This window comes from Triturus cristatus, chromosome 5_1 (genome assembly GCF_964204655.1).
Source record: "Triturus cristatus chromosome 5_1, aTriCri1.1, whole genome shotgun sequence".
NCBI classification, from domain to species: Eukaryota; Metazoa; Chordata; class Amphibia; order Caudata; family Salamandridae; genus Triturus; species Triturus cristatus.
The window spans coordinates 137,939,841-138,228,198 of record NC_140587.1 but is presented as its reverse complement, the minus strand read 5'-3'; positions in this window follow the sequence as shown (position 1 = coordinate 138,228,198).

Here is a 288,358-nt window from a genome sequence, read left to right as displayed (position 1 = left end):
AATGAGGGATAAGCCGGACTCGGAGTGGAGGAGGTCCATGCAGTAAGTCGTGAGGGGGTGACACCATGAGTTACCCGCACCGGGTGACACCAACCCTAGTGACGCCACTGCACACATGGATCACTGCCTGCCTTTTATCGAGCACCTCTGCCTGCTCAGCAATTGTTCTAATTTTCACCAGTAGCGTGCTGCACAATTTCTCCGTCTCTAGTGAACACCGTGAATCCTGTTTTTGCTTTTCCATTTACAAATCATTATTAGATGTGCTAGACAACTTGTTTTTACTTCAACCAAACAAAGCCTACAAGCCCCACAATGCACTTGTGTGTTCAGAGGAAGACCCTAGCAGAAACAGAGAGGACACGCCAGGCTTCCCTCTTTATAACTGGAGCGAGAATCCGCTCCATTTAAAGTCGGTCTGACCTTCCCAGGCCCAGACCAGAGGTAAGGTGGCGCACTGTGAGCTCTCTCATTGAAACACCGAGGAAATTTGGTGCCGCCTCCCGGGCTGTGTTTTTTCTCCTCAGGAGTCTGAACGCCCCCGACGGAAGGACCTGTTAAGGCATAGCAGTAATAGGTGTTCGTGGGGAACAAAGAGGAGGGGGGTCAGGTCAGACATTTACTGTGAGGGCTCGGTAACGACACAGCCCGTCTGCTACAGCCACAGAGGAGTCTCGCTCCGCCCTGCCTGACCCCACCCCCCCCCCCCCCCCCGTGCTTCCTTACCTGCTGGTGCTGGTGGGGGACGAAGAAACAGCAGTGGCAGTGTAGTGCTTAACTTTTAAGCATGTGTAGTGGTGGGCTTTGGCAGTGGCCTGATGAAATCGGTGGGTCCGGGAGCTGCCACGTCACGTGAGTGACGTTTCGAACGTCGCTGACGTCCGGACGTCGTATTATAGCTCAAATTTAATTTGACGGACTTGGACAATAATCAATCTCATAGCAGCAGAAACACATAGAATCATAGAGAGCAGCACAGCAATATTTAGCATTTTATTTTGTTGTCACGGTGTCACCCCATGTGATGTTGTCACCCGCATACATGCCAACCCTCCCGATTCCGGCGGGAGACTACCGATTTCAAGGCTAGTCTCCCACCTCCCGATCCCTGCAAGCAACAAGCATTTACAATGCAATGGTCTCGGCATTGGTAAAGTTAGAGCTATTGGCATTGCTCATGACATTATTTTTATTTATGTTTTTGTTTTTAAAACATTTAAAGAAACGGCATTGTAATGAGCAATGCCAATAGCTCTAACTTTAACAATGCCGAGACCGTTGCATTGTAAATGCTTGTTTGGAGTTGCATCAGGGATGTAATGTCTTGCTGGCGAGCAGACCAGCATTTTACTCACAGGAAATTAGTTTTTAGTTCTCGAGAAGGGGATTCACTAGCTTTGTGATAAGAGAAAGGCAGGGCTGGCTGCTCTGAATCCCAATCCATGTGCGGTGAGAGCCGCAGATGACAAACGGGTTCCCCGCGCCTGTATCCACAGGCTTTTTAAAGAAGTACCTTTCAGTTCAGTTATTTTTTTATATGTAGTTGTGGAGCTGCCTCTGATCTAAAAGTAAGATTCAGGAAGAATAAAGCAAATGAAAAGGAATGATTTCAATTCTACCCTATTGCAACGTTTGAAAGAGTGAGCTTTTAGGAACAAATTGGTGTCATAGAATATTTTACCGGACCACACGACCACGCCTAAGCCTTGTATCTTATGCATCCGCGAAGCCGATGTTCACAGCAACTACTAAAGCTGCCTTCGACAATATATGCTGACGGTCAGGCGTACTTCTGGACTCGAACAGACATCCATTCAATAAGGACATTGCTAATTTCCATATTAGAGCCACGTGGAAACAGGAGGAACTACTTCCTCAATACCTTCTAGCAACTCGTTAACCAGTGAGACAGTAAAAAATAGCCCTCAGGGGCATTAGTGAAAAGAAGTGATAGCATTTAAAAGTACTTCAATAAATGAAAATTGAAGGCTTGGTTCAGTTTGCCCCCGCGCTTGAATATTGAAGTACCACATAGTTCTTTTTGTCAAAAAATTATACAAATGGGACACTAGAGGTTCATTATTAGGTTATAGTTCAATGTACAGAAAATAAAAGCACTTTTTACTGCTATGTTTGAATTTTTCGGCAATATTATTTAAATTTTGACATTGTTGATTATTTGCATTTACATATTTAAATTTTATTATTTCGAACTTTCAGGTCTTTATATTTACAGCGTATATTTTGAATTTATTGTGGTTTTAGGAGTAGGATGGCACTTTTATGCATTTTACCTTTAATGCTTGGTTTATTTGTGTAGCGTCACAGGTAGCACAAGCATTTGAGTCATTTCTTTCTTTTCACCGGCTGCCGTGGCACGTGATATGGACTTATATGACAATTCATAAATATGCAATGCACTTGCGGTGATTTCCTTTGCTTGCAGTGTGGAATGTTTGGCTCTTTCTGTTTTGTTTTGGCTGCACCGTGTGCTTTCACAGTGCAGTTCTCTTGCATGTTCACTTCAAGCTTTGAGCATTGTAAAACGTTTTGAAGGACACCATATGTTGGTGTGCATTTTACCACTTGATATGAATGTGCTAGATTGCTACTCTGGGTGAAAGTGTTGGCTCCTCCTCCCACATGGGGGCTGTGGGCCACTGAAGGTACACTAGAGCAGCTTAAAAGCCGACGCCACAGGGGAGGGGAATCCGGGAGATTCAAGGGCCTCGTATCCCACCCCCAAAGGACTGGAGTGACTGCAGTGGGGGCAGAGGGCACTCGAAAGAGGGACGGAGCTGCGGATCCACATTCAAAGGGGATGCAAGAAAGAACGGATGGCCGCCGCGCCCACGTGAAAGGCCGTCGAAGCCACGTGCCTGCCCTACAATATCCCTTCTGGCCGGATACCACCTGGAAACTCCCCTCCCCAAAAACCACCAAATGTCTCGCAAAGAGCGTCGCCTCAGTGCAAAGACAACATGCATGTCAGTGACACGCGAGATCCCTTCGCCAGACCCGGCTTTTCTGCCGAAAACCAAGCTGCATTCTAAAAGCCAGGAAGTAGATGGGTGGGCTAAAAAAATCCTAATATTAAGAGCCCTCTGTCTAAAATCCCATGGTTTAGCTCATGGAGTGGGCCACTTGGCAATTGAGCTACCAGGAACCTGCCTGCGTTTCTACGCGTGTGTTGTCTTAAGAGGACCCCCACCTAACATCTCCGAAATCCCAGAACCTTCCAGGAGTAATGGGACCCTGACTGGATTGTGCCCACTGCCAATAGCGCCAGTCTGATATGAGTGGTGTCCCGATCTCTCCCCGTCAGGAGGAGGGGGAAACAAGTTTCAAGACCGGAGTGTTCCTTTATGAAATCGGTGCAGTCTAGAAGCTGTCAGGTTTAATGAAACCAATTTGGTATTTCCCCTCAAACATCTATACAAAGAGAAAGTCAGGACTTGAAGAAAGAGTGTGACCCCCACAGCTGACACGTGACCCCATGCCATGCTTGACACCTTCACCCGCTCACACCTTCTCATTTTAACCAGTAACATTGTGAATTCTGGGACTCGTAGTTCCGAACCATCGATAGCTCCTGGCCTTTTAGCAAAAATGCATGTTGCACCTTGGGACTTGAAGTTTCACCGTCCTTCCTGAAACTATCCACTCAAAAATCCCAATGACCACAAAAACAGGATCGAATTAAAGTTTACAATGTCATGGGGGATAATCGCCAGCTCCGCAAGTTCAGTGATGGGCACACAAACCCCCCTACCCACAGTATGGGAGTGGCACCTGGAATATTACAGCTCGCACACTCCAGACACGTTTTAGCATCAACATGGGCATTCCGGGGAATTGACTCTTTTTACGCGAGTTATTGGAGAGATTTGGTGTAGCAATCTTAATTTCACGGTTATATGGTGTAACACTCATTTAAGTGAGTGTGTGTGTAATTGGCGCATGTCAGGAAATACTTGTATTGCACCCATCCATTTCAGTGAGACGTGGTTAATTGCAATTTCAGGAGCATAAGGCGCAAGCGCGTGAATTCACAGAGCCTGCAAAGGATTGGGTTTAAGATTTTGTTGAAGGGTGTATTTCAAAAGAGCACGTGCACATTGTATCTAATTTAGGTAGAATTAAGCTAAATATTATTCATGTGGGATACTATAAATGATTAGCTTTGATTATTTATTTGACTTTTAGTTGGGTTTTCCGTCTGCATTCATGCGTGTAATCACAAATTATGGAAACTGGAAGCCTTGAATGTAATTTCGGGGAGGGGAATTCAGGCTTGAGGAAAGCTTCCCAAGGAGGGGGGAGTCTGTGATCCGTCATGCCAGGGTTGGCGCCCTCTAACTGCACCAAATCGCCGCTACTAATATGCAAATACACAAGGCATTACAAAGGGGCTGGGGCGAGAGCTGCTACCTGACCCCTCCAGCGAAGGTATAAATCGGCACATGTGGACAATGCGGCATGGGTGAGGGGGTACAATCTACATACCATTCACAGCTCAGCAGGAAACCTGGGGGGTTAATGCAGCACACAGGGCGTTAATGAGCACCAATCCACCCAGCCCTCCCCAGGACCCCTGACTTTGTGCCCCAGAGACACCAGCTGCTAACCCTCCCTTCTGCATCCGCTGGGCCGCACCCACTGGCTGCAGAGCCCCCTGTCCTGCAGCCACTGCGCACACACCCTGTCGGGGACGCCTATCAATAGTGCCTCAGGCGCAGAGGCGCTACAGGGCCCACTGCACCCAGAACATGTTTGTGTAGTAAAGAAACTCTGGGATTGGGTCCTTGTGACCAGGGCCGGACTGGCCCATCAGGCAACGAGGCAGTTCATTTCTGGCTGTTTGTGGGCATGTTTTATGGTCAACGTGGCCCGTTTTTACTGTTGATTTACCCGATATTTCAACAAAACACCGCCTGCAGCAAGCACATATGCATGCCGCCTTCCATACCTTGCAAAACACTTCATCACTGTCTTTACAAGTTCAAACCAGTTACTATCTGCAAACTTGGGGCACTTTATTCAGCTACCTCATTTAGTAATTGGGCCGCTTTTGTGGACTCTGCTTGTCACTCCACTTCCCACAGCGTCCCGAGACCTGCCTTGTACAAATAAAACCCTGAACAAGCGTCCCCCCCCACCCAGCTCCCCGAGGAGGGCGGAAGCAGCAGGTGAGAAGTGCCGCAGGTATTCATGGAATCCGCCCGTTACTGGCCGGAGCCAGCTGAGAGCCCGGCGTGCGCGTCCGGCCGCATTCCACAGTGGGGCAGGGGAAACCGGAGCAGGCAGCGAGACCGGGGTCGATTCCTGAAGGGAATCACTGCAAGGGAAACCGGAGCAGGCAGCGAGACCGGGGTCGATTCCTGAAAGGATTCACTGCAAGGGAAACCGGTGCAGGCAGCGAGACCGGGGTCGACTTCTGCAGGGAAGCCATTTGCCCGGCTCTTGTGACAAACGTAGATCAAGAGCACGTGAATGTGATCCGTCCAGAGTGCCTGTCAACAGGCATCAGACTCAACAAGCCGAGGGCACCGGAAGACAGCACCGCCTTTCTCCGAGGCAGAGCAGAAATGCCTCAGAGAAACGCAGTGTCCTTTTCGGATTTGGGGGCGTGTTTGTCTTTTCTCTCCTCCAGCCATTGGCTGGAGGAGAGAATGAGACTTTCTGCAAAAACCACGCCCCCCGATCCGAAAAGGACGGGGCCTGATCGGAGTGACGGGACCTCTTCTCCAGTGGCTGGCCAGCATTGAAGAGGCCAGCCAATGGAGAACAGGGGAGAAGAGGGGCGGGATCAAGCCCCTCTTCTCCAAGTCATTAAATCTCTCGACTTCCGGTTCTGCCTTCGGCAGACCGGATGGTCCCGAGACCTAAAAACCCGATTCCTCGGGGTTTCAGCTGACAGGGCTTGGTATTGTGTAATGTGCTAATTCTTCAAGCGATAGTCAGAGTGGCGATGCAGGGGCTCTAGAAGGGGTGAAAAAACAACAAAGCCCCATTACCAAGCCAATGGTCTTTTAAAGACCTGTGAAGTACTCGGGGGCGGCTGTGTGTGTGCCTGGGCTGCCACACGGAGTGGGGGGAGGTGGGGGGGGGGGTGCCGTTGGTATATGCACTGCCAGCAACCTGCCAGGCCAGTAAGTGCAGAACTCTTGCATAACCCTCTCTCTGCCTACCATTGCGCTCCATGCTTCTGAAAGGTCTGAAAGGGAAGAAAAAAACGTGCATTTGCGTTTCAAATGTCCGATCATGCAGCAGCACACTTCCAAGGCCCATACATGACAATAACCCGATTCAAGGCCCCATTCTCCCGATTTTTTTTAAAAGAATCTCCCACTTTGCTCTTTTGAAATGTTGGCAAGTATGCACCCGGGGCGGTCCGCACCCCCGCACCCCCCTAGTGACGCCACTGCAGAAAGGTGATATACCCTTATCTCTTTGCGCAGAAGTGAGGTTTAAGCCGCTCGCTTCTCCACCCCAAGTGGGCGGGTCTTCCGGTCCCCTGGGTCCAGGCTGGGCAGAGAGCAGACTTCCGGGAGTCAACGAGCCGTTGACCCCTCTCTGATGGCCAGGGGCGGTGGGTGAGATTTTAAAGTGGTGGGGCGCAAACGAATTAGCATACAGCACCGTAGCGAGCGAGCGCAGCGAGCGAGCCCGAACCCCAAAAGGGGGGTTTGGGGGGATAACCCCCCCCAAGAAAATTTTGAAAAAAAAGAAGAAAAATCGTGCATTTTCAAGCAAATTTGAGAAAGCAGGAAGGTTAATAAAGCAATTGTGAAAGTGCAGTTATTACATTAATAGATGGCATAACATAGGTAGCTGCTTATTCAGTATTACCACAGAGCTTCATACATTCTGTCCTATTATGCTCAGGTGCTGAATTCAGACTATAAGACTCATGGAAATCTCAGCTCTAAGAGTAGAAGAAGTTGCACAGCAGTGTAATGGTTGCCAGGCTCGTTCCGCAGGAGCGTCAGGAACTTGAAGAAAAGTCCACAGTCTTCCCCTACGGCCTTCCGACTCTATTAGACTCTAGAGTAACGAATGGCACGCAAGGGGAAAACAGGGAAACAAAACAAGGAAAGGCGGGGGAAGAAAAACAGTCTTACAACATACTGAATAAGACTCTAGAGTAACGAATGGCAAGCAAGGGGAAAACAGGGAAACAAAACAAGGAAAGGCGGGGGAAGAAAAACAGTCTTACAATATACTGAATATAAAAGAGGCAGCGCAATGCGCTGTTACCGTGATTCTGGTTGAGCTGAACTTTGTACACACACTTCACATAGGTCCACGCAAGTACCCCAAATATAAATGGTATAAAGCAGTGTTTCCCAAACTGTGGTCACATTCCCAGGGGGGTCCTCAGGCAGTAATTTTAAAAGCACAAAAATGTTCCTTGTAGAATCAGCAGTTTTCCAGCAACAATAAAAGTGTCAAGATTACGTCGGTGATTAATGTACCTGCTGGAGAGAGATGAGAGTTGTGTCAAGTGGCAGCTTTGACTTATCTAATGTAGCACAGAGGGTTAATATGCCTACTGCAAAGAACGTGTACCATGCATTTTGAAAAACATTTTTTATGTGCCTAGGTTAGTGGGTTACTGCTTTAGTCACAGATTCTTTTGTTACTGTGCAGTTCATAAGTGACAACCGTAATCTAGCACAGTGACCTATAAACTGTCATCAAAGAGCTGCTTGCAAGCTGCATGATACAAGTTAGAAACATATGTTTGTTTCAAGTCTTTCATTATCCTAATCCTGCTAAAAAGGTTTATTTGGGTGGAAATACATTTTTATTGTTAAAGTCAATGCTAACCACTGTTATGTTCTGAATCCTGAGTTTGTGCTTCTCCAGACCAAGCACTCTTTAAAAATGCCTACCAGTATGAATAACATGTGAATCCTACACCCTGTAGTCGCATTTGCCTTATGTAACATTTTCTATACACTGATTTACACGTATGAATCATTGTCTCCATGGGGCAGATTTGCAAGAAAATTGACTGTGTGTCGCAAGCCATTTGGCTGCGCCGCACTGAGTCACTTTCGAAGCACAGGGATGCGACATATTTACAACAATATGTTGCATCTCTGTGCTTCCCCCTGTGCTGGCGCACAAACTGCTGCCATACGCCTGCACAGGCACATTTGCACCATGGTGCAAGGATGCCTGTGTCGTGGGGAGATTGTTTATGTGCAGGAAGTAACCCTTCCTGCATGTAAACAATCAGAAATGGTGTTTTTCAACTTCTAAGTGTGCTGCATTAGCACACATAGAACTTGCAAAACGTCATTGTTTTACTGATTGTTTATGTGCAGGAAGGGCACAGGGGAAGGGTCTGCACGGGGGAGGGGCAGGGCAGAGAGCAGCCTGCATGCAGGAGCACAGTGCAGAGAGCATCCTGCAGCAGCAGCAGCACAAGGCACAGATCAGCTTGCAGCAGCACTGGGGCAGGGAGCCGCCTCCTGCATGCAGGGAAGGGGCAGACAGCACGGAGACAGCCCCAGGTGAGTGTCACAGCGGGGCGCACAAGGGCAGAGCCTACAACAGCACTGGGGTAGAGGACTGGGTGCAGCATGCATCTGCACAAGCCCACCCCCAGGTCGGTGCCACAGGGGAGATGAGCCAGATCACAGCACGGCAGAGAGCATCACACAGCAGTAGGGGATATGTGAGAGGGGTAGTAACGCGCTTCAACGCCTCCTCAGGGGTAAGAGCTATATAAATGCAATTACAATGCAGTAGCCATCCGACAGCCTGCATGAGTGGAGGGTAGATATCAGGGTTCAGCAGTTCAAAACAGAACGGGCTGCACAGGGGAGAGGCTGCATGCAACAGCACCGTGCAGACAGCGGGTTTCAACAAAAATACTAAGCAGAGGTGCATCAGTGCTGTGTCAGACAGCAACCTGCTGCAGCCCAGGGGGCAGAGAGAAGCGGGCACTGCAGCAGTACAGTGGCACCCACAGCAGGGCATTAAGAGTGATCTGCGTGAGGAGCTTATCCATTCTGGGACTTGTGGTCCTCATATAATGGGATCCACTCCACAAACTGCAAAAGATATAGAACTACTGGACTTGATGCGCTACTGATGCAAGCAACTGGTGAACTCAAGAATCCTTATGACATGGGTGGAGCATTTCAAGGACAGGGACTTGCAGTAAGAGGCGACGAGCAACCTCCTGTACCAGAGGTGCAGCTCCGAGTGAGTGTCTCAGAACAAGGGCAGATGACACAAGGCGGCAGCACACGAGCAGATAAGGGATTCAGCAGCACAAGTGAAGCCTCGGGTGAGTGTTGGGAGCAGCAGGTGCAGGACAGGTACTACAAGCAGAAGCTTGCAGGATAGCACTCTTGTAGCAGCACAGAGGCAGATAACAGTGTGCTGTAGTAGAAAAGGGCAGAGAGCAGCACACAGGAGCAGCATTGAGCTCAGTGCGTGTGTGGCATGCATCATGTGAGAGAGGTCAAACAGCCAGAGAAGGGCCCACAGGGGTTTAATAGCATTCAGCAGAGATATTGAGACAGAGGGAAGCAACTAGGGTGGCCACATCTCTCCAGCTCATTCAGTCCTGGACTTTTCACATTCAAATCGTTGCTATAATTTGTTTTACATGAATTAGTACAGTGGAACTTGAAGCAATGAAAGACTACAACACCCAGAATGCATTAGGGTTGTCACATTAACGCCTAGGAATGGAGTTAGGGTATGTGATAAACAGGTGGCCCCTGGTACTGGGAGAGCAACATGGGGGGATGAATATCCCGCACAAAGGAAGGCAGAAAGCAGCCTGCAGAGGGAGAGAGTAGAAAGGCAGAGAGCAATCTGTAACAGCAGAGGGAGAGATTCTGAGGCCACATAGTGTAGCCTGCAGCAGAACCTGGGTTAGACAGCAGCCTGCTCCAGGTATCCTGCAGAAACAGGGGCGGCAGTGGTGGAACAAGGCACTTTGGATCACCACAGAGGACAGAGAGCAGTTTATAGAAGCACCAGGGACAGAGGGCAGTTTATAGAAGCACTGGGGACAGAGAGCAGTTAATGGAAGCACCCTGGATAGAGAGCAGTTTGTTGAAGCACTGGGGACAGAGAGCAGTTTATAGAAGCACCGGCGACAGAGAGCACTTTGTAGAACCACTGGTGACAGAGAGCAGTTTATGGAAGCACCAGGGATAGAGAGCAATTTATAGAAGCACCGGGGATAGAGCGCAGTTTGTGGAAGCACCGGGGGCAGAGGGCAGTTTATGGAAGGACCGGGGACAGAGAGCAGTTTATAGAAACACTGGGGACAGACAGCAGTTTATGGCAGCACCGGAGACAGCAGTTTATGGCAGCACCGGGGTCATCAGAGGAGTTTATATAAGCATCGGGGACAGAGGGCAGTTTATGGAAGCTCCGGGGATAGAGAGCAGTTTGTAGAAGCACCGTCCGGGGGCAGAGGGCAGTTTATCGAAGGACCGGGGACAGAGAGCAGTTTATAGAAACACCGCGGACAGAGAGCAGTTTATGGCAGCACCGGAGACAGAGAGCAGTTTACAGAAGCACTGGGGACAACTTGTGCGTGACTTGCACACTCACACATGAAGTTCCTTGTTTGAACAGAGAGGTCATTGGGTTCCTGCCAGTCGCTGATGCAAGAAACACGGCTGTTGGTGCAGCACTCGAACCCTGCTGCAGCTCCACTTCGACGGCTGCCCATGTTCTAAAGAAAACTTACCCTGTGTCCTTGCTGGCACATAGGGTGAAACGCTGAAAAGCAGTCGGAAACATCAGACTGGCACGTCCCCATACCTGCCGTACCTGAATCCACACGCCAGCCAGCACCAGTGCACCACTCCACACACCACGACGAGCGAGGTCCACGAGGCGAGTCCGCGACGCGAGTGAACGACCGTTACCGAACCGGATACGACACTGCAGCGCCGCGCGCCGCAAATGGCCAATCGCTGTGCTGCGCGGTGACCGGCCAATCCTGGCGCTACATGCAGCGCCAGGATTGGCTTGGAGGGCACACTAACTGCTCGCCCTGTCGCCGCCAGCATAAACCTTAACCTGCACCCTCCCCCCCCCCCCCCCTACTAGCTAATGGGGCCCTGGCTGGCTTTAATGTGCGCATGCTCGGGCAAGTTGCTGCCCGAAGCATACATGCGGGAAGAGGAAGACTCACACAGTGTCATGTGTCAATCACGTCACCAGCCCGGCAGCCCGCCCCCCCGCGCACTCCCGATTCAGTCGGGTGCTGCCCGGCGGCGCCGGATAAATATCGACCGTGCTAAGTAGGTAAATACTGTAAATGTAAAAACATTTATTTTACTTATTTTTCCATACGGCAGTCGCGGGTCTGGGGCTGGTGGGGCTACGCCCCTACGCCCCAATGGACGCACCGCGGCTGCTGATGGCTCTGTCCTCGCAGGAGGTTTACACCAGTCAAGGGCACCTCAAAGAGGATTATGTCTAAGGCTTCCAGTTTTCCGTTTTTACAGATTTTAACAGATAACAATTTATTTCTTGCTGTATTTATTTTTAAAAGCGGAAAAATACACCTAATGCCCTTTCGTCATTAATGCCCCCCTCCCCATGTTATCCTCATTAGACCGCAGCAGGGCCTGTCTCTGCCTGTTTTCAGCCTGCACGGGGTTCTCTTGCATGCCCCAGGGCAGGTAATAACAGGGTATTATGCCTGTTTAGTGGCATTCAGTGGGATGAGATCACGGCTGAAACGTGTCTGACAGTTTCTTTTAATTAAAGAGCCCTTCTGATGCCAGCAGCTGGCATCCCTTTCACTTTGAAGCGCAGCCAAACCAGGTGCCGTTCTTCCGTATCCCCTCCCGGGGCAGATATGGGGGCCTCAGTTTAAATTTGATGACACGCTCCTTTTTCGGTCTGTGAAAACGGGAGCTGACGTCAGGCGGTGGAAAAACAGGCAGAAGAGAGACACGCCGAGAGCCCCTGGCAGGAAGCAGTGTTTATGTTCTGGGGGTTGTCACTGGAGGCGGGGGAGGGTGGCTTGCTTTCTGTCGCACAAATGTATACTGTGCAGGCCTCCATTCAGCAGCCCTGTACAGAAGGCAGCTTTCTATCCCACACCAGTGCCCACTGCCAGCTGTTCATGCTGCCCCTTGCAGAAATATCACTTCCTGTCCAGTGCTGGCACTGGCAAAAGCGAATGGGTCTGGTGGCTTCGTGGCTAATGCGTCCAATGTAGGGGCCTGTGTTTGACCTCATGGTTACAGGTTCAAATCCATTGCGTTCGGTAACAAGAAACATCTGTAATTGAGAGCCAAGATACCCACAGAAGAATCGACATGCGGAAATCCCAGTTCACTCCTGCAAAAAAGCGAACAATAAATGCACCTTTGTGGCTAAAATATACCCGTGGTGCCTGGCCAGCCACGTCAAGAGCGGTGAGACACCCAGGGGTGATCATGGACTCACATGTGTCCCTGCGGTGAGACACCCAGGGGTGATCATGGACTCACATGTGTCCCTGCGGTGAGACACCCAGGGGTGATCATGGACTCACATGTGTCCCTGATGCCTAGGGGGATTAGGCATCCTGCATTTGCCGGCTAGTCCCGGTTTTTGGTCCTCTCTTCTGGCAGAAATAAGTAAATGAAGCAATTAGCACTCCACTGAACAAGCTTTAATGAGTTCCGGTGCAGGAATAGGTGCCAGTCTTTTCAGAGATCATTGTAATTATCACCCACGATAGTCTGTGTAAGAACCCTTGGTGCATCTGGGTTCTTGGTTTGTTACATAGGTAAGCACTGTCTTTCAAGTCATTCTGTACTCCTCTGCCATGTAAAATTGTAGTCCTACTTCTATTTTTGGGAAATCTCCTCTTTTTTGTTTTAAAAATCTTCTCACCCTACTGATGCCACATGCCAATGAGGTCACAAAATGCACCGTCTACACAATGTAAACACCGCCGTGCATCTTCTCATACCTTTAAGACCAACAAAAATGTCAAACTATGCTCACACTTGCGATCTGCGCCATTATGCTTCTAGCCTATAACTTGGCTCCCAATCATGCACAATATTCAAACTACAAAAAAATAACACTGCAGCGCAACCCCTCTTGCCCTCGATCTAGAGAACACTTGATGCCAATTCTGTGAGCAATTCACTGGTATGATAGCTAGATGATTACTGTTCTAGGCCCTCTGCATCATCCAGAGAGCCATGGAAAATCACCACTGGGCCTACAAATACAATGTAAGCAATACAAACAAAACAGGACACTACACTCTAGGCTTGCACATTGGATCATTATGGCGTCTCACAGTAAGAAATCCGCAAAACGATTTGCGCTCACAGTTGAAGCTGTCAAACTATGAGACACCTAAATTCAATGTATTCAGGAACCTGGAGAATAACATTTTTCAGAAAATAGGTAAAATCCTGTCTGTTCTTGTGATAACTATGTCAACCTCTGGCCCTGGGACGAAAGAGAGAACAACATCTCATATATTAGCCCATGTGCGAACCGAGGCTATGAGACAGACTCGCCCAGAAGATCGCGCCAAAAAGAAAGGTATAGAGGTAACTGTCCACGCAACCCATGCGCATCTCCGCACAATATCTGAATTACACTCAAAACCTGGAATACACTTCCTAGCAGGTGTGATGACGTTATAAAACTATAGCCCCTGTGCACAGATCAATACTAGAGTTTGCCCTGCTTCCTACTTCCAACCACATGAAGACAAACAGTAACTTGTCCCATTCAAACTGATCTCCCTGTCCGAATCTGATATCATCTCCGTGTCATCATATGACATCATATACCATCTTGCTTTTATGTCCCCATAATCTATGGAACAGCCATTTAATGTATGCATGGACCCGTTGAACTCTGCTAGGAACTGGAGCATGCTGATACAATTATTAACTCACTACTGATCACACAGGTTTGCTGCAACCGAAGAGATCTGCTCCACTGCCAATCATCAGAGGAGCCGAACCTGGTCCACGCGGCAGGTCTCCAACAGTCCATGCTCCAATGACTGATAATATTGTCAGGTGAAGATTCTTGGCATAGATGTTCATTCATGCGAAGGGAAGGCCTGACGCTCTTTCTTTCCACCTCCGAATCCAGGATATCTACCACGTGGCTAATGGCTGCAACGACGCTTTAGAGTCCAGATCTGAGGCATACTCTTGCATTTATAAGCAAATTCTATATTCGCTCCCTCAATTTATATCTGCAGTAAAACTCCAAATGAATGAATAAGCAGCAACCTTTTCACTCGTCTCAACGGCCACATCGCTGAAGAAGTAGAATTGATGTTTTTCATAAGGTTCCTTGTCTGGGATAATTGCTGGATGTATTAATAATGCACAATTACTGAGTGTAGAACCAATCGATAACGCCAGTTATTGACACTCACTTGATGTATGGTCAGGGCCGCTGGTGAAAACCCATGATTAGGGGGTGAGACAATTTGTCGCATTATTGACCAGCTGCGACGTGAATATTGCTGTTAGCGCATGATTGTGTCATCCGCGACGCACCCCTCCCATTCTTTAATTCATGTAAAGTCAGCCTTGATAAAGACAGGAGGGCTTACCTTTGAACACAGCTCCTCTTTGAAGCGTCTCAGAGTGAACCACACCATTACCGATCACTAGGTCCCACGTGCACACCTCCCCCATGTCTGCAGTCCTGTCAAGTACCACGCATCAGGTGTTAGACTAACACATTTTAAAGTGGTGGTACACATCATCGCATTAAAATGCATTAATCATGCATTGAGAACACCTTGATCACTCGCATACTGTTAGGCGTGAAGTAGGATGGCTGCGAAGCTGCATTTAATTGCAGCAACCTGGCACCCAAGTCTGTCACATTCTCACCTTCGCTTTGACCTACATGTAATGGGAGTCTCTCACGACCTGTCCCAAGAAGGCAATTGGTAGCTAGAAGCAGACCTGACATGGTAACTTTGTGTGTAGATGACCACACCTCGCACAAAGCCTGACCGTGAGCTTGAGAGACCCATAACTCCTAAACAAGCCTTTCTCCAACTCTTCCCCCTCCACCTCCCTTTTACTCATCCCAAGCCTCCTCCCAATGCTATGAGCTCCAAAACATCCCTCCACTATCCTTTTCAATCCAAATAACAGACTAACATGTCCACCACTCAAATTAATTTCATATTTCACCATAATAATTCCCCACTAATCCTTTATGGGTTCCGGAGTAGCGTGCTACTCACCAATAAAGCGCTTCAACACCCCATCAGGGGTAGAAAGCTCTATATAAATGCAAACCTTTTTCCCTCTTCTATCCCTCTGCTATCCTTCTCAATCTAAACTGACTAACATGTCCACCACTCAAATTACTTTAGTTTTTCACTATACTAATTCAACACTAATCCTTTATGGGTTCCAGAGTAGCGTGCTACTCGCTGAAAAAGCATGTTGACGCCTCGTCAGGGGTAGTAAGCGATATATAAATGCAATTACAATACAATACCTTAGGTGAGCTTGGCACAGGCCCACAGGGAGCTAAAAGCAGCCCTGGGAAATGTTTTACTACCAAACGTATCATATGTTGAGCTTAAACAGCCAGCCCAGCTTTCTTCAGGAGGTTTTTGGAGTGTTGTTAGCAAACACAATGTTTCACAAAATGAGGTCAAGAATTTCATTTTACAGCACCGTTTTCCAAATAAACTAAAAAGCTGTAGGTCGTATAATGGGCTTTGAAAAAAAACTCATGACTTTTTCAATCTACTTCAAAGTATGGTACAGCAAAAATCAATACATATTTTTTTCCCAGAGTTTTATATAGCGCGAACTTGACCAGAAGGTATCGGATATCAGAGCGCTTTACATGAGCACCAATTATGTTACACAAGGACACATTCATTTAGGTCTCGCCTTTGGGACCTTATACGTTTTTAGCCATGCAACAGTTGATGTTATTGCACCAAGGATATTGTGCTGCATAACTAAATACTTATAAGGTCCCAAAAGCGAGACCTATTGGCTATGCCAATGCTTGTTTTGTTAGGCACGGGGAGGTTAAGTGATTTGCCCAGAATCACAGGCTATTGAACGTCACTGTCGAGACTCGAATCCGGTTCCCCAGATTTGAGGTTTACCGCCCTAGCCTGTTAGGCCACATCCTATGTTTTATGAACAAGGATAGAAAACAACAAAATGGAAGTCAAAGAAAGTTCATGACCTGGAAGTCAAAAATATTCATGGTACAATATAGATAAGAATGCGAGGCAATCATTTGCAAATGTAGCATGATGTCAAAGGTCACCAGCAGGTCTGGACTAGTTCTGTGTTGGCAGGTACCCTTGGAAAGCTCAAAGAGCAGGAGGCACTGTCTGTTGGAATCAGGCGAAATCCTCCAATAAAAATTTCCAAAACCAATGCTGCAGGTCAAAGGCCTCCCCTTTGTGTGGCTCCATAATCTCTGGGTGTGCAGGGCTGTTATTGGACACGATGTGCCTACTGCAGTGGACACTGGCCAAGCAAAACTGACTCTGGACCATAAACTGTCTTGTGCATCCTATTAAAACATTTATGAGGTTGTCTTTTTTTCCTCTGTTGAGCAGCCAAAATCCATGGAGAGGAACTCTCTTGCAGCCGCTCCGTACAAGAGAGACTCACTCTCATAGCCGAGGAGAGTGGCAATGAACAGCCTGGAGCACTGGCCACAACTCTCAACCGAGCTCTCATCAGTTATGCGGCACCTTGTGTCGTAGTTGGTCCTCACAGCCTTTCCTTGCTTGCCCCAAACAACCATCTACAGGTCTTCTATCTGAGAAGAAATGTAACACCTGGAGACACCCCCAAATATGCACCCAAGCCAATCTTAATTCCCAGTCAGAAGGATTCAAAGCCCAGATCAGGAACAAAGTGTGTGTGCATTTACACACTTGCACATGCCTTGACAGTAATCCACAAAGTTTTGCGAAATCAAAGTAGTGCAACTGGTGCCATGGAACATGTTTCGGGATTGCTTCTTTACTGTTGTGGCACCATGGAAGCTCTCCATGTGTGCCCAGTTCCTGTGCTTCCTGGGTGTATCTACTACCACCATTGCAAACAAGTTTCATTTCAGACTGTGGGACTCCCCAAGCCAATCAAAACCAAGAATACTTAAGGGGCGGTGGAACTCATGATTGCCGCATAGAGCCAGGGAGCACAGATTCATCATTCCATGTGTTATAGAACCTGGGCATGAGGAGTCTTACGCCCTCCGCCCCCACAACAAGAGAGTCACCTTGTGCCCTAGCATGCTGTCATGCAAATGTTGTAAGGTCTTGAATGCTGGAAAATCCAGTATGAACAGATGAGCTACCAAGGAAATGTCCTTACCAGTATCATGGCCACCATATTTCCAAAAACGTCGTCGAAGGTTGGCAGAATAAGCTCGACTATCATGTAAAAGTTTTTTTAAACCCTGTTTATACGTTTTAGACGATTGCAAGTAGCGCAGAGTGTGTAGAATTCCCCCTTTGCCACCTATTAGTTTTAGATCACTGCAAGTAGCGCAGAGTGTGTAGAATTCTCCCTTTGCCACCTATTAGTTTCAGATCACTGCAAGTAGCGCAGTGTGTAGAATTCTCCCTTTGCCACCTATTCGTTTTAGATCACTGCAAGTAGCGCAGAGTGTGTAGAATTCCCCCTTTGCCACCTATTAGTTTTAGATCACGGCAAGTAGCGCAGAGTGTGTAGAATTCCCCCTTTGCCACCTATTCCTTTTAGATCACTGCAAGTAGCGCAGTGTGTGTAGAATTCTCCCTTTGCCACCTATTCGTTTTAGATCACTGCAAGTAGCGCAGAGTGTGTAGAATTCTCCCTTTGCCACCTATTCGTTTTAGATCACTGCAAGTAGCGCAGAGTGTGTAGAATTCCCCCTTTGCCACCTATTCGTTTTAGATCACTGCAAGTAGCGCAGTGTGTGTAGAATCCACCCTTTGCCACCTATTCATTTTAGATCACTGCAAGTAGCGCAGAGTGTGTAGAATTCTCCCTTTGCCACCTATTCGTTTTAGATCACTGCAAGTAGCGCAGGGTGTGTAGAATTCTCCCTTTGCCACCTATTCGTTTTAGATCACTGCAAGTAGCGCAGAGTGTGTAGAATTCCCCCTTTGCCACCTATTCGTTTTAGATCACTGCAAGTAGCGCAGAGTGTGTAGAATTCCCCCTTTGCCACCTGTTCATTTTAGATCACTGCAAGTAGCGCAGAGTGTGTAGAATTCTCCCTTTGCCACCTATTCGTTTTAGATCACTGCAAGTAGCGCAGTGTGTAGAATTCTCCCTTTGCCACCTATTCGTTTTAGATCACTGCAAGTAGCGCAGAGTGTGTAGAATTCTCCCTTTGCCACATATTAGTTTTAGATCACTGCAAGTAGTGCAGGGTGTGTAGAATGTACCCTTCGCCGCTGCTTGTCCCAGAAAGTGGAACACCAAACTCCATGTCATGACAGGTCTACTGGCACAATATGAATTAAAATCCAGCATATGACATTCATCCTGCTCCCAAAGCCCAACTGTAGAGGTTAATAAGTCGTCTTGTGCTGAGATTAATAGTCAAGTGTGCCTTAAAACACCCACTTGCACAGGAAAATGACCCGCCCCCCAAGTAATTTTGAGTCATGTTCTAAAGATGGCTCCAGCTTACTATCATTGCCTCCCCAGCCCAAAGTCTGGGTCTAGTGCCACCCCTGGTATGAGGTGGGATGTGCACTGGTTGTTTTCTGAAGTGGTTGTATGTGGAATGCTGGTGATGTTGAAAGAGTGTTTGCTTGTACGTGTATTGTTCACACAGGTCACATCATGTAACGTGTATTTGAGAAGCGCTTGATTCCCCCCATGGGGCACATTGGCACTGAATAACATATGTGTACTGCTTCTGAACTCAATGGTACTTAATTCATCTAGGTCAGAAGGATGAAAGGCTGAGTGGGCCCGCGTGGGATATGAACCTGAGACCATGAGGTCAACCAAAGATCCCTGGAGTGAATGTCTTTGTGCACAGAACCAACAGACCCGTATGACCTTCAGTCATTCATGAAGGTCAACTTAAAATGAGAGTGCTGACTCTAGTGGAACTACGTATAGCATGTCAACATGGTAGGCCACGAGCCCACCTGACGTAAGCAGATATTCTGTGGTCGGTGTGCCGCCGTCCATTATAATGCACGTGAGTGACGTTTGTGTCAGGCGGCCAGTGTTTGTTCTATCCTGCCTTTGGTCATTCATGCGGGTAGGCTGCCAGGCTCCACATTATTCTGGAATAAAAAGCCATAGTGTAGACGGACTCGGTGAGAGCTGCTGGATGCATCTATGGGATGTTGGAAATGTACCTATTTCATTATTTATTTGTACACTATAAATATTGTAGGGATGGTGGGGTTGAATGTAGTATTCAGACTTCTTGGTATTTACGTCTTGTGCATGGTTTGTGTTTTAGTCGATTGAAATGCAGAGAGCAAACTTGGTTTGTTTTAACTAACGGCTGGTATGTGACTTTAATGTCGATTTGTATTAGCTTGATAATTGTTGTCTGTTAAAATGGAATTATGACAAAATGTATGTAAATCTCCCTGCTTGGGAAGAATGTCACCTTATATACCATGTGATCTAAAGCCAATGGTGTCATCGATTATTCCTGTGCCTACTAGAATTATAAAATTCTACAGTCATGGCGTTATCGGCATGATAATGGACCTCCCACATTTCACTTAATCCACCATCTGTTTTTTAATTTACAGATTTGCCCCAAAATATTTCAGGTTCTAGATAAAGTAGCCCAAAAGTTACTAAAAAGTGTTGACATGTTTCTGCTTAGCTATTACCTGATCACTCTTTAGTTGCTGATTGCTATAATCAGGCAGTAAACTAGTATTAATGAGCTGCAACTTTACCTACACTGTATGAATAGTTGTCAAAATGCCAAAATAATTAGATAAATCGACCGGCTCACTGTGAGCAACCTGCACCCTTAGCATTGAACTGCTCTGTGTGATGTTTCTCCTCCCTCCTCCTCCATAAATGGGAGAGTAGCACCCCAACGCGCCTATAACACCAACCGCCAGTGTGTCTAACTGCCCATATTGTACCGCGGTGCAAAAGGGGGTGGTGATGGACGGAGCATGGCTTGGCAGTTCGGGCTGGACTGTTCCCATGAGGCACAGGGTCAGACTGATTTGCACCACCTCCTTTTGTACTGCTTTGTTCGCCATTTGCCACTGGATTCAAGCAAGCCTGGCTGAAGACGGCTGAAATGCCAGAAACCGGTCCTAGGAAGCTTGTTTCCGGACTGATTTGCATATGGCCATGTCTGAACTGGGGTGGCAGAGTTGGCTAAAGAACGGTGATGGATCAAACCCAGATCTGTTGACTGGGTGTGAGTGTTTGATTGGCTCTGATGCTCCGTCCATCACCACCTCCTTTTGTACTGCATATTGTACCGCAGTATGTATCATAATTTGCTTTTCTTGCAGCACAATTTTGTCAAGACTGCCCAGGAGGCCAAAGACCTTGGGGCTGAAAGGGCTTTAGCCGCCCCGATCAGGTTCTGCGGGCCGGGGCTGATGTCCTCTATGCCAAACAAATCCAGAAGTATTCCCTTGTTTTTTAGGTTAACCTGAGCAGCGCATACACTGCTCTGCGAAGACTACTGTATTAAAGTATGGACCTGAAGCCCTGTCCACTCTTCGACCATATTTTTCATTGGCGTGTGTGTTAGACTTGGCATCTTTTGGCATGTTTCCCCTGATTTTTTGCTTTCTGCCCTCCCGGTTTTTACTCTGTTTTTGCTGGCTTAGTGTTTCTGCGCACTTTTCTCACTGCTGATCAGTGGTAAAGGGCAAGTGCTCCTGTGGTAAATTGTATTATGGATTGGTGTTTCTATGATTGGATATTTGATGTACTTGTTAGTCCCTAGTAGAGTTCACAGCGGGTGCCAGGGCCTGTAAATCAAATGCTACTCGTGGGCCTGCAGCAGTGGTTGTGCCACCCCCGTGAGTAGCCCTAAAAAGGTAACTCAGACCTGCCATTGCAGAGTCTGCGCGCAGTTTGTAACTGCCATGTCGACTTGGCAAGTGCCCCCACTTGCCAGGCCCTAAACCTTTCCTTTTCTACATGTTAGTCACCCCTAAGGTAGGCCGGAGGTACCCCTGTGGGCAGGGTACAGTGTATGTGAAAGGTAGGACATGCCCATTTTGTTTTTCACTATTGCAAGGCTACCTGTTCCCTATAGGACAGAATGGGAAGTTTGTTTATAACATCTTACAAACATAACTGGCCCTGGGAACTAGGTAGGAAAATAAAATTTAGTATGCCTGAACTCAGAATCTAAAGATGCATCTTTTAGTGAAGGTGATTTTTACATTCTGTGTTTGAAAATACCACTTTTAGAAAGTAGGTATTTTCTTGCTCAGTCATCTCTTGTGCCTCTGCTGGAATGTGGATTGCTTGTCTGGGTTTTGGAAGACAGAAGGCTGGGGAGCAGAAGTGGCTCCAGATAGTCTAGGTAGGTCAGGAAAGGGCTGAATAGGCCTGGGCTGCGATGGGGGAAGGGGGAGGAGATTTCCTTGCACCTCAAAGGGCCTGGTCTGCCTCTGACAATGCCGTCTCCCCCTCCTGCCAGGGAGTCACACCAGACAAGGCAGAACTGGTTCTGGCTGGGCACAGACACTCACTGCGTAAGAGATCAAAGGATGTTGGGATATAAATATTGGGGCCCAGACCCCTGAACATTAGAACTCTTTGGGATCAAGAAGATTGCCAAGAAGAAGAGCTGGAGAAGCTGTGAAGAGGACCTACCACTTTGCTGTGTGCTTTGCTGTGTTGGCATGCAGTGGCTGCTTCTGTCTTGGACAGTGAAAGGACTGGACTGAACTTTCTGCAATCTGCTTTGTGAGTTTCTCCAAGCTCTTGAGGTAGACCTTGCCCCCTGTTCAAGAAGTCTCAGGAACAACAAAGACTTCAAGCTCTTCTGCCCGCAGCACTGGGGACTGTGTGTTTTGTGCTGTAACAGGGGAAAAGCAACTCAACGACATCTATGACGCCACTGCCGACTCCGTGTCCTGACGGCACCGCAGAGGGCACAGCCGCAACGCCGCACCGCGAGCTTGATCACACCTACGATGCCTGCTGACGCCGCCATGAGCTGTTGCTCACACCGCGACCTATGGGCACCGCACTCCGCACCACCTCGCTTCACGACGATGCCTTGGTATCACCGACGCTGCCGCTTCGTGCCAAAATCGATGCCGCTGCTTGCACCGTGGTTCGAGGGCACCGCTCGTAAAGTTACACGATGCACCGCCCTCATCCCGCACAGCAGCCCTGGCCTAACTATGCCGGTGCCATCGACTCCAGTTCGTCAGCCGACGACAGCGCTTCAGCAATGCCGCTGCCGCTGCTTGCACCGTGACCTGCCAGTACCGTGACGAGCACCGCCTTCATCTCGCACTGGGACCCTGGTCTCATAAAGGATGCCATCTGACGCCGCAACTGAGCCGCTGCTCGCACCGTGACCTGAGGGCACCGCACGCCGCATCGCTGCACTTTGCACCGCAGCACACAACGCCTTCCAACGCCAGCGCTCCTGACTCCAACAGAGAAGAGATCGACCTGCAACGCGTGTGACTTCGAGGGCCCCGACGACTCCTGCACTGACCTCCGGAACCGCCGCCTGCAGACGCCGCGTTTTCGGAAACTCAATGAGAGGCCGCTGACGCCCTACATTTCTAAAAGGTACTGTTTGTGGGTCTTTCCGACACCGTAGCTGGCCCACGACGCAGCGGTCAGCCAGAACTGTTTGGATTTGTTTGCTCCTGATGCTGTGATAGCCCCGGATGGAGCTATTGACATCAAGGAACTATTTTTAAAGCATATTTTGATAAGTGAAGATTTTAAAGTACTGTATTGTGGATGTTTATAAAAATATTGGATATTTTTCTAAACTGGTGTGGTGTCCTTTTGCAGTGCTTACACTGTATTACTGTTGGTTATGTGCAAATGCTTTACACACTGCCTCTAAGATAAGCCTGACTGCTCGTGCCAAGCTACCAAGGGGCTGAGCAGGGGTTATTTTAGGAGTGTAACTCCCTTATCCTGACTAGAGTGGTGGTTTCTGCCTGGCTTTGGCACATGCCCTAGCCTGCCAAAAATCCAATTTCTAACAGTGTGTCATTGTCCTTTGCAAACGCTGGCATCTGATTCCATAATAGTAAGCCTGGGCGAAGCACTGCGCTACGCTCGCGTAGTTTGCGAAGTTCGCGCTACTTCGCACTACGCGAACTGCACGTAGCACAGTGCGAACACGCGTAGCGTAGTGTTGCGTAGTGCTGCGGTCATTTTTTGCTTGCTCGCGGTCCTCAACGTCAAGTTGGCGACCGCGAGCAAGCAAAATGACATCCCGGCGAGACTTTTTCCTTGTTCGCGATCAGCAACATCAAGTTGGCGATCGCGAGCATGGAAAATAAACCTCCCGGCGAGATTCCCAACGCGAGGAGGTCAGGCTTCTCATTGCGAGGGGTCGCGTATGCTCGCGACCGCTCGCGATGAGAAACTACCAGTTCGCGTTGAGAAAGCTGCCGCTCGAGTAAAAATCTACTCGAGCAGCAGAAAACTACAGCTCGCACTGTGCAAGATGCCATTTTCAATGATTGCACAGTGCCGGTTGCTTGTCCGCACTGCGCAATCATTGAAAACAACATCTTGCACAGTGCGAACATGTTACTACGCAGTTCGCGAAGTGCTACGCGTAGCTCACGTAGTGCGAACTTCACTTTGCGTAGCTTCGCGAAGTGCTACTTTGCGAACTACGCCCACCCTTACATAATAGGCTTGTTAGTCCCTCCTTAGTTCCGCCTTGTCTTCAATTGTAACCTCCCATGAGGACACCCCCTTTTACATGTGCTGTTGCTCGGTAGGTTTTAATTACAGCCTCTGAGCACTATTTTGTTTAATGGGTTTCCCCTGCCTGAGCAGGCAGGAATCTCTCTCGCAACGCAGCAGCGACCTATGCAGGAAGGAGCAGTGGGGCCAGACGGGGGGGGGGATTTCGACAGACGACGACGAGGGAAAATTATTTAATTTTCCCTTGTGGTTCTCTGTCGAATACCCCCAAACTGGCCACACCGCTCTTACCTGCACGGGCCGCTGCTGGCCAAACGAGGTTGCATGTTTATTTTTTTACTATTTAATTCTTTTTTTTTTATTTCCCCCTGCTGCACTTACACTTTAATTTCAGCTGTGCCCCTTTCCTTAGACGAGCCGTGTCGAAAGAAAGGGGCGTGGTCGCCATTAAAGTGAAAGCGCAGTATGGGGCGCTTTTACAAAAAAAAGCATTTGGTGTCCAGGCAGGGGGCGGGGTCGCGAGGGAAGGGGCTGCAGCTGGGATGGAGTGGGCTGCTGGTCCTCGCAGTCCTTTGCGCAGTCTTTGCCCCAGAAACAGAAACAACAACAGCAGGGCTCCCACGAGCGGCGCCCAGGCAGGGGGCGGGGTCGCTAGGGAAGAGGCTGCAGCTGGGATGGAGTGGGCTGCTGGTCCTCGAAGTCCCTCGCGCAGTCTTTGCCCCAGAAACAGAAACAACAACAGCAGGGCTCCCACGAGCGGCACCCGCGAAGCGGGGACCACGAGCTGTTTATGGTGTACAGGCAGGGGGCGGGGTCGCGAGGGAAGAGGCTGTAGCTGGGATGGAGTGGGCTGCTGGTCCTCGCAGTCCTTCGCGCAGTCTTTGCCCCAGAAACAGAAACAACAACAGCAGGGCTCCCACGAGCGGCGCCCGCGAAGCGGGGGCCGCAAGCCGTTTATGGTGTCCAGGCAGGGGGCAGGGTCGCGAGGGAAGAGGCTGCAGCTGGGATGGAGTGGGCTGCTGGTCCTCGCAGTCCCTCGTGCAGTCTTTGCCCCAGAAACAGAAACAACAACAGCAGGGCTCCCACGAGCGGCGCCCGCGAAGCGGGGGCCGCAAGCCGTTTATGGTGTCCAGGCAGGGGGCAGGGTCGCGAGGGAAGAGGCTGCAGCTGGGATGGAGTGGGCTGCTGGTCCTCGCAGTCCCTCGTGCAGTCTTTGCCCCAGAAACAGAAACAACAACAGCAGGACTCCCACGAGCGGCTCCTGCGAAGCGGGGGCCGCGAGCCGTTTATGGTGTCCAGGCAGGGGGCGGGGTCGCGAGGGAAGAGGCTGCAGCTGGGATGGAGTGGGCTGCTGGTCCTCGCAGTCCTTCGCGCAGTCTTTGCCCCAGAAACAGAAACAACAACAGCAGGGCTCCCACGAGCGGCACACCCAAAAAGCATTTGTTTGCAAAACTTGGCAAACAAATTCTTTTTTTTGTAAAAGCACCCCATACTGCGCTTTCACTTTAATGGCGGCTACGCCCCTTTCTTTAGATTTGGCTCATCTAAAGAAAGGGGTATGGCCTACACTAAAGTTGAAGTGCCGCATGGCCGTTTTTACGAACTAGCATTTGTAATGCAATAGGTGTCGCATTTACGAAATTCTCGTAAATGCGAGACCAAATGCTTTGTTTTACTTCCTGTGGTCACTGTTTCGAAGCTCTATGGCTGCCCCGCTCTGTATGCCTAACCTTTTCAGCAGTGAAGCGTAATCCTTATACCTGACTAGAGGACAGGTGTGAAGTCACAGTAAGGGTGAAATCTGCTGTTACCACATTATTCCCCATTTCGCAACAAACAGAATGGAGCCCTCCTGTGACAACAAAAGACATATAAGTTTCCAACAAATGGCAATTTAAGGGCAGACACGCTGGTGCCCTTAAACGGATAAGTATATACATTTGGTGTAGGGCACAGAAAGCACAATTTAATAATAGTTTGCTTAATTTACTTAGAACTGTGATATCAATCATAATGTGCAGCCCTAATAAACAAATATTGAGCAAAAGAAAGATTGCATTCTGACATCTGGTGAAAAGTCATTCTATTTAATGCACATGATCTGCAGCTGAATGGAGGTGGTCCTAAGTACCAGGACTGAACCCTCTGCAGACATCTAAGTGAGCCAGCAGGAGGGCGGTCTCATTCATGGGATCAGTCTCAGATAGAGGCGGAGCTATCACTGAGGTGATGATAGGACGCCTCACTGTGCCAAATGACTCCATAATCTGACGTCGCAGATTATAAAATTTAGTATCAGTATAAAAATATAAAATGATGAACATTAACTAGTTGTTAAACGGAAAAACAAAGGTTTCATGAAGAGCAAAGTTTCAAGATGTATAGAGTAAAACATTCAACTGGTTTTAAAAGTACCAAAACACACCAGTCAAGGCGCTTTTATTTAAAATCACAGGACCATCCAAAAATAATGCACAGTGGGGCCATGGAAAAATAGTGGCCATTCAGAATTCATCAGTGGTTTTATGTAGAAGTGTTGTGTATTTTATTAAAAAGTACTTTGACTGTAGTACTTCAGTACTCTTGTGAAATATTGTTTGCGTTGGAAACTATGCTTGTTGCGCCATTTGATGTCTCTTATGACAGTGATCAAGTACAGTTATGCAGCGCACAGTACAGTGTTGTCCAGTATGAATATGTATCCTTTCCATGTTTGTCTAGTAAAGTGCAGGCACATGCAACATTGGGGCTGATTCACAAAGAAGTTGTAAATCTACATTTTACATCTATGTCTAAGTGTAAATTTACTACTTTCTAGAATTCACAAATTTCAAACACAATCCGCATGGAAAGGTGCACCTGGTGCAGGTTTCCATGCCCAGAGCTTGGGAAATGTAGTAAATTCCAAATTGGGGTCCCATGTCCTCTGTATAGAGATCTCCGTGGTGGAATGGAAACCCCTGTGCAAATGCATTTTTGTCTCCATGGGGAATTTTTTTTTTCCTGTAGAGAAACTCCTTGATATATTTCCCCACCAAATTTGGGGGTGATCCATTACCCTTTCTACCCCGGAAAATGATTTATCATCACCCCTGGGGTGTAGTAAAAACAAGACCACCTGGCTGTATATGGAAATGTAGGAAGTTTGTGAATGCTCATAAACATAGCTGTTTGCGGGCGTTCACAAACAGTCAAGGCTGGTCCTACCTTGGATTGTCCTAAATTCCACCCCTGTGTGATTTACGGGAGCTGAGATCTCCACACTTGCGGCACCTATAAAATGGCTTACGGCTGCCAGGGATTTCTTTGCAAAATGCTGGCCCGCATACATTGGGCAAATTTGATTATAAACTTACATTTACAACTGCATGTATCTTTGTGAATAGGTCCTTTCGTATTTTTCTAAATGAGTTTGCTCCTTTCGCAGTCCATCGCCTTGTATGTTTAGTTGCCTTCTTCAAATGTGATGTTGTGAGGATACTGTATGAACGTCCATATCTCTGCCCAACTGACACAATTTGCAATAGTGTATTTGGCTTTCTGGTGTACTTCATGCTTCATGGTTTTTGTACAATGACCAAACATTAGTATGTTCTTTCAACAGCCACCCACAATATGGATGAGTCTTGAATACATGTAACGTGTTCTGAAATAGATGAGGCAATTTCAGGATTGCATTGTGGCCATGTAGATTATAAGTCCCAGTGCATGGAGGATGTTTGGTGGCAAAAAGAGGAGGAGGAGGAGTTTGCTGGATGCCGCAGGCAGTGCAGTGTAGACTGCTCCTAGCAATGATTGGCTGCGCTGCTCTTTTGTAGTGTCGGGTTGACCTATCGGACTCTCTGGCAATGCCAGATGGGCTGGTTTGAAAAGCCCACTGTATGGGCCAGAATTTGGGTCACGGCCCATGGGATTAAAAAACTGGTCTACACACTCAACCTTTCAAGCCGGCCCATCTGTCAACGCCAGTGCAGAGCACTCTTCCCCTGCCCTTTGAACCTGTAGAGATCCAATGTATTTGGTCAATTTCCTCTATTTGGACATACAAGGAGAAGGCCGGCCATGCTTTTCCTACCTATAGACTATCCCACCATGTTTTTGGAGAAATACTGCTAGAGGCATTGTATTACTCATAATCAGGACTTTGTGGTGGTGTGATGTCAAGTAAAGGTGGCACCACAACATGCACAAATGAATCTGCCCATAAGCCCACATGTCAACTGTACTGTGGTGCCATCCATCTGCAGTATCTATGCTACCAGCACCTCCTTTTCTACTTGCGGGGATTAATTCTGCCGCACCTACTCGGACATACCAGAGCATCATTGTTGCAGACTGTGTGCACCATCTTTTATGGGGTCCCTGTGCCACACTGATGGCTTGCAACATATTTGCCTCATCTCTATTTCATTGTCGCCCTTCTGCTGTTTATTTCTGGTACTTCTGGACTCATAACTGGGACCCTGCTGAGTCTTTATGGGGTTCACCACGGTGGAGTGGCCGTGCGTGGCTGCTAATATATAGTTCTGTGGATTTTTACTATTGTTTATCCCCTAAGCTGCCTTATTTATCTGAAACTGTAGTGAGCTCTGGGCCCTTTACATCTTCCTGCACCCAGGTCCACACCTTGTGCTGATTACAGAGCACTTGCTATCTGCTATCACCTGGGTGCTTCTGTTCCAGGCTTCTTCCTCACTCTGAGTCCTGCAGCCTTCAGGCCAAAACTGGCTTCATTACTTTGACTGAACACCATCGAGTCACTCATCTAGTCCACTCATTCTATGCAAAAATACTTCAGAGTATTCAACAGGATGTAGCTTATGTATTCGAGACTCTTCAAGAACACATGAAAGGGTCATCGAAACTAGTCTCCGTCTCTTCTCCAGCCCATACCCCATGCAAGCTCTCAGATTGAAAGAAAAGAGCTGTTTATTGTTGACAGGAATCTGACTCTAGTCCGAATTCCAAACAAAACTCAAGCTTTTAACACTGTCCTAAAGTTTGGTGGGAACTTCCAATGTAGGCTGCATTTGCTGACAGAGTACATAAGTAAACACCCGTTTAGGACCCACAAGAAATACCTCTATTTGTTCCATGTCCAAATTCAGCACACTACTTCCTAGTCAGTCAGAAATCTTGTTGCATAGGCTTGACGAGGTGTTCTTACATTTATCCTTAGGCCATTGACTTGAAGATTAAGGCCCTGATTTATATCTATGCGGGATGTATACATTCTGGCCGTTGTGACGGAGAATGCATACCACCATGGTAAAGATCCACCCACCTGTTTTAGAAGCGGGTGGACCATAGGTTTAATCACACCTAATTTAGATGGGTGGAATGAGAGGTCAGTTTTCACTGCCGATCCCTACGAAAAACCTGGTGGGTAAGGGGCCAAGTAAAGACTGCTAAATGCTCCCGTCACGGTGGACCGGACTCCCATGATGAAGGGAGCATTTTCTTTTTTTGTTTTCGTAAAGAAAATCCCCCAAAAAGAAAACAATTAGGTTCAGGGCTCTATCAAAATGACAGAGTCCAGCGCGAAACTGTAAACATCATTTACAGGAACCGCTGTGACGGCGGCTCCTGCCAATGCTTTAGAAATGACCCCCAGTCTGGTGATAATCTTTTTATTTGGTTGGCGGACCATCCGTCAGGGCGATTTACTCCATCTCCCTGATGAAGAAACGGGTCTTCCGGCATAATATAAATTAGGCCCTGAATTGTATGTTATCAGCTTCGGAATTCATGTTGAGTATTTGTATAACTCTCTAAGCCCTGTTAGGGCCACCTCAAAGTGCAGAAGGAGTCAGAGATAGAAAAGAGAGAGAAGGAGATAAGACAAGAGGACACAAAGCAGAGGAAATGAGGAAGGAGAGGTTTGAATAGAATATGTACGGCCTACGACATTAGTATCTCACCAGGAAGAACAGCAATGCTTTATGGGTAACTGGCTTTAGGATCTGACCAGTTGGTAAGCAGGGAAGGAAGAAGGAACAAGCATTAGCATAGCCAATAGGTCTCGCTTTTGGGGCCTTATAAGTATTTAGTTATGCAGCACAATATCCTTGGTGCAACAACATCAACTGTTGCATGGGTAAACACTTATAAGGTCCCAAAGGAGAGACCTATTGGCTATGCCAATGCTTGTTATTCTTTGTATACTCAATGTTCTTTATTACCTGCATTAAAAACCCACAAATTCAGACTGTGAAGACCGGTGCTTATCTTTCTATTGACATTGCAAAACTCAGCAATATGTGCCACAGTGAGATCTTTTTGAAAATATGCTGTCCGCTGCCAAACCAATAAGCACTTTTAATGGTAAATGATTTCTTTTTTTTTAACTGTGCATTTTTATGAATAATTACGTTTCATTGAATAAAGAACTGCTTGTTTGCTGCTGTAAATAAACACTGCTATGTAGTGTATAAATGTACTCTGACTTTTGCTGTAACCTTTGACACTGAGGACCAGATTCATAAAGGTAAACTTACACTTATGTGTATGTTTATGATGGTTTGCTATACACAAAGGGATTTGGGAGTAGTATCAGTTTCAGTGGGACTGAAACATTCTTCTACATTGTAGATTCTCCATGAATAGTCCTGAATGTAGAATATTATCACAAAGAAGCCAGCAGCTTCCTCATCTCGATAGCCATGTACTGGCAGTTGCTTCACAGGCTAATTTGTTTTTTTCGACCAATACTGAGATCAGACAACTTGCAAGGTTTTCTCAACTGATATTTTTGGGAAGTTTTCTCCTCAGATATAACTTATCACTTCATTTAACATCTTAGGCCTGTTTGAATACTATCCACTGTGTTGTTTACAATAGTCTTGATATGTCTGTAATGTTTGTCAAGAGCCCTCTGTGGCAGGAAGAAGACAGCACTTGAGCAAAATAATTTAGAAGTGGTCAGCTTACCCCTAACAATCTGTCAAAATCAAATTTTGTCCAAAAGTGAAAGGAAGAGCCCTGAAGGATGGAGCATGTAATGGTACTTTCATGAAAGGATCTCAAGCCTTGGCCAACGGCCTGTGAGTCTAATTTAATCAGAGCTGCGTATTTGGCAGTGGGTGACCGGATGACTTTAAGCTTTCAGTCAGCCCCAGGTGCAATAACTGATGTCCTGGGCACAGCAATACTTTGATTTGCTAATAAAAGAGCGGTGTTCATAAAGCTAAATTCCTTCTTTCTTTCTTAGGATAATCACACATTCCAAACGGTCAAACTATAGGCTGGGACGAACACGGTTGTATCTGTAAGGGTAGTGATCACCCTAACTAGTCCTTCCCAGGAATCTTGAATGATAGAACATGAAGAAAATCTGCCCCAGCTATCTAGGACAGTGGTTGGGTAATAGATTTTATGGAGATGAGGTGGGGTCACAGGAGTCATAGGCTCAGTGTTAAGGAGTTGACGAATACAAAAATGCATATTTGTGCATTGTTTTTTATCAAGGCCAGTTTTAAATTCTATGTCCACAGACATTCCATTGTAGTATAGTTTTGCTAACTCCACAAATCCACACCAGCTATGGTACTGTACCACGTAAATGTTGTCTAGTGGTCCACAAATTCAGTTATGTGTGTGTATGTTAATGTTTTCATTACAGAGGCCTGGGACAGCATGATTTTCTGATGCATTACAATACAATAATACTTATAAAGCGCATAGCTACCAAAAATAGACTTTCAGGCGCTAGCAGCAAGTACTAAAAGTCAACCGACATAAATCCTTGCTGACAATAAAGCCCAGTCTTAAGCTGCTTTGTAAACAGTTCTTCCGTGGAAATTCTACGCAGGAAGCACAGTAGCTTGTTTAAAGCCTTGTTAGTCAGATACGTAAAAGAACAACCACCTATACATTTTGGACGGAAGCCAAGAGACAAAGTACTTTACAGCTGGAAGGTGAGCGGGTTCCCGGCACTTCCGAGGGGCCCCTGCCTCCGGCCTCTAAACCCCGTTGAGGCAGCGATGGCTGATGGAAGATACATTTAATTACGAACGCTTGTAAGCGAGCAGGCGGGGGGAGGGGCGGAGGCAGGGAGCAAGCAAGAGGAAAGACAGATGGTGCTGAAGGCTGGCGGTTCGCGCGTGAACGCAAGCTTGTCGCCAGCCAGCAGCACTTTGAAAACTCACCTACTAAAGTCTCTCCGAGCAGCGCATGCGCGTGACTCAAAGAGACGTAAAAATGTTAGGTGGCAAGGAGAGAAGAATCAGGGGTTAACAAAGTACAAATCGTGGTATACTCAGGGCCACTGGAATTATGCAATTCAGCTGCTTTTTTTGCATAATTTTGATGCATTTGCCATATAATGCATCATACGCTGCATAATGTGCAGCTGAAATGAATCAAAAGTTCCTAAAATCAGTAAAGATTGTGCTTTACATCTGAAAACCTATCGGGGTAGGATTAAATTTGCAAGAGCCATCAATCAAACCAATGTCGTGCCTGCAGCAAGCCAGTATATATTATTATGTTGGCAACTCTGTCTTTTTTTCAAACTATATTTACTCCAATTTATTAAAAAAGCAATTTCAATGTTTCTGATTTAACCCCATCACTCCTGTTAGAATCTGTTCTGATGTTACTTTCCATTCTCTCTTGAAGTACGTTGTTCAAACTACTACAAACATCCCCTGGACAAAATCTTAATGTATGATTCCTTTACCTCACACACGAATTCTACTGCATACGTAACAATTCCCCAGACTTTAAGTTGTACCAGTTAATTTACTATTCTTTTTTTACTAGTCTTCATGAGTATAGTGCGCGTTTTGGATATCAGTAAAATGCGGAATTGACATCCCATACCATTTGCTCACCAATCCCATCACACAGTTAACCCTTGATCCCCCTTAACCATTCAAGAGCCTCATATTTACAGTGCAGACACTAGCTGGAGGCAACAAGGTGTAAATAAATAAAGGCATTTAGACTTGTGTTTACTTTCCTATTCTGACGCTGCTATCTTGAGTCCTGAGACCGTGGGTAGCAAGGGCCGTACCAGAGATGTCCAAAGGCAGGGCAGTAATGGCCGCCCCTACTCCTGGTTACCCTTGACTGAGGTCAATGTGTGTTGTGAGGGTACCATAGATAACCTCACCCTCTGCTGTGCTCTTTGTGCTATAGAGCTAACATATTTCCAAACGTGAGTCGTGTTTCGGACTGGGATAGTTATACATTTATTTATAAAGTTTTATATAGCGCGAACGTGACCCATGAGGCTATCAGAGCACTACAACAACACATGAATATGTGATGGGCGAATGAACTAACGAACATGAAGATTAGAATCTTAAAGGTCTGTTGGCCTAATGTGCATTAAAATGAAGTATTTGCCACCCACACTGTCAAAACCCTTCAGGAAAACACTTTATCCCTTCAGAGGATGTTCAGCTGACACGAATGTTAGTGGCCTGCTGTGCTTTAAAATGAATCTTTGACCCCATATTGCCCAGATAAAAGACTCCCACCTTATGAAAGCAGTGCACCAGGCAAAGAAAGGAACCACCACGTGTTACTTTCACAGTCAGTGGTCGAAGTGGGGAAAAAAAGTAGGGGAACTGTGGGCAGAGAATCAGAGGACGGGAATAACCTGAGGATTGGATCAGGGGGCGGAGTTAGAGGTGTGGCCAGGATGTGCAACACATCCCAATCTTTAGTATTTGTTTGGCAGTTCACTGACCAGTTACAGCTTATTATGTTATTTAATTCAACCAATGGAAACACGTGATTATTTAACAATTAATATGAGTTATTGACTGTTAGAAGGTGGTTCTGACACTATGGGCTGCCCGGATTTTTTGCTTTTTGAGCACCTAATTGTTGAGCTTTTACTGTGGGGGAGCCTCATAAGTTGGGACTCACCCACAGTGAACTCAGGATGTAAGAGACTGCATGGGGTTTTTACTGGTGTTCCCCTAGCTTGACCAGGCCACTGCGCAGCAGCTGGAGTAAGGGACACCGGGCTGGTTACATGCAGACACGTGTGTACATGAGTGTGCACACATGTACGGGCTGCGCAGGGGAGATTTCTAGCGTGCGCAGTCCAGGAGCAGCTACAAAGTGAATGGTGTGGCAGGACTTATGCAATATTGGGTGGTGACATGGAATAGGCTTTATACGCTGGAAAGAAACATGCCAGGGAAAGTCAGTGTGTTTTACTGTGTTTTCACTTCATTATTCTTCTAAGGGAATGTGGGGCCCATGTCTAGATTAACTTCCGTTAGGCCTACAGATTCCAGACACGCACTTAAGTCCAATGTAGCGAATGTGAAAATAAGTATTGTGCAGAGTCCAAAGTCATATTTGTACTGCTTTTGGGTCATCCAGAACTGTTATATTTCTCTGAGCCAGCCATAACCAGACCCAGGCTGAGGGCTGACCTCAGCTGGATGGATTGATAACCTTTCTTCCACAAGCGAGGGCCTCCTCTCCACGAAGAGAAGATGGGTGGGGCTACAGGCCAATCCATCAACCGCTGTCGCTGGGTGCCAGGCACCAGGCTGCACCAAGGAGGGAAGGCAGCTTGGGGGGAAGGTGCTTCCGAGACATGTGGCAGAAACCCTGGACGACGGCATTTTGAACAAGCTCAGAGGCTGGACAAGAAGGAGGGAGCAGGGGCAGGGACGTGATGTGTCACTGTTTGATAGGACCAACAGAGACTTCCTGCCAGCCCCCTACTCAACTTTTAAAAAGTGCTTACACAGGAAGAGAAGGTCTCTCTGGGGTGTGGTCTGCTGAGGGTGAAGGTGCTGGAGCCAGGCGCAATGGGCAGTTGGAAGGAGAGACCCCCTGACTGCCCCCAGGACCCTATCAGCACCAGAAGAAGAGCCCAGGACTGGTGCACAGAAGCAGGGGCCTCTACGCAGGGAGAAGAAAGGGCCCCGAAGGAGAGCCTGGCGAAAGGCTGGCGCAGGGAGCCAGTGAAGACAGCACCCTGCTGAATCAGAGACCCTGAGGGCGGAGGAGAGTGTTCCCAGTGGCTGGGGCTGATAAAGAGGAGCATGAAGCGCCCCATAATGCCTCGCCAGGCATTTGGAAATCTGCCGTTTTGGTGCTTTGTGGTCCTCAGAGGAGGGGGGTCACCCTCACTTGTGAAAAGGTGCTGGGGGAGCTGCTGGAGGAGCGCAGTCTTTCCTCCCCTAGGCACGAAGAAATCTGCCATTTTGGTGCCTGGTGGCCCCCAGAGGAGGGGGTCACCCTCATGTGTGAAAAGGGGTGCAGGAGCACCGCAGTCTCCCCCAGCATAAAGTAGAACAGTCCACCCCTAAGTTTCACGGGGCATCTGAAAGAATAACCCCTCAAGGGCTCAGCCAGCCTTTAACACCTTCTAGGCTGGAACTTATGTTCTACAGTGAGGGTGTACTATGAAGTGTATCATGGAGTGAAGGGCTGAGTTGGGGATGTCTGGAGAAGGGCATCCCCTGGAGGTGAAGTGGTATAATTGCACCGAAATGCATTTACTATTGGTTATTTCTTTATAGGTGGACTGAAAGTCACATGTGTAAAGTGAAGTACCTGCGTAAGGTGATGTTAAGCTAAATGGAGTTATATTGCTGGACCTTCCTGCGAGGGGGTCTGGCTGTATTTACGTAATCCCATGCTTTTACCTGTGATTCCTTTTAAAGTGAAGAGGCGCACTGCAGGAGAAGTGTAGTTGCCAGGAGTACTTCTTTTGAAGGGACTGTAAGTCACATGTGTAAGGAGATGTCATAAGCCAAGTGGGGCTATGTTGCCAGACAGGCCTGCTAGGGTGTCTGGCTGTATATGCGCAACCCTGTGATTTCATCTGTGATGCCCTTAGGGGCTGTAATTGCAATGCATTCAAATGATCAACCAAGGTGATGAGTACTGTCATTCTAAAGTGTGCGTAAACATGGATTCTTGCTGCTGCGCTTAGGTGAAGACCCCAGACTGCTAGCCCTTAAGATATAGAGGTGCATACTTTATGGTCAGTAGGAGATGTTCAGTCAGGGTCATGTGTCACCAAGGCAGTTTTACCCCTTTTTAATGCTTGTTGAGGTAATGGGGTGGGTCGCCACTGAGATGGTGCCAGTGCGCAGGGCCCTCGCTCCAGGTTATGTTCAACTAACTGCATTGGGGGCAAGTTGATGTGCATACATGGGAGTGGTGGTACTAGACCCCACCCCCCCTGCGGGAGGGGTGGAGATGTTATGCAATGTCACAAAGTAATTCCAACAGCTTATGTATATATGTAAATTGGTGCATAGTATTGAGTAGTGTGTGTGTTTAATAAATGTACTCTTACTTTTATAAAGCAAAGTACAGACTGGACAATCAATTATTGAGTGTTATTTTTGTGCACCTGCAAATGGCGATTACTAGCCCACACCACCTCCCTTGAGTAAGCCTCAGACTGCTCTGCAACGCTACCCTCTGAGAGTCAGGCGCTATAAATGGGTGTTTGGTTCCCAGTGAAGGACAAATGTAGTCATGTTATTTGTGCAGGCCTCACAGATGCTGCCTCGTTTTCCAACAGCTGCACATTAAAATAAATTCACAAAGTGGGATATGTTTCTAAATACGGAATGTCCCAAATATGCTTAAAAGTGGAAGCACAAGCCATTTGTTTCCGAGCCATGGAGTTTCTGTCGTCAGCAATATACACAGAGACAATCAATTTTACGTGTGTCAATCACTGTATAGGAAATGTTACATAAGACCAAGGACTACAAGGTGTAGGAGTCACATGACAACCATACTAGTAGACAGTATAGTTTAATAGTGATTGATCTGGAGAAACACAAACTCAGAATTTAAAACTTAATACCATGATTGGGGTTCTCTTTAATAATCATAACCGATTTCTATCCAAATGAACACTTTTTGCAACATTAGGATAAACAAAGGCTTAGGGAAAAAACCATAACGCTCTAGTTTATACCTTGCAGTTTGTATGCAGCTCTTAGATGACAGTCAATAGCTCACTGTTCTTTGTTAGGATTTTAACTTATAAACTGCAAGTAACAAAAGCATCTCACTGACAAAAGCAGTAACCCACTGACCTATTTACATTATGTGCACTTTGTGATGGGCATGGTACATTTTTTTTGCAGCAGGCACATTAACCCTCTGCGCTATCTTTCCATGAGTCAAAACTTCCACTAGACAAAACTCCGATCTCGCTTTAGGAAGAAGTTTATTCATCGGAGTTATCATGACATTTTTATTATTGTCGAAATTTGCTGGAGGCCAGGAAGGAGGCAGCAAGTGCATTTAAAACCATAATATACTTGCAAACATGATGGCGTCACCAGAAGTCAAATAACAATAAATACCTTGAGGATTTATTCAGTTGAGATTAATTAATTAAATAGTCACAACAGTGATCTTAATTTCCTTGAACTCAAAAAAGAAACTCACAAAGTGCAATTTTCAAAAAATGACCCAAGTTCATTTTTAGTTTTTTAACAAAAATAAATTTGTATTATCAATATTTTCATCCAGTAAAGTAGTGAAACAATACACTTTACATTTCATGTACGGCAACATAAAACTACTGTCTACTTCAGAGTCTCATTAGCAGTAGTCAATGACATTTCTTACAAACAAATCAAAGCCAACCACATATTTGGCCATGTGTTGAACTTAATCCGTACAAATAGAAGGATTTTTCAGCTTCAAATGCCTATTAATTGTGTAAGAAAATGTCGCAGCGTCGACGTTTCGGTCTCACTCTCGAAGAACAATCACAGAGACCATCCTCAGGACCGAAGTTGCACCATGAATCTATTAAAATATATACATACATTCTGTTAATATATTTGAGTTCATAAGTTTGTATTGATTATACACGAAAGGAAAACAGGTGTGATCTGTTCCAACCACCCGAAATGTGGTGGCAATTTGAAAGAACCCGACACCTCTACACCAAACCAGAAGAATCTCCCGTGGACAGTGGAAAACATAACCACCAAATGTATGGTAACAAAAAACTCACTGCAATGAGAAATCGGAAATTCAGCCTGTTCTAGGAATTAACAGCGTTTATACAGCGTTCTGTGATGAAGAAAGTACTGGTTTCAAAGAACCAAGAGAGACCACACTTACTAAGCACACCTTAAAATCCTATGCGAATAACGTGTTGTATAGAAACTCCTACTGAACATACCGGCTGCTACTCGCCGACAAGACGGCAACACTCGTCTCTCCCGTAATAATCTAGGAAGACAACTGTAAACATCCTTCAGTCACTGATTCTACCAGACCCGTCTGGGTATATACCAATGGCATATACAGTTGCGATATTAACTTACTTCTTAACGTCTGATTCTAACAGCTATGAATTCTGCGTCTCACTCTCCAAGTCAGTCGAGCCCCGAATGCATGCTGGCTCCGAGATTATATATCCAGCGGCATGCCGGTCTCGGTACGGTAAAACGAATCGGCCATCTTTAAGCTGTATTCATTCTAATATGCCGGAACCGTCCTATTCGTAATACAGTTAACATTAAGGAACCAAACAGGCAGTACGCTACTACTAAATGTAACTATTTCGAATATTACGTGTGTTACATATACATAGTGTTTATGTCCTAAGTATAGTAAGTAAAAACCGGCATTAAATATTGTGTCGGCCATCTTGGGACTGTATCAGTTACTACCACAGTATAATGGTAAAAGATAACCTCTGCGGTCTCTAATGGACATATGTGTTTTCAGTTTGCAGACACTAAATAATATAGCGTACGTTCAATATGATAACAAGCATAAGTAGGTGTCACAATTATAAAGTTGACAAGGTTTGCCATTCCACAAAGGAATGTAATCCCCTTTCCACTGTTTTAGCTGACCAAATCCACCTGTTTTCCTTTAATGTAAGCAACCGATCTATATTCAGCCTGCGTTTATTCATTTTTACAGCTTCCAGTACAAACCATTTCATGTCAGAGGGCATATGTTCCTTTGTTAAATAGTGTTCAACCATTGGTGCAGTTTCAATCCTGCATCTAATGCGTGATTGGTGTTGGATAATTCGTTTTTTTACCTCCTGTGTAGTTTTTCCAATATAGAACAACCCACATGGGCACTCTATACAATAGATGACATTTCTAGTGAGGCAATTTGAGTGTTGTCGTAGTGTCCACTCTTTCCCATTCAGTACGCATGATTTTACTACTGATGTGGTTGGACAAGCAGAACAATGACCACAAGGATAGTGGCCAATGATCGGAGGTAAACCCCATAGGTTTGTCAAAGTGCTCGGGGTAGGTTCTTTATATGTTTTCACAAGGTAATCCCTTAGATTTCTCGCCCTTTTAAATGCAAAACGGGGTAGTGCCATTTGTGGTTCGGCTTTCTGAATCAAGTGCCAATTTTTAGTCACTATCTTTTTAATCGAATTAGATTCACTTCCAAATGTCGTGACACAAGTGATCCCGAAGTCAGCGCCCGGTGCGATTGCACCGCCCTAAAGCCGCCCTGCTCAAAGGTCCTGTGACCTCAGTGACAGAGTCACTGCTGCTTCCTAGGCCTGTCCGCAAGACTGGAGGTGAGCTTCAGTATGGATTGTGGTGGACAGGCCTTCAATGTTAACCCACACTTGCCACCACTAGGGTCAAGCTCCTGGTGCTAAGACACCTGGGCATCTAAAGTCTTGCGAGGCCTTCTAAGGTCTAGCACGGGAATGTGCTCCCTCAGGAGAATGGTCTGGGGGACTGTTCATAAAGGCTGAACCTGGTTCCCCCAGTTCTAAATTCGGCAGCTCTGACCACAGTGCTACATCCACTCCCCCGCTGAACACCATACTGCCCCACTGAGAGAAAATCACACTGCCTTCAACTACAATCCAATTTGACCTGCTATAAACATCGGGATGCAACTCAATTCAAATTACGCACTAGGCAAGAGCAATATGCTGCCTAAAAGAAAAAGTAACAACATCCTGGAAAAAGCAAACACTCATAGGGTATGAAAGATTAAATAAAGCATGTGAAATATAAGCAGGAACAACATGGTGAACTTAACGCTTTTACACTCATTATTCGGAAATCAACGAGTATTTTTGCCTTAAAAGTTAAGGACATAACTACAGGGCCCAGAAAGGACCCATTTCAATGTCCACTGCTCATAGGCTTACAAAACGTTAGCAGTATGTTTTAAACAGGCCAAATTAGTTAACACAAAGCCGCCGTGCACATTTTGTTTTCCAATCCTCCCATCAACGAGGTATTGCAGAACCTCCAGGACTGGTGCACTTCCCCACCGGGGGAAAACAATGCTGTTAAAAGAAAGACAAGAAAACAAAAGTAGCGCTTCACTAGCAAACTCTGTAAAGTGACGCTAATGGGTTTGGGTGTGAATAAAACCAATCTGGCCACTTTAAGAACACTCTGTCTTGCTTTTAGTTATTTATTTTCATTTTGAACCGTTTATTTCCGAGGCTGCACATTAGAATAGAAAAATGTCAAAAACGGCATTTCCAGGAAAGTGTTTTTTTTTTGCATCCATTTCACAGGGGAACAAATGAACGACAGGAAGAAAGGGTGAGAACCATTTCTTGAGTCACGGATTCGGTAAGTGAGGAGGGGCTACACAGAAAGAGAGGGAATAAGAGTAAGAAAGAAAGGGGGAGGGGGCGCTATTAGCATCAGAGGAGAAGGGGACGCTGTCCTTGTCTTGTCTGGGCAGGAAGCAAGAGACAGTGACCTTTTCCTTCCCTGCTCCCCACCCGTCCCCGGAACAGCCACTTATGCTGAGCCCTCTCTGCAGGCCTTGGATATTTCTGAGGTCCAGGGACGCATGTTCAAATTAAAAAGTAGGGGAACGGAATGTATAGAATTAAAGAAGTAGGGGCACGCCGTGCCCTGTCGATCCCGCCCACTGCTTTCACTATTTTCACAAACATTGTTCCGTCTCACTGATGGAAGTGTTGCCCACCCCCCAGCCCTGAAAGTTGGATCTAGTTGGACATCTGAGCCTGTGGCATAATTTTGTCCTTCATTGCTGCATCATTCCAGTGGCCCTTACTGTAATATCTAATAAACCGGAAAACCTTAATTTTCCTGCAAATCGTCTTTTACAGTTCAAATCTCTCTCCTTATATTTTGAGACTACGAAGAACCTGGGCCAGGAAAACTACACACAGAAGCAAACAGTGTTTACAGTCGAACCCGTGGGAAGCTATATTTAGCGTATACCCAGAGCTGTCAACACATCAAGAACAGGATATGATCATCACATTTTTTCCACACAAATGTCCCTCTGACTGCCTCTTCTACACTAGTTCTGCTGTGCAATGCACGTCAGTTCCCAATGCAGGGTTTGCATTTCAGAGAGAACAGACCACCAGCACCGACTTGTAAATCTGGCCGCATGCATTCATAAAATATAGATTTCTCTCGTGACCTTTGGCACTGCCTCTTGCTAGTCAGCACTCTCCTTGACATGCTTGGCTCTCTCCTTCAAGCGCCGAGCCGCGGCTGCCCTTGAAATGCCAGTTAATCATTAACCTGGGGGGCCACAGGCCCCGGCGCGGCAGCACCTCTCTCCCCCTTTAATGCTCTTGGCCGGAGGCGCTCGGCGCTAATAGCCATTTTATCGGTTTGTGAGGTGTGTTAAATAGGTCTCGCACCAGGGACCTGCCGTAGGAGGCTGCACGTGCTCTCTCATGCAGCAAGGGGCACCGGCCGTTTGTTTCTGTCTCCCAGCCGTCGGCGCCTCCCCTGCCTCTGCGCATGCGTACATGTAAGCAGCAAATTCCGGCGTTTTACCTGTTAAGAAAATTACAAACAATTACATATAAGGGGACGGGCACTGCACTACAATCCCAATAAGCCTGGCACATGAATGAATGTGGCTTTTGTGTCACTGGTGGGTGAAGGTCACTTATTTGTGCACTCGTGCATCCATTCATCAATCCACTGACTCATCCTTTCAATCAAAGCCAGACTGGCCATGCCGGGCATCGGAGATTTCCCTGGGAGGCTGGAAGGGTGGGGGGATGTGGCTGCTTTTGTTAATAGGGTCCGCTTTAGTAGCAGTGAAGCACTTTTAAAAGCGCTGCAGAGTTCCTTGTATATCCAGCAGTTTTCAGGCAACAATAAAAGTGTGAAGATAACTGTGGTGATTAATGTACCGGCTGGAGAGAGATCTTGGAGTTTTGTTTAGTGGCAGTCTTGACTCATCTAAGGTAGCACAGAGGGTTAATATGCCTGCTGCAAGGAACGGTTACCACGCAGATCATAGAACTGTATTTTATGTGGGTAGTTCAGTAGGTTACTGTTTTTGTCACTGAGATATTTTGTTACTATGCAGTTCATAAGTTACAATCATAATGTAGCACAGTGAGCTGTGAACTGCCATCAAAGAGCTGCATGCAAACAGCATGGTACAGGTTAGAAAGGTATGTTTTTCCCCAGTCTTTCATTCTCCTAATGTTGATAAAAAATGGTTTGTTTGGGTAGAAATACATTCTTATTAATAGAGCCAACCCTGACCAATCCTGGGTTTGTGCTTCTCCATACCGAGCACTCTTAAAAGATGCCAACCAGTATGGGTGACGTGCATCCTACACCTTGTAGGCCCCTTTGTCTTGTGTAACATTTTCTCTACACTGATTTACACGTGTGTGATTAAAAAAACTGCTTAAAAAACACCATTGTCATTCACAATTCATACTGTTTCCTTATTGAGAGTGCAGTTCTGTAGCAGTACAAATAACAACAGTGGACAGAGAGCGTAAGAAATTAAGACCCTCCTGATAGGTATAAGGGCGGATTTCTCTTAGAATTTGGGTAAGGAACCTTGCCCTTGGCTCTTTGTAAAGTGTGCAAAACAGCATGACGTGCAGGGTGCTTTGTGGAGCTAAATTAGTACAGGACAGGGAATAAGGTTCTCGCACCATCCAGCCTGTTTAGGAAATGCCACAAGAAAGTGCAACGTGCAAAGACGGACCCTAGTCATGAGAAATCGGAACTGGGCATTCATGGTGAAGGACAAATAAAATTGTTGTTTTAAAAGGGACCGATCGAAATGATATTGCAATCCTATTTGCCGACGGCAATTGTGCGACTCGGCAAAGTATGCTTCTTTTATAATCATTTTCATGTTTGTGTCGATACGAGCAGGGTTCTCGTAGTAATGCCCCAGACCTATTTCGTTAAATTTTTCTTTGACAAACCGAAGCCATGGAATGGCCAGGGCATTATCAAAGGTCATGCAGTCCTTGATAATTACCCTTGTAAACTTTAAATCCTCTGACTGCCAAATTTTGGCACAAAGGACCAATGGGGCGATGTTAATTCGGTCCTCTATGTAATCCAGCCCAACCTCAGAGTGACAAAAGGCCGTGGAAGCACTTTTTGGGGTCATCAGCAATCTTTTTATGAACTTATTTTCTAGAGTTTGTAATTGAGTGCTTTTATGGTGCCCCACACTCCTGCCCGTAGGTTGCAACAGACAAACATTTTGATTTGTATAAAGTGATTAATTCCGCTACCATCTTGTGGCCCAACTTACAAGCGAAGCAGAAGAGGAAGGCGGGGCCAGCATCGGCCCCGCCGCCATTATGGTGGTCGGCCGTGCCCCCGTATCCTGCCCCCTCCATGGCCCCGCCTTGGTTAGGGGCCGTGCCCCGGAAGCGATTGAATCGCTTCCGGGTCATGGGAGGCTCCCCCGCGCCCCGGAAGTGATCAGATCACTTCCGGGGCGTGGTTGACCCTCCGGGACCTTTAAAGCTGGGGGGAGCGCGAAGCACGATCTCTTGCTCCCCTCGGCAGCACACCCGTCGCGTGTGCCCCCTCCCTCGGGAGGACAGCTAATTCTTTTTTCTTCTTTATTCTACAGGTCAGTGCTTCCAACGCAGCAGTGGTGGACCTGTTCTCATCGTCATCGGCGGATCTTCGTGTGGGATGTTCGCGGGTTTTTTACGGCAGCGGAATCGCAGGGCGGCTGGAGTTGCGGCGTGGTTTTGCCGGTACACAGAGGTCGCTTGGGTGCAGCACACGGAGCTTTCAGTAGCTCGGTTTGGAGAGCGGAGATCTGTATTGCGGATACCCTTAACGCAGGTCGCGTCGGCCTCTTTCCTCACGCGGGAGGACTTTGTGATCTGTGCTGTGCTTGTTGCTTTGTCCCTATTAGATCGCCGGAGGTCAGGCGGGCGCCGGAAGTTTGTTTTTCGATAAACGAGGTCGCGAAAGGAAAGGTGTTTCTAACGCGGAGGTCGCGTCTTGGCGATCCTCCCTCGGGGGGGCTTTTTCATGGTTTTTCTTTTGTTCCGATAGATCGCCTGAACATCGTGGGCGGCGCCGCTACCACAAAGGGTGTGGGGGTTTTTCCGTGCTGTGCATTTGGTCGCCTGAGCATCGTCAAAGAGCGCCTCCATTAACACGCGTGCAGCGCGTCCGTGGTGGAGATTTTTGCAGCTTTTGTCCTGGCCAACATTGAATCTAGCTTTGTTATTCCAGGACAGCGACGAGTGTGTCCCGAGCTAAACAGGAAGCAGTGACGCTGATCGTGAAGGGGCAGCCCAGGCTTTAGACAAGGTGCCTACTCATCTGGAGTGTCGGCCGAGACCAGGAGCGGTGCACGAGGACGTGGGGGCCTACGCAGAGGGTGCCGGAGGACACGTGCAGGGGCCTGCATCCCGGCGCTGCTGGGAGCCAAGCGGGTTGGAGCCTGTAGCTCACCTGCCTTGCTGGGTTAGCCAGTATTGAGGCTCCGGTAGCGTGGGTGCTGTGGCCGGTCGTGTTCCTCCATCAAAAACAACGGTAACAGTGGTAACAGGTTGCAGGTTAGTCATGCCTCCTAAGGCTAAGCGTGGCGAGCGGCGCCCGGGTATCGCAACTGTTTTGGACGCTCTGATGAGGAAAATTGGGGAAATGGATAACACCATGGCGCAGCTGGCAGAGAGGCTGGATGCGCAGGAGGGGCCATCGGGGAGGTCACGCAGGGATGCTTTACCCCCAAGGGAAGCTTTCCCCCCCTTGCCGAAAAAGAGTAGGGCAAAGAAAGTGCCGCAGGTTGTCCCTGGGAATGGTGGGGCCCCCATTTTGCCTGTTGTACCCGCGTCTCCTAACACACCGGGCGGCGAGCATTCTCCTGTAGACCCGGTAGGTGGGCCTGTTCCCTTGGTCCCTGCGACGCCCGTTATCCCACCACCAGCACCTGCAAATCCTATCCCCGCACCAGCGGTGCGAGTGCCAGAGGTGCCTAATGTTTCGTAACCTGTTCCCCCCGCACCCGGGGGGGTACCAACACTTCCTACCGATTTTGTCTCCAGCTTAGCAGCCGTGCTTCCCTGGCTTGGGGGCATGGGGTTGAATGTGAGTGCAGCGGGTATGGTCGGGGCGGATGCATTGGAAAAGGCAAGACAGCTTATCGATCAAGCCAAGCCTAAGGAAGTGCCGGCGGTCGGGGCTCCCAAGGACACAGCGGGACCTTCGCATGGTAAGCCACAGACGTTGCCATTGTTGGGCATGGGCGAGGCACGCACATCTTACGAATCTCTCTCATGCCACTTGTCGCAGGAGGTTAAAGAGAGAATTTGGAAAGGGACATACATTGACATTTTTTCACTCTTGATAGATGAGTTTGAGAGGGAGGAGATGAAGAGGAAGAAGGATTATATGCCCGCGCGTGAATGGGCGAACGAAATGTTGAAGTACAGGGTTGAGGAGAACATCAGGCACTGGATGCTTGCCTACAATATTTACATGGCTGTGATGATGGAGCGTTTCCCAGAGGAAGCGCCCGCAATGGCTTGTTATATGTCTAGGATCAGCACGGCGCAGGCAACAAAATGGGGCACAGGATGGTTGGAGTATGACAAAAAATTCAGGCGCATCAGGGCATCTGATCCTACGCTAAAATGGAATCAGGTGGAGGGGATATCCTGGTTGGATCATGTGGGCGGCCTTTCAGCGGAGGCTGCAAGTGACTCACCAAAACCACAGCCCTTTCGGGCGTTCCCCCCAGCTGCACCAGGCGGGGGGGCGGGGAAGAAGGGATGCTGCTGGAATTTCAACAGGCGGTACCTGCGTTAGGGCACCAGGGACATGCAGATTTAGGCACGCGTGCAGTTTCTGTGGCAACTCAGGGCATGTTGAGGCAAAATGTCTTAAAAAACAGAAGGATATGGGGGGCAAAAAATCAGATGAAAGGGGTTTCCAGCAGAGCTAGGTCACCCATCATCCTCCACGCAATGATACCCTGGTTAAACAGATATAAGTGCACGACCTCAGCAAGGACGCTAATAGGGGGTTTCAGAGAGGGGTTTAGAATCCCTCTGGTGGATTTTGTGGGTCCCTCATTTTGCAGGAATCAATTATCGGTCACTCAGAACGCTGGGGTGGTGGCAGCCAAGATTGAAAAAGAATGTAGATTGGGCAGAGTGGCTGGGCCCTTTGACAAGATTCCTGTGCATAACTTTGTGTATTCCCCCCTGGGGGTAGTCCCAAAAAAGGAACCAGGGGAATTTAGGCTAATTCACAATTTATCATCACCAAGGGGGCAGTCGGTGAATGACTCCATTGATGAGGATTTCTGCTCTGTCCGTTATGCATCTATTGATCAGGCAATTGAAATGTTGAGGGGACTGGGACCGGGGGCAATGATGGCAAAATCTGACATAGAATCTGCTTTCAGGCTGCTGCCCGTTCACCCGAGCGATTTTCACCTCCTGGGCTTCCAGTTTGAGGGCAAGTTTTTCATGGACATGTGCATGCCAATGGGGTGTTCGGTGTTGTGCGCCTATTTTGAAATGTTTAGTACGTTCTTAGAGTGGGCTTTCAGACAAGTGACAGGGCATAGCCATGTGCTGCATTACCTAGATGGGTCCCCAGGGGGCGCGGGGTGCGGGCAGGTGCTGGAGCATTTCTGTGCGTTAATGAAGAGTTTTGGGGTACCACTAGCGTGAGGAAAAATCCTTGGGACCTTCCCCGGTTATAGAATTCTTAGGGATCGAATTGGACTCAGTCGCGGGTTGCTCACGGCTTCCCGCTGACAAAGTGACTAGGTTTGGGGAGGCACTGAGGCAATGTCTGGAAGCTAAAAGGGTAACGTTGCACCAGCTACAACAGATGGTAGGGCAGTTAAATTTTGCATTACGCATTATACCAATGGCACGTCCCTTTTCAAGATCCATTGCACAGGCAATGTCAGGCCTTAAACAGAAACACCACCACACCAGATTGAGCAGTGAGGTCAAGCAGGACATGCGGATTTGGTTGGCATTCCTGCAAGACTTCAATGGCTCTGTCCTGTGGCCCGGCCCGGTCACTTCTTGCGCAGAGTTGGGTTTAATGACAGACTCCGCGGGCAGTGAGGGATTTGGTGCCATTCTGGGCACTCAGTGGGTGGCACAGCGTTGGCCAGCATGGTGGGTTGACAATGGACTCACCACCAACATTGGTTTCTTGGAATTGTTCCCCATTTGGGTGGCATTGTGTGTCTGGCCGGAGCAACTGCGCAACAAAGCAGTTGTTTTCTGGTCTGATAACATGGCAGTGGTGGAATGCATAAACAACCAGTCAGCAAAATGTAAGATGATCTTGCGTTTAATTAAGGAGATAGTTTTGAAATGCCTGCAGTTGAATCTTCAGTTTAGGGCGAAACATGTCCTGGGGGTATTGAACCACGCTGCTGACGCTCTGTCTCGTTTCAAGATGCAGGTTTTCAGAGCTCATCTCCCGGGAGCAGCACCACGCCCAACGCCTTTCCCCGAACAGCTCTGGCAGATTGGTGCCCTCACTTACCGGACTTGGTGGCAGCGAGCCTAGCGCCAGGAACAAGAAAGGCATATGAAGGGGCGTTTGAGGCATACTGTAATTTCCTGACAGACCAGGGTGGGACGCATTGGGCGGATTCGGCCGGGGTGTGCTCTTACTTGCAAGCCCTGCGGGACGAAGGGAAGTCAGTGGGATCGGCTAGGAGACACATGGCAGCCATTTCATTTTTTGCACAGATGGGCGGCAGGCGGGATCCTACTCAGGCATTCGTAGTGCACAAGGCATTGAAGGGTTGGCAGCGGTTACAGGGGTCTGTGCCCGACACTAGGCGCCCAATAGGTTTGACTACCTTGGCATCAGTCCTGGCAGCGCTAGAGCAGATTTGCGCCAATGTAACGGAATGTTTATTATTCAGGGCAGCCTTTACTTTGGCTTTCTATGGGGCCTTTCGAATAGGGGAATTGGTGGCTAAGAACAAAAGGGACCTGGGGGGTGGCTTACAGCTGGGTGACATACACTTCCATAACGGGGCATTGCAGGTTACATTCGGCGATCAAAGACAGATCAGGAAGGAAAGGGGCAAGTGATGTTTCTCAGACGGGCACCGGGCAACCCCTGCTGCCCGGTTTTTCATATGGAGGCTTTCCTGCCATACAGACTGAGTGATAGGGGGGGGACATTACTAATGCACGCGGGGGGGGGGATCCACTGACAAAGTTCCAATTTAAACGGGTCTTAGATAGGGCAATAGGCAGAGCGAGGCTGGACCCCAGTAGTTTCTGGACACATTCCTTCAGAATAGGAGCCGCCACCGAGGCGGTCGCGCGGGGTCTTGGGGAAGAGGATGTGCGGAGGATTGGGCGGTGGGCCTCCAACTGTTTTAGGCGCTATGTGCGAGTTGATATGTTATGACTTTTTGCGGCAATAGTACTGATGGCATTATTTTTCTCGTTCTACCGCCAGTTCCCTCGGCCTGCCAAACAGGAAGAGAGACAGCGACGCCCCACCAAGAAGGAGACACAGTCAAGACAAAAGTGATTTCCCCGGAAGCAAAAGTGGAACGTCATGCATGTGTTTTTGGTCATTCATATGTTTCTCGGTTAGGGAGTTTCTTCAGGGCAGGTAATGGGGCAGAGCGCGCAAAGCAGTTAGGTGTCAGGGTTTCCTTTTTTGGCCATGGTGGGCTGCGTTTTGACAGGTTTAGAGAACGCATAGGTCACATGCTGGCGTCCTTGGACACTCCTCCCGATGCTATAATCCTACATCTGGGGGGTAACGACTTGGTGCACTTGAATAGGAGGGTCCTACTGGAAACGGTGCTGTCAGAGTCGGCATGGCTGGCCAGGCGCTGCCCTGGTACGGTTATTGTGTGGTCACACATGATACCAAGGCTTCAGTGGCGGGAGGGGTATCGGTGAAGGCTCTCAATCACTAGGCCCAGAGGATCGATAATAAGATAGACAAGCTGTTTAGGACCCCCAGATTGCAGGTAATTGCCCATGGGTGCATTAAAGGGGACGTATGCTATGTGCAGGATGGGGTGCACCTGTCGCGTTTGGGCAATGAGATATTCTTGGGCAACATTTTAGCATGGCTCGAGCGAGCTCACTGGTAAGTATGACCTTGGGTTTTGGGGGGGGCCTGATAGTCGGTCTACTATGCAGGCCTGTGCGGTAAGGTCATAGGTTGGACAGACTAAATTGACTAATCTTTTGGGGCGCCTTATGAATTGGGGCGCCCAGAGGAGAGGGACATGTGGCTCTCACCAGACTCCAGGGGCAGTTACAACCGGTTGGTTGGAACGGTGCGGGGACAAAGGGGGGGTTACGCTTTCAATTGGCTGGTTGGCCACCCCGCACACAGGCGTAAGTAAGCTGCGCTGTCTGCATGGCCCCTTTATGGAGTAAGTCTTGAACGTATGGGGGTTGCCTGGGGGTAAGCACTTCTGGGTCAGCTGGGCCCCCTGAGCATGCGCACTCCGGTTGGGGTGCGCGGGACTATCTGGATTAATGGGGGAAGGGCCAGCGTTTGACCTTGCCGTAGGCCCAAAGGAATACGCAGAAATGTGATCAGCAATGTGTTTAGACTAGGATAGGAACATTTATGTATTAGAGTTTTGTTAAAGCTAGGAATGAAACAAATGTACCGAATCCTGTCTTGGCATTTCTGCGTTATTGTATATCTAACCTTGTGTGTTTGTTAATAAATACGATCGGGGGTCAACGACCCCCTATTCCACACAAAAGGTTATATTGGTTTTTTGTCACAGTGGGTAGAGGAGGGGGCGGTAGGCCGTACCAGACCATAGAGGAAGGCGGGGCCAGCATCGGCCCTGCCGCCATTATGGTGGTCGGCCGTGCCCCCGTATCCTGCCCCCTCCATGGCCCCGCCTTGGTTAGGGGCCGTGCCCCGGAAGCGATTGAATCGCTTCCGGGTCATGGGAGGCTCCCCCGCGCCCCGGAAGTGATCAGATCACTTCCGGGGCGTGGTTGACCCTCCGGGACCTTTAAAGCTGGGGGGAGCGCGAAGGACGAACTCTTGCTCCCCTCGGCAGCACACCCGTCGCGTGTGCCCCCTCCCTCGGGAGGACAGCTAACTCTTTTTTCCCCACCCACCATCCCTGAAATATGAATTTGTTGAAGTAAGAAGTGTTTTATGTGTTTTTTCCACAGGATGTTAATTGATAAAATATGTTGTATGTAAATGCCTTTTTTGTCGTGTTTTAGGCGGTATTCCATGGCGGGCGGTAAGGTCATAGGTTGGACAGACTAAATTGACTAATCTTTTGGGGCGCCTTATGAAGTGGGGTGCCCAGAGGGGAGGGACATGTGGCTCTCACCAGACTCCAGGGGCAGTTACAACCGGTTGGTTGGAACGGTGCGGGGACAAAGGGGGGGTTACGCTTTCCATTGGCTGGTTGGCCACCCCGCACGCGGGTGTAAGTAAGCTGCGCTGTCTGCATGGCCCCTTTATGGAGTAAGTCTTGAACGTATGAGGGTTGCCTGGGGGTAAGCACTTCCGGGTCAGCTGGGCCCCCTGCGCATGCGCACTCCGGTTGGGGTGCGCGGGACAATCTGGATTAATGGGGGAGGGGCCAGCGTTTGACCTTGCCGTAGGCCCAAAGGAATACGCAGAAATGTGATCAGCAATGTGTTTAGACTAGGATAGGAACATTTATGTATTAGAGTTTTGTTAAAGCTAGGAATGAAACAAATGTACCGAATCCTGTCTTGGCATTTCTGCGTTATTTTATATCTAACCTTGTGTGTTTGTTAATAAAGACGATCGGGGGTCAACGACCCCCTATTCCAAACAAAAGGTTATATTGGTTTTTTGTCACAGTGGGTAGAGGAGGGGGCGGTAGGCCGTACCAGACCATATAAACCCTCCACTATGCGACTAGTGTGCTGTACCCTAGCTGTAACAAGGTGGTCCCAGTTCAATGTATTGTTGAAGACGTTCCCCTAATATGTAAAATTGGACACCTTGTCAATGGTCTTGCCCTTTATAGTAAATGTTCTTGTTTTAGTTTGACTCGGACCACACACCATGATAAAGGATTTGGTCATATTTACTTTTAGGTCCAATTCTAACATAAATTCAGTAAAAACATTCACTGGACAGGACCATATTATTAGATGAGGAGGTGGTTCGAGACTTAAGAGATAGATCGGTGTGTTTTTTTCCAAGTAAATAATGGCTCAGCGATAAATCAAATAGTTTGGGATGCCTATAAGGCCTATCTGAGGAGGGTCTTGAGATCTATAAGTGCAGGCAAGAGATGGGTGGAAAAACGAGAGAACAAGGATAAAATTGAAGAGATTAAGGTAAAGGAAAGGGAACTCCAGAGGGCCTCGATGGAAGATACAGATAGAGTGCAAGTCCTGAGTAAGGAGTTAGAGGGGCTACAGGCAGACTTCCAAGGGCGGATTGATAAGAAAGTGCTGGATAGATGGAAAACTAGTACGCTCCAACATTTCGCCTATGGAGAGAAGTGTAGCGCTTTATTAGCTTGGAAGGCGAAGGCTGACAGAACTAGAAACGCAATTCAAGAACTAACCAGTAGAACTACTGGGGAAGCATTACATATTAATGTTGACATATGTCGAGAGGCCTGCAGTTTTATGAGAGACTTATATATGGAAGACATCCATCCAGAGAAGGACGCTATCGCTGAGTGGTTAGGTTTAATGACTCTCCCGCGGCTAACCAATGAACAACAGAAAGTTTTAGAAGGAGAGATAGGGGACGGAGAGATTAGAACTCAGTCTTTTTACTGTCACTAACTTGTTTTTAAAGTTTGTGCAGGTTCTCACCTTATTGGGGTTTCAGAGTTGGGTTGCCAGGGCGGGTTGGCGTGTCTGCGGGCTCCCAGTGGCAGCGTGCGCCATCTTTGATCGGGCTGCCTTCCATCCCAGCCCTGCACCTCCTCCACCGCTCCGCCCCTACTTAAGAGCTAAGATCTGTCCTCCTTCTGTGTTTGCTAGTAGCCCGGTGGCAGTGGGCTGGCTGGTAAAACGCTTGGAAAACTTGTCACTATTTCCCTGCACTCCGCCCCCGCTGATTACTAGCGCAGGCGATGTTTGCTAGCATTGTATTTTTACTGTCACTAACTTGTTTTTAAAGTTTGTGCAGGTTCTCACCTTATTGGGGTTTCAGAGTTGGGTTGCCAGGGCGGGTTGGCGTGTCTACGGCCTCCCAGTGGCAGCGTGCGCCATCTTTGATCGGGCTGCCTTCCATCCCAGCCCTGCCCCTCCTCCACCGCTCCGCCCCTACTTAATCGTGCAGTATGTGTCAGCGCAGCGGACGAGCGCAGCGGGCGCGACGAAGGCGCGCCGGAGTTGCGCCTGAGTTAAGCCCGTCTGCGCCCGTCCGCGGCCGACCGGGGCTAGGGGCACGAGATGCTGCCCGTCCAATTACGTATCCGCCTGCACTATTACTCTCTTATTGGGTCCCTGGAGCTGTTGACCCTTTGGTCAGTATCTACCTGAGACAGCTTGGTCTATACTCCTCCCCCCCTCACTGTCCTCCCACTATCGTTTCACACCTAGTCTCTTCACCCAAAACACCATCCATTATTCCCTTGCTCCCATTAGCTTCCTCCGCTCCATTATGCAACACCTCAGCTATGCTCCTAAACACTAGGTCTGCGGTTAGTCATCAGTACGAGCTATTTGATTACATCGATACTCATAACCCAGACCTCCTATTTTTAACTGAGACCTGGTTCAAGGCTGACTCCCTACCCAACGTGTTAGCTGCGTTGCCCCCATCATACACTGCCATTCGAGCAGACCGGCCGGAGGGCAAACGGGGTGGCGGAGTGGCCTTAATAGCCCGGACCGATTTCAGTTTCCAGACTCTCCCTTCCACACCCATTCCTGATGTAGACTACCTTGTAGCTCGTTCGACCTTCCATCAGGTACCACTCACTTTTGTTTTAATTTACCGTCCTCCCCAGCCTACCCCATTTTTTCTCCCAAGCATTCAGGCTCTCTTAGCCACCCTGGTGGTTAATAATTCATCGGTACTAGTACTAGGGGACCTAAATTTTTGGCCCAATGAACCTGCTGAGACTCCCCAATCCAAAGAATTCACGGACTTTATGACTTCTCTAAATTTTCTACTGCTTACTCATGGCTCTACGCATATACATGGTCACATGCTGGATCAAATCTGGGCATTAAACATTCCATCTACATCTCCCATAATCTCTCCGTGTTCTTGGTCCGACCATTCTATTATTTCTTTTTCCCTTGCACTGACCGCGTTGGTCAAACCTCCACTTCCCAAAAACACCTGGGTCAGGAAATGGGGAAAAACGGATATGTCCTCTCTCTGCTCAACCCTGGCCAAAACTTCTCCCGATCTTGCAGACCTCGCTGCTACCTCCCAACTGGTCGCCATTGACAACTGGCTGACCCTGGCGGGTGACGAATTCACCCCTTTGAGGCGACTCACTGTTAAGCGGGCCCATGTAGCCAATCGATGGTTTACCTCAGACCTAAAAGAACAGAAATTAGCAGCAAGGAGAGCCGAGCGAGCCTGGAGGAAAACCTACAGTCCAGAGCTAAAGACAATTTATTTGTCTGTTTTAAAAACTTATAAAAAGGGCATTCTTGCGGCTAAAACTGAATTCTATACCAGCAGGATCATGGCAGCTGAGTCTCGCTCAAAGGAAATTTTCACCACGGTCCATGAACTAGCACTATCCAGTAGAACCACGGCTACCATTCCCCCCTCTCAGTCCCTCTGTAACTCGCTCAACGAGTTTTTTATTGACAAAGTAGCCAAAATTAAACTTAACATTCCCCCACCCTCCCTCACATTTGTCAATCCTTCCCCCCCGCCCACTGCCCCCAAACTCAATTTTATTCCACTACTAACCGAGGATACATTTTTCCCACTACTTCACCGAGTCAAATCTGGTTCTCCCCTAGATTTTGCCCCAGCCCATATTCTTAGGGAAATGTACTTAACCTCCCCTACTCCTCCCCTGACCCTCCTTAATGATTCGATAAGGAAAGGAAATGTTCCTAGCCTACACAAATCAGCGGTCGTAATACCTATCATTAAAAAACCTGACGCTGATCCTTCCTCCCCCTCCAACTATCGTCCCATATCCCTTCTGCCTAATTTAGCAAAAATCCTGGAAACTCACGTCACAACCACCTTAAGCGCCCATGTAGAAATCAATCATTGTCTTTCCTCTCGTCAAGCTGGCTTTCGCCCCTTGCACTCCACCGAGAAAGTGGTGATTTCGGTCATGGATGTGCTACGCGAAGGCATTGACACCAACCTCCCGCAAGCCTTGATCTTATTAGACCTGTCCGCCGCCTTTGATACGGTGGATCACTCCATCCTCCTTAATCGTGTCAGGGCGGCGGGCATAGAAGGCCTAGCCTTCTCGTGGATTGAGTCCTTCCTTACAGGGAGGGCCCAAGCAGTCCATCTGGCCAACTTTACCGCTGTCTCCCGTAAGGTGGAGTGCGGGGTTCCTCAGGGCTCATCACTTTCCCCCCTCTTATTTAATCTATACATTTACCCCCTCATTTTTTCATTACAGCAGATGGAGGTCACGGTGTTTAATTACGCCGATGACCTCCAGCTAATCTTTAATCTTTCTAATTCCTCTTCATCCGCTTCTAATGTTCGGACAGTAATGACATTTATCCAGGACTGGATGAACTGCAACCACCTCAAACTCAATCCGGACAAGACGGAGTTAGTCCTGACCGGAGGTGGTTGCAGTCCATGGGCCCCTTCTCACTGGCCCCTGTCACTTGGTGTTCCCCCTCTTCCTGTCCCTAAGGTCAAAACTCTCGGGATTTTTCTAAACTCACAACTTTCTATCCACTCACAAGTTGGTTCAGTGGTCTCTGCTTGTTTCTTTTCATTAAGACTAATTAGGAAAGTATCTCGTTTTTTTTCCCTTTCTGCGTTAAAAATCATTGTGTTGGCCATGGTACTATCACGAATTGATTATGGCAATATCATCTACAATGGAGCCCCTGCCTATGCGATCCATCGCTTGCAGCTGATACAGAACCAAGCGGCTCGTTTGATTCATGGCTTACCCAAATACCACCGAGCCACTCCCCTGCTTAAAGCTTTGCATTGGCTCCCGGTGAGAGAGCGTGCCCTTTTTAAACTCGGCTGTCTCACCGTCCAGGCTAGATCGGGAACAGCTCCCGAGTTTATACGCTCTGCCATAAAATCGTATCTTCCAGGCCGCGAACTCCGCTCTGTCCACCTGGCTCTCCTGACCATTCCTCGTTTCAAGAAACAGAAATCTGGCGGAGCGAAGTTCGCTGTTCTCGCCCCGCTCTTTTGGAATTCTCTTCCTGCCGCTCTCCGTACCTCTCCTTCCTACATACTATTTCGGAAGGATCTTAAAACCTTGTTATTCGAGCAAGCCTACAATGTCTAGCCTTCTACCGCCGACTGCTACTGCATCACTTAAAGCGCCATGAAACCGCATGGTATAAGTGCGCTTAATAAATGCTTTTAAATTCAAATTCAAATTCAAATTCAAGAAAATGGCACCGAGGAAAGCTGCGGGGCCTGATGGACTCCATGTGGAGGTTTAGCTATGTCTTATTGATGTCTTGATTCCAGCTCTAAAAGTTTTGTTTAATGAAATTTATATGAGGGGGGAACATGCTCTGAGGTCCTGGTCAGAAGCTACAGTTACTTTGATTTTAAAACCTAACAAAGACCCATGGAGAGTTGATTCTTACAGACCGATTTCCCTATTAAACACAGACTACAAGATCTTCTCCGGAATTATTGCAGCTCGGATAGCTAAGGTAATAAAACAGGTTATCCACCCCAATCAAAGAGGTGTTATACCTGGCAGGCAACTCAACAAATTAACATTTCAGTTGATAGGGGTGGTAGATATTGCTGTGAATCGGAATATCCCTCTCACTAAAGTGGCGGTCGATGCGGCCAAAGCTTTTGACCAGGTTCATTGGAAGTATTTATGGGAGTCCTTAAGTAGTTTTGGATTTCCTCAGAATATGGTCACGGTGGCGCAAAACTTGTATTATGGCCCGCGGGGGCAGGGTGTTGGTGAATGGGGAGTTGTCTGATTGGTTGGAAATGTTTAGGGGAACAAGACAGCGCTGTCCTCTTTCCCCGCTTCTTTTTAATATATACATAGAGCCACTGGCGAACCTGATAAGAACAGACACCACTATCCTCTCTTTTAGATCTAATGATTTCTAAGTTAAATTGGCATTATATGCTGATGACATGATGTTATACACAAGTAACCCATCAGAAACAATCCCTAATTTGAGAAAGGCATAAATATTTGGCCAGATCTCTGGGTATAAAGTAAATGTTGATAAAACTGAGATAATAGAGTGGAATCAGGACCCAGAGAGTCGGGGGTAAAAATGCAAATAAGATATTTAGGAGTTTTAATCACACAGAAGTTAGAAGGCACCGTAAAAACTAACTGGAAGAAAACTAGTCAGGATGTTATAGGATTAATGGTAAAGTGGGCGAACCTCCCCCTAAACATTTACGGTAGGGTTAATTTAATAAAAATGATTATTCTCCTGAAAGTCACTTTCCTTTTTAACTCTATTCCGTTAACATTTAAGAAAGAATACATAGCCAAACTCCAGGGGAAAATAGGGAGTTTTGTTTGGTCATCAAAAGGACCCAGGATTTCCTGGAAGGAATTGAGGAGAAGACTGGAGTCGGGAGGTTTGGCACTTCCAGATCTGCTTGCATATTGCTATGCATTCCACTTTAAAAATGTGCGTATGTTGGCAAATAAGATAGATAAGTCATCTATCGGCTCACTTTTCGAAGCCATGCTGGAAGATATCCCGCAACATCAATGGCACATTATTTTTAAATCCGGAGACCCTACGTTTTTTAAGAAGGTCAGACTGAAGGTCCTGAAGGCTGCGCTGAATACCTGGATGTACGTGAGGAAAACACTGAGAGTTCCATATTTTTCATCCTATGCTCCCATATGGGATTCTCCAGGCACCCCAGAGTGCCTGAGGGATCAACTTAGCCTGCCATTGAAATCCGGGGGCATTCTTTATTGGGCGGATCTCAAGGAGGGCGTTATTATGATAAGTTGGGAGGCTTTGAACAATCTGTCCAATGGACGGTTAACGAGGTTTAAATACTCTCAACTGAGTTCTTGGTGGGCGACACAAGACTGGGTGGAGGAAGAGGAGACCAAATTTGGCCAGGTGTTTAGAACTGGCCAGTGGAAAAAAGAAATGTCATTTTGGTATTGGACTTTCTTAGAAGCAGATACAGAATTTGAAAGTGATATAAAACTATGGGGTCAGGAGTTTGGGGAGACCAATGTGAAACAATTGTGGTGTGAATCATATGGTATCCTACGATCAGTGGTCAAACCAGCATCACTTAAACACAATCACTTATTTACCACCTATAGAGTGTATTGGTCACCTGCTAAGTTGTCTAGGATCACCAGAAACTATATACTTGTCCAAGATGTAAACTGACAGCGGCGGACGACCTCCATTTATTTACGCCTTGTCCAAGAATTGCATCATATTGGAACTCCGTTTGTGATCTTATATGGGAAACAACCGGGACACGGATTTAATTACATCCTCACCTTATTTTCTTTGGATTAAACTCCGAAGCAGAAGTCCAGCTCTCAGTGAGTAACATAAAGTTTGTGTTCTATGTTATCCTTCTGGCGAGACGCGAGATCTGTAGACTATGGAAATCAGAAAGTCCTCCTTGTTTTTCTGAGTACCTTAGAAATGTTATATATACTAGTGAGTCGGATTTGGCATGTGACATTACAAGTGAAAAGAAAATTTGGGCTCCGTTGGTAAATTGGAGAAATAAGACAATGTGAGTCCTATGATTAAGCCAATTTTGCTGTCGGCTACAGTTTCTCGTTTTGGGGGTCTCACAGTAACAAGGAGATGGAAGTGGATACAGCTATATACTTGGGGGTTAATACGTCTGACTGTCTCATGGGTTATCGGACAAGCCCCTCGGGTAAGACCCAGATGGATCACAGTACACCCCGACAAGAGTGTTGACAGAATAAGGACAAAAAAAATAGTAAAAATATTCAGAGATTTCTGTAGGCCGTTGGCGGTTAAGGCCATTAAGACTGTGTCGTCCGCGTACGACAACAGTGGGACCGGGTTGCCTCCAATTCTAGGGAAGTCTAATGCCTGCTCTATTAGAGTTGACTCTAGGCCATTTGTATACAGAAGGAAATGGAAAGGGGCCAGTATACACCCTTTGCCAACTCCCTCTGTGGAGACAATAGACCCAGTCTTCTCTCTGCCAGGGCCAAATCTTATGGCCACAGTGGTGGACGCATGCAGCCTGCGCAGAAGGGTGATGAGAGGTTCCTCAAAACCGATTTTCCCCATCTGGGCCCATAATTTCTCTCTATTGACCGTGTCAAAAGCACTGGACAAGAGTTTGATTCATTTTCTCTGTATGTGTGTGTGAGATGTAAATTACTCCAACACCCTACTTTGGTACGAGAGGTGCTATAAAACAAATGAGACACATATTAGATAGGGGCTATGAAGAGATAACAGGCACTGTTGGAGGGTGATAGTGAGGGAATCACTGAAGAGCCCAACAAAGATTGCCGTATCCTGGTGCAGTATAAGGTCATCATTTACTATGCTTTAAAAGCGAATACAATCAAATATATTAAAAATGTGTTGCAGAATGCACCATTTCCCCCCAGATTTTCTTTGGAGAACTCCCCCTCCCCACTCTTGTAGTGGTCAGGCTCACTTGCTGTGCTTGTTCTTTATGCATCGTACGGGGCTGGTGTGATAACATTTGCCAGGACTGCTCTGGGTTCGCAGTCCGGCCCTGCATACATTCTCCCTATGACACAACCACACAATCTCAACAACATATGCAAGAAAAATCAAAATAATACAGGTAGAAAAACAGATGCTATGCTGGTTTCTAAACATGGCAGGCATATGTTTGCAATAACGTAACTAAACACAGCAGCGGGTGTCTGTCTTGTGAAGGTATTGTAAATAGTATATCATTGTTTTAAACTTCAAACCATGGATGCCACATTTAGAACTAATTTGTTGGCCATCTTGGAATGATAAAACAATGATACACAATGGACAACAGCATTCCATAATGAACTCCTAGTTTAGAGGAAGTGGCCACGAGGAATGAGGCACACTGCAGATGAACTGAGTGGCAAGTGACCCATTAGCACTGCCTGGAGACCGATAGTGCCACTTAAGAAACATTAAAATAAAAAAAAAAGAGAAGCACAGACATGTAAGGGGAACTATGCAGTGAGATAGGTCAAAACTAAAGGACTGTCCTACCAAGCCCTGTTACCGAAGCACATTCATGGATGGATTCATCAAGATACACACATGATCAGAAAATGCCATCATTCATAGGACGAAAGAGCCATTGGCTGATGCAGACTGAACCATTACCCCATGCAATTTTCTGATTTTTTGTCATGAATGGATGCAGAGTGTAAATGACACTCAGCCAGACCAATGGCAGAACACAGGGGGCCCAAAGGCCCTCCATTAATCTATATGTAATATATTTAAGGTTGTATGCATTTTTTTTCATGAGTTTTTAATTTCAAGATCTTGCCAGATATCTAAGAAGAGATTCCAGCAAGAGTTAATACAATGCACATCTTCTCCCTCTGGGGTGAGTCAGAGGCAGTAACCAGCACCAATGCCCTACAAAGGTATTTTGACATTTCATGTAACAACATATCTATCCATAGGCTTTAATATAAAGAAATAACATACCATTCTTAAACGTCTATTGATTTAACATATGCTTTTCACAATCAATATGTCAAGGCTCATGTGTTTATCATAAGTTCTTGTTAGACACAGATCAGACCTACGGCAATAGGCAATAGACATATTTTTTCCTAGTGAACCCATCAGAACTGTGGCTTTTATCACAACTGAGCCCTCCTGTACTGAGCGTAGGCTTTGCAACAAGGTAACCATCAGGCAGGGAGACAAACACAAGAAGAGGAAGGCGAGCCACAGAGTAAGAAGCAAGTGAATGAGTGCGATGATACAGGCAACCAATGGTAATCAAGGGAGCCCCACAGGAAGAGGCTCTTGTGCAACATTTCCCTGAGGAGGCGCCTCACAGTGCTGCTTGGTTTTGTTTAGGTGTGTCTGAAAAGCGCCGTCCATTCCTGACAGGAGCCATTAGTATAGCCCCTGAGACCGGAGGGGAACCTTCCTCTAGACGCAAAGCCCAGAGCAAACTCCTTCTTGGAATCATGGGGGTTACAGAAACCTGCCTGAAGCTTCGGGTAAAAGGAGAGTGTAAACATAGCCTCCACCGAGGCATAGGCCCAATTGTTTCTGACCTGAAAAGGGACGATAGAGAAGGAAAGACTTCTGCAAAGCCTCTCCCCTTCCAAGCTCTTATCCAAATGTACCTATTGCCAGCGACCGACGGTCAAAGCTGCTGGTTTCAGAGCCTTCGAAGCTAGGTCAGAAGAGAGCTGCTGCAGTCTTTCTATCAAACCAACGAAGAAGGCCACAGTCCCTGGTCTTGTCCTTAACCATAATCAGTCATTGAAAAGCGAGAGAGCGATAGAGAGAGAGATGGAGGTGTCTAAGCAGCATAAGCGCCAGTCTGGGCAGATGGAGCCAAGCTTTCAGGCTTCAGGGAATTATTCTGCAAACCCTATGAGGGGAGACAACTTCTGCCAGGATCCAGTCACCACTAATGTTCCGTCCTCTCTTTCAGGGTCATGGAAAGAATACTGGGCAAGACCAGGTCCGTAGACTGCTCGGTATCAACTGCTTCACTGAACCATGAGGGGCGGATGGGGCAGGGGATCCTGAATATGGTCATTGCTTCTACAAACAACCCCCCCCCCCTTCACACAGTAGACGAAAGGGTTAAATTCCACATCACTTGCTATGTAGCAGACATATCACCCTACGCACTGTAGGACTTAGGCAAGGAATAGGCAGGTGAGGAGGAAGCAAGACAGGCGACTGTGTACCAAGGAGCGCCTGCACAGAGGTCTCAATCAAGGACTGGAGTAGTAAAGGGGCAGAAGTAGGAATTCAAGGTTGTGCTTTTTCCAGAGTTCCAAAGGGGGTTCAAGGTGGGACCTCAGAGGGGGGTACAGAAGAAGAGGAGCCATGGCTATGCGGTGCTTGCACCTGGAGCTATGTCTCCCTGACCAAGCGAACAATCAGAGGCATGTTTAGACTTGCGTTGCTTCCTTGCATCCTCCATGGTCACAGCTCTGCTGCAGCAAGCCCTGCCAACAACCACTAAACGAGCCATACCGCAGACCCCAGAGAGCCACACCACAGACCACAGAGAGCCACACCACAGACCACAGAGAGCCACACCACAGACCACAAGGAGCCACACCGCAGACCACAGAGCGCCACACCACAGACCCCAGAGAGCCACACCACAGACCACAGAGAGCCACACCACAGACCACAGAGAGCCACACCACAGACCACAGAGAGCCACACAACAGATCATAGAGAGCCACACCACAGCAAGGATCAGGAACCACTTAGTAAGGGCCTCACACAGCAAGGAGCTCCAGGCTGAGACCACATCTCATAGACACATCACTTGGCAGTGCAGAGAATAGGGCATCTAAAGGACCCCACTGCAGCTAAGAGGAGTTCACGGCGTTAAAGGACCCTATTTCATAGGACATTACACATCCAACTCACCCAGGGTCACTGGTGCTTAAGAAGCAGCCAGCCAACCCCTAGAGCAATGCACAACTCCTGCTCCAATGCTGCCCTCAGATGGCAAAGCAGCAGCTTCCTGGACACAACCATGTAACCATCAAGCAGCAGCGGAGAGGTAGCAGCACTAGCAGTTGCAATAAGCCGTGACTACCACTCCCTTAAAGGGGCCGTCCAGCGTAGAGTTAAAAAAGCAGTTCTCTCTGTCCTGTCCATCATCTTTAACAATCAGCAACAACAGGCGTTCTATAATGTTGGTTTGTTTGATGACGTCAGTTGGGGTTTTGAGACATATTGTGACATCATTCACCGGATGTCCCTCATAAAGGGACTCCTCAGTAAATGCAGCAACTCTTCCCTCCCAGCCATCCAATCCAGGCTTAAAGGAGTGCTACCCTCCTGAGTGACGGCTTTAGGGCAGTGTGATAGGTGCCACTGCACTGGGCATCGAGCTCAGGGACGCTGCATTTTGAAATATCATACGGGGTAAAAGGCACTTGTTGCAGAGTTCCTTGTGTGCCCAGCAATGTTAGGGTAATAATAAAAATGTCAAGTTAACTCTGGTGATTAATATACCTGCTGAAGAGAGCTGAGGTTTGTCTACTTGCACTTTTGACTCAACAAAAAATAGCGCAGAGGGTTAATATGCCTGCTGTAAACCACGATTAAAATGCAGATCTCAGAATTGTATTATATGCAGGTAGCTCAGTGGGTTACTGCTTTCGTCATAGAGATCTTTTTTGATTCGTAAAGCAACCCCATCCACTGTGGTATATTTTAAATCCTGAGTTTGTGCTTCTTGAGACCAAGCACTCTTAAAATATACTGCCTAACTTTATGGATGACATGTGACTTCTACACCTTATAGTCCTCATGGTTTTATGCAGGGCCACTGGAATTATGCGATTGTGCAGCTGTGGCATTTTTTTCATAATTATGGATATCCCCCATTTGCCACATAATCCATCAACTGCTGCATAATCTGCAGACAAAAACATTTTTCTTTGTAGCTCAAATGGACCAAACGTTCCTAAAATTGGTAAAAATACTACTATGCATCTGAAAATCAATCGGAGTAGGATTGCATTTTATTTCTAGCTCAAACGGTTCAAAAGTTACTAAAATGCAGCAACAAATGTTGTTGTATAGTCGAAGGCCCTGTGCAAAGGTTGACTGGTCACCTTTCTGTTGCCTATTGCTATATTTGTTTGTTAAGCTGTTACTTATGAGTTGCAACTCATGCCCAGACAGTATGAACAAGTGTAAATATGGTCAAAAAATTAAGTAAAACTCTCACAAAATGTGCTGCATTACAGCGCATAATTTGCCTTTCCTTGGTGCATAATTCCAGTGGCCCTGGTTTTATGTAACATTTCCTATTCAGTGATTTACACACTATATTGGTATGAGTATTGCTATAAAAAAATTCATACAATGTATGAGGGGGGCTATAAAGAATAAGGGACACCGTTAAAGGGTGGTAGTCAGGCAATCCATGGAGAAGGTGTGCCCCTGAACATCGAAAGAACAATATCGATGGGACAGAATATAAAGAACAGAATATCAAAAATTAAATATTGACAGGTATTTAAGTCTAGATTTTCTATACCTAGCTCCACATATACACGGTACATATATCATCAAGGTACATAGATGTGGAGTTAGAAATAGGAGATCTATAATTTCCTATTTGCTTTTTGTCCCTCGATATTAGCAGGCAACAATATTGTTGGTGTCGATGCTAAGTAGTACAATCCGAGGATAAGGTGGCCACTGAGTGCGCCAGCAGTAAATTCTGCCCTGCTGCTCCTCCATTAAATAGCGACCACCTATGGCACCCGTACTGCACCATGCAGTGGACAGGGTGAGGGAGGGACAGATTGTAGCCCGGCTCTAGGGCAGAGCACCAACGGGCAGGAGCACAGCCCAAAAGGCCGTAGGTCCTAGCCAGCGTGCCCCTCTAGAGCGCCCACCATTTATGAGCGGCAGATCTCTTACGGAAGAAAATGTAAACCTAAAGAAATGAAAAAGAGAACCGTCCTGTTAGCAAATCCTACCGGATTTGTAAGAAAGGTAGGTACGATCTTGTAGGTAAGCTCCATCTGGCATGGAATTGTGCTTTCTTTTACATTCTGATTTTTATCATGTCGGCGCACATGACGTAAAACCTCTGGGACGTGGAAGACTGGCCTGATGTGTGTAGATTGTATCAGAATAACATACTGCATGGCTGCTTCTGTCCCATTTGCCTCTCTCTATCAATTGTGCCACTGCACTCATGGCAAGTGCCCCCAGCGTTGATTCAAGTGCTCACTTGCCAGGTCCCCCGGGGACAGCGCTTGTTGTTGCCACACCCTTGAATCCTATTAACAGAACAAACACAACGGGCAAATAACGTGATTTACAAATTCATGTTTTGTATTCAGATTCCGTAGCTCAACTTACTTCCACATGTTACACCTGCATGATGTAAGTTATCCCTGCACCTCAAAAGTGACATCTCTATTTGATCGCAGTGATGCTTTGGAATGTTTGTGCACACCCACTGTAGGAAAGGTGTATGGTCACCCCCCACCTTTTGCTCCAGTGCTGATGGTTATGACTCTGAAAGCGCCCTGGAGCCTGCTGCCCAGGCCCCAGTGCTCTCTCCGTAAAACTGTTATGTGCGAATTGGCACCCCCAATTGACAAGGACTTTACCCCCTTATATGTCCCTAGTATACGGGCCCAGTGGTACCCAGGACATGGGTGGTAAAGGGTTTCCCAGGGCTTGCCGCACTGGTTGTTCCACCCTGAGTGACCCACGTAAGCTACTGATAGCAGGCCTGCCATTGCAGACCGCAGAAACAGTGTAAACTGCTCCATTTCGACTTTGCCCTCACCATGTGTGGCAAGGTCAGTGCACTGCTTTTAGTATATGCCAGTCATCCCTAAGGAAGACCCACTAAGCCCAGGAGGCAGGGTGCCATATATTTAAGGTGTGGCATATAAGTGCAAGCTTATATGTCCCTATCAGGGCCGATTCTAGGGCTGTGCAACCGGTGCCACTGCATCGGGGGCTGACTTCAGGGGGCGCCGCGTTTGCACATTTATTTTGGTTTTAAAAGCACCTGCTGCCAAGTTCCTTGCCTACAGCAATTTCCAGGAAGCAATAAAAATGTCAAGATAACTCTGGTGATTATTGTTCTTCCTGGAGAGAGATCAGAATTTTGTCTAGTTGAGGTTTTGGCTGATCATAAAATAGTACAGAGGATTATTATGCCTGCTGCAATGAACGTGTACCATGCAGATCACAAAGTGCATATAATGTAAATAGGTCAGCGGGTTACTGATTTCCTAAGAGACAGCCTTTTTTTACTTGCGGTTTATACGTTCAAATCTTAATATAGAACAATAAATTATTAACTATCATCAAAGAACTGCACACACACTGCAAAGTATAGATTAGATCATAGATTAATGATGTTGCAAAAAGGTTTCATTTGGGTAGAAATTGATTCTTATCATCAAAGAGAACCCCCAACTATGGTGTTCCATTTTCAAGTCAGAGTTTGTGCTTCTCCAGACCAAGCACTCTTCAACGATACTGCTTACCCGTATGGATGACATGTCACTCCTACACCTTGTAGTCCTCTGGCTTATGTAACATTCCCTATACACTGATTTACGAACATATGATTGATTGTTTCTGTGTAGTGTGTGTGTAATGCAAAGTTCTCTGACACTCTACACTGGTATGCGTGGTGATACAAACCAAATTAAATTCATCTGAAAGAGAGTGGTTATGGAGACTTGAGGGGTCCTATTAAACGTTGGTGGTGAGGGAATCCGTGGTGGTGGTGGTCACCACTTCCACCATGGATGGGGGGGGGCAACAAACATTGTTGCACTGGGTGCCACCAGCAATAAAGCTGGCCCTGGTCCCTAAAGTGGCCTTTACCATTAAAGTACACTACAAGTGAGAGGCGGTCCATAGAATAACATGAGCTAGCACCCGGGCAAACCCGGGGTCACTAGCTCCATTTTGGTATCACCTAAATATGTTGAGTTTGGTATCAAACAACATGCCTTCTCACCCCTGACATGAATCTTGTGTCGAGGGCGATGTGACATGCACCCAGGTGGCTACTTTAGAGGTTGCCCAGCTGGTTTTCTCAGCTATTCTGAGCTCTGCCTGGCAGCCTGCGCTTGCTGCCGCCAAGATAGGATGATTCTGACCTCCTGCAAGGCAGTGTGAACACTTCCAGGAGTCAGGAACAGATGCTTGAGTAGCAAGGAGGTCACAACTCCTTCCACTCAGGATGGCTAGTGCAGTGGCACATCGAGGCGGTCAGCTTCAAAGGCTACAGCGCCTCTGATATGCATCAGAGCTGCCTACCAAAGGAGGAAACAGCCTACCCCTGCCCCAGGCACATTTTCTCCTAGACAGGTGGAATATTTGGTATGCAGGAGATGTACACCCAAAAAGGCTAGCCACACCTCTAGGGTATGCTGCCTGGTCTGTACAGCTATGGAAGACTCCACCAGTTGTAAAAGTGGTAGAAATAGTTGTTTCTTGGTAGAAAAGGCAACCTACACCCCCGTATGGGGTCAGGGGTGGATTAGCCGCTGGGGCAAGTAGCCCATTGACCACTTGCACCCACGCCTCCAAAACCCCTACATCTAGGATTTCAGGGCCACCCGTGACAACAAAACGTCAGTTCTGAATCAACCTGCATCTTAGAGGATAAAGAAGAGACCCATGTCTGCGACAAAAGGAACTTGCAAAAACCAAAAGAGGAATACTCTGTCCCTGTGGCAGCGCACCTGGAACTGACTGATTGAGACTCCTCTTAGGCCAACTCTCGGTTGCTCCAGAGAGAGGGACCCCTGTGAGAGCCTGAAGCACCCTCAGACTCTCCTGCAACTGTGGCTCTAGTCCCCAGCAAACTGCAGGAACAAACACTGCTCCGGATCCGAAGAATTGCTGGCAATCAGGCCCTCCAAGAGATTGCCAAAATGCAGATGGTCTAGTGCATTGTGGGAACTGTAGTCCTGCCTTCCACGAAGTTTCAGACAGCTACCGTATTTCCCGGGACCACCGGATGTCGAAGTAACCATCTGCTGTGCTTACCGCTGCTAAGGCTTGTTGGTCACCAGTCCGGCAACTGACCCTGCACTCGACGTTGTACCTAGAGGGAACTCCATCCATCTTTCATCCAACATCAGCATCTGCCCTGTTGTTGTGCTTTTGCATCTTGTTTCCCGCAGCACCATGTAAGCGGTAAAAAGAAGCTCTCCTGCGACTCCCATTCAGCACCAAAGACAGCCAGGACAACTCTGCACCCGGGCTTCACTGGCCAGGTATAATTTAACTGACTGTCGTGGTCTGATTCAGGGAGCCGCACCAACTCTACCCTACTTAGGTTCCACACAACTCGACCTGCAAGTGACCAATTGTCACTACCACTTTTTCCGATTCACCGCAAAGCAAAGGTTCTGCAGTATTGAATTGCTGGGATTTATGTTTTCTTCTAACATCCATAACTCCGGTTATATGTATGCTATTTCATTCATTTTGGTGTCTAAATTTAGATAAAAATACACTTTACTTTTATAAATTGGTGTTGGATTTCTATTGAATCGTGTCAATTACTTATCATCCATGTTGGTGCTCTGAAATGCTTAACACATGTTTCGCTAGTAAATCCTGACCTCTCTTTGCCACTCTACCAGGACTGAGCTTAGGTTTTATTATTGTGAATCCAAGGACCATCTTTGGGGTCTGAGAGAGTACTGCATGGTTAAGCCTAACCAGCATCACTATATAATACCCCAGCTTCCTACACCCACAAACTTGTGTGTATTGAAAAACATTTTTCTGGGTCTCTTCTGGGACCACCAATTACTTACCATTGGCTGGTTTCATCATCACTCTCATTTTCTTGCTTCTCATTGGTTAGAGCATGGCGGTTTTACTTTCCCTCTTCAAGTGCTTGTCTCTTTGATGGAGTATGGACAAAGTGCTGATTAATGTCTTTATTAGTGTCTTTCCATGACTTGCGCACTGATTCAGGTACTTTTATTGTTGTCGTTGCTTTTCCCTTCATTGTTCCTTGCTCATCATCGTTGCTTGCACCTGCCAACCTCCTATCATTGCTTGGGCTCCCTCCCAACTCCAGTCATTCTTGTTTGTTTTCTATTTGGCTTAGTATTTAGCACCCACACCACTCTAAATTGTTTTAAGTGCTTGATAATGTGCAAGCCTTCTTTCCACTTCTGTGATTTGTCTCTGCTGTCCCACCTCTTCCTTTGTCCTCTGTTTATGAGATGAGTTGGTAGAGGCATATTTATCTTGCAAACATTGCCAGCTGCTGCTGTCCTTGATGTGAAAAGGAGAGCTTGTGAAATCTTCCTTCTGCCAAGCAGCAGCAGATGTGGACTCCTCTGTGTCTCTGTTGTGGACGCACGCCTGCTTTCCATGGCTTTTGGCCATTACACATTTCGTGATTTGAGTCTTATAATAAGCAGGGGTGATCTGGATTCCTTTCTTCTTCAACCACTCTGAAGACCTCACAGTTATACCATCGATAATATTCAACCCCTATAAAACACAGGCATTGGCAAAGCTAATAGGTCTCGCCTATGTGAAATCTTTTGGCTTTGGCAAAAGTTGTAAAGCAGAGCTGCTGATGTGCAGCATGGCTGAAAGTACATTTTTAAAAAGTGCTATGACGTAGTTAATGCTGGCTGCTCGTATCACTTTTTTGTACTATTACCCATGCTGCACAGCAGCTGCTCTTTTTTTTTTTTTTTTTTTTTAATTTTCAAAAACCTTTATTGACTTGTAAAAATTGTACAGGACAAATCGTCTACCATCAACGTAGCCGTGAGAGGACTCTGCCTGACAGTTGGGCAGTCAGGTTAACACATACACAGCCATTTAGCCGACATCCCGAAGGACCGGCGGTGTTTCAATAATACAGCATACACAAAAGCCCAATCATGAACAAAGCTTCAAGTGGAGATTGCACCAGTCCCCAGTCTATGACTCCGACTACGGTTATGAATTCGAAGCTTAAAAGTAGCCTCCGATGCCTGCACTCCTGGCTTAGACCAGGAAGTTCTAAACTGAACACTAACCCCAACCACCCACCCCACCCACCGTACGCTGGCTGTCTCCACACGTCTCCCATCCCCATGCACACTGGGCCGCAGCCCGATAGTCTATGCACAACCATCAGCGGCACCCTCCCGCAAGCAGTCCGCATCCAACCCTGCATTAGTCATTCACCCCCTGAACCACCCCGCTTTGGCGTCCTGTACCAGTCTGCCAAACGCCCGTCCACACTCTCTACACGCGTGCATCCATCCCAACAATCACTCCAGAGTCCTTCACAATCACACGCCCCCAGAGTCCTGATCGTGTCCCGTGCCACCCTCGTCCAAAGTGCGCGCATTGGGTCCCTCGCTTTGTGCTTCCCCCTGGCCAGCCGTCTCAGTGACCCTGGAAGTCAAATACGTACTGTACAACCCCCAGAAGTTCTTGGGGCGACTTTTCGGCGGTAGCAATTCGCTGTATGTCTCAGGCGCCGCAGTGCCAGTGGGAGCGGCCTGGAGTACCCCAGCAATGGCAACGATGGGTCGGGTAGTATCTCTGTTCCCAAAATCTGGCTCAGTTCCTGGAATACCTCCGTCCAGAACTTAGCAATTCCCGGGCAGTACCAGGCCGTATGCATGAAGTCCGCCACGAGGAAGTGGCAACATTCACACTCCGCTGTTTGGCGGAGCCCGTACCTATGCAATCTCTCCGGGGTGTAATAGACCGGTTGTAAGTACTTAAAGTGCACTAGTCTGTGCCGGCCATTTAGCGACACCTTCTTGGTGCTGGCGCAGCAGTATTTCCACATCTCGTCAGAAATGTCCATTTGTAGGTCAATCTGCCAGTCTTGCCTCACTTTGGTGCACTGGCGCTCCGTGCGCTGGTCCCCCATCTTGGTAAGGGCCGAAACCAATTTGGACGGCGTCACCGTTTTAATGACATAGGTAAGCTCCGGGACCTCCGGGGGTTCTGCCATGCCCGGCCCCAACAGGATCGACAGAGCGCTACGGACCCTATGGAATTGAAAACGCTGTAGGAGCGTGGGAGTAGGTTGTGCCGAGCCGATCTGCTCCCATGTCTTTCCCACCCCATCCAGAAACAAATCCGCCATCCTGACGATGCCTAAATGTCCTAACGCCTGCAGCACCCCTTTCTCTCGCAGTGGGGGGAGCCAAACCGCCCACTCCACCAGCATCAGCGGGGAATACAGTAATGCACAGTCTTGTGCTTTCATTAACGCCTGCCAAGCATGATTCGTGGCTTTGAGAGAGTCCAAACTGCCCACGCGGTGATCAACCGGCTGGAAGACCGTCGCCGGCAAGGGAAGCGGGTCTGCAAACAGTCGCTCCAAAAGGACGTGTAGGACTGCAGGGTCGGCGTGGATCCACGAGTGCAGGTGAGCCGCCTGCGCTATCCTGTAATATCGTTCCAGATCCGGAGCTCCCAGCCCCCCCCATCTCGTATGGCAGCGTCAACACCTCCCACCAAATTCTAGGCTGTTTACCACCTCAGGCCGGCTTGACTAGGGTTTGGGTTAACTGCTTGAAAAAGATCTTGGACAACACTATAGGGAGTTTATTGAAGAGGAATAGGAATCTCGGCAAGACCACCATTTTCATGATGGCTATTCTGCCCAGCAGTGACAGGGGAAGCCGATTCCACACCTCTACGTCCTCTACTAGATTGGCGTATGCTACTCCGTAGTTTTCCCTAAGGAGAACCTCCGGATCCTTGTGAAGCCGTATCCCCAAGTACCGAACCAAATCCGTCGTCCACTGTAGGGGATATTCCATCTGGAACGGCAGAGTAACCAGAGTCAGCGGGAACGCTAACGACTTACTCCAGTTCACCTTAAGGCCGGACAGGGCCCCATACCTGACCATCTCCCTCAGTACCGATGAAAGGTTCACCTCCGGGTCCCGGACGTACAGCAGCGTGTCATCTGCATATGTTGATATACCGATCTTATAGGTGGGAAAGTTAATACCCTCGAAACTGTGGTATTCCCGTATCGCGCACGCCAAGGGTTCCGCCACTAACGCATATAGGAGGGGGGAAAGGGGACAGCCCTGCCTGGTACCCCTGCCAACTTCGAGGGCCTCCGTAACCCGGTCTCCTATCCTCAGCCTGGTAGTGGGTCGGTAATACAATGCCCCGAGCATCTGTAAAAAGGGTTCACCCAGACCAAACTTCCTCAGCACCCGCACCATAAAGGGCCACTCCACAGAGTCGAACGCCTTTTCCATGTCCAGAAAAAGGGCTAAGGCTTTGCACTCTGGGCGCACATGCTGCATGGTGCCCAAGACTGTACGGATATTATCGGTTAGGTTTCTGGCCGGGATGAATCCCGCCTGTTCCGGAGCTACGAGCTCCGGCGCCAGCAGCGCAAGACGCGTAGCCAAAACCTTGGCGTACAGCTTGGCGTCGACGTTGATCAGGGAGAGCGGTCTATAGGATCCGCACAGATTAGGGGGTTTCCCAGGTTTCAATATAGTGACGAGCAGGGCCTCTCTCATAGTAGCTGGCATGCACCCTTCCTGGCATATATCGCCGAATAGCGTAATCAGATGCGGGAGGAGCTTATCCTTAAAGGCCTTGTAAAAGGCCACCGTCAGTCCATCAGCCCCTGGGGCACTGCCTGATCTCATTCCCTCCAGGGCCTCCAGTATCTCATCCCCTTGCACTGGTAACATCAGGAATTCCCTCTGCCTGTTGGACAAAAAGGGCATTTTGATATAGCTGAGGTAGTCCTCTATTTCCTCTTCCATCTGAGAGGACTTAGATGTATAAAGCCCAGCATAGTAATCTCTGAATTCGTCTAGTATCTCTTCCTCTCCAGTAACCACTGTGCCTGTAGAGGTGACAAGCTCGTCAATGACCAGGGGCCTCCTGGAACTACGTAGTACCCTCGCCAGTAAGGAACCCGGGCGTTCACCCTCCCCTTATGTTCGGGCCGTAGCATACTTGCCCATATGCTGCACTTCCCTATCCGCCTCCCTATTCTATTCAGAGACCAACGCTTGAATCCGAGCTGCAACGTCGGAGTCCGCGGCCACTCGATGTTGCTCTTCTAACTGCGCCAGTTGCGTCTCCATAGTCTTCAGCCTCTGCCGTATGGACTTGAGAACGCCGGAGTGCTTGGCCATAGCCATGCCACGAATGTATGCTTTGAACGAGTCCCACAGCGTTTGGAAACTCTGCACAGAACCCAAATTCTTTTCGAAGAAAGTGTCTATATCCTCCGCCAATTCGCCCCTGAATACCTCATCCAACAGTGAGTAGGGCGGGAACCGCCATGTGAACAGCGGGATGCGTTTGGCCGGTGTATCCAATATCAGGAGAAGAGGGGAGTGGTCCGACAACGTACGCGGTAAGACCACGCACCCCTTAATCGCCGTTAGCAGCGACTGTGATGCTAGCCAGTAGTCAATTCTAGTGTGCACGTCATGGAACGCAGAGTAGTGCGTATATCCCCCTTTCCCAGGGTGTCCATGTCGCCAGACATCCACCATATCAAGCATAGTCAGTTCCGCTTGCATGTGTGATGCAGCAGCCGCCGGACCACGCAGCGGCCCCGAGGAGCGGTCCATGGTCGGGTCAAATGTGAAATTAAAATCGCCCCCCCACACCATACTAGCGTGTGTGTATTGCCTGCAATGCGCGGCCAGAGCGGCGTAGAACGCTGGGTTATCATAATTAGGTCCGTACACATTAACGACCACTAGGTCATGACCGTTCCCGACGCATCTGACAATTAAATAGCGCCCCTCGGGGTCCACTTCCAGTACCGTCAGTGTCAGGTTTGATCGTGGATTCACCCATGTGACCACCCCTCTGGAGTGCGTAGTGAAGCCTGCCGCAGCGCTACTACTCGCCAATCCCCTCGCAGAGAGCATGTTACTCGTGAGAGGGAGGTGTGTTTCTTGTAGAAGCGCCAGATCTATGTGGTACCTGCGGAGATAATTCAGCACTTTTCTCAGTTTGCGAAAATCATTCAACCCTCTAACATTCCAGGTCAAAGCTCTCAGAGTCATGCTGCCGCCGTCAACATTCGTAACGCTAGAGGCTGACATCGCCGCCATGTCGCGCCATGTAAACAGCAAAGATGTAACCCCTGCTAAGTGCCACCCTGTAGTAGACACCTGGCAACCTAGTCCAGACTTGCATAGACAAATCAGAAGATGTACCTCTCAGCGTACAGTGCGTACCCCCGACCCCCCACCCAAAACATCCCCCAATGTTCGCTACCCCCCACCCACAGCCAACCACCCCCAACCTGGCCAGACAGGACCCCGACCCTTCCCCCCGCCCCACCCAACAACAAACACCTGGAACTTTCCCCAAACCGGTCCCCATAGGGACCATGCGAGACAACAGCACTGGGGCAGAGGTTACCTGGCCAGAAACAATAACAACCTGTCCACAACCCATAGTTACGCCGCGCCCCCGCTTCCCCGCCCCCAAATAGTCATACTGCGCGAGCTGCTCTCCTGTCACCACCATTAGGGCCAGGTGCGTCCCCCATTACCCCTTTACGGGTCCGAGCCCTACGCCTAGGGGAACCTTCCCGTTGGCCCCGAGAGGCCCGAGCGACAAACCCTCCCCTCCTCTCTTAGTCCCAGTCACAGGCCAGCTAAGCGAATGTCTATAACAGACCCATGTAGGGCCCCCCGGCCCTAGGGAGCTCGGAGCAATCAAGTTATCTGCAGGTGAAAGTCAACACAGCCGCCCCCAGGAGTTCCGTGCCAGTAGGCCCACTGAGACTGTTCATGCTCAAGGTATCAAAAAGGTCTCACCAAATATCAGCTGCGTAGTCCTCGTGCGCGGCACCACTGTCCGCGGTTGTCCGTTCAGCACTAGGCGCTCCGGTCACCTGCCGGAGCCGCGAACACCCCCCACCCAAACTGCAGACCCAGACTGCGTGGCCGCATGCCAAGCCGGGCCACCCGCAGCAGAATCGGCCCGCTCCTCCAAACTTGAGGACTCCGCCAGAGTGTCATTTTGCCCCCAAGGACTTTTCCGCTGCTCCTTAGACCATTCCTTCAAGGATTTCTGCAGCTCCTTCGGGTCTGTGAAGAAATGCGAGTGGCCCTGTCTGTTAATCCGAAGTCTCGCCGGGTACAACATCGCATAATCCAGTCCGAGGTCACGAAGTTGTTTTTTGTACGGCGCAAAGTGCTTCCGTTCTTCCTGCACTTTCGCCGTGAAGTCAGGGTAGATGGAGATGTCCATTCCCTCGAATTGCAGCTTCCCTTTTTCTCTAGCCACCCGCAGGGCAGCATCCCTGTCCCTGTAATTGAGCAGCTTAGCTATTATCGGTCTCGGTGGCGCTCCCGGCTTTGGGCGAGGCCCCAGCGAACGGTGGGCACGCTCTACTACGAACATGGGAGAGAACACTTCCGCCCCCAGCAGGGAATGCAAAAGCTTTTCCATAAAGAGTTCCATCCGTCCGGTGTGTGTCGACTCCGCCACACCAGTTATACGAATGTTCGATCTCCGCGAGCGGGCCTCCAAGTCCTCCGACTTGTCCTGGATGACCTGGAGCAGTCTGCTGAAGTGTTTACGGTCTGCATCCCACTCCGTTTGCGCCTCCTCCACGTGTGTGACCCGCCTCTCAGCCATGTCCAGGCGCTCCGCGTTCTTGTCCACCCGCTCCGACATGCGCTCCATGCGGTATGTGAGTGCGTCCAGCTTGGCATCGATTGCAGTCAGACTGCCCTGCAGGCCCTTTTCCATCGCCGCCAGCATTTCTCTGATGTCCGCACACATAGAGCTCTCTGAGGCCGCACCGCCGGTGGACGCCTCCGGCACCACGACTGTAGACCCCTCTGCCTTGCGTGGGTCAAAGGATAGTTTAGGCTGAGTCTTGTCGCCCTTGCCCATGGCGATGCGCTAGGTCAGCGCTTCCACAGGTCCAAAGTCTCTATGCGCCCACCGTGTCCCTTGGCACCGTCGTCTTAGGAGTCTGTACAATATGCCGTGCAGCCTCGTGGATCAAGAGCGGCCCCAACCAGTGGCAGGCTGGGACCTACACCCGCATGAGCCTCGGCGTACACACGAGGACCGGGCCCAAGGGCCTATCCACGCAACCTGTGAGTCCTCCCGCGGGCTCCGCACCACCAAGCGACTGCCCCCGAGTGGCAGGGAAGGGGGCGCCAACACAGGGGACGCCGGCAGGCCTCGCCTCCGCGCTGTTCCAGGGCCACCTCACCGAAGATCTCCACAGCCCCGGCCCAACGCCGTCTCCGCCAGTCGCCAGGGATCTCACTCCAGGCCGTTGTAGGGAGGGGGGCACGCCAAGCACAGCTCCGCAGGGGCGCAAGGGGCGCAAGGGGCTGCTCCTCCTTCACAGGCACCCTGGGATCACTCCTCTCCACGTGGCGGCGCTCCGAGGAAAGGCCCGATGCGGCAATGTCCACCTTGGAAGGACCCCCTTCACGGGTAGGCTGCCACCGACCAGGGCCCCCAGATCGTCCCGAGCCCAGGACGTCGTCGACAGCGGCGCGCGGACCAGCTCCGCCTATCGCCAGGGTCCCCTCATCGTGAGCTCCCACCTTGCACCGTGGAGGCGCCCAGGTCCGCACTGTACTCCAGGGGGGGCCGCGTCCCTGCCCCTCCGGTCCACCCAAAGACTGCGACCAAGCACGGCAGGGCGGGCCGGCAGCCGACGGCCAGGCCGCACGCCGCGCCACGCTCACCGGGGAGCGTCCCAGGGCAGTCCGGGGACATCGGCCCAGTCCACCCAGTGCTCCGCCTCACGCCGTCCGCGCGCTGCACGGCTCAACCGCCGGCCCTCGGGGTCCGCACACCGCTCCGTCAGGTGTAGGAAGTACTCCCCCGTCTCATCCACTATGTAGCTCCGCAGGACAGGATCTTTGTAAGGATTATGCGAGGGCTACGGTGGAGAGCGCAGCGCTCACGCGAACGCCATCGTTGCCGGCAAGCTCCGCCCCCCCGTGCAGCATGGTTAATTGATGGTAATTATGGAAATTCTGAATGCCTCCCTACAGGAAGCAATAGTTTCACCAGAGTGGAAGCATGCTATGGTGCTCCCCCTTCTGAAGAAGGCCAACGCGGACCCTGATTTGCCCTCCAATTATCGGCCTATTTCTCTGTTACCGGCTTTTTCTAAGATTTTGGAGAAGCATATTAACTTACAGTTGGCCTAATTTGTAGAATCCCAAAAATTTCTTCATCCATTTCAATCGGGCTTTAGAGCCGGCTTTTCATCAGAAACAACTCTCCTTGGAGTCACAGAAAGACTGCGTCGCCACCTAGATTCTGGAGAAATGGTGGCTCTTATATTGCTTGATTTAAGCGCAGCTTTTGACACAGTGTCTCACACCGTGTTAGTGAAAACCTTAAGATCATTGGGCATCGGTGGTTCAGCTCTCAATTGGCTCATTTCATTTCTTGCCAATTGGACCTTCCAAGTCTTTACCTCAGCGGTCAGTTCCGATACCCATTCTTCACCCTATGGGAGACTTCCCCCCCTCCAGTTGGGCTTGGGTAAAATTGCCTCATGGATGCAGGCTAATTACCTCAGGCTCAATGGAGAGAAGACCGAGGTCTTGGTTTTGGGGAAAAACAAGGATCTCTGGGGCCCCCAGCACAGCCCTAGTGAGATGGGTGCTCTTCCTCAGTCTTCCCGCCAAGTTCGTAACTTGGGTTTCATCATCGATGATTTATTAACTATGCAACATTAAGCTGTTAAGGTGGCTGCTGCATGTTTTACCATCTTGAAATGTCTAAAAAAAGATTATTTGGATGCTGCCGGAGCATACCCAGAGAACCGTAGTCCAGGCGCTTGTCAACTCTAGACTGGATTACGGTACCATTCTTTATCTGGGGACCAATAAGGAGGTGACTCGTAGGCTGCAGATGGTTCAGAACTCTGCCGCAAGATTGCTATGCCAGATTCCTAGAGCTATCTCTGTTTCCGGCCACCTGCGTGAGCTTCACTGGCTCAGGGTGGAGAACCGAATTAAGTTCAAAGCCCTGAGCTATCTGTTCAAAATCAAATCAGGTGTGGCCCCCCCAGTATCTGCAGTCCTTGGTTTCTCCTAATGTGCCTTCCCTGTTGCCTCGGTTCATCCACTCAAGGGTAATGTTTTGTGCCCAGAGTCAGACTATCTCGGATGGGTGGTCGATTGTTCGCCTGTTTTGGTCCCTCCTTATGGAACTCCCGCCCTATATCAATTCGGAATGAAATTGTGTATGTCCAATTCCGCAAATCCTTAAAAACTTGGCTTTTTAACCAATAATCGTTAAGCTGATATCTGTTCCTTGTTCTGGTTGGTGCCGGGAAACCCTTTTTGGGTAGCTGTTGCACCTTATAAATTAAATTAATAATAATAATAATAAAACAGATTAAGAAAACATTGACAAAGTTAAATAATAGAGCTATTTGGCTTTCTCAATGCATTTTCTTAGCAATGTTGCACAGCAGCGTGGCTGCTGTGTAGCATTGTTCAAAGTAGATTAAAAAAATTGGGCAAAAATGTGACTAACGTTGGCTGCGTCATTATGCTTTAACATTTTTTTTACTTTCAACCATGCTGCACAGCAGCTGCCTGCTGTACATCATGGCTAAGAAAATGCATTGAGGACTTATGGATCCATTGGATCTACCATTCCCCGACTAACTCCACGCGGGAGCGTGCATCCTTTGAAACCCTGTCTAATTTATATGGGAGCACTTGAAGGCTATGATCATTAGAACAGCCTCTACAACAACTACGATCCGTCTTAAAGAGGCAATATAGACTATTTCCAAGCTATATTTGCATAGATCTAAGAACTTACTGTTTTTAATTTTGAATGGGACCGATACTACATTTATTGGCCCGAAGTATTCTACTAAAAGCAACCATTTATAGAAGACGATATATTGCGTGGCAATTTATAATTGATAAAGAGGCCATTCAGGGGAAGTCGTGTGACAATATCCCGACTCCAAAATAGAGTGCAGAGTACGTCACCAATAATAGGTTGTTATTGGTCGTTTTTACAAGCTTTTTAAACAATCTAAGAGAGTCTATTGATTGGTCTTGAAAAAGATGGTAAAACTTTACATCCATCGAAACACGTCGACGCACTACTAACTACATAATTCGTGAACATGGGCGTTGGTGAACGAGTAGCAACCATAAAATACCAAGTTTCACGCCCTTTGAACTGTTATATCACGGATATGTAAATTTTAAAGGCATACTCTGTTTGTCTGTGTTATACTCTCTTTCCTTTTTTTATCTAGTACTGTTCTTGTTTTTATAATTAGATTGTATAAATGAATTTTTCTTTTTTTATGATTATTGTGAGGTAAATTGTCCAGGAACTCATAGTTCTATTTTACTTGTGATCTTGTTAATAAATTACATTTTTTATTTAGAGAATTTTATTTTCCTTTGTTTATTTACTGATTATATATGGTTCAACCTTCTCTAGCATGAATGAGTGAGATAGAATGATAATGGTGTTAGCTGGATTGAAATGTAGAAACTGAAATATGCTCAGGTAATACAGTTTTGTCCAAAGCATTCTTTTTCCCTTTCTCCATTGGATGGAGGCCAGGGCGAGTTGGTCGAAGTGGAGTTGTATGGTGGGTGTGTGGAAGGTGAGGCGGTCAGGGGCGTAACCCAGGCCACGCACCCCCGCGGTGTGGGGTGGCCCTGAGCTGCAGCGGGCCCGAGCTGCAGGGGGCCCGAGCTGAAGGGGGCCCACTCGGCACAGTACTTATGCCTTAGCGCTCCGGAATAAATCAGAGAGGGGGCCCGCCGTGTATATTGCAGGGGGGCCCCTTGAACGTTCGTTACGCCACTGGAGGCGGTGGCTCAGATATTCTGGTCCTGCATCGTGGAGAGCCTTGTAGGCATGGGTGAGGAGCTTGAAGGTGATTCTCTTGTTGATAGGGAGCCAGTGGAGTTGTCGGAGGTGTTGTGTCATGTGGCTGCGGTGGGGGAGGTCGAGAATCAGTCTGGCTGCAGCGTTTTGGACGTTGTGTAGTGTCCTGAGCTGTTTCTGGGTGACGCCGGTGTAGAGTGCATTGCCATAGTCCAGTCTACTGGTGATGAGTGCGTGGTTGACGGTCTTTCTAGATTCTGTGAGGAGCCATCTGAAAGTGTTTAGGAGCAGGCTGAGCGTGTGGAAACAGGATGATGATACTGCGTTGATTTGGCGGTTCATTGAGAGAGAAGAGTCCAGTATGATGCCACGGTTGCGTGCGTGGTCCGTAGGGATGGAAGGGGTTACTAGTGCGGCGGGGCACCAGGAGTCCGCCCATGCTGAAGGGGTGGGTCCCAGGATGAATTCTTTGTTTTTTTCCGAGTTGTGAGAGAATAGGAAACATAAACCAATACAATCTCTCTTGAAATGTAATGGCTTGTTTAAAAAATGTTGTAGAAGGCAAATTTCTGTTTAATGACAGTACTCATCATACATAAATTATTAAGTCAAGCCCAAATCCAAATTATCGCTGCTGTTTCAATCCTAATAAACACTTTGGTACAGGGTCTGCATCAGGACAAAACAGAATGGATGCACCCTAAAACAGGCAAAAAACGACATCAATACTGATACCTTTATAGATATAAATCTGAGAGAAATGTGACGGCTAGCACATGCTTGATTTAAGGTTCTGTTACATATGTCAGATATCTTCTGTCCATTTAATGGGCATTGTGTTTTACCAAGTGCACATCTAAACATTTCTGCAAAGACACATATATATATATATATATATATATATATATATATATATATATATATATATATATATATATATATATATATATATATATATATGTATTCACTGAGGAAACCATAGGTTTCACACACGTTATAGTTAGCTCGACATTTCTCTCGTAAAAAACCATTGAAATTCCCCCGTTATAGTTAGCTCAGCTATCTATAACTCGCGCACCCGCAATCCACTGCTGATGACGTTACATATTACATCACTCACGACATGGTCAGTGACATCACTCATGACATCACTGATGACATCTAAAATGACATCACTGATGACATCACTGATGATGTCATCCATTGAGTCTGTGTTTCTTAACAATTTTAATATGTTTAATATATATATAGGGAAAGGCCTGTTGAAGAATGAGTGGGTGTACAAGTGTGTAAATGGATGAGTTTCTTTGGTGCGTAACTGACTCTATAAGTGAGTCATTAAATATATCTTACTGCAGACTAGTGACTAATCTGTGTGAATGTCTGTATGTTTCTGTTTTGGTGTATAAGTGGCTGCATGGTTTTGTGAATAGCTATATGAGTGTCTATATGGGTTATCGATTGGTTGTCAGAGTATCTGTGTGGGTGCCTGAGTGTTAGTGTGGGTAGGCTGTATGTGACTCTGTGCATAGATGTGTGAGTGGGTGATTCTATGGGTGCATGGTTTTAAGAGTGCATCTGTGATGGACTGTATGGTTGAGCGAGTGAATGTATGGGTGTGTTAGGGATTGAATGTATATCTCAGTGGTACATTTGTGACTAACTACATATGTGAAAGGCAGTATATATGTGTGTAAGAGTATATAAGTGGCTAGATGTGAGAATGTGTGATTGTGACAGTGACTGTATGGATGAGTGTGTGCTTTTGTCAATGATTCTAATAGAGCATAAAAATGTGATACTATTTTTGTGAGCATGGGAACTTGAGTGTGTATAACTGCATAGGTGAGTAAATGGCAGTGTGATTATTTGTATGAATGACTAGGTGTGAGAGTACCTCTATGGATGATTGGTAATGTGTGAGTGTCTATATAGGTGTGTGTATAAATTCATATGATACTTTTTTATGGAGTGACTGTAACTATGAATGACTTTACAGGTGAGTGTGTGGAGGTGTATGAAGACCTAAAAGTTAATATGTGGGTATGCAGTTATTGGTATTGCATTATTTATGGATATGAGAATGGAACTCTGTAATTTTGAGTTGGTATATCAAAGGTTTTATAAGGGTGTGAGAAGATGTTGTAATTTATCACATTGTTGACGTCATTAGTGATGTCATCAGTGATGTCATTTTAGATGTCATCAGTGATGTCATGAGTGATGTCACTGACCATGTCATGAGTGATGTAATATGTGACGTCATCAGCAGTGGATTGCGGGTGCGCGAGTTATAGTTAGCTGAGCTAACTATAACGGGGGAATTTCAATGGTTTTTTACGAGTGAAATGTCCAGCTAACTATAACGTGTGTGAAACCTATGTTTTTTTCAGTGAATTTGCAAGTTTTTTTAAATGCTAATTCCTAACTATAACGTGTGTGAAACCTATGGTTTTTTCAGTGAATTTGCAAGGTTTTTTAAAAGCTAATTTCTAAATATAACGTGTGTGAAACCTATGTTTTTTTCTGTGTTTTTGCATGGTTTTTTGAATTCTAATTCCTAACTATAATGTGTGTGAAACCTATGGTTTTTTCATTGAATTTGTTTGTTTTTTTACATCATTTTTTTTCTTTTTCTTTTTTCCTTTAAACACTATTCTACCTATGTATATATTCATGGTTTTAATGCATTCTTCAATTTATAAAGATTCACCTTTTTTAAATAAATGGTTAGATATAGCTGTATAACATAGTTAATATCTTCAACAAACCTTTATCTTTTTTTAAAACATTTTTTTACCGTGCGCGTACGGTAAGCTTACCGTAAGCGCACGCTTCGCTTTATGTACGGTGAGCGTACGTAATATTTATACTCCGTGTGCGCATACTTACGCAATTTGCGTACGCGTCCGTACTTCCTACGCGACGCACAAGCGCATGCTTTACACGCGCGCGCGCACGTTACGCGGAAGTGTACGAGCGTGCCTGTAATGCACATGCGCGCGTGCACGTGTCTTTCGTACGCGCATGCGTACTTTTACCGTACGCGCTCGGTAAGCTTAACGTGCGCGTACGGTTGGTCATGTGATCAAGAAACAACACTTTTGATTGGTTTAAACTACTTTCAGTTCCAGAATCTTCCTACACCACACCCATTCCCCTCATTACTGCTTGTGATTCTCTAGGAGAAGGAGCTGAATTGTCTTTGGGATACAATGGCAGAGCAGCAGACCTCTTCTGAGAGTGAGCAGGGCAGCAGCATCATCAGACAGAGAAGGAGGAAACAAAAGAATTCTTTTGTTTGGGAGTATTTCACTTTTCCAGAGGGGCAGAAAAAGGTAAATGCTCCATTAGTCACCTGCTCACTTTGTGAGCGTGTCTTATCTAGAGGTAACCCAAGGAAGAAGTATTCCTTTGGTAATCACACTATGGTGAGACACATTAGGGATGTACATCCCAGGACTTTTGCTCGACATTCTGAAGCAAACCCTTCAGTAAGTCACCCGAGCACACCCGCAGAAGCTCAGCCGAGTACATCTTCGGCAGCTCAGCCGAGCCCTTCCTCTGCGGTGGGAGCATCACCCTCTTCTGCTCCTCTGGAAACGAACCCTCGATTTCATGAGGTACAAATGAGGTGCACCTGATGTTATGGTCTAATTGTTCATGGGGAGACCAGTGTTTCCCTAATAAACAATAAGATAGACCAGCACATCTGTGGTCCTTGTTAATATTCCCATTCTTTCTTTCCTCTGTCCCTGTATTAACACAACAGCTCTTTTAAGAGCCAACCTTACCTCACAACTTTTTTAATTAATTTTTTTAATTTTTTTTTTACCGTGTGCGTACGGTACGCGCATTTTTTTTTTTTTAATTTTCAACCTACAAGGTCCTTGAGGGAGTACAACGGAAATGAGAAAAGCAGAGAGAGGAGAACACAGCAGATTATCAGAGTCAGAATCTCAGAGCTGTACACCTCTCTCCTCTCACCAGAACCAGTAAATGGCAATGTTTCCCTCTCTTTTTTCACACATATACATGTTAATTATAAATCTCAGTGCTTCCCACATTTTTTCAAATGAAATCACACATTTCTATTGGTTGAAAACTTCAACCCTTTTCCAAATGAACCCTTCCCCAACTTGACTTCTGCCTGCTACCATAGCAACAGCTCATGGAACACTGGTGTGAGCAGAGAGGTCAGAAGTTCAGCACACAATGTTTCAAATCCAAAAGAGCAAGAGTGCTTCACCTGTCAAACCTAACAGCAAATCCAAATTAATCTTCTGTGGGAACACAATTTTCTGAACCAATACAAAACATGCTTCTAAAAATGTACACATACAGCCTAGTTTTAACTGTAAAATGATTTGAATCAGCCAATGAGTTCTTTTTATTTAAAAAAAATATGTATGCCTCCATTTTACAACTGTCTTTCATTTCATATTGCCATTCTACTGAAAGACACCTCCTGAGTGCATCCAGATCTCCTTGAAAGATGTTCACAGTGTGGATTGTAGGTCACAGCTATGTCTTCTGGAGTGAAAAGTATGCAGAAAAAAGAGGTATGGTGAGAGACCTTGCTTTGCCAAATGTAGACATTAAATGGATTGGTCAGAGAGGGTTAAAGTGGCACCAATTAATGCCTTTGGTGAAAACCTTTCTACATATCCCACAGCCTAACCTTATTATTGTGCACTGTGGTGGAAATGACCTAGGCACTTTAACTGGGGTAGGTCTGGAAATGCTTATTAAGGACACCTTTGTACAACTGATGTCGCTTTTTCCTCAATCTGCCTTTGTATATTCTAACATATGCCAAAGGCAAAAGTGGAACTGGTCCAACCAATTTTGTCCGCAGATTGACAAAGCAAGAAAGCACGTCAACAAATCTATTTCTGCTTTCCTCAGAGACTATGGTATGGGTTCTATATACCACAACAACTTGCGTTACAACATGCAAGGCATTTATAGAGGAGACGGTGTACATTTCACTGATGAAGGCAACAGAGTCTTCCTCTTGAACTTTAGACTCTGCATCGGTACTTACTTGTAGGTACCACAAAAAAAACACTTCATAAACACAACGGCTCTTTTTAGAGCCCCCTAATATCTAAACACTTAAATTTGATTTTTACTTCTATTTGTTTTATTGTTTTTTTTCTGTCGTGCGCGTACGGTAAGCTTACCGTACGCGCACCCCGCGATTTCAAATTTTTTTTTTTATGTATTTTTCATACTTTTGGGACCTTCTTGGACCCCCTGACAAACGCTAGGGGGTCTGTAACTCTCTTCGTTGCCCCCTTTTCACGTTCTCCACCTTTGTTTATCAGTGTGAGACACACAAAATGGCGGCCGACACTTCCTGATTTCGACCGATTCGAATGTTTACAGTCATGTAACCACCAATCAGAATTAAGCTCGCGCACGGCAGCGTGCGCGTACGGTAAGCTTACCGTACGCGCTCGGAGCGCGCTTATAGATATATATATTGATTTAAATGCTATTTTCTCAGAAAATACTGAACACATTTACACCAGACCTGCAAAAGGCACATCCCTGACCTGAGGACTACCTCTCTGCCAAATTTCAAGTAATTCTGTTCAGCCGTTCATGCTGTAGCTTGGACTAAAGGTCCTATGGAAAAATGCATGGGGAAAACATGTTTTGGGACCCCCCCTTTTTCTCAGCCCCCGCTTGACGAATCCCCCCGAGACTTTCAGGATAGGAGCGGAGCGGAGCGCCCCACCTATTTTGAAAATTTTGCGAGGATTCGTCAATCGGCGCCAAAGTTATTCAAAATAGAATGTTGCGGATTTCCTATGGAAACACGGTCCTAACTATAACTATCTACTGGCGACCGCCAGTAGATAATATATATATATATATATATATATATATATATATATATATATATATATATATATATCTATATATATATTCACTTAAAAAACCATAGGTTTCACACATGTTATAGTTAGCTGAACATTTCACTCGTAAAAAACCAATGAAATTCCCCCGTTATAGTTAGGGCAGGCAACTATAACTCACGCGACCGCAATCCTCTGCTGATGACGTCAGATATTACATCACTGTATTTAGACACTTATTTACCCATGTCTTCTTCCATTAATCTTTAGCTATACATATATTACAAATATTTATTTTTCATAAAGACACATATGTCATCAGTGATGTAATATCTGACGTCATCAGCAGAGGATTGCGGTTGCGTGAGTTATAGTTGCCTGCACTAACTATAACGGGGGAATTTCATTGGTTTTTTACGAGTGAAATGTCCAGCTAACTATAACATGTGTGAAACCTATGGTTTTTTAAGTGAATTTGCAAGGTTTTTTAAATGCTAATTCGTAACTATAACGTGTGTGAAACCTATGGTTTTTTCAGTGAATTTGTACGGTTTTTTAAATGCTAAGTTATGTATTTATTATTTTTTTTTTCAGGTTTGTCACCGTGCGCGCACCGTGCGCGCGCTGTGGGCGCTCAGCGCCCACAGTTCACCGTGCGTGCAACGTGCGCGCACCTCGCGATTTAAAAAAAAAATATATATATAGTTTTTTTTGGCCTTGGGGGTCCTTCTGTGACCCCCTGACCAAGGCTAGGGGGTCAGGAACTGTCCACTCTGCCCCCTTTTCACGTTCTCCACCTTTTTTTTTCACCCCCTCAGACTGCGAGAGACAAAATGGCAGCCGACACTTCCTGGTTTCGACCGATTTGAATGTTTACCGACATTTAACAACCACTCAGAATTGCGCTCGCGCACGGCAGGGTGCGCGCACTGTGCGCGCGTATAGATATTGATATGCTTTTAAATGCTATTTTCTCAGGAAATACTGAACAGCTTTACACCAGACCTGCAAAAGGCACTTCCTTGACCTTATGGCTACCTCTCTGCCAAATTTCACGTAATTCTGTTCAGCCGTTCGGGCTGTAGCTGCGACTAAAGGTCCTATGGAAAAATGCATTGGGAAAACGCGTTTTGGGACCCCCCCTTTTTCTCGGCCCCCGCTTGACGAATCATCCCGAGACTTTCAGGGTAGGAGCTGAACGGAGCGCCCCATTAGTTTTGAAAATTTCGTGAGGATTCGTCAACCGGCGCCAAAGTTATTCAAAATAGAATTTTGAGATTTCCTATGGAAACTAGGTTGTAACTATAACTATCTACTGGCGACCGCCAGTAGATAATATATATATATATATATATATATATATATATATATATATATATATATATATATATATATATTATCTACTGGCGGTATAGTTAGTGCAGGCAACTATAACTCACGCGACCGCAATCCTCTGCTGATGGCGTCAGATATTACATCACTGTATTTAGACACCTATTTACCCATGTCTTCTTCCATTAATCTTTAGCTATACATATATTACAAATATTTATTTTTCAGAAAGACACATATGTAATCAGTGATGTAATATCTGACGTCATCAGCAGAGGATTGCGGACCACGATGTATTGTGTGTGCCGTGCGCGCACAGTGCACGCATCCCGCGCTTTTTCAAAAAAAAAAATTTTTGTTTCATCCTTGGGGGTCCTTCAGTGACCCCCTGACAAAGGCTAGGGGGTCAGGAACTGTCCACCCTGCCCCCTTTTCACGTTCTCCACCTTTGTTTTTCACTGCCTCAGACTGCGAGAGACAAAATGGTGGCCGACACTTCCTGATTTCGACCGATTCGAATGTTTACTGACATCTAACAACCAATCAGAATTGCGCTCGCGCACGTCACCGTGCGCGCACCGTGCGCGCACGGTGCGAGGCTATAGATATGTATGTACTTTTAACTGCAATTTTCTCAGGAACTACTGAACAGATTGACTCCAGATATGCAAAAGGCACATCCCTGACCTGAGGACTACCTCTTTCCCAAATTTAAAGTAATTCTGTTCAGCCGTTTGGGCTGTACCTTGGACTAAAGGTCCCTATGGAAAATTGCATGGGAAAAACGCGTTTTGGGACCCCCCTTTTTTCTCAGCCCCCGCTTGACGAATCCCCCCGAGACTTTCAGGGTAGGAGCGGAGCGGAGCGCCCCACCTATTTTGAAAATTTTGCGAGGATTCGTCAATCGGCGCCAAAGTTATTCAAAATAGAATGTTGCGGATTTCCTATGGAAACACGGTCCTAACTATAACTATCTAGTGGCGACCGCCAGTAGATAATATATATATATATATATATATATATTTATATATATATTCACTTAAAAAACCATAGGTTTCACACATTTTATAGTTAGCTGAACATTTCACTCGTAAAAAACCAATGAAATTCCCCCGTTATAGTTAGTGCAGGCAACTATAACTCACGCGACCGCAATCCTCTGCTGATGACGTCAGATATTACATCACTGTATTTAGACACTTATTTACCCATGTCTTCTTCCATTAATCTTTAGCTATACATATATTACAAATATTTATTTTCATAAAGACACATATGTCATCAGTGATGTAATATCTGACGTCATCAGCAGAGGATTGCGGTTGCGTGAGTTATAGTTGCCTGCACTAACTATAACGGGGGAATTTCATTGGTTTTTTACGAGTGAAATGTCCAGCTAACTATAACATGTGTGAAACCTATGGTTTTTTAAGTGAATTTGCAAGGTTTTTTAAATGCTAATTCGTAACTATAACGTGTGTGAAACCTATGGTTTTTTCAGTGAATTTGTACGGTTTTTTAAATGCTAAGTTATGTATTTATTATTTATTTTTTTCAGGTTTTTCACCGTGCGCGCACCGTGCGCGCACGATGCGCTTAGCGCACCGTGCGCGCGCTGTGGGCGCTCAGTGCCCACGGTTCACCGTGCGTGCAACGTGCGCGCACCTCGCGATTTAAAAAAAAAAATATATATAGTTTTTTTTGCCCTTGGGGGTCCTTCTGTGACCCCCTGACCAAGGCTAGGGGGTCAGGAACTGTCCACTCTGCCCCCTTTTCACGTTCTCCACCTGTTTTTTTCACCCCCTAAGACTGCGAGAGACAAAATGGCAGCCGACACTTCCTGGTTTCGACCGATTTGAATGTTTACCGACATTTAACAACCACTCAGAATTGCGCTCGCGCACGGCAGGGTGCGCGTACTGTGCGCGCACGGTGCGCGCGTATAGATATTGATATGCTTTTAAATGCTATTTTCTCAGGAAATACTGAACAGCTTTACACCAGACCTGCAAAAGGCACTTCCTTGACCTTATGGCTACCTCTCTGCCAAATTTCACGTAATTCTGTTCAGCCGTTCGGGCTGTAGCTGCGACTAAAGGTCCTATGGAAAAATGCATGGGGAAAACGCGTTTTGGGACCCCCCCTTTTTCTCGGCCCCCGCTTGACAAATCACCCCGAGATATATTATCTACTGGTGATATAGTTAGTGCAGGCAACTATAACTCACCTTTGTTTTTCACTGCCTCAGACTGCGAGAGACAAAATGGCGGCCGACACTTCCTGATTTCGACCGATTCGAATGTTTACTGACATCTAACAACCAATCAGAATTGCGCTCGCGCACGTCACCGTGCGCACACCGTGCGCGCACGGTGCGAGGCTATAGATATGTATGTACATTTAACTGCAATTTTCTCAGGAACTACTGAACAGATTGACTCCAGATATGCAAAAGGCACATCCCTGACCTGAGGACTACCTCTTTGCCAAATTTAAAGTAATTCTGTTCAGCCGTTTGGGCTGTATCTTGGACTAAAGGTCCCTATGGAAAATTGCATGGGAAAAACGCGTTTTGGGACCCCCCTTTTTTCTCAGCCCCCGCTTGACGAATCCCCCCGAGACTTTCAGGGTAGGAGCGGAGCGGAGCGCCCCACCTATTTTGAAAATTTTGCGAGGATTTGTCAATCGGCGCCAAAGTTATTCAAAATAGAATGTTGCGGATTTCCTATGGAAACACGGTCCTAACTATAACTATCTAGTGGCGACCGCCAGTAGATAATATATATATATATATATATATATATATATATATATATATATATATATATATATATATATATATATATATATTCACTTAAAAAACCATAGGTTTCACACATTTTATAGTTAGCTGAACATTTCACTCGTAAAAAACCAATGAAATTCCCCGTTATAGTTAGTGCAGGCAACTATAACTCACGCGACCGCAATCCTCTGCTGATGACGTCAGATATTACATCACTGTATTTAGACACTTATTTACCCATGTCTTCTTCCATTAATCTTTAGCTATACATATATTACAAATATTTATTTTTCATAAAGACACATATGTCATCAGTGATGTAATATCTGACGTCATCAGCAGAGGATTGCGGTTGCGTGAGTTATAGTTGCCTGCACTAACTATAACGGGGGAATTTCATTGTTTTTTTACGAGTGAAATGTCCAGCTAACTATAACATGTGTGAAACCTATGGTTTTTTAAGTGAATTTGCAAGGTTTTTTAAATGCTAATTCGTAACTATAACGTGTGTGAAACCTATGGTTTTTTCAGTGAATTTGTACGGTTTTTTAAATGCTAAGTTATGTATTTATTATTTTTTTTTTTTCAGGTTTTTCACCGTGCGCGCACCGCGCGCGCGCTGTGGGCGCTCAGCGCCCACGGTTCACCGTGCGTGCAACGTGCGCGCACCTCGCGATTTAAAAAAAAAAAAATATATAGTTTTTTTTGCCCTTGGGGGTCCTTCTGTGACCCCCTGGCCAAGGCTAGGGGGTCAGGAACTGTCCACTCTGCCCCCTTTTCACGTTCTCCACCTTTTTTTTTCACCCCCTCAGACTGCGAGAGACAAAATGGCAGCCGACACTTCCTGGTTTCGACCGATTTGAATGTTTACCGACATTTAACAACCACTCAGAATTGCGCTCGCGCACGGCAGGGTGCGCGCACTGTGCACACACGGTGCGCGCGTATAGATATTGACATGCTTTTAAATGCTATTTTCTCAGGAAATACTGAACAGCTTTACACCAGACCTGCAAAAGGCACTTCCTTGACCTTATGGCTACCTCTCTGCCAAATTTCACGTAATTCTGTTCAGTCGTTCGGGCTGTAGCTGCGACTAAAGGTCCTATGGAAAAATGCATGGGGAAAACGCGTTTTGGGACCCCCCCTTTTTCTCGGCCCCCGCTTGACAAATCACCCCGAGATATATTATCTACTGGCGATATAGTTAGTGCAGGCAACTATAACTCACCTTTGTTTTTCACTGCCTCAGACTGCGAGAGACAAAATGGCGGCCGACACTTCCTGATTTCGACCGATTCGAATGTTTACTGACATCTAACAACCAATCAGAATTGCGCTTGCGCACGTCACCGTGCGCGCACTGTGCGCGCACGGTGCGAGGCTATAGATATGTATGTACATTTAACTGCAATTTTCTCAGGAACTACTGAACAGATTGACTCCAGATATGCAAAAGGCACATCCCTGACCTGAGGACTACCTCTTTGCCAAATTTAAAGTAATTCTGTTCTGCCGTTTGGGCTGTACCTTGGACTAAAGGTCCCTATGGAAAATTGCATGGGAAAAACGCGTTTTGGGACCCCCCTTTTTTCTCAGCCCCCGCTTGACGAATCCCCCCGAGACTTTTAGGGTAGGAGCGGAGTGGAGCGCCCCACCTATTTTGAAAATTTTGCGAGGATTCATCAATCGGCGCCAAAGTTATTCCAAATAGAATGTTGCGGATTTCCTATGGAAACACGGTCCTAACTATAACTATCTACTGGCGACCGCCAGTAGATAATATATATATATATATATATATATATATATATATATATATCCTCCAAAGCATTGTCCATGCATACAGAGACGCACTCCTCCAGCCAGTGAATAACAAAACTTTTATTTCAAAAGGACAGGCATTTCAACTCCAATGATTTATGTCCGTTTGCCTGACGCGTTTCAGAGTGTTCACGCTCTTTCTTCAGAGGCAGTATTGCGTGCACGATGCAAATGGTTAACTCCCATAGTTCCCTGCATATTCAATCAATTTTAAAGGCCTCCGGTGTGCCCCTCTTAGTAAAGTTAATTATGTTGCATGCCGGAACTTGTGGTTTTCGTTTTTAAATTGTTTTACCTCTAGTGGTTTCCGTGTACTACAATGCATTTCACGGACTAATAGAAAGCCCTCCAGTGGGCCTCAGAGTCTCCAGCCTGTCCCACAATCATGAAGCCAGCTGCGCCATCTGTTCCAACCCGAATGATTTCAGGTAAGATGAGCCCTTTACAATTCTGTTGCTAATTTGCCATTTGGATCCATTAAGGTAGAATGTTAGCTAAATAAGCATGCTCCTGGTCTTTGACATTCATGGTCGCCTGCCCACATTTGTGTATATGAACGTCACATCAGACTCCATCAGTCCACCTATCGGCTTAGCTTTCTTATTGCCCATGTCATCTAGATGTCATTGTACACTAATGCATTTCATCTTGCCTGAGGTCTCAGATCATCATGTACCGCCTTAACACGTTCATCGAACACCAAATTCCCTATCTTGTTTCAACAATAGGCGGTGTTCCTCAAGCTCTTTCACTGTCGTAGCGGTTTCGCTTTGCTTGCCAATGGCAGCAGGAATCATGCTTCCCATATTAGGGCTTCGAAGGCTTCCCACAAAGTCACACCAGTCACTCTGGCCTTGTTAGCCTAGTGACCAGTCTTTCATCCTCCAGCTTCTGATGGTCAAATTATCATCGTTTCGAGCAAATTCTAGTAGAGGAGAGTAAGGTAGTTTGGACAGGTGAGTGATGAGAGTTGCCTGTGGCTAGACATGCGGTATCCATAAACCTATGCCTGATTTCGCTAGTGTGAGAACATCATACGGTCTACAGTAAGACGTTGCGATGACAACACATATCATGGTACATTGTATTGAGACACAATGTAACAGTGGGCGAGCAACCTTGACTTCTTAGACATTCCAGGTATCCCGACCTCCTCAACATTTCAAAATTTTTCAGCCCCTTCATGCACAGTTCTTTAAGACAGCTCCATAGGGTCAACTCGATTGACAGGTGCACATAGCATCCCTCTATATTCATTCCACTTTCCCCAAATTTTAGTCCATTTGCTTGGGCCACCTCTTCCCTCATTGATCACCCTCTCCGCCTGCATACACCAATCCATGCCCGCCTTCCACTCCCTCAAACGTAGGGTGGATGTAGCTCTCCACATCTTAGCTATGTTGTGCTTGACCCCCATAAAGCCCAGTGTCACCCAGAGACGATCTTTGCTGTTCAGGTCTGTTGCCTAGATTTATTAAGCACCACATTGCCAATATCGCCATGGCCCCTCTTCACACTGTCATGATACAGGACGTCACCACCCCGCAGTAATCCCAGAGTGTTGGGCAGTCCCACAGCATACAAAAGAATGTTCTCTCACGACCACACTCCCTAGGGCACAACGCCGACTCAGCCCAGCCCATCTTAACCAGCGTTGTACAGGCATAGTAGTATCTATGCAAGACCTTATGTTGTATGAGTCTAAAACGCGAGGGTATAGCCACCTACTTAGGAGATGCCGTGCCTACTGCCTCTCATAATCCTCCAACTGCCCCACATCATCTGCCCAGCGTTCTCGAAGGTGCGGCAAGAGTTCAGGGGAGTTGTTTAGGAATTTTCCATAAGTTGCGGAAATTGCTTTTTTTCCATATATTCCTCAAGCAGTCTGTATTCTAGCCGAGATGACTCAGGGAGCTCCTCTCCCTTTGGCATTGCCGCACGTAGAGCATGCCTGATCTGGAGGCAGCGGCATGCCTCCGTGTGTGCTAGTTGGTATTCCCTTTGTAGATCCCCAAATGATATCACGTCAGCACATGCCCACAGATCTTCTACTCTTGACAGGCCTATTAGGTCCCATTTATCAAAACGCTGCTGCTCGGCCAGCACACACAGTTTCGCTAAGTCCCATAACGGGGTGGCACGAGTGATCCTACCCCGCCATCTCAATGCTGCCAGTGTAGCGTGCTATATTTGAATCGGAACTGAAGTTGGGGTAGGTAGTGATTTGTAGCACTTCCCTCCATAAATGGCTTTAAAGTAGCTCCCCGGCTGCATATTTTGCCAGCCCATTCTGTACACAGGTTCATCTTGAGGGAGGTGAACCCAGGGATTTACCGTCGTGAGATGGGCTGCCCAGTAGTATTTCTAAAGAGTGCTATTCCACCATCATACCAGCCCCTTGTCAGTTTTAAGAGGGATATCCTGGGGCCTCCCCCATCCCTCAAAGTAGGACTGTTGTGCATTGGAGTAAAAGGGGAACTGAAGCTCTGCCCTGTGTTCTTCTCTCCAATGCCTTTCCAGCCCCTGAGCCCTCACAAAACCGATTGGTTGTGATCAATTCTCTGACCTATGTGATGCAGTGGGGGTCTGCTGGACCATCCTTTCATCCATCACAAAATGGCACAAATGTTTCCATGGCCAGTGAAAGTATTCGAGGGGGCAAATACACTGAAACACCCAACACTGATTTACCATCTGTTTCCCTGTATGGCAGAGTAGCGCCTCTGGGGGTCTGACCATGTATTCAGAGGAATAAATGGAGTGGACTTTTTTTTAATAATATTGTCGAACCTCAACCAGCAAAGGTTTCATGGTAGCCAGAGCCAAGACCCTGCCGTGCAGTACCCCACTGCCTATCAGTTACTCAATATAAAACTATGAGGCAGATTTACATAACGGCCGGCGGCCTGCTGTTGCGCATCGGGGGCGTAAATTACTCTGCCCCAATGACTGACAGACCACCACCAAATGTATAAATGGCTGCCTCGCAGGCGGCCATTTATAAAGTCATTGGAAGAGCAGCCCCCACGGCAGTTCCTGTCAATGCATTTTACTCTTTGCCACAGGGCTTTGTCGGCGGATGAAACACTGTGGCAAACAGTATTCTTTTTTTCTTTTAAAAACATTTTCTCCCATGGCTGGGTGAGCACAGTAACAATTTTGCTGGTGGTAAGAAACAGTAAATAATGACTGCATGTCCACTCATGCAAAATGGCTGGGCAGCATGGAGCCTTCTCCGACAGCCCTTACTCGCCAGAGCCGTCGGAGAAGGTGGGACATGGGTGGCAGAGGCCGAGTAGTCTACGTTGGGGTGAAACTGAAGGTCTGCCTGCATTTAAATCGGCTAGGCAGACCTTTATATTGGTGGGATGTAGTATACTACACATACCACCAACATACGAATCAGACCCTATGTTAGATCATTTACCGCTGTTAACATTCTTCCCCATTCTTATGTCAGTAGTGAATAACAGAATATGGAAGGCATCTCTTAGAGTCCAAGAAGGCTATTCTGCATCATCACACAAGGAGACATAGTTGTTATTCTGAAAGACATCAGCGGTCCACTCTTGACATCTTTTCGAGTATCATCTGTGGGTAGCACAGGGGGATGAACCGTGAATCTGGCAAAGAGAAGCACCTCACCTGGTCTTGGTCCCTCTGCATGACTGTTGCGGAGGGCAGTCAGGATGAGGGTGAACCTTGAATACCGCCTCTCAAGCCAGGTTGAGACATCCTCTGATGGACTAAAAACCAGGGCTGTCTGCCCAGGAGTACTTTTTAAACATGCAGGAAAGATAATCATACATTCGTATGTCTTCCATCTCTTCTTGACCACTTCATTTGTGTTTCGTTGCCTCTGGCCTGCCATTGTAAAATCAAGGAAAAACAGCATTTTAAACATTTCTTTTGGGGTCTTTTTTTTAAAGCTCAGATGTCTTTCTAACGGGGGCCTCTTGGCGCTACCACTTTTGAACCAGGAGGGCTGCAAAGCACATACATTTGTCAGTAAAGAGCAATATCTTTAAGGCTTTCCCAGGTTTGAACAGCTGTGATCAAGTGACATTGAATTCCACAGCTTGGCACATTGGATTCAAAAGACTCGCCTGCCCCCTATTGGTGGATTTGAAGTTAGGACTACAAATTTTGCCTCAGTAGATCTGAGTGTTCTGGCCATGGTGTATTTTCCAAATGTGTCTACAAAGAATTTAAGAGCAGCTCCCCGGTGGATTCTGTAAATCATACAGGCAGATTTAAACATAGTCTCTTTTTTCCACTGGAGCCAACGTAGCATTTAGAGACAAGGTTATATTTCTTTTTTCTGTTTCAAACAAATATTTAGTCTTTGCCCATCTCCACAAGTCTAGTAGATAATTATAGAAGCTCTATTTTTGCCGTGCACAGTAAATGTTTTTGCAGTCGAAGGTTTGGCTCAATGTTTGTGTAACTCGGTTAGAGGAGATATTTTAAGACGCGCCCCTCAGTCCACACGGAGCCATTCACCACACTCCTGCTTTTTGCCTCGAGTGTGTCAATGCCTTGGGACAACGGCCGGGGCGTTTTATAATGCAACCTTCAAACACCAGCAAATATGAGCTTCAAGAAATCGAACAGACACACAAAACATCCCGTTGTAGGATTGCCAGAATAAACAGCACCGCGCAATTTACATATAAAAGTGCTGCATTTTTCTATGCGGAGTAGAGTGCCTGCTCGTTCCTCATTTGTTGTAGAGTGTAGATTAGCTCTGCACATCTCTCGTTTGTTAGTGGAGCATACAGTGGCTCTGCACAGCTCTCGTTTGCTATTGGAGCATAGATTGGCTCTGCACTACTCTTGTTTAGCTATTGGAGCATAGATAGGCTCTGCACTTCTCTAGTTTGCTATTGGAGCATAGATTGGCTCTACACCTCTCTAGTTTGCTATTGGAGCATAGATTGGCTCTGCACGTCTCTCGTTTGCTATTGGAGCACAGATTGGCTCTGCGCTTCTCTAGTTTGCTATTACAGCATAGATAGGCTCTTCACTTCTCTAGTTTGCTATTGGAGCATAGATTGGCTCTGCACCTCTCTAGTTTGCTATTACAGCATAGATTGGCTGTGCACATCTCTTGTTTGCTATTGGAGCATACATTGGCTCTGCGCTTCTCTAGTTTGCTATTACAGCATAGATTGGCTCTGCACTTCTCTCGTTTGCTATTGGAGCATAGATTGGCTCTCCACTTCTCTAGTTTTCTATTACAGCATAGATTGGCTCCGCACTTCTCTTGTTTGCTATTAAAGCATAGATTGGCTAGACACTTCCCTAGTTTGCTATTACAGCATAGATTGGCTGTGCACTTCTCTTGTTTGCTATTGGAGCATACATTGGCTCTGCACGTCTCTAGTTTGCTATTACAGCATAGATTGGCTGTGCACTTCTCTCGTTTGCTATTGGAGCATAGATTGGCTCTCCACTTCTCTAGTTTTCTATTACAGCATAGATTGGCTCCGCACTTCTCTTGTTTGCTATTAAAGCATAGATTGGCTAGACACTTCCCTAGTTTGCTATTACAGCATAGATTGGCTGTGCACTTCTCTTGTTTGCTATTGGAGCATAGATTGGCTCTGTACTTCTCTAGTTTTCTATTACAGCATAGATTGGCTCTGCACTTCTCTCGTTTGCTATTGGAGCATAGATTGGCTCTGCACTTCTCTTGTTTGCTATTGGAGCCTAGATTGGCTCTGAACTTCTCTAGTTTGCTATTGGAGAATAGATTGGCTATGTACTTGTCTAGTTTGCTATTGGAGCATAGATTGGTTCTGCACTTCTCTTGTTTGCTATTTGAGCCTAGATTGGCTCTGCACATCTCTTTTTTGCTACTGGAGCATTGATTGGCTCTGCACTTCTCTTGTTTGAAACTGGAGCATAGATTGGCTCTGCACTTCTCTAGTTTGCTACTGGAGCATAGATTGGCTCTGCACTTCTCTAGTCTGCTATTGAAGCATATATTGGCTTTGCACTTCTCTTGTTGCTATTGGAGCATAGATTGGCTCTGCACTTCTCTAGTTTGCTATTACAGCATAGATGGCTCTGCACATCTCTTGTTTGCTATTGGAGGATAGATTGGCTCTGCACTTCTCCAGTTTGCTATTGAAGCACATATTGGCTCTGCACTTCTCTTGATTGCTATTGGAGCATAGATTGGCTCTGCACTTCTCTAGTTTGCTATTACAGCATAGATTGGCTCTTCACTTCTCTAGTTTGCTATTGGAGCATAGATTGGCTCTGCACCTCTCTAGTTTGCTATTACAGCATAGATTGGCTGTGCACATCTCTTGTTTGCTATTGGAGCATACATTGGCTCTGCGCTTCTCTAGTTTGCTATTACAGCATAGATTGGCTCTCCACTTCTCTAGTTTTCTATTACAGCATAGATTGGCTCCGCACTTCTCTTGTTTGCTATTAAAGCATAGATTGGCTAGACACTTCCCTAGTTTGCTATTACAGCATAGATTGGCTGTGCACTTCTCTTGTTTGCTATTGGAGCATACATTGGCTCTGCGCGTCTCTAGTTTGCTATTACAGCATAGATTGGCTGTGCACTTCTCTCGTTTGCTATTGGAGCATAGATTGGCTCTCCACTTCTCTAGTTTTCTATTACAGCATAGATTGGCTCCGCACTTCTCTTGTTTGCTATTAAAGCATAGATTGGCTAGACACTTCCCTAGTTTGCTATTACAGCATAGATTGGCTGTGCACTTCTCTTGTTTGCTATTGGAGCATAGATTGGCTCTGTACTTCTCTAGTTTTCTATTACAGCATAGATTGGCTCTGCACTTCTCTCGTTTGCTATTGGAGCATAGATTGGCTCTGCACTTCTCTTGTTTGCTATTGGAGCCTAGATTGGCTCTGAACTTCTCTAGTTTGCTATTGGAGAATAGATTGGCTATGTACTTGTCTAGTTTGCTATTGGAGCATAGATTGGTTCTGCACTTCTCTTGTTTGCTATTTGAGCCTAGATTGGCTCTGCACATCTCTTTTTTGCTACTGGAGCATTGATTGGCTCTGCACTTCTCTTGTTTGAAACTGGAGCATAGATTGGCTCTGCACTTCTCTAGTTTGCTACTGGAGCATAGATTGGCTCTGCACTTCTCTAGTCTGCTATTGAAGCACATATTGGCTTTGCACTTCTCTTGTTGCTATTGGAGCATAGATTGGCTCTGCACTTCTCTAGTTTGCTATTACAGCATAGATGGCTCTGCACATCTCTTGTTTGCTATTGGAGGATAGATTGGCTCTGCACTTCTCCAGTTTGCTATTGAAGCACATATTGGCTCTGCACTTCTCTTGATTGCTATTGGAGCATAGATTGGCTCTGCACTTCTCTAGTTTGCTATTACAGCATAGATTGGCTCTACACTTCTCTAGTTTGCTATTGGAGCATAGATTGGCTCTGCACTTCTCTCATTTGCTATTGGAGCATAGACTGGCTCTGCACTTCTCTAGTTTGCTATTACAGCATAGATTGGCTCTGCGCATCTCTCATTTGCTATTAGAGTATAGATGGGTTCTGCACATTTCTAGTTTGCTATTGGAGCATAGATGGGCTCTTCACTTCTCTAGTTTGCTATTGAAGCATAGATTGGCTCTTCACTTCTCTAGTTTGCTATTGGAGCATAGATCGGCTCTGCACTTCTCTAGTTTGCTATTGGAGCATAGATTGGCTCTGCACATCTCTCGTTTGCTATTGGAGCATAGATAGGCTCTGCACATCTCTCATTTGCTACTGGAGCATAGATTGGCTCTTCACGTCTCTAGTTTGCTATTGAAGCATAGATTGGCTCTTCACTTCTCTAGTTTGCTATTGGAGCATAGATTGGCTATGCACCTCCCTAGTTTGTTATTACAGCATAGATGGGCTCTGCGCTTCTCTAGTTTGCTATTGGAGCATAGATTGGCTCTTCACTTCTCTAGTTTGCTATTGGAGCATAGATTGGCTATGCACCTCCCTAGTTTGCTATTACAGCATAGATGGGCTCTGCGCTTCTCTTGTTTGCTATTGGAGCATAGATTGGCTCTTCACTTCTCTAGTTTGCTATTAGAGCATAGATTGGCTCTGCACTTCTCTAGTTTGCTATTAGAGCATAGATTGGCTCTGCACATCGCTCGTTTGCGAGTGACAAGGGGGCTGTGAGCAGCTCTGTATATCCTTCGTTTGTTTAGTCTCACTTACGAGTGGAGTGTAGAGCGGCTCTGGGGAGCATTGAGCGGCTCTGGGCAGCTCTCATTTTCAAGAAGCTCACAGAGCAGCTCTTCACATCGCTCCGTTCCTAGAAGGTTGCAGAGTGGCGCTGCACATCTCTCCGGTGGTAGAAGGTTGCAGAGCGGCGCTGCACATCTCTCAGGTGGTAAAAGATTGCAGAGTGGCGCTGCACATCTCTCCGGTGGTAAAAGATTGCAGAGTGGCGCTGCACATCTCTCCGGTGGTAAAAGATTGCAGAGTGGCGCTGCACATATCTCCGGTGGTAGAAGGTTGCAGAGTGTCACTGCACATCTCTCTGGTGGTAGACTGACTGACTGACTGGATGAGGGTATTTGTAGAGCGCACTTATGCTGAGGCGTCTTGGCGCTAGGTAGAATGATCTGAGAGTTGCACTGAGGTTAGCATTGTGTAAAGAGCCTGGTTTTTATAGCTTTCCTGAAAATGGACCGTGAAGGCTGAAGTCGGAGCGAGACTGGGAGGGAGTTCCATAATTTGGCTGCTAAGAATGAAAAGCGTTTGCCTCCCCAACTAACCCTCTTCATCTTGGGAGGAAGGACCAGCCCAGTGTCCATGGACCTTAAACAGCGCGACGGGATGTAGCGGGGGAATAATGATTGTACATCTTCCGCCCCACCTCCATAAAGGGCTTTATGCACAAGGCATAGAGCTTTGAACTCCACCGTCGTCTCACTGGAAGCCAGTGTAGTTGTTTAATGCGGGCTGAGGTGGAGTGATGCTTAGGTAGACCATACAAAACTCGGGCTGCATCATTTTGAAGTGACTGAAGCTTGTTACGCTGTTTCACTCCAGCGCCCAAATAAAGGGCATTGCAATAATCTATCCTTGACATGATAAGGGCGCCAACCACCATTTTCCTGAGGGAGAGCGGGATGAATGGGAGAATTTTCCGCAATATCTTAAGTGAAGATAGAAGATTGCAGAGTGGCGCTGCACATCTCTCTGGTGGCAGAAGGTTGCAGAGTGGCGCTGCACATCTCTCCGGTGGCAGGAAATTGCAGAGTGGCGCTGCACATCTCTCCGGTGGTAGAAGGTTGCAGAGCGGCGCTGCACATCTCTCCGGTGGTAGAAGGTTGCGGAGCGGCACTGCACATCTCTCCGGTGGTAGAAGGCTGCAGAGTGGCGCTGCACATCTCTCCGGTGGTAGAAGGTTGCAGAGTGGCACTGCACATCTCTCCGGTGGTAGAAGGTTGCGGAGCGGCACTGCACATCTCTCCGGTGGTAGAAGGTTGCAGAGTTGCGCTGCACATCTCTCCAGTGGTAGAAGGTTGCAGAGTGGCGCTGCACATCTCTCTGGTGGTAGAAGGTTGCAGAGTGGTGCTGCATATCTCTCCGGTGGTAGAAGGTTGCAGAGCGGCGCTGCACATCTTTCCAGTGGTAGAAGGTTGCAGAGTGGCGCTGCACATCTCTCTGGTGGTAGAAGGTTGCAGAGTGGTGCTGCACATCTCTCCGGTGGTAGAAGGTTGCAGAGTGGCGCTGTGGTAGAAGGTTGCGGAGCGGTGCTTCACATCTCTCCGGTGGTAGAAGGTTACAGAGTGGCGCTGCACATCTCTCCGGTGGTAGAAGGTTGCAGAGCGGCGCTGTGGTAGAAGGTTGCAGAGTGGCGCTGCACATCTCTCCGGTGGTAGAAGGTTGCAGAGCGGCGCTGTGGTAGAAGGTTGCAGAGCGGCGCTGCACATCTCTCCGGTGGTAGAAGGTTGCAGAGCGGCGCTGTGGTAGAAGGTTGCAGAGTGGCGCTGCACATGTCGTATGGCCTAGTAGAGCACGAAGAGGCTGTGAACATTCTCACTGGCCTGAGAACTGGAGCGTGGCCTTGCACAGCTCTCATTTGCTAATGGACTCTTCTGGTCTGTGGCGGCCGCCATCTTCGACGCATTTGGGTACAAGCAGGGCCACTGGAATTATGCGATTCTGCGGCTGCAGCTTTTTCTGCATGAGTATGAACTCTTCGCACTTCCTCGAAGCATTGAGTCTGTTACTTTTCCTTGAAGCGTATTTGGAAATATGGAATTTGAGCATAGAGATGCGTTCTGAGGATATGTTGTATCTGGTGATTCAAACTATGAGTCTTGAACCAGTGGAGCACTCTATGGATCCCATACATGAAGCAACAGAGGCAATTTGACTTATTGTCTAATAACTTTTGAAATATTCACGTTGTAAGTCATGTTTCAAGCTGCCCTGACCATATACCACAGCAGTGCAAGGCAGCATGTACTGACAGTTAGAAGGCAGGCGCCTTACATAGAGCTAGTGGGTTGATGCTCAAGGCTGTATCACATTTCTTCAAAGACATTATGCCTTTTTTCAGCCCTTCAGAGTTGTCTGCATCTTCCTCAACCCAGAGTCTGAAACCGAGAGGTTCTTGAGGTGCACCAGGTGGGTCTGTAGAAAGGGACAGGTGCTGCGCTGTCCTGCATCTCGCCTTTAGCCATCCACACGCCCCACAGATGCTAGCACCTGGAAGCGGCAGTAGTGAGTGTCTCTTATTTCTCCCTTATCCCAGGCCTCGTTTCCTGTGACTACGTTTTGCCTACACATTGCATCTGTGTGTGACGTGGCCAAGGGCGGAGGCTGTAATCGCTCCTGTTGAATCCAGAGTACAAGGTTCCTGCTTTCAGAAACGCGCGGAACAGCTCTGCACAGCTGTTGGAAAGGCGTTCGCCGGAGGGGGGTTCGATGCACGTCTTGCCCACCCCTTTGACCCACCTCTCCCAAGTAGGCTGAACCAGGCGCGCACACCCTGAGCTTACACTACGAACAGAGTGACACCACACGTATTCCTTGTAGGACGATAGGTTCTTTTATCGAAGGTTTCAAGGGATCTTTATGATCCAAAGCGTAAGGGGTACATCAGCGGCACAAGAGTCTACAAATCGGTGGTAGGGGAATGGGGGTAGCGGGACAGTCTTTGGTGGTAGTGTCTCTGCGGAGTACCCTGCGGATAGCTCACAATCCTCGAGCTGGAGGGTGTTGTTTCTCTGGGCGATCTCTTGCCAATTTGTCCTCGAGGGGAGAGCCGCGAGTCACTCAGCAGGCACAGGTAGTCGGAGTTCGGAAGCCGCGATCTTATCAGCAGGGCTCAGATGGTTCAATGGCTGGGGGGCCGCGAGTCACTCAGCAGGCCCAGGTGGTTCAGAGTTCGGGAGCCGCGACCTCGTCAGCAGGGCTCAGATGGTTCAATGGCTGGGGGCCGCGAGTCACTCAGCAGGCCCAGGTGGTTCGGTGTTCGGGAGCCGCGACAGCGTCAGCAGGCTTCGATGGTTCCAGGTCTTCTCTGCCATGCATTCCTCCGGCACCCCTTATTATACTCCCCCTGCCCTTTGAAGTCCGGAGTCCTCGCAGAGAGGGGCCTTGGGAGACTGCGGGGCTTCGGCGGGATTTCCTGCCGCTCGTTTCTTTGGTCTTCTCAGGTGGATCTGGGAGGGAACCCAGACGCTCGGCAGGCGAGGCGCCTGCTCCCCAGGGGCCTGGTGGCCGATCGAGTCCTCCCGGGGGAAGGCGACCCGAGGTGTGACTGGGCTGGCGCCTCTGGGTCTGGCTCGGGGGTTCCCGCTCCCTCGGTTGGACATGCGTGATAGGGTGTCGAGTCTGTCGGGGGCTCTGGCCGGCCCTTGGGTCTGTGTGGCTGGGGCGGCCGGAGTCGGAGATGCCGTGTCTTGGGGGTGGTTGCAGGTTGGCTGAATGATCGGGAGGGCATACGCCGTGAGGCCGGTCTCACACGCGTCCCCCCCAGCTGAAACGCGTGGAGAACTACCCATCCACTGGGGGGTTCTCCTCGCTGAAGCGGAAGAACCGCGACAGGCCGTCGGCGTTGGCATGATCCGTTCCGGGGCGATGCTCGACAGTGAAGTCCATCCCTTGGAGGGAGATGGACCATCGTAATAGCTTGGGGTTCTCTCCCCTCATCTGCATCAGCCACCGCAAGGGACGGTGGTCCGTCTGCACTCGGAATTGGGTTCCGAACAAGTAGGGCCATAGTTTCTTGAGGGCCCAGACTACGGCGAAGGTCTCTCGTTCTATGGTACTCCAACGCTGTTCGCGAGGCAGCAGCCTTCGGCTGATGAAGGCTATGGGCTGATCTATGCCTTTGTCGTTGAACTGCGAGAGGACGGCTCCGATGCCGTGTTCAGATGCGTCGGTCTGGACCACAAACTCTTGGGCGTAGTCGGGGGCCTTGAGTACTGGTGCGGTGCACATGGCGGTTTTCAAGGCGTCGAACGCCTGTTGGCACGGGGGGGTCCACTGTACCTTCTTCGGGAGTTATTTGGAGGTCAACTCCGTGAGAGGCCCTGCGAGGCTACCATAGTTTTTAATGAACCTCCGGTAGTATCCTGTGAGGCCTAGGAAGGCCCGGACTTCCGTCTGAGTGGTGGGGGGCTCCCAGGACTTGATGGCGTCGATCTTTGGTTGGAGGGGGGCGACCTGCCCGCTGCCCACCTGATGCCCCAGGTAGACCACGGAGCCTTGCCCGAGCTGGCATTTGCTGGCCTTCACTGTTAGGCCGGCTTGGCGCAGGGCCAGCAGTACTTGCCGGAGGTGCTGGAGATGCTCGTGCCATTGAGAGCTGAATACGGCTATGTCGTCAAGGTACGCTGCGCTGAACTCCTCGAGCCCGGCCAGGACCTTGTTTACCAACCGCTGGAAAGTGGCCGGGGCATTTTTCATCCCGAACGGCATGACCCTGAAGCGGTAGTGTCCATCGGGTGTGGAGAGGGCGGAGCGTTCTTTTGCTCCCTCCGTGAGCGCAATCTGCCAGTAACCGCAGGTTCGGTCGAAGGTGCTGAGGAAACGAGCGGCCCCAAGGCGGTCGATGAGCTCGTCGGCGCGGGGGATAGGATGAGCGTCCGCTCGGGTGACCGCATTGAGCCCCCGGTAGTCCACAGAGAATCTTAGTTCGGGGGCGACCCCAGGGGTGGCCGCTTTCGGGACCAGGACTACCGGGCTGGCCCAGGGGCTATCGGAGGGTTCGATCACTCCAAGGGTTAACATCTTCTGTACTTCGGTCTTGATGCAGGTGCGGACCCGGTCAGGCACCCGGTAGGCTCGGTGTCTCACAGGTGGGCTGTCGCCGGTGTCCACGTCGTGGACACACCAGTCGGTGACTCTGGGGATGAGGGAGAAGAGGTCTGCGAATTGTCTGAGCAGCTGGCGACAGTCGTCGGACTGTTGGGGAGTGAGGGTGGTCGACAGTTTCACTCCCTCCACGGAACCATCCAGTTCTTTAGCGCACAGGGGGTCGGGCAGGGGTTCTGTGTCTTCTTCCGCCCCATCATCGGTGGCCAGTAGCAAACACAACTCCGTTCTCACAAAGTGGGGCTTGAGACGGTTCACGTGGAGAACCCGGAGGGGGTTCCGTGGGGACTGTACATCGATCAGGTACGTGACCTGACTCTTTCGCTCGATCACCTTGAAGGGGCCAGTCCATTTGTCCTGTAGGGCGCAGGGTTTCACCGGGGCCATGACCCAAACCTGCTGGCCCGGCTGGAACTCGACCAGAGTTGCGTTCTGGTCATACCAGCGCTTCATTTCTTCTTGGCTGGCCTCGAGGTTAGCTTCTGCCAGTTCTCGGAACTTCCGGGTCTGGTTGCGGAGCGCCAGGATGTAGCGGAACACATCAGGAGGGGTCCCCCGGGGGCTTGTCTCCCAGCCCTCCTTGACCAGGCTCAGGGGCCCCCGGACGGGGTGTCCGTATAGTAGTTCGAATGGGCTGAACCCCAGGGACTTTTGGGGAATTTCCCGGTACGCGAACAGGAGGCAAGGGAGGAGGATGTCCCATCTTCGGCGTAGGGGCTCCTCGAGGCCCAGGATCATCCCTTTCAGGGTTCGGTTGAAGCGTTCCACCAGGCCGTTGCCCTGGGGGTGGTAGGGGGTCGTGAACTTATATGTTACTCCGCACTGCTGCCACAGGGACTTCATGTAGCGGGATATGAAGTTAGTGCCGCGATCACTCACAACCTCGCGAGGGATTCCGACACGGGAGAAGATCCCCATAAGAGCCCGGCCCACCACGGGAGCCGTCACGGTGCGGAGGGGAATGGCCTCGGGGTAGCGGGTGGCATGGTCCACCAGGACGAGGATGAATCTGTGGCCCTGGGCGGTCTTCGGATCCAGGGGTCCCACGATGTCGATGCCGACCCGCTCAAACGGGGTACTCACAACGGGAAAGGGTTGTAATGGAGCCTTGCGCTTTCCGCCACTTTTCCCACTGCCCTGGCACGTGAGGCAGGATTTACAGTGAGCTTCTACATTTGCTCGCATCTTGGGCCAATAGAAGTGGGTAACTAATCGCTGATATGTCTTGTCTTGGCCTAAGTGTCCTGCCAAGGGTACATCGTGGGCCAGGCCCAGGAGGAGGCTTCGGAAGCGCAGGGGTACTACCAGTACTCGGGCTGCGCCTAGCTCGGCTGACTTTTGTTCACTGTATAGGAGGCCATTGTCCCAATAGACCCAGTGGGTTCCGGTCCGGTCACCGGCGGTCTGTGCTTCTGCTTGTTGTCGGAGTCCCACGAGGGAAGGGCAGGTGGCCTGTTCCTGGCAGAACTCTTCACGGGAGGGACCTCCCTCACAGCGCCACTGGGCCATCTCGGGCAGTTCTCCGAGCTCCGTCAGCGCCTCAGGGGCGGAAGGTTCCGGCCCTTCTCCCGGGTTAGTGTCTTCTTCTCCTTCCGAGGGAGGGTTGTCCGTTTCTGGCAGGGTGCCCCGGTTCTCGGGGTCAGTGTTCAGTAGGAGGGCCTCACCGCCCTCGGAGAGGGGCAATCGCGCGGTCATGGAGCGCGTGGTGGCGCAGACCCATTCGGGTAGGCCCATCATCTCGAGATGGGCTCTTCGTTCCACTTGCCCCCACGGGGAACTCTCAAGGTCGTTGCCCAGGAGGCAGTCTTCGGGCTGTGACGTTCGGACGGCTACCTTCAATACTCCGGAGACTCCTCCCCACTCGAAGGGCACCAGAGCCATCTGGCAGAGGCTCTCGGAATTGTCAGAGGATATGACCGGACAGAGGGCATCGGGTAGGATTTGGTCTTCCGAGATTAGGTTGCGGTGAACCACGGTGACACTTGCCCCGGTATCGCGGAGGCCCTCGACTCGGTGGCCGTTGATGGTCACCTGCTGTCGGTACTTCTTCGTGTTGGCGGGCAAGGGTGTCCCGGGGACCATCTCTCGATCACCAAGGGAGACCAGGGCCATGGCAGCTGGTTCCCACTCTTCGGAGTCCTCGATCTCTTCCCCTAGGGCCACGGAGGCCATCTGCCGGGCCGGGGGGTTGGTCGTTGCGGTTTGTTGATACTGGGGACACTGGGGGTCATTGGCGTAGTGTCCGGGCTGTTGGCAGCGGAAGCAGGTGATCCTGATTCGTGGCCCTAGCCGCTCCGGGGCTCCGGTGCTGGCTGGGGGCGGAGCTGGACCTGCCGCTGGTGGGCTGCTGGGAGGGCTGTGCGGGGGCCCCCCTGGGAAGTCTCTCGGTCGGCCGTGGTTTCCTCCGCCCCTCTGGCGGGGGGGTCCTTGACTGTGGCGACCGTAGTCTCCCACGGGGCCTCGGGTGGCCCGGGTGTTCACCCAACGGTCAGCCTCGGCGGCCAGCTTCCGAGGGTCGATGAGTTTACTGTCCAGGAGATGTTGGCGCAGTTCTACAAAGCAATTGGCCGCTAAATGTTCCCAGGCGATCAGATCAAACAGCTCTTCGAAGGTGGAGACCTTGCTGCCCTTGATCCACCCGTCCAAGGCCCGGCTGTAAAAGTTCACATATTCTACCCATGTGGTGCCCGGTATCTTTTTGCAATCTCGGAACCGTTGCCGGTACATCTCGGGAGTGAGTCCATACCGGCCCACGAGGGCTTCTTTCATGTGGCTGTAGGAGTTCATGACCGTGGAGGGCAGATCCAGCAGGGTATCTCTTCCTTCGCTTAAGAACCGGCCCCATAGCCCAGCTCCCCAATCCTTCTGCGGGACTCGGTGAGAGGTCATGGCGACTTCGTAGGCCTTAAACCACTGCTGGATATCGTCATTTTTGTAATACTCCTTTACTACATCCTTGGGGATGTGGACTTTGGCTTCCACGGTGGAAGCGGATGGTAGATTCCCGGAAGGTCGTGACTCTTCGCTTTTAGCCCTCAACTCGATCTCTTTCAGGCTGCGTTCATGTTCCAGCTGGAGTTTCTTTTCGTCGTGCTCTCTTTGGCATCTCTTTTCCTCGAGTTCCCCTTGTAGCCGTAACTGATCGACGGCTAGCTTTTTCTCGGCCAGTTTTAGTTCCCCCTCGATTTTCAGCTTGGCCAGTTCAAGTTCGTGGTTGCGGCCTCTCTCTCGGTCTGCTAGTTCCTCGGGGGACAGGTTCCCCTCTGGCCCGCTGTTTCTCACCGGGATGCTTTGGGGTTCATGGGCGGAGTCTCCTTCCGTTTGGGCCGGGGGCGCCCCCGTCTCGACCCAGGTCTTCAATGCTTTTTGGAAGTCTTCCTTTGTGCTTAATCCGGTGGTAGCGATTCCAAGGTCTTTGCAAAATTGTTTTAATTCTCTATGCGTATAATAGTCCAATTGATCCTTTCGGAACGTCGAGCTCATTTCGGTACCTGCGGCACCCAGGGAGGTTTCTCCTTCCATCTCTGTTTGGTAGTGCGTCAGTCGTTCACTGCACGCTCTCTTCTGGTGTCGGCTCGGATCCCGTCGTCTGCCACCAAATGTTGGAAAGGCGTTCGCCGGAGGGGGGTTCGATGCACGTCTTGCCCACCCCTTTGACCCACCTCTCCCAAGTAGGCCGAACCAGGCGTGCACACCCTGAGCTTACATTACGAACAGAGTGACACCACACGTATTCCTTGTAGGACGATAGGTTCTTTTTTCGAAGGTTTCAAGGGATCTTTATGATCCAAAGCGTAAGGGGTACATCAGCGGCACAAGAGTCTACAAATCGGTGGTAGGGGAATGGGGGTAGCGGGACAGTCTTTGGTGGTAGTGTCTCTGCGGAGTACCCTGCGGATAGCTCACAATCCTCGAGCTGGAGGGTGTTGTTTCTCTGGGCGATCTCTTGCCAATTTGTCCTCGAGGGGAGAGCCGCGAGTCACTCAGCAGGCACAGGTAGTCGGAGTTCGGAAGCCGCGATCTTATAAGCAGGGCTCAGATGGTTCAATGGCTGGGGGGCCGCGAGTCACTCAGCAGGCCCAGGTGGTTCAGAGTTCGGGAGCCGCGACCTCGTCAGCAGGGCTCAGATGGTTCAATGGCTGGGGGCCGCGAGTCACTCAGCAGGCCCAGGTGGTTCGGTGTTCGGGAGCCGCGACAGCGTCAGCAGGCTTAGATGGTTCCAGGTCTTCTCTGCCATTCATTCCTCCGGCACCCCTTATTATAGTCCCCCTGCCCTTTGAAGTCCGGAGTCCTCGCAGAGAGGGGCCTTGGGAGACTGCGGGGGTTCGGCGGGATTTCCTGCCGCTCGTTTCTTTGGTCTTTTCAGGTGGGTCTGGGAGGGACCCCAGACGCTCGGCAGGTGAGGCGCCTGCTCCCCAGGGGCCTGGTGGCCGATTGAGTCCTCCCGGGGGAAGGCGACCCGAGGTGTGACTGGGCTGGCGCCTCTGGGTCTGGCTCGGGGGTTCCCGCTCCCTCGGTCGGACATGCGTGATAGGGTGTCGAGTCTGTCGGGGGCTCTGGCCGGCCCTTGGGTCTGTGTGGCTGGGGCGGCCGGAGTCGGAGATGCCGTGTCTTGGGGGTGGTTGCAGGTTGGCTGAATGATCGGGAGGGCATACGCCGTGAGGCCGGTCTCACAACAGCTCTCATTTTAAAGTGGAGAGTAGTGGAGAGTAGTAGAGCATAGTGGAGGGTAGTGGCGAATAGTGGAGAGTAGTACAGAGTAGAGGAGAGTAGAAGAAAGTAGTGCAGTGTAGTAGAGAGTAGTGGAGAGTACTACAGGGTAGAGGAGAGCAGCAGAGAGTAGTGGAAAGTAGTGGAGTGTAATTGCGAGTAGTAGAGAGTAGTGGACAGTAGTGAAGAGTATTGGAAAGTAGTGGAGAGTAGTAGAGAGTAGTGAAGAGTAGAAGAGAGTAGAAGAGAGTAGTGGAGACCAGTAGAGCTTAGTGGAGAGTAGTGGAGTGTAATTGAGAGTAGTAGAGAGTAGCGGACAGGAGTGGAGGGTATTGGAAAGTAGTGGAGAGTAGTAGAGCATAGTGGCAAACAGAAGAGAGTAGTGGAGAGCAGTAGAGCTTAGTGGAGAGTAGTGGAGTGTAATTGAGAGTAGTAAAGAGTATTAGAAAGTAGTGGAGGAAAGTGGAAAGTAGCAGAAAGTAGTAGCGAGTAGTGGAGAGTACTGGAAAGTAGTAGAGAGTAGGAGCGTGTAATAGAGAGTAGTGGAGAGTATTAGGAAGTAGTGGAGAGCAGGAGAGTGTAGCGACGAGTACTGGAGAGTACTAGACAGTAGTGGAGTGTAGTAGAGCATACTGGAGAGTAGTAGAAAAAAGTGGAGGAAAGTGGAGAGGAGAGTAGTGGAAAGTAATAGCGAGTAGTGGAGAGTAGTGGAAAGTAGTAGAGAGTAGAAGAATAGTGGACAGTAGTGGAGAGTAAGAGAGTAGTGGAATGTAGTAGAGAGTAGTGGAAAGTAGTAGAGAGTAGTGGAGAGTAGTAGAGATCAGGGCCGGATTGGTAAGGCGGGCCACTCGGGAAATGGCCAAAGGGCTGGTAGCCGAGATCTAGTTGTGGGCTGCTTTTTTGGGCAGCCTGTGGGCTGTCTGTGCTGTTAGGATGCCACCGTATGGAGAAAAGTGGTCCCAGCATACAGATCATTCAAAACGAAACATTAAAAAACACAGTTGACCAAACGGCTCAAAGAAGTTCGAATGCCATTTAATCACATCGAATAGGTTAAGATGTTTCAAATGGAATCAACAATTTAAGCAACAATTTGTGAAAGAAAAATACGTGCCCAGAGAGAGGGATAGGAGAGTGAGTGAATTAGTGCGGGATTTGAGAGGAAGTGAACACAGTGGTAAATATACTAAATTACAATCAAATTGATCGGCATACTTGAATCTCTGCCGCATATTATACACAGATTAAATCATAGTCACAATATCCACAATTCTGAATAATGCCATATATTGACGATCACAGTGCATCCTGTACTGTACTGTTGATGATATTGGCAAAAGATGTTGTGTCGACGTTTTGACCCCTTGAGTGTTGTAGGTATTTGGTGCAACCTTACGAAATGGGGTCTTCATCAGGACTGGGGTAAACAAGAAAGGAGGTTGGGCACCATGTCTGTCGGAGGACAGGCCTCTAAGACGTCCGAAGGTCGTCAGAGAGAGAGGGGTTCAAACTCCTCGGTGGTAACAAACGGTCATAGAGAGTGGTGGACACCGTAGAACACTATTCTGTCGGGTTGTGTCTTAAACTTCACAATGAACAGCAATGCCGGGAAATAAATCCAGGTGATTTGGACGATTGAACTGCTGGGAATTAAACACCGCTAGTTCACCATCAGGGAATAAATCAGATGATTAAATTTCGAAGTTCCCTGTTGCTTCCTCATGTATCCAAGAAACTCCAAGAGTCATTCACCTCTGTTCTGCCTATAAAGAACCAAGGCTTGTGTTATCCCTTTGGTCTTACGACTTTATCCTATTAATTGGCTACTGTGCCCGCGGCAGGATATAACGGAGTGGCCAGCAATGTCTCTACTCAGATGTTCAAGAGGCCACCAGCGGCCCAGTGGGTGCCTGAGTGGCCTTTCTAGAGGCAGATGGGCAGAGGTATCACTCCCTTTCTCTGGTTGGGCCGGCCCATTAATGTATGCTGATTGAGCGGGGGCAGGTGGCCTGAGCAGAAGTGGTCTCACTTGCATTCATGTGTGGCTCAGCAGTGTGAACTAATCTGTGCATTTTTTTTTATCAAAGTGAAGTTAATAAAACATGCCCCCACTCCCTTTCTTTTCAGGAGATGACCTTTTCAAGCACACTCGTGCATGTGCTAGCATCCACCTTGCGGGAGCGAGCAGCGGCGCGTGTGCTAATTGAAAACATATGGCTCTCGCGCTGCCGCTGCTCGATCCAGCAAGGCGGAGGCCAGCACAAGCACTAGTGCTTCAAAACACGAAAACAAAACTTACATATTCACTTTTTGTTTAGTGGGAACAGTTTCCTGTAAATGAAACTGAGGCCTGAGCAGCAGCTGCGTGCGCTGCGCTTTTTAGGTCTCGCCTGGCTATCGCGTAAGCGATCGCACAGCGAGACTTATGTAGGGGCTTCAGAAGATGCTCCCAAAGTCTTCCCAGGCGGATCGGGTGGCGGTTACGCGCACAACCACGTGCATTCCATTTGCCACCAGCTACTTCCTGCACGTGCGCCGCCTCACGCATTCAGAGAGATTTAGTAAGGGGCACAAGACCTTAGGAATGCGGTTTATGGCCAGTGCATGTGAGGCATTCAAGCGCAAAGCTGGCATCTGGCATCGGACTTGAAAGCAGCAGACTGCTTTCGCCAGCGCGCGCTCGGCCTCACTTCCTGCATCCCCTCTTACAACAATTAACTTTCGTTATAACTCACACCCCATATGCTCGTTCCCTCCCACCCTTCCTTTGATGTCCGCTTTTCTTGTTGTTTACAAACCACGCCACACACTGCTGCACGCCACACACTGCTGCACGCCGCACACTGCTGCACGCCGCACACTACCGCACGCCACACACTGCTGCGCACACTGCTGCATTACACACTGCTGCATTACACACTGCTGCACGCCGCACACTGCTGCACGCCGCACACTGCTGCACGCCTCACACTGCTACACGAAACACTGCTGCACGCCTCACACTGCTGCACGCCTCACACTGCTGCACACCATACACTGCTGCACGCCACACACTGCTGCATGCCACACACTGCTGCATGCCACACACTGCTGCACGCCTCACACTGTTGCACACCTCACACTGCTGCACGCCGCACACTGCTGCACCCGCACACTGCTGCATGCCTCACACTGCTGCACGCCGCACACTGCTGCACGCAACACACTGCTGCACGCCGCACACTGCTACACGCCACACACTGCTGCACGTCACACACTGCTGCACGCCGCACACTACCGCACGCTACACACTGCTGCACACACTGCTGCATTACACACTGCTGCATTACACACTGCTGCACGCCTCACACTGCTGCACGCCTCACACTGCTGCATGCCTCACACTGCTGCACGCCACATACTGCTGCACGCCTCACACTGCTGCATGCCTCACACTGCTGCACGACTCACACTGCTGCACGCCGAACACTGCTGCACGCCTCACACTGCTGCACGCCGCACACTGCTGCACGCCGCACACTGCTGCATGCCACACACTGCTGCATGCCGCTGCATGCCACACGCTACTGCATGCCGCTGCACGCCACACACTGCTGCACGCCACACACTGCTGCACGCAGCACACTGCTGCACGCCAGACACTGCTGCATGCCGCACACTGCTGCATGCCGCACACTGCTACACGGAACACTGCTGCACGCCACACACTGCTGCATGCCACACACTGCTGCACGCCACACACTGCTGCACACCACACACTGCTGCATGCCGCGCAATGCTACACAAAACACTGCTGCACGCCACACACTGCTGCACGGCACACACTGCTGCGCGGCTCACACTGCTGCATGCCACACACTGCTGCACACTGCTGCATTACTCACTGCTGCATGCTGCACGGCACTGCTGCACGCAGCACATTGTTGCACGCCGCATACTGCTGCACGCCTCACACTGGTGCACGCCGCACACTGCTGCACGCCACACACTCCTGCACGCCACACACTGCTTCACGCCACACACTGCTGCACGGCACACACTGCTGCACACCACACACTGCTTCACACCACACACTGCTGCACACTGCTGCATTACTCACTGCTGCATGCTGCACGACACTGCTGCACGCAGCACACTGCTGCACGCCGCACACTGCTGCACGCCGTACACTGCTGCACGCCGCTGCATGCCACACAGTGCTGCATGCCTCACAGTGCTACACAAAACACTGCTGCACGCCACACACTGCTGTACGCCACACACTGCTGTACGCCGCACACTGCTGTACGCCACACACTGCTGCACGCCGCACACAGCTGCATGCCGCACACTGCTGCACGCGTCACACTGCTGCATGCCACACACTGCTGCACGCCGCACACTGCTGCACGCCGCACACTGCTTCACTGCTGCACTCCACACACTGCTTTTATGCGAGTTTATGCTACTGACATTGTAAATGACAATGCCTTTTATTTGGTTTAAAACCAAAACATAAATAAAAGGCATTGTAATTTTACAATGCCAATAGCTCAAACTCTTATAAATGCGAGACCTATTGCATTGCAAGTGCTTGTTTTCACTATTGCTGTTCCACCTAAAAATGCTCAAATATAAATCAATGTGGCGCCTATCTTACAACAAGCGCCATGCTTTAATGTTCTTTGCAGCCTGATCCCGTCACAACACTAGAGCCCGCCCCCACCATCACCGTAATGCCTTTCTGCACAGAAAAACCCTCCCACCTCCCAAACATCAACCAGAGCAATGCCGTGGCTTGTTATTTTTACTTCCTCCACTGACCGCTGTTTTTAAAAAAACTTTTTTTTTTTAAATCATAGTCATCTTAAAATACATCGTTCGCACCTCCCTGAAGAGCGGCGCATACTGGTGATTCTGGTATTGTGCCATGTTGGAAAGGCGTTCTCCGGGGGGCTTCGGAATACGTTCCGGACCACCCTTTGACCCACCTCTCCCAGAGTTAGGCCGAGCAAGGGTGGGGATGCCCTTCCTGGAAGGGTCTCATTCCTAGGATCGCACACGCTGAGCTTGCACTCTCGGACAGAGGGACACCACACAGTAGTTCTTCGTAAGACAGTACTTTCGTTAGCTTTTAGGGACCTTTTATGATCCGAAATGCAGGTATTAAAGCAGCGCCACAAGCGGCGACGATTTCGTGATGGGGGTATGGGGGTAGCGGGACAGTCTCTGAGTTCAGTGTCTCTGCGGAGTATCCTTCGCACAGCTCTCAATCCTCGAGCTGGGGGATGTCATTTCTCTCGGCAATTTCTGTTGATTCTTCTAGAGGAGAGGGCCGCGAGTCACTCAGCAGGCACAGGTGGTTTCGGAGTCGGGGAGCCGCGACGGCGTCAGCAGGGCTCGGATGGTTCAGAGTTCGGGGAGCCGCAACAGCGTCAGCAGGGCTCGGATGGTTCAGAGTTCGGGGAGCCGTGACAGCGTCAGCAGGGCTCAGATGGTTCAGAGTTCGGGGAGCCGCGACAGCGTCAGCAGGGCTCAGATGGTTCAGAGTTCGGGGAGCCGCGACAGCGTCAGCAGGGCTCAGATGGTTCAGAGTTCGGGGAGCCGCGACAGCGTCAGCAGGGCTCAGATGGTTCAGAGTTCAGGGAGCCGCGACAGCGGCAGCAGGGCTCAGATGGTTCAGAGTTCGGGGAGCCGCGACAGCGTCAGCAGGGCTCAGATGGTTCAGAGTTCGGGGAGCCGCGACAGCGTCAGCAGGGCTCTCGTAGGTCCAGGTCTTCTCTGCTTCCCGTCCCTTCAGCACCCCTTGTTATACTTCCCCTCCTCTTTGAAGTCCGGAGCCCTCGCTGAGAGGGGTCTTGGTGCCTGGGGCCGGGGCGTGGGGATTTCCTGCTGCTCGGCCCTTTGATCTGTTCAGGTGGGTCTGGGAGGGACTCCAGACGCCCAGCAGGCGAGGCGCCCGCTCACCGGGGGCCGGGTGGCTGATCGAAACCCTCCTTGGGGAGGAGGCCAGAAGTGTGACATGGACGGCGTCTCCTGGTCTGGCTTGGGGGCTTCTCGCTCTCTCGGCCGGGCATGCGTGGTAGGGTCTAGAGTGTTGCTGGGGCCTTGGCCGGCCATCAGGTTGTTGGGCCATGGTGGCCGGAAGTCTGTGACATCGGGGATCAGGTGTGGTTGCAGGGTGGCTGGCTGGTCGGGAGGGCCCACGCCACGAGGCCGGTCTCACACGTGCCCCCCCAGCTGAAAGGCGGGGAGAACTACCCATCCACTTGGGGGTTCTCCTCGCTGAAGCGGAAGAATCGGGACAGGCCGTCCGCGTTGGCGTGGTCAGTCCCGGGGCGATGCTCCACAGTGAAGTCCATCCCCTGGAGGGAGATTGACCATCGTAGCAGCTTGGGGTTTTCTCCTCTCATCTGCATCAGCCACCGCAAGGGTCGATGATCCGTTTGAACCCGAAAGTGGGTTCCGAACAAGTAGGGCCGTAGCTTTTTGAGTGCCCAGACTACTGCGAAGGTCTCTCTTTCAATGGTGCTCCACCGCTGTTCTCGAGGTAGCAACCTTCGACTGATGAAGGCTATGGGCTGATCGATGCCCTCGTCGTTGAACTGTGAGAGGACTGCCCGGATGCCGTGCTCCGAGGCGTCTGTCTGGACCACAAACTCCTGAGAGTAGTCGGGGGCTTTGAGTACCGGAGCGGTACATATCGCGGCTTTCAAGGCGTCGAACGCTTTTTGGCACGGGGGAGTCCATTGTATTTTCTTCGGGTGTTTTTTGGAGGTTAACTCTGTGAGGGGGCCTGTGATGCTGCCATAGTTCTTAATGAACCTCCGGTAGTAACCGGTGAGGCCCAGGAAGGCCCGGACTTCTGTTTGGGTGGTTGGGGGTTCACAGGACAAGATGGCGTCGATCTTCGGCTGGAGGGGGGCGACCTGCCCGCTTCCCACCTGGTGCCCCAGATAGATCACTGAGCCTTGTCAAATTTGACATTTACTGGCTTTGATGGTTAGGCCGGCCTGGCGCAGGGCCAGCAGTACTTGCCGGAGGTGCTGGAGGTGCTCGGTCCACTGGGAGCTGAATACTGCTATGTCGTCTAGGTACGCTGCGCTGAACCCCTCCAGCCCGGCCAGGACCCTGTTCACCAGCCGCTGGAAGGTGGCCGGGGCATTCTTCATTCCAAACGGCATCACCCTGAAGCGGTAGTGCCCATCCGGGGTGGAGAAAGTGGAGCGCTCCTTGGCTCCCTCGGTGAGTGCAATCTGCCAGTATCCGCAGATTAGGTCGAACGTGCTGAGGTATCGAGCGGCCCCGAGGCGGTCGATGAGCTCGTCTGCGCGGGGGATAGGGTGAGCGTCCGCTCGGGTGACCGCATTGAGTCCCCGGTAGTCCACACAGAACCTCAGCTCGGGGGCGACACCAGGGGCAGCCGCTTTCGGGACCAGGACTACCGGGCTGGCCCAGGGGCTGTCGGAGGGTTCAATCACCCTGAGGGCCAACATCTTGGTTACTTCGGTCTGGATGCAGGTTCGGACCCGATCAGGGACCCGGTAGGCTCGGTGTCTCACTGGCGGGCTGTCGCCGGTGTCTACGTTGTGGACACACCAGTCGGTGACCCTAGGGGTTAGGGAGAAGAGGTCGGTGAATTGTCTTAGTAGCCGGCGGCAGTCGTCGGACTGTTGGGGGGTGAGGGTGGTTGACAGTCTCACCCCCTCTACTGAGCCATCTGTCTCTTTAGCACACAGGGGGTCTGGAAGGGGCTCTGTATCTTCTTCAGTCCCATCGTCGGTGGCCAGGAGCAAACTCAACTCCGTCCTCACAAAGTGGGGTTTGAGGCGGTTCACGTGGAGGACCCGGAGGGGGTTCCGCGGGGACTGCACATCAACTAGATATGTGACTTGGCTCTTCCGCTCGACCACCTTGAAGGGACCAGTCCACTTGTCTTGGAGGGTGCAGGGTTTCACCGGGGCCATGACCCAGACTTGTTGGCCCGGCTGAAACTCGACCAGCGTGGCATTCTGGTCATACCAGCGCTTCATCTCTTCTTGGCTAGCCTCGAGGTTTGCCTCGGCGAGTTCTCGGAATTTCCGGGTCTGGTTGCGAAGCGCCAGGATATAGCGGAACACGTCAGGAGGGGTCCCCCGGAGAGTCGTTTCCCAGCCTTCCTTGACCAGGCTCAGGGGCCCCCGGACGGGGTGTCCGTACAGTAATTCGAACGGGCTGAACCCCAGAGATTTTTGGGGAACCTCCCAGTAGGCGAACAGGAGGCACGGGAGGAGGACGTCCCATCTCCGGCGTAGGGGTTCTTCGAGGCCCATGATCATCCCCTTCAGGGTCCTGTTAAGTCGCTCGACTAGGCCATTCCCTTGGGGGTGGTAGGGGGTGGTGAACTTGTATGATACCCCGCACTGCTGCCATAGGGACCTCATGTATTTGGAGATAAAGTTCGTGTCACGATCACTCACGACTTCGCGAGGGAACCTCACGCGGGAGAAGGTCCCCATCAAGGCCCGGCCTACCACAGGGGCCGTCACGGTGCGGAGGGGGATGGCCTCGGGGTAGCGGGTGGCATGGTCCACCAGGACGAGGATGAATCGGTGGCCCTGGGCGGTCTTGGGATCCAGGGGTCCCACGATGTCGATCCCCACCCGCTCAAAAGGGGTACTAACAACGGGGAAGGGTTGTAGCGGAGCCTTGCGCTTCCCCCCACTCTTTCCGCTGGCCTGGCACGTGAGGCAGGACTTGCAGTGGGTCTCCACATTCGCTCGCATCTTGGGCCAATAGAAGTGGGTAACTAGTCGCTGGTAGGTCTTGTCTTGGCCTAAGTGTCCTGCCAGGGGTACATCATGGGCTAGGCCCAGGAGGAGACTTCGGAAGCGCAGGGGTACCACCAGTACTCGGGCCGATCCCAGCTCGGTCGACTTCTGTTCGCTGTACAGGAGGCCGTTTTCCCAATATATCCAGTGTGTGCCGGACTGGTTGCCTGCTGCCTGGGCTTCGGCCTGCTGTCGGGGTCCAATGAGGGAAGGGCAGGTGGCCTGTTCCTGGCAGAATTCTTCTCGGGAAGGACCCCCCTCGCAGTGCCACTGGGCCATCTCGGACAGGTCCCCGAGCTCGGTCAGGGACTCGGATTCTGGATGCACTGACCCATTATCGTGAACGGTTTCTTATTCCGGAAGAGGGTCGTCGGGCTCGGGTAGTGCGTCCCGGACCTCGGGGACGGCAACTGTGTTCAGCGGCATGGCCTCAACTCCCTCGGAGGAAGGCAATCGGGCAGTCATAGAGCGCGTGGTGGCGCATACCCATTCGGATAGGCCCATCATCTCTAGATGGGCTCTTCGTTCCACTTGTCCCCAAGGGGAACTCTCGAGGTCGTTGCCCAGAAGGCAGTCTACGGGTTGGGAGGTTCGGACCGCAACCCTCAATTTACCGGTGACTCCCCCCCATTCGAAGGGTACCAGGGCCATCCGGCATAGGCTCTCGGAATTGTCCGAAGATATGACTGGACAGAAGGCGTCGGGCAGGATCTGGTCTTCGGAGACCAGGTGGCAGTGGACCGCTGTGACACTCGCCCCGGTGTCGCGGAGGCCCTCGATGAGGTGACCGTTGACCGTCACCTGCTGTCGGTACTTCTTTGTGTTGGCGGGTAGGGGTGTTCCGGGGACCAACTCTCGGTCCCCTAGGGAGACCAGGGCCATGGCGGCTGGTTCCCACTCTTCGGAATCTTCCATCTCTTCTTCTAGGGCTACGGAGGCCATTTGACGAGCCGGAGGGGTTGTCGTCGCGGTGCGTTGGTACATGGGACACTGGGGGTCACTGGCATAGTGTCCGGTCTGTTGGCAGCGGAAACAGGTGATCTTGACTCGGGGTCCCGACCTCCCCGGTGGCCTGGTGCTGGCTGGAGGTGGGGCTAGAAAGTGCAGAGGTTGGCCTCTGGGGGGACTGTGCTGGGAGCCCCCCGGGAATTCCCTCGGTCGGCCTTGGTTCCCTCCGCCCCTCTGGCGGGGGGGTCCCTGACTGTGGCGACCGTAGTCTCCCACAGGACCCCGGGAGGCCCGGGTGTTCACCCATCGGTCAGCCTCGATGGCCAGTTTCCGCGGGTCAGTGAGCTTGCTGTCCAGGAGGTGCTGGCGTAACTCCACAAAGCAATTGGCGGACAAGTGTTCCCACGCGATTAGATCGAACAACTCCTCAAAGGTGGAGACCTTGCTGCCCTTGATCCACCCGTCCAAGGCCCGGCTGTAAAAGTTCACGTACTCTACCCATGTGGTACCGGGTATCTTCTTGCAGTCTCGAAACCGTTGCCGGTACATCTCGGGGGTGAGCCCATATCTGGCTACTAGGGCCTCTTTCATGTGGCTGTAGGAGTTCAGCACCGTGGAGGGCAGGTCCAGCAGGGTATCTCTCCCCTCGCTCAGGAACCGGCCCCACAAACTAGCCCCCCAGTCTTTCTGCGAAACTCGGTGGGAGGTCATGGCAACTTCGTAGGCCTTGAACCATTGCTGGATGTCGTCGTTTTTGTAGTATTCCTTCACCACATCCTTGGGGATGTGGACCTTTGGTTCCACGGTGGAGGAGGGTGGTTGATTTCCCGCGGGTCTGGACTCCTCACTTTTAGCCTTGAGCTCGATCTCCTTCAGGCTGCGTTCGTGTTCTAGTTGGAGTTTTCTTTCTTCGTGTTCTCTCTGGCGTTTTTTTTCCTCAAGTTCTCCTTGTAGGCGTAATTGTTCTACCGCCAACTTTTTCTCGGCCAGTTTTAGCTCTCCCTCGATTTTCAGTTTTGCTAGTTCTAGCTCGTGGTTGCGGCCTCTTTCTCGGTCTGCTAGTTCCTCCGGGGATAGGCCCCCTTCTGGGGCGCTGCTCCTTACCGGGATGCTTCGCGGTTCGTTTGGCGGCTCTCCTTCTGTTTGGGCCAGGGAAGCTCCTGCCTCGACCCAGGTCTTCAATGCTCCCTGGAAATCTTCTTTCGTGCTTAATCCGGTGGTAGCGATTCCAAGGTCTTTGCAGAATTGTTTTAATTCTCGGTGCGTATAATATTCCAACTGGTCCTCTCGGAATGTCGAGCTTGTGTTGGTACCTGCGGCACCTAGGGAGGTTTCTCACGATCTCTAGGTGTCGGCTTGGATCCCGTCGTCTGCCACCAAATGTTGGAAAGGCGTTCTCCGGGGGGCTTCGGAATACGTTCCGGACCACCCTCTGACCCACCTCTCCCAGAGTTAGGCCGAGCAAGGGCGGGGAGGCCCTTCCTGGAAGGGTCTCGTTCCTAGGATCGCACACGCTGAGCTTGCACTCTCGGACAGAGGGACACCACACAGTAGTTCTTCGTAAGACAGTACTTTCGTTAGCATTTAGGGACCTTTTATGATCCGAAATGCAGGTATTGAAGCAGCGCCACAAGCGGCGACGATTTCGTGATGGGGGTATGGGGGTAGCGGGACAGTCTCTGAGTTCAGTGTCTCTGCGGAGCATCCTTCGCACAGCTCTCAATCCTCGAGCTGGGGGATGTTATTTCTCTCGGCAATTTCTGTCGATTCTTCTAGAGGAGAGGGCCGCGAGTCACTCAGCAGGCACAGGTGGTTTCGGAGTCGGGGAGCCGCGACGGCGTCAGCAGGGCTCGGATGGTTCAGAGTTCGGGGAGCCGCGACAGCGTCAGCAGGGCTCAGATGGTTCAGAGTTCGGGGAGCCGCGACAGCGTCAGCAGGGCTCTCGTAGGTCCAGGTCTTCTCTGCTTCCCGTCCCTTCAGCACCCCTTGTTATACTCCCCCTCCTCTTTGAAGTCCGGAACCCTCGCTGAGAGAGGTCTTGGTGCCTGGGGCCGGGGCGTCGGGATGTCCTGCCGCTCGGCCCTTTGATCTGTTCAGGTGGGTCTGGGAGGGACTCCAGACGCCCAGGAGGCGAGGCGCCCGCTCACCGGGGGCCGGGTGGCCGATCGAAACCCTCCTTGGGGAGGAGGCCAGAGGTGTGACAGGGACGGCGTCTCCTGGTCTGGCTTGGGGGCTTCTCGCTCTCGCGGCCGGGCATGCGTGGTAGGGTCTAGGGTGTTGCTGGGGCCTTGGCCGGCCATCGGGTTGTTGGGCCATCAGGTGCGGTTGCAGGGTGGCTGGCTGGTCGGGAGGGCCCACGCCACGAGGCCGGTCTGACATGCCACCACAGAGGTAGACACTTTTCCAGGCCAAAATATTAATCCAAAGCACAGGTCCCTGCTTTAAATTGTGTAAAGTCGCGGCCATCCAGCTGCAGCTAACACTCCACCTGAGACTCTGTAAGACGCGCTGTCTATGCAAAACTTTCTTCCTCCAGAGTCCCGCAGATCCCTCCTTCTTGATTTCTGCTACCCAAATGTGTGGTGTGTTTGCGCGTGTGGTATGTTTGCATGGGGTGTGTCTGTGGTGTGTTTGCACGGGGTGTGAGTGTGGTGTGTGTGTGCCAAGTGTGTTTGCGCCGGGTGTGTGTGTGTTGTGCCTGTGTGTGTGATTTTTTCTTTCCCAGAAAGTATCACTCACTACTGGTCCAGAACAGGGTATCGATGTTCCCAAAATAACGCTTTGACCTAAGACCTGCTGTTGTCAAAGCTCTCTGTATCCCATTGCGCCTAGTCCACTGCTAATAAATGCGTAATTAGCTTGATTTTTTTTACATTTTCTGCTACTGCTGAGCCCAATTCTGCGGCGGACAGTTCATCTTTTAGGGAAGTCTTCCAAGGAGGTCATTTGGGCCTTTTATTTTGGGATTTAAATGTGCTGCCTGGCAATCATCAGCTGAAAACCTTGATACTGGTGTGCAGAAGTATGAATTCCCAAAGCAGCGTCCTGACTGTAAGAAGCAGAGGAGGCTCTGGGCAATGGCGGCCTCATCCATTTCACACAGCCCGCTGATGGCTTCTCAAAGCTTCTCTATTTGCAAACCATTCGGTTATTAATTCACGGAGATACATTTAGACTTCACTGATGGAGCAGCAAGGGCTTCTCATGACCCCAGCTGTGCGCCCGGGCATTCTGCAGAGCGACGGGCGTTAACTAGGAAGGAGTGCCCCCTGGGAGCACGCCCCCTCATGTGGATGCCAGGGTGCGAGAGAGGAAGGCCCGCGGTGATCACGCGCAGTACTTCGGGTGTCCGGGCCCGCTGGAGCCCCGCCGAGCTCTTCCTGGTCGTTGAGTGCAGCATTCTTTCTCACTTCCGCTCTGGCAGCCAGGAGCATCCCTGGCCCTTCACACTCTCACCCAAGTCCAGATCTGTCAGGACTCATCACTGCAGAGTGCGGCCTGCTCGAGTGAGCCTTCCCTACAGCACAAAGGTGCTCCAGCACAACTGTTCACGTTACTCCTGGAACACACCGTAAAGGAGGGTTGGGGAGAATGGACAGTGAATGAGGGGCAATGTGACCTTTTATCCAGCAGCAGGTGGGCCATGCCAATCCCAGATTCCCAAAACTGAAAACGAAACTGTTTGTTGCCACCTGCGGGATGAGTATTTTTCTTTTCTTTTATTTCTGTTGCTAATTTTGAGAAGAAGTAAAACATTTAAATAAATGAACTACTGTGCACATACATGTGTTCTCCAGCGTATGCTGGGCGTCAATGGTGGTTAAGAATACTCTGACAAGTTACTGAGCTCACACTGCACAAGAGACAGCCACCAAGGCATGAGCCAATAGGTCTCGCCTCTGGGACCTTATCAGTGTTTAGCCATGCAACAGCTGATGTTGTTGCACCAAGGATATTGTGCTGCATAGCTAAATACTTATAAGGTCCCAAAGGCGAGACCTATTGGCTATGCCAATGCTTGTTTTTTGGTGTGCCTGGCAGATTTTTGATCCCAATTCAACTCTGGTAGAGAGTAGTGTGGCTCTGCTCCTGTCTCGTCGTCCCTTCTGTGAGTGCTGAGCCCTCGGTCTCGCTGCTGTGGTGTTTATTCCAGAAGAATGAATCTGAGAGGCGCTCAGTCCACTTCAAAGTCTTTCCGCTGCTTTCACCCACTTTGCTGTGCGGAGCCGAGCTCTTAGGAATGACGATTTGAAATCTATAATAAGCTTTTAGTGTGTGCAGAGAGCTAGTAGGATTGGGAAGGGGGTGCCACGGACAGCGGGTGGAGGGTACATCAAACGGGCTGTCAGTGGGAGACATGCCATTCAGTTACTGGCATCAGACAGAAAAGGCGTGTTCTCAGACTTGTTTTTTTCCCCACAATATCAGGTGAGAGATGACAGTCTGTTCCAGAGTTTAATTTGAAAACAAAAAGGGGCATATTTATAATAACTGACGCATCCCTGCATATCAGCAGGGATGCGCCAGTTATTTTGCGCCCCAGCTCCGCCACCATGGATGCGCCGCATTTAAAATGCGGCGCACCATGGGGCAAAAACGGCACAGATGCGTCACGCATCTGTGCCGTAAAAGTGGCGCATTGCTGGAGTTGCGTCGCAAGCGCGACGCAGCTCCAGCAATGCTCTGGGGGCCCCTATCTTCACAATGCTGCGTCAATCCTTACTCCTGCTTCAAGCAGGCACAGGGTTTTGACGCAGCATGGGCTCAAAAGTGACTGAGTGAAATCTTGTAGATTTCACTCAGCCACTTTTAGGAGGCGTTCCTGCACCGGAACGCCCCCACCTGCCCTAGAACGCCTACATGTGGCGCAGGGCTTTACAACGTGACGCATCTCCAAGATGCGTCACGTTGTAAATACCCCGCACCATTGCGCAGGATTTGCGCCGCTGCTGCGTCACAAAAGTGACGCAACGGCGGCGTAAATGAGGCGCAAGTCAAACATAAATTTGCCCCAAAGTGTCGGGCCCAAAGTTTTGCTCAGAGGCCCGCAGCCAGCGCTATGGAAGGTGGGCGCTGACTACCGACGCTGTGCATTTGGGATTCCACCCCTGCCTCTTTCCTCCACCACCAGACACTCCCTGCCTCGCCTCACTCTTGCTGGTTCTTTTTCATTCCTGCTTCCTCCCTGTGTCACTGCTCTTCTGACTTTTTCTTCCTCCTTTTCATCCCTTTTGTGTTTTTCTCTCTCTTGCTCTGCATTTAAATCAGTTGAATCAAAATAAGAGTGGCCCCTAAAAATGACGCCCAGGGGTTCCACCTTCAAACACCAGCTCAAATTAAGCACTGGGTAGACCCACGCTTTCCACAGGGAGGCAGGAGCCTTGTGGATGTAGAGTTATACACAGTGCTTGAAATGAAAAATTAAAGTGCAGGTACTCTGTATGAGAGTACCTGCTTGTTTCTGAGAAGTGACTATACATGCCCCTTGCCTCTCAAAGTTCAGATTTAGATTCATTGTAAAGTGCTTCCAGCTTTACTGTAAACAAAATCACTTTTTACACATGGAATAATTGTGCCAACAGCCACTAAACACAATTCATCACAAAGTATAAATAAAACATATTAAAACGACATTCGTTAATATTCACAGATCTGGTGGTACAATATAAAATCCAACACTTAGGTGTATTTAAAAAAAATAGTCCCATTTAAAGCTGTGGAATAAAACAGTGTGATATAAAAAAAGAATTTTTGTAGAACAGCTTCGAGTTTCTGCCAGATTTGTTATGTTGAATAATATTATATCTTTATTAAGACATAACTATTGGATAGTATTTGAGGTATGCGGGAAGAGTGCTGGAAATAATAATAATATTAATATTAAAGCTTGCAACCGTTACAATACTTTTTAATAGGGGGTCAAGAAGTGATCAGCATTAACTTTGTGTAAAGCTGGGCTATTAAAGAAAATGGTAACCTGTTTTAACCTGATGGACCTTCAATAAAAACTGAACATTGTTTCCTGGCAATATTTTATATGCAGAATCTCTTTACAGAAAACCAGCAATGGACTTGTTGCTCATCACTGAACTGCACTGTCGAGTGAGCTGACTGTGCACGACCAATAAAAGGATGTTCCCTTTTAATGCTGATCCATCCATGACATCCGTTATGCTATGTTAAAAGAATTTGTAGAGCGCACGTTCATCATACGGTTTCATGGCACATCTACAGCAGAATCGGACTACACCCACCTCCCAGGTTCTCTAGCCTCCTGCGCCTAGAAATTCGAAATGGATGGCGTTAAGGTGCCTTAAGAACTATTAGCCCGCTTCTGTCGTGGAGCAGAGGGCCAATAGCAAGATGTAAATGCAGACCCAACTGATCAAAAAATAGCATTCTAATCCCTATATGTCCATAGTCTCCATGTAAGGAAGAAAGAGGAAAAAAGACTGGAAGGAATATAGGGGCATATCATCAAGGGCATGCGATAATTATCGCTCAGCGCTCTTAGCGCGAGGATAATTATCGCCGGCCAACTCTGAATTTTATCATGGAGATAGCGTGCTATAAGCAACGCTTATCTCCAAAGCGATAAAATTCAGAGCGCAAGCTGCCAATTGTGCGATTATCGCTGTAAATACAGGGATAATCTCACAAGGTTTATCGATAGCTTGCTGATAGGGCAAGGCATACTTAGCCATGATATCCACCTTACATAGGATATCATGGCAAAGTCAGTCCTGAAGCAGGCGTAAGGAAAGTAGCGATAACAGAGGTTATCGCTACTTTTCATTGTCGCTCTGCAGGTTAGCGTGCCCATTGATAATTGGAGAAAATTTCTCCAGCTATGTCAGGGCAGGAACGCCCACTTTGCATCTCATTAGAGATGCAAAGATGGGCGTTGGGGGAAAGGGCGATAATGCATGGATTCACGCGATAGCGTGACCTTGCTGATTAGGCGATATAATTATCACCGCTTTCCGTCCGAAAACGGACGCTAAAGCAGCGCTAATTTTATCTCCGGGGCTTGATGATATGCCCATAGAAAGAAAAAATAACAAGAAAAAAATTCTAAATGGATGAGTGTAAGATAGAAAACAATGTATGAAGAAAGAAAGGAAAGAGTGGAGAAAAGAGACTGGAAGAAACGAAAGGTGGAACCTAGAAAGGAAAGAAGATGGAAAGGAAGGAAGGAAAGAAGGGAAAAAGTAAGGGCACAGTTTAGACGTGTATTACTTGAAGGTGCACACAGAAAGAAACACCTTAGACAGCCAGTCTCTGCATAAATAATACCACTGGGCGCTTGTTTCTTCGTTTCCAGCCATGGGTTGCAAATTGCATCTATTTTGAACGTTTTATCCTCAGCCAAACCGGAACTCAGTGTGCCTTTTAGCGTGTCTCTTAGAAACGGAGGTCAAACGTCTTTGTCATGCACACATTTATTTCCACAGTGGAAGGCAACAAGCGCCGCATGTTTTCATTTGTGCGGAGCCGTCTGCCGGGACTCGTCCCTGCACCAGCCCTGGCCTGAGCCGAAGCGCGATAAGAGCAGGAACTTGACAACTTGTAGTCGAGAAGCCACCACCCTCGAGAAGTTTAGAATAAGAATGTTCTTGCAAGAATTTTCTGGCGCTGCACGTGACGTCCAAATTATTTTTACACTAAGCAGAGGTGAGGCAATCGCTAGTGCGCACATATTACTAGTGTTACAACCCAGTGGAGAAGTTCCACGGCTCGTATTTAACCAGTTTTTAACGCAGCCGAGCAGTGCTAGTGCGCATATATTACCAGAATTACGACCCAGACGAGAATTGCCACTGCTCCTATATCACAACCCAGTCTCGAAGTGGCAGTACTTGTATATTATCAATATTACAACAACCCAGACGAGAAGCGTCACTGCTTCTGTATTATCAGCAGAGAAGCGTCAGTGTTCTTGTGTTACAGTATTTCACAGCCCAGAAGTGCCAGAACTCGTATATTATCTGCATTACAAGTACAACCCAGGAGAAAAGTGCAAGTGCTCGCATAGATTCAGCATTGCCAAACAGCTGAGAAATAGTGCTGCCAATATGTTATCAATATTGTAGACGTGCAGAAGAATGAGGGAATTTTCAACCTGTCCATGAATTTCAAGTGCTTGTAAATGTATACTATCAGCATTGCAACCGTGCAGTAAAATGCTTTTAGAAACTGATCGACAAATACCGTCCGTACTCATCTAAAAGTATTACAAACACTGAACATGGGCGGCAATGCGGCATTACCATATACAAAAAATGCAAACCGGATTAGAAGTGTCAGTCCTCATATATCATCACTCCACCTCGGCTGAAAACGGAGGTAAGTGCTTGCACTCATATAAAAATAATGCAATCTGACTGAGACGAGCCCTAAGTGGAACGCGTCAGCATGCATGTATGTAAATATGGCAGCCTGGTGGAGAATTAATAAGGCTGATATTAGAAACGTATAGAAACTTGCCTGATAAGTATCTGTGGATACTCTTGTACCAAAGTATAGTACTGCAGGTTGCAAGCTATCTCCGAAGTGCCAGTATTTTAGTGCTGCCTCCCGGTTGAAAAGTGTCAGTGCTGCCTGTTAAGTGCTTCGTAGCCTGGCCAAGAAGAGCAGACGTTTGCCTGTTAAAGGTGTTTTAGTCAGGCTGTGAAGTGCCGCTTCTCTCAGATAAAAAGTGTTGCAAACTACCTGAAAGGTGCACGTGCTCCCCCGATAAACATTGCAGCTGTTGCTCTCAGACGGTGGCCGCCTTTCCACTAAAAGCAATGCTTGTTTTATAATGAAGTCTGCTGGCCCCATCCGTTAGTAGTAGAAGATATTCATTCTAAGTAGTTCACTGATCTCTTCAAAATCCCTCGGTTATAACTGAGGGATGGTTGCAGGTTGGTTTAACAAGTTTCACATTTTTCAGCCAACTATGGCTGCCAGTCATGTGTCACACACAGGGAACAAACCAACAATGGGATAGAGGCTGCACTGAGAGAAGACAGGTGTCACAAACTCACACACTACACTGGCACTGAGGCCGCAAGACAAGTGTCACACACTGAGAACACACAACACAGCCTGACAAGGACTGCACTGACAGACACCGAGACTAGACTGACCGAAAGAGACAACACAGGTGAGACACATGACACTGGGAGAGGATGACGCGTAGCAATAGCCTAAACCAAGACTGTCTGCGTACCCAACACCAACAGTGCCAAGAGGCCATGGAAATGGGGACCACTGGGCTGTGTCACTGTCCAATAAGAAAAATAGCACAGTGTGAAGTGTCAGTAAAGTGGATTCCCCTTAGGCTGCAGGCCTCGCATCCAGAGGCATGAATAGCCCATGAAACAGCCTGACGTAAGCCTGCATTCTTTATTTTGTACACCGAAATCAGCGTGGAAACAGAAATAAAATGCGCCGAAGTAACTCTAGGCGCTGCTGCTCTCGAGTTGCCCCTCAGTGTTTGCGCCCAGAAACCTCACTTGTGTGAGCCGAGGTCGGCCTGGGGGATGCGCTGTCAGGGCCTGGCTTTTTTCACGCTTCTTGGGTTTCACTCAGAAAGGGAGGCCTCGCGCTCATCACATCACTCACACAGGGAGGCCAGGCGCTCATCACATCACATCACTCACAGGAAATGTCCCGGATGCTTAATAGACAAGCGTGCCGCTCGGACGTGGACAAGAAAAAAAACATGGCCCCTGCACGCGTGGCCGTGGAGCAAAACAAAAATAAGAAAAAAAAAGAATACTATCGATTATATAATTGTAAATACAGGTGCATGCTACATATTGATAAATTAAATAGTTATTAAAATTAAAGAAAAAAGAACCAGGCCTCGCCTACTGAATGGTAATGATAGGGGATTATGGAGCACGAGTGACCTTTTGGAATCGGTCAGCTCTTTTCAAGCACTCGTGCTTGTGGCGGCACCCACCTTGCTGGGAGCGAGCAGACGCACACGTGGCCAGGCTAATTGGAAACAGATTGCTCATGCGCGCCGCTGCTCACTCCTGCAAGGTGGATGCCGCCACAAGCACTAGTGCTTAAAAAGAGCTGACCGATTCCAAAAGGTCATCACCTAGAGCAGAGCATGCGCGCTGCCTAGGCAAGACCTAAAAAGGACCCTTGCTTGCACTGTTATCCGCTTCTTTGGGATACTCTCAAATGGAATATTCTGTGGTATCATTGTACCTGTACATATGTCAACTATGTCTAACTGTACGATTTGATGTACCCTTGTTTTTTCATGTTTTTCTTTCATATTGTATACGTTTCTTAACAGCCCTGTGTGACCCTGTGACTTGCTATTTTGTACATTACTATACGGTATATGAATGGTAATACACCTTGTAACTCTATCGTGTTGGTGTCCTACATTATTTTGTTTTGCCTAAAACGCGATTGATTTGCCATGTCAAATAGATTTTTTGTGAGTGATTCATTCTCATGGTATATAAGGATAACGTCCCCCACAGAACCAACTGTTGCTGCATACTACTATATTTCCCAGGTTCTGAGGGATACTGAGTTACCGTATTATCTTTAATGGCACCTGGAAACAGAGCAGGACCACCTGAGGAGGAAGCACAAGGAGGTAATGCGCAAGTGAGCACTGCGACTGATGATAGCAAAGCACCTAGCAGTGGTGTGCAAGTGATCAGACAAGATGCAAACTCCACTTCTGTGGATCGGTCCACAGAATCCCACAAACACTCAAGAAAGTTTAGGAAGGACAGCAGACCAACTTGCTAGACGACGCTTCCCCTTCCCCTCATTCCTGTGAAGGTCCCACCTGTCCGCTCGTAATAGCAACCACTGTGCCTGTAACAAGGCCTGGTCGCCCCCTCCTGCCCCCTCCTGCTCCTGCTGACGCCGCTTGCAGCCTTCTCCTGCCTGCCTGCCTGCCGCTTCACGAGCGACCCAGCCGCCGCTGAGCCGCCCGCCTGCCCCAGACTTTCCCGCCGCTGCCTCCCTGCGGCCCTGCCCCCCGCCAGCCCATTCGCCGCCCCGCTCCCACCACCCAGCTGACCCGCCCTCCCGGCTCCTTACTTAAGGGGACCGCGGACACCACTTGGGAGCAACCACTGTGCCTGTAACAAGGCCTGGTCGCCCCCTCCTGCTCCTGCTGACGCCGCTTGCAGCCTTCTCCTGCCTGCCAGCCTGCCGCTTCACGAGCGACCCAGCCGCCGCTGAGCCACCCGCCTGCCCCAGCCTTTCCCTCCGCTGCCTCCCTGCGGCCCCGCCCCCGCCAGCCCATTCGCCGCCCCGCTCCTGCCACCCAGCTGACCCGCCCTCCCGGCTCCTTACTTAAGGGGACCGCGGACACCACTTGGGAGCAACCACTGTGCCTGTAACAAGGCCTGGTCGCCCCCTCCTGCTCCTGCTGACGCCGCTTGCAGCCTTCTCCTGCCTGCCTGCCTGCCGCTTCACGAGCGACCCAGCCGCCGCTGAGCCGCCCGCCTGCCCCAGACTTTCCCGCCGCTGCCTCCCTTCGGCCCCGCCCCCCGCCAGCCCATTCACCGCCCCGCTCCCGCCACCCAGCTGACCCGCCCTCCCGGCTCCTTACTTAAGGGGACCGCGGACACCACTTGGGAGCAACCACTGTGCCTGTAACAAGGCGTGGTCGCCCCCTCCTGTTCCTGCTGACGCCGCTTGCAGCCTTCTCCTGCCTGCCTGCCGCTTCACGAGCGACCCAGCTGCCGCTGAGCCGCCAGCCTGCCCCAGACTTTCCCACCGCTGCCTCCCTGTGGCCCCACCCCCCGCCAGCCCATTCGCCGCCCGCTCCCACCACCGAGCTGACCCGCCCTCCCGGCTCCTTACTTATGACGCCCACGCCCAAGCGCAGCGTTGACGCGCAGCGGGCGCGCCGATTGTGCGCCGAAGGCGCGCCAAAGGCAAGCCCATCTGCGCCCGTCCACGCCTGGACCGCGCCCATCGCCAGGACCCCTGGCCCCCGAGAACGCCAGCCCACACGACAGACTTACGACCCCACCACCCTCAATGCACTCAACGCCGGCCGGAACCCCGCCTGCTACCGAGCCACCCCGAGTGGCACCCACGGACCCTTCACCTGCCAAGACTGCAAATTCACCTGCCTCCGGACCTGCACCGCTCCCGCCAACCCAGACACCAGCAACAACCACCTCAAGTGCATCCTGCTCAACACCCGCTCTGTCCACAGGCACGACATCGAACTCTGGAACCTGCTCGATGCAACAGCACCAGACGTCGCCTTCCTCACTGAAACCTGGATGAACGCCTCCTCAGCGCCCGACATCGCCATAGCCATCCCGGACGGATACAAGATCACCCGGAGGGACCGCGTCAACCAGACGGGAGGAGGCATCGCCATCGTACACAAGAACACCATCCGCATCTCGACCAACTCCGACGAAACCTTCACCGCCGCCGAACACCTCCACTTCCAGATACACACCGACTCCAAGACCACCCTCAGAGGCACCCTCATCTACAGACCCCCGGGACCACGCACACAATTCAGCGAAGACATCGCAGACTTCATCAGCCCGCACGCCCTTCCCTCCGTTGACTACATCCTCCTAGGGGACCTCAACTTCCACCTGGAGAACAACAATGACAGAAACACCACCACCCTGCTGGACAATCTCGCCAACCTCGGACTCAAGCAACTGGTGAACACCCCCACCCACTACGCCGGCCACACGCTTGACCCCGTCTTCTCATCCAGCAAGCACATCTCCTTCAGCCACTCAACCGGACTCCACTGGACTGACCACAGCTGCGTCCACTTCAGCGTCAGAAGAACCACGACCCACCACCACCCGCAACAGGTTCCTCGCCGGAGCTGGAGCAAGCTCACCGCCTCCCTCAGCCAGAACCCTCCCACCAGCACAACGGACCCCAACGACGCAGCCAGCAACCTCACCAAGTGGCTGACTGTCTGCGCCGATGACCTCGCACCACTAAAGAACCCTCCCAGCAGACCCGGCAGCAAGAAAACCCCCTGGTTCACCGACGATCTCAAGGACTCCAAAAAGAACTGCCGTACCCTCAAGAAAGCCTGGCGGCTCGACCAGACCACAGACAACTGGACTGCCCTCAAGCAGGCCACCCGCAAACACCATCAGCTGATCCGCGCCACTAAGAAGACAGCACTCAAAGAATGACTGGACAACAACGCCCACGACAGCAAGGAACTCTTCAGCATCGTCAAAGAGTTCTCCACCCCCAGCGCTGGAAACAACGACATCACTCCCTCGCAAGACCTCTGCAACTCACTCGCCTCGTTCTCCCACCGCAGGATCGCCAACATACACAACAGCTTCGACGCACAGACCACGCACCCTACCACCGAACCAACGCCCACCACCACCACCCTCTGCAACTGGGCCCCGATCAGCACCGAAGACACCACCCGCACGATGAACACCATCCACTCCGGATCCCCCACCGACCCCTGCCCCCACCACGTCTTCAACAAGGCCGACGCCATCATCGCACCCCATCTCCGGGACATCATCAACACCTCCTTCCACACCGCCACCTTCCCGGAGAGCTGGAAGCACGCCAAGCTTAGCGCCCTCCTGAAGAAACCAACGGCGGACCCCACCGACCTCAAGAACTACCGTCCCATCTCGCTCCTTCCTTTTCCTGCCAAAGTCATCGAGAAGACCGTCAACAGACAGCTCGCTGCCTTCCTCGAGACGAACGGATCCCTCGACCCCTCGCAGTCTGGGTTTCGGGCCAACCACAGCACCAAGACCGCCCTGATCGCAGCCACCGACGACATCAGATCCCTGATCGACAACGGGGAAAAAGCGGCCCTCATCCTCCTCGACCTCTCTGCCGCGTTCGACACTGTCTGCCACCGCACCCTAGTGCAGCGCCTCAGCAACATCGGAATCCAAGAGAAGGCACTGGAGTGGATCATCTCGTTCCTCGCCGGAAGAACCCAGAGAGTCCGCCTCCCCCCCTTCAGATCCGAGGCCACCGAAGTCATCTGCGGCGTACCACAAGGATCATCACTCAGCCCAACCCTCTTCAACGTCTACATGAGCCCACTCAGACAAGACGGAAGTCCTCATCCTGGGATCATCCCCCTCCGCCTGGGACGATTCCTGGTGGCCCCCTGCCCTGGGCACCACTCCCAAACCAACGGACCACGCGCGCAACCTGGTCTTCATCCTGGACTCCTCCCTCTCGATGACCAGACAAGTCAACGCCGTCTCCTCATCATGCTTCAACACCCTGCGCATGCTCCGCAAGATCTTCAGATGGATCCCCAAAGAAACCAGGAAGACCGTTACCCAGGCACTCGTCACGAGCCGACTGGACTACGGGAACACCCTCTACGCCGGAACCACAGCCAAACTTCAAAAAAGACTCCAACGCATCCAGAACGCCTCCGCACGACTCATCCTGGACATCCCCCGACAAAGCCACATCACCGGACACCTGAGACCCCTGCACTGGCTCCCCGTCAGCAAGAGAATCACGTTCAGACTCCTCACCCACGCACACAAGGCTCTCCACGACCTGGGCCCCAAGTACCTCAACGACCGCATGACCTTCTACACGCCCACCCGCCAGCTACGATCGACCAGCCACGCCCTCGCCACCGTACCACGCATCCGCAGAGCCACCGCCGGAGGAAGATCCTTCTCCTACCTGGCAGCCAAGACTTGGAACTCCCTGTGAGAAGTTGGCCTGATATGTAGTGCTCACTATTCTAGTGATCACTGTGTATCATTCCAAACGACCCTTATTGATGATTGGTTGTAAGTCAACCTTATAGACCAGCTATCCTAGTAGCGTGGACAAGAGCAGTCTTCAGGCTAAACTCTAGAGGGCGTGTTAAGCCAGCTGTTTACCATCACATATATCCCTTGAACACCAAGTGAAAGGACACCACACAAGTTGTTATGAAAATAAAGGATATTTATTTATAACAAGACTACCCTGGCTCTTATGAGTCAGGGAGCTAAGCACACTACAAAACTCTTATGAAAATACTTCTGGTTACACAATTTACACAAATGCCCGAAGGGCACAAAACCATTTACACTGCAAGTGGAATGGGAAAGGTTAGATAGTTTAAAGTTACTGATTCCGGAGGAATCCGATCAGTGGGACTAAACGAAAAAGGAACTGGACACTTGTAGAGTGAGCCTACGATGGAGCACCGAGATGCTCGAGTTACCTAGCCCAGAGGCTGCGGCTGCGTGGGGTTCAGCAAGATGTCGGGAGTCCTCGTTGTAGTCTCAGGAGCCTGAAAGAAGAAGTTGCTGGCAGGCGACCAGTGTTGATGTTCAGAGAGATCCAAGCCTGGATCGGTGATGAAGAAAACCTGAAAGCAGAGGGGACTCAGTTCTCAACCGCTAGCCAGCGATCGTGTGGGTACCAGGAAGGTACCGGCTGAAGTCACCTCGACCAGGTGAGTGGATGACGTCAGACTCGGCTGTTCCTCGGACCAGGAGGCGCGGCGGCGACCAGGATGGAGGGCGAGCTGTCCCACGAAGGTGTCTGCTGTCGATGATGCTGGGCCCAGGAATGGGGCAGCAGGTCTTGGCAGTGGCAAACCCACGCGGTGGAGTCAAGATGGCGTCGGGAGTGGACCAGGAGGGTCCGAGGTACTCCTCTGTTGAAGGGGAGCAAGAGCCAGTCTGGAGCAACCAGACCAGTGATGAAAGTCTGTCGTGGTGCGTCGTGAAGAGGGCCACAAGCCGGTCGGCGAGTGGCCGGACAACGCGGAGAGCAACAAGGAGCAGAAGGGCCCCCACGCAGATCTCGTGGATGCTGGGGAGGCAGACTTCGGTGCTGGAGCCGCTCAGGGTTAGGGCTTCTCAAACCCTAGGTGCACTCACTCGAGGGTCCCTCGGTGGGCGTGCTAGATAAGCGTCGTGCAGGTTCTGAATATGGCCGGTCCCGCAGGTCTCGTCACACCTACGAATCTCAGCTGGGCTGATGATGTAGGTAGAGGTCAGAGATGGCAGGGAACCCGGGTCTCGTCGAGCTGGGCAGTCTTGATCCGTGGGAGAGACGTACAGCAAACCGCAAGCGCTTAGGTGGTGCCTGCTGGTGCAGGGTGGCTACTCCTTAGCCACAAGGGAGAGTCTTCAGAAATAGTCAAGAGTTCCTTTCGTGGAAAGTAGTTCAAGATTCAGAATTATCCAATTTGGGAAGGGGACCCGCTCCCACCTTTATTCTAGGAAAAAGGGGCTGGCCCGTGACTAGGTCCTACCTATGGGTGGGACCAGGAGGGGGGTGGTTACACCCCTATCCTTTGTCCGGCTTCGCCCCAGCTCAGGGGCTGGTGTGCCCCCGAAACTGGTTTGAGCCGGGCTATGCACAGTGAGCACCGGGGTGCCACTTGCAATCACCTTCCTTTCAGCCCTGCCTACCTGGGATACACAAACCCTGTCTGGGATGGTGCTAACACAGCCCTCGACAGGAAACCCTTTGTCCAAGCTCCCCTCGCTGGAAGGTCTCCCAGCAGCAGGAGGTCAGACTTGTGTCTGGTGGCAGCATCCATTTTGTGATGCTGAGGCTTGAGTCAACTTTAACCGGGGTTCAAGGTTACTTCCATGTCGTGTCCCTCTAGAAGGGTGGAATGCTAACCCCCGTCGCCAGAACTGGCGAGGGGTTCGTATTCCAATTCGTATGACACCTTACTCGACATGTTTGGGTGATGCGATGCCAAAGTTAGCAAATAACCGCGAGGATTATAATGCACTTTAAGGTAGTTGGCCCGCGTCACCATGGAACGGCTATTAGGATTTGGTTCCGCAAGCCGTCGACGGGCTCAGCTCGCGCCAGAGCACCATCTCACATGATTCCCAGCACTCTGCCTTCAGGATTGATAAGGCCTGCCATAGGAGTGACTGACAGGAATCCATGCGTCCATTTTAGGGTTAGGTATAGGAATACTACACCTACAGCAACGGGTGATTACACCACCTTGCCCCAGCTGTCGTGCAGCCAGTTGTGTCAGATTTGGGCGGCCATCCAGGGGTGGCATAATACATGCTGCAGCCCCTGGTAGGCCCTGGGTACACCGATGCCCTGGATACCTGTGGTATGCTGATACAGGGACTGATAAGGCGGCCCAGTTCCAATTAGTGGATGCACCTAATGTACATGTGTGTTAATTTCGAGAGAGAACAGCTAGGCTGTGGGTCTGATTGGCAGGCCCGCAGCCGGGGAAAGTCGTAAACCAATGAAGCAAAAGCAAAAAATCTGGGTGATCATAGGATTGCAGACCCTACTCTCCTACATGACCCCCCCCCAAACTTTGGGACAATAAGCTAACCTTGACCAGGTGAGTCTTCTTGCTCTAAGTGGAAATACCTGGAGAGCCCATCTGCATTGCCATGATCAGTGCCAGGTCTATGCTCCACTGTGAAGTCCATCCCCTGTAGGGAAATGGACCACCTAAGTAGTTTGGGGTTTTCACCCTTCATTTGATTTAGCCACAAGAGGGGCTTATGGTCGGTCTGAATCTTGAAGTGAGTGCCAAACAAGTATGGCCTCAACTTCTTCAGGGCCCAGACCACAGCAAAGGCCTCCCTCTCAATAGCTGACCAATTCTTCTCTCTGTGGGGTCAGCCTCCTGCTAATGAAAGCTATGGGCTGGTCATGACCATCAAAATTCAGCTGAGATAGAACAGCTCCCACACCCAACTCCGAAGCGTCTGTTTGGACAATGAATGTTTTGGAGTAGTCTGGACTCTTTAGGATAGGTGCTGTGCACATGGCCTGCTTTAGGTCATCGAATGCCTTTTGACAGCTGGCTGTCCACTGAACTTTTTTTGGCATCTTCTTACTTGTCAGATCGTTTAGCGGGGTCACAATGGATCCATAATTTCTGACAAATTTCCGGTAATAACCAGTCAGGCCCAAGAAAGCTCGAACCTGAGTCTGGGTGGTTGGAGGAGCCCAGTCCTGGATGGCCTGTATTTTGCTCTCCAATGGCTGAACCTGGCCTCCACCTACAAGGTGGCCCAGGTATACAACCTGTGTCTGCCCTATCTGGCACTTAGTGGCCTTGATAGTGAGGCCTGCCTTCTGCAGAGCCTCTAACACTTTCCTCAGGTGGACCAGGTGATCCTCCCAGGTGGAGCTCAAGACAGCGATATCGTCCAGATACGCCGCGCAGAAGTCGTCCAACCCAGGGAGAACTTGATTCACCAGCCTTTGGAAGGTGGCAGGTGCATTTTTCAAACCAAAGGGCATTACCACGAACTGATAATGCCCACCCGGGGTAGAAAATGCTGTTTTGGGCTTGGCCTCCTCAGCTAACCTGATTTGCCAATACCCAGCTGTCAGGTCAAATGTACTTAAGTAGTTGGCCGAAGCCAACCGGTCTATAAGTTCATCTGCTCTTGGTATCGGGTGGGCGTCAGTCTCAGTGACTGCATTGAGGCCTCTGTAGTCCACGCAAAACCTCATCTCTTTCTTACCGCCCTGGGTGTGAGGTTTTGGTACGAGAACTACTGGACTAGCCCAGGGGCTGTCCGAGGGCTCAATGACTCCCAGCTCCAACATTTTCTGCACCTCAGTCTTGATGCAGTCTCTGACATGATCAGGCTGTCGATAGATTTTACTCTTTACGGGCAGACTGTCCCCAGTGTCGACCTCATGGGTACACCAATTGGTCTGACTGGGTGTCAGAGAGAACATATGTCGGAAGGATTGAAGAACCTGTTTACAATCCTGTTGTTGATGTCCAGAGAGGCTGCCACAAAAGACAACACCATCTACTGACCCATCGTCAGGGTTCTGAGAGAGCAGGTCCGGGAGAGGGTCACTCTCCTCCTCCTGTCCCTCATCTGTGGCCATGAGCAAGCCCATGCCCTCCCTGTCGACATATGCCTTGAGCCTGTTTACATGGAGCACCCGGTGGGGGCTCCGGGGAGTTCCCAGGTCTACCAAGTAGGTGACCTCTCCTTTTTGCTCAATGATCGTGTGGGGCCCAGACCATTTGTCTTTGAGTGCTGCTGGGGCCACTGGCTCCAGCACCCACACCTTCTGCCCAGGCTGATACACAGTCAGGACAGCCTTTTGGTCGTGCCAAGCTTTTTGTAATTCTTGGCTCGCCTCAAGGTTTTTAGATGCCTTTTCCATGTACTCAGCCATCCGCGAGCGGAGACCGAGCACATAGTCCACAATGTTTGATGCCGGCTTTTTGAGAGGTCTCTCCCATCCTTCCTTTACCAAACAAAGGGGTCCCCTTACAGGATGTCCGAACAGAAGTTCAAAAGGGCTGTAGCCAACCCCCTTCTGCGGGACCTCTCTGTAGGCGAACAAGAGGCAGGGTATCAGGACATCCCATCTCCGCCGAAGCTTTTCAGGTAGTCCATGAATCATCCCTTTTAGGGTCCTGTTGAATCTCTCAACAAGCCCATTGCATTGTGGGTGATAGGGTGTGGTGAATTTGTAGTTGACACCGCACTCCTTCCACATAGCAGTCAGATATCCCGACATGAAGTTTGCACCTCTGTCGGAGACGACCTCCTTAGGGAAGCCCACTCTGGAGAACACTCCAACTAGGGCTCGTGCCACAACAGGTGCTGTAGTGGTCCTAAGGGGAATAGCTTCAGGATACCTGGTGGCGTGGTCCACCACCACCAGTATAAACTTGTGCCCTGATGCTGTCTGGGGTTCCATTGGTCCGACAATGTCGATCCCCACTCGTTCAAAGGGTACCCCCACCACCGGCAGTGGTATGAGGGGGGCCTTTGTCGTGCCACCTGACTTACCACTGGCTTGGCAAGTGACACAGGAGCGGCAAAACTCCTTCGTATCTTCGGACATGTGGGGCCAGTGAAAGTGTGGAACAATTCTGTCCCAAGTCTTATTCTGGCCTAAGTGACCTGCAAGGGGAATCTCGTGGGCCAAGGTAAGGAGGAAACCTCTCAGAGACAAGGGGACGACCAGCCTCCTGGTCGCGCCAGGCTTGGGGTCTCTTGCCTCGGAGTACAGGAGTCCATCGTCCCAGTACACTTTGTGGGTACCTGTGGCGTTCCCTGCAGCCTCAGCAGCAGTCTGCTGTCTGAGGGGTTCAAGTGAGGGGCAGTCTAACTGTGCCTTCCCCAGGTCTTCCCTAGAGGGTCCCCCTGAGCCCAGAAACTCAACCTGACCAGGTTCAAGCTCTTGTGGCTCAGTTTCCCTCAGTTCCTTAAGGTCAGCCTCCTCAGAGACTTGATCCACGACCTGGGGCAAGGGGGAAGGCGAGGCCTTACCCTTACTGCTCCTCTTCTTGGATGGTGTCTGATCCATTCTTCCAGGATCCAGCACCTGTTCAGTGGGGCATCTTTTGGCCTGTGACCTGGTCACAGCAAGGACATGTGCTGGCAAGCCTAACATTTCCATGTGAGTCCTCTGCTCCACTTCTGACCATTGTGAAGTTTCCAAATCATTGCCCAACAGACATTCTACGGGGAGGTCTGAACTAACCACAACTTTCTTCGGGCCACTTACCCCTCCCCAGGAGAAATCAACAACTGCCATACTGTGATTGGTAGTGACATTGCTGGCATTGGTCACTAGGTAATCGGTACCTAGCATGATCTGTCCAGGGTCCACAAAGTTAGGCGTCACCATGGTGACACTGGCACAAGTGTCCCTGTAGGCCTGAGCCACTTTTCCATTGATCAAAGGCGTCTGCCTGTATTTGCCCAAAGTATTGGGACTGGCATCAGGGGACATATCCATATCCCCTGTACAGACAAGGACGGCCTGAGTGAGCGTGCCAACTAAGTCGTCACTCCCCTCAGTTCCCAAGGTTAACCCAACTAATGCCTTGGGAGGTGCACTACCACTGCTGACTGTACTAGGGGGTGCAGGTGCCTTAGGGGCTGCAGTGGCAGGAGTTTGCCCTCCTTTCTTGGTGCACTCACTAAACCAGTGAGTCTTACTTTTACAGTATTGGCACCACCTTTTTGACTGGCCTTCTGGAGTCTTCTTTTTCTGCTGTGAAGCCTGACCCCCACCCTCTTTGGTTTGTTGGGGGCCTGTCGAAGACTTCTGGTCATTTTGTTCGTTCTTGTTACTACCCTTCTGGTCTGCTTTCTTCTGACCACCCTGGTTCTGAGTCTGGTTCTGCTTGACCCTTGTTCTGACCCATCTGTCTGCCTTCTTTCCCAATTCTTGGGGAGAGGTCAGCTCCGAGTCGACAAGGTGCTGATGCAACAATTGGTTCTGAGAGTTGTTTAAAATCTGTTCTCTCATGATAAGATTGTACAATCCTGTGTAATCAGTAACCTTGCTACCCAGCAACCAACCTTTTAAAGCCTTAGTGGCACAATCGACAAAGTCAGCCCAATCCTGAGACTGAATTTTCTGGGTGTCCCTGAACAGCACCCGGTACTGCTCGGTGGTTAAGCCGAACCCATAAATCAGTGTATTCTTCAGGACTTGGTAGTTGTTGGCATCCTCAGCTCTCGTAGTGAGGAGCTTGTCTCGTCCTTTACCTTCAAAGGAGAGCCACAGTATAGCTGCCCACTGACTTGGGGGGACGCACTGGACAGTGCAAGCCCTCTCCAAGGCAGTTATCCACTTGTGGATGTCGTCCCCTTGCTTAAAGGGGGGCACTATTTTACTCAGGTGTCTAGTGTCTATACCCCTGTCTTTCTCTCTAATGAGAATGCTGCCACCAGTGGGATCTAACCCACTCAATTTCTGCTCTCGGGCCAAGGCAAGTCTTTCTTTGGCGAGGGCAAGTTCTTCCCGCTCGATCCTCAGATTGACTTCCCTCATCTTCGCTTCGTGCTCCCTTCTCTGAGGGGAAGTCATCCCTCTCTGAGAAGATGCCTGAGAAACATGTGTTCGAACAGATCTGTTAGAGCCTCTCGAGAGAGACCTAACTCGTCCGTTCCCAAGGTTAAGCCTGCTTAAGCGTGGGCCCGGGGCTCCCCCAGTTCCATTCTCATGCCTGCTTAAGTTGGTCCTTGTGAGCCTACTGACTACTACGGGACCTCCGTCTGCCTCGTCCCCTTCTAACTCTTCTTCCTCTTCCTCCTCACCATTGAGGTCGAGGTCAGGGTCACCAAGGGTTCCCTCTAAGGGAGGCATGTTCCCATCAGCATTAGGGGGGCCTGTGTTAGAGGACCTCCTAGCATCCTAAGTCTCTAAGAGACCTATCAGAAATGCGATGGTAGGGTTAGAACCCTGGTTTAGCTTCCTGGAGGCACACAGCTGTCTCATCTCCGTGAAGCTAAGAGCTGCATATCGTGACACGACCTGTGGAGGGTCGATGACCACTAAGGGAGTCTCTGCGGACTCTCCGTGGACCGACATGCTTTCTAGTGAGGTGTAAGTGATGCACCTACCTACACTATGTGTTTCTCTACTGATCCCTTGCTAAGAGTTATAGTCAGGGTGTGCTAGTCCCTGTTTCACTATAACAGCTGGTTCAGTAGAACTCAGAGTATTCTAAGTTAAGTTATATGTACCTGGGTACTTATGTGATCTTTCAACTTGATATTCTTAGGATACGTGTGTGGTAAAACAACAGTAAGCTCAAATCCCAACCGCTGCTCACCAATGTGAGAAGTTGGCCTGATATGTAGTGCTCACTATTCTAGTGATCACTGTGTATCATTCCAAACGACCCTTATTGATGATTGGTTGTAAGTCAACCTTATAGACCAGCTATCCTAGTAGCGTGGACAAGAGCAGTCTTCAGGCTAAACTCTAGAGGGCGTGTTAAGCCAGCTGTTTACCATCACATATATCCCTTGAACACCAAGTGAAAGGACACCACACAAGTTGTTATGAAAATAAAGGATATTTATTTATAACAAGACTACCCTGGCTCTTATGAGTCAGGGAGCTAAGCACACTACAAAACTCTTATGAAAATACTTCTGGTTGCACAATTTACACAAATGCCCGAAGGGCACGAAACCATTTACACTGCAAGTGGAATGGGAAAGGTTAGATAGTTTAAAGTTACTGATTCCGGAGGAATCCGATCAGTGGGACTAAACGAAAAAGGAACTGGACACTTGTAGAGTGAGCCTACGATGGAGCACCGAGATGCTCGAGTTACCTAGCCCAGAGGCTGCGGCTGCGTGGGGTTCAGCAAGATGTCGGGAGTCCTCGTTGTAGTCTCAGGAGCCTGAAAGAAGAAGTTGCTGGCAGGCGACCAGTGTTGATGTTCAGAGAGATCCAAGCCTGGATCGGTGATGAAGAAAACCTGAAAGCAGAGGGGACTCAGTTCTCAACCGCTAGCCAGCGATCGTGTGGGTACCAGGAAGGTACCGGCTGAAGTCACCTCGACCAGGTGAGTGGATGACGTCGGACTCGGCTGTTCCTCGGACCAGGAGGCGCGGCGGCGACCAGGATGGAGGGCGAGCTGTCCCACGAAGGTGTCTGCTGTCGATGATGCTGGGCCCAGGAATGGGGCAGCAGGTCTTGGCAGTGGCAAACCCACGCGGTTGAGTCAAGATGGCGTCGGGAGTGGACCAGGAGGGTCCGAGGTACTCCTCTGTTGAAGGGGAGCAAGAGCCAGTCTGGAGCAACCAGACCAGTGATGAAAGTCTGTCGTGGTGCGTCGTGAAGAGGGCCACAAGCCGGTCGGCGAGTGGCCGGACAACGCGGAGAGCAACAAGGAGCAGAAGGGCCCCCAAGCAGATCTCGTGGATGCTGGGGAGGCAGACTTTGGTGCTGGAGCCGCTCAGGGTTAGGGCTTCTCAAACCCTAGGTGCACTCACTTGAGGGTCCCTCGGTGGGCGTGCTAGATAAGCGTCGTGCAGGTTCTGAAGATGGCCGGTCCCGCAGGTCTCGTCACACCTACGAATCTCAGCTGGGCTGATGATGTAGGTAGAGGTCAGAGATGGCAGGGAACCCGGGTCTCGTCGAGCTGGGCAGTCTTGATCCGTGGGAGAGACGTACAGCAAACCGCAAGCGCTTAGGTGGTGCCTGCTGGTGCAGGGTGGCTACTCCTTAGCCACAAGGGAGAGTCTTCAGAAATAGTCAAGAGTTCCTTTCGTGGAAAGTAGTTCAAGATTCAGAATTATCCAATTTGGGAAGGGGACCCGCTCCCACCTTTATTCTAGGAAAAAGGGGCTGGCCCGTGACTAGGTCCTACCTATGGGTGGGACCAGGAGGGGGGTGGTTACACCCCTATCCTTTGTCCGGCTTCGCCCCAGCTCAGGGGCTGGTGTGCCCCCGAAACTGGTTTGAGCCGGGCTATGCACAGTGAGCACCGGGGTGCCACTTGCAATCACCTTCGTTTCAGCCCTGCCTACCTGGGATACACAAACCCTGTCTGGGATGGTGCTAACACCGCCCTCGACAGGAAACCCTTTGTCCAAGCTCCCCTCGCTGGAAGGTCTCCCAGCAGCAGGAGGTCAGACTTGTGTCTGGTGGCAGCATCCATTTTGTGATGCTGAGGCTTGAGTCAACTTTAACCGGGGTTCAAGGTTACTTCCATGTCGTGTCCCTCTAGAAGGGTGGAATGCTAACCCCGTCGCCAGAACTGGCGAGGGGTTCGTATTCCAATTCGTATGACACCTTACTCGACATGTTTGGGTGATGCGATGCCAAAGTTAGCAAATAACCGCGAGGATTATAATGCACTTTAAGGTAGTTGGCCCGCGTCACCATGGAACGGCTATTAGGATTTGGTTCCGCAAGCCGTCGACGGGCTCAGCTCGCGCCAGAGCACCATCTCACATGATTCCCAGCACTCTGCCTTCAGGATTGATAAGGCCTGCCATAGGAGTGACTGACAGGAATCCATGCGTCCATTTTAGGGTTAGGTATAGGAATGCTACACCTACAGCAACGGGTGATTACACCACCTTGCCCCAGCTGTCGTGCAGCCAGTTGTGTCAGATTTGGGCGGCCATCCAGGGGTGGCATAATACATGCTGCAGCCCCTGGTAGGCCCTGGGTACACCGATGCCCTGGATACCTGTGGTATGCTGATACAGGGACTGATAAGGCGGCCCAGTTCCAATTAGTGGATGCACCTAATGTACATGTGTGTTAATTTCGAGAGAGAACAGCTAGGCTGTGGGTCTGATTGGCAGGCCCGCAGCCGGGGAAAGTCGTAAACCAATGAAGCAAAAGCAAAAAATCTGGGTGATCATAGGATTGCAGACCCTACTCTCCTACACTCCCTCCCCATCCACCTTCGGCTAACCCAAGACCATCTCTCCTTCAGGAAGCAGCTCAAGACCTGGCTGTTCGAGCAGTAACGTACCCCTCCCCCCCAGCGCCTTGAGACCCTTCCGGGTGAGTAGCGCGCTATACAAATGTCGTGATTGATTGATTGATTGATACTCTTTCCAATGAGAGACCACCCCTCGGCAGGGGGTAGAATTACTGTCCATGTCTTTTTGACCCCCTCTGATCTAATAAGCATTAAGAAACAAGTACCTGACATTTTAAACAACCCAACCCAGATCCGTGAAGAACTGTGCAGCGTGTTTGAAGTGTATAAACTGAGGTGTAATATGAATCAATTGTTGCATTTGGTGGTACCAAGTGAAGTGAGAGATCGGTTGGTACAAAAGTCGGCATTGCCAGGGCAGGATCCTGGGAACGATGGCGCTCTGAACACAACAAAGGATACGTTGTTGAATGCTAGATTGGATATGTGACTGGTCGAAACTGATTGGACCAAGATTCTGAACTGCAAACAGAATAAGGGTGAGTTGCCCTAAGTTTCCCTAAACGTGCTTCAAGATGTGTCTTTGATTGATACTAGGACATTGCCCATCTGACAGAGATGGTCCAGGAAGCTGTAGATGCTGCTTTTGTGCAGGGATTTTTTCCAAACAGGAGAGGTCAGTTGATGACAATATGTATTGGGTGGCAAGCTAAGAAGTAAGTGGAATTAGTGACCATTGCAAACCATTGTGTGGCGTCAAAGGAAAGAGAAAAGGAGAATGTTGAGTCCAAATTAATGTCGTTGAAGATGTATAACATGCAGCAGAACGTGAAAAGGAGAGGGCCAGAAGCCACTCAAAGGGGGGGGGGGCGGAAAGGAGGGAGAGAGCGGTAAGGGGCAGCGGAGGAGCTCCGGGTCTGGGAGGGTCATGTTTTGTCTGTGGCTGCTTCATTTTGGGAAAATCCTTTTGTATTTTATCAATCTACACAGAATTACTATCCTAAGTTTTATGAGAGGTTCCAACTGAGTCCCAAATACCCTATTCCAGTACATCCGAAAGGTCCCTATGCTCAAATACCCTATTCCAGTACATCCGAAAGGTCCCTATGCTGATTGCTTGATCAATGCTAAACTCTTATCGACACTGCCCTGAAAACCTATTTGTTTCCCTAATTACCTCTCTTGGGCTTGTCTGCAGTCAGTATTTCTAACCAGCGTGTTCCTCATCTCATTTCTGCCACTGCCTCTGGCTCCCTTGGACCCATCACTCGTAAGCAAGCATGCTTTCCTACTCAGTGCTACCTCACTGGCCAATCTGAAGGGGTGGGACATCTTGTGCGGATTTAATTTATCAGTGTGCTGTACCCTCGATGGTATCTACCTCTGTATACCCCAGCACCACTAGAATGAGGTGCTGGTGTTGCTCTGTGTGTATCCAGATTATAAATCTGTTCTGATTACCACAGAATTACTGCCTGATTTAACCAATTTGTTTTCCAGGTGCTTTCCATATTGTGGTTGGCAGGTGTCAATTATCTGGAATTTGTAGCCTCAATGGAACTAGTCAAGATCAAGATCAACCCACAAAAGAAGCTCCCTCAAATTCCTCAATATCCCCTCAAACCTGAGGCAGAGGCACTGATTCGTCTTGTAATCACAAACCTCATTGAACATGGGCTTTTAGTACCAATTGTTAGCAGATGCAATACCTCGATTTTACATATTAAAAAAGCTGGAAAGACCAATACATACATATTTGTGCAAGATTTATGTGCCATAAACAATGCAGTTATCCCTAGCTTCCCTGTGGTCCCTAACCCTGCTATCATTCTTTCTTGCATCCACACAAATGGCACATGGTTTACAGTGGTGTACCTTTGTTCAGCCTTCTTCTCCACCCATGTACACCAAGAGAGTCAGTCCCGTATTGGATTCTCATTCAGCGGGTTTTAAAATTCATGGTGGAGGCTCCCACAAGGACTTATAGAGTCTCCATCAATCATTTTCTAAGCTTTAAAAAAAATACGTGGACACTTTGGCCACAGGATATTGCTGCTGTCTGTCCCCAGGTGGAAGCTTTCCGCTGGGTACCTAAGTCTGTCTTTTCCTTCTGGGTTTCGCTCAACCTTCAGGGCTGCTTGCCAGGTCATGTACCATATGACACATCTATCCAGGACTTTGGTGTGTCCCTTCAAAATGGTACTGTATCTTCTGAAGAGGGATACAATGTCCTTATCCGGGAAGTAGGGGCTGGTTATCTCCACCGTTATTCTCTTCTCTATTGACATTGGCTTCAATCTCATAGATATTTCAAAGGCGTTGTATGGGTTATCATACTTCTCATATTGGAAGATATTCCAGTACTTCCTGAAGATCATCTGGGTGATGAAGGACAGCAGAAAGATAAGTCCTGATGCTGACACGTGGCGGATCAACACCTCCGCTCCTGGGACTCCCGGTGGTGATACTACCTTATCTAGGAAGAGGTCTCTATCCAACTGGTACCAGTCCTTATACCCAACATCCCACCTAATCACTTAGGAATGCCTGTGGGTGAGGGAGTACCCACTGAAGGCTTCAGGGGCTTTCCCCTCTTTGGTCCCTTTTTGCCAGTCCATTTCCCCCCCGCGTATGTCTTCAACAGCCGCTTTCAGTACTGCTCTCTTGGCCCCTGGGGTCACCTTCATGCCAGCCTTCTCAGCACTGGTGTCTTTCTTGGGGGTTAGGAGGGTTCCCCTACTGTTGACTACACTGCCCTCCTTTGTGGGTCGGGTCAGGCGTCTGGGTGTCCATTGGGGATGGTGTCTTACATTTGCGAACATATATTATGTGAGTGGCTGTGTGACTGTGTGTATCCGTAATTGAGTGGATGTCTGAGTGGCTGTATGGGTGAGTGAGTGGCTGTGTAACTAGCTGTATGGGTGAGTGAGTGGCTGTGTGACTAGCTGTATGGGTGAGTGAGTGGCTGCGTGAGCAGCTATATAAGTGAGTGAGTGGATGTGTGAGTGGCTGTGTGGGTGGGTGAGTGGGTGTGAGCAGCTGTATTGTTGTGTTAGTGTGTGTGTGAGTGGATGTATGGATAAATGAATGGGTTTGTCAGTGGTGTATGTTTGAGTGAGTGGGTATGTGAGAGGCCTGCAAAGGTTAGTGATGGGCTGTATGGGTGAGTTACTGGGTGCATAAGCGTTGTATGGATGAGTGAATGGGTGTGAGTGAGTGTACGGGTAAGTGAGTGAATGTGAGAGTGCCTGTATGGGTGAGTGTGTGCTTGTGTCAATGACTGTATAGGTGAGTGAGTACAAGTGTTAGTATCTATGAGTAAGTGAGTGAATGTATGCATGACTGTTTGGGTGAGTGAGTAGGTGTGAGTAGCTGTATGGGTGACTAACTCAGTGTGTGAGTGGCTGTATGGGTGTATGAGTGGGTGTGTAAGTGTCTGTGGGCCCGATTCACAGAACAAACTTAAGACAAAATCCTAAACTTAGTACCATTTTGGTATTCACAGAATGCACTTACTACTTCTGGTATTCACAGAATGAACTTACTACTTTTGCGATTCACAGAATAAACTTACTACTTTTGCTATTCACAGAATGGATTTAAGACTACTAACTTTACATCCGCACTCGGGCCGGAAATTCCGGCCCGGAGGTGGGGCTTCCGGGCCGGAGGCGGAGCTTCCGGCCCGGAGGTGGGGATTCCGGCCAGTGGCGGAGATTTAAAATCTCCACCTCTGGGCCGGAAGCTCCGCCTCCGGGCCGGAAGCTCCACCTCCGGGCCGGAATTTCCGGCCCGAGTGCGGACGTAAAGTTAGTAGTCTTAAATCCATTCTGTGAATAGCAAAAAGTAGTAAGTTTATTCTGTGAATCGCAAAAGTAGTAAGTTCATTCTGTGAATACCAGAAGTAGTAAGTGCATTCTGTGAATACCAAAATGGTACTAAGTTTAGGATTTTGTCTTAAGTTTGTTCTGTGAATTTGGCCCTGTATGTCTAAATGACTGGATGTGTCAGTGGCTGTATTGGTTAGTGAGTGGGTGCGTGAGTGGCTGTATAAGTGAGTGATGTAATATGCAAGGTCATAAGCAGTGCATTGTGGGGGCGTAAGTTATAGTTAGCTCAGGTAACTATAACTGCTGTATTTCTTTGATTTTGTACAACTTAAATCTGAGCGTAACTATAATGTCCCTGAAACCTTTGGTTTTTTCAGTGAATTTCTAAGGTTTTTTAAATTCCATTTCCTAACTATACCATCCCTGTAACCTTTGTTTTTTTCAGTGAAGTTCTATGTTTTTTAAAATTCTATTTCCTAACTAGAACGTCCCTACAAACTTTGTTTTTTTAAGTGAATTTCTCAGGTTTTTAAAACTTTTTATTTCCAAACTGTGACTGAGTGCATGAGTGCTGCATGGGCCCCCTCGCTGGTCCAATTTTGGCCCCGGGGACCCCATCCCATGGTGCCAGGCCATATACAAAACAGGGAGGGGGCTGCGTGACCCCCTTCCCCAGTCTGATTTCAGCCCCGGGGACACCATCCCTTGGGGCCTGTCCTTTAAAAAAAAAATATAATAGGGGAAGGGGGCCGCATGGCCGATTTCAGCCCTAGGGAACCCCATCCCCCAGGGTCCGGCCATATACAAATGACGGAGGTGGCTATGTGGCCCCTGTCCCCGGGTCGATGTCGGCCCAGGGGACCTCTCCACCAGGGCCCAGCCATTAACAAATGGGGGAGGGGGCCCAGCCTTTAAAAAATATATTTTAAATAATGGAGGGGGGTTGCATGGCTCCCTTCCCTGAGCCGATTTTGGAGATGGGGGGCCCCGCGACCCTCCTCCCCCAACCGATTTCAGCCTCGGGACCCCATCCCCTGAGGCCCGGCCGTTATACTAGGGGGAGGGGGTCACGTGTCTCCCGTCCCCGGGCTGATTTCAGCCCCAGGCACCCCATCCCCCGGGACCTAGCCTTTAAAAAATATATATAATAACACGGGAGGGGGGCTGCACGGCCCCACCACCCAGGATGATTTTGGCCCCAGGAACCTCATCCACTGGGTCCCAGCCTTTTATTTTATTTTATTTCATTTATATTAATACGGGAGGGTGCCGCGTGTCCCCCCAGCCTGATTTCGGCCCTGCCATTTATTTTATATTAATAGGCAAGGGGGCCACACAACCCCCACCCCATGGCTGATTTTGGCCCCGGTAATCCTATCCCCCGGGGCTTGGACATTAAAAAAACAAAATTTAACGGGCAGAGGGGCTGCACGGCCCCCCTCCCCGGGCTGATTTTGCCAACGAGAACCTAATCCCCCAGGGCCCAGCCTTTCATTTTTTATTGATAGGGCAGGGGGCCATGTAGCCCTTGTCCACAAGCTGATTTTGGCCCTGTGGACCCCATCCCTTTGGGCCAGGCCATCTCTCCTATGTGCTCCCAGGGCATCCAGTGTGCAATGGGGCCGAGTGGGGAGCCTGAAGACCCCGGCGGTCCCTGCCGGCTCCCCTCCTCCTGCGGGAGCTGGCATTGTTCTGACAGATGCCTGTCAGAGCAATCATTTATCTGTTTCCCTGCACGCTTGACAGCGGCATGGAAACAGATAAAAGCTCCACTTTCAGCAAGCGAGAGCATTTTGTCAGCTCCCGTTTGCTGAAAGCGGAGTGTTTGCTGTGACTTGGCGGGATCTGTCAAAGCTCCTGCCAAGTCACAGTAAACAGCTATGTCCCAGGGGAGGGCATCCCGGTACATAGCAGGAGCCGACTCTGGAGGGTGGGGGTCCCCAGGGCCAAATATGGCTCCAGGAGCGGGGCCACGCGACACCCCTAATTTCATTTAGTGAGGCCTGCCTGGGGAGGTGGCGGTCCCCAGGGCTAAAGAAAGGCCCAGGAGGGGAGGCCTCGCCGCCTCCCTCTAATTTTAAATATTGCATTTTGAGGGAGGTGGTGGTTCCCGGAGGCCAGGGGGATCCGTGAGGCTCCCCATTACAAACAAATTAGCCCCGGGAAGTGGTGGTCCCCGGGGAATAGGGGGTCCGCGAAACCTCCCCATTTTATTTAGAATTTGCCCCGGGGAGGTGGCAGTCTCCAGGGCCTGGGTGGGGTCTGCGTGCCCCCCCAAAAGACAGTATAAGTCCAGTGGAGGTGGTGGTCCCTGTGCAGCCTCCCTCGTTTAAATGTTCTGTAAGCCTGCATGACAACGGGACCTGGCCCACCCGGGGAATAAATTGTAGGGAAGCGCTTGTTATTTAAAACAAATTTTGGCGGAAGCAGCAGTTCCAGTGCAAAAAATGCTTTTTTTGCCCAGAAGTTTGTTTGAGGGACTCAGCTGAAACTTCCTGTTTTGGCAGCCAATCACATTTTAACACAGGGACTGTTGGATCCTCGGAGGATCCTAGTCCCTAGATATACAACTTTTTTTTTTTAATATCTCCAAAACTACTGAATAGATTTACACCAAGTAACCAAAAGCACTTTTTTTGGACCAAGAGCTAACTTTCTGCCACGTTTAGTGTAATTCCGTTGAGCGGTTTAGGCGGGGGGTGCGCAAACGTGCGGGGTAGGATACAGAAAATTGCTAGAAGGAACAAAATGGTCTGTAACTATATTGTTGGCCTTTCACCTTCAAGAACTGCATTTAAAATAACACCCACCCACCTCAAATGAAGATAATTGCAGGTTAAACTAATCAGTAAGAAATGCAGTTGTTTATGTTGTGACATCTCTGTTGGCTAATGCATTCACTGCAGATATCTGTGTATGTGTAACAAGTAGCGAACAGTGACGTGTGTTTTAGCGTTTCGAAGTCCCAGGCCATGACAGAAAGCACCTTGAATATGTACGTCATTATTTAAAATTTGCACTAAACACACTATAAGATAGACTGTCAAAAGGTGCGCAAAAAAAATTAGGTTTAAGATAAAAAAGTGCTTCCAAAATATAGATCTGAATAATGTGCAGACTCTACCTTGTGAAAACATTTGTAATAACAGTCCATTAAAAGCATGCACTCCACAGCTCATCTGGTCACCTTACAATACCTCCCAAAGAGAATACTCTTCCATTACTCATGAATTAAAGCCAATACCATTTCCAAGCAGCCTTTACATTTGCAGATTAACCAAATGCGCACATTTATCTTTCTCTCAGGCAGCAGACAACCTGGCAAGAGGGTTTGTTTCTTGTTCAGCTGTCTGTGCCTCCCTCGCTTCACAGCACACGGACCTCTCTCGCCTCCATTTCAGCTGAGGTACCTCAAATGTAAGTATAGGCACTGCGTCCCCCTCAGATCCCGCTACCTTCGACCTCTGGATATATACAGTCACTGCTTCCAAGGCTAACTCGCAGTTCTGCAGTTGAAATTTGGACTCTTTTCACAAATTAACAAATTCCACTGAACAGATACTACACTGATCTTAGCCAAAAGGGTGAGTGCTTGGGGCACACATGCCATGCCGTTGGCCAAGTGAGCTCCTTTCCTTTAATGGAGCCCACCTTCGCCCCCCACCCCCACTCATCACAGTCTGAAGAAGCTCTCACCAGGGCTGGGATGCACATGAAGTGCTCCTCGGCCTCTGGCTAGCCAGGAAGTCATGCGAGGTATTCCTCTTCCGACTGCCATTTCCTCTGTGACTGATGTCGCTAAACGGGCTCTATGGTGGCATTACCACACTGTTTGCAATGATGTTTCTAAAGTACTTGGATGATTTCCTGAGTGGGAGCTCCATATTACTGAAACATAATGTGGTTTGCTGTCAGTGGACTGGGGCAACCACTGTAGGGATATTTGTGAGACCTCATCCTCACAGTGATTCAACTCAGCCTTTTGTTCTGTGGGGGTTGATAAAATGAGTACCATTGAGTTGGCTAACAATGAGCATCTGCATTGTCTCCGCGCACCCCTATTTATGTACAGCAGTTCTGTATTGTCTCTGAGCCCCCGATTAAAGTACAGCGCTTCTGCATTGTCTCCACGCACCCCTATTAATGCTCAGAACTCCCGTATTGTCTCCGAGCACCCCAAATAAAGTACAGCACTCCTGTATCGTCTCCGAGCACCCCAACTAAAGTACAGCACTCCTGTATTGTCTCTGTGCACCACTATTTATGTACAGCACTTCTGTATTGTCTCAGCACACCCCCATTAATGTACAGTGCTTCTGTATTGTCTCCTCGCACCCCTATTTATGTACAGCACTTCTGTATTGTCTCAGCGCACCCCTTTTTATGTACAGCACTTCTGTATTGTCTCCGCACACCCCTATTAATGTAGAGAGCTTCTGTATTGTCTCTGAGCCCCCGATTAAAGTACAGCACTTCTGCATTGTCTCCACGCACCCCTGTTAATGCTCAGAGCTACCGTGTTGTTTCAGAGAACCCCTATTAATGTGCAGCATTCCTGTATTGTCTCCGAGCACCCCTAATAAAGTACAGCACTCCTGTATCGTCTCCGAGCACCCCTAATAAAGTACAGCACCCCGTATCGTCTCCGAGCAGCCCTACTACTGTACAGAGCTCCTGCGTCATCTCCAAGCACCCTTATTAATGTAGAGAGACATATCATCTACAAGCACTCCTATTAATGTACAGCGCTCCTGTATTGTCTCTGCGCACCCCTAATAAAGTACAGCACTCCTGTATCGTCTCCGAGCACCCCTACTAATGTACAGAGCACCTGCATGATCTCCGAGCACCCTTATTAATGTAGAGAGATGTATCATCTATAAGCACTCATATTAATGTACAGCACTCCTGTATCGTCTCCGAGCAGCCCTACAAATGTACAGAGCTCCTGTATCATCTCCGAGCACCCCTATTAATATACAGAGCTCCTGTATCTTCCCCAAGCACTCCTATTAATGTACAGCACTCCAGTATCGTCTCCGAGCTCCCCATCTAATGTACAGAGCTCCTGTATCTTCTCCAAGCAATCTTATTAATGCTCAGAGCTCCCATATTGTCTCCGAGAACCCCTATTAATGTACAGCACTCCTGTATTGTCTCTGAGAATCCCTAATAAAGTATAGCACTCCTGTATCGTCTTCGAGCACCCCAAATAAAGTACAGCACTCCTGTGTCATCTCCAAGCACCCCTACTAATGTATAGAGCTCCTGTATAATCTCCGAGCACTCCTATTAATGTACAGAGCTCCTGAATCGTCTCCAAGCACCCCTATTAATGTACAGAGCTCCTGTATTGTCTCCAAGCATTCCTATTAATGTACAGCACTCCTGTATTCCCACACAGCTCCCCATTAAGATATAGAACTCTTATATTGTCTCCGTGCACCCCTACATATGTACAGCACTTCTGTATTATCTCCGCGTACCCCTATTAATGTACAGAGCTTCTGCATTGTCTTTGTGCACCCCTATTAATGCCCAGGGCTCCCGTAATGTCTCCGAGAACCCCTAATAATGTACAGCACTCCTGAATTGTCTCTGAGCACCCCAATAAAGTACAGCAATCAAGTCTGGCCAAAGAGAACTTATAATTACCTATATAAAGGGCAATAAAAATGTCCAACATGAGGCACAGAGGAACTGGCACATAGGGCAGTGGGAAGATCTACTTGCTGCGGCTCAAACTAAAAACTATACAGAATTCTGGCACTTAATCGCAAAAGGGACAAAAAGTTTAGTTGTGGAAGATAGTTTCCACATTCTTCCACAGGTTTAGGAGAATCATTTTTGAAGACTATATGCAGGACCAGTGGAAAGCGGGGTAGCATTTAGGGAACCCTCCAATCAGTGAGCCGACACTGCTTGTCTTTCATTCTTAGTAGATGAAACCCATGAGACAATCACAACCATGCAGTGGGGGAAAGCTCCAGGTCTAGATCTTATACCGGGGACCTCTACCACTCTGAGCCCCAAATATGGAGTGTAATATTAAACCATACATTCAATGCCATATTAGAAGGAGCAGAGATACCAGACTAATGGCTGGGCGGGGAAGTCGTGTCCATCTATAACAAGCATTGGAAATGCAATAGGTCTCGTATTTACTTCTGTTAGAGCTATTGGCGTTGTAAATGGCGTTGTAAATGACAATGTCTTGCATAAGTACAGTTCAAATTATTTAACTGCAGTGGCCACCTCCCTGGAGCTTAAAATGACCAGGGATCTCTCGGGTAATAACTGGATTGAACACACCCCACTTTAACCCCTAAGATGTCCACAAGTCAACTTGCACTTCATCTATGTGCTCCCACTACTCATGTAACAACTAACATTACACCCAAACACCCTGACACTGAGTCAACGGCGCCACAGCGCCAGTTTATGCCTGAAATTGCTCCAAGTCACCGCATAATGAACGCAGCAGCACCGCACCGTACTTTAACAAATAACGCGACCTTGACTTAAACAGAAAAAATGTAGCCCCGTGGCACCACAATTGTACGCCTACAATGACCCAATATTGTCCTGAAATTAAGTTAACTCCACACCATCATCTTTAATGCTCAAAATGAATTCGAACTATCCGAAAATTAATTGAGATGCAATATACCGCAGATTGGCCTCAAACCTTACCCCAAATCCATTAAATGATGTAAACTGCCCCACAGCGCCATTTGAAGCTAACAAAATGATTCCACCTCACACTCGTATACATCTAGCTAAATCACAACACATTTTAACCTCTTCCGTGCGTCGGACGGCCCCATGCCATCTGACGTCACGGTGGGCGTGTGCGGAGGATGGCCGGGGCCCATCCGAACCGCACACGTGTAGAATTCTCCTGTACAGCGGGGGAATTCCGGCTGCAGCGAAACAGTTAAAGCGTAAAATGGCCAAAAACGGTCCTGATATAATTTAACTGCATCACGCCACACTGGAAGGTCAAAAATAGTCCAAAACAAACCCTAAGTTTATCTGCACTACACTACCGCTTTTATCTCAAAATAATCTGACAAGAGCGTAACTGCAACAACCCCTAAAACAACCCCAATTCACTGAAAAATGAATGTTACTTCACCACAGTACGATATACCGCATACATCAACCCGATTTGCCCCGAAACACATTTTACTGCCTGCCTCACTCATAACGCCGGAAATGGCCACGAAACAACCCTGAGGTTATTCTCAACGCCATATATCATAGGATTTTGAAATTGTGTTAACTGTCCTATGCCATGGTGTAACGATTATATTATAGTACAGCTCCCTGGAGGCCATACAAAGACTCTTGATAGTCGTGTAATCGGGAAAAATACAAAGAAGGAGAAACTGGTACTAGGCGCGCAGGGAATTGGTGCACACGCCATTTATTTGATTTTTTGCAGTTTTATACAGCGCTAACTCGACCCGAAGGTATTTGAGCGCTCTACATGATAACCAGATGCATTACACACGGACGCAATCATGTTTTTTTTTTTTTTTTGGTAGGCAGGGAAAATTAAGTGATTTGCCCAGAATCACAGAATGTTGATCCGACACCGAGACTCGCCGGGTTCTCCAGCTTCAGAGTCGGACGCTCTGGTCGTTAGCTCTGGACAACCTCCACATGGTGATGGCCCTTCTGTGGTTGAGATAGGCTTTCCAAATTTGTATTTCTCCGAAAATAACGGCCCCCAGCTTCCTTTCAGGCAGTTGTTTATTGTTATAAATATGACCTGAACACCAATATTTGATCATTTTAGTAAAGCAGTTTCTCACTCTAGCACTTCAAAAACACTGGTCATATTTGTGAGACATTGACGGCTTGGAAGAGCTTCAAATGCAATCTTCATTGTTGTTTTCTGTATTTTTAACTACACCTTAACAGTACAAAAAAACACAAATACTGAAAGGACACTCACCAAGAAACTACATTGCACGGACAGCGGAGTGCGGGCGGGGGGGAGGGGGAGTGCAAAAATCCACCGAGTGCGGGCAGGGGGTGCGAAAATTCACAGAAAACGGATTGCGGGCGGGGGGGTGAAAAACTCCACGGACAACGGAGTGCGGACAGGGGGAGGGGGGTGCGAAAATGCATGGACAACAGAGTGCGATCGCACTTCGCAGCCGGAATGACAAACAAGCTGTCTGCATTGTGAGAAAAATATAGTGTGTTCCGGTTAATGAATGGCCGCGAAACGAAAAGCACGAAAGTGAAAGCTTATTAGAACAAGCTGTCGGCATTGTGAGAACAAGTGATGGTCTGCTAGGAAAGTAAAAGCGCACCATGCGCGTTGTGCGTGCCTGCAGTGGGAAAAACTCATTAAAGAAAGTAGAGCTCACAGACTAACTTCGGAAAGATGATCCGTCACTGCACGCCTCCTTTAGATAAGAAATACCCTCATGACAGCCGTCAAGCAAACGATCCAGTCTGGATGGGCCGTCCCAAAAGGAGACAGGGCGGTAACAAAGAAGCCTCATTTTCAATTGGAGGCCACCATTTAGCATAAACGATGACGCCCGCCAATGAAAATAATGGGCGAGGCTTCAAGTCCCCTTCTGAAATCTCCTCTACCACAATATGTCTCTCAGAGCGAGCACCGCATGCGCACTGCAAAGCTAGGCGAGACCTAAAAAATTAGGCAAAAGTGACACGATAAACTATAGGCCAATTAGCCTCATCGACATATCACAGAAAATATTCTGTCAGCAATTGTTGAAGAGAGTTAATGAATGGACCTGCGAGGGGGATTTATTATCACCCCTGCAGGCAGGATTTTGAGAGAAGACAAGCACTGTAGATCAGTTGCTTCGCTTCCTCCTGATCCTGTGGAAAAATGTAAAAATAGGCAAAGGCTCTCTAAACGTGGTATTCGTAAATGCCCGACTGCGTTTGATCTAGTACCATGGGAAAACCTCTGGATAGCTCTGACCAACCTTGGGATGCCATCAAACCTCTTGCAAATTATTATCAGACTCCACACAAACAACTATGCCCAAATTAGATGGGGAAATGGAAGAGGCCTAACTAGCCGGATAGGGGTGAGTCGCGGAGCAAGGCAGAGATGCGTCTTAGCACCAACACTATTCACACTATATATAAATGGTTTGATTGATCAGCTAATGGATTGTAGGGGTGATCATCCTAAGCTAGCAGGGTGTGAGGTGCCTGCACTAATCTTGCTGATGACGCCCTGCTTATCTCAAGGTCGCCGATGGGGCTCTAAAATCTAGTGGACCTATTTGGGAGGGGTTGTGAAGAACAAGGGCTGGAAATTAATCACCTAAAAACAAAATTCATGCTTTTTAATCGCCATAAGTATTTTAACCGAAGCATAAAAATTGGCTCAGTTATACTGGAGGAAGTCAAACAATTTGACTATTTAGGGGTGAGGTTTATTAATACACTATCGTGGTCACGCCAAATACAAAAAAGCCAATTCTCACTACAACACGTGGGATGGGCCCTATGTTAAAAGTTAAAGAAGTCAAGCTACAGACCATTGATCCCAGCCACCCAAGGGTATGAGACAAAGGGACTGGGTGCAGCGTTGTATGGCGCAGAGCTATGGGGGCACGTAAATGTAGCAGCCATTGAGAAGGTTGAAAATAATTTCATCAGATCGGTAATGGAACTTCCCCGAAACGCACCACTCACACCCATGCGTTTAGATCTAGGAATAAAGAGCGTTGCCCATGCAATTGCTCTTCGACCATTAGTCTACTGGATGCGCATATGGGTGATTGACTCACCACTCCTATTAAAAGAGTCAATTCAAGACATACTACTATTAGACATCAAAGGGAGTATTGAGTGGTTTAACCATATCAAGGTATGGCTGAACAAACTTGGCATGTCTGACCTTTGGCAAACCCCCGGCAATATTCAAAAAAGCTCTGTAAACCACCTCAAAAAGAATTACTGGAACTATGTTATGGATAGCTGTCTGAATAAGAGTACTGCATGGGAACTGATATGTAGGTTCCTCAACATTAAAGATAACATGCAACAAGAGGAATTTTTAAATCAAATAGAGCTGCCCCTTGCTAAAACACTACACCTTAAATTTAGGTACGGTATTCTTCCAATTAATAATTTTGTCACCAACTGGAATTGGGTTGATATTTCGCCTTGCTGTCAAGCGTGTGATCAGCACTTTAGTCAGAAACACACTTTTTATTCTTCTGTCCCATGTACCAGGTGACAAGAAGAATATGGCTAATCCCCATCTGCCGGATTCTAGCAACAACCTGATTAAGTGAGATTACCAGAATCCTGAAAAGTGATACCTCAGAATATTTGGTCTTTGCCTTATCTAGATACCTGCTTCATGCATGGGTTACAAGAAGCAGAATAGTTAAAATTATGAATTAAAAAAATAATTAGGCCAGGCTGAAAGGACTATAGTGAATGGAAGACGAAAATAGCATCTTACATGGCATTACAATTGATGGAATTTATATCATGTAAATGTTATTGTTATTGTTAGATCAAATATGTTAGCGTTAGAATTTAAACTGCCTACAGATGTATGGCATGTTTAGCTTAAATTTACAGTGCAATATATTATAAATGACATTTTATACTTGTAAATATTTTAACTTTAGTATAATTTGAGTTTAGATGTTAAATGATATCCGCACTATGCACTTTATCAAACTCTAACATATGTATGGCTGTTACTTGAATGATGTTATATGGTACCTGGTTACAATAAACTTGGGGATGCTTTCCATGATTTATGCTTAGGATTGAGGCGCTAGACACTACATGTATTGTAGTAATTCAACCAAGATCCCGAAGAGAGACTGTCTCGTTTTCCTTAATTAACTCTTCCTTTAAAAAAAAAAAAACATATTTTTAAATTACTGTATATGATGTGCTTTTATGGTTTTAATGTAAAATCGAACTACTGCTACTACTACTACTACAACTACAGCACTCCAGTATTTTCTCCGAGCTCCCCTATTACTGTACAGAGCTCCTGTATCGTCTCCAAGCAGTCCTATTAATGTACAGCACTCCTGTATTCCCACACAGCTTCCCATTAATATATAGCACTCTTATATTGTCTCTGAGCACCCCTATTAATGTACAGCACTCCTGTACTGTGTCCGAGCACCCCTATTGTTGTACAGCTCCCCTGTTTTGCCTACAAGCTCCCCTACTGATGTACAGCCCTCCTGTATTGTCTCTGAGCACCCCTAATAATGTACAGCACTCCTGTACTGTCTTCGAGCACACTTATTAATGTACAGCACTCCTGTACTGTCTTCGACCACACTTATTAATGTACAGCAGTCCTGTATTATCTCCGAGCCCCCTATTAATGTACAGAGCTCCTGTATCTACTCCGAGCAACCCTTTTAAATGTACAGTGCTCCTGTATTTTCTCTGAGTACCCCATTAATGTACAGGGCCCCTGTGTAGTCTCCTAGCACTTCTATTAATGTACTGCACTCCTGGATTCTCACACAGCCCCCCCATAAATGCATTGCACTCCTGTTTTGTCTGTGAGCCGCCTAGCATTATATAGTTCTCCTGTATTATCACGAGCACCCCTATTAATATACAACACTCCTGAATTGTCTCCGAGCACCCCTATTGTTGTACAGCGCCCCCTATTGTCTCCGAGCTCCCCTATTAATGTACAGCTCTACTGTATTGTCTCCAAGCACCCCTATTAATGTACAGCACTCCACTATTCTTACTCTTACACAGCCCCTTATTAATGTACAGAACTCCTGTATTGTCTCTGAGCACCCCTATTAATGTACAGCACTCCACTATTCTTACACAGCCCCTTATTAATGTACAGCACTCCTGTATTGTCTCTGAGCACCCCATTTGATGTACAGCACTCCTGTATCATCTCTGAGCACCCCTATTAATGTACAGCACTCCTGTATGATCTCGGAGCACCCCTGTACAGAGCTCGTGAATTCTCACACAGCCCCCCATTAATGTATAGCAATCTCATATTGTCTCTGAGCACCTACATTAAGTGTACAGTGCTCCTGCATTGTCTCTGAGCACCCCTATTAATGTACAGCACACCTATATTGTCGCCGAACACCCCTATTAATGTACAGTGGTCCTGTATTGTCTCTGAGCACCCCTACTGATGTACAGCACTCCCGTATTGTTCTTGAGCACCCCAGTTAATGTACAGCACTCTTGTATTGTCTCTGAGCACCCCTATTAATGTACAGCACTCCTGTATTGTCTCTGAGCACCCCTAATAATGTACAGCACTCCTGTATTATCTCTGAGCGCCCCATTTGATGTACAGCACTCCTGTATCGACTCCGAGCACCCCTATTAAATACAGAGCTCCTGAATTCTCACACAGCTCCTATTAATGTATACCACTCTCATAGTGTCTCCGAGCACCCCTATTAAAGTCCAGAGCTCCTGAATTCTCACGCAGCCCCCCCATTAATGTATACCACTCTCATAGTGTCTCCGAGCACCCCTATCAAAGTCCAGAGCTCCTGAATTCTCATGCAGCCCCCCCATTAACGTATACCACTCTCATTGTGTCTCCGAGCACCCCTAATAAATGTACAGCACTCCTGCATTGTCTCCCAGCACCCCTATATGTTTGGAAGAATGCGTAGAGCACGGTGAGAGTGGTGGAATAGGTTTCTGTCGCAGAAGGGGCACAACTTACACAGAGGCCCAAACACAAGGGACAGGTGGGGTTGCAGCAGACAACAGAAGAGTGTGCAGTGGGGGCGACAAAAAGGGGTGCAGAGGTGGGACAGCAGGGGAAGGGTTAACCGGTCACAACGGGGAAAAGAGTGATTCATCAATAGTTGAGGAAAGTGGGCAAGGGTTGGATAGCAAGAAGCAGGCAATGTCAAAGACGGATAAGATGTTAAAATGTCCATACATGGGTGTGCCGGACAACTTCGCTGGGCACCTACTGGCAAGTACCAAAGAAAAATCTGGGAAAATGAGTACATGGACTTCTTCAAAGTGCTGCATTAAGAGACCCAGGACAAGGAGGGTTCCAAGGTGGAAGAAAGGGAACTGGTCAGGCTCCCCAATGTGATAACTTATATAGACTCCTGGAAGGCAGCCTTTACGATATATGATAACAATATGTGTGAAATGCTCCTGGAGAGTTGTGCGGCCCTGTGGAAATGCATGGATGTAATGACAAGCATCGGCAATGCAATAGGTCTCGCATTTGCAAGAATGTGAGCTATTGGCATTGTAAATGACAATGACTTTTATTTATGCTTTGGTTTTTAGAACATACTTAAAAGACATTGTCATTTACAATGCCAATAGCTTAAACTCTCTCAAATGAAAGATCTATTGCATTCCAAATGCTTGTTTAAAGTGTCTGTGTATGTTGGGGGTGGGGGGGTTGCAAGCAGAAGGTAGCAAAAGAAACACAGACGGGGTGGAAAACTGAGGGTGCAGGTGTGGGGAAGCAAAAATGATGGCACGGTGGGGGTGGAGGCATGGAGGGCATAGGCAAACGATAGACAGAGCAATGTGGTCAATGTGGTGGGCAGGGGGAGAAAAGCAAATGATTGAGAGTAACATTAAGCTGGGGGTGAAAGCACACCCTTTACAGGTAATCTGAGCCTCGGAGCAAAGCGCAGCGAGCTGCCACTTTGGAACGGGAGAATTGCTCAGTAAAGCGCTCCAATACCTTCCGGTCGGGTTTGCGCTTGCTGTTGCGGGAGAGTGTGACCAAAGAGACATTTGTGGCAAAAGAGTTTCTTTCTTTTTTAATCCATTTCACAGAGAAACAAATTGAGAAAAGAAGGTAAAAGTCCTTTGTTGAAGTCATGGTTTTTAGCAAGTGAGCGGAGGAGCAAACTGTTGTAATCTCTCCCCTAGCTCCTTACCTTTAATGTTCTCTCCTTTTCCTCTGCACCCCTCACCTCTTTCACCCCTTTGGAATGTTCTGCTCGTGAGGCTCGCCAGTTACTAAACTGACAGTTGCCAGTTCAGCTGTAAGCTCTTTGGCAGGAGGTTGTTTACCTATTCCAATAAACTTATTAATAAAGTAAGTGTTCTATCTCAATATTTGGCGACGAACGCTGGCGGGGAACAGCTTGCACAACCTCTTCCCCGAACATATTTGCCACGAAGTAAGAAAATAGAAGATGTGAAGAAACTTAGAAGTGGAAGGAAATAAAGGACATGAGGTAAACTTAACGTTGCCTTATTTCTGCCAAAAGTATTTCGGAACTGAGGTGAGGAGCATGAAAGTGATTTTGCAGTAATTTGACATCTCCCACCTATGCGTGTGAAGTGTGCAACATTCCAAAATGTCTGGATTGTAGGGGGCCACCCGGCCTCCACGCGCCCCAACGTGAACACGCACCCCTCGTGACCGTGCTCGGCCACAGGGGTATATAATAAACGGGCCGAGGTCGCACGTGACCTTACGGCCGGAGCATAAGCTGTCTCAGAGGTTCTGCCAGCGTGGTCGCCTACCTTATTGTCTGCATCCTCGTACGAGTACGCATGACCCATCCCAGCACCTTTACACTGGCGACAAAGGTGCTTTGCGAACCCAGCTGCGGTGCCCCTACTTCGCTGCCGGCGCTGTGGTGGAGGTGCGCGCATCCGCTCCAGGCGGTGCGCATCGAGGAGCGTGGCCGGTACTGATCCCCGGCGGAGCCGTATCAGTGTGTCCCGACGGCCCCGGGGTGCAGTGCGACTTCAGCGGGAGTGCGCGCAAGAGAGGAGCAGCGCTGTTCCCGGCAACGGTGAAGACTTGCGGTGAGGCAGCGCGCACGCACACTAGGGGAGCGGCTCCGGCCTAGCGCGTATCGGTGCGTAGGCTTCGCACGAGGTGTCGGCTCGCTCCAGGGGCCCCCTGCGCACGCTGCAGGACAGTCTACAGCCCTTCTACTGTGGTTCCTGTGAGGCCAAGAGCATGTGAGGTGAGAAGTCAGCCCCAGTAAAAGACTTGGCTGCAGGGGTGTCGTCCTGTCCCCACTGGTGGGTGAAAGCTGGTGCAGGCCCGAAGAAAAAAATAAATAAATAAAACAAGAGAGGATTGTGATAAGAAGGGGAAACACAGAAGAGGGACACGTCACCACCTCCCCAACCTGGTCGATAAGGAGGCCATCCGACTGGGACACAAGGGTCGGCTCCTGCACAGGAGAGAAAAATAACACCCCAGGGAGGTCGTCCGTGTGCCAAGGCCCACCGGGCAGTACTGCACATCCTCAGGCCTTGCTGGTCAGCAGAGCGCAACGCGGTAACATGGCTGACGACCAGGCGGTCCCGGCTCTGCCTGCCCCTCCCTCGCATGCTTCTGTGACGCCCCTACCGCCATTTAGCCAGCTAGCTGACCCCGCCACTGCTGCACCTCGGTGGAAGCGTTGGGTGGGCCGCCTCAACCACTATTTTACAGGGACCCGAGAACACGACGGCAAGGTAAAGAGATCCCTCCTCATGCACTTTGGAGGCGATGAGCTCTACGAACTGTTCGAGTCGCTACCCAACACTGGGCATGACGATGATTATGATGCCGCAATTACCACTCTGAACAAGTATTTTGATCCCCAAATGAATCCAGATTACGAATGGTTCAAGCTGCGGCAGGCCTGTCAAGGGGAGACGGAGACCATGGATATGTACTATGCGAGACTCCGGAAACTGGTGGCCACTTGCACTGGCATAGACCACAACGACCAGATCAGGGCGCAGTTAATCGCCGGATGCAAGCCCGTGTCACTGAGGCGCCTTATCCTGCGACAGCCTGGTATCTCACTAGATGAGATTCTGATCCTAGCGCGCTCGCACGAACTCTCGTACAAACGTGCAGAAGAAATGGAGACGGTGCGGCTGCGGAACGCGCCAGGGGCGGTAACACCCAAACCAGTGCGGATCAAGGAAGAAGTAGTGGAGGCAATACAGAGGCGCCCCGGAGGTGCACCACGACGGGGTACCGGACCAAGGCCCACCGGCAGGTGCAGCTACTGCGGTTTCGACCATGGAGACCAGGAGAGGTGCCCCGCGAGAGGACAGGCATGTGCGAAGTGCAGGAAAGCCAACCACTATGCCAGCGTATGTCGAGGGCGAGGAGGCAGAGTACGTGGTGGTGCTCCACGAGGACGCCCAGGAAGCCTAAAACACCTCAAGCTAGAGGATAGGGAGTCTGGAGGGCAACCAGACGTGGCTCCGGAGACGGCGTACTATGAAGACGATGATGATGTTTTTGTCAACTCCTTCACAGGACGTGGGGGCAAAAAGAGACGCCCACCGCCCATGTGCCAAATTCAGGTCAATGGATCGCCTGTACAAGCCCTAATAGACACAGGGGCATCCGTGAACGTCATGGATTCGCACCAATTCGACCAGGTACAACCGAAGCCAAAGCTCACCCTGAGCAAAACCAGGACCTTCACGTATGAGGGCACGGAGCCACTTCCCCTGCGGGGCATGATCAAGGTAGAAGTGTCCAGTGGTGCACACACGCTGACGGCGACGTTCCATGTCACAGAAGGTGGAACAGGCACGCTTGTAGCATGCCATACAGCGGAAGACCTTGAGCTAGTGTTCTTTGCTAAACAGGTGCATGACATCCATGCGGAAGACATCTTGAATGACTTTCCCCAACTCTTCACAGGACTAGGGAAATTAAAGAACCTACAGATAAAGCTGCATATTGATAGGAGTGTCCAACCAAGAGCACTCTGGCACCGAAGGATACCACTGCACATCCGCCCGCTAGTGGAGAAGGAGCTGCAGGCGCTCGAGGACTTAGGCGTCATCGAGAAGGTGTCGGGGCCCACACCATTGGTGTCTCCCCTAGTGGTGGCGCCCAAACCGAAACAACCGGGTGCCATTCGCCTATGTGTGGACATGCGACTCCCCAATCAAGCCATCAGACGGGAGCAGCATGTGACCCCGACGATGGACGACATCGTCGCGGACTTGAACGGGGCACAGTGGTTCTCAAAATTGGACCTCAACTCGGGATACCACCAACTAGAGTTAGCCCCTAAGAGCAGATACATTACCACCTTCTCGACGCATGTGGGGTTGAGGAGGTACACACGGCTCAGCTTTGGGGTGTCGTCAGCGGCAGAGGTTTTTCAGAATGTGATTCAGGAAACCCTGTCGGGACTCGTCGGGGTGATCAATCTGAGCGACGACATTCTCATATACTCCAAAAGCCTGGAAGAACATCGCGCCAGACTGCGGGCGACGCTACAGCGGTTGATGGACTGTGGTCTCATGCTACACAAGAAGAAGTGTGCCTTCTATCAAAGCTTGATCGACTTCTTCAGATACGTGTTCTCCAGGGAAGGGCTGAAGGTGGACCCTAGGAAGGCGGCGGCCATCCGGAACGCACCCGTGACACAGAATCCCATTGCGATACGAAGCTTTCTTGGCATGGCGACATACTGCGGCCGGTTTCTGCCGAATCTTGCCACGCTGGCAGAACCTCTGAGACAGCTTACGAAGACCGGAACGCCATGGGCCTGGACACCACGGGAGGCCGCTGCGTTCCAGGAGGTGAAGGCGGCGCTACTGGACCAAACGACAATGGCGTATTTCCACCCAGGACGGAGCACAGAGTTGGTGGTGGATGCCAGCCCGGTGGGGCTAGGTGCGGTACTGCTGCAGGAAGCCAAGCCGGGAGTGTACGCACCCGTGTCATATGCCAGTCTGGCGCTATCACCAACTGAAACGCGGTACGCACAGATCGAGCGCGAGGCCCTGGAAATCCGCTGGGCCTGCCAGCATTTTCATCTATACCTGTTCGGACACCCGTTCAGAGTCATAACGGACCACAAGCCTCTAGTGCCGCTTTTCAGTGGATCGAATAGACTGGCACCACCGAGGATCGAAAGGTGGGCGGTGCAGCTGCAGGCCTATTCGTTCCAACTGATCTTTCGCCCAGGGGCCAACAACCCGGCGGACCTCCTGTCAAGACACCCTCCACCAGGGGACGAGTGGGCCCCTTTGGACGACAGCATACGGACGGAGGCCTTCGTGCAGATGGTGGAAGAGGACGCCTGCCCGTTGGCAATCACCAAGGCGGAGATGTGCGAAGCCACGGAGCAAGATACCACGCTTCAGCGAGTCAAAGACGCGCTTGCTACGGGTCGCTGGCACAGGTTTCTGGACGGAGTAGCAGGAATGGTCGAAGATGAGCAGAACGCAAGGAGGCAGCTGTGGAAAGTGCGGCACGAGCTAAACGTGGGAGAGTCAGGCCTGGTAGTGAGAGGCCAGAACATTGTAGTCCCACATGACCTCCAGAGATGCTTGGTATCCATAGCACATCAGGGCCACCAAGGAGCCGGGAAGACGAAGGCGAGGCTCCGGTCCAAAGTATGGTCCCCGGGCATGGATAGACTAGTCGATGAGGAAGTGAGGACATGCCACTCGTGTGCCATAACAGGGGCGGACCCCGTTCCTGCGCCGGTGATCACCGAGGAACCCTGCAACATGCCCTGGATGAAGGTGAGCGTTGATTTCGGCAGTTTCCCGGATGGACGACACACGATGGTCATCATGGATTCGTGCACCAAGTTCCCGGTGGTCGAACTGGTATCCTCCACAGCATTCATGCAGGTACAACCCGCCCTGGAAAAGGTGTTTGCAACGTTTGGACTGCCGGAAGAGATAAAGTCGGACCATGGCCCGCCGTTCCAAGGGCAGGAGTTTCAGGACATTCTACTGCGCAGAGGGGTCAGGCACTGTCGAATCACGCCCCAGTGGCCTAAGGCCAACGGAGAGGTGGAGCGTTTCATGAGGACCCTCAACAGGGCCATGCGCATAGGGGTCGATCAACATCAAGACCTGGAAACATGTCTCCACCAGTTCCTGTTTGCATACCGGCAAACGCCACACACAACGACCGGGTGTGCCCCGGCGACACTCCTCCTGAAGCGACATCCGCGGGATCTCATTCCCGAAGCGGTTACCTGGATGCCCCCGGACAGAGACCCAGTGCGGACACAGCAAAGGCGCCAAAATTGGACCTCAACTCGGGATACCACCAACTAGAGTTAGCCCCTGAGAGCAGATACATTACCACCTTCTCGACGCATGTGGGGTTAAGGAGGTACACCCGGCTCAGCTTTGGGGTGTCGTCAGCGGCAGAGGTTTTTCAGAACGTGATTCAGGAAACCCTGTCGGGACTCGTCGGGGTGATCAATCTGAGCGACGACATTCTCATATACTCCAAAAGCCTGGAAGAACATCGCGCCAGACTGCATGCGACGCTACAGCAGTTGGTGGACTGTGGTCTCACGCTACACAAGAAGAAGTGTGCCTTCTATCAAAGCTCGATCGACTTCTTCGGATACGTGTTCTCCAGGGAAGGGCTGAAGGTGGACCCTAGGAAGGCGGCGGCCATCCGGAACGCGCCCGTGACACAGAATCCCATTGCGATACGAAGCTTTCTTGGCATGGCGACATACTGCGACCGGTTTCTGCCGAATCTTGCCACGCTGGCAGAACCTCTGAGACAGCTTACGAAGACCGGGACGCCATGGGCCTGGACACCACGGGAGGACGCTGCGTTCCAGGAGGTGAAGGCGGCGCTACTGGACCAAACGACAATGGCGTATTTCCACCCAGGACGGAGCACAGAGTTGGTGGTGGATGCCAGCCCGGTGGGGCTAGGTGCGGTACTGCTGCAGGAAGCCAAGGCGAGAGTGTACGCACCCGTGTCATACGCCAGTTGGCCGCTATCACCAACTGAAACGCGGTACGCACAGATCGAGCGCGAGGCCCTGGAAATCCGCTGGGCCTGCCAGCATTTTCATCTATACCTATTCGGACACCGGTTCAGAGTCATAACGGACCACAAGCCTCTAGTGCCGCTTTTCAGTGGATCGAATAGACTGGCACCACCGAGGATCGAAAGGTGGGCGGTGCAGCTGCAGGCCTATTCGTTCCAACTGATCTTTCGCCCAGGGGCCAACAACCCGGCGGACCTCCTGTCAAGACACCCTCCACCAGGGGACGAGCGGGCCCCTTTGGACGACAGCATACAGACGGAGGCCTTCGTGCAGATGGTGGAAGAGGACGCCTGCCCGTTGGCAATCACCAAGGCGGAGATGTGCAAAGCCACGGAGCAAGATACCACGCTTCAGCGAGTCAAAGACGCGCTTGCTACGGGTCGCTGGCACAGGTTCCTGGACGGAGTAGCAGGCATGGTCGAAGATGAGCAGAATGCAAGGAGGCAGCTGTGGAAAGTGTGGCACGAGCTAAGCGTGGGAGAGTCAGGCCTGGTAGTGAGAGGCCAGAACATTGTAGTCCCACATGACCTCCAGAGATGCTTGGTATCCATAGCACATCAGGGCCACCAAGGAGCCGGGAAGACGAAGGCGAGGCTCCGGTCCAAAGTATGGTCCCCGGGCATGGATAGACTAGTCGATGAGGAAGTGAGGAAATGCCACTCGTGTGCCATAACAGGGGCGGACCCCGTTCCTGCGCCGGTGATCACCGAGGAACCCTGCAACATGCCCTGGACGAAGGTGAGCGTTGATTTCGGCAGTTTCCCGGATGGACGACACACGATGGTCATCATGGATTCGTGCACCAAGTTCCCGGTGGTCGAACTGGTATCCTCCACAGCATTCATGCAGGTACAACCCGCCCTGGAAAAGGTGTTTGCAACGTTTGGACTGCCGGAAGAGATAAAGTCGGACTATGGCCCACCGTTCCAAGGGCAGGAGTTTCAGGACATTCTACTGCGCAGAGGGGTCAGGCACTGTCGAATCACGCCCCAGTGGCCTAAGGCCAACGGAGAGGTGGAGCGTTTCATGAGGACCCTCAACAGGGCCATGCGCACAGGGGTCGATCAACATCAAGACCTGGAAACATGTCTCCACCAGTTCCTGTTTGCATACCGGCAAACGCCACACGCAACGACCGGGTGTGCCCCGGCGACACTCCTCCTGAAGCGACATCCGCGGGATCTCATTCCCGAAGCGGTTACCTGGATGCCCCCGGACAGAGACCCAGTGCGGACACAGCAAAGGCACCAACAGACTAACGATAAGGCCACGGCGCGCCGAGGGGCCAGGGTCCCGAACATCCAGGTGGGGTCGAGAGTCATCCTGAAGGACCGGCATCCAGGCTGGAAGTTCCGCACACCATATGAGCCGGAAAGCTGGGTAGTAACCCAGGTGCAGGGGACAATGATCACAGCACAGAGGGGGCGGCACACAGTCGTGAGGAATGTGTCGTGGTTCATGGTGGTACCTAACAACCCGCCAGGAAATCCCGGCAGCCAGGAAAACACCGAGGAAAGTGGGGAGTCCGACCCTCCACGGAGTCAAGCCGATGAAATCACTGGACCGGAGACCCAAGCCACACCGTGGTCCCGGAAGAGCCCGGCCCGGCTGGGCCTCATGGCGGCGCCATCCCTACACGACAGGAACCAGTGTCTCGGAGTCCAAGATACCAGCTAAGACAGAACCCGGCTCCCAGTCAAAAGGTGAAGGACTACGCCTGTCGAGTGGACGACCGCGTGGGGATGCCAGTGCGACCTGAGCCGGAGGCGCCCTGAGAACATTGGACACTGATGCCACAGCTACCTTTTCTTTCTCTCTTTCTCTTTCTCTCTTTCTCTCTCTTTCTTTCTTTCTCTCTCTCTATGTTGGTTTACCTATTGATGTCCTGCTGGTTTGTCTGGCCGTCTAAAGGTTTGGAGGGATGTAGAGGGCCACCCGGCCTCTACGCGCCCCAACGTGAACACGCACCCCTCGTGACCGGGCTCGGCCACAGGGGTATATAATAAACGGGCCGAGGTCGCACGTGACCTTACGGCCGGAGCGTAACCAAGGTGGTCGCCTACCTTATTGTCTGCATCCTCGTACGAGTCCGCATGCCCCGTCCCAGCACCTTTACATGGATGTTCGTTGTTGAGTCACCTTCGTTTGGTATCGTTTTGACTTGGTGCCCTGACGTGAGGAACTTTTACACAACGTATAGTGGCAAGGAGAGTCAAGTAAAAAAGGAAAAAAAAGAAGGGAAGTTCAACTAACCTTCAGGATTTAACAAACGGATTTGATGCCATTTATATCGATGTCCTTTTGTTCACCTCGTCATTCCTGTGTGGGGAAGAGTGTCTGGTGCGCGTTTTGACGAAGCGTGTCAGCAGATTCCATCATCTCAAAGAGGTTTTCTCGCTGACACGCACAGCTCTGTGTATTAGATTTGAACGGAGTTTGGACATTCATTGAAGTGGTGTTGTTTTGTGCCACGGAAATATTGAAGTAGCGATTTCAAGTGTTTTTCCTGACACAAACTTGTTCTGTCCTTGGGGTTTGGCGCCCCCCTGTGTCCAATTGTATTTTTGGCTACAGTAATCGAAGCGCGAAAATTTTTAGGTCTCGGGACCATCCGGTCTGCCGAAGGCAGAACCGGAAGTCGAGAGATTTAATGTTTTGGAGAAGAGGGGCTTGAACCCGCCCCTCTTCTCCCCTGTTCTCCATTGGCTGGCCTCTTCAATGCTGGCCAGCCATTGGAGAAGAGGTCCCGTCACTCCGATCAGGCCCCGTCCTTTTCGGATCGGGGGGCGTGTTTTTTGCAAGAAGTCTCATTCTCTCCTCCAGCCAATGGCTGGAGGAGAGAAAAGACAAACACGCCCCCGAATCCGAAAACGACGCTGCGTTTCTCCGAGGCATTTCTGCTCTGCCTCGGAGAAAGGCGGCGGTGTTCGATGACTCTCTGGCCAGCACAGCTAGACAGGCTGGGCAGCTGGGAGCCCAGGGGGTGCGGGTAGGTGAATCCTGACCGGTGTTGTTGTGTTACATCACTTACAGCTGTACAGCGCCCCCTTGTAGCATTGCGATGTGTTATCCAGGAGCGGCTGCAGGCCTGCGTGATTGAGGCGAGTACGTTGTGGGAAGAGTGCTGCGTGGTGTGGCCGAGTCGCACCGCTGCTGTTAAGCGTGCCGGTGCAGCCGAGGAGGCGTGTCACCGGTATACACCACCGCACGCCCCTTGGAGAGGCTGGAGAGCTGCATGGGGCAAGGGCTCGCTTGCGGATAGAGTGCTGTGCGGTGGCTTAAGCCTGCTAGTGTAGAAAATGAGGTGTTTAACCGTGTAGACACACACACGCCCCCCCCTTGGAGAGGTTGGAGAGTTGTGTGGGGGAGGGCTCCATTGTGGGAACAGTGGAGTGGTTGGCATGGCTGCTTTGGGCGCTACATGCCTGTCGCTGATGTTAAGGGTGCCGGTGCAGCAGAGGTGGTGTTAGATCTCTATGAAAGACACTGCCTTCGAGAGAGATGTATTATGGGAATAGGGCAGTATGAGGTGTGCACCGAACGTACAGCTGCTGCTGGAAGTGTTAAATGGTACAGAGCGCTTGCCTCTGGTACCCTGGAGATGCGTGAGGGGACTATGGGGTGCGGCCCACGCGGGAACAGTGCGGCCTGTCCGTGGGGTATTTATGTGTTTCTCCGTGGGCCTGCACTCGGTATAGAGCGGGGCATGTATTCGGCAGTTCTCGTCCATCTCGGTCCGTGCCATGGGTGCACAGCACCGCATGAAGGGTACACACCAGAGTATACCTTTCCTATAGCGCACACAGTGAGCGGAACCGCCTCTAGGCGCCCAGGCTTCGAGCTGTGGGAGGTTTAGTGCTCCTTACACTGCTCCTTACACTGTCTGCTCTCGTGCTCCAGGCCAGCGCAGGGTCTTGGGCAGGCGGGTCCGCAGCACCGGGAGCGCGTGGAGCCATCTTACACTTCAAGAGTTCCAGAGAGCAGCGGGGGCCTCACTGCCGCGCTGCAGATAGGACTGTAATCCACCGAACTCACTACCGTCCCGAAGAAGTGGTGGAAACCACCTAACTCACTGTCACCGTGAAATGGTAGAAATCATCAAACTCAATGCCGTCCTGAAGAAAGTATTAGAAGCCACCCAACTCACTGCCACACTGAAGAGAGTACTGGAAGCCACCCAACTCACTGCCACTCTGAAGAAAGTACTGGAAAAGTACTGAGGTACCGAAGATTCTCTGTTGCAGCAAGGCACTGAGTGGCGGTATATATCCCAAATTATATATAACAGTCGGTAGACGCATGCCTCTACAGTGTTCTCTTATATTTTGAAACCAGAATTGGTCAAGTTCGTATCCTTTCAAAGTTCCCTTTTCAAACAATCATTAATAACGCCAAGTCTGGCCCTGGCACGGTAGTGCGATTTTTGTTTAGTATTAATAAAATTTGACACTTCAGACAGCAGTTTCAGCAGAGAGGACAAAGAAGGAATGGGCATGGAATCCAAATACAGAAACTGAAACTTCTCTATCAAGGGGAAACATCACTGCCAAAGTTCAGAGCTTGTGAAAAAGCGACCAGCGAAATCACTTGCTAGTTAATGTTGGGGGGGGGGGGGCTAAGCAAAAATTTCGGGGGGGGGCTGAATTTTTAAACAGTAGGCAGAGTGGCGCTGATTTCGGGGGTGGGGGGGCTGAATCTAGGCAGAGTGGAGCTGCGGGGTTTCTTAGAAGGGGTGAACCAACAGCGAGGCCTCATTAACATGCAAATGGTCTTTTTAAAGACCTGTGAAGCGCTCGGGCGCGGCTTTGTGTCTGCCCGGGAAGCGGTCTCATCCAGGGCTGCCACACACGACGGGGGGGCTGAAGCCCTTTGAGTTCAATGGGTGTTGCGCGCCTGATCACAGGTAAATGCGGGAGAGAACGGGGTTGTTGAGCAGGGCCGGGCTGGGTTGCCCGGGCATCGGGCGTTTCCTGTAGCAAAAGTGCTTCACAGTTAACCTCCCCCATGACCCTCCAGCTGGTCCGACATAATTGCCAGGCCTACTTTGGGGTTCCAGTTCGGCCCTGTTGTTGAGTATCCTACCCAGGGCTTTAAGTGGGATAAAAAAAAAAGGGTGGGGGTGGGGGGCGGTGTTGCGCGGGGTCTATACGACTTGTATTTTGCTGTCTCTTTTGTCATTGCATCCAGGCATAATGATACAACAAGTAACATGATACCTACAACAAGTTAGGACTATTGGCTTTGTCAATCGTTGTTAGTTGCATAAGATAAATTAGCAGTAACTGTGGCTTGTATATAATATTGAAAAAGCATCCACTTGAAGCCCTAGTGACACCACGACAATGTTACTGCTCCTGAGTTTCAAAAAGAGACAACAATATAATCATGCAGTGGCTGAACTCGACAGATTAAGAAATATATCCCAAATTATATATAACAGTCGGTAGACGCATGCCTCTACAGTGTTCTCTTATATTTTGAAACCAGAATTGGTCAAGTTCGTATCCTTTCAAAGTTCCCTTTTCAAACAATCATTATCAACGCCAAGTCTGGCCCTGGCACGGTAGTGCGATTTTTGTTTAGTATTAATAAAATTTGACACTTCAGACAGCAGTTTCAGCAGAGAGGACAAAGAAGGAATGGGCATGGAATCCAAATACTAATCATGCATATTAGTCTGGGCCACTGGCATTTTGCGATGCTGCAGCGTTTTCCTCATAATTATGGATTTGCCAAACTTCCCAAATAATGCTCGCATAATAAATCTCGCTTTTGAGAGTGATTAAGCTATTGACATTGTAAATAACAATGCCGTTTCTTTAAATGTTTTAAAAACAAAAACATAAACAAAAATAATGTCATGAGCAATGCCAATAGCTCTAACTTTAACAATGCCGAGACCGTTGCATTGTAAATGCTTGTTTTTTTGGTGGCTGCGTGTCGGGTTTTCTCCTCAGCTTGGGGAAATCTACGCTGACGCACACAGTTTGTGTGAACGTGACCAAGTTTAGATGCGTCAGTTCATCTCATCAGGATCGCACTCCCAGTCAGACTATCTCCTCGGCTTGGGGAAATCTCCGCTGATGCGCACAGCTAGTATGAACAATAACCTCATTTGGATGCGTGTCAGTTCACCTCATAAACTTCGCGCTCCGAGTCAGGCTATCTCCTCAACTTGAGGAATTCTACGCTGACGCGCACGGCTTGTGTGTAAAATAGCAAGATTTAAATGCGTGTTAGTCTTCATTCTCAGTTTAAGGAATTATTTCGCTGACGCGCACAGCTTGTGTAACATATAACCTATTTTAATGTGTGTCAGTTTATCAAATCAGTTTATGAAAATTATTCTAATGACACATACAACATGCATGTCCAATTTGGAAGTTTATTGAAGTGACACTAGTATAAATTAATATAATCTGTGCATCAGACTTTCAACTCAGCATACTATGTACAGCGCTGATGCGCACAGCATTATCTACAGTTGCCAATTATATCACTGATTGGCACAGTTAAATATACATTATTAAATTGAGCTTACAAGCACATAACATCATAGAGTGGTGTAGAATATATAAGAAAAGTTGATAGTAAAAGAATATATTAGATATACAAATTTACAAACAGTTGTAGGTGATGATTTTTTATTACTGAGGAATACTCAATAATTTATTGTTTAACCTTGTTGTGTCCTGAAGTTCATCTGTGCAAGTACCCATTTTATAGGGATTAAGGATACGTTGGTACTGGACTACTGAGTAATCCAATTATAAAATAATTTTAACATGGCTATAGCAAATATGACACAACCGCCTCCATTCTTAGATGAATGTGGTGATCCTAATATACCTTGGAAAGAATGGGAAAAAATATTTATGTCATACTTAATTGCCATAGGGGGCGAAAGATTTTCTGCGATAAGAAAACAACACATATTATTGCATAATCTTGGTGTACAAGGAAGGAAAGTGTATGAAAATTTGTCAGATTCCAGTAGTGAAGAAGAAGATGAATTGTTACAGGAAGATGTATTCCAGACTACAATCAATAAGTTGGAAAAACATTTTGGTACAAAAGTTAATATAGTCCTAGAAAGGCATACATTTTTTTCGAGAATTCAAAGAAAAAGTGAAAAAGTTTCAACTTATATTGCAGTATTACGTGGTCTTGCTAATAAATGTGAATTTGGAGTGTTGGGAGATTCATTAATCAGAGATCAACTTGTAAGATGTCCAAATAATCCAAAAATTCAGGAAAAACTTTTGACTAGTAATTTAGAACTAAAAGAGGCCGTCCATGCTGCAAAAAGTATTGAGCATACGGCCGAATGCATAAAGGAGATGTGACAAAGGAACAATTTGGAAAACGTAAATGAACTAAGAAACCAAATGGGCAAGTGCGAATCAACAGACTCTAGTGAAGGAGTACTAAAATTAAGTGGGTCCATGAACTAAAAAAGAGATGTAGACGACAAGAAGGAAAAATGTAAATGCTATTGTAGTGGGAATGCAAATCACCTTGCGAATAATCCTAAATGCCCAGCTAGATCCGTATTTTGTAAGAAATGCAACAAAAGGGGGCACTTTGCAAGACATTGTAAAATTGTAAAATTTGAAAAACAAGATGTACATGTTATTGATTACAAAAATGAAGCAAGCAATATGTTCATATTTCATGTTGTAAATGAGATTAAGGCAACAGAGAGTAACTATCCCTCGTGCAACATTTGTTTGGATGGCGTGGGTGTAAGGGTATTTGCTGACTCATGTTCTCCATATACTCTGATTGATTATGATATATTTAAAGAAAAATTTAATGAAAAGGAATATATATTCAACAGGCTGACATTAAACCTAGTAGTTACAATAAGGACCCTATTCCACTAGTAGGAATGTTGAACATGAAAATCTCCTTTAAAGATCGGAGTACTGTGGGTAAGGTCGATTTAGCAAAAAAAGGGTCCAGTCTGTTAGGTTGGGCACACCAAAGAGAATTAGGAATGAAGCTCGATCCTAACAGCCAGGAACACGTTTTTGTGATTGACAGAAGTGATAGCTGTAACAATATTTTTGAGGAATTTCCAAAAGTCTTTAGTGTAGAAATTGGCCATCTCAAGAATTTCCAGCACACAATTAAACTTAAAGAAAACGCAGTGCCAGTTGTACACAAAGTTCGACCTATCCCTCTATTGATGCATGAACCATTAAAAAAAGAACGTGATAAACTTGTAAGTCAGAAAATCATTGAACCAATTGAGAGCTCATTATGGTTAGCTCCAATAGTTGTCACCCAAAAACCTGGTGGGAGGGGTTTGCGTATCTGTGTGGACCTAAGAGACCTTAATGCAAATATCTGGTTAGACAGGTTTCCTCTCCCAAGAATAAATGAAATGATCAGCATGATTGGGGAAGCCAAACATTTTAGTGTAATAGATCTCTTCCAAGAGTACCACCAGGTTGAACTCCATCAAGATTCTAAGTCACTGACCTCATTCATCACACCATTTGGAGCATTTAGATACTGCAGGATGCCGTTCGGACTTGCATCGGCCGCAGCAGTTTTTCAAAGAGTTATGCATCAGATCTTGAAAGACATTAAGAATGTACTCTATTTTCAAGACGACATTCTAATTTATGGCCAAACAAGTGAACATCACCAAGATGTTTTAAAACAAGTCTTGCAGGCACTTAATGATACTGGATTAACTATAAAGAGAGAGAAATGTAAGATTGATGTAGACACTGTAGATTATTTAGGACACACCATTTCCAAGAGTGGAGTTAAACCTAAAATAGATTTTGTGAAGGCAGTGAGAGATGCGCCAGCACCAACTGACAAGGAAGAAGTCAAGTCCTTCCTTGGACTAGTTGAGTATATGACAATGTTTGTAAAAAACTTTGCTGACATTACAGCTCCTTTAAGAGAATTACTTAAAAAAGGGGAACACTTTGTTTGGAGGAATGAGTGCCAAGACACTGTTACAAAAAAAGCTATTGTGAATGCACCATTCTTGGGCAATTTTGACCTCAGGAGTAAAACGATACTAACAACAGATGCCAGTAGCAAAGGTATTGGGACGACTCTCAGCCAAACTATAGATGGCGAAGAGACAACTTGTTTATTATGTTGTTATGGCTAAAGCTTTGGACTTAATGGCATAAGCACGCAGAGCAGGGAAGTGACTAAGTGGATTACATAATGTGTTGAAGGGATATTGTGAGTGTAGAAGGGAAGCTGATAGTCTAGCTGCACGAAGGGAGATATAGATGGAGGAAAGGGGGATTTACCCGCTCATACATCATTATTGCATGCAATTTGAAAGTAGGAACTTGTAATGGTAAAGCAGGATTTTACTGCGGAGATAATGTAGAAAATGAATTGTTTAAGCTATTTGACACTTTGGTTATCAGAATATATTTGTGCTAAATGTTGTAACATAAACATGAATTGATTGTGTTCTTATTGTCATTTTACAGTGACCCCTGAAGAAGGGCGTCTTTACCGCCCGAAATGCATTGGGTCTTATTCGAATAAACACTGCCTTTTTATGAACAGTGCTTCTGTCGAGTTCTTATATAGAGGTCCGGATGGGCACATTGGGAACTTAAGAAATTTGGAAAATAGGCACACATTTCCACGTGCGGATGAGAATTCAAGAGAGAATATAGTGCAAAAACAAGATGGAAGAATGAAAAGTACGTAATAATGAGTGAAAATTCGCCAAATGGCACCACACAGCTGTGCAAGTGGTTCAGGACGGAAAGGTCGCCCCATACTATGGAAGAGAAAATTATGGCATTCGCATTAAGGGCATTAAAAGACGCTGAGCGCAACTACTCCACTGTAGAACGAGAGGCATTAGCTGTGGCATGGGCTGTTATTCACTTTACATTTTATTTGTGGGGTTTGCCTTTTACAGTACGCACAGACCATAAACCACTTACATACGTTTTTTCAACCAAAAGCAGAGGTATTACCACTCCTCGCATAAGCAGATGGCTTATGAGTTAAGAAGGATACAACTTCAAGGTTGATTATGTTTCCGGCACAAGGAATGTAGTAGCTGACTGTCTATCTAGATTACCGTGTAGTGGAGAGGGAATTGATACAGACAATATAAATGAACATGTCATGTTAGTGGAGATTCCAGGCATTTCACATGAAGAATGGATAAAAAGCATGAGCAGTGATGAGTCTCTTAACAAAGTAAAAGAAAAAATAGTTCATGGTTGGCCATTGAAACAAGGGTATTTAGATGATAATTTGAAGGATTTTTGGGAAGTTCGCCATGAACTAAGCATTGTAAATGAGAGAGTTATGAGGAAAGATAAACTGGTACCACCTAAGGATCTTTGGTATATAATTGCTGATCTAGCCCAAGAAGGCCACCTGGGCAGAAACCTGACTAAGTCTAAAGTTAGAGCATCCTACTGGTTCCCAGGTATGGATAGAATTGTAGAGAACAAAGTAAAAGAATGCATGATCTGTGCATTAAGCGATAAAACTAAGGTAACAAGAGCTGTCCCCATGTCTCCTGTAAAAGTACCATTAAAACTATGGGATAAACTTGGTTTAGATAATATTGGTCCGCCTAAAAACTCGATGTGGGAAGGTAAATTCATGTTAGTATTAGTTGATTACCATTCGCATTGGATAATGACAAAAGTCTGTACAAAAATCAATACCTTGTCCTTAATTGAATTCCTTTCTGATGCATTTATGACTGAGGAAGTTCCTAGTACCATCATAACGGACAATGGAGTTCAATTTACTTCAGATGAAATGCACGATTTTTTGAAGAAATTGTCTATTTTTCATTTTAAAACTGCTTTATACTGTCCAAGGGCTAATGGTCTTGTGGAACGTGTAAATTGTATGATAAAAGAATGCATTCAAATGGCACAAGTCTCAGGTAAACCTGTAGATAAAGCACTTAAGAATATGCTCTGGTCCTATCATACAACACCCAATTCTGTGACAAACATTTCTCCATTTCTGGCACTCAAGGGTAGATTACCAGGAACCAAAATGATCCCCAACTGGTTGGGTGGAGGTGAACCCAAATGGGTAAATAGAAAGGAGATGGAAAGCCATGTTCAAAAAAAATCAAGAAGAGTATACCAGAAGATATGATGTAAAACATGCAGTGAAAGATCCTGACTGGAAAGTTGGAGACAGTGTAGTAGTAAAACTTCCTGTTGTCCGTCGCCCCTGTGACAGCAAATTCTCCAAACCCATGAAAATAGTTGAGGTTAAAAAGAATGTGGTCACACTGGATGATGGTAGAACCTGGAGCATGGATAGAATTTCATATGACATTGCTAGCAGGAATAAGAATAGTCAACTTCCTGTCTCACCCCACATGAGGCACTATCTTGCTAATACTGAAACCTCTCATAGAGACCTTATGATAAATGAAGAGCCTACGTGTTCTCGTTCACGTAGAGCCCCACCGTCGCATAAGGATTATGTTATTCATTCATAATTCTTTATTGTTATAATATCCACATTTATGATGTAACCTGTGTCATTGCTATTATTACATTATTGCACGGCTTCTTTCTAATTCTTTTCACATTCCTTTCCTGTTATTGCTGTGGAAGGGAGAAGTGTTGTAATCTCTCTCCTAGCTCCTTACCTTTAATGTTCTCTCCTTTTCCTCTGCACCCCGCCCCTCTTTCACTCCTTTGGAATGTTCCGCTCGTGAGGCTCGCCAGTTACTAAACTGACAGCTGCCAGTTCAGCTGTAAGCTCTGTGGCAGGAGGTTGTTTACCTATTCCAAAAAACTTATTAATAAAGTAAAGTGTTCTACTTCTCAATGCAAACCTAAACGATATTCATGTTTAGCATAGATTTTCGTTCAGAAAATAAACACGCCAGATCTAGCGGAAATCACATCACGCACCTTTGACCTCCCGAAAGGCATCGCTGAGTTGACCCCTTCTGTGTCCCATGGCCCCTGAGGAGCTCCTCATTTGCTACGAGTTAAACAAGCCGGTGGTCACAACTGCGCATGAGAGACCCTCCTGCCATAAGAGAAACTCATTAAAGAAAATAGCGCTTACAGACTAAAGAAGACGTGCCGTGTAACAACCAAAGTAAAAGGCTCAGTCCTCATGGGCGGTTATAAATGAAGACAAGGTGGTACTAAGGAGGGCCTAACTAGCCTAATAACAAATCAGAAGCCAGCATTTATGAAGGACAATGACACAAGACAATGACAAACATGGTCGGAGAGTGGGCGGGGCTTCAAGTATATACTCCAATACAGCATGGCTCACAGAGCAGCGCATGCACTGCCCATGCTCGACCTAGAAACAGCATGTGTAAGTTATGGTGAGACATATATAATGAACTGTGACTGCAGTTCATGACACCGACGCGACCATTGCTGACAGTACACATTGGGTGCGGTTTGCAATTGTTGTACATGTTGTTTGAAGGGCTTCCCACCCTTTGTGCAGATTTGGGCATGAATGCTTGAAGTGTGGGGTCAAACAGCCTGTCTTGTAATACTCCCGGGGTCAAGGTCAATGTGGAGGGAACAGGAACAGAGGGGATGGGAATGGAGTTTAGAAGAAGGGTAACTACGCTGATTGAACCAGAGGCAGAGAGTGGCTGCAGCGGTACCAGGATTGGGCAGAGACCAGTTAACTTTATGAGGGGTTTACGCAGGAGTTTAGAATACCTTACAAAGGACCTCGGACGGGCAGTTGGGCGAAAAAAGTAAGATCACTGAAAGACGGACCACAAATAGTGAGTGACAAACTATGGAATGAAGTGAAAAGTGGTAGAAGCACAAACCCCAATGCCGCAGGCGCTGGAGTGGTACCTGAAAGGCGAAGGATGAAGGAACTTCAGTCAATTACGTCACAGAGTAGTCTTTCTTAGGCCTGGGCGGTAAATTCCGTTCCGTTCGCGGAATTTGCGGAATTTGGGTAATTTCGCGTTCCGCGGAGAACGCAAAATTGCCCAAAAATCTGCGTTCCGCGACTTCGCGAAATTTTTTGCTTGTTCGCGTTCTCAATCTGCATGTTCGCGAGATATTTCACCCCGAGCATGCAAACAGCGATCGCGAACAGGAAAAAAGTATCGCGAACAAGCAATTCCGCGTGCTCGCGGAATTTCTGCGTGTTCGCGGAGATTTTTTACCGTTTCGTGGAGATTTGCGTAACGCGATTACGCAAATTCCGCCCACCCCTGTATTCTCAAACTGTAGGTTGTGAGCTGATTTTGGTGGGTCTTAAAAGTCCAAGCAATACCTAAAGATGCCTTTACATTCTGTATTTATCTTTTCATCTTTACTGCGCTGCAAAGACAGAAGTCAAGTGCCAGGCTGTCTCTTCTGACAGAGTGCAGTTTTTTTCATATGGGGCTTGGTGTATAGAACATCCTCTCGCTTTGCAGTCAGAGAAAGAAAAGCAAAGTGGATTATGCGACAATCATGATGGGGTGCAGGGAGTGTGAAAGGAAACGATGTAGGATGTCGTCTTTTTGGAATGACCAACAAAATGTGAATACCTGTAAATGAACTATACATTTTCAGCAATTAGGAAAGCAAAAGGAAGCACAATTGTTTGTAATTCTGAAGTGTGATGGAAGCAAAGATTTTAATAGGATCAAAAGACATCAAGCCGCTTTGCTTGGCGATGCACTAATGATTAATATTCACTTATATCCAATTTTCACACTTTATAATTTGTGTGCAAATAGTTTTATCTGTAAAACTGTATATCTGTGCAAATTTAGTGACTATTACAGTGGCAAACGTGCTGTCTGTAAACCACAGTGCACTGCCACACAGTGCTTTAGTTACTATAAAAATGTTCTCCCTCATGTCCATTAAAGACAAGAGGGTCGCAAAAGTATGTTGTTCTAAAAAGTGGGTTGTGGTTCTAAAACATTTGTGAAGCACTGCCATAGAGCGTAGTGACTGTCTGTCACTCACGCAAACACAGATGCAACGGTGAGTTGGTATGGAAAAAAGGAAATGGTAAAAACTGATAAAAAGTTAGCATTTTGACATATGCCACTACACGATGACGATTTCCAGTTACTGTGTTTTCAGTTTTATGGACAATACAATGTAGGCAAAAAAGTGCTAATGGTATGTTCTGTGGCTTCCGCAGTGTTTGAAAAAGTCAGCGCATTCATAGGGTGGGTGGTGAGATAGGTATTGAGGTCTGAACTTCCTCGACGACCTCCAGCTGGTGCGCAGAGCTAGATTGACTGTGAAATGCAACAGCCTGATGAAGTGGAGAAAAAAGGTGGCATCCAGTTAGACCCAGAGAAGACCGAAGTCCCGTACATGCGCTTGACATTCTTGGACATTGAAACATAGGACAACTGCAAGAGGACAAGCTGATGACACTGAAAGACCTAATTCAAGAAGTGTCAGGTAAAAAAAGTAGTGTGAATTGAAAAAATAGAAATGGGTGCTAGGGCACCACCTGAATTTCGCCTGTCAGATGATGACACCAGACAGAGGTGGCATACGCCATGCAAGGCGTGATGAAGCCACAACACAGGATATGAGTGACCGGCAGAGTGAAACAAGACTTACGAATATGATATGGAACATTACAACAGGATGATGTTGTGCTTCCAGGATGACTCGTTGACTTGGTTAATAGATTTTTATTTTTGATCATGTCATGTACTGGAGGATCTGTGCTCTAATGGAAAGGCCACAGAGGCGTAGAGAAGCAATCAACACAGTATAACCTGCCTGTAATTGCTCCTGGTAGTGTTAGCTCTGAGGTTGTGGGGAGAAGAGCTGAGGGACAAGAAGGCGACATTCGTGATCAACGATTGGACAGTGGTGCATGTGATTAACAGCGTGATGACAAAGACTGAGCATGTGTTGCTACTACTAACAGTACTGGTGATGATATGTTTGAATTGGAGAATACTGTTCAAAGGAAGTCAAACACCTGGACTGGACAACGGTGCGGCTAATGAGCTATCTTTTTCCAGTGGGCAAGTATCCGTGGTTTGGCCCTCGAAGCGGAAACAAGAGGATTGCCAGTTCCATGGGGCATGTGGGAGACAGGACAGCGAGAGCCTTGCAGCCGGTTGACAACTCCTTATTGGTGTCGACAAGGAAGAAGTAGAGGCTGAGATGGACAGTTTGTGAACTCAGGGGCAAGACGGAAGGAGAACATAGCTCAGAGACTGGACGATAGAGAGGAATGACATAGTTCATTTTATTACGGCACAATTCAAGAAAGGGCTATCACCACTGACTATTGAGGGAAAACTGCCATGGATTTCATTCTATGGAGAATGCTTTTTGGGAATAGGATCCGTGGGCGGGAGAACCAGGAAAAAGGATAACGGAGAGGGGGAAAGACTTGAGTCCCAACTGATGTTTTGAGAGTTATTGTCACACAGGTGAGATCTGCGCTTGCCTTCGCCTGGGTGCAATATTCACAGGGATGGTCCTTGGGGCATTTCTAATATCAGAAGTGATCAGGTTATAGGGTTATGCCGGTGGTCCAAGTGTGGAGACAGTGTAGAAAGAAGGTGAAGCAAGAGGCGACGGCCATTAGAATAAGGAGTGATAAGATGGATCAAAGGGGGAAGGGAAGCTTGGGTTGGGTTAGAATGTCTGGGGATATGTCAGTGTGGCAAGATGGGTTCAAGCTTGAGAAGCAGGATGAAAGGGTTGTTGTTTTGTAATGAGGATAGTAATAGTTAGGAGTCATCGGGAGCGCCTGAAGACAGGGGAATGGAAAGAGAAGGATTATTTGCCTAATTTCTTCAGAGTAGCAGCAGCTACACGGGGTCTTCAGTGGGATTTGCTGCTGCTAGACTGGAAGACATGGGAAAATGGAACAGGGACTGCATGGGTGGTTGCGTGAAGAAGGGGAGAAGCGGGATGTAGAGAGACTTCATAACAATCCAGATATGTGGGCATTCCATTGTGAAGTGGGCTGGTAATCATATTGGGTGGCAATGCCTTGGGGACCAGGTAGGAATAGACTTTCAACAGATGGTGGTACAGCGTATGGCCTGGGTGGACATGAGATAGGAAGAGCAGACGCCTTTTCTGTGTGCTCACCCTGAATATTTATTCTTTTGCTGGACCCTATAGATTTGCTTGCTTTAGAACTGTATGCCTTTTACCTCTGCTAACTAGTGGTAAAGTGCCTTGCTCACCTTTTAAGCATGGTTAAATTGGCATACTCCTAATTGGCATATTTAACTTGCCTATAAGTCCTTAGTATATGGTACAAAGTGCACCCAGGGTCGGAAGTTAAATGCCACTATGTAGGTGGACTGCAGCACCTATTCTGCCATCCACTAAAGTGGCACTGCAAACATGGCTTTAAGCCTACCAGGGCAGACTGACTGTAGCAATGTAAAAATTGCAATTTGACCAGACAAAATAAACCCTTTTGACAAGTCAAAACCTACCTTTTAAATATTAATAAGCTGCCCCTATCTAGGCCTCATAGTCCATAAGACAGGGTGCATGGTTTTTTAAAGTAAAATATATAGAAATGTAATGTCAATTTTTCCTTACGGTGACTAGCACCCAGACGCTATTTTCACTGTATGAAGGCCCATAGAGAAATTTTGGGAAGCAAAATTAAACACTGATACTCTATCTCAGAAATAGGGCCAGTTAGAAAAATAAACAACTACTTTTAATAGTTATTAAAATCTAATTCAATTGTAAAGGTGGGTGTTTAATAATTATGAAGGAAAAGTTCATTTTAGAAAGTTACTTTTTCGCTGCCTGAAGCTCCTGGAGGCTAATTTGCATTGGTTTCCCAACTTCTCCCAACCAGTGATTAGCCTTGAATAAATGTGAAAAGAAGTGAAATGCCTGCCAGGAGCAAAAATGAGACTGACCTAAACGGGCAGAGATAACTCCTCTGAGTTCAGCAGAATATGCAGGGTTTGGCCTTTGGGCTTCCTTTTGACAGCACATTGTTAAATTATGCTTGATAGGTTTTTTTGAGCCACATGTAACACTTAGGGCACGCTTGAGAGGGGGAGAACAGGATGCCAAGACAAATATTGTGAATTCCCTGTCTGGTTGCTGAAGCCCCCTGCTTTTGTCCTAACAGACTTGTGTCCCTGGGTTTACATATAACACTTGGGTAACACTTGAAAGGGGAGAACAGGATGCCACGACAATTCTTGCGTATGTACGATCTGATTGCTGTAGGACTGTACTTTTGCCCTACCAGCCTCTTGTTTGTGGGTTTGTTGTGGGTACAGTTACTGCTCCAAACTGGACTTTAGTGGTAGATGTGGGGGGATACTAGGATTACCACAGTACACTCCACTGCCCTTCAGAGTCCACTTTTAGAGTGGCCGAAGACTTTCGTCATCTTGAAAATGCCCTGAAGCATGGCATTTTGAGACTGTTTGCAGTAAGGCAAGCAGCAACTTCTGCAAACGTGGATAGGGTTAATCCCTGGGACATTTTATCCCATTGGCCAGGGTGTATCCAGGAATCATTCCTGTTTATGCAAAGCTAGAGCCAGGCATAAATGTGGCACCTCTAGGCACCCACTGCAGAATACTTTCTGGACCTGCGGAAGATCAGAAGAGGACTGGACCTTCTGTCCGTGACCTAAGAGGAGCAGGTGCGGCAGGCAAGTTCATGCATTGGTGCGGCGGGCAACCAAGTATTGGGTGGGTGCATGTATGCAGGCAGGGCGAGTGGCAAATAATAAAAATAAAGTTACTTACCTTGCCTACTGCACATCCAACGTCCTCCATGGTCCCTCTTCTGTTGGCTCTGCGGGCTGCAGCCTCCAGGAAATTCCACTAACCAATCCTGGCGCTACTCTCACCAGCATGAGAGCAGAGCTAAGATTGGATGGAACGACCTGGCTGGACGTTCCTTCAGGCCCTTTAGGCCTGTGCTTGGTCCTCATCCAGCTGTCTAAGACAGGTGGGTGGAGAGCTTCAAAGTGCGTCTGTCACTTTAGCCGGCTCAGAAAGAGCGTCCAGTCAGCCCTGCTTCAGTCCTCCTCTGCTTCCAAAAGGACACTCCCCCATTTCTCCCGGGTGGAGGCAGGCTGGCAGCTGCTGCGGGCTAAATGTGAAAAATGAAATGGCGATTAAATCATTTCATTGTCATTTTATTTTTCACGTTTAGTGCTGCTGCAGCAGGTGGAGGGGGCAATGCCTCTCTACCCTCATGAAGAAACCGCCACTGAAGACGAGCCGTGAAGGACTGTACCTGCTCCCTCTTGTACCCATGACACATAGGTGGGCTCCAAGGGTCAATTGGATGCCATCATCTGTGGCTACAGGGAGACAACAAGCTGCAAGAGGTCTTTTCCTGGAAGTACCCAGCTGACCAGTGGCAACTGGATCTGGCCAGACCTTGCTGTTAACCGGACACTATGTGAGTCTCTAAGAACCTCTCCATGTATACTGCAGTGGTGTATTGGGACTAAATGAACAAAGTCAGAAGGTAAAATCTATGACCAGGACAAACGTGGTTGGTGTATGAGAGCTGCGTTCCGTCGTAGTCAACCTCAAATTGATTCTAGGTCCCGTCTGATCACAGCCATTGACTATTATTTGTTCTTTGTGGTTTTCTGCACTATATGCATTTAAAAATTTCAGAATTCATATCTCTGGTTCCCTTATTGGATTTCTGTCATTTTGGATACATAATAGGCCACATGCATCAACGTGAAAACTGGTCGCAAACGGGCAGATTAGCAGCATCTGCTCCTTTGCGACCGGTATTTTTGCATTTGGGATGCATCATCCCAAATGCAAAAATCGCAATTTAAGGAATCTCTAAAAAGCGATTCCTTAAATTGCGATTGCATTTAAGGAATCCCAAATTGAGATTCCTTAAATGCAATGCATTAAAGTTAAAAAAAATAGCGATTTCGCTAATAGGGGGAGCAAATTACCATGAAGTTGAACTTCATGGTAATTTGCAAAAACTTTGAAAAATGCACTTTTGTGCATTTTTCAAAGTTTCATGTTGCGCACACACATGCCCTTAGAGCATGTGTGTGTGCAACATATGTGCACAGATCAATTTCAGGGGTGCAACAGGGTGTCATTTTGACACCCTTGCACTCTTGAAATTGCATGAGCAATTTGCGAGTACATACTGGTACTCGCAATTTGCTCATGCAATCTCCAATTCATTCCTATGGGCCTGGAGGCCCATAGGAATGAATGGGACGGCATTTCTTAATTGCGACTCGCAATTTGCGAGTCGCAATTAAGGAATTTGTAGGAATCGCTATTTTTATAGCGATTCCTACATGCATAGGGTTTTGCAATTCCTTAATTGCGATTCCTTAAAAATCGCAATTAAGGAATTGCAAAAGTCTTTGTTGATGCATGTGCCCGTTTGTTTATTAAATGTCACTTTGTTTTTCTAATTCAGTGTAGAATTTTAATTTTTTTGCATCTTGACTTTATTACTTATGACGCTGTTGTGGGAACCACATGACCCAGGAATGTGGGGGACCCAAGAGGCCGAAGACTTTCGTCATCTTGAAAATGCCCTGAAGCATGGCATTTTGAGACTGTTTGCAGTAAGGCAAGCAGCAACTTCTGCAAACGTGGATAGGGTTAATCCCTGGGACATTTTATCCCATTGGCCAGGGTGTATCCAGGAATCATTCCTGTTTATGCAAAGCTAGAGCCAGGCATAAATGTGGCACCTCTAGGCACCCACTGCAGAATACTTTCTGGACCTGCGGAAGATCAGAAGAGGACTGGACCTTCTGTCCGTGACCTAAGAGGAGCAGGTGCGGCAGGCAAGTTCATGCATTGGTGCGGCGGGCAACCAAGTATTGGGTGGGTGCATGTATGCAGGCAGGGCGAGTGGCAAATAATAAAAATAAAGTTACTTACCTTGCCTACTGCACATCCAACGTCCTCCATGGTCCCTCTTCTGTTGGCTCTGCGGGCTGCAGCCTCCAGGAAATTCCACTAACCAATCCTGGCGCTACTCTCACCAGCATGAGAGCAGAGCTAAGATTGGATGGAACGACCTGGCTGGACGTTCCTTCAGGCCCTTTAGGCCTGTGCTTGGTCCTCATCCAGCTGTCTAAGACAGGTGGGTGGAGAGCTTCAAAGTGCGTCTGTCACTTTAGCCGGCTCAGAAAGAGCGTCCAGTCAGCCCTGCTTCAGTCCTCCTCTGCTTCCAAAAGGACACTCCCCCATTTCTCCCGGGTGGAGGCAGGCTGGCAGCTGCTGCGGGCTAAATGTGAAAAATGAAATGGCGATTAAATCATTTCATTGTCATTTTATTTTTCACGTTTAGTGCTGCTGCAGCAGGTGGAGGGGGCAATGCCTCTCCACCCTCATGAAGAAACCGCCACTGAAGACGAGCCGTGAAGGACTGTACCTGCTCCCTCTTGTACCCATGACACATAGGTGGGCTCCAAGGGTCAATTGGATGCCATCATCTGTGGCTACAGGGAGACAACAAGCTGCAAGAGGTCTTTTCCTGGAAGTACCCAGCTGACCAGTGGCAACTGGATCTGGCCAGACCTTGCTGTTAACCGGACACTATGTGAGTCTCTAAGAACCTCTCCATGTATACTGCAGTGGTGTATTGGGACTAAATGAACAAAGTCAGAAGGTAAAATCTATGACCAGGACAAACGTGGTTGGTGTATGAGAGCTGCGTTCCGTCGTAGTCAACCTCAAATTGATTCTAGGTCCCGTCTGATCACAGCCATTGACTATTATTTGTTCTTTGTGGTTTTCTGCACTATATGCATTTAAAAATTTCAGAATTCATATCTCTGGTTCCCTTATTGGATTTCTGTCATTTTGGATACATAATAGGCCACATGCATCAACGTGAAAACTGGTCGCAAACGGGCAGATTAGCAGCATCTGCTCCTTTGCGACCGGTATTTTTGCATTTGGGATGCATCATCCCAAATGCAAAAATCGCAATTTAAGGAATCTCTAAAAAGCGATTCCTTAAATTGCGATTGCATTTAAGGAATCCCAAATTGAGATTCCTTAAATGCAATGCATTAAAGTTAAAAAAAATAGCGATTTCGCTAATAGGGGGAGCAAATTACCATGAAGTTGAACTTCATGGTAATTTGCAAAAACTTTGAAAAATGCACTTTTGTGCATTTTTCAAAGTTTCATGTTGCGCACACACATGCCCTTAGAGCATGTGTGTGTGCAACATATGTGCACAGATCAATTTCAGGGGTGCAACAGGGTGTCATTTTGACACCCTTGCACTCTTGAAATTGCATGAGCAATTTGCGAGTACATACTGGTACTCGCAATTTGCTCATGCAATCTCCAATTCATTCCTATGGGCCTGGAGGCCCATAGGAATGAATGGGACGGCATTTCTTAATTGCGACTCGCAATTTGCGAGTCGCAATTAAGGAATTTGTAGGAATCGCTATTTTTATAGCGATTCCTACATGCATAGGGTTTTGCAATTCCTTAATTGCGATTCCTTAAAAATCGCAATTAAGGAATTGCAAAAGTCTTTGTTGATGCATGTGCCCGTTTGTTTATTAAATGTCACTTTGTTTTTCTAATTCAGTGTAGAATTTTAATTTTTTTGCATCTTGACTTTATTACTTATGACGCTGTTGTGGGAACCACATGACCCAGGAATGTGGGGGACCCAAGAGGCAGCCTGTGATCTCCCGCACCTGCTGCTGCCATTTTCATGCTATTTAGCGCATTGAGAGGAACCGCTGTGTGGGACGCTGTGGTGGGGACTACACGTCCCAGGATTCTGTGGGGCCCAGGAGGTGGGACACACCTGGGCAAAGCCCAGGCAAAGGGAGGGCCCGTCTTGAGCCCTTCATCGACCCGAAGAGGCTGGACTGTGCCATCTCCCTAACATCTATCATAAGGTACTGATGTATGTCTTACCCCTCTTAAGGATGTGCATAAGGCAGTAATTTCTCATCACTGTGCTAATATGGGGGAAGCAAAAATCGATGCGTAGACCCACCTTTACCAGTGCAGGGAACTACTCTGGATGGTTTTCTAAAGCAGATGTGGGGGGGGGGGGGGTGATTAGCAAAGAGATCAAGTTGGCAGAGTGACGCCTGTCCCTCTATTCACCCCCAGATGCCCCGTTCTTGTCAGTTCCGTCTCCTGCTGCTGTGACTTGACCTCGTGTTTGCCGGAAGCAAGTGCAGGTACCTCTGGCTCTGTCACTGTCAGTGCTAGAGTGAGTGCTTCAGTAGGTGAACCAGTTGGGAATTTGGAGGGGAGGAAACTCCTCCTCAAACTTATTCTAATGGTGTTAAGACCCGAGGCCAAGCGGGGATGAGGAAAAGAATTGAAGGAGGGGTGAAATCAAAGAGACAGAGTCCCGGCCCATCGACTCAAACTGCCATCCCAACTGATAAGTCGAGGACCCAAAGGAAGGAGTTTTGGGGATAAAGCCCCTGAGTTAGCGGAGGCCCTGTGCAATCGTGTTATGGTTTCCATGTCGGTCTTACTGAACCCGATTTATGCCAGACTTGAGAATATCAAGAAATAGCATGAGAAATGGAATTCTACTCCTAGATTGGGCCTGGCAAGAAAGACATTTCGGGGGACTGCCTTATCATCAATTTTAAGTCACTAGGGGCCATATGTAGGTGGCATACACTTTACCGATTCTTAAATCCCGAATTTTACCGATTCGGTATTTAATAATCGGTAAAGTGTATGTAGGTAATAATTCGGTAAATGTTACCGAATCGGAGTAAGTCGGTAATTACCGAATCTGTATTTACCGATTCGGTAATGAGGCATACCTTCCCATTGATTGAATCAATGGGAAGGTATGCCTCATTACCGAATCGGTAAATACCGATTCGGTAATGGGGGGAGCACATTCAAGGGTGGCAGGGTGTCACATTGACACCCTGTTGCACCCTTGATTCGTCCATGTGTGCACATGTGGCGCACATACATGCCCTAGGGGCATGTATGTCTGCCACATTGCACACTTCACAGTGCACAAAAATGCATTTTCACACATATTCGTCATTTACCACCAACTATTAGTTGGTGGTAAATAACGAATGCCCACACCCACCACACAGTCCCCCTAAATCTCATTTCTGTATTCGGTATTTACCGAATCGGTAAAATTACCGATTCGGTAATTTTACTGATTCGGTAAATTACCGAATACAGAAATGATCCCCCTACATCTCAAAAGCCTAAATACCGGTCGGTAACGGTATATTTACCGAAAATCGGCCGTTAACGACCGGTATTGGGCTACCTACATGAGGCCCCTAATGTGGTAGAATCCTTGCTGAAGTTCTTTTATTCTCCACTTCGGGTCTCAGGATCCTTCCAAGTGCTACCACTGGAATAGTTTTTTTAACCAAAGCCTTTTCTCCCTATACCTGCACAAGGGGGTTTCTGCCAGTTAGGGGCCATGACCCAATGGTTTAATGTTGAAGTCCGGAATTCTTTTGAACCACTAGCTACTTTAGGAGGTCTGGACTGACTCTCTCAATCAATCAATCAATCAGGGATTTGTGAGCGAAATATTCACCCGTGAGGGTCTCAAGGTGCTGGGGGGGCAGCTCCGGATCTATCGCAGCCTCGGATCAGTTGAAGAGCCAGGTCTTGAGGTCCTTCCTGAAGGATTGCAGGGTTGGGGAGCATCTGATGCCCGCGTGGAGCTCATTCCAGGTATTGGCTGCGATGTAGGAGAATGCTCTTCCGCCTGTTCTGTTTCTGCGGATGCAGGGGATCTCTGCCAAGGAGAGGTCGGCAGAGCGGAGGTTCCTTTTGGGTACGTGGAAGGATACTCTCTCATTGAGGTATTTGGGTCCGATGTTGTTGAGGGATTTGTAGGCATGGGTGAGGAGCTTGAAGGGACCCTCTTCTTGACGGGGAGCCAGTGGAGGTCTCGCAGGTGTTGGGTCATGTGTTAGTGACGCGGAGTCCCGAGGGCGAGTCTGGCGGCGGTGTTCTGGATGGTCTGGAGCCTGTGTAGTAGAGCTCTGTTGATTCCAGCGTATAGGGCATTGCCGTAGTCCAGTCTGCTGGTTATGAGTGCGTGGGTGACGGTCTTCCTGCAGTCGGGGATCCATTTGAAAGTCTTGCGGAGAGTGTGCAGGCAGTTGAAGCTGGTGGATGTGACGGTGTTTATCTGGTGATTCATGGAGAGGGAGGAGTCGAGGAGGATGCCGAGGTTAGGTGCGTGGTCCGTAGGGATGGGTGGGTTCCCGAGGGCGGAGGGCCACCACGTGTTGTCCCAGGCAGATGTGCAGGGTCCGAGGATGAGGACCTCGGTTTTCTCTGAGTTGAGCTTAAGGCAGCCGTCGTTCATCCAGGCTGCCACGTTTTTCATTCCTTCCTGGAAGCAGAGTCTGGTGTCTTCGGGATTCTTCGTGAGTGAGAGGATGTGCTGAGTGTCGTCGGCGTCTCACATCCAGAAGGGGGTTATGCAGTCAGGAACTCAACAGGACATAATGAGGGTGGGGGCTCATGTGTTCAAGGGGTTGGAGGGGCTCTTGGTGGTTGATTCAAGTATGGTCTCAGGGGCTTCTATAGCCCTTCTGGGCAGTCTTGATTGTTCTGGGGCAGAAAGGCAGGATTAAGGCTCCTGCCATGGAACATTGCTGGTCTCCATAACAAGCTGAGAAATCCAGACTGGAGCATTGAAATAGGCAAAGCAGACATTATATTACTGGCGGAAACATGGTCCCTGGAGAATTTCAGTGTTGGTGGAAATCATTCCATTTGTAGCACAGCCTCCCGTCTAGTTTGGGGCGAGCTAAGGGCTCCTTTATGTTTTTTTATTTCTGTTAAGCGTACAGGCATTTCATCTAGAATTATTAGTCACAGACCCCCTACTCATATGATGTGATTCTGATAAATCTGTACAATAATGTACTCGATTCAAGAGTAATGGAGGTAATTGAGGGTGTGGAGACTGCCCTAGAAACTTTATAGAAGATTATAACAGGGAGACGCTTACAGTATGCGGGGCGGGTTAATATCAAGTTAAGTGGCAATAACGATAATAATGCAGTGGTATCCCATGTTCTCAAGTATAATAAAGCAAAATGTGCTTGATGATGGTGGTGTATTTATTTCCATGCTACAGGTCACTTTCACGATTTTCCTAAATAGACCCAGAGAGGTGTGTGTGATTGGGAGTACATAAAGGAACTCACGTACTGAAACTTCAATCACTATGTAGATTAGGTTACACTGGTCCTGAAGAAAAGCTGCTAGATCACTTGTATGACAAATTGAAGCTTGAAACATGTCGACCTAACAGCTACGTTAGATAATTAATTCTAGTAGATAGCACCACTATTTTTAATTAAGGCAGGAGGATTCTGTCATTAAAATTAGTTTTTGGGAGGGCCCCTTGTCCTATTTTTAACATTACACTTACACTCATACACATATTACACAATTCTACACCTAGACTCACACACCTATCCTCCACAGACGGCTTATTAAAAGATCTCCGGTAAAGAGCCCCCATTAAGGGGACCCGTCGGGCATTGCAGCGTCGGCCCAATGTGGAGCAAAAGCCCAGCGATGAAGCATGACACCTGTCTAGGTGTGTAAGAGCATTTGTTCCTACAAAGTCGTGCTCCCTGCTGAATCTTTTGAACTTGTCTGACCTTAGTAGAATTACACATCCTAATAGGAACTACATCCCCCATTAAGATGGGAATCAAACAGGGTTTGATTGGGCTTTTTAAAACGAATGTACTGGGACACTAGCATAAGGGTCAGGCATGGTAAAGATAGGGAACTTTCTCAGCAAATTCGGTTACAGCTGGGCGTTAGACAAGGTTATGTGATGGCCCCTCTTTTTTTTCTTTTTTTGTATTAACAATTTAGAATCACACCTGACGTAAGTGGGGAAAGATCTGCCCAAAATAAAGTCTAGAGTTCTATATGCGGATGATGCAGTTTTAATGGCAAGAGATGATAATAGTTTACAGCTTCTATTAGATGAATGTTATAGTTTTATGGGGGGTCTGGATCTTAAAACTAACCTACAAAAATCATATACAAAGAGTATTGGGACAAGAAACCTAAAAATGTGGTCATTTTATCTAGGGGGGGGGGGGGGGTAGAACTTTTGAGAGTAAAGTCTTTCACGTATCTGGGTCTTCCTTTTGATCAAAATCTATCCAGACAAAATTTGCACAATTCTAGGGCTGCCCAAACACAAAGAGACGTGGAGTCGGTCTTCTCTTTAGCCAGAAGGCTCGGTTAAAAACTGGTTAGGGAAATGACTGAGATCTGCAAGAGTAAATGTATTCCTGTGGTGAGTTATGGAGCAGAAGTGTGGGGATATAAAGGCCCTGGGCAATTACAGCAGGTAGAAAACAAGTTTTTTGTGCAGATTACTTTCTGTTCCACAATCTACTCCTGCCTTTATGTTTCTTTCAGAAATGGGCCTGGCCTCCCTGGGGGATAAGATACAGCTGGAACCCTTTTGTTAGGGCTCAGGGTCTGGGGAAACCCGAAAGTGCAATTATCAAGATGCATAAGGTGGACTGTCTCTCTTTGGGCAATGCGTATGCTGTACCTTGGCTCAGTTATATCAGGAAGGAATTCACAGACCTGGGCCTGTCGGCACTGGTCGGCGACCCCGCGAGTATAGATTCAAAGGCGGAATTTGATAAACTGTCTTCAAGTGTTAACTACAATTGAATTAATCTGACGTTAGGAGGTGAGTCTTATCTCTTCTGGTTTCATACCGGGATTGTGAGGTTCCATCTAACTAGATTACGATTAATTCGCTGCAGTTTCTAGTTGCTTTCCCTAGGAAGGTTGCCAGGGGATCATTACTGCCTAGGTGTCTGTGCAATAATATTGCACAACAAAGCACAATGCAGTTTATGGTATTTTGAATCCCATGCCAGGACACACTTTTGAACTCTATCTTTCACGCCTTTAACACTAAATCTTGCACGGAGGCTTTTGCACGTTTGCAAAAGTTGGAGCATACAGTGATATGTGTGGCTGTGGTAAACTTTGTTTATCTTGCCCTGAGGGTTAGAGATGGATATGGCTCAGTATAATGATTCCTCTCATGCATATATTGGGACTTTTGTGTTTGTTGATTTTAAATCCAGTTTCCCCATTAGGGTTTTATATGTTTTTTATATTGTGCTTTTAATCTATGATATATGATATGTAATAGTATAATACTGTTTTATTTATGAAGGGTTTTTCCCTCTAATGTATTTTATGGTATGATTTATGGAGAATTATCTTTTTATGATGTGCAATGAGTATTATGATGCTGCTATATTCATGAAATGCCTTTTATTGTACTTTTATAGCCTAAAGAGGGCGAATAAAGTCTTGTTGACTGACTGACTTTATGACTGTTTTGGTACTGTATAAATCCTTTACACGCATCCTCGGGGCCCATTTTGGGTGCGAGAGTGCATATTGCACTAAGAAAATAGCACAAATAGATGGGCTATGCTCCTTGTTTTAATTCCAGGTAATTTTGCAGTAATTTAGTGTAATAACGCTGCAGCAAATTACGTGAGCAACAACCACTCCTAACAATAAGGGAAAATGATCTAGGTATGGTAAAGGAAAGGGGTGGTCCTATATTGGACAGAACTTTTGCCCAGGAGAGTGTGGAGAGGGGCCAGGAAGCCTGCAGCAATAAACTGGGCACGGAAGGCAGTGAACAGCAAGATGTCAGCGTTTTGCAAAGCCAAAGGGATGAGAGAGATTAGCATGCTTGGTTTGTGTATGAACGCAGAGTGGTATTCAGACATGCTAGAGTGCACATTGCTGGGAAAGAGGCTGTATTTAGAAAAGTTGACGGAGATGATGGACAATGGATGAAGGGGTTGTGGTGGTGACAGGACAGAAAAAACATTTCTAGGGAGTGTTTTTCTGGTTGTGGTGCGAGAAATAGGAGGGAGAGATGGATACATAGGAGAAGGATGGACAGAGAAAATAGGGGAAAACTAAGGAAGAATGAAGAATAAAAAATTAGCTAGCTTTGGCGCCAAGAATTTTCAATTCTATTAAGGACACGGAGGCGAGGATTATGCTTCTCTTTCTATTTATTTGCTACTCACATCAGCCAATGAAAGTGTTTTGTTATGCAAATAAACTACATTTCCCATGATGCTTAGCTTGTACATTACATCCTGTAAGACCCTATAAGAGACACCATATCCTGTAGCTGAGCCTCTTTCTTTGCTCGAACATTTTAGTCCAATAACATTAACTCAAGTCCAAACCAACATCCTCCAACTTGAAAGAAACCGAACCAACTGGAAAGTAAACGTCTTCTTAACCGGAAGTACTTCTATTCCATCTTCTTTTCAGAACCCGAAAGGAATGAAACACAGGAAAAACCCGTAACTTCTGCTTAAACAGAATATAAAATACATATGGGTTGGTAAACATTACAAACATTGTGATATAACCGGGTAGGATAATCCTCGCCTTCGTGTCCTTAATAGAACTGAAAATTCTTGGTGCGAATGCTAGCTAATTTTTTATTCTATTACAGGACCGGAGGCTTCTGATTATGCTAGTTTAACGCTTATCAAATACAACTGATGATATATCACCCACCGGTTTATAATAAAATTGTTTAAATGTAGACTCAGAAGACCAGTCAGCAGATCTCATAATATCTTGGATGGTAGAACCCAACATGAAGGTTTTAGATGCCATGGCACCACAAACAGATTGTGCCCCCAAACACCTGGGTATCAATACCAGCTTCTTGCATGATTGATTTTACCCATCTGGCTATAGTAGCAGTAGACACAGGCTTATAGGGTTTTTGTAACGCAATCAACAATTGAGCTGACCCATCAGGTCTTATGGACCTAGTACAATCTTCATAGGCCCTAAGGCTTTGAACCACACATAACTTTGCATTAGCAGGAAAGGCATGATAATCAATACTTCTTCAGAATGTTTTAGTTCTGGCAGTTATATTAAAGGAAACTCCTTCCGGGGTAAATACTCTACCTGTAAGATCCAGAGCTTTGACGTCGGATGAGCGTTGGCAGGCAGAGAGACATAGCAACATAGAAAGCTTTGACGAAAGTTGTTTCCTAGTTAACAAATTATTATCTGGCCATTTGTAACATAAGGAAAGAACTAAGGAAACATCCCACAAAGAAGAATACTTTGGTTTGGGAGGATTCACAACGCGGATACCTTTCAACAGTTTACAGATAACTGGATGCATGCCCACAGGCTTGCCATCCACTTGGGAATGGCCAGCGGAAATGGCGGACCTAAAACTGTTAGCGGAACGGTACGCCAAACCCTCGGACGCTTTCTCTGAAGTTCACAACGTGGGATAACTCGGACCCCACGGGATCCACATGTTGTTCCACGCACCAATGAACCCAGCCTTTCCAGGCTGAAGAATAACGCTTCCTGGTGGAAGGAGCCCAGGCCTGGTTAATGAAGGCCGCAGCCTTGTCCGAAAATCCTGGCATTTCCCATTGTTGCCTGAAAGCCTCCAGGCCATCTGGGACAACTGACCCGACACTACCATCGGGGAAGTCGCAACTCATCTCCAATAATATTGGGAACCAGGGCTGCAACTTCCACAGTGGGGTTATCAGAATTATCTCCACGTGTTGACGGGTCACATGTGTAGTCACGCTGGGAATCAAGATGAAGGGGGGAAGGCATTTTACAGACCTTCGGACCAGTACTGGAAGAACGCATCCGTTGCTTGTGCTAATGGATCCTACAGCTGACAAATATCTGCAATTGACGGTTCATTCTGGACGCAAAGAGGTCTATCGCGCACGTGCCCCACACAGCCTGTACCCAACTGAATATCCGGGGCTGGAGTTGCTAGTCGCTGTCATCTTTGAGACACTGTGAATTCCAATCCGCTACTATGTTGGATTGTCCCGGAAGGTACTCTGCTATGACTGAAATCTGATGACTCAGGCAGTAGTGCCAGAAGTCCTTTGCTATCTCCGCCAGTAATGATGACCTCGTGCCTCCCAACTTGTTGATATACCTCACTGTGATATATTGTCCATCCTCAGAAGTATGCAACAGGAGACTTGTTTGGGAGAGAGTGTCTGGATCGCGAATGACCCCGCCAACAGTTCTAGGCAATTGATGTGCAGCTCGAGCTCACGCAGGGACCACCGACCTCCGGTGGAGATATCGCCTCAGCACGCTCCCCAGCCTCACCGGCTGGCGTCTGATTCTATGACCACTTCTGGTTGAGAGCTGAAGACGGCTCTGCTGTTCCATGCATCCACATGGCCCAGCCACCACTGTATCTCCTCTCACACTTCGTTGGAAAGTGGGACCCAATCCGTGTAGGACAGACCCTTCCGAAGGTGTTGAATTTTTAATATCTGAAGGGCCCTGTAATGAAGAGGGCCCGGAAATATCGCTTGTATCGAGGTTGCCAGAAGACCCACGATCCTAGCAATCACCCGCAATGAGACCGTCTGTTTGGACAACAGAGTGGAAAGCTCCTTCTTGATATCTCTCAATTTGGAGCGGGGAAGGCTCAAGTGGGCTGTTTGCGAGTTTATGACGAACCCCAGAAAGTCCATGGTCTGAGAAGGACATAGAGTCGATTTGGGTCAGTTGATCACAAAACCCAGGTTTTGAAGTCTAGACATGGTCATACGCAAATTCTGAGTAGCTAAAACTGGAGTTTGTGCCATGATGAATATTTCGTCCAGATACACTACCATGCAGACGCCCTGTTCTCTTAAGTGCGCTACAACTGGTTTCATCACCTTGGTGAAGCACCACAGCACCAAGGAAAGTCCGAAAGGAAGGACCAAATATTCGAACCACCAGTTCCGCCACTGAAACTGTAGGAAACGGAGATGAGGAGGAAATATAGGAATCGACAGGTAGGTGTCTTTCAGATCTAACCGGACCATCCAGTCTCCTTCCTTCAGCAAATCTGCTAAGAGATGGATGCCCTCCATCTTGAAATGGTTGTAGGTCATGAAATGATTGAACCCTCTTATATTTAGTACTAACCTGTGACCTCCGCCTTTCTTCTTAACCAAGAAGATATTGCTGCAAAAACCGCGAAGCCCATTGTCGCAATATGTAATCGCGTGTTTCTGCAGCAATGCGTTGAGTTCTGCATCTATAAAATCGCACTCTAGTTGGGAAAAAGAGAGTTGTCGGGGTGGAATATCTTGAAAAGGAGTCTTATAAAATTCTAGGTGAAAACCCTGAATTGTCTGTAGCACCCATGCATCTTGAGATATTAGAGCCCAATTGTGATAGAAGAAATGAGTACAACCCCCCCCAAGGGTAACAGAAAGTTGTCTGTAACTCTTATCTGTAGACTCTGGAGCTTGGAAGCCCGGTCGATGTCCGCCTCTATTGAAGCGTCTTCTGTTGAAGCGCTGTCTGGTTGGGTAGAAGCTACCCCCACGAGTGGAGACCCACTCGCCTCAACCACGGCCGTAGTCTCCTCGCTGAGGACCTTGATGGTACTGGCGGCCTGGCGAGTGTCCTCTGCCTCGCCTGGCCCGCTTAAAAAGGCCAGTCTGGAAAACCCGCTTTATGCCATATTGGACCTTGTCAAGGGACTTGAATGTACCTACATATTTAGAAATGTCATTCACGAAGCGTTCACTGAAGAGATTACCCTCTGCCAAAGGACCGGTTCTGCCGCTGCAAGCTCCGTCAAATTAGAGTCCAACTGCATGAGGAGCGATTTGCGTCTCTCAGTGGAGATAGCACAGTTGGCATGCCCCCACAAACAAATCGCCCTTTGGGTCCCGCCCCACCAAGACGTCGGGATCTACTGAAGCACCAGACTCCTTCGCCTCCAGGGCCATCTCCAAAATTTTGGCCAGTGGCCCCGCCACATCCAAGAGTTTGTCCTGGCAACCCCACCAGGCACGATCAATTCCCTTTTGGGGTCTTTAGTGAACTTCTTTAGAAATGTAAGGAGGCTGACGTCTATGTCCAGCGTGTCCGTCCCTTTATCTGGAATGTCAGGCCTAGGGCACTCTGAACGCAACCTGTTACGCACTTCCTTATCGAAGCTTCTGCGCAGGTTGTCGTGAAGATACGCCGCCACCGCTGGGATTGGTGCCCGATCTGACGACCTAGGATGCACAATTTCGGCCGGATTGAAGGTAAAGGGTGAGTGCAAGGTTTGAGGTGGATCCTGTTTCACATGCTTTGACTTTCATGACTGCTTCTTGGGAGGGGCCTCCTCCTCGGGGATGTCAGTCCCCGTAGTATCTGTATCCGTGTCAGTGTCTTGTCGCTTAACCTTATCTCCCATGCTTGGTTGAGTAGTAGGCTTAGGTAGAGTAGCTAACGCGCCCGCATGGGGCCACGACTTTGCCTTAGGTGCGTCCGATTCCTCGCCCTTTTGAGGGTCAACTGGTGTTGAATAACCATGCCGCTTGCCAAACCTCTCCAGCTGCTTAGTAATGGGTTTCAACGCAGCAGTCAGAGACTGCTGCACAGTACCTGGCCCTGCCTTTTCTATGGCCCGCTTGGCGGACTCTTGGACAGAAGCGTCCAGAGCCTCAACAATATTGTCCTCTAAAGAAGTTGTTTGCACTTCCTCTTGATACACATCATCCTCTTCATACCTGACCGAGTCATCCATTGTTGTGAAATATGCAAATAGCCTTAACAGAATGAGGACCAACACAGAGGAGTACAGGGGGGAGCCAACCCACAGCACACCGAAAGAATCAGGCACCTAGCTCCTCAGCAAAGCTGTATAAGCACTGTTACAGCCCACAGGGTGTAGGTAGAACCAAAATAACCAATCTGTGGAGCGTGTGCTCACTCCAGGGGGCCAGACACTAATTGCAGCCAAGTCAGGTGTAAAACACAACAGCCCCGTGCAAATACCCGGCTCAATTAAGCTCAGGAGTACTTAAGGGGCGCGTGTGACGTGCATAGCCCAAAAGCTACCAAAAAGTAACCCAATTGGGCTATGCACGTCGGAGCGATGCCAGCTCTCAGTTTCGACCGCACCGGCAGACCAGGGAAGCCGTCAGCAGGAAGCGCGAGGAGCGCACAGTAAATCAATCACAACGCTGCCGGAGACAGCGGGGTACCTGCTCCCAGCGGCAGCCTAACAAATGTACTGCCCGATCGGGCACAAAGGCACTCAGCAGGTCTGGGCTCCCAGCAGGAGTCCGTCGCTTACAGTGCTGCAGCGCGTTTAAATCCAGAGCGTGCGAGAGTGCGCGACGTTCAATTAAGGCTGAGAACATTGAGGCCATTAAATAGTAAGCACAATAAGCACATGCATCAAATACAATACGATAATGAAAGCCACTTAACTCTGCGTGAGCAGCACAGAAAGAGGCTCAGCTACACGATATGGTTGCTCTTATAGGGTCTTACAGGATGTGATGTACAAGCTAAGCATCATGGGAAATGTAGTTTATTTGCATAACAAAACGTTTTCATTGGCTGCTGTGAGTAGCAAATAAATAGAAAGAGAAGCATAATCTGAAGCCTCCGGTCCTGTAATAGAATCAAGAGGTAGGCCTGGTGCTGGGGCGAGCAGGCTAGACAATCAAATGAAGCGGAGGAGGACAGAAGTGAGAACACATCATGAATTTAGGATGTAAAGTTGGCCCAGAGTTAATTGCTAAGGGGGAGGAGCGTCGCCCCACTGCTCATTGAGCAGTGGAAAATAAAAATAAAATGATAATAAGTTATTATCATTTGATTTTTTTTTGCAACTCCAGCCAGATCGGGCGAGGCTGGGCTCCCAGCTGTCAGAGGGAGCAGGAGTGGTTTGCACTCCCTCCCTCAGTGCACATGATGGCTCGGTCGGACCTCTGGGGCCGGCCAAACAGTCATGCTCACTTGGCATGCTCTCCACTGGGCTGTGTTGCACAGCCCAGTGGAGAACAGGCCCAGCCTCCCCAGGCACTGCCTGAGCAACCAAACAGGCCACTCAGACCAATCAGAATGCTGCTCATGCAGCGTTGTTATTGGCTGGGAGAGTTCGGGAGCCTGGGTGCTTCCGGTGCAGCAGAGAAGAAGACGAAGGAGAGACGTCCGGCGGCAAAGAAGAAGGTACATTTATTTTTTATTGTTGTCATCCCTCCCCCCATGCCGCACCACCACTGTTCAGAGGCAGCCGCCACTGTGAACTAATTGTTGAAAATAAGGAGGGTACGGGGTTTAGGGGTATGAAGTTCCTTGTAGGTGGGTAGAAGGGTTAGTAGTAATTGTTAGATTGTTGTTCAGGACATAAAGGTCTGTGTGGGTGTAAAGGTGTAAGCCCAGTTGATCACAATAAAAGTGGCCTTTTACACATCATCTGTGAATCAATGTAAGTAATTCCTGTAAGTAAACAGGGTTTTTTGCAGACGTCTCCCCACTTTTTCCCCCATTTGGACTGCTAGATGCTGTTTTTCAACTCTGATAGTACCAGGCCCCAGTGCCAGTGCTCTTTACCTAAAACTGTTATGTGTAAATTGTCATTCCCAATTGACAAGGACTTTGCCCCCCTTATAAGTCCCTACTATATGGTACCAGTGGTACCCAGTGCACGCCTGGTAAAGGAGTCCCCAGGGCTTGCAGCACTGTTTGTGCCCCCCTGAGTGACCCAAGTAAACTGCTGACAGCAGGCCTGCCATTGCAGACTGCAGGAACAGTATAAACTGCTCCATTTCGACTCTGCCCTCCCCATGTGTGGCAAAGTCAATGCACTGCTTTTAATATCTGTCAGTCACCCCCAAGGAAGGCCTCCAAAAGCCAAGGAGGCAGGGTGCATTATATTAAGAGTGTGGACATGTAAGTGCAAGCTTATATGTGCTTACAGTGGCCTTTACCATTAAAGAACACTATAAATGATAGATGATCCAAAGGAGAACATGGGCTGTCGCCTGAGCAAACCCGAGGTTGGCAGCTCCATTTTGGTACCGCCTAAATAAGCTTTGTTTGGTATCAAACAATGTACCTTCTCACCCCTGACATACATCTTGTGTTGAGAGCGATGTAGCATGCACCCAGGTGGCTACCTTAGAGGCTGTCCCTGGAAGCTCTGGCTGACAGACTGCGCTTGCTGCTACCAAGGCAGGAATCTGACCTCATGCCAGACTGTCTGTTCACTCCCAGGAGTCAGGAACAGGAAGGCTAGTGAAGTGGCACATGAATGCGGTAAGCTTCAAAGGCAATACTGCCTCTGATATACATCAGGGCTGACTCCCAAAGGGGGAATTAGCCCTCCCCTTGCCCCATACACATTTGTACCTGGGCAGGTGGGAAATTAAGTATGCATGAGGTGTGCACTCACAAAAAGGCTAGCCACACCACTAGGGTGGACTGCCTTGTCTGTAAAGCTAAGGAAGACTTCTGCCATTTTTAAAAGTGGTAGAAAGAGTGGATTCTGGGTAGAAAAGGTGACCTACACCCCTGGATGTGGTCACCTCAGGGGCAGATTAGCCGCTGAGGCAAGCTGCCCATTGGTACTTGCACACACACCCCTAAAATCCCCAAATCTAGGATTTAAGGGCTAACCCTGACACAAGAACCTCAGTTCTGAACAACTTGCATCGAAGAGGACAAAGAAGAGACCCATGTCTGCAACAACTGGACTTGCACAAACCAAAAGAGGGATACTCTGCACCTGTTGCAACGCTCCTGGAACTGCCTGGTTTAGACTCGGTTAGGCTAACTCACGTTTCCCCCAGACAGAGGGACGCCTGTGAGAACCTGAAGCACACTCAGACTCCCCTGGACTAGTGGCACTAGTAGCGCTGTTTTGCCTGCAGTTTGCAGGGGACTAGTGCCACTAGTCCCCTGCAAACTGCAGGCAAAACAGCGCTCTGGATCCAAAGAATCGGTGGCCATCAGGCCCTCTGTCCGAGGGTACTGCCCAAAATACAGATGGTCTAGTGCATTACGGGAACGATAGTCCCACCTTCCAAAAAGTTATAGGCAGCAACTGTGTTTTGGACTACCAAACGTTGAAGTACCTTTTCCCGAAGTTTACAGCTGCAAATGCTTGTTGGCCACCAGTCTGGCAACCAACCCCTGCACTCGACGCTGCACCTAGAGGGAACTCCACCCAACCTTCGACCTATGATAGCAACCACCCCATTGTTGTGTTTTTGCATCTTGCAACACTGTGTAAGCAGTAAAAAGCAGCTCCCTCATGGCTCCCGTTCAGCACCAAGGACAGTCAGGACCACTCTGTACGCAGGCTCCATGGGCTAGGTAAAATTGATCTGACTGTCGTGGCTTGGTCCTGGGACCCGCATCATCTTTACCCTCCTTGGGTTCCACACAACTCGACCTGCAAGTGACCGATTGTCACTACCACTTCTTACCATTGACTGCAAAGCAAATGTTCTGCAGTATTGAATTGCTGTGATTTATGTTTTCTTCTAAAATCCATAACTCTAGTTATATGTATCAGATCATGTTCACTTTGGTGTCTAAATTGAGTTAAAAATACACTCTATTTTTATAAATTGATGTCGAATTGATCTCGAGTCTCATCAATTACTTATCGTCCATGTTGGTACTCTGAAATGTTTAACACATGTTCCTCTAGTAAAGCTTGACTGCTCTTTGCCACTGTACCAGGATTGAGCTAAGGTTTTATTATTGTGAATCCAAGGACCATCTTTGGGGTCTGTGAGTGCCTTGCATGGTGAAGCCTAACCAGCATCACCACATAATACTCCACCTTCCTCAGAGTGGCATGGCTGTGGTGAGTGAATGTCTCTTGGGGGCATGATATAAAGGGGCCAAAGTTTGTAGTGAGGATTGCTTGAGGGGAATGGATCCATGGGCATAGTTGATGGGGTAAGGAGAGATGAGGCAGGGAGCAGCAGTGACGTAACAATATCCCCTGCAGCCCCTGCAGTGTGGGGGCCCCAATGGCCCCGTGCACGAGCTGTGGGGCCCCTGGCCTTAAAGGTCCTGACTGGGGCTGGATCATAGGGGGCCCCCTCCGTGAACTTTGCAGGGGGCCCCCCTGAAGTTTCGTTACGCCACTGGGAAGCAGGTTTGCAGAGAAAGGCCAAGCAATTGTCAACAGCTGGTCAGTGGTTTCGAAGCATGGTGGCAAGGCTTGAGGTCCCCCTGGGAAAATGTGAGGTTTCTAACATAACGGTGGCATTTCTATAGCTAAAAGCAGAAGAAAGAGTGCATGCTACCTCAAGGTTGAGGAATTTAAGGAGAAGGGCAATTTCTGCAGAGAGGTCAAGAAGGTGATGCTGAGGCAGCTCCAGCCACTGGTGGGAAGGGTAAATATTGCAATAAAAGCTATCTCACGAGGTAAGGTATTCTCAAGCAAGTTGATGCAATCCATGTCAGTGCTAAGGAGGCCTTCCCAGTACAAGAGGAATATATGTTCTGGGGCAACATCTAAAAAAGGTATGGAAACATAAAGTATTGGTATTTGAAGATAAACTTCAGAAAGGAAAAGAGGAGCTCTACTCCAGTATTCGAATAATAAAAAACATTCTGAAAGGACGGAAGGACACTGATAAAGGTTTTTGTCAACGAGATGTCCAGTAGAAAGTGTGATGAGCAGATCCCGAATCTCCCTGCGGTGAGCTCGCTTCTAGCTGGTGTGGCTTCTCTTGCATCGCTAGCCCCGGAAGAAGCCGGTCTACCGGGTACAGTGGATAGGAGCGTGGAAAAGGCCAAGAGCTGCAGAAAACCTTTTTGTAAGAACAGCAGCACGGGCAGCATAAGCATCACCAGCCTCACTGACCTTCGATCACTTTTTGGCTGTCTGCAAGAGGGGGTGCTTTTAGCTCAGCTTTAGTCTGTGGCTGCTTTTTAATACCTTATGGTCTTCAAGGTCACCAGTGGGGGCTACATGACAGGGAGAAAACTATGACCCAGATCTGAGGTCCCTCATTCATCACCTTCTTTTCTTGGGACTTGTTTGCTCCACAGCTAAATGACCTGATGCAAAAGCCCTGTGTGTAAAAGAAAGATTTCCAACCTTTCAGAGTTTCATTAGCAAGATACCTTTTATTAATGAAATTGACACAGTTATTTCAAGAGGAGCGCTGTCCCTTTAAAGGCAGGAGCGCTGTCCCTTCAAAGGCTGGGGGTCAGCACCATCTGAGAAATCCCGGCTACAACCAAATAATCCACAGAAACAACCCCAATGACATGACTTTGTGGACTGTGCAGTGGGGTGAAGGGTGAGGAATGTTTTCAACCAGTGCAACAACTAGCAAAGAGCAGGCGGGTTCTGGCCACTTTCGATATGGGATATTCTGGAGCTCTGAAACCCTTTGCCTGAATCACTAGTCATAGAAACCCCTCTTCCCAAGTCGGAGATACAGAGAGAAGCCATTCTGCAAGGAATGCTGCCTCCATTCAGAAAGGAGCCACCGTCTCTGCCTCACAATCGTTGAAAGGGCAAGGAGTGTATTCCATAATCTTTCTTGTCCCAAAACCAGACCAGTCCTGGACTTGAAGAATTTGAACCAGTTTATCCTTTCCACATCATTCACAATTGTCACACTGCAAATCATAATTCTGTTGATAGCAAAGGACTTTTAATACCGTGTGATTTGCAAGACTTCCATGTCCTGATACATCTGAAGCATCTCAGGTTTGTAGTGGTGGGTCAACCGCACCTGTTGAGAGTACGTCATTGTCCCAAGGATATTAACCAAAGTAGTAGGTGACCCTGTTCTCTCACACACTTTTTTTCAGACCAGGCACTCACCTTACTTACCTCGTTCAACCTGTCATGTGTACATCTCAGCACGCGGCGCGGGCACTCTCCCAATTGCGCGCTAAGTAACCCATTTTCCATCTACAATTGTTGTTCGCATATCTGGATCCCACGTATGTCTGGCCCTAGACACTTAATGCAGCCTATCCCACTCTGGACAGATGTTTTTCATCGCACTACCTTAATTCTTGGCAACTAACCATCTCTCTTCCCTGTTTCCTTCCTTTCCCTTCCCTTGGCTTTCCTTACCTTCCTCCCTTCCTTTTTTTGTTTTTAGTTAATACTGGGTTACTATTGTTGTATCCTGTCTCAGGCATAACTCTGTATGTCTGATGATGATCCTACGATTTCAAAAAGGATTAAGTAACTTCATTGTTATTGTATTGTGCTGAATAAATATTTATGTATAATCCATTTTGATGCCAAACATAGGCCTCATTGTATCCCTATGTTTACCTAATTGTTTAAAGGTTCTGTGTATGGGACCACTGTTCCTTTATAAATACACATACCCCTGGTCCCTTGTTGCCCATGGGTCTCCCTTGTTTACCATACACACATTCACCAAAGTACTAGCACCAGATGTGGTGGTGTTGCGGTTACTAGGGGCACAAACGTTCCCATATTTTGATGGCTGGCGTATCACTTCTTCCTTTAAGGAAGAAGCCAGTGAGAAAGAGGTGTGTGTGGAAGTGTCTGGAGTCCCTTGGTTTCATCCTGAATCTGTAAAAACTGCAGCCAACCCAACAGAAAGTCTTCACTGGGACAGGTCTTCCTTCCAGAATTGAGAAGAGTGGGTTCCCACCTCAGCTGTCAAATGTATTGACTCTTCCTCAGGCTTCAGCCAGGAGCTGGATTGAAGGTGCAAGGGTTAATGGCGGCAACCAGGGCAGGAGATCCCTGGGCTCCACACCATTTGAAGTCCTTGTTGCATCAACTGCTGGAATGCTAGTCTCTGCGATCACAAAATTAAGGGGAAATTATACTGGTGTCAACAATGGCAAAGCAAGAGCTAGAGTGGTAGCTACTTCCAGAGAGCTTACAGAAACACTCAGTTTTGAGAACCAAGTCAAATCACTGGGGGTCGGGAGCAACTCTAGAAGTTGTGGAGTTAAACAAAAGCTGGTCCCAATTGAAAAAAGAGCAGTCTTCCATACTGAAAGCAGCTCGTGGCAATATCATATGCCCTCCAAGAATTTGCTCAACACATGGAATGGAAATTGTGATGGTCAGAACAGACAATCAGGTGACGAGAAGTTATGTGGACAGGCAAAGGGGTACGAAAACAAAGATTTAGCAAAGAGAGCTCATGCAATTTGTTCTTGGGCAGAAGCACATCTGGTATCTCGGAGGACAACTGCATCCCGGGTAGGGAGACTATTCATGTGCACAACCTCAGATGCAAATTCTGTCCTCAGTAGCTTTCCACCTGAGTCAGGCAGTTTTCCAAGAAACAGTAAATCTGTTTGGCCGTCCGTGCTTGGACTTGTTTGCGTCCCCAACTAATGCTCTTCTCCCTCTCTTCTGCTCCGACACATGGTGTCATCAGGCTTGGGCAGTGGATGCTCTCGCAATTCCTTTTCCGCAGCAGATATTATATGCATTTTCTCCAATGCCCTGCTCCCGAGGGCGGAGAGTCATGGTAAGTTTGATAGCCCCACTCTGGCCTCGCCGCCCTTGGTTTCCATCCTAAAGAATCTTCCAATGGAACACTGACTCATCTTCCCATATGTCCACCTTCCTCCACATTCGAAGGGCTTTGAAAAATGGAGCAGCAAAAAGGGGTTACCAGCTGCCTCCTGTGATCCCTTTCGAATTCTAGAATTTCTGAGAGACTCGTTTCGAAAGGTTTAGCCCGATCTACTTTGGCGGCACTGTGGGCTGATACTGAAGGCTTCATGTAATCATGGGTGACATTTCTCAAGTTATTCCATTAGCTTTCATATTGATTAAGTGTAGGGGCTCCTGAGGTGAGGGCCGGTGAAGGTGGAAGGGTTGTGGGAAGACGTAGAGGATCCCAGGTCTTGTAGATGCTGGAGATTTTGTCGTGGAAGAAGGTGTTCTGCAGGTGGCAGTGAAGTACTTGCAGCTAAAATAAGTTCAGTAAAATGATGCTGTGATGCCAACTTATTGTATTGTCTGTGCTTAATTTATAAGATATTTTGTAAATTCTTACAATGATCCTATTTCTTGCTGGTAATCTTTGCTCAAGGGTCTTTCCATGGGTACCTTCGCTTCAGCCGCACATTGAACAGCCCTTCTAGATTTTTTCTGTCAGGGGGTACATTTTATTCGGCCCTTCTCAGTGCTTAATCTGAGCCGGTGGGGGCCACCGGCACTCATTTTTGGGGCCGGTGGGATCCAGCAGCACTAATGTTTAGGGCCAGTAGGGCCCATTAGCACTACTTTTTGGGGCCAGTGGGCCCCACCAGCACTATTCTTTGGGGCCAGTGAGGCCCACTGGCACTCTTTTTGGGGCCACTGGGGCCCACTGGCACTGAGTTTAGGTGCAAATGGGACCCGCTGGCACACATTTTTGGGGCCAGTCGGGCCCATTGGCACTACTTTGAGGGGCCAGTGGGCCCCCCCAGCACTCATTTTTGGGGTCAGTGAGACCCACTGGCACTCTTTTTGGGGCCACTGGGGCCCACCGCCGCTGGTTTTTGGGGCAAATGGGACGCACTGGCACACATTTTTCGGGACCAGCATTTATTTTTCCTCATCCAACATTTCCCAAGAGCAAGAGAGGAAAAAACACACAGCAGAGGAAGAGAAAGACGGAAAACGATCACAAAGGGAGAAAGCAGGGACACATAAGAGAGAGAAGAACTGGGAAAGAGTGTCTAGAAGTCAGTTACAGAGGCGTCAGGTTGATTCCAGACTATGTAGCCCTGGTATTCTGTGCGCAAGCACAAGCCAGGGGTTTCTGAGCAAAGCTTTGCGCACTGGCACACATTCTCCAACACATTCAGCACTACTGGGGCCCCTCCTCAATCCATGGAAGTGTGTTGAAAGAAAAGGAGATTGAAGGGTAAATGAGAATTGCAAACCCCAGTGAGGGTGCTGCTGAATTAATGATTAAATACTCCTTTTCTTTCAAGCGAGACTGGAGGAGCACTATTGAAGCTCATGTATGCAGGCAGCCCCCTGCGCCCCTTTATAGGTGGGTGCCACGCCGAGAACTTAGCACACCCGTGCCAAAGGCTGGTCCTGGCTGTAGCTGTACCAGCCAGGGGTGGCTCCTCCGTTATGGCAGAGGAGCGTCTCTCCACCGCTGGAACCAGCAGACGCATGTAAAATAAAATAATAATAAAGCAGTTAAAAAAACTGCTTTCTCATCGTTTTATTTTATTCCAAGGCCGAGCCGCAGCCGAGTCTTGAGGGCAGAGCCTGCAGGAGGAGTGGCTCACAGCACTGCCAGTGCGCATGTCGGTTTTGCCGGATGGCTACGGCCAGCCAAACCGACGTGCACACTTGGATATCTCCAGGCTGTTGTTCGGAGATATCAGCAGGGCTCAGGAGCACAGGCTCCTAGTCCCTGCTTTGAACGTGGAAGCAGCCCGCTCCGCCCAATCCCTATGCTTCTCTCATTCTGGGTAATACTAGCATGAGAGTAACGTCCTGGATTGGCACAGGGGACTCTGGGAGCCTGTGGGAACTTCGTCGGAGTAGAAGAGGCGGTGAGGTGGTGGACGTCAGGTTGCAGGTTAGTTTTTTTTTCTTTCTCATTTCCCCCGCCTGCCCTACCGATTTTCCCTGCTACTGGCCGCGACTGGTACCAGATGGTCACCTGAGGGCACCAGTAGGGGAAGGAAGGCTGGGGAGGCAGTACCTGTCACCTTGAAGGTACTTACACTCACATACAGGTGAGGAGGGCCAGCTGACACCGCACACAGGCATCCCATACAGTGCTATGGGGAGGATTTGAAAACCTCTGATCATCTTATCATTAAACGTGAATACCCTCTGTGTGGGAGGGGCTGCTTATGGTGGTCCCGCCTATAAGTACAATAATGTCAGTGGTGTTTTTTCTACTATTCTGGCATATGATTGATAGATAGATAGATAGATAGATAGATAGATAGATAGATAGATAGATAGATAGATAGATAGATAGATAGATAGATAGATAGATAGATAGATATATGGATAGATAGATAGATAGATAGATAGATAGATAGATAGATAGATAGATAGATAGATAGATAGATAGATAGATAGATAGATAGATAGATAGATAGATAGATAGATAGATAGATAGATAGATAGATAGATAGATAGATAGATGGATAGATAGATGGATAGATAGATAGATATCCTTTATTGTATAATTACTTAAAACAAATACAAAGATGTGAAAATGACAGTAATAATAAAAAGAGCATCATTTACAATACAGCATCAATTCATAAAACCATTAAGTTATAAAGTATGCATAAAAACATCTGGTGTATAAGTGCATTGCTTGTTACGCGATGTGCTGCTCCCTAGAGAAACGGGGAAAGTCCAGTCTTTGGTGGTGCTGTTACCAGCACGCTGTCCTTTAAAAGTGTCCGTGCCAAGTGTATAAATATCCCACATTTTGCAATATCTGACTCTTGGGCGTATTTACAAGAAAAGCATTGGAGAGCGGTTTTAGCCTTCTTGGCTTAACACCGCGCTCCCCAAATTTTGAAACGCTGGCCTGCACTGTATTTACAACAATATGGTGCAGCCTTGTGTTCCCCCCTGCGCTGGCACTAATTACAGCTGCCTAGCACCAACGCAGGCACCCTTGCACCATAGTGCAAGGGTGCCTGCGTTGTTGGAATGATTGTTTATGTGCAGGAAGGTGCCCCCTCCTGCACATAAACAATCTTAAATGGTGATTTGTAACTTCTATGTGTGCTGCTTTGTGCAGCACACATAGAAGTTGCAACTTTGAAAATGATTGTTTATGTGCAAGTAGGGACACCTTCCTGCACATGAACAATCATGCATGGCGTTTTGCTAGTTTTTAGGTCGAGCCTGTAGCAACGCGCATGTGCTGCTCTGGCGAGACTTTTAGTAAGGGGCTTTCAAAAGCTCACGACACACATGCTCGTGCGTGTGTGGCCTATTGCTTGCGGTTACCCACACGGGCGCTATATGTTTTGAATTATCGTACCCAGACACGGGCGCGATAATTCAAAACATATGGCCTGGTGCTCGCTCTCGCGCGCTCGGCACTCACGGGATGCTGCATCGTCATGGCTCATTAAGCGCATTGATCGTGGGCACCCTAACAGCGCGCGCCGCTGCTCCCGCTAGTTTTTATTTTTATCTATCTTTGCTTGTTGTTTAAGACGTTCTAATATACCAAATATTGATCACTTACGGACTAGATGATTTGCTGATTAAAATGGTAACGTTTAAAACTAACATGCACGGAATTAATTGATCAGCATGTGCCCTGACCTTCCGGCAGGATGCCTCAATAATTTAGTCTTCCGTCACAAAAATATGAGGTCACAAGTTCGAATCCCTACTCCGGCTTCCACCTTTCCTTAAGTCGGTGAATTGAGTACCCTTAAATTGGTTATTGATTATCATGGTTAAAATGAATACCTGACGTTTATAGCGCTTAGAAGTGCGGTATGAGGTGCATTCTAATTAAACATGATATTTTGCCATTGTGAGCACTTGAGCCCTGCTTGCAGCTTAACTGAGAGGGGTTGCGCGCGCCTTTCCACACTTGGCTGCTCCCTTGATGCTCGTGCCCACCCTCCCTCCTCTCCGGCTGTCCCCTCCAGATAGGGCCCTCCCCTCCCGTCCTTGACATCTTCATCTGTCAGCCCAGGCAGTGATTGAAGCGGGGCAGCCACGCCTGTGCCAGGGACGCTGCTCTGGGCTGTAGGGACGAGGCGAGGGCTCGGCTGGGTTCCTATCGGGCTGACATCATCAATATATCTCCATTAACCCTTCATAGGATGTCAGTGTCACCGCAGAAATCCAGGATAAAATCTACCACTTCAGGGACGCAGGCACAATAAGCAGATAAATGTATATATTTATATCTGTAAACACAAAGCAACTCCAAAGGTTGTTCGTATATATCATCTACGAGAACGTTCCAGGCTGTAGTTTATACCTCCGGCCGCACAAGCACTTCTTAAGTGATAAATCCATCGTAATGCGTTTATTCACAGTTCGAATCCACTGCCACATAAAGTTAAAATCATTATATTTTATTCTTACCAAAGCGCTGGTGAACAGTTGTCCAGGGTAGCTGTTCTCCTACTACCCAACTACAGCAGTTGTCCCTGTCTCAGACTCCCAGCATATGTATTATAGAAGATAAATTACCCCCTTCATTAATGGGTAGGGTTATTACAAACCAGTGACCATGTGGCAGAACAAGGCCGGGAGAGAAGTTCCATTGAAAAGTCACGGGACTCTGGCTCTGAGGTGACTGAGAGCAGTCGGTGTTAGGTTATCTTTTACGATACACAGAGGCAATCCGCATTTCCCGCCTCTTTTCCCCTTGCAATTCTCCGAGCTTTGCTCTTCTGTTATCCGAGAGGTCTTTCAGGCTGACATTTGTATAGAAAATGGAACATGTACTGTGGAAAATGGAAAAATAATAATAATGCAATTGGCTCCTGTTACTGTCCTTGCAAAATCGTTGCTTTTCATTTGTGAATAGGATTTATTTATTTATTGAGTTTTATATAGCGCTGGCTAGACCCGGAGGTATCAGAGCGCTTTACATGAGGAAGAAACATTGTTTCAGAACATGGATTAATAGTCTCTCCTTGGTACAGCCTTGACTGCGTTTGTAACCTCCCATAACAATTGCACTTTTTACTTGTGTTGTCAGCTTTATAAGTTGTGAGCACTATTTTCTTTAATTATCTTCCCCTATTGCACCAACGACATCATAGCACGCTGCTAGCATTTATATTAGTAGTAATGTATTTATTTAAATTACAGTGCAGTCCGCTTTAACTAAGCCATACCTATTTAATTATTTAATTTACGACACAGTCCACTTTGATTTTAGTAGCCGCGCTTATTTATTTACCAGCGCGGGCCGCTTTCTCTTAAGTGGACGAGCAAAAGAAAAATTTGAAATTAATTTAAAAAAATCATTTTGGGTGAAAGCGTCCCATACGCGCTTTCACTTTAATGTTGGCGGCACCCCTTTCTTTAGACGCTGTTCACTGTAACCTAAAAACGCGAGCAGCGTCTAAAAAAAAGGGGCGCAGACACTATTAAAGTGATCTTGCACTTGCGAGAGTTTGAGCTCTTGGAATCAAAAATAGCAATATCTTTTATATATGTGTTGCTTTTAAAAACACATAAATAAAAGGCATTGTCATTTACAATGCCAATAGCTTAAACGCTTGCAAATGCGAGACCCATTGCATTGAAAATGCTTGTTTATGTGTGCTGCATAATACAGCACACATAGAAACAGCAAAAACAAGGAGAAATAAAGCATTTCTCCTCGTTGCGCCATGTTAAGACCAGATTTTTTTTTGGTCTTAATTTTGGCGCTGCCCCATATTTACGCCACCCTTGTAAATATGGGGCAGCGTAAAAAATCAATGGGTGTTGCAGTGGAACGTTTACTGCAACACCCATTGCCCACCCATTTCACGCTAAGTATAGTGTCAATGGGTGCCTTATTTACAAGGCAGCGTTAAACCACATTAAGCGTCTTAACGTAACTTGTAAATAAGGCGAAGCCCATATCGCCACAGGAACGTAAAAAAAAGTGATGTTATGGTGGCGATAGGGGCTTGTAAATATGCCCCACTGTTTCCAAAGTGAATAAGAGATTTTGTGCCTCAGTAACAGCATGTGTGCCATGGAGTAGAAAGGTTGGTCACAAGAGCTTACGACGGGCATTGTGTAACACCAGGCGGCAGCACAGCAGGTGAACCAAGAACTCTTTTGTAATCGCACAGTCCTCAGCGTACAATGGTGGTGAGTGATTTCCAGCTAGCACTCAGCTCTCGTATTGGGGAGGGCACCAACCTTGCCCACAGCATCAGCTTCAGGCAACGTTTACCCAGTGCCTGGTGCAGATACGGCTGACTGGACGGGGTTGTGTAGAGTGGTGTTAGTGGAGCATGTGTGCTCTTTTCCAATAAGGCCTTGATATCAGTATCTCGTGACAGAAGATTCAATTGATTTTTAATGGCAATTTTGATGGCTGAATAGGGGATGATGTTTTGAGCTCAATTTTCTCTGGCTAGTTGAAACTTCTCCACCGCTGTGTTTAGGTAGTTATGTCATGAATTACATCCAGTTTAAAAGATCCTTTTTAAAACCGTCTTTACAGTGTTTTCAGGGGCTGCTGTTATCTGGAAGTAGTATTTCGCCAACGCGGCCATACAGTTGAGTTTTTGAATTACGAGGCTGAACTCTAGTCTTATCAGTGTGTGACGCCTGTGGGTAGCGGGAGTTGGAAAACATGCTCCTAACCCATACATTGTAGTTTGCCTAGTTCGACTGCCAGCATGCCAGGGAACGCTTGCTGGACATAATTGAAGGTGGGCATGAGTTTTGCCCTCATCCTTCGCCTCCTGATCTTCTTGGTCGTTGGACTATCGAGGCAGTTGTTTAATTTGCAAAGCGCATGTATGGCCATCTTCACTTCGATCTTCATCTTTTGCAGATGTATTGTCGGTTTTCCAGTATCGCTGAGCCCTACCTTCAGGTAGGTATAGCTCGGAAGGCACTCTAGCCTTTGGGACCCTGGCCACCACTTCTTTGCACTTTTTTTCGGGTAACGTCCGAAGATCACCACTTTGGTTTTGCTCGCATTATCGATGAGCTCATTCTTGATGTTATATGTTAAGTGCGTTTAATTCCTTCTGGAGGCCTACGCTAGTGTGGGCTAACAGGACAAGCTTGCATGGGTAAGATTTTTTTTTCTCTTATCTTTGGGGTAGCCAGGTTGGCGCCTACTAATGCAGAGCCCAGATTTGCTGTGTACACGTTGAATAAAATTGGGTAGAGTATACAGCTTTGTTTAAGCCCTCGATCTGTTGTGATGTTTGTAGTGGCCTTGTCGCCAGAGAGCTTTACACGAATCCATGTCTTGGTGTAGAGCGACATGATGGCTCCCAGCAGTTTGGAGGGGATGTTCACGTTCTCGAGCTTCTGCCGGAGTATGTAGTGTACCACTCTGTCAAAAGCGGTGGATTAGTCGATGAAGCAGACAAACACAGGCAGAGTGTTGTGAGTGACAGCTGGATGGGCGTGTAAGAGAGGGCCACAATGTTGTTGACTGTAGATCCTCCCTTGTGGAACCCCGTTTGGTAGAATGGAGGCAGGCCCTCATCCGATACCCATTTGATTAGATCTCTTAATATGGTGCCGGCACACGCTTTCCCTTCAAATATCTAATACTACGATGAGCCTGTAATTCTTGGAGTCGTTGTTGTCCCCCTTCTTGTCGATTGGTTGGAGTAAGGAGCGCCGCCATCAGTATGGAACAGCTTCATATAATTCGCATTCTGCATACGATGGGGCGAGGACTGGCACCCAGAGGGGTGGATCTTCTCTAAATAATGACCCGGGCAGGCCGTTGGGGCCCGGGGACCATCCTTTCGGAAGTTCTTCAGGACCTTGATCAAAGCCTGGTCTTCCACTAATGGGTGTGCGGCCTTCATGGTTTAAATGACCTCTTCTGCCTCTATTGCCTTATGAAGGAATGTTGGAGATAGTTTTTGGTTTGGTTGTTTCTCTGGATTCTCGTAAAAGAGTTGTGACGTGGACTACCCATTATTTATCTGATGGTACCAAGTAACCCCTTTTGCTCTTGCATAAGATGTTTACGTAATGCCAGAATGGCTGATGTTTGTTGCCTGAGATTATATCAGAGAGTTTGACCCATTCGGCCTCGTGATATTTTCGTTTCTATGCACATGCAAGTTGTTTGTGATTTTCTGGTTTACTGGACCGCCCGCCCAATGGCCTTTCCATCAGTCAATCTTAGTTGAGATAAGGGGTGTTCATTCTATCCTGGTAGCAGTTCTTAGTTTTCCTCCCTGCTTCTTATTCAGTTGTGGGTGGTTGCCACGGCTCCTTCCCAGTAGGGTCAGCTGCACCATCAGTAAGAGAGTGACCATATTAAAAACAGTTGCACATGCAAGAACCACCAGAAACTCCTACTTCAGAAAGATCAGAAGATCAAAAACTGACTCCTTCAGGAATCAACTAGCCCAAGCCAAGAACCGTCCCAAAAAACTATTCGATCTCATCGAAGCCCAAACCAAGGGTGCACCCACCCACCTCAAGGCTATCCCTGACACTCTCCCCAAATGTGAGGAATTTGCCTCCTTTTTCACTACAAAATCAGAATCCATAAAAACCGACATACGCAATGACCCATTATCCCTTACGGACACGCAAAAGAACTCCACATTGCCCTTGATAGGTATCCCAGTCAAATGTTCCACAAAATTCAACCTTAAAAACAACACAACTTGGTCCTACTTCAACACCTACAGTGAAGACACTATACTAAAGACGCTAACCGCCCGCTTCCTGCCAACTACTTAAAAGACTTCATTCCATTGTGATTACCTCTCTGGACCAAGATCATCAATACCTCCCTCCTTCAAGGAACCATCCCTGAAAGCCTGAAAACAGGGCGGGTATCCCCTATGTTATGTTATGTTATGTTATTTTAATTTATTGAGCGCACAGCTACTCGGAAGTGTCCCGGCGCTAACAACAAACAAGGCGGCCAACCTACAGATATCCATCAAAATAGCAATGTCTTCAGGGATTTTCGAAACAAGTGCGGATCACAAATAGCCCTCAAAGACAAGGGAAGAGAGTTCCAAGCGATGCAGGCTCTGCGGGCAAACAAATTGCCCCCCATGCGAACACACTTAAATTTAGAGGTCTCCATAAGCAACAAAGAGGATGACCTCAACTGTCTCCTAGGGATATAAAAGGAGAATCTGTCCTGCAGATACTTGGGGCCCAAACCATAAAGGGCCTGTTGAACAATGGAAAGCATTTTGAATTTAAGGCGAGATTCCACGGGGAGCCAATGGAGTGTCCGAAGTTGAGCCCGAGCACTATGCCAGGGGGACAGACCGCCCAGGAGTCTGGCTGCCGAATTTTGGACCACCTGCAGTTTCTTTACAAGGTAGCCCGGGCAGCCTACCAGAAGGGCATTGGCATAATCGAGGCGGGAGAGAAGCAAAGCACGCACCACCGTCTCTCTGTCCCTAACTGGGAGCAAGGGTAAAAACTTCTTAAGACTCCTCAGAAGCCCAAAGCAAGTGCCAGCAAGTTTTTTTATGTGTGAGGCAAAGTTCAGGTTTTCGTCGAACCAGACACCAAGATTTTTAACCGCTCCATTGATCGCCGGAGGACAAGGAAAGCCGGAAGGCCAGAGTCTTGCTCTAAATTCTGAGGAGAAAGAGCCGAAAAGCAGGACTTCTGACTTTGCCTCGTTACATTTCAACTGTGCATTGGCCAGCCACTGGAAAACGGAAGATAGGCATTGATGAGGTCTAACCACCGAGTCGTCCACCTTATTCCAAGTGAACAACAATTGGGTATCATCCGCGTAGGCCATCACTTTAGCCCCCAGAGACTCCGCCAGGAAGACCAGCGGAGTCATATAGATGTTGAAAAGCAGAGGGCTAAGTGATGACCCCTGCGGCACCCCTGTGGTAACCCTCAAAGGGACCGAGGCACATGGGGGAATCCAAACCTGCTGCATCCTGCCCTCCAAAAAAGAGCTGATCCAGAGCAGAACTTTCCCAGATAATCCGATGTCAGAGAGGCGGTCGAGGAGCATGGCGTGAGGCACCGTGTCGAACGCCGCCGAGAGATCAAGCAGTATTAATGCTGCTCTCCCGCCGGCGTCCAAGCACTCTCAAATGGATTCCGAAACCTCCAACAGAGCGGATTCGGTACTGTAGGAGGCACAGAAGCCAGACTGCGCGGGATGATGAACACCAGCCACCTCGACAAAATTGGTCAGTTGGAACGTGACCGCCTTCTCACAAACTTTGGCCAAACTAGGCAAAAGCGAGATAGGTCGATAGTTTTCTGGGAGCAGCGGATCAAGGGATGGCTTTTTAAGAAGTGGCAGAATTAAAGCATGTTTCCATGCCCTGGGTACATGTGCTTCCCTAAGTGATTGGTTGACCAAGAAATTAACCTCAGTGTTGGCGGTATCTGCCACGTCCGAGAGTAATCTGGCCGCGCACGGGTCATTCGGCGATCCAGACTTAAGGGCTTTAAGAATTTTAAGGGAGCTGGACAAATCAATCGGACAGAACTCTGAGAAGCTACTGATCGGAAAAGCCCTAGGCAGGATGGGGACTAGCTCAGGACTAGCCGACTTCCTTGAAGGTCGAAATGTCTCCTGAATGCTAATAATTTTGTCCTTGAAAAAAGATGCCAGAGTGTTACACCAGGTATCCGAGACAGGGGCCACAGCTACCTGGGCACTAGGAGCTAGGAAACTCTGCACTATAGAAAAGATCTCTTTAGAGTTGTTATTTGCCCGTTCAATACGTGCAGCATAGTACAAGCCTTTGGCCTCCCTAATCGCTCTATAATAGAGTTTTTGTTTGGATCTGAGAAGCACTTTATCAAGGTATAGGTATCCACCGATACGCCAAGACCTATCCTAAAGAAACCAACAGCTGACCCATCGGACTTAAATAATTATCGCCCGATAGCCAACATACCCACTCTAGCCAAACTCTTGGAAAAATGTGCCAACACCCAGCTTATCAACCACATCAAACAATTCAACCTGCTTAACCAATTCCAATCAGGTTTCCGAGCAGGTCACAGTACTGAATCAGCCATGACACACAATTGATGATGCTCTAAAAATCCTTGACCAAAACGAAGCCTGTTTACTAATCTTACTCGACTTGTCATCAGCATTTGACACCGTCAAACACGATAACTTGATAGAACTGCTGAAACACAGGATGGGAATATCTGGATCTATACTGACCTGGTTTACCTCTTTATTCCAAAATAGATCTCAAAGATTCACGGTCAATCAATCCTTATCCAACCCCGTACCAGTCACGTTAGGAGTACCACAAGGCTCTTCCCTTTCATCCACACTTTTCAACCTTTTCATGGAACCACTCACTGAACTTCTCAGTCTCTCAGAGATCCATTTCCATATGTATGCAGACGACACCCAACTCTACATCAAGATCCATTCACTTGAGGACATCAAAACTCTCAATATAACGCTACAAATAACTCAAACATGTTTGGCCGAAAACCATTTGAAACTAAACTCCCTCAAAATGGAGTTCTTCCTAATCGCCCCACCCCCCAAAAAAAATCATCCACCATCCTGGAATGGATGAAGCACCTAGCAGCACTCAAAGGACAACCTCTCATTGTTGAATCAGCGAAATCGTTAGGTGTAACACTGGACAGTAATTTGAAGATGCAGAAGCATATTAGTGCCGCCACAAAAGGAGCACATTTCCACATGAACACCCAGCGAAAACTAAAACCCTTCCTGCCACCAAACGACTTCAAACATGCAGTTCAAGCCCTAGTAATCCCAAGAGTGGAATATGGGGCTGTAACCCTAAGCGGCCTCCCCAGGTCGACGACAACCCCGTTGAGAGCCGCTATCATTTCAGCTGCGAGACTCATCACGGGCTCAAAAAGAACCTCTCAAATCTCTCCTGACCTTAGAGTCCTCAATTGGCTCCTGTTTGAAGCTGGAATTCATCTGAAAATGGCATGTATGACGCACAAGGCCTTACACTACAATTCTCCGAGCTATCTAGCTCAGAAACTGGTACTTTCTGCTGGGAATAGAGCCTCCAGAAGCTCCAAGAATCTTTTACTGAAACCACAACGTGTTGCCAAAGAAAAAACTTATAACCGATCCTTCTCTGGAATGGCTCCCAGGATCTGGAATGCTTTGCCCACAGAAACTAGAAAGAACCCCTCCACTGCCTCCTTCGAAAAAGAAGTGAAAGCTACTCTCATGGCTAAATTCATGTGAATTACTTACTTATTACTGTATTCTAATTATTAGTCTGTATTATTGAGCACCATATTGTAATTACAAGTTGCACTTTTGAGCAACTAAATCACCTCTAATTGTTCTTATGCTTACACTTGTTTCTAATATATGACATGTATAGCGCTCTGATACCCGCAAGGGTCTTGTTTGCGCTATATAAAACCTTCAAAATAAATAAATAAAATGCACAAAGCCTATGCAGGTGATTTTCTTATTAATGTGTCTGTAGTAATGTGTGCTGAAAACGTGATGCTACGAGCGGGGCGTGCAGGTTGAGGTGCACAGTCCACCTGCCTCCACAGCTGCCCACATTCCGTGGTCCGTGCATAGCGAGCTGCTCCAGGCCAGGTTTTCCCTTTGCATTCTGGTACATTTAGTCTTGTAGGACATGTAGTTGAGACTACAAGCCACAGAACGAAAGGAAAAGCTGGCCTGGTGCAGCTGATCACACTTGGTGCCAGGGCTGGCCTGGGAACCACAAACAGCCCTGGCAGGTTGCTGCTCGACCGGCTCTGAGAGCGAGTGGGGGTGGGGGCTGGATGGGGTGCTAACAAAAATTACCACTCCTGCTTTTCTTACAGGGGGCCAATATTGCATCCCTGCTGCAAAACCGACCCCCAGTAAGAAAGCGCCCCATGCGGGCACAAAACTGGCCTCCACTCCTCCGGCCACCGGGGAAATGCCCGGTGCCCGCTACGGCCTGTTCGGCCCTGCTTGGTGCTGGGAAATCTGGCAGGACTACGCCCTCTGACAATTTACATGCTGAACTGTGTGATCTTGGGCTTACACCTTCAGCCCATTCCCCAGCAGGCTCAGCGCCCTTTATTAGGTCTCGCCTGGCGAAAGCAGCGCATGCACTGCCCTCGCCATGGAGAGGACGCTTTGCAATCGATTCTCCCAAAGCCTTACATGCAGGCGTAGGGATGGACAAAGATGGCTCCTCTCGCCATTTGTCCAAACCTAACAGCATGCGCGTGCATGTAAGGACAGTGGACAGTCCGCCGCCATCTTGTTAAACAGGCGTGCTTTCACTTTAAACACGGCGTGCTTTCACTTTATACGCAATTTAAAGTAAATGCACAGCGCCATGCACGCGGGTGCACTGTGCGCCAGCCCGGCCGGCCTCCCTTGTGCATAGCCCCATGAGAAGGCAGTGGTGCACCTCACAGGATCCCACCATCTTGTTAAACAGGCGTGCTTTCACTTTAAGCACGGTGAGCTTTCACTTTAAGCGCAGTTTAAAGTGAAAGTACGCCGCCATGCGCGCGCGTGCACTGCAGGCCACCCTGGCCGGCCTCCCTTGTGCATAGCCCCGTGAGAAGGCAGTGGCGCACCGCACAGGATCCCAGACCTGCCATCGCCGTGTCTCTCTCTGAGCGGAGCAGAACCCCGCCACTCCCCAGACACCATGGAGCCGGGGCTGTTCCTCAGAAGCGAACTGGTTTGCTGCATCATCGTGTTCAGATCAGGTAAGGAAAAATGCTTCTAACATGACATACATGAGCTGGGAACTTACGAACAGGCTCGTGCTTCGCCGTGTGCGTGCGTTCGCGGGCGAAAGGGGTTCCAAGACTGTTTCACAAAGTTTGAGGAATGCGATGTCGGCACACACAGAGGGGAGGTGCAGTGAGGCTGCGGACAGCTGTGCGCCCTGCTGATGTGTGCTATGCTCACTACTGGCGTGTGTCCTGCTCCCTGCAGATGGGTGCCCTGTTGATGTGTGCCCTACTGAGGTGCCCTGCTTTGTATTCCCTGCTCCTTGCTTTGGGTACCCTGCTGGCAGGTGCTCTGCTCCCTGCTGGTGTGTGCCCCGCTCCCTGTGTTTTGTACTCTGCTCTTTGCTTTGTGCACCCTGCTCCATGTTAGCGTGTGCTCTGTTCCCTGCTGGTGTGTGCCCCGCTCCCTGTTCTGTGTGTCCTGCTCCCTGCTTTGTGTACCTGTTCCCTGCTTTGTGTGCCGCGCTCCCTGTTCTGTATGCCCAAATCCCTGCTTTGTGCATCCTCTTCCATGCTGGTGTGTGCCCGCTCCCTGCTGGTGTGTGCCCCGCTCCCCCCATGTGTGTGCCCCGCTCCCTGTTTTGTGTGCCCTGCTCCCTGTTTTGTGCACCCTGCTCCATGCTGGTGTGTGCCCCGCCCCTTGATTTCTGTGCCCTGCTCCCTGCCTTGTGTGCCTGCTCCCTGCTTTGGGTGCCGTGCTCCCTGTTTTGTGTGCCCTGCTCCCTGCTCTGTTCACCCTGCTCAATGCTGGTGTGTGCCCCGCCCCCTGCAATCACTGGTGACACAGCACCCAGCATAATGTACTGCATGGCTAAACACTTATAAGGTCCCAAAGGCGAGACCTTTTGGCTATGCCAAGGCTTGTCTGTAGATGGAGTGAGCACTAGGAGACAAGGTTCTTATGTTTGATGTTTTTTGCAGTACCCCGAGCCCTGATTTGTATATATTAATTGTCCATTTCTCCCCTTTTTGACGATCCCGGGCTCTCCTGCGCTCTCTCCCTTAACTCTGGCTGTCTCGTGAATTTGGTAAGCGTCATAGTGCCAATATCGGCAACTGTAGTCACATAACACACATAATACATCAATAAACCACACAACACATTTGTAAGTGGAGAAATATTGCTGCAGGTTTATTAGCATAACCAATATGCAAACATGGTGGGTTATCTTACGGGCGATCCGATCCCAGGGCAGGCCAACCCCTATGCCGCCTGCCCGTCTGATAAGCCTAAATTACACCGTGGCAGTCGCCAAATGGTGCATACCAAACGCCCATAGGACTAACGGGGCGCCGTAGTTCTTCCAGGGGACAACCTAAGCATCCCTGGGTATCCTGGCTTAGCACAACGCTGTGCTTCTGCATGAAGTTCCCCTTGGTATCTGCAGACTTCTGGATCGCCCTGTAACTCCTCCTGCAACACAAAATAACATGTTAGAAAACCTAACCCCCCCTCACTCCTTGTACCTCCGGCTGCCGGGTAACTGGAGGGGTGGGCAAGGCGAGACGTCGAGGGACAAGAGGGCGCAGATCGCGCGGGGACAGCCTAAATACCCTTGTCCCCTCCCCCTTCCCCGGAAGTGGGTCCGCCGGATATCCTCCCTGGCCATGGCCCAGGAACTAGACTGGTGCCTCCAGTGCCTTCCTGTGGCACTAAGGCGGCCGCCCTTTTAGGGGGGGATGCTGCGCAACCCCCCCTGGGCAGCCTTGCATAGTGCCAATATCGGCAACTGTAGTCACATAACACACATAATACATCAATAAACCACACAACACATTTGTAAGTGGCGAAATATTGCTGCAGGATTATTAGCATAACCAATATGCAAACATGGTGGGTTATCTTATGGGCGATCAGATCCCAGGGCAGGCCAACCCCTATGCCGCCTGCCCGTCTGATAAGCCTAAATTACACCGTGGTAGTCGCCAAATGGTGCATACCAAATCTTGGGAGGGGCCACCCCCTCCCATCCGTGGACCACCAGTCCACTTGCTTACTCACGCCCCCCCCGAAAGAGGTGGGCGGAGCGTATTATGGCAGCCCCCGGTTGCTCAGACCCACAAACGCCCGTAGGACTAACGGGGCGCCGTAGTTCTTCCAGGGGACAACCTAAGCATCCCTGGGTATCCTGGCTTAGCACCACGCTGTGCTGCTGCATGAAGTACCCCTTGGTATCTGCAGACTCTGGATCGCCCTGTAACTCCTCCACAGCCTTGGGAGTGGCCACCGTCACTACCATGGCCCCCCACCAAGGTAGACCTATTTACATACAACCTACTGCAGCCAAAGCTTTCCCTAGATCCAGTAGGAAAAGATCCATGCCTAAACTAGAGAGGTGCACCCCATCTCCCTCCAGGCACCCTGTGGACTTGGCGTGTATAAGACCATGCCTGATGAAGCCAAAACCTCTTTGCTCTGTGAAATTGCGCATGGCTCAATTAACTTTCCACTTTGACACCTCAATAGCTTCCCCCGAGCGTGCTCCCCTCCAAACAGTACGTGGTGTCATCTCCGACCACCACAGTTCGCATGACCCCATGATGCTGCTTAGCTGGCTTAAGGTGTCCCTCATTTCCTGTAGCAAGGCTCTTCTGCCTAATGTGGACAGGTCGTTTCCCCCTAGGTGAATCACCAACACGTTCGGCGGAGGCCACCCCCCCCCCCCCGAGTCTCTGCTTCAATTTCCTTGTCAGTTCACTCCAGCGCATGCCTGGGTAGCCCAACCACGTGATGTCCGTGGCTAGGAAGCCATTCCGCCACTCTCTGACCTCCACCCACCGAGCCAGCCTCACGATGCCTGAATGGCCAATTACCCACACCTTGGTTCCTGATAAATAAAGACATGAAAGTTTGAACGTATTTATTGAACAAATACCACACCGCACAACACTTCAAAACACATCAAAATTCCTGAACGGCACACAAGGTGGCATGGTCTGGACGCCACCCACAATTCCTACTGATACCCATACTGTGACTGCGCCCCGGGCAGTGACCCTAGTCCCTTCACCTAGGGCAGGATGTATCGTTTGTAGCACTGCGACTCTCAGCGCCCCACTTTCTTGATACCTTCGGCTGGCATTCCTTCTAGAAAAGCCGTGGTCGCCGCCCCTATTCTAAAGGAATGGCTACTGAATTTCTTGGTCCCGTCCACCTGCTCTGATAAGCGAAGGCATGCCTGCATGATGTGATCCACCTGAAATCTAGTGACCAGGAGCCCATCAGAATGTACCAGTAGGTAACCCGCTGTCACCGGTCGAAGAGCCAGGTACGCTCTGAGCCAGACTACAGGGCAATATCTGTCATCCCCTAAGCTATGCAACACAATCAACCTCCCCCGCCCGCATTGGTCTGTTTTGGACTGTCTAATGCTAATTTTGATACTGTCAGAATCCAAGTATACATCCTTTACATTCAGAGCCACCCCTGAACTGTCTGTCTTTGATCGCGCCACCAGTTCCCCGATCCTGAAAGCCCAAAAAGAAGGCCAGGGCGAAACAGGCCGAGAACAGATTAGCTTCATAGCCTGAATGGGTGGCCCTGATCATGGAATTGAGCATCCCCTGGAGGATAGGGTACCCAATAGGAGACCTGGTGTCGGGCACGCACGGCTGCATCCTGGCCCACCCTTGCAGCGCCGCCTTAACCACGAAGGCTTTGGTGGGGTCTGCCTGTCCCCTTAACTTGGCGTGGTGGCTGATGGCGGACAGGTGACTCATGATCCATGAATGCGACTTCCCCCCATCCTTAGCCCACAAGAGGAATTGTTGCACCCTGATTTCCAAACCGGCCTGTTCACCCTCCCACGCCCCGGTGATCGCGCAGAACTTCGCCACACAGCTCTTGTAATGTTTCGCTGTCCTAGGGGCTAGGGACCGTTCCCCCAGTTCCCTCATCCGCAGTCCCACTTTAGCAGCAGCCACAAGTGTGGCGGGAAAGGGGTCCCCTCTTCTCTCGCCCTCGGCCAGGCCTCCCGGAAGCGGTGCTACTGAAAACGAGAGAGAGAGTCAGCGGCTACATTCAATACCCCCTGGATATGCCTGGCCCTACACTCCACATTTTTTTTTAGGCATGCCCTCACCAGTTTGCGCAGCAGACACAAGACCAGGGGACAAGAGGCTGATTGAGTGTTTATGGCCTGCACCACAGCTAGGTTGTCTGACCAGAACAAGACTCACTTCGCTGACAAAGCCCTAGGCCATAAATGAAAGGCTACCACTATGGGGAAGAGTTCCAGGACAGTGATCTTGGACGTCACTTTCTTCTTGTGCTACACATTCGGCCACCTCTCTGCACACCACTCCTTGTCCATGATCACGCTGAACCCTACCCGTCCTGACGCATCTGAGAAGAGCACTAGCTCAGCGTTGCTGCGCCAGGGGTCGCGCCAGATGACCGACCCGTTAAAGTCGTTCAGAAAGTCCGCCCACATCAGTAAGTCTTCCCGCATGCCCCTGCTCAGCTTGACCATATGGTGTTTCTTTTTGGCCTGGGATGTAGCTCGGGCTAACCTTCGTGCAAAAACCCTACCTGCTGGGATGATTCTGGCTGCGAAATTAAGTTTACCCAGAAGGCCCTGAAGGGCACCCAGCGAGACCTTCTCTTTCCCTACCGTAAGCCCAATCTGCTGTTTGGGGCATGCAGGTTGAGGTGCACAGTCCACCTGCCTCCACAGCTGCCCACATTCCGTGGTCCGTGCATAGCGAGCTGCTCCAGGCCAGGTTTTCCCCTTGCATTCTGGTACATTTAGTCTTGTAGGACATGTAGTTGAGACTACAAGCCACAGAACGAAAGGAAAAGCTGGCCTGGCGCAGCTGATCACACTTGGTGCCAGGGCTGGACTGGGAACAACAACCAGCCCTGGCAGGTTGCTGCTCGACCGGCTCTGAGAGCGAGTGGGGGTGGGGGCTGGATGGGGTGCTAGCAAAAATTACCGCTCCTGCTTTTCTTACAGGGGGCCAATATTGCATCCCTGCTGCAAAACCGACCCCCAGTAAGAAAGCGCCCCATGCGGGCACAAAACTGGCCTCCACTCCTCCGGCCACCGGGGAAATGCCCGGTACCCGCTACGGCCAGTTCGGCCCTGCTTGGTGCTGGGAAACTTGGCAGGACTACGCCCTCTGACAATTTACATGCTGAACTGTGTGATCTTGGGCTTACACCTTCAGCCCATTCCCCAGCAGGCTCAGCGCCCTTTATTAGGTCTCGCCTGGCGAAAGCAGCGCATGCACTGCTCTCGCGATGGAGAGGACGCTTTGCAATCGATTCTCCCAAAGCCTTACATGCAGGCGTAGGGATGGACAAAGATGGCTGCTCTCGCTATTTGTCCAAACATAACAGCATGTGCGTGCATGTAAGGACAGTGGACAGTCCGCCGCCATCTTGTTAAACAGGCGTGCTTTCACTTTAAACACGGCGTGCTTTCACTTTATACGCAATTTAAAGTAAAAGCACGGCGCCATGCGCACGGGTGCACTGTGCGCCAGCCCGGCTGGCCTCCCTTGTGCATAGCCCCATGAGGAGACAGTGGCACACCTCACAGGATCCCACCATCTTGTTAAACAGGCGTGCTTTCACTTTAAACACGGTGTGCTTTCACTTTAAACGCAGTTTAAAGTGAAAGTACGCCGCCATGCGCGCGCGCGTGCACTGCACGCCACCCTGGACGGCCTCCCTTGTGCATAGCCCCGTGAGAAGGCAGTGGCGCACCGCACAGGATCCCAGACCTGCCATCGCCGTGTCTCTCTCTGGGCGGAGCAGAACCCCGCCACTCCCCAGACACCATGGAGCCGGGGCTGTTCCTCAGAAGTGTCCTGGTTTGCTGCATCGTCGTGTTCAGATCAGGTAAGGAAAAATGCTTTTAACATGACATACATGAGCTGGGAACTTACGAACAGGCATGTGCTTCACCGTGTGCGTGCGTTCGCGGGCGAAAGGGGTTCCAAGACTGTTTCACAAAGTTTGAGGAATGCAATGTCGGCACACACAGAGGGGAGGTGCAGTGAGGCTGCGGACAGCTGTGCGCCCTGCTGATGTGTGCTATGCTCACTACTGGCGTGTGTCCTGCTCCCTGCAGATGGGTGCCCTGTTGATGTGTGCCCTACTGAGGTGCCCTGCTTTGTATTCCCTGCTCCTTGCTTTGGGTACCCTGCTGGCAGGTGCTCTGCTCCCTGCTGGTGTGTGCCCCGCTCCCTGTGTTTTGTACTCTGCTCTCTGCTTTGTGCACCCTGCTCCATGTTAGCGTGTGCTCTGTTCCCTGCTGGTGTGTGCCCCGCTCCCTGTTCTGTGTGTCCTGCTCCCTGCTTTGTGTACCTGTTCCCTGCTTTGTGTGCCGCGCTCCCTGTTCTGTATGCCCAAATCCCTGCTTTGTGCATCCTCTTCCATGCTGGTGTGTGCCCGCTCCCTGCTGGTTTGTGCCCCGCTCCATGTTTTGTGTGCCCTGCTCCCTGTTTTGTGCACCCTGCTCCATGCTGTTGTGTGCCCCGCCCCTTATTTTCTGTGCCCTGCTTTGTGTGCCCTGCTCCCTGCCTTGTGTGCCTGCTCCCTGCTTTGTGTGCCGTGCTCCCTGTTTTGTGTGCCTGCTCCCTGCTCTGTTCACCCTGCTCAATGCTGGTGTGTGCCCCGCCCCCTGCAATCACTGGTGACACAGCACCCAGCATAATGTACTGCATGGCTAAACACTTATAAGGTGCCATAGGCGAGACCTTTTGGCTATGCCAAGGCTTGTCTGTAGATGGAGTGAGCACTAGGAGACAAGGTTCTTATGTTTGATGTTTTTTGCAGTACCCCGAGCCCTGATTTGTATATATTAATTGTCCATGTCTCCCCTTTTTGACGATCCCGGGCTCTCCTGCGCTCTCTCCCTTAACTCTGGCTGTCTCCTGATGTTGGAAAGCGTCAGAAATTACGCAAACACTCCCGCCTGCTGCTCCAATGATAGAGCGGCTCTGCCGCCGCCCCTGCTTCTCTGCTGAAAAATCCGTCACAACAAAGGTATTTAAAGTGTCACATGAAAGATTCTCTGAACTCTGGCTCGCGCCATAGGCAGCGGCAGGAGATGATGACGCAGGCGCTGCAAACCTGTGCCAAGTCAAGCGCTGTACGAGCGTCACCATCCCACACACAGCGCACAGTTATCAACCCCCGAAACACGAGAGGCCCTGACTGTACCCGGGCCTAGCAGATTACTCACATGGGGCTGTACCAAACATATCTGCGCGCATAAATGCTAACCATGAAACGACAAGTCCAAGAGTGCAAGACGTTAGTAGCAAAATCGCAGGACTAACCGAATGTTTCGCTAGTACTTTGGCCACTCGGCCTCTACTAGAGGTGGGCGAGCCAACAAATTAACTGAAAGAGCCGAGCCGAGTGTCTGGCTCGACCGGAAGAGCCAATGCACGAGCCGAGCACTTAAAATATTTGGTTTGTAAATCATGCAGTAAATATAATGAACAAATATAATAAAGTGTCTTGACATTTAAAATAAATGTATTTGTATGGCATGCAAAAGCGTTTCACCTTAGTGCATCAGTTTCCATCACAGGATCGAGAGGCATTTATTAAAAGTGATAGTTTTTAAACAAGAGCTTAGAAACATTCATGCCACCTCACCATGATTACAATGACACTAATGAACTAAGAGGCATACCAGTTGTCACACTTACCACACATGTGGCCTGGATTCTTATTAAGAATTGAGCAATATTATAGACAATTACATCAAACACAATAATTGTTTTACAGAACACATCCTGAACCCACATATTTGAAGGTGCTCATCATATTTAATAATGAAGACAAAGGAGGTTCAGTGAAGTAAAATATTTGCCCAGGATCACACAATTTGGTTGAGCAGGGAAACCAGGATTGGTCCCAGGTTTTCTGGTTTTACAGTGTGCAACTCAGCCACTGTATGCATATTTCTTTCTCTCTAATTCTTTACATCAAAGGTCACAGCTGTGCCTTTAGTTTGCAGTGTGTGAGGTTAAAGCATGCGTGATAGCAGAAGTCACATGAAAGCTTGGCTTATTTTGGGCAGCGGTGGCTCCTCCGCTAAAGAGCAGCCAAAATAAAATTAAAATAAAACGATAATAAACCATGGTTTACTATCGTTTTCTTTTGTGTCCCAGAGTCGTGGGGATAGGGCCAGTGACATAACAGGCACCCACAGGACTATTATGCACTGTTATCAGTGCACATGGCAATTTGGCCGCTGTCTCATGCCACCCAAACCGTCATGCACACTTTGCATGTTCTCCATGCAGGCTGAATTGAATATAGCATGTTACAACACATGCTTTTACATCGCGTTCTAGTACAACGAGGTTGTTACAACGACCACGTTGTTAGAATGCTATACCTTTACATCGCAAGTCATTAGATCGACTTGCTGTAGGTGGCGCGTTGGATTTAGGAATAGTATAATTTACTATTCCAAGTCCAGCATGCACAACAGTAGGGAAGGTGTTGGAATAATGCTGGACTCGGAATAGTAAATTATACTATTCCTTAGGTTAGAACGCCCCCTACAGCAAGTCGATCTAATGACTTGCGATGTAAAGTATTGCGTTCTAACAACGCGGTCGTTGTAACGAACGCGTTGTAAGTGTAACGTGATGTAATGACAGCGTTGTAAACGCTGTTTACCGGCTGCATTACAGCCTGGGTCGAGACCGTGCCCAGGTTACCAGCCCCTGGCTGAGCGAGCTCAGACCAATCACAACGCTGCACTGTAGCATTGGGATCGGCTCAGGGGAGCCTGGGTGCTTTCTGCTTCCGGCGGAAGCAGAGCGAGGACAGGTGGGACGACGAGAAGAGACGCGGCAGGAAGGAGGTAATTTTTTTAGAACTCCCTGGCCCCCTTTGCTCTCCCACCCCTGATCTGTGCCAGCTGCCACTGGTTTTGGGTTTGGGAGTCCAAGAGGATCTCTAGCTAAGCCAGAGCTGGACAGCTGGCTCGAGTGTGGGTCAAGCTTCACATGGCTCGCCCCTCTAGTTGCTACGCCTTGTACATCTTTTCAATCTTTTGCAAAGTTCTCACAATTTTGCTGTGCAACAGGCAGCTAAAACGTTTGCCTAGGATCACACAAAGAGGAGAAAACAGTATTAAACTCAGGGATACTGGTTTTAAATCAAAAGTTTCACAACAAGACCACTCAAAGTAAAAAAGGAAAAGGAGTTGTAAACACACTGGCTGAGAAGGTGAGAGGTTAGTGCAGTGGTTCCTTGTGGGTTAATGCAACCGCTGCATATATCTGTGTGACACCTGCTGGTCACATGTTCACCTCCAAACAGAGCTGAGTCAGTGTTTCAATCATGTGAAGCTAATGTGATAATGGTAGGCCTCCAACTTCAAGTTATATGGAAATCTAGAATTTATTAAAGACACAAAGGCTCAGATCATGTGCTTACATCTTATTTTCTTCTCCCCCAGCAGCAACTCATCAGAAATTAATCTAGCACCAAAAAAAAAACTTAAGTATAACTCCTGGGCCTTTTAAACCCCAGACTCTTTCTTTATGGTGCAGCTTTAAGCATCAGCAATAAAGAGGAAATCACTGTAAATTGAAATGAAAACCCCCAAAACACAACCCACTGTCCATAAATCTACTTTTGAAGTTTTAGCATTTCAACACCCCTTTCCTGCTATCCCTCTTGACCCCCCATAGAATCCTCATTTCTCATTAAACTCTCTCCCGATCTTAAAATGCAAAGTGGCTCAGTTGTGGAACAGTCTACCACTTACTTAACAACTGATTTCAATCTGTCCAGTGGAACAAAGGTAGGCAGAGCGAAAAGTAGATAGCACCTTACTCTCTATTTGTGGTAGTGTGGGTGAGCAGTAAGGCTTCATCAGAGGGTAGTGTTAAGCATTTGTTGTACACACTCAATCAGCAAATGTCACACACTCAAAGAACTCAGACCAATTTGATTTGTATAAAAATATTATTTAGTTATATTTATTTTCTAGAACCAAGCAAGCCTGGTACAGGTAAGTGTAAATGGTATTATTCAAGGCAGGTTTAACAATACTAGCAACCTGAATGAAAATTACTTTGTTATAGGTTTGCAAATGCTTTCAGTACAGTGGAAATTACTGTTAGATTACTTTAGATTACTTTACAGATTACTTTATGGATTACTTTTTCTACTCAGTGTGATATGCCTAGATACCACATTGGGACATTTCATAGAGAAAAGGCAAGTAAATCAGTTTTTAGTTATTTGCAGTTTTTCAATATTTCATACAAAACCAACTCCACACAAAACAATTTTTAGGTAAAATCAGTCAATGCAATCCTGTGGAAGGAAATGGAGTTATCGGTTTACAAGTAAGTAATTGGTTGTGGGAGTTGGGTAAATGGGGTTAGAACTAGGGTTCCCTAGGGTCAAGGATGCACTTTCAAAGCACCCTCAGCGGCACTAGGGCGGCAGAGTGCAGATTGTTGAGGCCCAATGTTATCCAATGAGGCATAGGGGGCCTCCGGTTGGTGGCTGCTCACGAGCAGGCCACAAGGTTGTGGTAGCAAAGCTCCTTGTGTTAGGCTCAGGGCAAAGGGGGATCCGAGTTAGCACCCAAAGTACACCCGCAGCGGCAGCTGGGTGCAGGGTGCTGGTTTGGCGTCGGGTGCACTGTTGATTTTAATGGGGATTCTCCGGTTGCAACAAAGACTTCAGGCTCAGGGGCGAAGATCTTCTGGAGGTGAACACCGGTTGGAGAGGTAAGTTGGGATGTCTGGGGATGCTGGGACACCATTGGTTGGGCCACCCAAGGTCGTGGGACGTCGAGTGCAGGGGTGTCTTTAGGTGTCGGGTTTTCTTACCAGCTCAGGTCGTGGTCGGGCAGATCCTCCAGAAAGAGGCTGCAGGCTTTGCTTGGAGATTTGAGGCAGGTCAGAGATCACTAGATCTCGGTCAGGTTTTCCGGGAAGACCTCCTCGTGGTGTTGGGCCACTCAAACTCAGGCTGTAGGCGTCGGGTGCAGAGTAGTGCAGACTTGCGGATTTGGCCAGAGCCAGGGTCTGCGGGTGAGCAAATCCAGTGCTCACAGGAAACAAAGTATTTTTTGTGGAAGGCAGGGCAGGTTCTCGGGGTTCCTGAGGTTGCTGTCTGCAGGACACACCAGGATTTTACTGGAGCAGGTTTGAGGTGGGGATAGGCCGGTAGGGCTGGTGCCGAGTCAGTGGGCGTCCTCCTCTTCTTAGTTTCAGCACGGCTCTTTGGTCCTTCTTCTCTTCTTGTTGGTTGGTTCTTCTCTGAGGAGGCAAGGTTCAGGGTTGCCCCTAAATACTAGATTTAGGGGTGTTACAGATAGGTAAAGGTTGGGACCAATAGGTCCCTTCCTTGGGGTGGGTGCACCCCCTATTATGCCACCCTCTAGTGGGAGGAGACATATGCCTCACTCAGGTTGGCTGAGTCCCCCCATCTGCAAGATGGTGGGGATTGAGAGTTGTGCTTCACCTCGCCTCCCCCACCTGAGGGGTGGGGTTGGCAAAAGTGAGCACACCTCCCTTCCTCACTTGATTTTCCCACCGATTCTCCCGCTCAAAGTATGGGTTAGAACCAGTGGGGGCCAGTTGCTGGAAGTAGTAAAGGCCTGGGTAAGCTCACAAAGGCGGCAAGCCTGTGAAGCTTCCCCTTCGTGGACCCTGCCCATCCTGGGGAAGACGGCTTGGCACCTCGTCCGAGGATGTGCATTGTTTCAGACCCCCGAGAGCAGCAGGCTCTCGAACCAGGGGTCCAGAAACATGTCTTGGGGTGGCAGCTGGCGAGCAGCTACTCAGCCTGGGTCGTTTTTCAGCGGGCATATCTAAGATGTCCTCTGTGTGCATTTTTCATTAAATCCCACACTGGAATCAGTGTGGGTTTGATATGCTGAGAAGTTTGATACCAAACTTCTCAGTTTTCAGTAAAGCCATTTTGGTACTGTGGAGTTCGTAAAGACAAACTCCCAGCACCATATAATCTTAATGGCAGCACTGCACTTTCAATGTCTAAGAATTGGCTTAGACACTGTAGGGCTACAGGGCTCATGCACCTGTAACTTCACCACTTGTATAGTGGACCCGGCTGGGGAAGGGGGGGGGGGGGGAAGGGCTGACTTATTCCATGGTAGTGGGCTGTGGGTCGACTCTTCACTTTGTTCTGCACCAATACACGCAGCCTACAAGGGCAGTGTGTGAGTGTAAAGGTACAGGGCCTCTAAGGGTGGCACAATAAGTGCTGCAGCCCTTAGAGGCCTTCCCTGGCCACAGTGCTCTGGGTACCTGTGGTACCATTTACAAGGGACTGACCTGTGGCCAAAGAGTGCCAATTGGGTTTTGTTTTCAATGCAGTTTAGGGAAAGAACATAGGCCCTGGGTACCTGTTTGGCAGGTACCCAGGGCACACTCAGTCAAAGTACATCAGCAGTTTAGCAAAAAGTGGGGGCAACCATGCAAAAAAAAGGGCACTTTCTTAAACCTGGCTCTTCCCCGGTAATGACATTTCACCATAATATTCCTATGTAATTATTCACAGAATTTCCTCTATACTGATAAGCTGCTAGCGCCAAGATGCCTGTTGAGGGATAGTTTGCGCTCTAAAAATAATGAACAATTATAAAAACAAAACAGTAGTCGAACTGCTGAACCTATCAAGAAAAAGAAACATATCGATAATACCTTTCAGTCATATTCTCAAACTGACATCATATTTATTAGCAGTAACCTTAAATAATAAAAGCAAAACTTGGCAAAGCCAATGGGTCTCACCTTTTGGAGGTTAGTGCAGACATATTGGCATTGCCTACATTTTTTGTCAATGCTTTTTGTGGAGTACTGATGTTTTTTACAGTTAACCTGGGCCAGTAGCTCTCTTAGTCAAGATCCCGTACTGGCGAGGGAGCTAGGGTCTGTCATATCAACCTCATCCCTCTGAGAGGACAGGAAAAGAAAAACAGGAAAACTGGCAAACTGCATGTATGCAACAACATCCCTGAATCCAACAGTGCTGCCCATCCCCTGTCCGAGACAGGAAATAGCTCACCTCTTTAGAGGACAATACATCACAATACATTCACACTGCACTCCGCTATCACAACCCAGATTCTCTGCTAATCACTCATTGACTTTACCTGTGCCTTTGACCCTGTACAGTGATCTGTTGCTTTTCAGCTAGGTTTGTGCAATACATAAATACATACGAGGGTGAAAGATAAAACAGCACTAAATCTACTTCCTGACCATAGGCAGCTTTAAGATAGCATAACGTGTATTTGTAAAGCACTCATTCACCCAAAGGTATCTTGGCGCTGAATAACAGATGTTTATTGTTGCCCAATGGTACTCATTTTATTGACCTCAGATGGAGGAAAGGCTGAGTGGACCTGCTGGGATGTGAACCTGTGACCATGAGGCCAAAAACAGGCCCCTGTAGGAGATGCATTAATCCACTAAGCCACCAGAACTAGCATAGAGTGAAAATGAACAATATAGAAAGTGTTTGCTCTAAGCCTGCAGAGAGTCCTATATACAGTGACTGAGACACAGCCTCCAAAATGCTCCAGGCAGCAGTGTATCCACATTCTGCCAGTTTTGTGGCATCTCAACATTCTGTTGCCTACTCTGGGTTTCTGGGTTTTGTACCTTTAATGCTCCGGCACAGAAATGAAGTTTTTTTTTTATCACGGTAAGACCTTCCATTTTTAGGTCTGGGCTTTGACAGTGCAGCTGTCACCCACTGCTTACAACATACATAGCGTGGGCTTTAAGTCTGCGACTTTCGCCCATTGGCTGGCTTTAACTAACCTTAAGACTTTGTCAGTCACATTCTTGCTCAGGTCGCTGGAGCATTCATCTGTCACCCAGTGCTATTGGCTGCATCAGTGTAGCCTTCTGACTCCCTTTGAGTGCTTGCATTGATCTGTATTAAGGACCGTTTTACAACTATAGTCTTCTCTGTTTGTTGCTGCTCACTCCCTCCTGGGTTTTTTGCTCCAAACTGCTAGCGCTGCATGCACATGCATAAACAAAATAAACCCAGACCTATTGGCTTTGCCAATGCTTGTTATGGTCCTGCAACTAAGAGGTGGTTAATATGAAGACTGCCTTTGATTCCTATAGTCTCTGCTCTGTAGAAAAGTATTTTTCACATTTATATTCTAAAACATTGTACTACTGTGCAGCTGTGTGGGTATTTGCTGCCACCTGTAGAAAACTGATGAGAATACATCCTTTTACACAGGGCAATCCATATTTTTTATTAGATTTCAGTTGTAAGATTTAATTAAAAGGGGCAGTAACATTTAAGGCTTGAGTGAGGCTTAGACATGAATGTTTCTAAGTTTATGTCTAAAAACTATCACTTTTATGAAAGCCTCTCAGTACAGTGATATAATTTGCTATACTTAGGTGAAACCCTTCTGTAGGTTAAATAAATAAAATTATTTTGTATTTTGAAGAACTTTATCCTAGTTTTACCTGATGTTTGTTACACGATTTAAAGACCAAGGATTTTCTTATTCGGCTCGTGCACGGGGTCCTAGAGCCAAGCCAGGTCATTGGCTTGGCTCTGGCTCGGCTCTCTCTGCTAATTTGTTGGCCACCAGTTATTAGCATGGAGATGGAAAATCCACCAGTTATTAGAAAAGAGATGGAAAATCCAACAGTTACTAGTTGAGAGATAGAACATCCACCAGTTATTAGCAAGGAGATGGAAAATCCACCAGTTATTAGAAAAGAGATGGAAAATCCACCAGTTATACGCAAGGAGATGGAAAATCGACGAGTTATTAGAAAGGAGATGGAAAATCGACGAGTTATTAGAAAGGAGATGGAAAATCCACCGGTTATTAGCAAGGAGATGGAAAATCCACCAGTTATTAGAAAAGAGATGGAAAATCCACCAGTTATACACAAGGAGATGGAAAATCGACCAGTTATTAGAAAGGAGATGGAAAATCGACGAGTTATTAGAAAGGAGATGGAAAATCCACCAGTTATTAGCAAGGAGATGGAAAAGCCACCAGTTATTAGCAAGGAGATGGAAAGTCTGCCATCTGCAGGATCACTGCTCACACAATTACTGCCAGCGAAGGTACTATGGACAATCTTGCTATTATTCTACTAATGAGGTATTTATAAAATGCCTACAATTACATTTGCTCTCAGTGCTGGCCATCAGTGCCAGTACCAAAGACACAGAGGTGACCTAGAAAAGTATAGTTTGCTTTCCAGTTTCCATCAGTCTGATTCTCATGAGATGTCTTCTGGAAAGGCTAGTCCACCAGCAAACTGTGAGAAGTTGCCCTGGTATATGCTGTCCACTAGTTATTGTGGGCACGTCGTACCAGTCCAAACAACCCTTATTGATGATTAGGTTTAAGACAACCTTTATTGAAAGCTATCCTAGTGGCAGCTATGGAGAGCAGCCTTCAGGCTAAGTCTTGAAGGAATGTAAAGCAGCTTGTTTTACCAGATTATAACCTCTTGAATTACCAAATGAAAAGAGATCCACACAAGGTATATATAAAATATGTGTATTTATTTCTAAACACTATCTACTAACCTCTGTTTGAGATTAGAGAACAAGATACACAATATTAACACACTAGAACGACAGTAAATAGCACAATATACACTGGGCCCCAGGGGGTGACCAAACCATATATTAAGAAAGTGGTATAAGAACCATGACTTTACTAGACACAGTGCCTAGAGCACGTAGAATCGTTGGGGCCCCAAGGAACTACCCAAGGTAGTGACACAGGAGACCCACGGGGGCTGCGTGCAGTGTGAGAACACAGCTGCGAGCTCCGTACTATTCTATGGGAAAGTTGCGGTTGGAATTTTAAAGTTTAAGGACACTTAGGAGAGGACTTGGAGCAAACCCTTTCAGACTTAGAAGGTTCTAAGGCCAGCACCCACGTGAGCACCGGAGTTCTCGTGTTACCTAACCCAGGGAAGCCAGGTGCATAGGTGTCAAGTGGTGTCAGGAATCTTCGCTGTTGTCAATGGAGAGTTGCTGCAAAGTGCTGCTGCCGTGGAAAGGAGAAGTGTCCGGTGTGATCCAAGCCTGGATCAAAGATGTGAAGAACCTGAAAGCAGAGGGGACAGAGTCTGGGTCACTTGCCAGTGACCAGGGGCACGATAGACGAATGTCCACCGATATCGGGTGTTTCAGGTGTGAAGAGGTGAAGCTTGACTCCACTGCCACGGGGACCAGGAGACATCGATGATGACCACAGTATGCAGGTGAGCTGTCCCACAAAGGATGTCGAGTGCTGGGGGGTCGGTGTCTGGATTGGAGACCAACAATCCTTGGCAACTGCAACCCATGCAGTGAGAGAAAATCGGCTTCGGTGTAGACCAGCAAGGTCCTGTGGACTCCCCACGCGGTGGAGAGTCAGGACACATCTGGAGCAACCAGGTAAGCCCATTGAAAGTTCAAGTACCCTTCTCAGGGACCCTAAAGTCGATGGACAAGGGATCGCAAAGGGACCACGAGAGGAATCACTAGATACCCGCTCATGGGTCACTCGAGGAGTGTAGCCCAGCAATCTTTAGTGGAATCACTGCTCGGGGTCTGGACTACAAGTAGCCCAAAGCACAGCCTCAGGGATTGCCAAGAAGCCTATGCTGCTGCAAATGGTCACGGTGTCCAGGGGTTTGGGTTGCACGGTCCCCACGAGGGCTTTAGATCTCAGATTTGCTGAGAGCATGGATGCTTGGGAACCCCCTCCTGTGTTGCAAAATTGTCGGTGTACTTCGGGAGCAGTGTCGATGTAAACCGGACAGATGCATCTTTGGTGCCTGCCTTGCAGGGGAGCAACTCCTTTACTCCAAGGGAGATTCTTCGGTCATCCAACGTCGTGTAGCTAGTAGAAGTTCTGGGATTCTATAGCAGAGTTTCGTCAAGGTAAATCTAAAGTCCTGTAGTCAGGGGTTCCTATCTTATACCCAAGGAAGGAGTGGGACAAACTCTGGGGACCCACCTATGTGAGGGTCAGGATAGAGGGGTGGCTACACCCATATCCTTTGTCCAGTTTCGTGAAGGAGCAGGGGCTGGTAGCCCCTGCAACCGGTTTGAGCTGGACTATGCACAGGGACATCAAATGTGCCCCCAGTGCAGACTTCAAAGCACTCTCACAGTGCACCCACCCAGCACCAACATGCTATAGCTTGCCTGGGAGGTGGTCACACCTCCCTGTGACAGGAAACCTATTGTCCAGGCCTCCCCTCCTGGAGTTTCATCCAGCAGCAGGAGGGCAGACTCGTGTCTGTGGCTGGCAGCATCCATTTTGTGATGCAAGGGCATGCAAAGCTGGTACCTGGTATACCGGTGCTGTCATGGATCTCCCTCTAAAAGGGTGAAATCTTACCTCCCACACCAGTTACTGATGTGGAGGTATGATTCCAAGGTGTTTGATACAAAACACGACATGTTTCAATGCAGCCATTCCAAAGATAGCATTTACTGCGAGGTTATAATGCACTTAAGAGTATATGGTCTGGGGGGCGTGGTTTCGGCGCCAGAGGAAATGGCCGCTGCTCCGGAGAGCTCCGTAGGAACGTAGCCGCGACGGGAGTCCTTCAAGTGCTCCTAGCGGTTACCGGTGCCTCAAAACCGCATAAATCAACTGCTGAATGCCTGCTGCATCTACAGACACCTTCATGCCTCATTGGGGTGAGCGAAACAGAGTTTATTTCGCCTTTGCATTTTCGGCGGATCGCGCTTGAGGTGCGACCGCCATTTTGTGCTCTCTGCCACCCCCAGTGAACGCTACATATTCTTCACTCTCTTTCACGATGTAATAGAATTTGAAAAGCGCTTTTAAGCTGGAATATTTGCCTACATTGATGTTTTCAAGTAATGGAAGCTTCACTTCTGACTTTTCTATATTTTCAATCTGAAGTTCAACTAACCGCCATTTTTGATGTGGGTATCTCCTCACTAGTTGCACCCTATTTATCTTCCTACGCTACAAGGTAAAAATAAGTGCCTTCAGACTAAAAATTCCTGCAAGTCGATTTCTACAAACAACTTGAGGGGAAAAGTTGTTTCTACAGTGAACTCCTCCCTGCTCAAGTATTTTTAACCCTATATTGCAGGATCGACAGATAAGGTAATATTGCATCCAGTTTTACCAAGTCGCTCTCCCTTTGTGATATTCTTTTTCGTGGATTTTTGTTTTGGAACGGTGACTCATACGAAATTTTTATAACAGCATTCGCAATTCATGTTTGTCAAAGTTTTCAGCTTACCTGTTGAATTTTTATTTCACTTTCATATATAAACCTAATTTTCTCAATGGCAATGCCACGCTGTAATCGAAATTCATCTCAGCAAATTAATGCTGCTAACGTGTCTTTGGAGGATGTTAACCCGTTTAGTGTATTGCAAGAGAATTTGGAAGATACACCCAATGACTCTACTACCGCAAATTGCTCCTCTCCTCATATTTCGCGTCCAAGCTCAAAAACTTCATCTAAATTACCTTCTTCTTCTGATTCTACATCTGGGAAACGAGCAAAAACGAATCCCCTCTCTCCTACAAATACAACCTCTTCCATCTCTATGGAGCTTCTATTAGAGGAAATTCGTTCACTCAAACCCTACATGGCAGAAACAAATGCCCGACTTCAAAGTCTCGAAGACAACTGGTCGCATACTGAACAAAAGGTTGAGCATCTTGAGAAGACAATCGCTTCAGTTCAAGTATTCACTGACCAAGTTCCTAGTATGCACAGAGAAATTCAAAATCTCAAGCAACAAGTTGAAAATTTTGAAAATCGTAACAGGCGTAATAATTTACGCATTTACGGTCTTGCAGAAGGTCTTGAAGGATCAAACTCCACATCCTTTTTCCAAACATTTTTACCTACGCTGCTTGGTCTCCCAAGCTCTCCAGCTTTGAATATTCAATGAGCACATCGCCTGGGTCCAATTTCTCGTTCATCTTGTGCTTCTTCTTCCTCTGTAACAAAACCCAGGGGTGTTATTCTGTATTTTTTAGAATATACAGATCTACTCAAAGTTCTTCAGGCTGCCGAGCAGAAAGGGAAAATTACTTGGAATGGCTCTAACCTTTTCTTTGCACAGGACTACGCCAAAATTACTGCAGATCGCCGCAAGAAGTTTCTGGGCATGAGACCTGCTCTTCGTTCTTTGAATGCTCGTGGTCTGTTTCACCCATGCCTATTTAAAGTGACTTATAACAATAAGACGACGAATTATGAAGACCCAGCTGTGCTTCAACAATTCTTGGACTCTTGTACAAATGAATCGATTGACATCCCTCGAGTATAACTATCGAGCATAAAATACTTTTTATATATTGGAATGATATTCCGTCCTGATGTCGTTTCTGTATTACTGCCCTTTTGTATTTTGTATTCTGTACTCGGTCTTTTGTAGTATATGTTTTGTGCTTTATATTTTATTTTATTCTGTTGTGATTTTAGTTGTTAATATTATCTCTTTTTGTATTCTTTTAGATGCGGTTTTGTGACCCCTGACTTACGTGTTCTTCATGTTCACTTGGAGGTCGTTCTCCCCTTGCGCATTCCTATGGAATCTTCAGTTCGGTGTGCTGATATCCTCATGTGGTTCCTCCATCCCCAGTCTCATTGTTTTCCTGTGGTATGTCTTTTTGTCGTCTTTTTTCTTTGTCAATTGTTAATATTTAATCACTTCTTTGATCTTTGTTCTCTTCTCTCCCAGACGTTTTCTCTCTTTTCCTCTTCCTTCTTTCTCCCCTTTTTCTTTTACGGTATCTTCATCTCTACATTAAACAATATTCCTTTTGTCATCTCCTTTTATACATATCCTTTTCTTCTCCTTCATCCTGAGTCTATTTCACAATCTTTTCTTCCCTGTTTTCTGTCTCTTAGGTAATAAGAATCTGAATTCTTATACTGTTTGCATATTGACTGCTCTTATTCTCTTTGCTAGATATTATAAAACTGTTTTAATTACACTTGTGCATGTTCTTTTTAATGGTTTGCCTTTAGAGTTGTAACCTGGAATGTTAAAGGAGTTAATAATCCTATCAAAAGACAACGCGGGTTAACCCATTTATCTAGATTGAATACGGATATTGCTCTAATTCAAGAAACTCACCTATCAGATGCTGAAGCAGCTAAGCTGAAAAGAAGTTGGGTGGGTCATGTTTTTTCTTCCCCGGCTCTAGGAAAGAAGAATGGTTCATCGATTTTATGTCATAAAAAACATCAGTTTTCAATTGTACATCAGGAAAATGATCCTGATGGCCTTTGGGTAATTGTTAAATTACTTATTGATCAAATACCCTTAGTATTATTTAATGTTTATGCACCTGTTAATGTGGATAATACGTTTTGGACTCAGATTTCCGACAAACTTCTTCTGTTAGATGATGATTATGTTATCTTTGGAGGTGACTGTAATCAGGTTATAGACCCTATACTAGATAGACGCTCATCTGTAAAATTCTCCAATACCAAGATGCACTCACAATTCACCTCTGCCATACGTCGTAAAGCTTTAATTGACATTTGGAGACTTTGTAATCCAGATTTACAAGAGTACACTTTCTTTTCTCCTCCTCACAATTCACAATCTAGGATAGATTATCTCTTTTTCAGTAAACCGTTATCTCAACTTGTTTCTCATGCTGAAATTGGTTCTATCCTCATATCAGACCATGCTCCAGTTTTTGTTGATTTTGATTTGCTGCCCTTTTCCCCAATGTTGGTAGATGGCGTTTTAATAACACATTATTATCAGACCCTAATTTCACAAGCCAATTCACTTCTTTTACTTCTGAATTCTTTTCTTTTAATTCCACTCCGGACTCATCTCCTGTAATGTTTGGGATTCTTTTAAAGCTGCAGCCAGAGGATTTATCATAAATTTTGTTTCACGAAAGAAAAAGTTTTCTGAAGCCAAAAATATTCAGTTATTAGCCACGATTAAACAACTTGAATATTGTTATTATCGCTCTAATTCTGAAGCATCGTTATAAAATCTTATTAAAGCAAAAATCTCTTTTAATAAATCTACCACAGAAGCCGCATCCTCTTATCTCTTAAAAAGTAGTGCCCGTTATTATGAAGGCCAGAATAAGATGGGCAAACTACTTGCAAATTTTTAAAAAAATCCGTCGTGAACGGACTAAAATAGAATCCATACGTAATAATGTAGGAGATTTGCTATTTAAAGATAATGATATTTTAAATGAATTTGTTTCATTTTACAAAAATCTGTATATACCAGAACACAAACCAACTTCAGATGCATTGTACTCTTTCTTCCAATCAATAAATTTCCCTCCCCCACATGATACTGATTTTTCCTTATTCGAAGCGGACATCACTTTAGCTGAGATTAAACACGCTGTATCCGTACTGAAAAGAGGTAAAGCACCCGGTCCAGATGGATTTACTATTGAATTTTATGCTCACTTCTCGTCCTTATTACTTCCCCATCTTTTATTACTTTATAGGTCTTTTGTTAAAGATGGTTTCTCTTCAGGATCTTTTCAAGAAGCTATGATTTGTTTAATTCCCAAGGAGAACAAAGATCCCGCTTTTTGTAAAAATTATCGCCCAATCTCCCTAGTTAATTTAGATTATAAGATTTTCGCTAAGATTCTTGCTCTTCGTATTGATCCCATTCTGCCGAACCTTATTGGCCTAGAACAATCAGGTTTTATCAAAGGTCGTTTGTCTTCAGATAATTCCAGAGTCTTTTTTAACATTTTGAGTAAGGCCTCTTCTCTCGACTACCCCATTGCTGCAATAGCATTGGATGCGGAAAAGGCATTTGATAGGATCGGTTGGGATTTTATGTTTCACGCACTTCGATGGATTGGGTTCCCTACTAATTTGATTTCTCTTATTTCTTTACTATATTCTGGCCCTGAAGCCTCTATTTTTGTTAATGGGAAAACCTCTGACTACTTTCCTCTTTTCAGAGGTGTTCGTCAAGGATGTCCTTTATCTCCTCTTCTATTCATAATCGCATTAGAACCTTTCCTAACGAAAATTATGTTAGATGATAGAATTACTGGTTTTAATCTGACCACTACTCATGTTAAACTGTCTGTATATGCTGATGACATCCTTCTATACTGCTCAAATCCTGCTACTTCTCTTCCAGCCTTTCTGTTAGACGGACCGGGAGGGTCGGCCGAGGACAAGGGGAGAGGTCTCCGGGGAGAGCCGTCTCCAGCGATCGTACAGATGAGTAACTTCCCCCCCACAGATATACACCACACAAGGACAGGATTTAACGTTCTTTATAGGTGATTTCTTAAGGTACGATGAAATGGTACAAGGAGGTCTGGACTCAGGGGTCCCCTCGATTCTAGTCTCTGGGTTTGGGAAAAGGGAGTAGCGGGACAGTCTGGTTACCAATCTGGTAGCTGAGATGGTATGGTGGATAGCTCACAATCCTCGAGCTCGGTGTTCTAGCTTGGACGGGCCGCGGCAGCGCCAGCAGGTCCCGGTGAAGGTGGTCGTTACACGGTCCGCGGCAGCGCCAGCAGGTCCCGATGAAGGTGGTCGTTACACGGTCCGCGGCAGCGCCAGCAGGTCCCGATGAAGGTGGTCGTTACACGGTCCGCGGCAGCGCCAGCAGGTCCCGATGAAGGTGGTCGTTACAACGGTCCGCGGCAGCGCCAGCAGGTCCCGACGAGGATGGATGATGCAGAAGGCCGCGGCAGCGCCAGCAGGCAGGACGATAATTCACAAGGCAGGGCTACGGCAGCGCCAGTAGTCCGTCAAGGCTGAGTTCTTCTCGGTGTCTCTCGACTCCAGGATACAACTGCCTTCCTGCTCTGGAGCTGCCCTAGTTATAGGTCTGGCGCCCTTTGATGTCCGGACCCTCGCACTTGGAGGTCGGGGGGTCCGGGATGAGGGAGTCCAGACACCCAGCAGAGGGTGGAGCCAGCGCCCGGGGGAGCTGGAGGGCGATCGGCACCTGGCGGGGGAGAGCCATCGACACTTCTTTCTCCCATTGACCTGCCAAGTGGCCCGTTCACCTCCTGGGTGGATGGTGGTGCCGGGATGTCGGGGCCGGGCCAGGCCCAGGGTTAGGGTCGAGCTGAGGCCACGCGGCCTCGTGGCGCAGTGTCCAAGATGGCGGCTGATCCGGCCGGGGGAGCCGGTAGTGGTTCGGCCCCATGATACATGGATGTCCGGGGGCAGGAGTTCCGTCGGGAGACGGGGTGCGGGTTGCTTTTGTGGGTAACACCTGGGAGTCCGGGGCTTGGGCCGTGTCATGCGGGGAGGGAGCAAGCCCTTCATGTGGCCTGTCCAACACTTTCTTTCCCAAGTTGATACTTTTTCTCAACTTTCCGGATATCGCCTTAATTCGGATAAATGTGAGGTTCTTCCATTAAATGTTCTCTGTCTGAAATAGGATTTTATCTTCACTGGCTTCTCCTGGAAAACCTATAAAATAAAATATTTAGGTCTATGGTTCTCTCCTACTATCCCAGAAACCTTGAAAGAAAATTTTGATAATCTTGCAAAAAATGTATCTATATCTATTGACCATTGGCATCCACTTTTCCTCTCCTAGTGGGGACGCATGGATTCTATTAAGATGATGCTTTCTCGGTTAATTCTCTATCTCTTGTCTATGATCCCAGTACAAATTTTTACTTTAAAAAAATTGATTCTCTGTTAAATAAATTCCTCTGGAAAAATAAGACTCCTCGAATAGCTCTCAACGCCCTTAAAGCTGACAAAAACTCTGGTGGTCTCAAATTCCCTGATTTTAAATCCTATCATTATGCCTTTTCTCTCAGACAATCCTCCCGTTGGCTTTCTCCAGATCAATGTGTTCATCCTCCTATTTGGTTGAATATTGAAAAATACTTTCTAACTCCTTTTCACTTTAATGAATCTCTTACTTTTACTAACACTATTTCTTCTTTTCGTTCTCAAGTTATTTCTCATACACGTAAAATATTAATGCCATTTCTTCCGTCCTCGTATCCCTCTTCTTCCTCGTTAGATCAGCAACCTATCTGGCATAATCTCCTATTACGTATCAAGGGTCGTACTATCTATTGGAAATCTTGGAGACTAAAAGGTTTACTTTGGATTTCACAATTGGTATCGAATAATACTCCGCTATCCTTCTCAGAGCTTCAATTACAATTTTCTTTACCCCCTTCATGTAAATCTCAATATGATTCTCTCCTTCCACCTCTTTTACAATATCTTCTTTCCCTAACGCCTAGTCCCACTATCCCTTACAAATGCTCCAATCTTTTTCCTTTATTATCTTCTAATTCATCAGCTTCCTCTTTATATAGAACTTTGTTTTTCTCTTCTGATAGAATCAAGGGGAAGGCTGAATTGGCTTGGGAAAAGGATCTTGGGGAGTGTTGGACTATCCCATTTTGGGATAAATTATGGTTAAAAATTCAAAAGACATCTAGGGCAGCGAATACTTCTCAGACTCTTTATTTTGTTTACAAATGCCTCTTTCTAACCCCTTCGAAGTTAGCTTCTTTTTCTACAGACTATTCTTCGGCCTGCTGGACATGCGAAAGGGCTTCAGCTGATTTAAAACATATGCTCTTTGACTGTCCCTCCCTCTCCCATTTTTGGTTCCTAGTTTGGTCCCAAATGTATAAAATTTTCAACACCCAAATTCCTTTTTCCCTATCTAACATCTTTTTAGGCTCCTTATCACCTTCCTGGTCACACCCAACTCCCAATCCCTCTTTAATTGACTTATTATTAGCTATAGCCCTTCATTTAATAACTTCTAATTGGAAACAAGCTGACAAAGTCACTTTCAATGCTTGGTGGAATGCTGTTTATTTTCATCATAGACTGGACACAAGTAATATTTCTCCCATATCTTTATCTATTAAAAGAGATATTTTATGGCTCCCTTTATCCTCTTACCTAACTGATATAGCTTCTAATTCCGCCACTATAGTTAATACTCCAGATGAAGTCAGAAAACCTCCATAAATCTTCTGTTGTCTTTTTAACTTAGTGCTAAGTGTATATTTCGATAGTACTCCTTTTTATTTTCAGTATTGTATCTTATGAATTTATAATTACGGTATATTTACTAGATTTCTTATTTATGCAATAGAGTCTCAGGCTCTGATGGTTCTTTTACTTATACAGGATTTTCCTCCTCCCTATCCCCTCTCTCCCTCTCTCTCCCTTTCTTTTTATCACTAATAGGTTTTTTGTCTGTTTTAGATTTATAGTATTCATTATGCTGTGATTTATCCTATATAGGTGCCGATTCCGATCCTGTAAAACCCGGGTACGAATGGTCGTACGGAGCGTATTCTCCATACGACTCGTACCCGGGAAATCCCCCTTACAAAGCAGCAAATACGATTCGTACAGAAATACCATTTCCATACGAATCGTAAAAAACTACGTGCGGCGAAAAAATACCCACAATTCCGATCCGGTACATCGCGTACGTGACGTCCAGACGGAGTCAGGCAGCGTTTTACGGACCAGCAAGTACGATTCGTGCCTACGTCACTCCGCACGGCTAATATTTTACGGCAGCCAAAAACTCCCGGGAAATTGAGGACGACGCGAAGAAGGAGCACCGGTACGCGACGGACAGCCATGGACCCCATCCTACGTGTCATCCCGGCCCTCCTAGCCTATGACCTGGTGCACAGAAACCGCTGCGCACGCCGCAGAAGGTCAGAACAACACCCAGGGGCAAAGAGGGGGGGGGGTCAAGGGGCAGGAAACATAACCCCTAATAAAGTTACAAAAAATATATCCTGTACATACATTACCTCCAGGGTTTGGTCACTTCGGGGGGCGTGTCCACCAATCCCTGCGTACCGCCACAACGGAAGTGGACGTCTACGCGTACCCATCACCACTACAATGGTGGGACGGACCGTACCCATGCTCTGAGGGCGTGGGTACGATCCGTACCACCATTTTAGTGGTGATGTAGGGGTACGTGTGGTACGGACCGTATCCACGCCCTAAGAGCGTGGGTACGGTCCGTACCACCATTGCAGCGGTGATGTCGGGGTACGCGTGGTACGGACCGTACCTACGCCATCAGATCGTGGGTACGGTCCGTACCACCATTGCAGTGGTGATGTAGGGGTATGCGTGGTACAGACCGTACCCACGCCCTCAGAGCGTGGGTACAGTCCGTACCACCATTGCAGTGGTGATGTAGGGGTACGCGTGGTACGGACTGTACCCACGCCCTCATAGCGTGGGTACAGTCCGTACCACGCGTACCCCTACATCACCACTACAATGGTGGTACGGACCATACCCACGGCCTTAGAGCGTGGGTACGGTCCGTACCACACGTACCCCTACATCACCACTACAGTGGTGGTATGGACCGTACCCACGCTCTGAGGGCATGGGTACGGTCCGTACCATGCGTAACCCTACATCACCACTGCAGTGGTGATGTAGGGGTATGCGTGGTACGGACTGTACCCAACCGATGAATGTGGGGGTACGGACCGCATCACCCGTACTCCTAGGGCACCAGTACATTTGTGAGACAAGGCGTACATACGCCACGAATGTTGGTTTAGGGCCTGGCGCAGCATATAACCAGTACATTGGGGGGGGTGTATGGCCAGGACCGCAGTGTACTGCACCAAGGGTGCGGGTGGGTGGGTGGGTGGCTGCCTAGGATTCCCAGCAGTGGACAAAGACATGTGAGGGGTGGGTGCCTATCACTCCCACCAGTGGACAGAGACATGTGAGGGGTGGGTGCAGAGTACTCCCAGCAGTGGACAGAGACATGGGGGTGGATGCAGAGTACTCTCAGCAGTGGACAGAGACATGGGGGTGGATGCAGAGTACTCCCAGCAGTGGACAGAGACATGTGAGGGGTGGGTGCCTATCACTCCCAGCAGTGGACAGAGACATGTGAGGGGTGGGTGCAGAGGAATACCAGCAGTGGACAGAGACATGTGAGGGGTGGGTGCAGAGGAATACCAGCAGTGGACAGGGGTGGGTATGCATGTGTCATTTGTCCTCACATCCACATGTGGTGTGTCATGCAGTGGGGGAAAGACATCCATCCTCATGGGAGTGGGACACTGCTGTCAGTGATGTGTTGTTATGGCACTTTCAACATAGTCGAAAATTAGGGATGCGTACATTCACCCATGGAGTTGTGGTCATCTGATAATGACCACAACTCCACGGATGCAGCACAGTACACACACAGAGATCATGCCACAAGACTGTGTAGTCATGTCAATGCCTACTAAACTAAGAGAGCCAAAGGGAACACACACTGTCACGCACATCCCAGGACTGATAGGAATGTACAGGTGCTGGGACAGCCACCAAGATGTTGTCTCTCATTGAAGGAATAGGGTGGAGTTCCCACAGATACAATGCCCACAATTGTCAGTCAGGTGCCCAAATACCCTGCAGAACAAGTACCATATGTGTGCTAGGCTGGGATTACACACATGCATAATACAGAAAAGGGAGAATTACTCCCTGAAGGCATGGCAACATACTCAATACACAAGTACAGCGACTAGCAAGGATGGCACAGACGATGCAGCCGGAGACATTGCTGAGCAGGCATGGCCATAGTTGAAGGGATCCGTCACCAACAAAGGGAATGTATACACAGGTCAGCACAACAATTGTGCAACTCTCTGCAGGGAAGATGTCAGGTGCCACGGAGGAAGGGATACACCTTGGTACAATGTCTCAAAAAGCAAATAACACACACCACCAAAGATCCTTTGCAGAGACCTTGTGATGGCACGGAGATCCCATGGGCCACCTCCTGACCATCAGACTCGAACCTTTGCCCGAAATAGAAGTCCTTGGGGGGGACACATGGGCACGTGTCTCCCTTAGCTTGCCTGCACATTATAACCCTCAGGTTCGTCGACTGGGGGGGGGCATCATGTGGGGAAGGACCAGCCACCGCAGGGACAGGAGGTGGAAGGGTAGGTGTGGTGGGTGCAGGGCTGGACGCCTCCACCACAGGGGGTGGGGCAGCGCTAAAGGTGGAGGCGAGCTTGGCGCTGCACACTTCTGCCAGGGCGTCCAGAGTATCCCCTGCACCGGAAGAAACCACAGGCACAAAGGAGGGGGGGGTCAAAGGGATGGGGTGCAGCGCTGCTTGGGGAGGGGGTAGACAGGGGGGGATCAACTCCCCTAACCGGGGAGTGCCTTGCCCATTTGCGGGCTGGTGACCCAGTGGGGCTGAGGCCCAGCAGAGCCAAGTAGCTCTCCTTGTCTGACTGTGTGGCAGGGGAGCCAAGGGGAGTGCCTTTGGAGGGACTGGGTAGTGAGGCATGCGGACTCAGACTGTGGCTACGTGTATGCTTGTGTGCCCCAGATCCAGTGGGTGTGCCTTTATCCCCCTGAGTGTGCGTGCCAGGAGGTGTGTGCTTGCCCTTACGTGTTTGTGTGCTGCCTGTGTCTGGTGGGGTGCGTGCTTGGGAATGTCTGGGTGTGCATGGGACAGGCATGGGAGTGGGAAGTGTGGATGGTGCAGGGGTGGGGGGGGACGAAGCGCTGCAGGAGACTCACTGCTGCCGTCAGTGAAGAGTCCATGGACCTCAGCAACATCCGTTGGTCAGCCATCACTGCTGACATGCCCTCCATGAACGACACCATCTGTCTCAGCAGTCTGGTGTGGCCATGGAGGACATTCAGCATCGATGTCTGGCCAACCTGCAACTGCCGCTGAATGTCCACAGACTCTGCAGTGAGGGCAGCAGGGGGGACAGGGGCAGGGGGTGCGATGCCTGGCACAAAGGAGACACGGTGGTGCCCTGCACGGACAGAAGGGACCGGAGCAACTGGGAGGGCGGTGATGGGAATGGAGGAGGCGGTGACAGATGTTGTGCTGCTGCCAGGTGTTGTAGCAGCCTCCGCCCCCTCGAGGAGTTAAGCCTCAGACCCGTCAGCGTCGTAGTCGGTGTCGCCACCAGACAGGTCCTCCGCCTGACTCCCCTCGCCCTCCGTGCCACTTGCTCCCACAGACTCGCCAGCAGCGGTGGCAACGGTGCTGGATCCCTCCTCAAGGTCCGTGCAGGTGTCTCCCTCGGTGTTCTCCGATGATGCTGTGGGCAAGGTGAAGATACAGAAGATAATCAGTCACCTGTATACATCTGACACATGAGTCCAAACAAAATAGGTCACAGTGCATATCAGAAAAAGCATCATGAGTAACATCTACATTACTCCGCACACATATAAGCCCTGCACTCCCCAGTTGGTTGACCCACCATGCCACTAGGAAAATTAGGACACAACAGCAAATGACTTGATATCGAATTATACTGAGAAGCTAGTGTCTGGGAACAGTTAAGCACAGCAATACTATGAAGGCATAACACCTCTTGTTTACTGTGAACGAAACAGTATTGGTGCACCCAAGGCTAAATAACAGACCGCAATGCTGAAGGTGTCCCCACAATCAGAGACCTGTGAGTACTTTGGAAACCCAAACGAAATACATTGTGATCCCGTGGGAATCACAACACTTTACACAATCTACATGTTTAGAATGTGTGAATGTGCCACTTTGTGAACAGAACACACATGTGCCTGTATAAAAGAAGTCACACAAGGAGGTGCACACAAAACTACATTTACACAGTCATTGTATGAGCTGCCAGTCTTATTCAAACAAGCCACTGTTAGAAAGAAATGGGGTTTCAGTAAGTACATATACATGGCCCCACGGCGGTCTGGATGACTTGACACTCGTAAGTTGATATCAGCAACAACCAAGGACTTACCCAAATGCCACCACACTGTGGGAACATGGATATGTATAACCTTGAAAAAAGTGTTATTCGAACTGTGCCTTTCTTTAATATGTGCCAGCGTGTCCCCTGAAAGTGTAAAGGTGGTTTCTTGTGCACTTCCGTGGGAGACATCTGTCATGCAGGCACATTATTGTCCTACAAAACATCAAAGTCAAGCATTGTAAACATGAAGACATGTTGACAAGTGTAGTGAGTGCCAGGGTACAAGACTTCTTGACTAACAACTTGAATCATGCTACCCGTCACATGGCCATCCGTACCATGATGACACAGTTGGCAACACATCTGACCCACTGTCTGTCATGTGGAGTGGCACACATGTCCAAACACAGGACAATGCATAAGATAATGGGCCTGCAATTGTGTCGGAATAAGGAGCACCTGCACTGAGGAGACACACTCATGGCAAGCAAGAATGTCCACACATATGTAACCACACAAAGACGAAACTACGTAGCATCTGGACCACACACTGGTGCCAAAAATGGATGAGCAGTAATCATGTATTTAAACTTTTGACACATGCTGCAAAGCACTAAAATTAAACCCTGCACAACATGACTAAGGCAAGCCCGTCTGCGCCCGTCCGCGCCGGTACGGGCCCAGGGGCCTGGTCCCCTGGTCCCGCAACTCCCAGAGATAGGATTATCTACACCAGGGAAGAGCTACTCATGTTATCCAAACCACTGAACCTTACATGCAAACATAGGCTAAATGTAGACAAAGACACTTTGAAGTGTGGGCACTGCCAAGCCAACTTCAGGCCAGAGACACAGATTAATAATATTCACATGTGGCGTTTGGCCCTGCTCAACTGCAGATCACTGGCCAAACACAAATATGAAATTAAAGATCTACTTGAGGAACACAAACTAGATGCCCTATTCCTTACTGAAACATGGCTTAACGAGAGTTCCACCCCAGATGTTCTGGATGCTTTTAACGCTGACTACAAGATAGTTAGACAGGACCGCTCGGGTCGGAATGGAGGAGGTATTGCCATAATCCTTAAAGTCAATATGACATGTGACGTGCAACAAGTTGGAATTGATGACTGTGAAGCCCTTTCATACACGCTGTCAACATTAGATGGCACTACACTAAGTAGTGTCTTAATATACAGACCACCGGGCCCAGTCACCAAGTTCATATCAAGTCTAGTGGATACAATAGTGCAACCTGCCCTCAGACACAACAAATTTATGGTGTTAGGCGACTTAAACATACACTTTGACAACAAACAGGACGAGGGTATAAACCTCTTGTGTAAAGACCTACTCACACTAAATCTAGCCCAAAGGGTCACTGCACATACCCACCAAAAAGGACACCTACTAGACCCCATTTTCACTAATTGTGAAGATGTAATGGTGGGACTTCCTTGTCCTATCCCATGGTCAGACCACTACCTAGTGCCTTTCTCCTTACCTACACACAGAAAACTTCCTAAACAACCCCACCAGAAAATAACTACTAGGAACTGGAAAAAATTTAGTCCCACTTCCTTCTCGCAAGCTCTAATAGAAAGGGAACCTAGATGGGACAGGGACACAAATCGTGCTAATGACCAACTAGATTCGTGGATATCCGAGACACTAAATGAAATAGCGCCAAGGAACACCAGAATCCCTAAAAGGAGGGGTACAACTGCACCATGGTTCAATAATGAACTAGCCGTAGTTAAAAAGAAATGTAAAAAGCTAGAACGTATATGGAGGAAGAATTATTGTACCAAAGCGAGAGAGGAATACAAATATGAACTCAAACAATACCACTCACTAATCTTGAAAACAAGAGGTACTTACTACACGGAGAAAATTAACGGAGCTAAAAATGCTCCTAAAGAACTATTCACGATATTGAAGTCGCTAAGTACTCAGAAGGAGCCGGATGAAACTCCTACCTCCAAAGAGAACTGCGACAAAATTGCGGAGTTCTTTGCCTCTAAGGTTAAGAACATTTATGATACTTTTCCTACAGAGGCAAGACTTGGTACTAATACTATTCATGCCAACGACAAACACCATGTAGGAGGCATATTGGACGAATTCACCGTACACAGCCTAGACGTACTTAAGGACACAGCCAGAGGAATAAAATCCGGCTCCCCCCTTGATGCCGCCAGACCGAATATAATTATGGAAGGCGCCAACACTATCATGCCCCACATTATGGATATTATATCCCGCTCCTTCCAAGATGGCATAGTTCCCGACAAATGGAAACAGGCTATTGTCAAACCTCTGAAAAAGAATTCCCGCATTGACCGCACTGTATTAGAAAACCTACGTCCAATTTCTCTACTACCTTTTACAGCTAAGATAGCGGAGAAAATATCTAACAAGCAACTTACTGACCATATAAATAAACATGATCTATTACACCTTTCACAATCAGGCTTTAGAAGTGCACATTCAACGGAGTCAGCTCTACTCTATGCCACTGAAGCACTGAGGAAACATGCTGATGAAGGAGATACCGCTGCACTGATCCTTCTCGATCTCAGTGCAGCTTTTGATACTGTATCCCATCAACTGCTCCTACAAAGACTGGAAGCATACGGTATCATGGGTAAAGCTTTGTGCTGGTTAAAGTCTTTCCTCTCTGATCGTAGTTTTAGAGTGGCTCACGAATCTTATGTATCAAAGAGCATGCCTCTCGAGCAGGGAGTACCGCAAGGCTCCATATTATGCCCGACCCTCTTCAACCTATATGTAAGTCCGTTGGCCGAACAGGTCGAACAACATAATGTGTCTATCGTCTCTTATGCGGACGACACACAACTAATTGTCCTACTGTCTCAAACAGATGAACTAGCAGCCACCCGTTTCTCTAACTGCCTATCAGAGGTTGCGAAATGGATGTCAAACCACTGTCTTAAATTAAATGGGAATAAAACGGAGGTCATGATTGTGGGGAAATCACCTACCATTTGGTCATCTGCCTGGTGGCCAGCCTCCTTAGGCCCACTACCTGACCCTAAAAAGGAAGTCAAAAATCTAGGTATCTTTTTTGACGCAGAGTTGAATTTCATCAACCAAATACATAGGGTTGTGGGTAAATGTTATGGATCGATCAAGGTTCTGAGGAAAATTCTGAACCTTATGCCCTCCAATGCTAGGAAAACCATTGTCCATGCAACAATAACTTCACAGTTGGACTATGGCAATGTTCTATATCTTGGAATTACCAAGGGAGGACTTGCCAAACTACAGAGGGCACAGAACGCTGCTGCTCGATTGGTACTTGGCTTACCCAGAAGAGCTAACGCAGAGAATGCATTGAAGAAACTCCACTGGTTGCCAGTAGGAAAGAGGGTCATATTCAAGGCGTTATGCTATGGGCACCGCATCCTCATGAAATCCGGCCCTAAATATCTGCACTCACTCCTTGAGGAATACAAACCTGACAGAACTTTACGATCATCGGACAAGGCATTGGCTAAAATACCCAGGATACACAGAGCCAGGCAGGGAGCAAGGTCCTTCAGGTATCTAGCAGCAAAGACCTGGAACACCCTTCCAATAACCTTAAGAACAGAGACGTCTGAAATACGTTTCCGCAAACAACTCAAAACATGGCTCTATGGAAAAAAGAACTATTAGAGTTCTGATTAGCATCTCCTCACTGCTATTTTCTTTCTCCTGTGTCATAGCGCGGGGACACACCGTTGTGGTGTAACCAGGCGCTCTATAAATGTGTTATACATACATACATACATACATACTGCATGTTGAGTGTCTGTCCAGACAATTATCACACACAGGTCAGACCTGGCAAGGAGACATAAGGTTTGGAAATGTAGGCCTTGCCCGCACAAACCCCCCATACCTGACACAATGTGATTGAGACAGATCAAGAAGTTACACCTCTTAATCTGGGTTTACTAAAATGTGCATCAAGAAATCCTAAATGTACTCCACATCACCTCGTGAGGCTGCCAACACATATTTGTGACAAACAACCATCAACAGATAGTTGTACATAGACACACAGGCACTGCCCAGTGTGAGGATGCACAAGCCAAATGGGGTCACCCTGTCCAGTGGACACATGTAGCACACTTTACATTAATACAAATGAGGCCAGGGAACAATGCCACAGAGGCCAACCTATGCTGAACACACTGAGAATGGGCACAGTGTTGGATGACACACATGAATCAGAGGCAAGGGTGTCTCAGGGGACTGTAGTGGGCACACTGCTCCATGGTCCTGGAATGATCTGACTGTAACATGAGCAAACGTCCCGGCACTATGCATATCTCCCACTCATGCACATCATGTCTGAGGCCACAACAATGGTCATGCATGCTGCAAGTCTGTTAATTTGAATCCTCACACTCCTATGTTGAGACTCAGCATCAGTGCCAACAAATATGGACCCCCAAATGACTGAACAGGACAGGGCACAGGCAAGGTACCAACGCATGTCACAGACCACCCCCACACATGATGCAGAAAGCAATGTGCACTTGGATTAACTGGCAGCCTAGATTACCATGTGAAATAGTGTTTACACACAGACCAGGGAACACATGTCAAGGAGGGGAAGAGAGGAAGAACAGCACCGGTTGACTTGGGGGAAAAGGATATGCACTGCACATATAAACCCTGGCAGTGTATCCAGGCGACTGAGCACTTCCAAAAGCTGGTGACACACAACAAACACACATGTACCTACCCCCTTGCTGCTGCTGCTTTTTCTCCTGTAACCGCCCATCCATCTCAGGGAAGACCATCGCCAGGACACGTTTCATCTGGTGGGTCAGGCGTCGGCGCCCGCCGTTGCAGCGTGGAGGTGAGTCCTACAGCAGGACCCGGGCGATCCTCCGGGTCCAGCACCGGATGTCCTGCCACCGTTTTCTTACTTGTGCTAGGCGCCGACTGCAACCCTCCACCGATCTCACGGCCCTGACGGCCTGCTTCCAGATCTCCCCCTTGGCGTAGGCAGTTACCTGTGAGGATGACAAAGTGAGACAACATCACTACACCTGCTTCATGTCAGAGAGACACACATTTGAACATCTTTGAAATGTTGAACAGGGCATAGGATGCTGCCAAGGAATTGCATCTTAGTCATATGGTCTGTGGAAGACCCAATGCACTACATGGCATATAAAGTACACAGATGGCATGAGGGGTGCGACACACTCCATGAACATGGCACACAGTGTGCATCACAAGAGACACCAGGCTGATGGACAGCACCTCCAAGCAGTTACATGCCCCAGGCCACTGACGCAACCTCAGCAGAGTACACAGACACACACAGGCACAGATCAATCACATGCCATTGGCAACAGCGGAAACAAACCTCACACTGCACATGTGCCACTTGCCTGTGGGGTGTCACAGGTGTGGGGCTAGCTCAGCAAGTCAGACACACAGCACGGCTTACTTCTCACATCAGATGGGTAAAGCTGTTGTCTCCTCCATGCAGCTGTGGTGCAACACTTCACATAGACACTCACCAACATGACAAGGAACATTCACACACATCAATGTCCAGGGGGCGTACACATCACTTGGACACTCTCACCACAGCTCCACTCAACTCAGACACATCTGTGGGAACAGTCACCTGTCACACCGGGGGACCACTGAATCACCTCAGGACAATAGACAAAAAATGCCACAAAGGATTAGCCAGGCTGAATGTGTCATGCACTATGCAGTGAATGTCACAGTAAGCACAATGCAAGTGAGGAGTGCACACATGAACTACATCATGCTCTGCATGGGAGACATAAGCCATTCCCCCCCCTGGGACCCACTCTAAACAACATTGCATGTCTGTCACACCTGGACACAATGCCAGAAGTGACAGTCACAAAAAAGGTGCACAGTCAAAGCTAGTGGAGTCAGCACTCACCTGCTCTGCTGGTCTCCCATACAGGCTGGGGTACTGTGGGAGGATGACATCCAGCAATGCCTCATTCTCCTCCTGGGCGAATGGCTGGGCCCTCTCCACAGACCTTGACATGGTGCCAGAGGAAGCACAGACAGCAGCAGTGTTGTCGACAAGAAACTTGTGCAGGCAAGTGCCCTCTCATGGGTTCTGGCTGACTTATATCTGTCTTGCTGAGGGGCATTCATTTGGAGGAGTACATAGTGATTGGTCAGATTCATTCGCATCTTACGTTTACTCCAATCCCTTTCCACATACACCAGTGACAGCATTTGCATTGTTCAAAATTTCAGAATCATGTCAAGTCAACAACCACTTTGAAACATTGTATTTTGTAGCCAACTGACTTTTCCAGGCCACCTGATGGAAAATTTGAACTGAAAACTCTGTATCCTTGACAACCAGCATGCATTTAGTGCCTAATACTTGTCCCTTATCTGTCCCCTATGTAATTTTCAAATACACACACAGGTACGATGCGTTTCACACGTACCCCTACGGCAACAGTTGCACAGTGCCTTTGACACGTACGTGTAGGCACTGGTAGTACACGTACGTGTCCGCAATGGTAGTACACGTACGGGTACGTGTACTCCAAGTGCCTACACGTACATGTAGGCACTGATAGTAAACGTACGTGTAGGCACTGGTAGTACACGTACGTGGAGGCACTGGTAGTACACGTATGGGTACGTGTACTACCAGTGCCTACACGTACGTGTACTACCAGTGCCTACACATACGTGTAGGCACTGGTAGTACACGTACGGGTATGTGTACTACCAGTGCCTACACGTACGTGTACTCACCATGACTACACGTACGTGTAGTCCCTGGGAGTACACGTACCCGTACGTGTACTACCATTGCGGATACGTACGTGTAGGCACTGGTAGTACACGTACCCGTACGTGTACTCACAGTACACATACCTGTAGGCACTGGTAGTACACGTACCCGTATGTGTACTCCCAATGCCTACACGTACGTGTTGGCACTGTGAGTACACATACGGGTACACGTACGTGTCCGCAATGGTAGTACACGTATGGGTACGTGTACTCCCAGGGCCTACACGTACGTGTAGACACTGGTAGTGCACGTACGTGTAGTCACTGTTAGTACACATATGGGTACGTGTACTACCAGTGCCTACTACCAGTGCCTACACGTACTAGGCACTGGTAGTACACGTACCCGTACATGTACTACCAGTGCCTACACGTACGTGTACTCACCATGCCTACACGTACGTGTAGGCACTGGGAGTACAAGTACCCGTACGTGTACTACCATTGCGGACATGTACGTGTAGGCACTGGTAGTACACGTACCCGTATGTGTACTCACAGTGCCAACATGTACGTGTAGGCATTGGGAGTACACGTACGGGTACGTGTACTACCAGTGCCTACACGTACGTGTAGGCACTGGTAGTACACGTACCTGTAGGCACTGGTAGTACACGTACCTGTAGGTACTGGTAGTACACGTACCCGTACGTGTACTCCCAATGCCTACACGTACGTGTTGGCACTGTGAGTACACGTATGGGTACGTGTACTACCAGTGCCTACACGTATGTGTCCGCAATGGTAGTACACATACAGGTACATGTACTACCAGTGCCTACACGTACGTGTAGGCACTGTGAGTACACGTATGTGTAGGGACTGGTAGTACACGTACGTGTAGGCACTGGTAGTACATGTACCCGTACGTGTACTACCAGTGCCCACACATACGTGTACTACCATTGCGGACATGTACGTGTAGGCACTGTTAGTACGCGTACGTGTAGGCACTGGTAGTACACGTACCCGTACTACCAGTGCCTACACATACATGTACTACCATTACAGACACGTATGTGTAGGCACTGGTAGTACACGTATGTGTAGGCACTGGTAGTACACGTACGTGTAGGCACTGGTAGTACACGTACGTGTAGGCACTGGTAGTACACGTACCCATACGTGTACTACCAGTGCCTACACATACGTGTACTACCATTGCGGACACGTACGCGTAGGCACTGGTACTACACGTACGTGTAGGCGCTGGTAGTACACGTACCCATACGTGTACTACCAGTGCCTACCCGTACGTGTACTACCAGTGCCTACACGTGCGTGTACTACCATTGCGGACACGTACGTGTAGGCACTGGTAGTACACGTACATGTAGGCACTGGTAGTACACGTACCCGTAGGTGTACTACCAGTGCCTACACGTACGTGTACTCCCAGTGCCTACACATACGTGTAGGCACTGGTAGTACACATACCTGTACGTGTACTCACAGTGCCAACACGTGTAGGCACTGGTAGTACACGTACCTGTAGGTGTACTACCAGTGCCTACACGTACATGTACTACCAGTGCCTACACGTATGTGTAGGCACTGGTAGTACACGTACGTGTGTACGGTCCGTACCACGAGTGCTCCTACGGGCACACAACTCTAGTGATACGGACCGTACACACGCCCTCAGAGCGTGTGTACGGTGCGTTTCACACGCTTACACTGTTGATAGGATGCCCACACAAAAGGAATGGAGGTCTCAGACCCGCAGAAGGTTGTACATCAAGTCATTGTCATTGCTGTCCTACATGTGCAGGGCCTCGGTGTGTCAGGCAGTAATATTGCACATGTCTCCTCATGTATTTGCACAATTGATGTGTGATGACCTGTGTACACATGTCATGTGTGATGGGGCACTATGTGGCACACTTCCCCTTCACACTTTGCACATGTGTACATGTAGTACAAACGTGTCAAGCACAGCATCACTGGTATGGCACAGTCACCACCACCCACAACTGTCCCCTGATGCCAGGGACAGGGACACTAACAACTTACATTTAACGACCAGCGTGCACCGATGTGACTATGTCATGTGTGTGTCATGTGTTCCCATGACCTTGCTGTTGGTGTCCCGTCCACTGCATCTGCTGTTCCTGCATCCAACATGTGTCTGTGTCTAGATGGGCATGGCACACATCTACGCACACCATGCCACATGTGGATTTCCACATAACGTGTGTCTGTATGCATCAAACTTGATATTTTGACATGAGGACATATCTGCGTCGTCTCAATGTCTGTGTTTTCTGTTTTCACATGTACCCCTTCATCGCAATGTGTGTGATTTGTACATTTGACCTTCCATGTGATCTGTGCGTCTAGCTTGCCGTCAGCTGTCTGTATGAGATGACATCCTTAAAATGCAGAAATGTGGATGTATGTCACTCTTGTGATTTCTCTGGCTATTCACTGACACTGGCCCACAGCTCATTCAGGGCATGTCATGTACACTTGCCAATCAATGGGTGTAGCTGGCTTTTCGTAGGAGTATCACCTGGCTGGCATACGTGTCCTGGATGTATTGCACAGACCAGACTCTGTATTTAGCAGATGTGTATTAGCAGTTGAGAATGTGCTCAGTTCATTGACATTGATGTTGTTATGTTCTCACTCTTCGTTATTTAGTCCCAATTTCTGCAGGGCACCGCCTGTCCCCAGACCAATGCCAGACTTGGGTGCCATGAGGGAACGTGACTGCATATGCCGTTACAGATTCACCCAACAGTTGATTGAGGACCTGACAAACAGGCTGGCACCACACCTCCAACCGCGACACAGTTATCCTACTGCGCTGACCCCCAAGATGAAGGTGATAGCAGCCCTAATTTGTTTTGCCACAGGTACGTTTCAATTCACCATAGCTGATGTTGGTGGCATTTCCCAGACGATGTTCAGCCGCGTCCTGCATGATGTTTTGGCAGCCATGTTGGAGCACCTGGATGAATTCATCCATTTTCCGACTCCTGAGGAGTTGACAGGTGTCAAGGGTGATTTCTGTGCCCTGGGAGGGATGCCCCATGTCATTGGGTCCATTGATGGGACACATGTGGCTTTTGTACCACCACAGGCACAGGAGGTCGCCTATCGCAACCGTAAACATTACCAGTCTATAAATGCCCTTGTGGTGTGTCTTGCTAACATGCTGATTTCCCATGTCTGTGCACGTTTTCCAGGGTCAGCACACGATGCCTACATCATGAGGCGTAGCAGGGTGCCAGAAAAGATGCTGCGGCTGCACAACGAACAAGCATGTGTTGTTGGTGGGTATACTCTGTTTGTCCTGTGTTTTGCGGTATCTTTGTATCTTACGCCATCTCCTGACCCACTTTTTTACATGATGTTTCCATGTAGGGGACTCTGGCTATCCCAACATGCCATGGCTGATGACGCCTCTCCGCAACCCCAGATCAGCTGCAGATCACCGTTACAGCGATGCACACGGGCAGACCAGGCGTGTGATTGAAAGGACGTTTGGCCTCCTGAAGAGCCGATTCCGGTGCCTTCACAAGACACAGGGGCGTAACACAGGCCCCCGCAGCCCCCGCGGTGCGGGGGGGGGGCCCCCACGCTCCAGGGGCCCCCTCACTCTCTGCGGAGGGAGATGGCTGCACCTGCAAGCAAGCCTCTTAAGTCCCCATAAATTAAACTGTGCGCGCAGGCCACGGCGACGGCCTCTAAACCTCCGAGTCTTCCCTCTCGTTTTCTCTCGCTAGTTAGTGAAAACCGAGACTTCAAGAAACGGGTATTATTACCTTCTCTTTCCTCCTTTCGTTTATTTGCTCCCCTGTGAAATGGATCCAAAAAAGAAAAACATTTTTGCTGGAAACGTTGTCTTTTTCTGACACAGGTGCAGCCTCAGGGTGGAGAGAAATAAAACATTCCAAATGTGAAAAATAAATAACTAATTAAAGCAAGACAGAGTGGTTGCAAGGTGGCCAGATTGATTTATTTACACCTAAACACATTTAGAGTATTTGCCAGTGAAGTGATACTTTTGTTTTCTCCTCTTTTTTTTAGCAACATTGTTTTCCCTGTGTGGGAAAGTGCACCATTCCTGGAGGTACTGAAATATCTGCTTGATGGGTGAATTGGAAAACAAAACGTGTACAGCGACTGTGTGTTACTGAATGTGGTCTGTTTAAACCATACTGCCTATGTTTTGAAAGGATATAAGCAATGGGCACTGAAACGGATCCCTTCCGGGCCCTGTACTCATGGCCTTACCTTTTCATGCAAAAGCACTTACTAATTTCAGAATAATGAGTGTAAAAGGAAAAAGGTAACCATGTTGTTCCTGCTTACATTTCACATGCTTTACTTAATTTTGCATTCCCTATGAGTGTTTGCTTTTTCTAGGATGTTGTTATTTTTTTTTAAGCAGCATATTGCTCTTGTCTAGTGCGTAATTAGAATTGAGTCACATCCAGGTGTTTATAGCGGGTCAGTGCAGTGCAAGTTTCTCTAAGTGGGGCAGTATGGTGTTCAGTGGGGGAGAGGATGTGGCGCTATGGTCAGAGCTGCTGAACTAGGTTCAGCCTTAATGACCAGGCTCCCAGACCACTCTCCTGAAGGAGCACATTCCTGTGCTACACCTTAGAAGGCGCCGCAAGATCTTAAAAGCCCTGGTGTCTTAGCACCAGCAGGTGGACCCTAGCGGTGGCAAGTGTGGATTAACCTTGAAGGCCTGTCGACCACTATCCATGAATTTCACCTCCAGTCTTGGAGACAGACCTACGAAGCAGCACACCATAGATTGGCAGTGACTCTGTCACTGAGGTCACAGGACCCTTGAGCATGGTGGCTCTAGGGCAGTGCGACCGCACCAGGCGCTAACTTCAGGTAGGGGCGTTGTGTTTGTAAGTATAATATGGATTTAAAAGCACTTGCTGCCTCCTTCCTGGCCTCCAACATTTTTGGGCAACAATAAGAATGTCTTGATAACGCCAGTGATTAATGTTCTTAGTAGAGAGAGATGGTGTTTTGTCTAGTGGAAGGTTTGACTCATGAAAAGGAATGGCATAGGTGTAATGTGCATGCTGCTAAGAACATGTGCCATGCAGATCACAAAGTGCACATAATGTGAATAGGTTAGTGGGTTACTGCTTTTGTCAGAGAGACCCTATTGTTACTTGCAGTTAGTAAGTTAAAATCCTAACATAGAACAGTGAGCTATTAACTGTCATGTAAGAGCTACATGCAAACTCCAAGGTATAAATTAGAGCTTTCTGTTTTTTTTCCCCAGTCTTCGATTATCCCAATGTTGCAAAAAAGGGTTCGTTTGGGTAGAAATCAATTCTGATTATTAAAGAGAACCCCTAACCATGGTATTATGTTTTTAATTCTGAGTTTGGGTTTCTGCAGACCAATCACTATTAAACTATGCTGCCTACTAGTATGGTTGTCATGTGACTCCTACACCTTGTAGTCCTTTGTCTTATGTAACATTTCCTACACAGTGATTAACACACATATGAATGATTGTCTCTGTGTAATATGTGTGATGTAAAGTGCTCTGACACCCTACACTGGTATTAGTGGTGCTGTAAAACTCTGATACTTTATTATTTTGAAATTGTTAGCCATGCTAACAGTCTCTGCAGAGATTTTTTCTTATTAGTACTAGTGGAATATACAACTGCAGCAATGAGAAAGGTGACTAGTCAACCTTTGCAAAGAGCCCTCCACTTCACAGCAACACAAACCACATTTTTTAGTAACTTTTGATGTGTTTGAGTTATAAACAATTTATTAGTTAAAATCATCAGATTCCCGTTCCTGGCCAAGGTCATCGAGAAGATCGTCAACAGACAGCTAATCCGATACCTCGAAGAAAACAGAATCCTGGACCCTTCCCAGTCAGGGTTCCGCAGCAACCACAGCACCGAGACCGCCCTCATCGCCGCCACCGACGACATCAGGACCCTGCTGGACAGCGGTGAGACCGCAGCCCTCATCCTACTAGACCTCTCCTCCGCCTTTGACACCGTCTGCCACCGCACACTACGCGCACGCCTCCATGCTGTAGGGATCCGAGACAAAGCCCTGGAATGGACCACCTTCTTCCTCTCCGGCAGAACCCAGAGAGTCTGCATCCCCCATTCCGATCCGAAGCCTCCAAGATCATCTGCGGCATACCCCAGGGATCCTCCCTCAGCCCGACACTGTTCAACATTTACATGGCCCGCTCGCACATGTCGCCCGACAGCACGACCTCAACATAATCTCCTACACCAACGACACTCAACTGATCCTCTCCCTCACCAAGGACCCCATCACCGCCAAAGCTAACCTCCATGAAGGAATGAAGGCTGTCACCGACTGGATGAAGATCAGCCGACTGAAGCTGAACATGGACAAAACAGAGGTCCTCATCCTCGGCTCCAACCCTTCAGGCTGGGACGACTCCTGGTGGCCGACAGCACTGGGGGCAGACCCTACACCCACTGACCATGCACGCAACCTGGGAATCATCCTCGACTCAACGCTCTCCATGACCAAGCAAGTCAACGCTGACTCCTCCTCCTGCTTCAACACCCTCCGCATGCTCTACAGGTGGATCCCGACAGATACAAGAAGAACAGTCACCCAGGCCCTCATCAGCAGCAGACTCGACTACGGAAACACCCTCTACGCGGGAGCCCCGACCAAGCTCATCAAACGACTGTAAAGCATCCAAAACACCTCGGCGCGACTGATCCTCGACGTACCACGCCACGGCCACATCACCCCCCACCTGAGAAACCTGCACTGGCTGCCCGTCAACAAGAGGATATCCTTCAAACTCCTCATCCACGCACACAAGGCACTCCACAAGACCAGCCCAGCCTACCTCAACAGACGACTTTCCTTCTACATCCCCAACCGCCAGCTCCGCTCCGCCGACCTCGCACTCGCCACCGTCCCGCGCATCCAAAGAACAACCACCGGCGGGAGATCCTTCTCCCACCTCGCCACCAAGACCTGGAACACCTTCCCACTGAGCCTACGGCAGACCCAGGACCTGCTGACCTTCAGGAGGCTACTCAAGACCTGGTTGTTCGATCAGTTGCGCCCCCCCCTCCCCAGCGCCTTGAGACCCTCACGGGTATGTAGTGCGCTCTACAAATGTTTGATTGATGATGTATTATGTGGCAAATATGGTAAAGCCATAGTTATGTGGAAAACATTTGCAAACTAGGATATTTTGCCATTCATGTTTGAACTGCTCTTGTGGAAAAAGGGAGAAGTGCTGATGACAGAAACTCCATGGCTGGGAGACAAATGGCTTGCGATTCCACTTTTAAGGATATTTGGGACATTCTGTGATTGGAAACGTATCCTACTTTGTGAATGTATTTTAATGTAAATAACACATATTGAACCTTAAATAAACATGTGTATCTATTGGTTAAATTAAATAATGTAATAAGCTGTAACCGAAATGGGAAACAAATACTAAAAATTGGGATATTTTGCTCTTTCTGCCACACCTCTCACTCCGCCCACTGACCCAATCCATTGGTTATTCCTGCCCTCTGATTCTCCTCCCACAGTTCCCCTACTTTTTCCCCCCACTTCGACCACTGCCTGGCACTAACAAGCATTAGAGACAACTGTGGGCTTTTACCACTGGGTCTCTTAGAGAATGACACCTCGGGTCCATACACGGGGGCTAAACACAGCACGTTTCTGGGTTCTCCGCACAACGTGTTTGCTATTTGACGGCAGACTTCTCCAGCTTGTGTTGAGGAAATTAAACATCCCCTTGTGCTTGTATAAAACATAGCTGCCAAGTGGCTTTGGCACCATGTCATGTCCATTCGTAGCTTTTATCCAACAACACTTTGCATACTGGAATGTTTAACCCCTTACTTAGATGGTCACAGCACAACTCCCAGAATGCAAGGCGCTGTTGCCTTAAAATCCAGGCCTGGCTGGCGGTGTCACACGTGACGATAGAGCCATTTGGAGGCAATGTTGAATCTGTAATTTAGCAGGCGTGTCTATACTCTTAGTAAGTTGTAAATACCGCCAGTGATGACACACTGAGGTCTGAGGCCTCTGTTTGTTATGAAGTAAGGCCCAGTCTGGTGGTTCAGGTCAGTCCTTGTGAGGGAAGCTGCTGGACTTGTTTTTACCATGCGCTTTGAAAGTATTTTCACCTTGATGCAAGAAGAAAGTTGGATTGTTTTACAAAACATGCTTGATTTTTGTATATTGCTGGACTGGTGATTGCTTTATTTTGCACTTTGAAAGTATTTGCACTTTTTTTTTGCTTTACCAACTACAGTTTGTATAGATTGTCATTAGGTACTTGCTGATATGGTTTGTTTTTATTCTACATGCAGTGTTATTTATGGTGTTGCTTGCACTTGTCTGTAATACATGTACCTTAAATCTTGTATTTAGCATTGTTTACACTACAGAAATTATAAATTAAAACAGACAAACATCTGCATCAATGTTCTGAAGCATCCAAACAGTTTTCTTCCTCATCCTTGTTTGCCTGCCTGTTTTTCAGTGCTTACTAATAAAGACATTATGATTGAAATTGCTTCCTCAGTTCACGTTATTATCATGCACAACCCTTGACAGTCGCTAGTGTGTGGCATGTAGATAATTCACCAGTCTATTTCTCTTGACTTTCGCAGGATACTGAGTTATAGCTTGTGTACTTTTCATGCTTATTGTCAGTCGAGTTTTTATGGAATTGCAGGTTTGGGTTGGTCTTTTAAAGTTTCAAGGTATTGTCAATTCTATTTCAGACCCTTCATAGTTGTTCTTTGTTCTTCAGCCATAGGCAGTTCCTGAGTCAATAGGATCACTCCTTGGCATTGTTCTGATTGCTGCCTCAGTTAAATAATCTGCTTTCGACAGTATTGTTACAAATGGCATAGCTTGTATGTTAAGAGTGTTTCCCACTTTCTCATTAGAACTTAGAGAAAGACAATATAGAGGCATTTCATTTAAATGTTGGAGGTTTCAAATCAAAATATGCTAGATTTCTGGGTGGTAGGGCAAGGTGGTAGATGGTGGGCCGTGCCGCCGGGGGAGGGGGCCCCCCCCATGTGCTTTACTGGGGGCCCCCTCAAGTTTTGTTACGCCACTGACAAGACAGGCGGGTCCCTCCCATATGCACCGGTGAAGGTCTGCAAAATCTTCCTCGTGTGCTGCATGCTGCACAACATGGCAGTGAAGAAGGCAGTGCCACTCATCCTGGAGCAGCATGAGCAGGAACACCCACCCGTGGAGGATGAAGGGCTTGGTCACGAGGGAAGTGAGGAGGAGGAGGAGGAGGATATCCGTAGTCAGCTCATACGCAACTTCTTCTCATAATGGTGAGTCACTGGGTCAGAGTGTGCACGCTTGGAGCCTTGTGTGGCATGTGTTGCAATGTGTGTGTCCAGCTGACTGTATGCTAAGTGACTTAGATGTGTGTTCTGATGTGTCACTCGAGTGATGATGTAATTCCAATCATTTTAGCTGTGATCCTAATTTTTCTAATCGCATGGTGACAACATTATTCATGTAGAGTAAATGACCATGTATGCGGATAACAATCTTTTAGCTGACTGCTTGTGTGTCTGTCATCCACAGGTTCTTGCGCATGTTGTCTGGTCGTGTCATCGTTGGCCTCCTGCTATTCCTCATGAGTATTGCAACGTGTGCTGACTCAGCGTTCCATGCACGGACATGTGGAAAAGTCATTTTGGGTGAGGATTGCAGCAAAGCATTTTGGGGTTGTTAGGTGTTTGGAATGTGTGGGGACTGCTCCTGTGCATGGTGGGTTACCATGCATACATGTCGACTCACCATGGGGCACATGACATGTAGCATGACTCCCATGAATTGATAGTCTACCTTTGTGACAGTATTCTCTAATGGTTTGTGGATTCTGATGAAGGCATCAATGTGTGTATAACTTCCCTCAGAAACATACGGGGTGCTACGGGTGGACATGGTGTGGGACATCCCCATAACAGGCTCAATGTGGAATTGCAGCCTCTCCGTGTGAAGAGGGGGTGTTTGGCTCATCCCCTTAACTTGTGTGCCAGGCCATTAGGATTTACTACATCTGTGTTGTGAAGGGGGTGTCCTGTGTAGGTCCCACATGTTCAGCCAAATGACCTGTGTGTCTGTTCATATTGATGCTTTTCCCTTAGTGTGAGCCTGAGTAATAAAGGGGTTCCTCACCCTCCAAGGTGCCTCATCTCTGTCAATGCAGGTCTCTCGCCACTTTGCATGCGGCATCTCTGGCATAGTTGTCAAAGATTGTACATATGAGTCTATGTGTAGTTTGGCTATATGCATGCAGGTCTTCATGGGTCAGAATCTCGATTGTGCATGAAGTCCATGGTTGTGTATGTTTTTGAGCATGTTGGTCCCCACGACGGGCCGTCAACGCCTGCTGAGGGTGTGTCTCCTGTGTGCGGCTCGGCCTTCTGTTTCCTGATCCTGTGTCAGTCATCTTTGGTGATTGTGCATCCATTTTCTCTGGGCGTTCCATGGGTAACCGGACACTCCTTCCTTTACTTACGCCTGTTGCATTTGTCCTTTCTGACATCCTTGTCTTTGTGTGCTACTTTTGGCATAGTTTCGAGGACATGCCACCTGCTGCTGCGGCCCCTGCAGCAAGGGCCCACAAAGTGGCAGGATTCGGCAACACACACGCCTCAAAAATGCTCCTCCATGCCTACCTCCAGCCATTCATTTGGCTGTCATCACCTTGTCTGTGCCACTGTTGGGTACAGGTGGTGCCAAAGGCAGGACCGTCAGCACATGCAACATGCACATTGCACAACCCTCATGTCCTTGCATGACCCACATCACACTACAGTCTGAGGTTGTAGCCACTCTCCAAGCAATGTCTATCCGAAACTCAACCGCCTGCTCTCAGCCATACCCTAAGCGCACACATGACACCTTTGCATGCTGAGTGTGCAACTCCAACTGCCTACACAGCGCTGCCTCGCCTTCCAGGCCCTGTCACACCAACCAGATCATGTCCCTCCAGCTCCACACCGGCTCCGTACACCAGCAAGGCCATGGGAGTGGGACTCAAGCCTTCAGCATGTGGTATAGTGGCGTCATCTGCCACATGGCCCAGGGATCATCTCTCACCGTGTCAATCTTCAATGTGTCCAGGACCCCCCTCTCCACCATCACATGCGCACACAACCTCATCATCATGTCGTATGCCATTGACACCCAGGTGCTCCTCACCCTCACCAAAGACCCAGCCAATGATAGTTCCAACATTCAAGAAGGCATGAGATCCGTGGATGAATGGCTGAACATCAGCCACCTGAGGCTGGACTTGTACAGGACTGAGGTAAGCATCAGAGGATTGTCCCCTTACAGCTGGCTCAACTCCTTGTGTCCCACCCGCAGGGGCCCTACACAAGCACCCAGTGGCCACGCACACAAGATGTTGTGCATCATGGATTTGTCACTCACATTTGCCATGCAAATCACCATCATCTGTACCTCATGCTGCAGCACCCTCTGCATGATGCACATGATCCTCTGATAGATCCAGTCCAAGGAAAGACAGACCATCCCCCAGGTCCACGACACCAGCCGTGTCAACTACTGCCACGCCCTCTACAGAGCAAGTACATCCTAACTCACGGGAAACTTGTCCACATCCAGGGTGCATCTGCACAACTCAGCTTCAACATCCCGCACCCCATCAACATCACCGTCCACCTGAGATAGCTGCAAGGGATCACTGTGTGCTGCAGGATGACCGTCACACTCCTCACACACACTCAGGAGGCAGTCAACAACCCCAGACCCCAAAACCAACCTTGTACGTCTGTCATCCAAGACCCCGTTGTCCCAACTCAATGCATCCGAACTTGGCCTGGCCACCATTCTTCACATCCACAACACTCCAGCATGAAGGAGATGGTTCTCCCACCTAGCCAAACATCCCTGGGACTCACTCCCCGGGAACCTCCACATTAGCCATGACCTGTAGATTGGTGTGTGCGCACAGTACTTCAAGCCCCCCCTCAGCAGCTTGAGGCCATCACGGGTGAGTATTGGGCTCCCAGGCTGTATTGGATGATACATTGTGACTCATGTGTGTCCTGTACCGGACTCAGATCCCAGGGTATGGATGGCTGGAGTTAGTTCAACACTCAGGCATAGTTTGACATTAACACACACGTATGTTGTGGACTAATGCAAAATGACGGCAACATCTCATGACAAAAAAATAGTTTTATTCTCGGTGGGGTTGCGTATTTTGGTAGATAACATAAGGTGCTCTAACGGGTGCATAGAATCCATAGTTAACAGGGGAAGATACTATCCTTGGCATTTGAAGTCATCAGAGTCCAGACCACAGTGTTGGTCATCATTGGTCAGACTGTGACCAGCAAGTCCATGTGGCAGAGAATGTCAGTTAATGATGTGCTGCTGTTGCGCATGAAGGCCAGGTGACCTGGGAGATGTGGATGGTCCGCTGGCTCTCACGGTCTTATCCGTGGACGACCCACCTTCCTCCGGGGACCCTCAGATGCAGGCCTTGACGATGTTTGGGACGCTACGTCGGACGAATCCTCCTCCTCCTCCCTCCCTGTGGCTGGTGCTGGTCTGCACCTGGTGTCACAGGGAGGGTTGCCCATGTTGTCGGCGATCCGACGGAGTGAATGGCTTATGTCCCTTTGCTCCGCCACAAGCTGAGCCAGTCTTGCCTCCATCCGTCCTTGGTGTTGTTGTTGACTGGCGTGTTGCTCAGCCTGCTGATTCTTAATGTCTGTGAGGGTCGTCACTACCTGACTGATGGCCCTGGTGTCACGCCGGTATGCCTCCATGATGTTGCGGATATGTGACATACCGGTCCCTTCAGCTGGCTGGTCAGGTTCTCGCCTCCGCCTGCCTCCACTCCCACCACCCCTGCCCACACGGGCCTGGCCTGCCATTGTGGGCACATCGGGTCTATGGGACCCCTGAGGGATGGCAGTGTCGGTGTTGGCTGCCTCCTCCTGGGTGCCCGGGGAACCTTGTCCCTCCAGGTCAGACTGGCACAGTTGTTCAGTATGGGCAGGGCTCCTGGGTGTCTCCTGGGATGTGGCAGGAATGGGGGTGGTGGTTGGCACAGATGTACCTGAAGCAGGTGCTGCAGGGGCTTGGACACCAGAGGGGCCAGGTGGGTAGGAGTCATCCGCGGAGCGTTGTGAGGTGTCGCTGCCGGTGGGATCAGGTTCCTCCCGAGCCTGGGACTGTGGTTTTTCTCCCCCATTGTTGGGGGGAGATCCATGACGTTGCCCTGTGTGTGAGAGAGAGACAATGTTAATGCTGTTTAATGTGACATCCATGTTTCACACATATTCTATTTGCCACAGTTCCTCAAGGTAGTTGTATGTGCCTAGCATTCACATCAATGTTCACTTGTGGATGGGTATGTTGCAGGGGACTGATTGAAATGTTCTCCACGGTGTTTGACATGTTGAATTTGGGCTTGGATGCTTCTTTGGCTGTGGCTTGATCTTGTTGTGTCACATGTCCATTGTGAGAGTGGGTAACTCCATTGGCTGCCCCGGGGGTGTGTGCTTGTGTAAGGGGTGAGTGATCATCCCTCAGCCCGACGCTGTTCAACATCCACATGGCCCCCCTCACACAAGTGGCCCGCCCCCACCACCTCAAAACCATCTCCTACGCCAACGACACCCAGCTCATCCTCTCCCTCACCAAGGGCCCTCACACCGCCAAAACAAACATTCACAAGGGCTGAGGTCCATCGCCGACTGGATGCGGAGCGGCCAAATGAAACCGAACTCGGACAAGACGGAGGTCCTCATCCTGGGACACACACCCTCAGCCTGGGACGACTCCTGGTGGCCGATCGCTCTGGGGACAGCACCGACACCCACCCACCACGCACGCAACCTAGGATTGATCCTCGCATCCTCCCTCTCCATGTCCAAGCAGGTCAACGCCGTCTCCTCCTCCTGCTACGACACCCTACGCACGCTCCGCCGGATCTCCTGGTGGATCCCAACCAAAACAAGTAGAACAGTGACACAGACCCCCATCAGCAGCTGACAGGACTACGGCAATGCACTCTACGCAGAACTCCCATCCAAACACCAACGGTGGATACAACGCTTCCAAAAAGCCTCCGCACGACTGATCGACAACGCCCCCCGCCACAGCCACATCACCCCCCTCCTGAGTGACCTGCACTGGCTCCACATCGACAAGAGGATCACCTTCAAGCTCCTCACCCACTCACACAAGGCACTCCACAACGCCGGACAAGCCTACCTGAACATCAGACTCAGCTTCTACAACCCCAGCCGCCAGCTCCGCTCCGGCAACCTTGCCCTCGCAGCTATCCCCTGCATCCAACGTACGACCGCCTGCGGGAGATCCTTCTCCTACCTCGCCGCCAAGACCTGGAACACCCTCCCAACCAATCTACGACTGACCCAAGACAGACCTACTTGCCTTCAGATGACTCCTCAAGACCTGGCTCTTCGAGCAGTAGTGGAACCTTGAGACCCTCACAGGTAAGTAGCGCGCCTTACAAGTACCCTGATTGATTGTTGATTGATTGACGGTGCCTGCTGGTGGGTGTAGTGTGATTTGGCAGTGGGTCTCCCAGGTGATGTATCTGTCCCCCCATGGAGCAGGCTGCCATGTCAGTGAGTGTGAGTTCCTGTCCTAGATATCTGAGCTGGTTGTGTTTGTGTTAGATTTTGCAGTTGTCACAGGAGGGCCTTGTGCTGCCTACAGCAGGGCCATGTGTCAGCTACCTTGTCAGTACTTTGCCAGTCCCTGTGCATTGCGCATGGTGCATGGGTATGTACCTGGGCCATATGGGCTGAGGGCAATGGTGTCTGTTTCTGAGTTGTACAATATGTTTAGTGATCCCCACCCTCCCAGCATCCCGGTCATCCAGTCTTGGGTTTGTGGTTTGTGTAGGCTGGGACAAGGCATGGCCTTGCTTTGTGAATGGGGCATACACATGTTAGTGGCATGAGCGTTGTTTTTTAGTGTGGTTGTGTCCGGTGAGGGCTTGGGGGTAGGTGTGTGCATTTGTTGTAGTTGGGGTGTGGATGCCATTACCCCCATGTTACGTAAGTTGTTTGTGTACTCACCAGGCTCGGCAACTCCTTCGACTCCGTGTACTCCCACCGGCGGAAGTAGGGCCATCTCCTTCTCCTCCCAGGGATGGTAATGTACCGGTCTGCGGGGCAGCCCACCTCCTGTGATGTTACTCTGGGCGTAGTCTGTAGGAAGGTGGATATCTGACTATGGTTACCCCCAACTTTTTTGCCTGGTTTTTTGACTTAGTTGGCCTGAGATCCTGCCATTCAGGGTCTCAGGCTGTCTGCTCTCTCTTTAAAATGGACTCCATGTACCCTAGGTACATACCCAATTGGTAAGGATCACCTTATTGGACCCTGTACAGTGTACCCTAGGTACCCAGGGCATAGGTGTACCCTAGGCCTACCAGGGGCTGCAGCATGTATTATGCCACCCCTGGCATGGCCTTCCAATCAGACACAACTGGCTGATCACTCAGCTGGGGCAAGGTCGTGTAATCACCCCTTGCTTAGATATAGTATACCTATATCTACCCTTAAAATAGACACATGTGTACCTGTGAGCCACTCCTATGGCAGGCCTTAACAATCCTGGAGGCAGAGTGCTTGGTAACATGTGAGATGGTGCTCTAGCATGAGCTGAGCCTGTCTGCTGCTTTCGGAACCATGTCCTTATAGCTGTTCTATGATATAGCCTACCACATACTCTTAAAGTGCCTTATAATCTTAAACGGTTATGGTAACTATGGTTTGGCTTTATCGAAACATGTTGTGTAAGGTGTCTAACACTTTGGAATAATACCCCCATACCATTTCTGGTGATGAGGATATTATTCCTCCCTTCTAGAGGGAGAGACATGTTAAAATCCTACTTTGCTGTTTAACTCTCACCAAAGCCTCAGCATCACAAAATGGATGCTGCTGCCACAGACACGAGTCTGACTTCCTGCAGCTGGTTGCCCTCCCAGCCAGGGAGGCCTGGACAATAGGTTTCCTGCTTGGGGAGGTGCTAGCACCTCCCCAGACAGACTTTAGTGTATTGGGGCATGGAGGGCTGAAAGGAATGAGACATGCCTGGGGCACACAAGGTGCTCCATGCATAGTCCAGTTCAAACCGGTGCTGGGGCACTCCAGCCCCAGCTCTGGTGCGAAACTGGACAAAGGAAAGGGGGTGTGGCCACCCCCCTTCCTGGTCCCACCCATAGGAGTGACCTTGCAGGTAGCCCAGCTCACTAGCCCAGTATATCAGTAGCTAGCTGAGCCCTGCTAAATTAGATTAACCTGAATCTGCAACTTGAATAGAAACTCTGGACCTTCGACATTCGACCTCAGGAAGAAGACTGAAGAAATCTCCCTTGTGGCCAAGGAGTGACCACCCTGGGCAACCAGGCACCATCCAGCGACCGCTGCTTGCTTTGGGACTGAATCCTACGAGGGACGACTGCAGAGACTGACCAGCGCCGAGACTTCCAGACACCTCTGAACCAGATCCACATCTCCAGTGAAGCTGAGATCCGTGGAAGCGACGAGGGACGTGGGACCGGCGACTTGGGAAAAGTGGCTAGTAATTGACTAGCGCAACTTCCGAGGCTACCTCGAGGCTGTGCTTGGGGAATTGAGAAGCTCCACTCCCGAGCACCATCTGCAAAGAAGACCAGCTCCCCACACTTCACGTGTTCTGCGTGGGGCCCTTCTGCACCTGTGTTGCTCGACGTGTTGTCCGGTTGCTGGCCCGTTGGCTAGTAGCCTCTGCGACGACGAACCTTTTGTTTCATCTTGCTGGTCCGGCTCCTTCAGACTGGCACCCGCTCCTCTTTGAAAGAGAAGCACCCCAGACCTTCCTGGTCTGCACCAGAAGCAAGTCCTCCATCCTGCGTGGGTTCCGCTTGCCAAGGCTTGTTGGGTCCTGACTCGACTTCGACGCCGCCGACAGCAAAAGCCTTCGTGGGACAGCTCACCTCCTGGTCCTGGTCATCCTCGACGTCTCCTGGTACCCGTGGCTGCTGCGACAAGCTTCACCTCTTCACCTGCATCTTCACGACATCGCCTGGTTCCTTCCTGGCTCCTTCCTGGTTCCTTCCCGGTTCCTGGCTGGTGACGTAGACTCTGTCCCTTCTGCTTGCAGGTTCCTTCCTTCTTGATCCCCACCTTGGGATCCACCGGACACTCTTCACTGACTGCCTGTCAGCAACTTTCCTTCAGGCATCCATAGAAGTCCACGACGAAACCCGACGCAAGTTCACACCTATGCACCCGCAGCCCGTGGGCTAGGTAACTTGGGTACTTCGGTGCTCACAAGGGTATTGACTATACTAGGGTCTAGTTTCTGAGTCTCGACTTTCTAGCTATACCAGAAGTGTCCTAAAACGGCTTATTTCTAACTGCTAGTAATTCTATCGACTTTTATGCATTACGCGTGAGTGTTTCCACTCTGCACCTGAATCCCGTGGGCCTCCCACTTCCTAACTGTTGGTAGTATAGTGTAGCCCCAGCGATTCCCTAGGCCTAGGCCTATCCTGTGTTCGTGACAGTGGTCCTTATACCACTTACTTAGTATATGGTTTGCGTGGCCCCTAGGGCCTAACTGTATTACTTACCTGTGTGACTTACTGTATGCTTAAATAAGACTGTGTTGTACTTACCTCGAATCTCATAAAGAGTGCTGAGGGTTTGCCTAGAATAAATACATTCTATTTTTATATATATCTGTTGTGGTGTCCTTTCATTTGGTATTCAAGGGATTACATATGGTATAACAGCTGGCTTCACATGCCATTCAGAGTTTAGCCTAAGACTGCTCTTGTCCAAGCTACCACTAGGATAGCTGGTCTATAAGGTTGACTTTACAACCAATCACCATAAGGGTTGTTTGGACTGATACAAGGTGTACACTAGAATTAGTGACATCATATATCAGGCCAACTTCTCACATAGTCCTCGTTCATTTTGCGCTTGACTGCCCTGCGCAGATCATACCACCTGGCTTGGCATTCATTCCTGGTCCTTCTTCTGGGCGCAACAGCATTCACCCGATCGACGATCCTTTGCCACAGGCGTGATTTTTCAGCTATGCTGGTCTGTCTGACCAATGTTCCAAAGAGCTGTGGCTCGACTCTGATGACTTCGTTGACAAGGATGTCCAGCTCCTCCCTTGTGAACTTTGGATTCTTGTCTGTGGGCATGGTGTGGGGTGTGGGTGTGTATGGTTGTGGGTGTGTGGGTGTGAATGTGTAGGTGTGTGTGTGAATGTGTAGAGGGGGTATGTGTGAAGGAGGTTGTGTGATGGTGTGTAAGTTAAAGTGTATGGGTGCTGTTGTTTGTGTGTGGTGTCTGTCAGCAGTGGGTCTGTTGCAAAGGCTCATGGTTTGTGAGTATGGGCCCTTTTTATTGGTCCATTTGTAGGTGTGGCTGGGTTTGAAATTTTGGTGGGTGTGTTATAAGAGGTGGTTGTGAGTTTGGGCTTCTGTTTGCCTGTTTGGATGTGCCATGTCAGTCTTTTAGATGTTTTTAGTACTGTAGATGTGTTTTGTGGTGTTGTGCGATTCGAATTGACCCTCCTTGTGCTGTTTTGCAGTGTCCTGGCGGCATATGTATCAAACGATTTTTTAATCGCAAATGCTGCGATTCGCAAAATAACAGCGTTTGCAATTAAAAAATCGGTAATCGGGATGTATGAGCCAAATCCCATCGCAAAATTAAGGAATTGCTAATTTAGTGATTTCTTAATTTTGCGTAAGCATTTAACGAATCGCAAATTGCGATTTCTTAAATGATATGTAAAAAGCACCCAAGTTGTGCGATTTATCCTTAAGAAATCGCAAATTACCACCAAATTCCAGTTGGTGGTAATTTGCGATTTCCTTTCAAAATGCACTTTTTTGAATTTTACAAAGTGCCACGTGGCGCTCATACATGCCCTTAGGGCATGTATGTGCGTCATATGCACACACACGCTCATTTCAGGGGTGCATCAGGGTGTCATCATGACACCCTTGCACCTTTGAAATTATTCTCAAATTGCGATTAGCAAATTGCGATTCGCTATTTGAGAATTACTTCCCATTCATTCCTATGGGTCTCCTGGCCCATAGAAATAATATTGACTTTACTTTTAATGACAAGGTGGCACGTTTGGAACGTCTTGAGAAAAAGCTAATACGTACCCGCCTTCATGGCCATTTACTCAGTAAATACCTTCAGGCTAATGTGATACCTGTGGGACTTCAGATAAAAAACGAACCAGCTATTTTTGTTGACATACCCAAATTTAAGGAAGGCTTCAGTTTTGTTGCCAATAACGCCTCGCGCCATTGGATGGTTCTGGGAGTTGAAACTGCAGCTGAACAGGTACAAACACTACTGAGAGAAATTGCTTCCCTCAAACAGGAGATTGCAGCGGATTCTACCTTAACCAATGCCAAAGAGGCCTTGGTCAACTTAACCAAAACCTTAAAAGATTTCGAACTAACAACTCAGAGCAAGAAATTGGATAAACTTGCTAAGGACATCCGCTTCTACGAGAAAAAGAATACTTACCCTTATCTTAACGAAGATTACTACAAGCAAGACACCCAAGGGAGATTCACAGGCAGAGGTAGAGGCTCTTATAGAGGCAGAAGAAATTTTACTACCTTCTCAAACTCTTCCCTCAGCTCTGGTAGTGACAACGAACAACCATCCACCAGCTCTGACCAGAGCTATCACGACAATTGGTATCCTCCACAAGTCTACTACCCTCCTTCTTTTTTAGAGGAAGGCCAATGGAGACCCCCCAGAGGACGAAGTACCTGGCAGAGAGGGCCGCAGAGAGGCCGCCAATCCAACACTACGAACTGGGAGAGGGGCCGAGCTTCTGCAGGGAAGCAGGTACGTTTCCAGACGGAGAACCACGGAGAAATATCAACGAGAAGAAAAGTATACAGATGGTAGAAAAGGAGAACCCATTGGTGAATATCTCATCGTACACACTATCTGAAGATGAGGAACGCATTCTATCCAAAGGGCTTTCTTTCATACCCACAGCTCATCCGAATGACTTTGATACAAGGGTTGAACTCCATGCCTTCTTCAGGAAGATTCGTTTGAGATACTTCTTTAAACATTCCCTGTCTACTTTACCACATTCCATTACAGGATTGAGGGTCCCCTCCACCTTTGTTCCACCCACCAATGCAATGACCAGCAAAATCTTGGCATACGAGAGCATGGTCTTAACTGACGTCATGAAATTACTAGCCACTCGCAAATACACCATCCCTAATACTAGTAAATTGGAAAGAACGGCCCTTACCAAATTGAAGAACAACAAAGACATTGTTATAAAGGCTGCCGACAAAGGTGGGGCCATCGTTATCCAGGATACATCAGCGTACAAAGATGAAATTTTGAGACAGCTCCAAGATGGAGTCAGTTATTCTAAACTACGATCCGACCCAACCAATGACCTCGCAGAGGAAATCCTACAAGTCACCTCTGAAGCTTATGGGCAAGGAATTCTGAGTAAACTTGAGTTTGACTATCTCAACCAGAAACATCCCCGTTTACCTACCATATACACTTTGCCCAAAATACATAAAGATCTCCAGAAACCACCTGGACGTCCAATCGTGTCAGGATGTGGCTCCATCCTGGAACCGTTATGCAAGTATGTGGATGTGTTTCTGAAACCACTGGCGGAGAATACAGAAGCCTACCTAAGGGACACGATGCAGACGATCAACCTGGTTGATCAATTGGCCTTTGATTCCAACGCCCAGTTATTGGTGACCTGTGACATTGTGTCCCTTTACACCAGTATTCCCCAGACACCTGCTTTGGCCGTGATTAGTGAAGTTCTTGACACACGACCATCCCCTATGAGAGTTCCAACTGAGTTTATAATCAAACTCTTGACGATTGCTATGAATAAGAATTTCTTTGTTTTCCAAGGAGACTACTACGTCCAAACCAAGGGCGTAGCCATGGGAGCAGCCTTTGCTCCAGATTTAGCAATAATATACATGGATCACTTTGAACGGTTGTTCATCTTTAATAATAATCCATTCTCTGGCAAAATCAATCTGTGGAGACGCTACATCGATGATATTCTCATGATTTGGAACGGTGACGCAGTGGATTTGGCTGCCTTTCATGAATGGCTTAATCATTGCAACGATAACATTCAGTTCACCATACACTCTGATGCCAATGAACTTGCCTTCCTGGATATCAAGATTTACAGTGAGGACAATAAACTCCACACAACGCTGTATCGTAAACCTACCGAACGCAACTCCCTATTAAGATACAACAGCCACCATCCGCGTGGCTTAAGGGATAATTTACCTTTTGGCCAGTTTCTGAGGATCCGCAGAAACTGCACAAAAAAGGATGACTATTTTAAAGAATCTGAAGATCTCATTAACCGACTAACAACTAGGGGTTACCCGAGGAGGCTGGTCAAGAAAGCACGAAAGAGAGCTTGGTATAACCCGATAGAAACTCTGCTAACACCCAAGGTCAGACTAGACGCGTCATTGCAGAGAATGATTTGTGTCACTACCTTTTCAACACGGAGCAACGCAATCAAGAAAGTGATTAATCAACACTGGAAACTGGTAGCTGATGATATCGACCAACACATTCCACCTATGCATTCTTTTAAGAAAGCCAGAAGCGTTAAGGACTATGTAGTCCAGTCTTTCCTTGAAACAACAACAGCACCAACCATCCAAGAACTTTGGAGCCTGCCCCCAGTGGTGGGGCACTTTAAGTGTGGTCATTGCAAGGCCTGCGAAACAACTGTCACGACAAAGACTTTCTGCTACAAAGAACATTCGATCACTTTGAGCTCATTTACCAATTGTAACTCTACGAATGTAATTTATGGTATCAGTTGCCCATGTGGACTACTCTACATTGGACAGACACAACAGAAGGTCAAGTCCCGCATTCTGCAACACCACAGCCGTATCCGGTGTAATGTAGTAGGTGCTCCCCTTGTTGAACACTGTGTCTCGAAAAATCACAAGCCTGATGAACTTAAATGGTTGGTGATAGAAAAGGTAAAAGTGGGCCCCAGAGGCGGCAATCTATCAGCTATCCTTAATGTAAGAGAATCTAAATGGATGACTAAATTGGACACTGTAATTAATGGATTGAATGAACTCGACGGTAGCTACGCCCAGTTAGCAGTCCTTCGAATTTAACTTCCATGTTCCTTTTACGGATATGTAACACTTTCCTGTATTGCCTCCTAACTCCAGAATGAAACCCCCTTCAACCATTGGGTGTCATTTTACACTATTGAGTACTTATGTCATTTACTTTCTGTATGATCTACTTTACTATGTGGTATGACAATATGTAAAACTTTACCTGACATTTGTTATTATTTGACTGATATATATACGCTGCATAGTGACAATCTTATACTGTTTGTTGCCTTCACTATTATATACATACACTTAGCACATGTTTGATGGTTTTACTTGAGTCACACTAGGCCATTATTTTACCCCTTGGAGGATTATGCCAACCACGGAACTCTGTCCCCCGTTCCCGTTAATCCTCCAACCAAAGTCTTTTTTCCATTACGTTAAACAACCGGCATCTAGCGCCAGCACAGTAACGGAGATCACGTGATGATCTCGCGTCTTAAGTAAACCCACGATCATTCGGCTCGCTTCCCCCTTCATCTTTCTAACGGGACCGGAGAAGCAGGGTAAGAGCATCTTGTCAGCTCCCCATTCATTTACTCTTGCATTGCTCTGCAATTTGCCTGTTTATTCGTCTGGCGATTGTACCGCTTTCCTCCCTCTACTGCGTTGCCCTTAGAGTCAAGCCGCTCAGTATTAGAATCTATTATTGCGCTGGTCCAAGCGGTCCTTCGCCGTATTACCTTCAGTGACTGGACCGGTTGGTTATTTTGTATCATGCTCAAGTACCCTCGGGTTCGCATTATTCCGAGTACGATACATCCGTGACCTTTTTGGCCACGCGCGTATGAAAGTCACGAATTTTTCTCACTAGCTCCCCGTAGCTGAACCCCTGTGCTTTCATTCATGTTTTTTGACTTATGCAGGTCCTCCCTTACTTCCGTTTGCTTAATCCTCTCCCTCCCTCCCTCCCTTCTCAGATTAAATCCCTGGCGGCGAACTAGCGGTGATTAGTCCCCTACTGCCCTGTCCATCATGAATTGGAAATCAATCCGGGAGCGCTGAATAGTGAGAGCATCCGGATTTAACGCGTCAGAAAAAGCATTTCTGCGGCATAGTAAGTGTTGTGCTTAATCCTTGAGCGCCTTTTTATGGTAATTTACCTCCACCATCTCCACTAATTTACCCATTCGTTTTTAGGTGGTTACCCCTCTTCCCGCTTCTGTCGTTACCCTCTGGGAGGTTGATACCCTCTACCTTTGACGATCCTTCGACGTCTTAGAGTCCTGTCTTCGGACAGATAGGGTAACTTTTGTTAATTATTGTAATTAATTACATTCCCGTCCTTATAGATTTATTAGCCTTACGCTCGTTTAATTTTGTTTCTTTAGGTGCCCACACCTACCCCCCCTCCACCTGCACCCCAGTCCTGATGAAGACCCCATCCCGTAAGGTCGCAATGAATACCTACATGCCTTAAGGGGTCGAAACGTCGACACAACATCTTGGCCAATATCATCACTAGTTCAGGATGTACTGTGATTTTCTTTATATATATGGCTTCTCTCAGAAATTGTAGATATTTGATTCATGATTTGATCTGGATGTAAATACGGCAGAGATTTAATTTTGCCGATCAATTTGATTGTGTTCTGAATGTATTTATCTTTGTATTCACTTCCTTCCAAATCCCACACTTTATCACTCACCTCCTTACTCCTCCTCCCCTTCTCTGGGCACTGGTATGATACCAAAAAATGTTGTCTTTACTATGGATCTTAGTAAAACAAATTATAAGTGTTCAATGTGATTAAATGGGCATTTGAACTTCTTTAAAAAGTTTCTTGGTGAACTGTTTTTCTAAATGCTTTGTATTGAATGATTCTGTATGCTGGGACCACTGTTCTCATACTACATAGAAATGAATGGGCAGGTATTCCTTAATTGCGATTTCGCAATTTGCTAATCGCAATTAAAGAATTTTAAGAAATCGCTAAAAGTTCGCAATTTTTTAAATACATCCCGTTTTGCAATTCTCAAATAGCGATTCTTTAAAAATCGCTATTTGAGAATCGCAAATGGTGATGTTGATACATATGCCCCCTGGTTCTGTACGAGTCGCTTTAGTGTATGTAAGGTGCGTACATATGCGATGTTGTTGTACAGTGCTCACATATGCAATGTTGTTGTACGGTTCGTACATACGGGATGCTGGGGTACGGTGGTGGGGTACGGTGCGTCCAAGTACACGGCTGGGGTACGGTGGTGGGGTACGGTGCATCCAAGTACGCGGCTGGGGTACGGTGGTGGGGTACGGTGCGTACAAGTAAGGGGCTGGGGTAGGGTGGTGGGGTACGGTGCGTCCAAGTACAGGGCTGGGGTACGGCGCTGGGGTACGGTGCGTCCAAGTGCGCGGCTGGGGTACGGTGGTAGGGTACGGTGCGTACAAGTACGTGGCTGTGGTATGGTGGCGGGTTACGGTGCATACAAGTAAGGGGCTGGGGGACAGTGGTGGGGTATGGTGCATACAAGTTAGGAGCTGGGGTAGGGTGGTGGGGTACGGTGCGTACATGTACAGGGCTAGGGTATGGGTCTGGGGTACGGTGGTGGGGTACGGTGCGTACACGTACGGGGCTGGGGTACAGTGCGGACATGGGGCGGGTACGATGCAGACATGTGGGGGGGAGGGGAGGCTGTACGACTCGTATCCCGGGCACAAGTTTACCCTGATACGAGTGGTACGGCGTTCGATCCGTACGGAGCCTTTTCCATGCGCTTGTGTTTTCGGACGGCCGGTACGGATCGTACTTGCGCGCTCGGACTTCACTTTTACAATTTGTATGTAAAAATGTCCAGGGACGTCTCGTAGACTTTTCCCGAAGTCATTCGTATGGATTTTTCACGTACGAATCGTACTTCGCTGTTTGTACGGGACTTGTACGATTCGTACGTAAAAAAATACGGATGCGAGTCAGACGGTAATTTTTTTTGACGGATCGGAATCGGCACAATAATGTTACTTCCTTGTATGCTATAATTTATTCTTCAATAAACTTTAAACTTAAAAAAAAAAAAGAGTATATGGTCTGGCTGCATCACAAACAACCCTGGAATAAAGGTTGCAAAAGCTTCAGAGGGGCTCTGCTCATGCATGGGCACCCTCTCACATGAAACCCAGCACCCAGCCTTCAGGATTGATAAGGCCTGCCATAGGGGTGACTGATAGGTTTACATGTGCAGTGATATGGAGAGATATAGGTAACCTATATCTCAGTAAGGGGTGCATACACCACCTTACACAGGCTGCTGTAGCAGACCTGTTGAGTCATTTTAAATGGTCTCCCAGGGGTGGCATAATACATGCTGCAGCCCTTGAGAGGCCTCTGGGGTACCTATGCCCTGGGTACATAGGATACCAGATACTTGGGACTTCTAAGGGTACCCCAGAATCCAATCTGTGGTGTACCTAAGGTACATGCAATCAGTTTAGAGAGGAAGCAGCTAGGCTGAGGTCCTGGATAGCAGGGCCTCAGCCAGACTAAAGTCGAAAAACAGTGAAACATCAGCAAAAAGTGGGGGTAACCATAAGAAGCAGATCCTAGTCTCCTCCACTGGGATCCACTGAAAGTGGTGCTCCTTTCAATACGGACAACTACTGGTCCCATGACTTCATCAAGCAATGACACCGCCAGTGGTTGATTCAGGCCAGGGTGTGACCTGGAAGCATGGTCAGGAGACTGCCCCTGATGCTAAGTCATAGACTACCGCCCATTCGCTATATGCTGTGGTTTGTGCTGACAGCCCAAACTGTCCACCGGTATTACACAGAAAGTTGCAGTTACGCATTCTAATGCCTGCCAGCCATTAGCAGCTCATGCCAACCAAAAAGAAAACGCTTTTCACTATGATTCATATCCCCAAAAAGTTTGGTTCCAACTTTGAACTTGATTGAACAATCGGACTGAGACAAATCTCCCCACGCCTGGATAAGTCCAAGGGCGTGGAAGATCTAATGCCCCACCAGCATATCCACTGCTCACTTTTTACTTCTAGGAGGGTTGCAGCTAGTTTAGAGAATGGTGACGACCAAGGACTGAATGCTTGGCCCCCTTCCTACTGGGGTATGGGCTGTGCACAGAGAAGAAACTCTGCTGCTGAAGGATTCAGGCAGGAGACTGCATGGTGTGGAGAAAACCAGTGACAGCTGCTAAACTTTGAACGTGGAAGAGCGCAAAACTAGATTCGGGAATTGCCTGAGAAAGCATAGCAAGCAAGCGTGACAGTAAAAAGTAGGGTTCAACAAGTGGGAGTCTCCCCCGGGAAAAGGTTTACCAAATATGTAAAATAATTGGAAAGAGAAAGCGTAATGATGCACCCCTGAAAAGACAGAACCACAAATTTTCAAGTCCGTTAGTTAGAGAAATTCTTGCTTTATTCAAAACCAACTGTGAAATTGTGAAATCCAAAGCTAAAACATCCAGCCAATGCGTTTCGCTCAAGTTATATTGAACTTCATCAGGGCTTTTCCTCATAACTTGTTTTACATCAATCTGTAATATCTCTATGTAGGCGATCGTATATCATATTTGATCATTCAATCTCATATAGCCTTCCGCATCCAGTATAACAACCTCTTGTGTAAGTTTCCAATCGGTGTAGGGGTATCAGTTTCCCCTATACAAAACCAGAATCTGTAAAGTGATAATTGCATCGGCATCCAACCGTTCGATTGGCAGGTCCGTCGTTGATGTGTACTTTCCTTTTCCTTTTCCAATATGTAAAATAATGCAGCTTTTTAGCAAATTTTCATTAACAGTCAGACCAAAAAGCATTACCATTAAAGGTGATTTTTAAAAGAATACATTTATAATACAAAAGGTTTCCTTATTTTCCAAGCAAGGCTGACCCATCGAGGGGGCAGGCTCCAGGTCTGGGTAAGATCGTCCCAATGAAACTTAAAAATTGTGCGCTCTAAAAAACACAGAAATAGAACCTTGCATTCACTTAACTTCACACTTCACTTTTCTTTTGAGAGAAACATCTTGTATTTAAAGAAGAGTACTATTTAGCTCCCACAAAAATTAACGAAAAGCACGGTCCTCTTTTAAAGAGAAGAGAGGAGAAGATCTGTCCAATTGTACGTTGCACAATGAGTGACTAAGAAACCTGGGGTCAAATCACAGCTTTCCGACTTGACCACGGTCTGTGATCTTAGTCACATCACTATAGTTCACTGTAAAACGTTTAAATTGTTTCCCCCATTTGACGCACCTTGAAATAATTCAGGTCTGAGGGCCCTTTACAAAACCCTCTTGAGTATATCGTCTAATATACTATAAAGAACTAAAGTGAAACAATTATATATATTAATGACAATTTTTTGAACGTTAACATCGGTCCCAAACTTTTACACTTCAGTTGTGTGTATTACGTGGTAAATATTTTGAAGGCAGGGCTTGTGCTGTGGATGTGAGTGCCAGGGATCTCGTCGGAGACCACAGCAGCTTGCACCCTGCATGGCCCCTGCCAGTGCTGCCAATGATAGTAAGAACACAACAACCAACCCTCACACATCTACAAGTGTGACAATTCGGACTAGTCCAGGCCCCCAAAGAATATGGCGGCAAGAAATAGTCATTTAGGAAAAAACACACAAACTATTGTGGGAGGGCAGCCCTCATGTACCCTCCACAGATGAGGGAGGGATTCATATTTTAATTTAATTAGAAACTAAGTAACTAATACTTTAAGGCCTGGGACAAGGAAGAGGGCCAAAGTAGTAATATGAGAAATTATACTTTGTATAACAATGTATTTTACAAAGACATTTGATAAGTTATGCCTTCTCTGTACCCACACCAGTGTTTAGCTACTTTTTGAGATTGAGAAGCAAACAAGGTACCAGGTTCAGTCCCAGCTGCCAGGGGAGTTGTTATTCTCTGTGATACACCAGAGATGGTATTTTTTTTCTTTTTTTTTATTGAAAACCAATATCAAAATAGCTTTAAATAAAAATATACATCCTTTACACTCCATCAGTGACATTCGAAGGGGGGAGAAGTGCCGCCAAGAGATCATAAAACATACATCGAGTTATATTAAATAAACATTCCATGTTAGAAAATGCCAAGTTCTATATTTCATAAAACAAAAAACCCATTAAAAAGATACAACCAATTAAATACTGACTTAAGAATCACAGTCAAAATACAATTGCCAGATCTTCTCAAATTGATTCAGTCCTCCTATCCGTGAAGCATAGATTCGTTCACTTCTTTTAACCTGACCCATTTTCCGAACCCAATCAATCTTAGTCGGAATTAAATCAGTCGGCCATCTTTGAAGAAGGAGTGATCTGGCGACTGCCATACTGATATAAAGAAATTTAATCACCTTCATGGAAAGCCCTAGATCTGAATCATAGCCCCAAATATTTGACAATCATTAAAACCAATAGATATCGAACACTCTGTTTTCAGATATTCAAAGATGTCGTTCCAGCACTTCTGGATCCTGGGGCACTGCAATATTATGTGAGTCCAATTGGCTGCAGGGTGAGTATGGCACCGAAAGCACTGTCTCGATTGATTGGGGTAGACTTTAGCTACAAAACAAGGGGTTCTATATAGTAACCACTTGCTAAAATATAACATCCTCCTCCAGTTGGCCCCTCTAACTGAACTGAAATTTAGCTTATTAATTGTGGCCCATGTATTTACTGAAATTTCCAAGTCCTCATGTTTACCCCATTTTGCTACGGCCTTATCCGCCAAGTCGGCCCCTTTGATTACGGCTAGGCGTTTTTTCCAGTCCCCCCGCTTTTTCATTACCCTCTCTGCCAGCAGGTCTAATACTAGCTGTTTCTGAGCAATAATCTGAGGGCGATCAAACTTATTAAAAAATGTAATAATAATATTATGAGAGCCAAGGAGAAGGAAATTGCCGGGGACTAATTGAGACATCTCCCTCACAGTCAACCATCTATCATTCCGAAGAAAATCGTAAAGTTTTTGAAACCCAGCCTTGATCCAGTTTTGTATAGATAAGAACAAATCTCTAATACCTGCTGAAACAAAAAGATCTGTGATTGGGGTTATGGCATTGATGACAGGAATGGAATACCGTCTAAAAAATGCCTGGCGCTTATGAAAAAACCAGTCTACACACTTGTATCTAGCTAATTTCGGAGATCTAAATATTGATAGTGGGCAGTGAATCTGATTTTCCTTACACATTAAATTCATAAAGAAGTTGATAAAAAGACCCGACTGTAGACCCGGCTTGAATCTAGACATATATTGTGCAAAGTACGCAAAATAGTATTCCTTCAGATTGGGGAGGGCAAGGTCACCATCTTTCAACTTTTCATATAAAGTGCTAAGTGCAATACGAGGGATTTTCTTATACCAAAGGAATAATGTAAACATTGACTCTATTTTCATAAAGAAAGAATTAGCTAACACACAGGGAATTGTTGAAAAAAGAAAATGAAACAATGGAAGCACCAACATTTTGATCAAGGCAACCCGACCAAGAATGGTTAAAGGGAGAGAGCTCCATCGTGCAAATAAGTCCTGGATTTTTTGTAGCAATGGAACAAAATTCAGATCATATAATTCTGAAATAAATGGCGAAAAATAAATCCCCAGATATCTCTTGGGATTAGAATTAAGACACAGAGAGATATCGGGATGAACAACCCTAGATGCACAGCCACATAAAATTATCTCTGTTTTTCTTTTATTAATTTTATAGCCGCCGAATGACTCATTGGAATGTGGAGCACTCCATTGTAGACAATGGAGTGCTCCGTGCTTCTACCGGCCGGTAAAGGCCCGCAGAGCAACATTCCAATGTTTTACAAAAGCCTCTCGAAGCTCGAGGGGATTTAAATCTCCTCGAGCTTCGAGAAGCCTTTATTTAATTTGTTAGAACATTCTGCCCTCTAGTGGCAGAATGTTCAAATAGCCTTATAGCCCTTCGTAGCAGGGCTATACCGCTATTAAAGTCCCGCTGCTTTTGTTAAAGTCCCTCGCCTTCGGCTCGGGCCTTTAACGCTGCAGCGGGCCTTTAATAGCCGGTATAGCCCGCTACAGCGGGCTATAAGGCTATATTAAAAGTGGAGGGCAAATGTCTCCGTTGTTCCGAATTGCAATCGCAAGAGGCTCAATAAAAAAGGCAAATAACACCGGGGACAGCGGGCATCCCTGCCGGGTTCCCCTTTTGACCTTTACTTGGGCAACCTGAGCGGCATTGATAATAATATTGGCCTCTGCATTCATATAAAGATTCTTGATCAGCACAGTGATTTTGGAGGGTATGCCAAATTTCGATAGAATATAAAATAAAGTTTCCCAAATAACCAAATCAAATGCCTTTTCGGCGTCTAAAAAAAAGTACTAATGCTGGATTCTTCCGGGTC